At 42.5% G+C, this 288,358-nt stretch overlaps 6 protein-coding genes across 6 annotated transcripts; 2 read left to right on the top strand and 4 right to left on the bottom strand.

The window, feature by feature from the left end:
* Window positions 1-85,387: 85,387 nt before the first annotated feature.
* LOC308280112 (inactive dipeptidyl peptidase 10-like) lies at window positions 85,388-190,667 on the top strand (the record flags this gene model as incomplete). The annotated part of the gene is made up of 26 exons (XM_080720375.1): window positions 85,388-85,459; window positions 116,385-116,499; window positions 117,808-117,903; window positions 129,213-129,307; window positions 142,669-142,743; window positions 148,627-148,679; window positions 149,474-149,555; window positions 152,292-152,412; window positions 153,305-153,459; window positions 157,419-157,510; window positions 159,256-159,379; window positions 159,675-159,713; window positions 164,009-164,116; window positions 165,787-165,878; window positions 168,668-168,715; window positions 170,489-170,607; window positions 174,280-174,378; window positions 174,799-174,868; window positions 177,241-177,369; window positions 178,144-178,209; window positions 178,684-178,738; window positions 179,462-179,561; window positions 182,091-182,143; window positions 187,218-187,290; window positions 188,255-188,328; window positions 190,542-190,667. The coding sequence occupies 26 exons, from the start codon at window positions 85,388-85,390 to the stop codon at window positions 190,665-190,667; spliced, it is 2,331 nt and encodes a 776-aa protein (XP_080576501.1).
* LOC308309333 (replication protein A 70 kDa DNA-binding subunit-like) lies at window positions 144,038-146,011 on the bottom strand (the record flags this gene model as incomplete). Its single annotated transcript, XM_080754884.1, has 1 exon — window positions 144,038-146,011. One exon carries the CDS (start codon window positions 146,009-146,011, stop codon window positions 144,038-144,040), a length of 1,974 nt encoding a protein of 657 aa, XP_080611010.1.
* A 5,789-nt stretch (window positions 190,668-196,456) lies between the features above and the next one.
* Window positions 196,457-211,579, bottom strand: LOC308280041 (tubulin alpha chain). The gene is made up of 4 exons (XM_080720297.1): window positions 211,452-211,579; window positions 201,771-201,993; window positions 199,379-199,527; window positions 196,457-197,942 (listed from the first exon to the last, which is right to left on the bottom strand). Exons 1-4 carry the CDS (start codon window positions 211,452-211,454, stop codon window positions 196,968-196,970), a joined length of 1,350 nt encoding a protein of 449 aa, XP_080576423.1. The 5' UTR covers window positions 211,455-211,579; the 3' UTR covers window positions 196,457-196,967.
* A 4,316-nt stretch (window positions 211,580-215,895) lies between these two features.
* Window positions 215,896-217,020, bottom strand: LOC308280111 (UDP-glucose 4-epimerase-like; the record flags this gene model as incomplete). Its single annotated transcript, XM_080720374.1, has 1 exon — window positions 215,896-217,020. One exon carries the CDS (start codon window positions 217,018-217,020, stop codon window positions 215,896-215,898), a length of 1,125 nt encoding a protein of 374 aa, XP_080576500.1.
* A 9,545-nt stretch (window positions 217,021-226,565) lies between these two features.
* On the bottom strand, window positions 226,566-236,064 carry LOC308280110 (nuclear receptor subfamily 4 group A member 2-like; the record flags this gene model as incomplete). Its single annotated transcript, XM_080720373.1, has 6 exons — window positions 226,566-226,843; window positions 228,070-228,248; window positions 229,133-229,335; window positions 230,687-230,862; window positions 231,673-231,802; window positions 235,129-236,064. 6 exons carry the CDS (start codon window positions 236,062-236,064, stop codon window positions 226,566-226,568), a joined length of 1,902 nt encoding a protein of 633 aa, XP_080576499.1.
* A 10,619-nt stretch (window positions 236,065-246,683) lies between these two features.
* gpd2 (glycerol-3-phosphate dehydrogenase 2 (mitochondrial)) lies at window positions 246,684-286,549 on the top strand (the record flags this gene model as incomplete). Its single annotated transcript, XM_080720869.1, has 16 exons — window positions 246,684-246,785; window positions 259,400-259,571; window positions 262,331-262,455; window positions 264,599-264,696; window positions 265,012-265,175; window positions 269,741-269,905; window positions 272,130-272,274; window positions 273,976-274,169; window positions 274,887-275,021; window positions 275,828-276,003; window positions 277,933-278,064; window positions 278,970-279,128; window positions 282,891-283,000; window positions 283,569-283,647; window positions 284,281-284,379; window positions 285,831-286,549. The coding sequence occupies 16 exons, from the start codon at window positions 246,684-246,686 to the stop codon at window positions 285,954-285,956; spliced, it is 2,181 nt and encodes a 726-aa protein (XP_080576995.1). The 3' UTR covers window positions 285,957-286,549.
* Between the last annotated feature and the right edge of the window lie 1,809 nt (window positions 286,550-288,358).

The following is a 288,358-nucleotide window of genomic DNA, read 5'->3' as shown; positions in this document are numbered from 1 at the left end:
TATTGAAAAAACACGGCCTGCTCACATATTAGGAGGGTAGTATGAGTCACCAGAAAAAATAATGGGTGTTTTTAATGAATCTATCATAGTTAAAATGAAGTTTGAAGTTACAATGGGTGTGTGTGGGGAGAGGCCCTGGGCCTGGAGGGCCAGGTAACATTTACATCAAATATCTAAATATTCAATCAAGCTAATTAAAAACTGTTCAGGGTGTTCATAAAAGCCTGATTAGATGATACAATTACCAAAAGTTTTTTTGAAAGTGAAATACCCCTTTAAGTAACATAATACAACTCTACTACTACTTTGAGCAGATTTGTCTACTGCAGGGTAATTCTGCTTCAAATAATGGCCCACTGTTCTGGTAGGGCTCTGTTCACAAAAAGAGGACAAAACAAAAACAATTATAGTGGACCGGGCCCAAATGCAGACTGGGGAAACTATTACAACAGTAAATATAGCTGCAAGCAGCGATAAAGTGGCCAAGGCAGAAAAAGCAGGAAAGCAAAAAAGCATCAAGGGAAAGCAAAGAACAAATCAAAGAAAAACTGGAAGCATTGTTCTTCCGAACAGGTCTCCGGCAGGTCAGGTGTTTTTTTTTGTTTTTTTTTTGGCCTAGTGGTGACTATAATAGGCCAAAGTGAAAAGGGTACCACGTGTTCTTGGGCATTTCACGGCAATCGGACGCTGCATGCGGGATTTGAGACATGTTGTTCCAAAAATGTGTTTTGCAAAAATGTACCCGCTGGTGGTGCTATAACAGGCCAATGTGAGAAGGGTGGCATCTGTTCCTTGGCCTAGTGGGAATGTGTGTGCAAAATCTCACACTGCGTTTGAGACATTTTTTTCAAAAAGGAGCAATCCTGCAAACCTTGGAATTCAATGTTAGCCAATTAGATAGAATATGATATCTGACAAATCCGTCATGATCACATCACTGTAGAGATACTGTGTACTGATTTGTGTGATTTTCGGATAAAATCTGAAGGAGTAATATCGAAGAATGTGTTTTACATACTGTAACACTGGTGGCGCTATAAATGGCAGATGTGAAAAATGCAGGGAACAGGTTTTTCCTTGGCCTCTGGGAAGTGTGCATACAAAGTTTTACACTAATCGGTGGTTATAGGTAAAAGCACAAATTGGCCTCTACACAACATGTATGCAAAAGACTGTAGGCCTATATGCAACAGACATAACAAACTGTGATACTATGCACCTGGACAGTTTGATGATGTACATAGTAAGCCTTGCTGAGCTATGAAGACCATATGAATCGGCCGGGCCATGAATCTCATAGGGCAGGAGCCTATCTCCTATTTCTGTAGCGTAAGGCAGCTCAAGTACACCCCCTGGACATGATGCGAGTATGTCGCAGGGAGTTACCCCCAATCCAACCCTTGATGCTGGGAGGCATGGAGGCACTGGGTCCCATTTTTTAGAATCTTTGGTATGCTGCGACCCGGGTTTGAACCCAGATCTCCCAGTCTCAGGGCAGACACTCAAACCACTAGGCCACTGAGCTGGTACATGATATCATTGCAATCCTTGGAAATCACAACATAGGTGTAGACATGACAGTTTGTATTATAATGCTTGTTTCAGGATTTATGATGCAAAATACATTATTTAGTAATGGCGGATATTAAAATACGCATCAAGGGGGGTTGGGGGACATTTTTAGGAAGGCTCCATATCAGACATTGTTCAAGGAACCAAACTGTAAAGTCTACCAAATGTCATGGTTTTATGCTTATATAAACCCCAGGCGGGATTCGATCCAACGACCTTCTGCATTAAAGGCATATGCCCTGACCACTACACTAGGCAGCCACAGGATCTGTTAACCATGTTTATTTGAAAAAAAAAGTTCTATGTAGGCTGAGTGCCTTGATTTTATTGATTTATTTTATTGAGGGCTCATTTTAAACATGAAGGTGATCTGGAGTTAGATCAGACGTGTCGACATTAAAGAGTTTGACATACGCACATGCCATGGGCATCCAGGATGTTAACATCAACTCAACCCAACATGGGGTTTGAACACTCAACCATCCGTATACCAGGCACAGGCACTGACCACTACACTACGGCAGTCACACATAACGGACCTGTCATTTAAAAAAAAAAAAAGTTTCATGTAATGTACTTGACACCTTCTTTCGAAATGATATAGCGCCCCCCTTTGGCCAATTGGGGTAAGATTGGTTTCAGTGATATTTGGACTAACCCTCTACAGTAGTTCATCATGAAAATTTTACTTTACATGTATGTTTTAGAGGCAGAAGAATAATTTGCATAAAACCGCAATATTGATTGAATTATTAAAAAAGCATGTTTCAATTAAAAAAAAATCCGATCTGACAGATCTTTAGATATTGGTCCAAAGTTCATGTAAAAAAAGTTCCGTGCACGTGACGCGAAAGTTCCGGAATAAAAGCGGGTTTAAGTGTTTTACAAACTGCTCAAAATGGCGGAAAATCTAAGGGCGGAGCTTACTTAACAAAGACACAGATGTCTTCCGCTTGAGTCAAGGCACGCGTGTAAGCAAGTTGCATGTCTTCAAACGAAACGAGGCATGACTTATGCCCCTTTAAAGTTTGAGTTTTCAAACGCTTCATATAGCGCCCCCCCTTTGGCCAATTGGAGTAAGATTGCTTTCAGTGATATTTGGACTAACCCTCTACATATTTGCCAAATGCCATGAACGTGTCACTCTGCATGTATGATTTAGAGGCAGAAGAATAATTTGCATAAAACTGCAACATTGAGTGAATTATTAAAAAATAATGTTTCGCTTTAAAAGAAATCCGCCGAGACAGATCTGACAGTATTGGTCCAAAGTTCATGTAAAAAAAGTTTCGCGCATGTTACGTGAAAATCCCAGGAGGAGATAGATTTTGACTGTTTTTCATATAATTCAAAATTGTGGGAGAAGTAAAGGTCAGAGGTCAAAAGTCAGAGCGTAAAAGTTGTTCGGCATGAGGAGACGCATAAGTGTATACAGGTTTCATTACTGTACCTGAAACAGGGCATGAGCTACACCAGTTCAAAGTTGGCATTTTTCAAAGGCTTCCTACAGCGCCACCCTTTGGCCGATTGTTGCGAGCTTCGCGTTTTAGCCGTTTGGCATAGTCCTCTGCCATACTGCAGAGTTTCGTAAAAAGCGACTGCACGGTATAGCCGCAAGAGAAAAAGTGGCGGAAGAATAATAGTAATGATGAAGTCCAATATCAATGAGTGGCCATTTGCCACTTCGTGGCCTTGGCCACTAATAACAGTAACAGGAGCACAGAACAGAAAACCACTAGACTATAAACTACTGGCTAATGTTGTGTGAGTTGTCATTGGTGAGGTTGTTTGACAATCTGTTTTGACAAACTGACAACATGAACATGATGGCAGTGCAAAGAATGTTTCAGAGCATATTTGCCAGCAATAGTCATAAATGCATACCACCGCGAGGTAGATTGTGTTAAGGAGATAACTCCATACAGTATATGGAGATAAATGAAACATCCATCCTTTTCAGAGTGACGTCATTTTGTAGTCGAAACGGACCTTTCCGACAAAAGGCCTTTAGTCCTGCATGGACAACCCAGATAAAGTATATGCAAGAGAGCAGCATGTCATGTGGGTTCTCTGTGCCCTTACCTGCAAACAAGATCATGAATGAAGCTATCCAGCATAGTACGTAAGACCAGGAGAAGCTCCAGGGCATTCGCGTTAATTCTAAGTTGGTAGCTGCCACAGAGGAATAGATGATAATAGCCAGTGCAACAAAACCACCTAGGAAATAAGGAGACCGGTTAACATTATGAATCACTGTATGTGTGACTGTGTGTGTGTGTGTGTGTGTGTGTGTGTGTGTGTGTGTGTGTGTGTGTGTGTGTGTGTGTGTGTGTGTGTGTGTGTGTGGAAATAGGGAGACCGGTTAACATTATGAATCACTGTATGTGTGACTGTGTGACCTTACTTTGTGAAACTAATGGTCCCATTGTGGACACAGTGGGTTCATTTGTACGCACAATTTTTTCACATGTTTTGCTGTGTCTGCATACTTTACATGTGTGTGAAGACTCACCGGAGAAAAGGAAGATCCCTGCAGCGTACAAGGGCTTTAACGTTTGGGCATAAGACTTTATGCCAATGAGGATGCCAAAGACGCATAACAAGCCCAACAGTGATAGAACGATGCTCATGGCAAAGAGTGGTATTGCTGGTGGAGAAAGACATGGGGGGGAAATGGAACAAATCATCAGTGTTGATGACGTCCTGACATTTGTTTATCGAACACAAAAACCTCAGTTTTAATTTAACTCTGAGAGTGTACAAATGTAGCCAAATGAAAATATTATGTGTTAATAAGGCATGTTAATGGTTGAATCATACAGTAAATGGAAACTATAATTATATAATATAATAAACTTGTTAACATTATAAAGATGGCTAACTGTGAGCCGAAGTGTTTATAATAAAATACATGCTAATGTAGTACAAGCTAATTTTCTAAACATCATGTAGGCCTGCATACCTTGCTACTATACTACACATATGCTACCTACCGGTATATATCTGTATCTTTGATTCAACTTGTTTGCATAATGCAAACTGTGATCTTTTCATTTTCTTCTTGCCTCTCCTGCTGTATCCTATATCCTCTCTCTCTTCTCAACAAATAAAAATACAAACAATGGATTATACACAAAGAAAAGATTCAGATTCAAATAAAAAGAAATCTAGGGCCCCTGCTGGTCATTTAGGTGCACACAGCATACTTGGTTTGTGGTGTTACCCTCATAACATAATTTATTACTCTTGTTGCTTGTTTGAATGCTTGATTCTGATTGGTCAATAGCTGAAATCAGAGGTCTGATATCTCCTATATGGGATATGATATATTCCCTGATAACAGACCGCTCTGCTCTATAACAGACCGCTGCTAATCAAAGGCTCAGAACACCTGCTGCAGTCAAGCTGCACTGCGTGAATCTTGTGCTGTATCCAACATGTCAGCCATGTAAACAAACACACAGTGACATTTACAACTAAAAGTTGCTCTCAAGAATGTTTTTAAAAATATTTTAAGCGATAAATAGACAACGTAGTATCAGAAAATGGATTCTATCTAATCAGCACTTCCTTGTTTTCCAAGGCGACCGGGCGCAACAATTTCAGCCGTCTGTAAACAAGGAAATGCTTTGTTTTGTTTTTAGTTTTGAGTCAAATTATTAATTTTATGAAGACTTTGAACGTTGGTCACTTTTTAATCTTTCTCTGGCTGGCTTCTATTTATGCCCCTTTGGCTGCTAATCACATCTTCCCCCATCCTTGATAGACTCTGCTTTTGTAATTTGGTAAAATCTAGGTATTAGATCTTTTAAGGACCTATATATATATAGACAACGTCTTTGCTTAATTTCTACAGCTTTCTGGTAAATATTCACTCCCTAATGATCATTTATTCAGATACTTTCAGGTTCGTAACTTTGTCCGCAATACTTTTCCCACATTTCCAAATCTATTTAGATACCTTTTTGACCCCAATCCCATCTTTGAAACGTGCTATTTCATATCTATTATTTGATTTATCTGTTACGCCCAGAATATTTAAACCGTGTGAAGGCTAGCTGGGAGGAGGATTTGGGAGAAGAGTTCTCTGATGAGGTTTGGGAGGAGGTGTTGAAGCAGGTTCATGGGTCGTCTTTCTGTGCAAGACACTCTCTTATTCAGTGTAAAATACTGCATCGCATTCACTACACTAAGGCTCGGTTGTCTAAGATCTATGAGAATGTTTCACCAAACTGTGACAGATGTCGGCATGCACCAGCAGACCTCTTACATGCGTTCTGGCTTTGTCCATCCCTCCACAATTTTTGGACAAAAATTTTCATCTCTCTATCCAAGATTTCGGGGGAGAATGTAGAACCATGTGCAGTGGGTGCACTATTTGGGGTATTTCCCTCATTACCCTCCCTTCCTAAAGCTAAAGGGGAACACACACTGGACGCGGAGGCGGCGCGGAAGCGGCGCGTCAAAAAATACGGCCCCGTTATTTTCAATTAACTAACCCACGCCGCCAGACGCGCACAGCCGCGGGTCTGCCGCCTCGTCTGCTGCGCCGATACGCCGCTGTTCTATTTTTCCAGCGTTGCCGCGCGGTGAACATGTTCTCCCATGGTTCTCCCCACCGGGGGAAATGGATGTGCTGTGTGGCAGCTCGCCGCATCCAGTTGGAGTTACTGCGCGGCACTTCACATGTGTCGATACCGCGACGCTGCGCAGCCGCCCGCGTCCAGTGTGTGCTCCCCTTTAGAAGGATGCCATGGCCTTTGTCACCCTATTGGCTAGGAGCTTATCCTGTTAAAATGAAAATCCCCTGACTCTCCCCTCACATAAGCACTGAATGAGAGATATTCTCTACTTTCTTAAATTGGAGAAAATTAGGCTTTCCTTGAATAGCTCAAGCGAAAGGTGTATAAACATGTGTTGGGTCGGGAGCTTTGTTTGGCATACTGTACAATAATCCTGCCCGTATGGTTAAGCGGACTGAGGTGTTTGTTTTGTTTTGTTTCTGTCTTTTTGGCTTTTTGTATGTTTTTTTTCTTTTCTTATTCTTGTAAGTGTTTTTTTGTTTGGGGGGGAGAAAATGATACACAAATAAGATGTTTTTTTGTGATAATGGGGATCTATGAAGCATTGTTAAAATACTTTGTTGACTCATACAACAAATGCTTGTTAAAAAACCCAATAAACAAATGTTAAAAAATATATATATATTTTATTTAGTAGCCGGGTAATAAGCGTGATAATGAAGGGCTCCTTGGTGTTTGACGATACATAACATCCCTTCAGCCTGATAACTCATTATAGTTATCAGGCTGTCGGTCTGTTATGTATCGACAATCACCGCGGAGCCATTCATTATCACTTAACTTAACTAGTGTAGTAACCGTTTTCAGAGTACTGAACACGTATACAGTCCAACATATTCTCACTCTGAAGTACAAAGAAAGCTACATTTGATGTGACAGGTACTTCCGTCACGGGTACCCCATTACGTCAAATAAGATTGTCAACATGCAACGTCGCATCACATCAAATGTTGTAGAATGGTCAAATCCGTCCCCAGTCATCACCCGTTTGGTGGCATGGGTGTGAGTATGCATTGGAAAAACAGACAGACAGACAGACAGACAGATACATGTACGCAAGCATGCACACACACAGTATATAATTTCTAATTTGTGGAATTTACAGATGATACAGTAGATAGGATTAGCAGTAGTAGTAGGATTTTACCATACGGGGAAGTTGGAGCTTTAGAATTAGTGAAACATTCAAAGATGCCAAAGCAGTAATGAAGTCCATATTTGTCATCTTTGATCTGCAACCAGTTGTTGGTCGCCGTGGCAACCACCAGCAGGACGGTCCCACTGAAGGCACAGAATAGACCCCCTCCAATGTATTTCTTGGTCTTGCATCTGTCACAGAAGAGAGGTACAAAAACAACCTTTAAAAGGCTATAAGAAGAGCTCAACTATGATTTCGACATGATTACTGTATGTGCAGTCAGTTATTGGTAGACAGGTTGACTCATTTACAAATGGATCCATGGTTGCGGGACAGGTCAGGTTTTGAGAATGGATTTGGTGAAGCAGGTTGGTGTGGTGCAGTCCAAATTATTATTAACTGCTGAGTGTTTGGTTGTCCACTACAGTCAATGTCATACACTAGTAAATACAACATTACCCAAGTACTGTATGTACACGCACGCATGCACCTGCGCACGCGCGCGCGCACGCACGCTAAACATGTCTTATGCCCAAACACACACGCACACAAACAATTTACAATTTAGGCATTTAGCAGATGCTCTTGATCCAGAGCGACTTACAATAAGTAAGGTAATACATCAAACAATAAGCAAGCTAATACATCAATACATCAACATCAATACAACAAATACGTACATAGAAATATCAATCTAGAAAAGGAAAATACGTAGGTAGACCGAGCACCTAATCAATAAAAAGCATTATATAAAAACCTAAAAATAAAAAGCTATTTAGCTTTCATTTACAGTATGGTCATTGGGGGAAGGAGTTTATTCCACAGTTTGGGTTTCAGGAGGGCGAAATTGTCTAGGACGAGTGGATTTTTGTCCTTGGGTTTTTAGTGAGGGTTCCGTCATCATCCCTGTGTTAGCAGCACACACACGCGCACACACTCACGCACACTCACACGCAGGCATGCATGCATGCATGCAACACACGGCCATATGGAAGAATCGTAGTAATGTTGGTATGGAGAAGGAAAGAGTCTTCATAAAATCCAAAGAATAGCAGGTGAGAACATAATGTTATTATGAAAAGTAGGCGTGAGGAGGTCATTAAGACGTTAAATGAAATATTGCATTAGGCAAACACCCTACAGGTTTATCTGATCATTGCCAGGAGGAGGACTCAGTGGAAAGAGAGCATGGTGGATGAGCTGAGGGGTGGTTGGAGTGTAACGGACCCGCAGGGAGGTTTTCATGTTTGCAAATGTTAATCTTTGAAACTTTTACTTTGAAGGGCTTCCTGCCCAGAAGTTGGGACTCAGTCCTTTTATTGACTGGTTTCCTGCTCAAACTAGTAGCCTTGGCCTCTAGGAACACACTGATTGATCAGGTTCACCTGTGCAACCGACGCCCAGCATGGGGCTAATGGCAGCAGAGAACAATAACACTGCCATGGTGGTGTAGGAGTGAGGATGGCATCACTATTGTTGGACATATTTGAAAGGAACCACGGCAAGGACGGTTTAGGAAAAGGACGGACAAACGTTTCACTACAAGAAGTGAGTTGTTATTGGCCATTGATCATGAGTGCTGATCTGATCTACAGTGCAGTTGGGCTGAATGTTGTCTAATGGCTTTGTATTGTTTTCAGTGATGGACCTCATGTCACGGTCACATAAACCTAGATAGAGCCTAGCTGGAAGGGGAACAAGGTGACAACTGTTATTTTATTGTCAAACTTGTATTGTTCACGGTCATGGTTATTTTCTTATTTGGGTTGGGTTTTATTGTCTGAAGTTTATTGTTGTCAGCAGTTCATTATGCACTGTATTCTTTTTACTGGTTTATATTGTATGGGTTTAATGTGAACGTAAATATCATGGTGCCATTTATTGAGATTATGTATTATCTGATAATTGATTATGTGTTTTTATGCCTCCTGTCAGTTCTGCATTGAGACTGAATGAATAAAGGAAAATCATCATCGCCACAGCCCTCCACTCTGCTCTGAACCATCTGGAGAAGCGGGGGAGCTACACACGGCTACTCTTTGTGGACTACAGTTCAGCGTTCAGTACAATCATGCCTGATAGGACCAAACTAGCTGTCCTGGGAATTCCTTATTCCATTCAAGGTAAATAGGAGGTAAAGACACCAACGCCCCTTTCGCTATCTCGCAATTCCAACCGGCAGATTCTATCTATCCACCATTTCCTGTCTGGGAACCAAATCTTGCGATACTTTGGAGACAGAAACGATTATTATTTACTGTTATTACTATTATTTAATTGTGTACTGTGCAGAGCAAGTCATTGGAAAAATACCTGTGATATGTTTTCTTTTATATTCCTTAACAGATTATATGACAAAGGTCTCAGTCGTTCATAAATAGTGTTTCTTCCAGGTTTGTTCATGAGCTGATCTAGCCGGCTCCATCAGTGTCATGTACAGTATTTCATCGCACTCCCGGTGCGAGTTCTGGCACCCATGGGGAGCGTCAGGGAGCATCATGGCCGGTCCCGGCGGTCACGTGGTTTCCCTTCCTTCTATTTTAACTTCCTTGATTCCATTTGCCGGTGGATTAAGGACTTCCTGTCTGATCGCCCCCAGAGGGTGAAGGTGGGCCGCCACATCTCCTCTAGCATGCATCTCAGCATCGGCTCTCCCCAGGTCTGTGTGCTGAGCCCCCTCCTCTACTCCCTCTATACCTACGACTGCACTCCTGCCCACTCCAGTAACTGCATCATTAAGTTCGCAGATGACACCACAGTGGTGGGGCTCATCTCGGGGGGGAGGGGGGGGGGGTCTAGTATGATCTAGTATTAGAGTGCAATGCAATCTTACACACAGCTCTTGCGCTTAGTCGTAGAAGAGTCACGTTACGCTTTTGTTCCAAACATTGGAACTTCCTCATTCCTTTCTTACAACGGGAGTCAACTCTAGTGTCCGTGTCATGTTTGCTCCAGACCACACCAAATTTTCATGGTACTATAAATAATGTCCACAGTGGCCTTGATGTCCTTCTTGTACTGCCCAATCTTATTTACCTGTTTTCTCCTAAGAACTTCTGTCCTGTCATTGTGTTTTTTGGCACCAGTTGTCTGTGGTTGAGATTCTAAATTCTTATTGGACAACATCAAATGAAACGTTGCTGCGCAAATAACCAGTTGTAGGATTTATTTTGAGGCTGATATCAATATTGCACAGCTTAAAAGAGAGAGGAGACAGAGACGAAACGTATAGATAGCTGCTGTTTGTTTAACGTTACCAGCTTAAACAAACAATTCATTTTAACGTTACCAGCTTAAACAAAACAATTAATTGTAACAGACTGTAATTTTGACAGTAGCCAAAAGGATTCTAAAATTCATGTCAAGTGAAATGCTGCACATATACTGTATAACCAGTTATACATTATTACATCTGTACCATCCCAACACAGGAGCCTGGGCTAAGCTTACCTTTTTTCTTCTGAAATTGCACCCTCTTGATCTGAGATTAGAGAGAGAGAGAGAGAGAGAGAGAGAGAGAGAGAGAGAGAGAGAGAGAGAGAGAGAGAGAGAGAGAGAGAGAGAGAGAGAGAGAGAGAGAGAGAGAGAGAGAGAGAGAGAGAGAGAGAATAATGAAATCATAACCGCAACAATATTGAGGTATTGAGGACCCTTGATGGCACACACCTCCACAAGTGGTAGGGTATATAAGCACATCATGTATATAAGTATGCACAGTATACAGCACATCTGCTGCTATGCTCACAGTTTTATATCTTATCTCAGGTACCATGTGTAAATATGTAGATGATTCCTTTTTTCTTTTTTTCTAATTTGATCTCCTTTCCCCATCATATGATGGGAACTAAGCACAAAAACTAATTTCACACACCTCTTTACTTCTGTAAATCTGTGATGTGACAATAAAGCTGATTCTGATTCTGAAGGGCTTTAACAAGTGAAGATGCAACCCCAATGCAAACCAGCCAGCTTTCTGTGGTTTAAATCCTTTTAGTAGACCTTGTATCAGTGAACTGTACTGTACTGTCCTGTCCTGTACTTTTTTCTATGCAAAATTCTCATTATTGCCACCATGGCCTGCACCATTGTAACCACTGACCCAGGACAATTTGTCATCTATTGATCCCCATAATGACAAATAACTCATTTGATTCAATAACATTAATGTAATACTGCTTGCTTGTGCATTAAATGCATTTAACACTTGTACTTTACAACTGTCTGGTTCTTTTTCGCTCCTAGTCTGCTCTTGTTGGTTGGACATAGAGATGGGTGACGCCTGGCGCTGTTGTTGTGTCTGGTTGGACACTAAACTCAGGGCTGTTGTGTTGCTGGAGCGCATGCAAACTCAAGAAATGAGAGTGAGTGAACATTCATAATATTAAGCTTATTTCTGCCACCGTGCAGAACCGTTTTTAAGCGTTTTAAATGTATACATTTCCCGGAAAAAACAGAACAATGTCATGCTGCACCCGCGTGCACATGGGCCCACCCAGATGACCTCCCGGAAATCAAAATCTCAAGTTAGCAAGTTGAAACCACAAGTTTTCTTCTCTTTGCAAAACTAGCCTCCACACTCAGTTTTCACAAAGTTGTTCCTTTATACTGCACAGTTTTGCCGACAGAGGACCCCTCTAGCATTGAAACAAGGCCCGCTGCTAGCGCCTAGCTTAGCCGCAGCCTGCTCGCCCATAGCCCGTTTGTTGTTCACCGAAAGGCCATTGAACCCCATGGCAGACCCCAGCGGCGCGCTCTTTTGCTTGTGCATGTATTTTTCACCCCACCTGCAGTTCCAGCTTCTTTGGCCACTATGGTCGAGGGCTTCAATAGGTAGCCATTCTGGGGGCTTGGTCTCACACCACATGACGCCACCTCTACACTGCAGTTAGCGAGTTTGGAACAAAACGAAAGACAAGTAATTACAGCACTGTGTTTTAAACATACATTTACTTGGATGGAGAAGAGCTGTGGTTGCAGGTTCTCTATAACGTCTGCCTGTAGGCCTAGTAGAAGTAGGACATTCTGTCTGTGGTCCTGGTTTGGTTGGAGGTCTGTCTTCTGTTGCTTTTGTGGTCACATGACCTGGACATAAAGAGATTAAAATGACACCAGTTTTTTTTCTCTTATTTACAATATACGCAGTAGTTTGATATCTATTAAAAAGTGTACTTGTTTGTCATTAGTATAGTTCAAATGTTGTGATGTCAGTATACTTTAATTAAATTATATAGTGGTCAATTAAGAACATAATGTGAATATATGGTATGCAAAATGCTGGCAAATAACCAACTGCTGCCAGGAAGTTACAATTATTTAGGGTGTTAGACCAATGGTTACCAGAGAAATGGACATCATATTCTTTTCTCCTCTTTAAGCAATGAAATTAATTTAGTCGTTCTCAACAAAATCACATAAAATATCCCTATTATCAGCCCATAATGTTCTATGCTGTTTACAGGAACCTTGATCGAAGTTAAATAGATTCTTCTTGTATTAAGTTACGTACCTGGTGGTTGTACACACTCGTTCACTGGGTCCTGGAATGGCATTATACACATATTAGAGTACTGATCACATTTAAGGACAAAAGTACAGAAACAATTTCCAGCAATGAATAAACTGATAAGCCTTACTTTATTTATCACAATTTTTAACTTCAAAACTCAAATTTCCAATTTGTGTAGGTACAGTAGGCAAATATAGGCAATTGCAAGACAAATATACAAATGTTTCTGCAATGTACAGTTAAAGGGGAAGACCGCCCATTTTCAATATTGAAATATGTCATTAATATACCTTAGAGGAGTTGTGTGGAAATATAAAAAAAGTTCCCCCCCTTCTGTGTTGCCTAGAACTGGAGGATTGATTTTGGGGTTTGTATTGTAAAGTACAATGTGTGATGTCATCAAGTTGTATTTTACAATACAAACCCCAAAATCAATCCTCCAGTTCTAGGCAACACAGAAGGGGGGAAACTTTTTTTCTATTTCCACACAACTCCTCTAAGGTATATTAGTGACATAGTTCAATATTGAAAATGGGTGGTCTTCCCCTTTAAGTAGCAAAATCCTGAATCCACATTAAGGCTTTTTTTCATAAAATGTTACATTGTGCTTCCATCAATAAGTGTTGAAAGTTGAGAGTTTGAAAACAGCTAGGAAAACCTGTACCTACCAACTTTGTCAAGGTTTCAGTGACAGCAGCATGGATTCCCTTCTCATGCTTTGAAAAAACATGACCTGTCACTTCTGTGCATCCTGAAAGGAAAGACACCAAGACCGGACAAAGATATATTCATTTGATGTAAATGACCAGAATGATTGTGGGTACATTCATTAAAATATAGTGACCGTCAGGTCAGGAGTGTCCAAAAATGTGTTTGAAAAAATCGGCCTGATGGTGGCGCTAAAATGGGACAGATCCATGTTGATTACATGACTCTAGACATACTGTGTACTGCTTTGCGATTTTAGGGCAACATTTGTCCACCCTATTTCAACTATTAAATAAAGTACCGGCATGTCGATCTCAGAGACCGTTGAATTTGGCTTTCTTACCAAAAAGACTTTTACAATTTGTAAAACGTATACTCTTGAAGTCATGAAATGGGAGCACACAACGAGCTTCATGCTCAAAGTTAAATTACTTAAAACACTCCAATATATCAGTGTTATAATGTGTCCAAATATTATTTTGTCATGTTTTGTAGGCCTTTATTTAAAATCTGTGTAAGGATGTAAATTCACCTCTGAACGTGGGCCTCTTAGTGGGATCCTTGTCCCAGCACTTCTTCATGAGATCAACTAGCTCTTCTAATCCCTCTGCTTTGCTCTGATCAATTTTGTCAAGATCAGGTCTGTCTCCCTTAATAATCCTGAATGTCAGCACGTCATGTTTCACCCCTACAACAGATACAGAACAAATATTTATGTGCTTGTAAATATACGTATAACTTATGTTAGGTCCATAGTGGTATTAATAATTGAACTGCACTCTGTCGAGGTGCCAACTTGCGCCTCACGTACAAGCAGGCCACACATGGCCTACTTGTGCGCAAGCATAAGAGTGCCACGAGTTGAGCGCTGCTGGCATTCATATCCATGTAAACACTATTAAAATATTATTTGGGGTTAGGGTTAGGGTGTCATCTTTCAATATAGCTTGTTTTCCATTATAAAGACGTTACAATTCACTCATTACATGTCATATAATGAAGACAATGGCTAATGATGTTATCTGGCTATAATAGACTAATATTAGAACACACTTCCAAAAATAAATGACTTGTTTTTGTTTTTTAACTTAATTTTTTCTTCATATTATTAATAAATATTAACAAAGTGATACTTGTGGTGATACGGGTCAAAAAATATCCATATACAGTAAAGAAGGTAAAGTAATTTATTTTCACAAACCCAAACTTTATTCTACTCCTAATAAATAGCAAAAGCTAATAATATACTGTATACTAACATACTGTATGTGTGCTGCTGTGTACATTCACATGAAATAGTGAATAGTTTACCTGCTAGATAGGGCTCCTTTCCAGTAAGAATGGTCCAGAGGAGTATGCCATAACTAAAGAAAAAAAGAAAAGGTAAAAAAGAAAAAGAAATTGAAAGGTTTTCACATTATTTGATGACTCTACTGTATATATCAACAGCATTACTTCAAGAGTTCACCTGTAAATATCATAAGAGCGGACAAGACGGTAGTCTTGACCCTGTTCAAAGGCCTCAGGTGGAGTGTAGGCTAGAGTACCTCCTTCATCACCTTTGTTGGTGATGTTCAGAACACTGGTGGACACCGTAGACAAGCCAAAATCAGCTATCTATTGAAGGACAGAGGATAAAAGAGCATTGTAGGCATTTCTGAGGGCAAATGGCATGGCAATACTGTATGCATCATGGTCTGAAAATGGGTTCTCAATTTTCTTTATTGATATATACACACACACACACACACACACACACACACACACACACACACACACACACACACACACACACACACACACACACACACACACACACACACGTCTGTCTGTGCGTGCATACATAGATTACATACCTTGGCACCTAAAGAGGCATCCAGCAGCACATTGCCTGGTTTTAGGTCTGAGTGCACAACTGGTGATTTCTTGCTGTGAAGGAAGTTCATGGCCAGAGCCACCTGGTGGGCCAGACGGAAAGCCAGGGGCCAGGGTGGGGGCCCACACAGGGCCTGCTGGAGGGTCTGCAGGGAGCCTCCCTCCATCAGCTCCATCACTATACCCTGCCTCTCGATACAGCCCAGCTTAGGGTCAGGGGGAATGCCCCGGTACATCCCATAGACCTTGGGCACAAACTGGTGGGAGACAGCTTCCATGTAATCGGCCTCTCGCCCCAGGGCAGAGGACAAGGTGCCATTGCTGTAGTAGTAGACAGACAGCAGTTAGAATCCAGTTGTGTAAGGCTGACTTCACTTATATGTGATTGATTTGTGTAAAATAATCAAACAGTTGCTGAAGAAATTCCAATAATAATTGCTTTTCTATCATATTCATCAATCATACCCAACATCCAGCTTGATGGCCACCTCAAACTGCCAGTCCCTGTGGTTAGCCTTGTAGACATATCCAAAGCCCCCTGAGCCCACCTCTTTCCAGTTCTCCAGACTTTCATCGCCAACTGGTTCTCTGCCCAGGTCTGCCATCTCTCACCAAATCTAGAGAACAGTAATAATAGGCAAACAAATGTATATGATATATTTCCATACTAAAGCAACCAATTATATACAGTACTTGTCTGCTGTGCTGACAGTGCATACATTCCTCCTTTGTTACATTGATTGGAAAGAGCATAGTGCGGATGCTTTGTTTAGGGCACTATGTCATTATTATTTATGTGGTCGCATTATACGTTTTGCACATGTCTTATCCCTCTGTCTGTTTGCCCTTTATTAGTTGTGGCCTCAGAGCCGAGCCATAATAAGTTAAAGTTATGGAGGCCATGATTACTCTCTCACAAACCTGCCTAATTCAGAAATCTGGATACCAATGACATCATTGTGGTGATTGTGTAACCCCCACAGTACCAGCCATGAACCAGTGACAACAGCCCTGCTAATTGGGCTCAGCCCTATTAGCACGACTTGTTGTGCGTTGGACTGGCAAGTGGGAGTCCCGGGTTCAATCCCCGCTTCCGCTTATCACTACAATCTGGCATTGTCGGCAGGATGAGGAGCGTGATATCCTCGTGTGAGGGCAGGTCCACGTCGTGTGCGGCGGTCTGCGGCGTGAAGTGTGAAGCGCGAGGGTGCGCTCCAAAGAACAGAGGGTGATTGTAGCCCCCACAGTTAGTACCAGCCATGAACCAGCGACACCAGCCCTGCTAATCGGGCTCAGCCCTATTAACACGACTGGTTGTGCGTTGGACTGGCGAGAGCTGCAAGACTGAATGCCGAGGACGATGTAAATGCTATTGCTTTTGTCCTTTGTTCCCCTATCGGCCATTGCCTGTCCCCCCCCCCCACAGTTAACCATGTGGGTATACAAACACATTCCCCCTCCCCCTCCCCTCTATGACAGGCATCAAACAGGTAGTTGTCTTTGATGCTTTCATTGATAAGAGAGATCACTAACGAGCACTTGACACTTGTATGGCCCAATCAATTACCTCAGTGCACAACCCCTTTTGAAGTTCAAGGGGAGCAATTAGGAGCTCTGGCCAGCTCCCCCTGACAAGAATGTCCCTCCAAGGGATGAATGTCAACATAAACAGTGGAACAGAACCAAAATTCAGCCTGGGGGATGTGTCTTCATACAAGGAAACACCCCAGCACAATAATATAGTGACTGATAAAGGGAAATGACTGCTACAAAATGTATATACATATAAAACATTAAAGTTACCTAGTTTCTCTTTAAACAAGATCAGCGGTGACTTCTTATGACTGTCATGCTTGCTGTTACAGCAAGCTGAAGCAATCTGCAATCTGTGTTCAGTTAGAATCGCTAAGACACCCTACGTGACCCGAAAAGCCCCCACAGAATGCCACCTGCGCACATGAAGCCCGAAAGCTGTCTCCCCCTACCGGCTACAAAGTTAGGCACGCTTGTCTACATTGGGTGGTCAGGTACCTAGACATCACATCAGAAACATTTTGATGTAGGGGCCATCAAAATATAGTTTACACTTAAATGCATTTGGGTCCCCATCCAGAATCAATGGGGGTACATTTACCAAAATCAATTATTTTGTCTTAGGAATGCGACAAATACTAAAAAATATTATTGAACTCACTCAATGCTAATCAGTGAGCTGTAGGCTACAGTCCTGTACTTTTTCCTATGCAAACTTCTAATAAAGTAGTCAGTCAATCAATCAATCAATCAATCAATCAGAATTAAGGTGGTTCATCTCATTCATTCTCAATCCATTGTCCTGTGAAATTTCACTTAAAGGAGTAGTTCACCCCCAAAATGAAAATGTTTCTATTGATTACTCACGCCATGGAGACTTGCGGTCAATAATATCTTTTTGTAGCCTATTCATCGCATTCCTAAGATAAAAATGTGATAATAGTAAATGTATCCCCATTATTTCCGGAAGGGCACCCAAATGCATTTGGGTCCCCATCCGGAATCATTTCTTGTTATACATATTTTGTCTTAGGAAAGTGACAAAAAACAAAAAATATTATTGAACTCAAGTTTCCATGGTGTGAGTAATCAATAGGAAAAAGGTTATTTTGGGGTGAACTACACCTTTAAGCCCTTTGCGCTCCAAGCCCTCATCTCACTTTGTACTTTTGAGAATAGGGTAGCTGCTATATTATAGCCTCAGAAGTATAGGCTTACATAATGCAGTTAACAGTATTAGATCTAAAGATAAGTGAGAATAGTTGTTTTTAAACCCATACATTTTAAATGATAGGAATAAAGGTTTCTTACGAATTTAATGTTCTGTCGGTGCGATGAAAACGCATCCAGTCCTACCGCCGCCGAACAAAATCGAAGTTCCTCAGGAAATTAGGCTGGGGTCAATTCACTTTGCAGGTTGCTGATCGGTCTGGGTCTAGAGCGATTGAGCGAATACGGAAATTGGTGCGTCCATGTCATAGACCTGTGTGTAGACTCAGGGGTGAGATGCCATGGGCTCACGTGGGCTCGGCGAGCCCACACGTATTTTGGTGCACGCACGCGCGCCTCATATGCACACTGGCACACACTAATTAACAATAAAAACAGCGTGCGCGCATGACGTCATGAATTTAGAGGACCCACTCTTCTAAAATCCATATCATTCACACCACAGCACAGGAAACGGGTGGTACGTGAAGGTTACAGGATAACGTAGGCGGGTTCTAGACCAGCAGCGGAGCAGTGACCTGGGGGCGGCGACCATAGAAAGCAGTTTTCCCACACAGAGCCGTCTATCCCCCCCAGACTAGCAGTAACCTGGGAATAAATTCCTTACCAAACAATTTCTTCACCAATGTGTTCGTAAAGGTGTCTAGTAAAATATCTAACAAAGATTGAAATTCAACATCCCTAGGAGAATCTTTGACAGCTAGGGTAATTCTGGGTCTCATTCACTTACAGTTACACTATACTGTAGGGAAAAATGACTCCCAAAAATATGCTTTTATTGGCATGTTAGGGGTCTAACTAGGTGTTTTAATTATTCTGAATCCATTGCAAACATTTGTTTTGCACAAAAAAAATGGGCTAAAACAGACCCAAAAAACGATGGTTCAGTGATGAGTCATCACTTTTCACAGTTGTATGGGGTCCATTTTTGGCCCAAGGAATATTTTTCGTGCAAAACAAATGCTTGCAATGGATTCAGATTCAGAATAATTAAAAACACCTAGTTAGACCCCTCACATCCCACTTAATGCATATTTTTGGGAGTAATCTTTTCCCTTATAGTAGTGTATAGTAAGTGAGTGAATGAGACCCAGACCCATTGGTGAAGAAATTGTTTGGTAAGGAATTTATTCCCAGATTTGACAGGTATTCTGCTAATTTCCCCTGACTAATAGGGTTGATGGGGTTTATAAACCCAAGGGCCCCCCCTACTGGTGACAGTGTCGAGGTTTTTTCTTAAATTAATGTTGTTTTCAATAAATAAAAATAGCTGCTCTACTTATAAAGTCATAGGCTATTATATGTATTTTGCCATTTCCAATATATTAGGGGTTTCTAATTTCCTAATCTATGGGCTCCCCCTCACAGCAGAACAGGGCCCTTTTGATCTGAAAACCCATGCGGAATAAGGTCTAATTTCGCCCCTGATCTCTCCAATATATCCACCAGATAACGCTGTTAGTTAAGACCAGCTCATAAAACAGACCATTCGGACAATCTTTGATACAGTTGTGAACTTGTGACTAAATGTTTGTAAAATATTGATTTGCCTCCATTTGTGCATGAATTGCTTCATAAATTGCCCTCATCTTCATGTTGGACACAGGCTATTACATAAGCACAACACACCTGAATATCTGATTAGCTTAAGCATCCATATAAAGTAGGGCAATAGCCACCACTGATTAGCAGCTTAAATTATTCATTTGCACGTTTAAAAGGATCCCAGGCTAATACGACAAATATGCCTTAATACATTATAATTGCCCTCTATAACAACAATGTAAAATTAAAAACACCTCAAATATTTTATTTCTCCTAGAAATAGCTAATCTTTCACTCAATAGGGGAAATGCCTGTCGCAAGTTGATGATGTCATAAATGTCATGTGTAATTTTTATGGCATGCATGTGCAAAAAAAAAAAAACACAAAAACATTTGAAATATTGATTTGATGCTCATATTAACCATAGGAAGTATTACGTTTCTTTTTATTTGCACATGCATACCATACATTCCATACGGATAGATCACAAATTACATTTATGACATCATCAACAGGCATTTCCCCTATTGAGTGAAAGATTAGCTATTTCTAGGAGAAATAAAATATTTAAGGTGTTTTTAATTTTACATTGTAGTTATAGAGGACAATTATAATGTATTAAGGCATATTTGTCATATTAGCTAGGGATCCCTTTAAAGCAAACATCTTACAAGATGGTTAGTGAAAAATCCTGCTAGCCTAGTAGACACATCTAATAAAATAACTGGCCAATAATCTTACCAGACGAAAAGTGGGAAAAATTAATTCAGCAAATGGTTGAAAATCTCTGTTCCTTAGTTTATTTTTCTCAGTTCTCTATCAGCTGGAAATGTCTGATCATGTGATGTGTTATGTGTGGTGCAAGTTCTTTCTTCACCATCACTGTGCAGTTCTTGCTGATCAGACACATATTTAATGATGAAAGAGCCAGAAGTGGATGTTTCAGTGAAACTTGACAGTTGGCAGCTCTGCAAGTCCATCCAGTTCCATGCAGTTCCATCCAGTTCCGTGAGATGGATGCACTCTTACTTGGTGGGGAGGGAACAGATGGTGGAAGTCAACAGAACCCTGTCCCCCCCCCCTCCCAGTAAACTGTGGAGTACCTCAAGGGAGTATACTAGGACCACTGTTGTTCTTAATATACGTAAACGACATGTCATCTGCTTGTGACTGCAATCTGTTTCTGTTCGCGGATGACTCGGCTCTCCTAGTCTCCGGCAGATACTTATTGCAGGTTGAAAAGGCCCTTAACTGTGAACTTAACAAGATCTGCACCTGGCTCAATGACAACAGACTCTCAATTCACCTAGGCAAAACTGAATGTATCCTCTTTGGATCTAGTCAGAAACTTAGCCTAGTTGAGAACTTCACAATTAAAGTAGGTGACACTGTGATAGAAAGAAAAAACTACATATGCTACCTGGGTTGCATCCTGGAGGCTAACCTATCCAGTGAAAAAATGACCACCAAGGTAATCAATAAAGTCAACCAACAAATTCGCTTCTTGCAAAGGGTTGCCCCGCTGATCAATACTAAATCCCGAAAGACACTAGGAGGAGCTCTTATTGGGCCCCTCATTGATTACGGAGTCCTTGTCTGGTATCGCGACGCCCCAGCCGCCTTAAAGTTAAAGCTTCAAACAGCCCAAAACAAACTAATTAGGGTTGTGCTTGGTCTCCCTCCTCTGACCCACCTTACCGATCATCACCACGAAAGCGTGGGATGGCTCAAAGTAGCTGACAGAGTACAGCATCTTGCAATGGGCCTGGTGTACAAGATACACTACACCTCCAAGATTCCCATGTACCTGACAAACTACTTCTTAAAGGTCAAGGATGTTCACGACCACAACACCAGAGGCAGCTCCACTAATCATCATCAACGTAGATTTAACACTAAACAAGGCTCTAACTCGTTCTCCTGCTACACCATCAACATGTGGAACGCCCTTCCTCAAGCCCTAAAGGAGAGCAAATCCCTAGCCTCCTTCAAAATTGGTATGAAAAGTCACCTTCAGACAGCTGCTACCCGTGACTTGTAAATAGACTAAGCCCCCATGCCCCCCCCCCCTTTTTTTTATTATTCTTTTTTCTGCCTTTGTATTTGATGTTATGCTTTTGAAACTGATATTATCCTAGATAAAGTACTATGTTCTATCTGTCTGTCTTTCAATGTTATATGAGATACTTAAAGTGTGGTTCCTGTGGAAATAAGCCTCGGCTTTCTAGGATCTCCTTTTAGTTGACCTTGTACCAGTGATTTGTACTGTCATGAAACTGTACTTTTTTCTATTGCAAACTTCTAATAAATTCTTCAATCAATCAATCAATCAATGCACACAAATACATAAGGATGAGATTCCACTTCCTTATTTGTTTTCCTTTGTTCTCTGTCTGCTGGAAAAGGAATGATTTGTGTTTTGTCAGAAAGAGTCTTTCCAAATTCCCTTTCACTGTCGCAGCATAGTTGTTGCCATTCATTTTCCCATCAAAACATATTTGTTTTATACTAGGCCTAAGTCATTTGTCTCTTCCCAAACTCATTCTACTGATGTCTTGTCTCAATAGTTGTGGTTGAAAGATAGTCAATTATCTTAATAAACAGGTAACACACCTGTAGGCCTACTATTGATATGCTGCCAGGGTCAATCCTGTGTTATTTCACACTTGTGGTTTCCGTTAAGGTGAACAAGTATTCAATGTTGATGAGAACGTCTTGAGTAGGTGGTGTGATGTAGCCTAAGCCCTAAGGTATACCAAGCAAACATTACTTCTAGCTGTTTGTCTTATCTTGCATCCTCACTGATGCATCATGTAGCCAACCATGTACTACAGATACCAACACAACATATTAATGAGCATGTCGTCCCAAAACTTTACCAGTCCCCAAAATCATTCAAACAAATCCTTTAAAAAATGTCAATATTTAGAATAGTTTATGTACACATGATAACCGAAATACATATGTGCCACAGACATGGACAAGTCTTGATGAATACCAGGGCTGGATTAACTATAGGGCCGGTGAGGTCGTTGCCAGGGGCCCTTGGATCTCAGGGGCCCTTTGGGGAACTGGGCTGCGTAGTCATTGACAATTTACAAAAATCAAATGTATACGTTAATTAAAAATCAAATGTGTGGGGCCCCTCCTCTGTTGTCTACAGGTGCTTTCTTGGGCTACAGATGATCATCATGGCTTAAAAATGTGTAAGCTTTTACAGAAAAGTGAAGCTTTTGGTCATGTTTCACACACTGTTGTCACATGACATCACAATATAGGCCTAAATGGTAAGGGGAATTCAGTCTCAGAGGATTCTGTGCAACATGCAATTTCCCAGAATTGCACCTTTCTAGTTTAATCAAAACTATCTGATTGAATCATATCTCAGATCTAAAAACTAGCGGAGAATAGATCCAGTAGAACTAAGACTAAAGAGATCCAGAGTGTTCATACTGTATGTTAATTAGGGGCGCAAGCTGCTATGAACCTTGACTTTAGAAAAACTTCAGACCACGGCGTGATGAACTTGTAGATCAAGTTTTGATACCATAACACATTTAGCTGGAGAACCTCTGGAACCCCCTAAAGAACCAGAGTTTGATAATCTTTACACACACACACACACACACACACACACACACACACACACACACACACACACACACACACACACACACACACACACACACACACACACACCCACTGGCACCTAATCAATGGAGCCAGAGTTAGCACGTGCCCCCCCCAGTCTAGCATTGCCCTTTGCCTGGCTCCCCCCTTCCCAGCTGCCTGCAAAAAGAAATGTTTGGTTGTAAGGACACAGATATGGTAAGGTAAGGTACATTTATTTACTAGTAAAACGCCTCAGGGCGACATGCGACCTCGCCCGATTCTTGGCCATCTGGCCAGTGATGTATATCGGAGCAGTTACCCATATATGGAGATCCATGTACTGTATATAGTACATCCCTTTTATGCTGCCCATACATGGAGATCCCTGTCTGAACCAGCCGCATAGGATATGGGCTGTCTTCCTCCATACAGTATATGGGCATTCCCATACAGTATGTAGTCCTTTTAGATATGGGCTTAATATTGATGACATCAGGGATCTCCATATATGGGCATAAAAGGGATTATGTTAGAGTGGTTCCCATGACATCAGATCATACAATATACTTTATGCCCATAGATGGAGATCCCTATCTGAACCAGCCACACTGATATGGGCTATGTCTTGGCCATCTGGCTAGTGATATATATCGAAGACATCAGGGATCTTCATAATATGGGCATAAAAGGGATTCTGGGGAATATCCATATATGGACTTTTACATAGGTGATGTCACCTGTGATATCACCTGTGATGTCACAGTGATGTGTCAAGGGAACCAACCCATAGACTGTAAAAATGTGTACACACACGACTTCACAGAGACAAGTTGTGACATTTATCATGGTAAACTGCGACCTTCGGTCGCAATATAGCGTTTTTTCAAAACAAATGTTACAAAGTGCTGTACAATAAATAAACAAAATCAAACAACAATCACAATGAAATGGAACAACAACAAAATGAGTTAAAAACAAAGCAGCAAAACAATACATAGAAATCAAATCAACAATACATAGAAAAACAATATTACAAACCAAAATGTTTGCAGAACAGATGAGATTTTAGCTATTGACTGACTCAGCATTTTTCAAAGCTGGTGGTAAGTCGTTCCAAAGAGTAGGTGCATCCTTTATGAAAGCTTGATCACCTTATGTTTTTAGCTTGATTGCAGGGATATTGAGAAGGCCTTTGTTTGACGACCTATAAGTAGGCCTACTCTCACATTGACCTTGGGGTGCAGTTGTTTGGAGCCAGTCCATGGAGAGCTTAAAGGTGATTAACATGATTTTAAAAACAATCCTGCATTCAGTTGGTACTTGGTAGCCAATGTAATGCTAGAGCCTAAGTACAGGTGACCTTCTATGTGTGTTGTTAAAAGCCTAGCTGCCGCATTTTGCACCAACTGGAGGCGATGTATCTGGAGGAGCAACTAAGGGTGGAAAACAGGGAATTGCAATAGTTAAAACGGGAGGAAATAAAAGCATGGATATGTTTTTCTAAAACTCCTTAAAAACGATTTAATTTAGCTATAAGCTATTTCTTAATTTTATTTCTTCACAGCAGACTTTTTAAAATGAAAGATTCTCCATATTCCTTGGGAAGTCTACTTTCATTTGCAGTACCAGCCATGATTGTCCCTATGATAAGATAAGCGAAAACTAAACATGGGCCGGTGATGGCCACAACACACGCATGGATAGAAAGCCAGTTTCAATCCATTAATTCTCAAGGGATTCAAATTTTACAGCAGACGTGAGAGTTTCAATTCCTTGTGTTGTGTTTACCATTAAGATGTTAGTCTATTTAAATACAATGATTTGAGCGTCTCCGTGTGGCTGAAGAGTTCATGTGTAACTCTGCAACACTTGAATTAATAACTATTTATTTTGGTCTCACTGTGCTCATCTTTGAAGGGATTGGCAGTCGAGTAACTATCCTTACACAGACACACTGAGGAGGAGGAGTAGGGTAACCTGAATCCAGCATAGAGAGGTTCAGTGAATGTGTTCTGGAAGTGGAAAAGGGGTGTCAGTGTGTCAGAGGACACTTCATAGAAGGACAGAGTCCCAGCAGAACAGTCCAGATACACTGCTACTCTTTTGGAGTACCTAGAGGAACTGACAGGGACGTGAGTTCTCTTACTATTGTGTATGACAGAGTAAACGTTACCATCTGAACAGTTCAGACTCCAGGAGTTATCATTACATCCAAGCCTACAGTCCTTACCCTGTCCTTTCCTACTGATTCCTCGGTAAGTTACTGCTACACTAACTGCTCCACTCCTCTCTACCTCCCAGTAATGGCATCCAGTCAGAGCCTCTGTACACAGAACCTGGATCGGTCCATCAAACCTGGCAGGATGATCAGGAGGATCAGGACCCCCTCCCCATGTCACCTTCATGTTGTTCTCAGACAGAGAGAGGAATCTGTGTGCTGTGTTTGTGTCCAGTGTGAGACAATGGAAAACTGAAGAAAAGACAACACAGTAAACATTAAAGGTATTATTCACTGAGTGACAGACAGACACACACACACACACACACACACACACACACACACACACACACACACACACACACACACACACACACACACACACACATACACGTACAGACGCACATACACGTACAGACGCACACACAGACACACAGACACACACGCACAAACACACACGCACGTATGTGTGTGTGAATATTTGGAGGACCCCCTGTAGTAACTGAGGAAGTTGTTGTATTAAGTTATGTACCTGGTTGTCGTACACACTCCTGTCTGTTCACCGAGTCCTGGAGTAATGGAATTATACACATACTGTATTAGTACCGATCACATTTAAGGACAAATGTACACAAACCATTTGCAATGAATAAACTGATAAGCCTGAGTTTATTTATCACAATTTTAACTTAAAAACACACATTTCCAAAAACAAATTAGGTACAGTCGGCAATTGCAAACAAAATATACAAAATGTTTCTGCGATGTACAATTAAGTTGCAAGATCCTGAACTCTTTTTCATAAAATGATATATTGGGCTTCCATAAATAAACCACTGAAGAGTTTGTAAACACAGCTAGGAAAATGTGTACCTACCAACTTTGTCAAGGTTTCAGTGACAGCAGCATGGATTCCCTTCTCATGCTTTGAAAAAACACGACCTGTCACTTCTGTGCATCCTGAAATGAAAGCCACCAAGACAAAGATATTTAGACATTTGATGTAAATGAATGAACTGGTACAATTCTGTACCAGTGTGAATGTTACAAGTTAAAATATTAGAAGGTCTATTTCCTTCACATGATTTACATGTATGTATGTATATATTTTTAATCAGTTTAAAAAGTGCAATTTGGATATTATAAATTATTTTCGCCCTGTTTCAGCTAATAAAGTACCGGCATGAATCAGGCTCTCTAAAATAATGTGCCCAAAAAAAAGTGTGGTCGCATAAGTGTTAAAAACTGATATAAACCCAAACTAGTGTCTCTATCTGTGTAAGGATGTAAATTCACCTCTGAACGTGGGCCTCTTAGTGGGATCCTTGTCCCAGCACTTCTTCATGAGATCAACTAGCTCTTCTAATCCCTCTGCTTTGCTCTGATCAATTTTGTCAAGATCAGGTCTGTCTCCCTTAATAATCCTGAATGCCAGCACGTAACGGTTCTCCCCTACAACAGATACAGAAAAAATATTCATGTGAGCAATAATAATATATATTTTTTATTTTTCTAAAAGCGTACACATTATTGCTTTACTCATTAAATATGACAAATAATAAAATCAGTTAGTAGAAAGGCTGATCACGAACCTTCCTGTCCTATCCCACTTTTAAACTTGTGAGAGATACAGTCTCATCATCAACAACCACTTAAGCTCAAACTCCATTATCTAATACTGTACCTACATGTATGCTGTATGTGTGCTGCTGTATACATTACATTCACATGAAATAATGAATAATTTACCTGCTAGGTAGGGCTCCTTTCCAGTAAGAATGGTCCAGAGGAGTATGCCATAACTAATTAAAGAAATAACAAAGTTAAAAAAGAAATACATAAATAAAAACATTTGAAAGGTTTTCACATTATTTGATGACTCTACTGTATATCAACAGCATTCCTTCAAGAGTTCACCTGTAAATATCATAAGAGCGAACAAAACGGTAGTCTTGCCCAAAGGCCTCAGGTGGAGTGTAGGCTAGAGTACCTCCATCACATTTGTTGGTGATGTTCAGAACACTGGTGGACATCGTAGACAAGCCAAAATCAGCTATCTATTGAAGGACAGAGGATAACAGTGCATTGTAGGCATTTCTGAGGGCAAATAGCATTTCAATAATACTGTATGCATCATGGTCTGAAATTGGAATCAAACTTTTGAGTTTAAGTTGTTAACCGATAGAGGAAAGTGGCAACTCAATTTTCTTTATTGATTTTATTGCAAAAGTGACCTGAATGGATACACACTCAAGCGTGGGCATGCGCAACCACGCACACACAAGTGTCTGTGCGTGTGTACATGTTTGCATACCTTGGCACCTAAAGAGACATCCAGTAGCACATTGCCTGGTTTCAGGTTGGAGTGCACAACAGGTGGTTTCTTGCTGTGAAGGAAGTTCATGGCCAGAGCCAACTGGTGGGCCAGACGGAAGGCCAGGGGCCAGGGTGGGGGCCCAGACAGGGCCTGCTGGAGATTCTGCAGGGAGCCTCCCTCCATCAGCTCCATCACTATACCCTGCCTCTCGATACAGCCCAGCTTAGGGTCAGGGGGAATGCCCCGGTACATCCCATAGACCCTGGGCACAAACTGGTGGGAGACAGCTTCCGTGTAATCAGCCTCTCGCCCCAGGATGCCAGGGCTGTAGTAGGAGACAGACAGCAGTTAGAATCTAGTTGTGTGAGGCTGACTTCACTTATATGTGATTGATTAGTGTAAAATAATCAGACAGTTGCTGATAAAATTCCTATAATAATTGCTTTTCTATCATATTCATCATACCCAACATCCAGCTTGATGGCCACTTCACACTGCAAGTCCTTGTGGTTAGCCTTGTAGACATATCCAAAGCCCCCTGAGCCCAGCTCTTTCCAGTTCTCCAGACTTTCATCGCCAACTGGCTCTCTGCCAGGTGGTCGTACACACTCCTGTCTGTTCACTGAGTCCTGGAATAATGGCATTATACACATTCTGTATTAGTACCGATCACATTTAAGGACAAAAGTACAGAAACCATTTGCAATGAATAAACTGATAAGCCTGAATTTATTTATCACAATCTTAACTTAAAAACTCACATTTCCATTTTTTTAAGGTACAGTAGGCAATTTCAAGCAAAATATACAAATGTTTCTGCGATGTACTTGTACAGTTAAGTTGCAACCTAAACTCTTTTTCATAAAATGATATATTGGGCTTCCATAAATAAACCACTGAAGAGCTAGGAAAATGTGTACCTACCAACTTTGTCAAGGTTTCAGTGACAGCAGCATGGATTCCCCTCTCATGCTTTGAAAAAACACAACCTGTCACTTCTGTGCATCCTGAAAGGAAAGACACCAAGACAGGACAAATATATTTAGACATTTGATGTAAATTACCAGAATTTTAAGTTAAAATATTAGAAGGTCTATTGTACTCGTGATTTTTAGATCATGAAATGGGAGCACACACTACAAGCTTCTTGCTCAATGTTAATTGACTTCAAACACTCCAACGTATCAGTGTGATAATGTGCCCAATATATATATTTTGTATGTGGCCGCATAAGTGTTAAAAACTTCAAATATACTGTATGATATAAATCCAAACTAGTATCTCTGTCTGTGTAAGGATGTAAATTCACCTCTGAACGTGGGCCTCTTAGTGGGATCCTTGTCCCAGCACTTCTTCATGAGATCAACTAGCTCTTCTAATCCCTCTGCTTTGCTCTGATCAATTTTGTCAAGATCAGGTCTGTCTCCCTTAATAATCCTGAATGTCAGCACGTCACGTTTCACCCCTACAACAGATACAGAACAAATATTCATGTGAGCATTAATAATATATATTTTTTCTTTTTCTAAAAGCGTAGCCTACACATTATTGCTTTACACATTAAATATGACAAATAATAAAATCAGTTAGTAGAAAGGCTGATCACAAACCTTCCTGTCCTATCCCACTTTTAAACTTGTGAGAGATACAGTCTCATCAACAACCACTTAAGCTCAAACTCCATTATCTAATACTGTACACAGTACAGTACAGTACATGTATGCTGTATGTGTGCTGCTGTATACATTACATTCACATGAAATAGTGAATAATTTACCTGCTAGATAGGGCTCCTTTCCAGTAAGAATGGTCCAGAGGAGTATGCCATAACTAATTAAAGAAATAAAAAAGTAAAAAAACAAAGAAAACAATTGAAAGGTTTTCACATTATTTGATGACTCGTATATCAACAGCATTCCTTGAAGAGTTCACCTGTAAATATCATAAGAGCGGACAAGACGGTAGTCTTGACCCTGTTCAAAGGCCTCAGGTGGAGTGTAGGCTAGAGTACCTCCTTCATCACCTTTGTTGGTGATGTTCAGAACACTGGTGGACACCATAGACAAGCCAAAATCAGCTATCTATTGAAGGACAGAGGATAAAAGAGCACTCATTGTAGGCATTTCTGAGGGCAAATGGCATGGCAATACTGTATGCATCATGGTATGAAATTGAAATCAAACCTTTGGGGTTACGTTGTTAACTGATAGAGAAAAGTGGGAGCTCAATTTTCGTCATTGATATTAATGCAAACGTAGTCTAACCTAACGCAGACATTATTTGTTGGGCGGCGGATCTCGCCGGGTGCTCTGGCGTCTCGAAATGACACGGAGGTGGACATGACTCCTGCTGCTGTCCGCTATGAGTAAATGAGGAAGTGATCCGCGGTGGAAAACGAGTGATAAATCATAGCGATTTTATCATTATAATGGATAAGCCTAAACAAACCAGTTAACATGAACAATACTGATGTAAAATAAGATATCAGAACGGCTAAATTTATTTTATACAATTAAAATGTCATGATCCAGTTATAGGGGGGTTTGCCCAGGCTTATTTTTATTCCGATCGCCAAAATAAGCCTGGGTTCCCGAGGCTAATGCAAAATTGACCTGAATGGATACACACTCAAGCGCGGGCGTGCGCACCCACGCACACACACACACACACACACGTGTCTGTGCGTGCATACATAGATTACATACCTTGGCACCTAAAGAGGCATCCAGTAGCACATTGCCTGGTTTCAGGTCTGAGTGCACAACTGGTGATTTCTTGCTGTGAAGGAAGTTCATGGCCAGAGCCACCTGGTGGGCCAGACGGAAAGCCAGGGGCCAGGGTGGGGGCCCAGACAGGGCCTGCTGGAGATTCTGCAGGGAGCCTCCCAACATCAGCTCCATCACTATACCCTGCCTCTTGATACAGCCCAGCTCAGGGACAGGGGGAATGCCCCGGTACATCCCATAGACCTTGGGCACAAACTGGTGGGCGACAGAATCCATGTAATCAGCCTCTCGCTCAAGGGCAGCCTGGCTGTAGGAGAGAGTTTAGGAGGAGAAAGACAGCAGTTACAAACCAGTTGTGTGAGGCTGACTTTACTTATACTAGCCCTTACCCGTTCAAAGATATGGGATGTGCACTGTGCACACAGTATATGAGGGATGGAAAGTAACTTTAACTGGTGCTTGCATGATGTAGGAGCATCAATGTAAGAAACCCGTTTCGTTTAATGGCTACAGAGATACTGGTCCCCCCCCCCCACACCCCCCCCCCCCCAGCCCGCCCGCCCACCCGCCTGCACACACACCCGCCTGCCTGCACACACACACACACACACACACACACACACACACACACACACACACACACACACAGAGCTGGTTAAACATTTTGCCTCAAGCTAGATGCAGAATAGATGTGCCTCATGCTAGATGCAGAATAGATAGTAGATACACCATAAAAATGCTAATATACAGCATACGATTTGTGAAAGTGACAAACGGGCTTCACAGTTATGTCAGGTGTGTTCATATGCTAATGGTGATGCGATTTCAGATCAATTGCTCCAGTCACTGAGGAGAAACGCTGTTTCAGACAGACAGACACTCACTCACTCACTCAGACAGACATTCGCAAAATTATAGTATAGATGTGGTTGACTGATGATTAGTGTAAAAGAATCCTATAATTCCTATAGAGAAAAGAAAAGAAAATCATCATACCCAGCAAGCAGCTTGATGGCCACCTCAAACTGCCAGTCCCTGTGGTTAGCCTTGTAGACATATCCAAAGCCCCCTGAGCCCAGCTCCTTCCAGTTCTCCAGACTTTCATCACCAACTGGCTCTCTGCCCCCCTCTGCCATCTCTCACCAAATCTTGAGAGCCATAATAATAGGCAAATTAATATGAGATCTTTCCATACTAAAGCAACCAATTATCTCATACACGTACTTGTCTGCTGACAGAGCATAGGCCTATATTCCTCCTTTGTTACATTCATTGGAAAGAGCACATGTTGGATGCTTTGTTTAGGGCCCCATGTCATTAATGCGACCGAGTATTTCCCGGTGAATCTGTGCGCAAAGGTGGGGGCCGATGGGCAAGGAGGCAAGTTGCGAGCTTATGAGAAACAACTAAAATAAGACCTTAAAACCTGGCGAAAACAGTTGTGTGCATTAGCGCAAGATGACGATAAAGGAAATCATTAAATGGAAAACATTAAATGAACTTCTGAAAAGCCTACACGGCCTTTAAACAGCCTGCATACGGTGCATTAATTAGCGCAAGATTAGATGAGGATAAAGGAAATCATTAAATGGAAAACATTAAATTAACTTCTGAAAAGGCTTCTTCTAAGCTTACACTAATAGCCTACTAAAAACGAGTGAATCTTGCCACACGTGAATAATTGTGGTTCAGTGGTTGTAAACAATAACACAGACAATATAAATCCTTAGTCTAGTTGTGGGAAGAAAAGGATATCATCATCATCATGGCCCCAAATAACTTTTAAATATCTTGCAATTGGCGACGAGTCTCTTACTAAATCGGCAAGAGTGCCTCTCATTTTCAATACATAAAGGCTAAGCTATAATATAACCTCTCCATCATCAGCAATAGTCAGTGGTGCGTATTCCCCACACTCCTGAGCCCCCACCGTTGCGCACAGATTCACCGGGAAATACTCGGTCGCGTCATTAATTCTGTGGCCACATTATCCGTTTTGCACATGTCTTAAAGATGCGGTGCCATGATTGCTTTCCCCCCCTAAAACACGATGATCAGGTATTATGATTATACTAGGAGGAAGATTTATTTCCAAAAAAGTGTAGAGAAAGTGTTAAAATTATGGTTTTTTATGTGGCCACACCCACCAGTTCATTAAGTATGCCTAGTTGTCAGGTGGGTGGTGACCCAGCTGAAGTTAGCCACACCCACCAGTTCATTAAGTATGCCTAGTTGTCAGGTGGGTGGTGACCCAGCTGAAGTTAACCACACCCACAGTGTTGGGTGTAGGGTAAAAGGGGAGGGGTTGAGTTTATGATGCCATTAAATATGTGTTTTTCGACTGGGCCTTTTGACTCAGAGGCTTTCAGCTTTCAGTTAGAAACTAAAAATACAAAGGGAAGGCAAATTTGCACATTATAGCCACATCCGGTGGTCTATTAGAGTAATGTTAAAGGTGATACACCATGCATTTAAAAAGTATTTATGTCATATTGTTTATGTCCCAAAAACGTTTTTCAAAAGGTTTGAGGCTAAATTACCACTCCTGAATAGAGAGCCTCTCTATTTTTCAAAAACGGCCGATGATGACGTCTTCATCGGCAGCAAATTTGGATAGCCTGTTTTGAGAACCCGTGGGATACTTTTAACCTTCGCCTTCTCAAAACCAGAGAAAGACACAACGGTCAGAAATGGGACTTTGTGAGGACAGAAGGTGCTAGTGGGACCCCAAAAAAAGGTTTTAAAATAGGAAAAGTGAAATTTCATGGTTTATCACCTTTAACTCCATAGACACATATAAAACAGAAAAAGTAAAAACTATGGCACCACCTCTTTAACCCTCTGTGTGTTTGCCCTTTATTTGTTGTGGCCTTAGAGCCAAGCCATTAGAAGGTTGCATTATGGAGGCCATGATTACTCTCTCACAAACCTGCTTAATTCAGAAACCTGCATACCAATGACATCATCTGTGGTGATTGCAAGCGAATAGATACACACACAGACACAGCACACTTTACCTCCCTGGAAAGCTAGCATGCTATATAATAAAAGCCTTGGAATTGCTCTTGTATAAATATGAAATAAACAGACATTTCTTTAAATCTTGTTTGAAGAGTTGGGCCTAAAACCTGACTGAAATTCAGAAACAATATATTAGTAGTGGTATAGTGAGAAAGTTTGGCAGTGGAGCAAATAATAGATATCGGTCTTATCAAGATCGGGTACATCGTCTCCTTTATAAAGTGGAGTGATACGGGCACATTTAAAAATAGCTGGAAGATCACTGTTAGACAATGAAAGATAAGATTAAATAAATCAGCAAGTGGTTTTCAACCTCTGAGTTACAGACCTAAGGGTCCGTTTGGTTCCATTTGTACACTCTCTCTCAGAGTTAGAGACCTGTAAGGGTCCATTTGGAATCCCCTCAAAAGAACCCTGTTGGATCCTGGACCATGCACTTTGAGAACCAAATCTCTATGTGATCAGCAGAGTTGGCAGAAGCAATAGAAAATGCATTATTATTAAGGTTTTGCTGCCCCCTTCTGGTTACCTTTGCTGACTTTGGGACATGTTGCCAAAACTTCACTATGCCTAACCTATCCTTAATAAACCTCACAGAAATTATAACTTTGACATGCATTAGGCCACCGCCATTTAGAGGTATTTCTATCTCTGAGACCCCAATTTATATTGTAATCAATGTTAATTTAACTGAGTTACATACCCTTAAGAGTCCACTTGCTTCCTAACTATCATTTAGCTGGAACCCCCTGAATTCCCTCAAGCTGACTGTGTTACCTGTTTATTAGGCTACTAGGCCTATCTTTCAACCACAACTAATGAGACAACGGATCAGTAGAATGAGTTTGGCATTTTTATAAAATAAAATAAAACAATATTTTTGATGGGACAATGAACTATGAACTATAGTGAAGAAAGGGAACTTGGAAATACCCTTGCTGACAAACCACACATTCTTTCACTACTAGAAGGAAGTGAAATCTCAGCTTTTTTTTTTGTGTGTAAAATATTATTGGACAGTTATTTTGTATGACTGATACACATTCCTTGTCCTTGACTGGAGGCTATGGTACAGTAATCCTACCTCACATCACCAATTAAGCTTTCCATAGAACAGTCACTGCATGTCTTCTTCTGCCTGTAGCCTAATATAGTGGTTCTCAACCTTTTCAGGCCGTGACCCCCCAAATAATCATATTTTAACTGGGGACCCCCCTCACCCTACAAGCACTAAGAGTTGAAGCAGTAGGTCTACATTTTGTATAACAGTTCTATTGTGAAAATAGCAGATCTACATGCCACCTGCTCACAACGCCGGCGTTGTGAGCATGTAGATCTGCTATTTTCACAATGTCTGCCTCTATATATTTGACAATTTGGCCAATGTTTAATTAGTCGTTTTAGAGGTATTAAAAAGTCCTTAAATTGTCACTTTAAATGTGCAGATACCCTCTATAAACTTAAACTTTATATTGGTTTGTTTACTGTTGATTGAGAAAACAATGTTGCACATTAAGTGAATCATGGGGACCCCCCAAAATATTTTGGGGACCCCCCTGGGGGTCCCGACCCACAGGTTGAGAACCACTGGCCTAATTTAATACATAATAACGTATGCTGCCTGTTGAATACCATAAAAACAATGGATTCTTCCTGTATTCAGCTCTCAGCAGTAGACACTTCTGCTGTTTGAAGAAGTCCGCATAAAAAACACACCATGAGACTAAAGTAGCACCAAATGAACCAGAATGAACTCATATAGCAATAGCCTGAATTAAGTCGGCCTTAAGCACAATGCAAACAATTAAGCCTTTCTTGTGATCTTTATCCTTTCAGTTGACCTTGTATCAGTGACGTGCACTGTCCTGTAGGGCCTATAGGCTACTTTTTCCTATGCAAACGTAATAAAATATTCAACCAATCAATCAAAATTAAGGTGGTTCATCATCTCATCAGGACTAAACTAATAGCCTGCCCTATATACACCTTACTACTGCTAATTATAGCCTAATGTAGGTCTATCTCAAAAGTGTATAGGCCTATAATGCAGAAGGTAACTGAAAGTGAGAATTATTTTTTAACCCAATAAAATTGCGCGTTTCTTACCAATTTAATATTCTGTCTGGTGTCGGTGCGATGAAAACGCATCCAGTCTCACCGCCGAACAAAAGTGAAGTCCCTCAGACAGAAGTAGGCTGGGTGAGTGGGATACGGAGCACTGAGTGGCGAAAGAGAAAGCAGTTTTCCACATCTCTCCAGTATTTCCACCAGAGCCATTACTGTATAAAACCAGAGCATAAAACGGACCACTCGGTCAATGAAAGTAAAAGTGGCTTGAACATTTGTTTTGATTGATTGATTGATTGATTGATTGATTGATTGATTGATTGATTGAAGACTTTATTAGAAGTTTGCATAGGAAAAGGTACAGTTTCATGACGGTACAGTTCACTGGTAGCCTACATGCTTATTTACACAGGAAACCATTTTTCTCATAACATTGAATGACAGACGGAGAGAACACAGTATAGGCCTACTATGCTAAGTAGATAGTCAGAAAAGAAAAGAAGAAAAAAACAGTGCAGAAAAATATATGCCTGACCCTTTGTTTGAGTTGACACTGGGTTGAACGTCATCTGTGGCGCTGCCTCTGATGTTGTAATTGTGGACATCCTTAAAGGGATATTCCACTTTCAAAATAACTTTTGGTCATTTCATCATCTAATCAGGCTTTTGGGAACACCCAGGACAGTTTTTGAATTTCTTCATTCAGTATTTAGATATTTGATATTCATTTCCCCCCATTTTCCCACTTCCAGGACCTTCCTATACAAACCCATATAACTTCAAACTCCATTTTAACCATGATAGATTCAATGAAAACAACTCCTTTTTTCTGTTGACTCCTGACACCCTCCGAATACGTGAGCAGGCCGTGTTTCTTCGATAAAATCTTTCATTGATTTCTATAAATTGTTTGGGGAAATAAAAATTATTAAAATCAATAAAAGATTATAAATAATAACTTTGACATGTGGACAGGAGGAGCTAGGATTCCAACCACAGACCCATGGATCATTGGGCAACTTGAGCTAGCCTGGTTAATAAACCAGACCGCACAACACCACCCCCTGGTGGTAGTGGTGGTGTAGTGTGGTCTGGGGCCTCATGATTGAGAATCCATTTCCACCAGCCACCAGAAAGGGTTAGCCAATCAGGGCTGTAGGCTGTGTGGACACAAAAACATTCCCCCCTCCCCCTCCCCTCTATGACAGGCATCAAACAGATTAGAGAGACCAGTAACGAGGTCACATGCATCAAACAGGTAGTTGTCTTTGATGCTTTCATTGAAAAGAGAGAACACTAACGAGGTCTTGACACTTGTATGGCCCAATCAATTACCTTATTGCACAACCCCTTTGACGTTCAAAGGGAGCAATAGACCGTTTGTCAGCCTTCTCATTGGTCCCTGAGACTCCCTGACTGGCCAACCAGAAAAAATCATTCACTTTTTGCTATCGGGGGTGGAGTTTGTGCAGTGGAGAATGTTGCTTCAGGCTTTCAAAAACTGTCCGCACTGCGCGACACGGAGATCGGCCGGTACGGTGATAGCGACGGCAAGCGTCAAGCGATCTCGCTCATCATAACGAATAAGCTTCAACAAACTAGTTCACATGTACCTTATCAATGGTCTAAGAGTCACGATTGGGTACATATAATTTAAATGGGCAGAATTACGAAAAGCCAGCCTATTATGTGAGGAGAAACATTCTCTCTGTCCTCTTCCTAGTACCCAAGATGCAATGCGCTTCTCTTTCTATCTCTGATCCAGAGGATTAAACTAATTAAAACATTTATTTTTCGGGGGAAAACTACTGTTTTGCTATGTAATTACTGTACCTTTTTCTTCCCTTTTTATTAATATCACGTAGATGTGTTTTTTGTGGTACTTTATATAGCTGTAATGAGGCTATGAAGGGAAAAAAAATCTCATCCACTACCACTATAAAAGAATCTGCAAAGAGGATTCTGTCCCACTGGGATTAAACAAATTAAAACATATATTTTCGGGTAAATCCCCTGTTTTGCAATGTAACTACTGTACCTTTGTCTTCCCTTTTTATTAATATCACCTAGGTGTTTTTCCTTTGGTACTTTATATAGCTGTAAGTAGGGGGAAAAAATCCCATCCACTTCCACTATAAAAACAATCTGCCCAGGGTTAATGTCCCATCATAGTAACAGGGCAGAATGGGGCGGGATTTGCAAAAGGGTTTATTAAGAGCTCTGGCTGAGCTCACCAGGCTTTAGCACGCCCCCCAGAAATGGAATCTCTCCCTGCAACCCCAGACTCTCTTCCCAAGACGAGGTGTGTGATAGAGGCTGTCATTAAAACAAATTGTGGCTATCTTGAAGAATATTTACTTTTAATATACTTTTAAATAGCATAGAAACACTTTATTTATATACATACATACATACATGATAGAAAGGCCTATAGTAATCATTGCTACTGTAGGCCTATTTCAGAGAAGAAGAGGCCTATACTGGCGTTCTGTGGCTAATGAAGATGAAATCCTTGGAATTACTGCCCAAAATGGGCATGCCATGCTCAAAGTGAAAGTGGTGAACTGTTGTTGATGGACGTCACGGTGTAATGGACCCGCAGGGAGGTTTCCATGATGTTTGCAAATGTTTAATCCTCAACCTTTACTTTGAAGGGCTTCCTGTTAGAGTTAGAGCTTTAAATTGACAGGTTTCCTGCTCCACCCACTGGAACACTGATTAGACTGCATGGAGGAGGCTTTAAGAGGCTAATTGGACTGAATCAAGTTCATCTGTGCTACTGACAGCCATGGGGCTAGTTGACCCAGGTTCACCTGTGCTACTGACACCCATGGGGCTAGTTGACCCTTGACCACCGTGGCCATCTTGGATCACGTGACCATATGGGGTGGCAACACATTGGTTGGCTGCGTTGCCACCCCATGTGGTCATGTGAACCAACATGGCCACGTTGTGAATAAGGTCAATGGCAGCAGAGAAGAGTAAAACAGCCTTGGTGGTGGAGTGAGGACGGCATCACTATGGGACCAGTAAAGGATTATTATTATTATTATTATTATTTTTATGAACCACAGCACTGACGGTCAAGGATTGACAGGAATTGACAGTTAAGGAAAAGGAAAGGACGGACATCACATTTTTCACTACAACAAGAAGTGAGTTGCCATTAATCGCCAGAAAACCCAGATCTACAGTATAATGCAGTTTGTTGGAATGTAAATTTAATGGTTTTGTATTGTTTTCAGTGCTGATAGACATCATGCCACGGTCACACAAACCTAGCGCCTAGCTGGAAGGGGAGCAAGGTGACTGTTGTTTTTATTGTCAGACTATTGTCAGACAGAGGTTGATGGTCATTTGATTTCTTATCTTATTGTTGGATTTTATTGTTGGCAGTGCATTATCCACTGTATTCATTTTACTGATTTACTAGAAGGTCGGCCGCCCAACGATGTAAATAGGGAATGAATGCCCTGCCCTTTAATGCAAACCCCATTATACCTGTTGTCATAGGACCTATTTGATCATCTGTTTGCCTGTGTCCATTTATGCCCATATATGGAGATATCTGTATCTGTCTGTCTGCAACCATTTTACGACTGCCCCACCCTTTAATGCAAACCCCATTATACCTGTTGTGATAGGACCTGTTTTGACCATCTGTTTGCCTGTGTCCATTCCATTTATGCCCATATATGGAAATATCTGTATCTGCCTGTCTGCATCCATTTTATGCCCATATATGGAGATCTCTGTATCTGTCTGTCGGGCGGCTGAGCATCTAGTCGGGGACCAGCCTACTCAGGAACGTGTAAATAGGGAATGAATGCCCCACCCTTTAATGCAAACCACATTATTCTGTTTTGACCATCTGTTTGCCTGTGTCCATTTATGCCCATATATGGAGATATCTGTATCTGTCTGCATCCATTTTATGCCCATATATGGAGATCTCTGCAGACACAGTGCCGGTTTCCGGAAAACCCTGATGTCAGACATCAGCTCCGCATACTGGTTTTCAGGTGGGTGATGACAGGTGAAGTTAGCCACACCCACACTAAAAATCAAACCTCGGTTCGAAGTGAAGCGGTGAACTTTTATTCTATGTGTTCTAGAGTTATGAACTCTGTGATCTATACATTCTTTATATTCTGAATGAATTAATGATTTTATCTGGAGGGCCGAATTGTCATGTGAAGCTTGACCAATCCTCAAAGTATCCAATCATCAGACCGGGACGGACACTACACACATACGTACGGACGGACGTACGGCCGGACGGACGGCCGGACGGACGGACGGACGGACGGACGGGACAGGACAGATAAAACCTGTTCATTCTGGACTGATATGACCATATATGGACATGGATGGGACACACATTTTGTTTTTGAAAAACCCTATTCATTCGGAACTGATATTCTGGACGTACGGGACAGATAAAACCTGTTCATTCTGGACTGGAATGACCATATATGGACATGAAACACACATTTTGTTTTTGAAAAAACCTGTTCATTCTGGACTGAAATGACCATATATGGGCGTGGGACACACAAAGCCACTCATTGGAAGCGGCTTTCACCGCTTCAAAAAGGGGAGGGGATGATTTATGGTGTTATTAAATTGGTGTATTTCAATTGGGCCTTTTGACTCAGAGGCTTTCAGCTTTCAGGAAGTAACCAAAAATACACAGGGAAGACACATTTGCATATTATAACCACACATCGGAGTCTGTTAGAGTAATGTTAACTCCATAAAAACTAGGGATTTAATCGACTCATTATTTGCGAATCGACGGGTCGAGGCCGAAAATCGAAGCGTCAATCGATTTTCTTTTTTTCACTTTCTTTTTCCTCACACATGGAGGTTTGGTCTGTCTCGCTCTCCCTCCCCCGCTCTCCACTCTCTGACCGCGTCCACTCCACGGATGTCTTTGTGTTGTGTTTTATTGTCAATCTTGACAAAATCATCGCACACGACGGCGACGCTGCCATAACAAGCAAGCTTTCGATTCAAGCATGCACAAGGCCGGAGGTAAACACATCCAGACAGCGTGCACCGCTATGACGCGCACACGAGAACAGACCAGCAGTGTTTCTCAACCAGTAGTCCGCGGACGTGACTTGCGCTGCATGCATGCGAATCTGCGATGGATGCGTGCACTAACACAGACATGCACTCGTCTCCGACAGAGACACACACACAGGTCCTCTAACATTTGGGAAACTTTAACACTTATAAAGTTTTAGAACAAGCGATCAAACATTTTTGGGAGAAAAACGTAAAAAAAATAATACAAAATAAAATAAAAAACGATTTCTCGACTCATCTTTTTTGAGTCGCGGTGAGCATGAGTTGATAATCGCGTCGATCTTCGATTTTATTTCACATCCCTAATAGAAACATACAAAACAGAAAACAGTACAAAACTTAAACCAATTAGTTTGATTAACTGTTGCACTCCTATACTGCACACAAAGCGAAGCTGTGATCAATGTACAACCCCCCCCCCCCCCACAATGGAATGAAGGTAGTTATCCCCATTGCAAGGTCTTTATCCCCCCCATCCCACCCCCAATGCAATGAAGGTGGTTATCCAAGGGGCTTTCATTCGCACCTACATACAGTGTTCACCTAATTAACTGTATATAATATACAAGGACCGGTACAAACACAATAGACACTAGACAGTTGGCTATACATTTTACAATGCAACAATTTGCCACTCCAAACATGGCCATCCGCCACTGCCAATGGCCAGATATGGAGTTGGCCACATTGATGACATCAGATTACATCAGAGCCCTAATATGGACGTCGACATCACGTTTACATCTTGGTAATATCAACAGATTTGTTTTTTCTTAAATGAGTGACACTGTCTTGACAATACACTCCGCCGAAGATTACACAGTCAGCCAGACAGCCATTCAAGCACAACGGTCTTCCTGCATCAACAGTATAAACGGAATCCCTGGACTAAACTCTTGTTGCTCATGTGGACCGTCCCCAGAAGCGACTCCCTGGAGCCCAGTGTTGCCACCGATGGAACGCAGAGAGACCCTCGAACAAGCCAGACGGTGGCAAACACAGGTGGAGGGAAAACTAGAACTAAAACATATCGTAATCACTCCTCCAGACCTTACGCCAGACCTAAACAGCAGCAGCCAGGCCTGATCAGTCGAGGAGAATACAAAGTAAAGAAATGCTTCAAGGGGTGTTCTGACATGGTAAGCTGCATTGTTCCTACACTACAGAGATACTGCAAGGGGGGAGCTGACACGGTAAAGGGCATTGTTCCTACACTACAGAAATACTGCAAAGGGGGAGCTGACACAGTAAAGGGAATCGCTCCATACATCAAGAATACGGCGTGTGTTGACAAAGCAAAGAGCATTGTTTTCTCACTACTACCATACATCAAGAATAAGACGAGGTTTGACACAGCAAATAACGTTGTTCCCTCGCTACCTTCATACATCAGGAATTGGGAGTGGTTTGACACGGTAAAGGGCTATGTTCCCTCCTCAATACTAGGGCGCTTCGATAACAGATACAAGGTGACTTCGAGCCAGTTGAAAATGAAAAGCAGCAGAAGACCTCATCATATCTCCTCTAAACCCTATGCCAAGAGACCACAGCAGCAGCCAAGCCGGGCCAGTCAACTAACAGACACAGTGAAAAGGCTTCTCTTCAGCCTGCAGAAAACCACAGCGCAGAACTTTATCTGGGTTTGGGACTCACTCTCGACATCCTCTAGAGGAGACATTGTGAATGGGGAGAGGACCAGCATCCAGTCCTCCTTCAAACAGCCAGAAGATCATGACGAAGGGGTCGAGGTGCTAACTTTGCCCACCATCGCCCTACCAACCGGCACCTCCTCACCCTCCACCACCTCTGTTACCAACAACAACCCAAACCCCAGTGCCAGGGCTATCACACCAGCCAAGGAACCTGTTGCAGACCAGGAGCACCCCACAGCCTCAACGCTTACTTTCTGTGCACCTGTACAAACGATTGGTCACTCTATATCGAACAGAAAGCTGGAAACTCCCATCATGACAGCAGTCACGGGCAGCGTGCAGGGTATGGAGCAGAGCAGCCAGCCCCTTCCAACAGCACACAGGGTCTCCAACAGCATCTTATCACAGCCTGCCACCTCCTCCGAACCCTGGCCCTTATCCACAAAGCTGTCGCAAGTCAAGGAGATTATGGACAACTTGTTGAAGCAGGAGGATAACAAAGGTTTGCCCACCAAGATGGCATCATTACCTCACCTCTGGTCCAAAAGAACTCATTCTGTTCCCCAGTCCAGGCTGAAAAAAACTGCCTTCAACCTGTCTCTGTTGAACCGCACAGTGCGGAATTACAGACAGCTGGGGGACTCACCATTCTACCCAGGAAAGACTACATATGGTGGAGCGGCTGCAGCCATTAGTGCCCGCCCACATCCAGGCACACCTTACCAGGCCCCTGTGAAGAGGCAGATAATAGCCAAGCCTACCGGGGCCCAGCCTTGTGGGGTGACCAGTGTCACAGCCAAACGAATGCTACAGTCCCTTAAGAAGTGGTCAAACCCTCAACTTGCTGCTAAGGGAATCCCATCTGCAGCCACCTCTCCCCTGCCAGCATCACTGGCAGGCCAAAATCTAGACCTTTCACATTTGCATAGTAAAAGGAAACGTCTGGATTCATCTCACCCCCCAGTACAGACGTTGGTGATCCCGATGTTCTGCTTTGTCTCCAGCCCATCTCAGACCCCCAGGGGATGCTTCCTGGACAGGACACTCAAGGACTCAGTCAAAGCTCCCAAAAGACAATCACCTGATATCCCTGAACCAGCCATAGACCCTTCTCAATGCACAACTAGCTCAAATGTGCCTGCCTTCTCCCTGTCTAGCACGCCTGCAGCCAGTAGTGCAGGCTCTGGATGGGGAAATAAGAAGAGACGAAGCACCAGCCCACAGCTCTCTTCTCCCAGACACCCAAAAGTTGACAAAGTGGCTCAGGTGCCAGATCCGCCCGCCAGCCCCCTTCCAATCAGCACCTGCCCACCCCCCGCCACCACCTCTGTCAACAGCAACGCCGCCCCTAGTGCCATGGCTACACATGCCAAGGAATATGTTGCAGTTAAGGAGCCCCTCATAACCTCGACACCCCTGTGCGAACTGTTTACATTTTCCTCCCCTATAATCAAGGGAGACGCTGCTAGTCCCCCTGCCCTTTTCCCATCAGTTACATTTACTTTCAGTGCACCTAAAGCAAGGATTGGTCCTTCTATGTTGAATGGAAAGCTGGTAACTCCCAACATAACAGCAGAGACGTCACCTACAAACGATCGCTCGGGAGAGCTTGAGGGACCAATCAATCCAGCCAATTCACTGAAGGAGGCCAGCTTGCAGGGCACGGAGCAGAACAGCCAGCCCCCTCCTTCCAATGGCAGTGATGCGGGACCACCCCCCATCGTTGGAAGGGACTCTGCTGAGCCGACTACCGCTCACACAGCGCCTTTGGCCAGCAGGCCGTCTCTGAACCTCCAGGATCAGGTTATGTCTCATCCTCCGCTCAACCACACCCACCATTTCCCACTGCTGGCCGCCTCCTCCTCACTGCCGGGGGCATCCATCAGCATCTTCTCCCAGCCCTCCACCCCCTCGACTCCATGGCCCTTCTCCACAGATAACCTGTCACAGCATGGAGTTGACAACATCTCCACCACCAAAGGGTTCTCCTCCTGCACCTCCATCAAAGACACAGCCTCTTCCACCGTGGCATCGACTCATTCTGACCCCCAGCCTGCCCAGGCCATCTTGAAGGGTCCCGTCCTCAACCTGAACAGCACAGTGCTGAACTCCAGCCAGCTTGGGGATTCACCCATCATTGCAGGCTCTGGGAGGGCCACAATGAATGGGGAGAGGACCGGCATACAGCCATCCTCCAACCACCCAGAAGATGACGAAATGACAGCGGTGGCAAATCACCATGCGGTCTCCGTTCAAATCAGCACCTCCCCCTCCGTCAATTACAACCCATCCTCCATCGCCACGGCTGTGATCCCCGCCAAGGAACCTGTTGCAGATAAGGAGCACTCCACAGCCTCAATACTTGCTGTCAGCATACCTGTAGCAAAGGCCGGTGCCACCATCTCGAATGGAAAGCTGGAAACTCCCATTATGACAGCAGTGACGTCGCCAGCTAATAATAGCGCAGAGGAATCTAAGGGATCCAGATTCAGACCAGCCAAATTCCTGATTGGGGACAGCATGCCGGGCACGGAGCAGCATAGCCAGATCCTTCCCTCCAACAACAGCAAAGAGGGACCGCCACCGCCCCTCATCAAGTTACAGGACTCCCCTGCAGAGCCTTTGGTCAGCAGGGCATCTCTAAACCTCCAGGATCGATATCCATCTCAGCCCCCACTGAACCACATCTCCGACGCCTCTTCCCTGATGTGGGGGCTCTCCAGCCACTCCTTTTCCCAGCCCTCCTCTACTCCTGGTCTCTTCTCCACAAGCTCATTCTCCCTGTTCAAGAACACGAACAAGGACAACCTGTCGCAGCATGAAGACAACATCACCGGCACCAGCGTTTTCTCCTCCCACGCCTCTAACAAAAACATGTCCTCTGCCAAGACGGCTTCGATACCCCAACTCTGGTCCCCAAGCCCTGTCTTCAGCCAAAATAGCACATCGCTGAACACCGGCCGGCTGGGGGAATCACCGTTTGGAGGCTCTGTGAATGGGACCGGCACACAGCCCTCTTCCAAACACCCAGAAGACCAACAAGTGGCTGCGGTGCCAAATCTGCCTGAGAACCCCCTCCAAAACAGCACCTCCCCGCCCCCCACCTCCCCCGCCAACTACATGTCAGTCCCCGGTGCTATGGCCATCACACCTGCCAAGGAAGCTGTTGCCGATAAGGAGCCCCCAACACCCGTAGCAAAGATCGGACTGGCCTTTATGTTGAGTGGAAAGCTGACAACTCCCATCATGACAGCAGTGACGTCTCATACTAACGATAGCACAGAAGAGCTTGAGGGACCATTCATACCCGCCACATCCCTGAAGGAGGGCAGCATGCAGGGCATGGAGCAGAACCGTCAGCCCCTTCGTCCTTCTAAAAGCAGCGAAGAGGTTATCTCCCCTGTCGACAGACGGGACTCCCCTGGACCCAGTACCACTCACACAGAGCCTTTGGCCAGCAAAGCGTCTCTGAACTTCCAGCCCTCAGTTAACCACACTCTCTTCCATTTCTCTCCACTGGACGCTTCCTCCCCAATGACAGGGACCTTCAGTAGCCTTCCTGGGCCCTTCTCCACTGGCTACTCTTCCAAGATAGCCAACCGAACACGTTCTAGCCCTCAGCCTGCTCAGTCCAGCGTGTGGGAGCGTATAGGCCCCAAACGGCCTACAAAGAGGTCCAAATGAATCCCATGATGAAATTGAGAAACAATGTAAACACTACTCTGCTAACTATCACCTGTAGGCAGACTGAGGTATAGGCTGTTTACTGCTGTGGTTTGAAATTATGTCCAAGAAAAAGGTTTGTTGTCAAGGGTCGGATATTCAGTGGTAATTGGAAACTAATGTATTTCTATGAGTTCAACAGGAAACCTGGCTCCCGCCAAACAAGTGGTTGTTGCAAAGGAAAATGAGATGTGACACAGGATGTGAAAGTCCCTATTTTGTGCATGTCATAGGTGAAAATAGAAGAACTACCGGCTCACAATGCGGGGCAAGGAAAGGGAAAGCTCCCAACATTTAATCTTCTTTCTTTTTTTTTTCTATCTGATCATCTCATCTCATTTCATTTGTAAAGAGAGACAATGGTTATAGCAAGAGACTTGAGACAATGATACGACTATTGAACAAAGGGAAAGAGTGACTGCAATAACACTAATAGACATACATGTACCATTTTTTATGGTTTACAAAAGTCCTGTTTTGTGTGTTTAGGTTGCATCTTCTATCATCCTTTTTAAGTATCTGTTTTGTCTGTCTTAAGATTTTCACATACTGTATTGTACTGTATACTTGAACGGTACATCTAAAGTGATAATAAAACTGAATCTGAATTTGAAATATCCACCATGTTCTATCTAGTACATTTTCAAAAGAATTAAAAAATGATAGCCAAAGTAAAGAAAATATGGTTAAAGTGTTTAAAATGATTGTGACGCTATATTTTAATGGGGACCCCCTTTTAGTAAGGGCATTTTATCAGATATTTTACCAATCTGCCAACTAAATCGTTACCAAGAAAAATGTCTTCACCAATGTGTTTCTAAAGGTGTATAATAGTAATAAAAAGTTGAAATTCAACTCCTGGGGGAAACCTCATAAAAAACTGCTGAAGGTTGGGGTCCCATTAAGTTTACCATACAGGAAAAAAATCCCCCAAAAAAATCTGTTTTAAGTACATGTGAGGAGTCTGAATCCATTGCAAGCATTTGTTTTGCATGAAAAACATTGCTTGGGCTAAAAACGGCTCTCACAAAACTCAAAAAAGTTGAGAACCACAGACTATATTACCTGCAGTGGTGGGAAAAGTACTCAATTTCTTTACTTACGTGAAAGTATCATACTGCAATGTAGAAACACTCTGTTTCACAACACCTTTATTCTATCGATGAGGGCGGATTCTGCCAATGCATTTCAATGGGAATGGAGTGGATTTTTGCAGAAAACCGCAAATGGCAACAAACTCCATTGAAATACATTGGCAGAATCCACCCTCATAGTAGGGCTACTTGATTGAGTAAAAAGACAAAAGTATTGACATCAAAATGTACTTAGAGTCTAGGCCTTCATTGGTCACGGACCGTGACTCACGGTTGACCATGGTTCGCACATCCTATATATATATATATGGGTCTGGTCTGGAGCAGCGTCTCTTATGACTGAATAGCTCTATGGTATGTGGGATCAGAAAAAACAAGAAAACCATGTGCTCACCGGAGATTAAAATAGTAAAAAGGAGTAGATGGTGCTCTTGGATCAACAGGATCAAGGCATAAAAAAAGAGAAAGAGGCGATCCAGGCACTCGAGGTAAAAGGAGGTAATAAACCTTTATTTCATTAAAAAGGCTACTGCCGAGTGCTGACATGTTTTGACCACGGAGCTGGTCAACATCAGGGCAAGGAACCCTATGTGAGAGTTTACTGAAGAGCTGCCTTATACTTAAAGCTGCACCAACTTTCCTTTCCTGTGTTGAAACGTTTACCATTGAGCAAATGGAGCCTTTCTGCTTGCACAGGGGATAAATGTGATCTTGACCATCAGGTAAAAAAAACAGATCCTGTGTCTAGGTGAGCCATAACCTTTGACATTTCCTCTCACACTAAAAGGTGGTGGCCCCCCTGTAGTAACTCTGAGGACCCCCATAGGGGTCCCGCACCCACTGTTGAAGTCTGATGTAGGGTATTAAGCTACTGTACACTTGATACTTTACCAGAGGCCACACCCAGTCCTGTCTGCACTCCTCCCAGTGGGCATGGCACACACATGAAGGTGACAATCAGGTTTGTCCACAACCAACAAAACGGCAACTAGTGTTACAGGTAATGGGAGTGCTTTAAGGACAAGAGCTCATCCACACAATTCTTCAATGTCTTTTCTTTTATTTCATTTTTTCACAAGGACTGGGACAGAAGGAATTGGCATGGATGGAGGGGCCACACAGAAATATAGATTAGGTTAGATTATGATTTTTCAGTATTGTACAGTTTAGACTATTGATGTTCTTGTGTTTTAGACACTGTACCTAGGATCCTAGATGACTATTCTATCATGCATTTGATGTGTTACCTCGGTCGTGTTTTCCTTGCTCACTCACTGTCTTTAACTCACAGGTCTACAGTAGAATTATGAGGCATAATTCAAAGTAAATAACTAATCTAGGTCTCTTGGAGCTGTAAGGGGGGAAAATAGTTTTCACTGTTTTGCAGCCATACACAATATAGCCTACACAAAAATAATGCCTAATAAGGCATAATAGTTGACTTAATTTGAGTTTGACACGCCTGGACGCGATGAGGATGCTGATTTCATTGAAAAGGGGGATAAGCGCAGCTCTTTGCGCGCTTGTCCTGTGCTTGCTGTGCTGCGCGGGAGGAGCAAGATGCGAGGTCGGACGGAGGAGTCTGAGCCCCACACCGGCCACGCACGTGCTGGCCTCGGTGAAACCCGTCCCGGACGCTCCCCAGGCCTTCCCCGACCCGGAGAAGGCCAACCTGCCAGTGTTCACCATGGACTACGCCCGCATCCAGGTCCCCTTCGAGTTCACGCTGTGGATCCTGCTGGCATCCTTTGCAAAAATTGGTATGTACAGGGGCGTCACAAGGGGGTGAAAAGTGGGACTGAGTTACTAGGGCCCAAGGTGGAGGGGCCTTAATTATTTTGAAAAATAAATAGCAGATATACAAGCTCACTTAGATCTGCTATTTTTGAAAAGTCGTGAGAATTACTTTTACCAAAGCTTTGAATATATGTATTTTTTAAGCGAACATTTGTAACTCACATTTTGCTGTGTGGTCCCTGGAACTAAATATTTTGAGATGGGGGTCCATGGCCAAATACATATCATTTTGGGGGACCTCTCATCTCAGTGTCTCAGTCTCCTGTATGAAATACAAAGTTAAAATCATCACTCTGAGTTTGACTTTATTGACAGGTTGTTGTTAGAAATAAATATAGGTTGCAGTATGAGAGTGCATGGACTCGTAAGAGCCCTGTTTGTCTTGAATCAATTGAATTGAACCCATTACAAATACCTTTCAAAACAGTGCTTCTCATACTCTTGCGTGCCAAAGACGCCTAAAATGATATATATTTGGCAGCAGACCCCTCCCCCCATCCGAAAAAGTTTCCTGCTGGAAGAGAAGATTTGTGTTAAAAAAATAAATTAAAAAAATAGCAGATGTTCAAAAATAGCAGATGTACAAGCTTGTAAATCTGCTATTTTTGAGAACCACTGCTCTAAACCGCTGTTCTAAATCCTAAGCGGCAGTGGCTCAGGGGTGTCTTAGAACACGGAGGGTTCCCGAAGAGTTCCCAGTTTGATCCCGGGCTCCCCCAGAGTTAGTGTCGAAGTGTCCTTGAGCAAGACACTGAACCCCCTTAATTGCTCACGATGAGCAGGTTGGTGCCTTGCATGGTTTCCTCCGCCATCGGTGTATGAATGTGTGGGTGAATGTAATGCACAATCTCTGTTAAGCGCCATGGATAAAGGTGCTATATAAACGCACCATTAAGCGTTTTATGAAAAACTGCTAAAATCTAAAATGACAGAGAGCCTGGTTTTTAATGGGTTGACATGGCTGGTCCTCTCTCCCCTCTCCTCTCCCCTCCCCTCCCTACACCCCCAAAAAAAGGTTTCCACGTCTACCACAAGATCACCATCTGGATCCCGGAGCCGGCCCTGCTCATCACCATCGGTCTGATCGTGGGGGCCATCATGCACTCTGTCAAGGAGGAGCCGCCGGCCATGCTGGAGTCCAACGTCTTCTTCCTGTACATGCTGCCGATCATCGTGCTGGAGAACGGCTACTTCATGCCTACGCGGGCCTTCTTCGAGAACGTGGGCACGGTGGTGTGGTTCGCCGTGGTGGGCACGCTGTGGAACAGCATCGGCATCGGCCTGTCCCTCTACGCCATCTGCCAGATCGAGGTGTTTGGCGTGCAGGACATCAACCTGCAGGTACCACTCGTTCGATGTTGACGACACGTGAATCTTGTTTGATTGATTGAATGTTTTATTTGACAGAAATGTAGTGCAGGCAAGTACGGTCAAAACACATAGTCTAAAAGGAAGACACCAAAAAGGTCCTTGTGGTCTTGTTTCAGTTGGGGTATTCAATGAATCGGCATCAAAAACATTCAATATCATATATCACCAGTAAGACTCCCTAATCACACTGCTGACATCAGTATGACATCACACCGTACACAAATGACCCTTATATAAGACCGGCATTATCTACCGACAGATTAGTAACAAAATGTCAAAATCGTTGAAGGTTGAATCTCCAGATATGGAGATAACCAACACATCCCTCCATATATGGAGTTAACCGACGAATCTCACTAAGTCTGACCTCTCAAGCCCCATATTTGGACACGAACAACATATAACTCCATATATAGAGACATAGCTGCTGACATCAGTATGACATCACACTACTGACATCAGTATGACATCACACCGTACACAAATGACCCTTATATAAGACCGGCATTATCTACCGACAGATTAGATGCAAGCAGGATCTCGACTCTGACACAACTCATCGGCTCATAAGCTGGTTCTCCCTCCATATATGGAGATAACCGACGAATCTCACTAAGTCAGACCTCACAAGCCCCATATTTGGACACGAACAACATAACTCCATATATAGAGACATAGCTGACATCAGTATGACATCACACTACTGACATCAGTATGACATCACACCGTACACAAATGACCCTGACGGCACACACCAAGCAGTGTGATGTCATACTGATGCGGAGATATGAGCAGGGCAAAGGTGTGACGTGTGACGTGTGACCGACGGACGGACGGAGGGACGGACGGTGGAGGTTTTGATACTAAACTGCGACCTGACGGTCGCAAATATCATTCAATATCAACATCAATATCTTATATGAGATACTTAAATGGTTTCCTGTGGAAATAAGCTTAGTCTTTTCTAGGATCTCCTTTTAGTAGACCTTGTACCAGTGAACTGTACCGTCATGAAACTGTACCTTTTCCTATGCAAACTTCTAATAAAGTCTTCAATCAATCAATCAATCATCACAAGTATAAAACACTATGTACAGAGTAGGGAAAAAAGGGTGGGGGTGGGGGTTTGATCACTTCTCGTCTGTCTAAGGGAAAAGTGATAGCTACCTTCGCCTCTGGCCTCCTAAAAGGTGAATTTTCAGGGCTGTTTTGGAGGAAGCCATTGAACTACATGTTTTAAGGGAAGGGGTCGGGCCATTCCACACTTGGGTGCCAGTGCTGTACAAGGAGAATTTACCCATGTTTGTATTATGCCTATGGGTGGGTGTTACCAGATCGTTGTTTAGGCTCACTCAAGTATTGTGGCTGTGCGTGTCGCTTTAAAAAAAAGTGAGAACTGATTTCAAGTAGTCTACAGCAGAAAGTGAAGACAAAAACGAAACAAGATCCACCGGTCAAAACTGTATGGTCAACATTGATAGGGAAAATTCCTACCTTCTACTTTCTCTAGGGTTTATAGCATCCAGCCCTAGGGGTAGGTTAACACCTCTGACCTACAAGGTGTCAGAGCCCTAGCTGAGTCTTTTTGCTCAAGGACACTCTGCTAATGTGTAATCGGAAGGCTCGCCCCAAAACACACTCGGCCCCATTTTTTTCGCCGCCCACTCGCCCACCCTCAGCGGTTCTTGTATTCTTTTAGATTCTAAAGTTCTGAAGTTTTGGAATAAGGTTAGCTTTAGGCATTGTTTTACTGAGCTGGCATTTAGGAATGCCTGGTGCAGGCCTGGACCGCTGGCCTGGTGGCCCGGGCACCTACTGTATAGGCTCATAAGCAGCCTGACAGAGCACCGCGGGTTCGAGTCCCTGAGGGAGAACTTGCTGTTTGTTTGTTCCACCTCCTCATGTTTTTCTTTCCATTGGTCTCTCTTGGTGTCCAGGAGAACCTGCTGTTTGCGTCCATCATCGCCGCCGTGGATCCCGTGGCGGCGCTCAGCGTGTTCGAGGACGTGGGAGTCAACGAGCAGCTGTACATCGTCATATTCGGAGAGGGCCTTTTCAACGACGCCGTCACTGTGGTGAGTGAGTGCTAGGGAGGTGTGCACGTGTTCATGTGCACAAGGATAATGAAACCAGAAACGGTTCCGCTGAGTACAAAAAAATCACACCTAGTAGTGTGACGTGAGCGGTGCTATTTATGAGTTAATTCATCAAACATCCTATTGGCCAATCACAGCACATCTTGCGAAGCTTGGCCAATTGGACGCTGGGCGTCCAACAAACTTTGAGTTGTTTGTGCCAGATGTAGGCCACGGTTCAGTTTACTTTAGGGCAAGGCATTTCCTAGTAGCCCAATCACAGGCTATATGGCCAAGGAGTCTCACCCAAACATTTAACAGCATACAAGCCCACAACGCGACGTTGCCTCGATGGGTTGTGGGCTTGTAGATCTTCTATGTTCGTTTCACGCCGGTTGTGGTGGGCCATTCTGGGCCAAAATGACAGGTCAGAATAGGGCCTATATGTTCCAGTCCAGCCCTGGTTTTGGATTGATTGATTATTTTATTAGATAAAAATGGAGAACAGTACAAGGATAGTCAATACAATTGAAATGTAGTACAGTACAAGTACAGTTAAACACCCGGCCTAAAAGGAAAATCCCAAATGTCCTCAGTGTCCCAAGTGTGTGGAGCTTAATCCATATCACCCTGGGTGGTCCTTGGATTTAGAAGGGCTGAGAACCAATGCTCCAGCTGGTTAGCCTACTGATCACATTCACACAGCTGTGTGACATAAGGGCAAAAAGGCCCCTCTGCACGTGATGTTCAATTTCAGAACACACAATTAGACAGTAGACTAATAGACTGGACAACAGAGATGGTGTAACAAATGACAGCTGTGGTCACACAAGAACGCTAATTATGTGCATCAACGAAATGAGATTATCCGAAATCTTAACCACTTAAATCCTATGCTCTTATTAAAACGGAACTTGGGCTGGTTTGGCGAGGGGTCATCAATATGTCAACAAGACTAGGCCTTGTCTCGTTGTCTGTGGAAAGTTTTCGATTGTCTGTTTTACACACCATTATAATGTTCTTATTTTGAGATCATAATACGCAATAACTGAATTTTTAGAACGGATTTAGTCCACTAGTTCTGCTGCCACTAGTGCTTCTCAAACATTTTATTTGCAATCGAGAGTGTACAAATGGAACCAAATGTCCATTTGGTTCCATTTGTGCACTCTCAGAGTTACACTTATGGGATATATTTGTTTATGATAATTTTGTCGTCCGCTCATTTTGTATGAAAAAATTGCATTTGCCAAAAATGTCCCCCACAAGCCAACATGGCGATGAGCTAGCCGGTGGTTTACGAGGCTAGTGAAGACCCCTAACTTTGGCAAATGTTTCCCCCGGACTATGGGATGCTGGGGTTCAAGTGGTTAAGAAGAAAACCAAAACAAAGGCGTGTCCTGTCCTATGTCAAAAGTAGGTTATATTATATCTGCTAATCCTTTGAACGCTTGTCCCTCACCCCGGTCGGTCCTGTTTCCCAGGTACTGTGCTGAAGGGGACGTGGATGTCTCTCCAGGCACACACAGGCCTGTAAGCCTGTCTTTGTTGTGCCTGAGTTTCAGTCACGAGGCCAGGTTTCACCTCAGGGGCTTTGGCTTTCCCTTGTGAATGGTGATTTACAGTAGTGGATCTAGCCCTGTAGTACTAGGGGGGCAAGAAGAAATAGAAGGTGGGCGACCTTTTAACAAACATTTTAGGGCAGGGGTCTTCAATGCCTTAGTCGAGAAAGAGATGAAGCAGGGACCCCCACAACCCATCGATTCATGTCAATTTGTGTTTTCAGATATTTAACCACTTGAGCCGTCATTACCTAATAAACTTGACCTTGAGGCTTTGTGAGCTTGTAGATCTGCACTAGGGTTCAAGTGTTTAATGTAAAAAAGGAGAAAAAAAGTTTCTATCACACAAATATTTGGAGGACCCCCTGTAGTAACTCTGAGGACCCCCTAGGGGTCCTGGACCCCCTGTTGAAAACCCCTGTTTTAGGGAGTCAAGCCCCCCAAAACTCCTGAAATGCATAGAGACCGATGCATTTTGGCACAGTTATACCTATACAAAACACAACAGGTCTTACACCTGCATCAGGCTACTGCATCACACTAACTGTAACATGGTCGTAACAAGTTTTATTCATACCATTTGCCCCAAAAAACTAATTTATTTTTCATAATGTTTGATTGGGTGGGCATGACCCATATTTGACCCACATACCAGTATATAGTATCCTACTAGGACACATATTGGACAGTATCGGCTAATAGCGTGATGGTTAATAACCGCAGATTAATAGATTACCTCATTCTCCCTCCACAAACCATGACTCATTTGAACTTCATACCATTCAAAGATCAGGTATGTCTGATATGACAACAATTCAAAAATATTCCAAGCTCTCTTGAGATCACTTTGTTGTTATTACATTTCAGCTACAATGTATGTATGAGAATCCATTATGGATTTGTACTAGTAGCCTATACTGTATGGCTGCAATATACTTACACATTATCAATATTGTAATATTTGATTTGATGCTATTTAGATTTTGCAGCAAATAAACATATTTGAGGTATTTAGTCAAATTCTCCAAGTCAGTGGTTCCCAACTGTAGAGCCTGTACCTGTAGACCATACAGCGAGCGACAACTGGTAGGTTTAAGTGTGACGCGTGCTATTAAATCAATGTTAATTCAATGTTAACATTCTGGATATGTCCATTTATTAACATCCATTAAATCCATAAAGATGACAAACTCATCAAACAAAAGACATGTAGCCAATCTGTATGGTCACTGTCATTATACTTGGCATCGACCTCTGCCAAGTATAATATGGTAACCTCCCTGTGTAGAGGTGGGGACTGCCCATTAGTCCGAAGGTTCATTAGTCCGAATTTAGTTAGGGTTACTGAGGTTATAGGGTTAGAGTTAGTTAGGCATAGTATTCTTAACAAATTCGGACTAATGCCACACCTCTATGATGTATATATTAAGATCACCCACTGTGAATAAGATGACGTCAAAGTCATTATTATTTCCTTCTTACATCTGACACAATGTGTCAGGGAGACGTAGGGTCTCGGTTTGTGACCTTTAAGTAAGATGACCATATTCTGTTCACCTTACTTATAGGTCAAAAACTGTTAAAAGGATCCCTGACTAATATGACAAATATGCCTTAAAGAAATGTGCAAAAAACACATTTGAAATATTGATTTGATACTCATATTAACCATAGGAAGTATTACGTCTGTTTTTATTTGCACATGCATGCCATAAATTCCATAGGGATAGATTACACTTGACATTTATGACATCATCAACTTGCAACAGGCATTCCATTTACCCTATTGAGTGAAAGATTAGCTATTTCTAGAAGAAATACAATAATTAAGGTGTTTTTAATTTCATTAATTTCATTAATTTCATTTAAAGGGATCCCTTTAAATGAACACTGAGGAGTTTAAGCTCTCTGTTCAGGGTGAAAGTAGTTTCAACCATCAGATCAGTCAGGATGCTTCACATTGTTGGACTCCTAGGAGTCTAACCTGCTCTGCGACGATGTTAAACTGGTTTCTGTCAAGAGTGTGAACACCTCCCTGTGTGTGTGTCTGCGTGTGCATGCGCGTGTGTGTGTGTGCATGTGTGATGCGTTGAAGCTTCATCCGTAGTTCAGCTATTTTCACTTCATCTACAGTTCGGGCTGCAACGCAGCCCTCACACCTTCAGTACATCGCACTGTCGATCCGGCCAATACCTGTGGTCTTTGTCAGAGTATCCGTCTGTCTGTGTTCATTTTATGCCCATATCTGGAGATCGCTGTATCTGTCATTCCTTGCCCCTTTCATGCCTATATATATGGAGAACCCTGATGTCATGACATGTTCATTATATACCCATCAGACCAGTGCCCGTTGGGTAGAATAGTCACCGTCTGTACGTTGTATCCCTCTCTCTGGCTGGCACTCTTTTATGCCCATATATGGTGTTCCGTGTACAGGCCAGTCTGTGATGTCATCTCCAAATTTGGGCACTGTAGTGATGTCAGTCAGTGATGTCAGTTAGAAGTAGGTCAGTCCCATTATATACTGTATGCACATTATCATATATGGGCACATGGTTGGATCTGTGGCTCTGGACAATAGGATTTCTGTATCTGTCAGTACTTGTCCCTATACTGTATATGCCCATATATGGGCAAGCCCCTTTTGTGCCCATGTATGGAGTTGATTGATTTGTTTGCGACTTTGCGGCCGATGCCATGCAGACACATTGAGGTTAGGCAACACACTCCATCTTTGGCATATTGCATTGGGAACACCTTGCGTTGTTCCCAATGTAACTACACCACACCTTATGGTTATGACTGGGTCAGAGAGTATCAGAGGTCAGTCCGCCAGCCTAAATTATTTTGTGGAGTCCCCAGATGATTAACTTAATGTGCAACATTGGTTTTTCACTCAACAGTAAACAAACCAAAATAACGTTTAAGTGTATAGACGGTATATGCACATTCCTAAAGAGACGATTTAAGGACTTTTTAATACTTCTAAAATAACAAATTAAACATTGGCCAAATTGTCAAATATTAGAGGCAGATATTGTGAAAATAGCCAATCTACATGCTCACAACGCCTCGCGTTGTGAGCATGCGAGGCGTTGTGAGCATGTAGACAGCAATTGAACTAAATAGAACCGTGTTATACAAAATGTAATACCTCAACCCTTAGTGCTCGTCAGGGTGGGGGGTCCCCAGTTGAAATGCGATTATTTTGGGGGTCGCGGCCTGAAAAGGTTGAAAGGTTGAAAGGTCTAGATGGATTGACTTCTAGACCTACTGCACATACAGTATGAAACAGAGCTGATACCTTTAAATATATTTTGAGGAAAATAATGCTGCTATTTGTACCCTGTATATACTATAGATATAAAATGTCACAATGCGACATAGCTCTGTTTACACAATGCTGTACCCCCTCCAACTGTATATATGTTCCCCATTTTCAACTGTTTTTATTGTATTTGTGATACTTGCTTTGGCAATGTAAACGTATGTTTTCTCATGCCAATAAAGCTCCTTTGAATTGAATTGAATTGAAATTGGTTGACAACCAGTGTGATAGGCGACCGTCTTTATCTCTCCCGTTGCTCCTCTCTCCAGGTCCTCTACAACATGTTCATCTTCGTGGCCGACATGCCCGTAGTGGAGTCTCCCGACGTCTTCCTGGGCGTGGCACGCTTCTTCGTGGTGGGCGTGGGCGGCGTGCTCTTCGGCGTGCTCTTCGGCTTCCTGGGGGCGTTCACCACGCGCTTCACCAACAACGTGCGGCAGATCGAGCCGCTGTTCGTCTTCCTCTACTCCTACCTGGCCTACCTGACGGCCGAGCTGTTCGCCATCTCCAGCATCATGGCGTGAGTGGGAAGGCGGTCGTTGAAAATCCGTCGCGTTTAAACAAAATTCTAATTTTCGTGATTTTTCAAAAATAGCAGATCTACAAGCTCGAGCCTGTATATCTGCTATTTTTCAATAATGATACACAATAATGTGTACCCGTTCTATTTAAAGACCAAACTTTTTCAAGTCAAGGACCCTCAAGATTGTTCCATTTGGGTCCATTTGGTTTCATTTGTATACTGTCAGAGTTAAGTGGAGACCTTGACATTTGAAAGTTTGAGAACTACTGATTTAGACCAAAATGCAGGCTTAAATTGAATTCTGCAATGAATCTCTGTATTAACAATTAAACAGGCTTTTCTTACAAGGCTCCCTCAATTGTATCACGATATATACGATACCTCTGAAAAGGCATATCGTGGTGTTGGGAGACATTGTATCGTCTCAATGATGATTATCACCATATCGCCCACCCCCTGCAGCATCGTGGTGTGCGCCATCACCATGAAGTACTACGTGGAGGAGAACGTGGCGCAGCGCTCCTGCACCACCATCCGCCACGTGGTGAAGATGCTGGCCTCCATCTCCGACACGCTGGTCTTCTTCTTCCTGGGCGTGGTCACCATCACCACGGACCACGAGTGGAACTGGGCCTACATCCTGTTCACGCTGCTCTTCGCCTTCGTCTGGAGGTTCCTGGGTGAGGAATCCGGGGGGGAAGGGGGGAGGGGGGTCCCCGGATGATTATTTTTGGGGGAGAACAGATGATTAAAATCATCTGAGATGATTAAAACCCATTTAGGCCTATAGGATTATTGAATGCTTTAACTATTGAAAAATAGCAGATATACATGCTATTTATTTTTTTTGTCGTGAAAATGAAGTGCAAATCTTTGAATGTATGTATTCTTAAAGCGAACGTTTGTAACTCAAATTTTGCTTCTGGGTGGTTCCTGGAACTAAATATTTTGAGATGGGGGTCCGTGGCCAAATAAATATAATTTTGGGGGTCCCTCACATGAAAAGGTTTGAGAACCACTGACATAGAAGTCTCTCAAGAACAGACTATCTGAGCTCCATTTAAGTGAAAAGGACATTTTCTTTGACGATGGCTAGACATATTGTTGACGTAGAAACATGGGTTTTTCAAAAAAATCTTAGAAGGATTCAAAAGACACTGATAGAATTGGGTCAAAATTCAACATATACAGTATATTGTTTCTATTGTTTCTATCACTGGTTCGCAAACATTTTCAAATCAAGGACCCTCAAAATTTTATGGATTTGGCCACTGACACCCCATCTCAAAGTATTTTGTTCCATGGGACCCCCAGAACCAAATATTTGAGTTAAAAATTGTATATTCAAAGAGTTGTGCCAATTTTCAAAAATAGCAGATCTACACGCTCATAGATCATGTGGCTCGAAGTGACATGCTGTGAGCTTGTATATCTGCAATTTTTGAATAGCCAAAGTATAAAATAATGGTTAAAGTGGTTAAAATCTAAAATGACACAGATGAGCTTAATGTGCAACATTATTTTCTCAATTTACAGGGTATCTGCACATTTTTAAAGCTACAATTGAATGACTTTTTAAGACCTTTTTAATACCAATGGCCAGCATTGTGAAAATAGCTGAAAAATGCGTGAGGCATTGTGAGCTTGTAGTTTGGCTCTTTCCACAATGTTTATCTGTGGAACAGAGTGAAACCAAATGTAATGCCTCGACTCCTAACAAGTCCAAGTCCTTGTCAGGGTGGGGGGTCCCCACTTATATAGGCCTAAACAAATATGATTATTTTGGGGCGTTGCGGGTGGCCTGACCATGGCTACCATGCTACCATGTTTACCATGTGCAGATACACATGGTAAACAGTGGACAATAGCCTACCTTTACTATACTGTCTACTCACTGTGTATAACTTCCTTATGCGGATTTACCTTACAGGCTTTTCTTTTTCACGTGATGTGTGATTTACTTATATGCAAACTACCTGTATGTGGATTTTGCGTTTCCGTGCGCACCACCTTGAGAACACGGAACACGTTTTTAACCCTGCAGCATGTTATGTACACACACCTGACGCTAATATTCTAAAGAGCATGTCTACACATGCACATGATGCTAATTATGAGATGATTAGAACAGTTGAAGAATTTGATACATGGGTGGGTGACGTGACGTAACGTTTTCGCTGTCCTCGGTGTCAAACATGTATAAATAAAAAATATATTTGTCAAAAACCTTCTGAATATTGTGCAGGACATTCAGCTTTATGTGAACTTACTCAAGATTAAAACATTTCATTCCTCATTTCTTCAGAATCTTCAACCAAACATGGCAAAACTCATATGGTGTGACTGTCCTGACCTTGTTTCTCAAAGTGGGAACTTGAATAAAACTAAGAAAAAGAATTGCTAAAAATCATTTGAAAATGAATTTAGGCTAAAAAAAATGTCTATTTAGAGCCTATATCTTTTCAAAGTCAAAGCATAATGTTTTCAGTCATTTCTGATCAAAAACATTTTGTCCCCCAACCCAAAATCATTTGGTGTGACACTAGTTTGGAAAAATTAAACAGGCAATTATTTGGACACCTATTGGCTAGAGAGGTCCTTCTTCTGTAAGGCTATTCAGCACTCCCAGCACAACTGCAAGACAGGTGTCTGAGGTGAGTTATGATTTTAACATTTTCATGAAATGCCATCTTGTTGAAACGTTGACAAACTCACCATTCTGGATGTCTTTTGGTGTGACACCTTTTCTTTAAAAAAAGCTTAAGTTATTTGAAGTTTTGGTCATATTTCCATGTAGATCTAGGCTGCTTTGTTATAGCTAGCATGCTGTTAGCATGCTAATGTGTACATAGTAGCCTCAAGGTAAACCAAAATGGAGAAAACAGTAATATGGTGTGACACTTAATCATATGGTGTGACATGTCTGCTTGTCACACCATATGACTTGACTGTCACACCATATGATTTATACTGTATTTAACTACAGATATAACAACAAATAACAAAGTTCCATGTTTCTTTTGTACATTTAAACATTTGTTTTAAACATTTTTTCATAAAATGTAATTTAGCTTCATTCAGTGATACTTCAAATTCATCAGACAGAGCAGAAACCCCTTCACAGAAACCTTAACATATTGTTTCAATCTAAACAATATTTTCTCTTTGTCTTAAACTATACATTCCATTTTCTTTTGTCAGCTGGAAAATGACAAGTGCTGAGAGAACGAGAAAGTACAGGGAGAAACTAAACAATGACCCAGCAAGGAGAGAGGAGCCAAAGGGGCGAGACTGCATTTTCTACGAAGAGCAGGAGGTTGTCTGTGGCATAGCAGAACCGCAACAAGGCAGCCGGTTTGCTACCCTCACCAAATACGACTGGCTGATGTACAATACAGTCTAAATGTATAATCTAATCTGATCTAATACTTTTGTACTTTCACTCACTGGACTGGACAGTGGACAGTGTTAAGGTAGGACCCGAGACAAAACTAGCGAAAATAGCTGATCTACAAGCTCTCAACACGTTGTGCTGCGAGAGCTTGTAGATCAGCTATTTTCGGAGTTGCGCAACCCAGCACTCTTTAGCTAGTGGAGATGTGGTGTAATGTCATGATTCCTAATTACATTTGTTCAACACAAAATGCTGTGTTCAAGTTCAGGAGACTTCGGAAAAAAGCAATTTACCTGAATGCTGAGTTCTGTTTCCACTAATTGGTGTTAATAAAATGTTGCCTTCAATGCCTTGGCTCCAAGTGTGGCTATGCGCCTTATTGTCCCTTTAGGATCCTTCTGCCGTGGGCCGGCAGAAGACTTAGGTGTGCGTAGCATTCCTGTGCACATCCTCATCATCCATCTACTACTACTGTACAATTCTTTCTTATCCCATGTTAAAGCCCTACAATAATATCCTGTTCAGAAATATTAAGGCCATGTTATCCTGGGTAATTGTTTAATCAATCAGTAAAGTTCAGTACTCACTAATAGGTAGGTTAAAACACAGTTTGCTTTGACACATGAAGATATGATCATACGGTGTGACACTAAATCATTTGGTGTGACATTCCAAATAGTGAGAAATCATACCTTTATTAATGATTAAACCAAAAAAATGTTTATGGATTACATAGAGAATATTATCAGGAAGAGTCACAAATATTTGTGTAATTTTAGAGAAAGTTTTGACAGAATACATTTAAAATATGTTGTAAGATCATAAACATGGGCCTCACACAGAGTGTCGATTATGAAAAAAATATACAGATATAATTAATTTTCAAAAAACTATAGTGGATCACTGGTTAGTTATGATAAAGGACTTTGATAAAGTGAGTAACTTAAGAAAGATGTACTCCATTTTCATTTTATGAACAATTATTTTCATGTCACACCATATGACGATTTTAGGCACAAGTACAACAAACTGCTGAATAAAGTCTGATTCCAATAAAATATCTAAAAACAAAATGTATTTCCATAAGGTTGAGAGTGAGTAGAACAAAAGTAAATAACTTTTATGCCTGCAATTTAAAGTTTTTTTAAAAACACATTTTTTGGGGCGTCACGTCACTGACCCACATACGAAACTAGAAATTCAATGAACTAAAACAATTATAATTTACAATTTTTTACTATTTTCAAACGATTTCTATACATTTGAAAACTTGTAATGGGACATTCTGCATTATACGTACTTTTAATTTTGGTACATTTAAGTATATTTTGGTGCCAATAGTTTTTGTACTTTTACATTCTGCATTGCAATATAGATTTTTTTACTTATGTAAGGAAACAATGTGAGTACTTTTTCCACCAGAGGCATCAACTGGGCATGGCAATGTGTGGCAGCTGCCATACCTTGGCTACAGGGGAAAACAAAAAATGTACTTCTTAAAACCAGTAAGACTCCCTAATCGGGAGATAAGCGACCGTCAGGTGAGTTTAGGGCAAAATGTGTAGGACAGCAGTGTCCAAAAATGTTTGAAAAAATCGGCCTGATGGTGGCGCTTTATGGGACAGATCCATGTTGATGAGATGAGTGTAGAGCAAGTGTGTACCGATTTGCGTGATTTTAGGGCAACATTTGTAGGAGCAGTGTCCAAAAATGTGTTCGAAAAAATCGTCCTGATGGTGGCGCTATATGGGAGAGATCCATGTTGATGACATGAGTGTAGTAGACATACTGTGTAGCGATTTGCGTGATTTTAGGGCAATATTTGTAGGAGCAGTGCCCAGAAATGTGTTTGAAAAAATCGGCCTGATGGTGGCGCTATATGGGAGAGATCCATGTTGATGACATGAGTGTAGACATACTGTGTAGCGATTTGCGTGATTTTAGGGCAACATTTTTAGGAGTAGTGTCCAAAAATGTGTTTTAAAAAATCGTCCTGAAGGTGGCGCTAAATGGGACAGATCCATGTTGATGAGATGAGTGTAGACATACTGTGTTCCGATTTGCGTGATTTTAGGGCAAAAATTGCGCGCGTGCAAGACACCAGTCATGTTTGCCATACCTTAGCTTTCGCTGAACTGACTCCTCTGTTTTCCACCACTGGTGTCTATGGTTCTGACCCTCTCCTCTCTCTCCTCCAGGGGTCCTGGTGCTGACCCAGATCGTCAACCCGTTCAAGACCATCTCCTTCACCTACAAGGACCAGTTCGGCCTGGCCTACGGTGGCCTGCGAGGGGCCATCTGCTTCGCCCTGGCCTTCACCCTGCCCGACACCATCAACCGGAGGGGGGTGTTTGTCACCGCCTCCATTTCCGTCATCTTCTTCACCGTCTTCATACAGGTACTGTACTACTGCAGGGTCTCTCGCACCCTAGATCAGTGGTTCTAAAAACCTTTTCAGGCCGTAACCCCCGAAATAATCATATTTGAACTGGGGACCCCCCCCATCCTGGCGAGCACTAAGAGTTGAGGCATTTCATTTTGTATAACATGGTTCTATTGTGAAAATAGCAGATCTACATGCTCACAACGCCAACGTCGGACTGGCCATCTGGAGAACCGGGACTTTTCCCGGTCGTCCGGTGCCGCCGACGGCCGTTTTTTTAAATGTTTTTTCTATCTACTAGGCATGATCGCTATCGCGAAATTGTATGTTTGACCCCCATTCCAACCCCATCTTTCAAACATGGCAGTCATGTTTAGTTTGTTTACATTTGAAGAAAAATAATGGATGCTATCTCATGAATTTCTGAACGGATTTCCAACCGGATTTTTTTGTTTGCCCTTACCAAGACACAACGCGCTGCAACGCGAGGCGTTGTGAGCATGTAGTTCTATTGTGAAAATAGCAGAGCATGTAGATGATTTCACAATTTCTGCCACTAATATTTGGCCAATGTTTAATTTGACGTTTTAGAGGTTTTAAAAAGTCCTTCAATTGTGTATGTGTAGATAGATACCTACACTTAAACTTTATGTTGGTTTATTTACTGTTGAGTGAGAAAACAACATTGTACATTAAGTTATTAAGCTCCAAAGTTGCTGATCTACAAGTTCATTGCTCATAGGTGTCCTATTTTATTTCTGTGATTAAATATTGATGTAATCTTACAGGGTATCAGCCTTCGCCCTATCATCGAGTACATGAACATACGGAGGACCCACAAGGAGGAGAAATCCATCAGCATTGAGATTCACAACAGGGTATGTATAGTATGCCGTTCACTGTGTTTCTGCTTCTCATGCACTCATCTCTCTGTCATGTAGTTGTGCCTCATTAAGTATTTTACTGTGTGTGCGCGTGTGTGTGTGCTAGGGCATTCACCAAATATTCGAATATTCGAAAATCAAAGTCACTATTCGACGTTGTTCACCGAAGTCGAATATTCACGTTTTATTTTTTTATTGTTTTCTCTTTTAAAAAATATATAGTTTAAAAAGCTTGGCTAGATAGGAAGTCATAAGAATGAGTTGTCAATGCCCCTGGTAGATTAATTTGTTAATGCTCTATACCAGGGCTTCTCAAACCTTTTTTAGGCTGTGACCCCCAAAATAAACATATTTGAACTGGGGACCCCCACCCTGACAAGCACTTGGAATTGTAGGTATTACATTTAATGTGACTCGGTTCCGCAGATAAATATTGTGAAAATAGCAGATCGTTGAGAGGCGTTGTGAGCATGTAGATCGGCTATTTTCACAATGTTCGCCTCTTGCTTACTTAATATTTGACAGTTTGGCCAGTCCTGTCCAATATTCAACTATTCGAATACTTTGAGGTTGAATAGTTCAAATACTAAAAATTACTATTCGTGAATGCCCTAGTGCCAGGGCACCTGCACAAGTGAGTATCAGCTATTATAGCCAAACTGTACGATTTGGAGGAGTTTCCTTTATCTAGGCACTTAAAACTGTTTGTTCTCCTATTGTCTGAATGCATTGGCAGTATTTATGTCCCTTTTTACAAGGCATTCATATGCTTCAGTCTGCGTGGACCTAAATTAATATTTCAAGTGTGTGTTTGTGTGTGTGTGTGTGTGTGCGCGCGCGCGTGCGTGTGTGTGTGTGTGTGTGTGTGTGTGTGTGTGTGTGTGTGTGTGTGTGTGTGTGTGTGTGTGTGTGTGTGTGTGTGTGTGTGTGTGTGTGTGTGTGCGTTTGTGTGTGTGTGTGCGTTTGTGTGTGGTGTAGCTGATAGAACACACCATCACGGGCATTGAGGACCTGTGTGGACAATGGAGTCATTACTACTGGAAAGACAAGTAAACACTTCACACTCTTCTATTACAGTACAGGATACCATTGAGTCCTACAAGCCGACTCTAAAAATGTATTTTAAAGTGTTGCAGTGTTGATTTTGACAGCAAATTTTGATTTCATTTGAGTCAGTCTTTTGAATAAAGTTCTGTTTAGTTTTAGTCATGTTTTAGTCACCTGAAATGTTTTAGTTTTAGTCAGTTGTTCTCAAACGTTTTCATGTCAAAAATATCTGAGCTTCATTTGCACCAATGCATAGAAAAGCTCCCAGGGTCAGCATTTAAAAAAAGACAAGGCAAGAGAAAAATACATCCTACATATCCTACATTTAAAATGGCACATTCGTAGAATAGTCTAAAAAAATATATTCTTTATTTGGCCACGGACCCACATCTAAAGATATTTTGTTCTAGGAACCTCCCAGAAGCAAAGATTTTAGTTAGAAATGTGCATGTTCAAAGTCGAAAGTATGTAATGTTGAGATCTAAAATGACACAGATGCTTTCCCGGATTCAATGCATGGTTTATTGAAAGAAAAATCAAGTGAGCGCTGTACTGAACTGCACAATAGGAGGATTGTCATCAACTGAACTATTACAAAATTAACTTTTAACTTATGTCACTCTGAGAATACAGTACGTACCCATGATGAACAAAAAGCACACTTTCTTTTAATATGTTCTCTGTCTGTCTGTCTGTCTGTCTGTCTGTCTGTCTGTCTGTCTGTCTGTCTCTCTCTCTCTCTCTCTCTCTCTCTCTCTCTCTCTCTCTCTCTCTCTCTCTCTCTCTCTCTCTCTCTCTCTCTCTCTCTCTCTCTCTCTCCGTGTCTCTCTCTCAGGTTTAAGAGGTTCAACGACCATGTGTTGAGGGTCATCCTGATCCGGGACAGGAAGGCAGAGTCCAGCATCGTTGCTCTCTACAAGAAGATGGAGCTGCAGAACGCCATAGACATTCTGGACACCACGATGGGAGACATCAGCGCGGCGCCCTCTGTTGTCTCACTGCAGTAAGTACAACGTGGCTGCATGGGATTGTGCCATTTGTTTTTTCAGAATTTTCATATTTGAATGTGAAAGCTGAAAAAGCCCTTTGTGATGATGAAGGCAGAAGATTCAATCTTTCTAGGGAAGCTTTTCAATTTAGATAATAAAAAAAAAAAAATTATATTACATTTAGATATTTACAGGGTCATATCTGTCGATACTGATTCTGATACGATATATATTGCATTATAATATAATATAATGTAATATATATAAGATCTGCTATTTTTGAAAAACCTATGTTTCTATCAGTGCTCAAATCGTTTCATGTCAAGGACCCACCCCCAAAATGATATGTATTTGGCCACGGACCCCCATCTCAAAATATTTAGTTCCAGCGACCCCCTCCAAGATAATTCCAGGCCCCTCCACCTTGGGCCCTAGTAATTCAGTCCCACTTTTCATCCCCCTGTGTGATTGCTCCTCTCTCCTTGCCAGTGATGAGAAAAGGGACGCGCAGAGACCCAAGAGGAAGTTCATGACGGCGGAAATAAAGAAGATGCACGACATCCTGGCCAATAACATGTACAACATCCGTCAGAAGGTGAGTCTGAGGAGCAGGGGTCATCAATATAGAACAGGGGCTAATACTGATATTTTCACAAATTGGTACCACCCAAGGTGACCATAACATTTTTGGATTTTCTTCTTTGTACATGTCTCTAGTTTATATTTTGGTAAATGATAACTCAACAATCTGGTAGCTTAATGGCAGTTATCACCCGCTAGAGTCGGTGTCCCATTAACTTTACATTACAGGGAAAAAAAGGTAAAAATTAAACTGCTTTAAGTAGCATATGAGGGGTCAAACTAGGGGTTTTTCATGATTCTGAATCCATTGCAAGCATCTGTTTGCACTAAAAACATTCCTTGGGCTAAAAACGACTATGGTTTAGTGATGAAAAGTGATGAGTCATCACTTTTCATCACTTTTCACACTTTTGAGGGGGCCGTTTTAGCCCAAGGAATGTTTTTTGTGCAAAACAGATGCTTGCAATGGATTCAGAATCATGAAAAACCCCTAGTTTGACCCCTCATATGCTACTTAAAGCAGATTAATTTTTCCCTTTTTTTCCCTGTAATGGGAAAGTTAATGGGACACCGACTCTAGCGGGTGATAACTGCCATTAAGCTACCAGATTGGTGAGTTATCATTTACCAAAATATAAACTAGAGACATGTACGAAAAAGAAAATCCAAAAATGTTACCGTCACCTTGGGTGGTACCAAAATTAGTATTAGCCCCTGTACTAATATGTCCGTACACAGACAAATGTGTCCGTGGCAAAGACCTGGCCTTGTCCTTGGCACATTTTAGATGTTCTGTTTTACACAGGTTTACATGCAATGTGTCTTTAGTAGTTTCTTTCTATACGTCTCTGACCAATGTTCATGTTGTCCATGTTATCCCCCAGACGACTGCCTACAGCAACAGACACACCCTTCCAGACAACAGTAAAGCCAGGGAGATCCTGATTCGCAGACACCCCAGCATCAGGAGGAGCCTCCGCTCCGGAAGTGTCCGTGACTCTGTAAGTGTGTGAATGGGACAATGGTTTGGAGTGTGGCAACATATACGTTTAAAGGTCCTTGCACATTGGGGGCGAATATACGAGAGTGTGCTCGGTGTGGGAATTGTCGAACACGCCCTATATGAGAGATGTCTTGTCATTTACAGTAATTCTCATTTGAGACACTTGAGGAACCGTGAGGGGTAATTCAACATCCTGTATCAACCCTAGAACAATGGTTCCCAAATTTGTGGGTGTCCCCAGATGATTAGCTTAATGTGCAACATTGTTTTCTCACTCGGACCAGGTCATATTATGCAGCAGGGTGGAGTTCACCTAAAGCTGGTCTCAGACTACAGCATCTAGTTGCACTTAGAGGAGAATAAGATTGACTCAAACACGCAAGATCGATATGTATTACTATTTGGTCATTGACTGGAACAATGCTTGACCTTTGATCATCTGCTCAAATCCGTTTTGATGCCAGAGGGCACCCAGCAGATCCCAGAAGTACTACTCTCTTCAGCCTGGTGGAGACCTGGAGTCTGCCTTCCCTCTCACAAGATCCTCTCATGGTGAGTTTGGTCTTGCTTGCTTGTATAATTTAAAGGATAATAGGTGCAAGAAAGACACAACACAACATTACTGTATAAAAGAATATGACTGGCCGCCTTACCACGCTAATCTGAGTTACAATTACAATTTACAATTTAGGCATTTAATCCAGAGCGGCACTTAATCCAGAGCGATATTAGCGATATTACAATAAGCAAGTGATACAGCAATACATCAACATCAATACATCAAATGCATAGAAATATCAATCTAGAAAAAAATAACGTAGGTAGACCAAGCACCTAATCAGTAAAAAACATTATATAAAACCAAAAAATGGTTTCATGTTTGGTCATTGAGGGTATAGGTGAGGGTATGATGATGATGGCCAAAAAAAACTATTTTCATTTCTAGTCGCAGCAGCAGCTCAAACCCGAGCGGTTGGATGCATCGCTCGACAATCCCTGTTTCTTTTCTGTTTTTTCTTTTCTTTTTTTTACATTTGACTTTCATAATGGTGGAAATGTCTCCAAAATGTTTCATGTCTGTGCCACTTCTGCAAAAAGGCAAGCTCACAATAAACCCCTCCCATCTCCGCTCAAACCCAACTCAATAGAACGTGACTTTTTTTTGCCTCTACCATGGAATAACATCAGATTGCCATAAGAAAATAACTCTTCCAAAATTCCCCTTTAAGGGAATTCCTTGAAATATGCAAGTTTGAGGGAAACCACTGCTCAACTCATCCACTCTCATCCTCACACAGACCAAGGCGTCGACCAAGTGGACAGCCAGTCGGGACGCCTCCGGCCCGGGGGGCCCCGCTCTGGCCCGACTCCCCGCTCCTCCGCGCGCTCCCTGGTCCCCCTGAGGAGGCTGGACACACTCAGGGAGGCGGCGGACCCGGGGGGCGCCGTGGGGGGCCGGAAGGCACCGGTGCCCGCTCCCAGGAGACGCCTCTCCGACCGGTCCCTGGGCGGCGCCAGAGGCCCAGGCGAGATGGGAGGAGGAGGGGAGGAGGCGATGCGACCTCCCCCTCTGCCCCCACCCTCCTCCTGGAGGCGACCGGACCACCAGGATGACCCCAGGGCCGGGGACAACGGGGGGGCGTCAGCGAGGGACCCCTCACTTATTAGACACTCATCATCATCACAGGGGTCTCATCGTTCACATCACAGGCCCTGAGAGACTGTGTGTGTGTGTGTGTGTGTGTGTGTGTGTGTGTGTGTGTGTGTGTGTGTGTGTGTGTGCGTGTGTGCGTGCGTGTGTGCGTGTGTGTGTGCGTGTGTGTGTTTGTTTTGTTGCACAACAGTGACGGTCATTCATTGCTGAATATTGTTGTTTCTGAGAGGTGCTAACCGCTCCCACGTCTGGCTTTGTGTGTATGTATGTCCGTCCCGCAGAGCTGGGTATTGGCCACACTTCACGGGAAATGAACTCATAAAAGGCACTGCTCACTTCACGACCATGTGACATGCAATAGAGGCTGATGCGCATGTCCATGCAAGTGTTGTGAATGCACACACATACTACTGTTATGTGGGCATGTGGCGAGGGGTGTGTGTGTGTGTGTGTGTGTGTGTGTGTTTGTGCGTGTGTGTGCGTGTGTGTGTGCGTGCGTGCGTGCATGCCAGCGGTCATCAATATGTCCGTACACGGACAAACGTTTCCGTGGCAAAGACTTGGTCTTGTTTGTGGGAAATGTTAGATTTAGTGAACCAAATGGACCCGTAAGGGTGCGTGCGTGTGTTTTACGGCATGGCACTGTAGAGGCCTCGAGTCGCCTAGAAGAGGGTGTCTGTCACTCTGTGTGTGTGTGTGTGTGTGTGTGTGTGTGTGTGTGTGTGTGTGTGTGTGTGTGTGTGTGTGTGTGTGTGTGTGTGTGTGTGTGTGTGTGTGTGTGTGTGTGTGTGTGTGTGTGTGTGTGTGTGTGTGTGTGTGTGTGTGTGTGTGTGTGTGACCATCTCGCCAACCACTGGACCCATCAGTGGCATGTTTCTTCTTGTGCCCGCTGCCAGTAAGCCAAGAAAGCTTTTTTTTTCTTACTTTTTTTTTACATATTGTATAGATTTTATACTTTTTGAAATATTTAAAGCGGCACTTCGTAACTTTTTTTGTTAATAAACTGTCCAATCTGTATATGGTAGAGTATGTTATTAAAATATAACTTATACAATTGGGATGCCATACAACAAAGTATGAATTAAAGGTCCAATCTCCCAAAAAGTAAACGTCTTTGCTTCACAGGAATAAATGTAAAATTGCAGTTCTATCCAGCACGGTGGACCAGTCATGGGGTGCGTTCGGAAAAAAAAACGCACTGAGCGCACTGGCAATTACAAACTAATACGTGAGTGCGTTCGGGGTGCGCATTTCCGAACGCACCCATGATGTGTGATTGGAAACCAATAGAGGGTATGAGTATGAAAGTGAATGGCAAATCGAGTGGCAGATAGGACTTTTCTGTTTGGATGTATGGGCTGTCTGTCAAGGCCAGAAAATAGTTTTTTTGCCACTCAGTAGGCGCTCCCACATAGCTTCCGGGTATGGTGATGATGTTACACGCATATACTATACCCTCTATAGATATTGAGAGAAAGGCACATTTCCAGGGAGTAGTATAAAGCTAGTCGGACCAGTCTTACGGATGGAACTGCTGCTTGCCTCAGTTTTTCCTTTTTTTTTTAAATTCACTCGCAAACATGTCCTTGTAGTGACAAATTAGAGAAAACAGGACTAGGGCTATTTGGATAAAGGCCGAAGGAGAGAGAGAGATAGAGATAGAGAGAGATAAAGGAGACGGACGGTGACAAAGTGGAAGCAGGGGCGTCACAAGGGGGGAAAAGTGGGAGTTACTAGGGCCCAAGGAGCTTGTAGATACTGGTATGCTATTTTTGAAAAAGTTGTGAAAATGCGTAAAAATCTTTGAATATTATGTATTTTTAAGCGAACATTTGTAACTCAAATTTTGCTTCTGGGGGGTCCCTGGAACTAAATCTTTTGAGATGGGGGTCCGTGGCCAAATTCATTTTGGGGGTCCTTCACATGAAAAAGTTTGAGCACCACTGACAAAGAAAATCACGATTTTTCAAAAATAGCAGATCTACAAGCTCACAGCACGGCACTCGGTGCCGCGCTGTGAGCTTTTATATCTGCTATTTTTCAATAGCTAAAGCACAAAATAACATGTAATAATGCGTTCCCAGTCTAAATGGGTTAAACCCCCTCCCCCTATGAAGAACATCCATGGGGGGCCCCGCAGTGAATCCTTGTACCCAGGGCCCAGAATTTGGTGAGACACCCCTAAGTGGGTAGGAAATGAACAACAGCAACATCTCCATTATCTCCTTGGTTTAATGGCACTCGTGTGTCCTCAGCCAGTGAATGGCCGATAGATGTGCTCGTTAAATGGAAGGAGACGGAACACACAGCGTTGCCAGATTTTGCGGGGGGAACAAGCAACCAGGGTCAAAGAAAACAAGCGACCGTTTAGGCCACAATGAATACAAGTAACGCTCGCCCCGGGTCAAACAGCTTGGCCAATGCCCAACTCCATAAACAAGCCCCAAAAAACTGTAACCTGCAACTAATGAATATGATGGGTTTTTGTTTACATCCCATGTAAATATCCCATAATGATTAAAGATTACTCCCACACAAGAAAGGAGACCGTTTTTCTCTTAGTTGTATTAAAAGAATAGTTCAGAGTTCAGCGTACAGTACATCAATTCACCCATAGTGCCCATACAAAACATAATTTCACAGATATATGGAGTTACAGAATACATTAGTCATATTCTGATTGGACAATTATACATAACAATGGATATCAGATGTTTTCGTGTCTTGGGCCCAGTAGACAGAAGGACAATGCCAGATATGGCTTGGCATTATCCTGCAGTGGAGCACATCTCATCACGTGCATTAGTTAGTTGATCAAAACAAAATAACCTTGACACTTTTAACACTGAAAGTGGTGTCTAACATTAAAATGTAATTTTATATTCATATCGATCAATCCTTATCGATCAGAATATTTACAAGGACCCGCTTAAAATAAGCAGACATGGAAACAGCGTGGAACACTACAGATGCAGCATCCATATTGACTCACTCTAAGCCTCGCATCCTCTGACAATGTCAATTTATGGAGTCACTAATGCTTAAGGTCTGTGTCCACACGTCCCCTAGTGCATTTAAATCCCCAGAAAAATCACCTCTGTTCAATAAATGTATAAAAGTATTTTTCTCCCCCGAAAAACGTCCGCAAAGGAGCTTTACAGTATGTATGCCTTAGTTTTTCCCTCATTTAGTATTCCATATGAATTAAATCATACGTTTATGATCCAACTGAATTTGAATAATCCAAGAGCAGTTATCGCTGAAAAACAGGTTTCATGCTTAGTGAACCAAACTGAACTAAAACTAAATTAAAACAACTTTTACCTCTACTTCCCCAGAACAATTGTGCAGAATGACATCAGAATGCACAATACTTATTGTTCCCATAGTCATTGTTTCCCGACTCGCAAACAATACCTATTGTGTATTCAGGTTTTTGAGCATGGTTATACCCTTTATCCAACGACCGTACTGTTTCTATGGTGATTTTTCACTGCAGACATTTGGACTCGTCAGCCTGAGGCATCTCATCACATCACGAATGAGTCGTGGGAGTGTTCCGTGTAGGTGTTTCTGGAGTGATGGAGGAAGTCCTGCAGGACCTGTAGCCTACTTCAAAATAGCCTATACCTTTTACCAAAGTAAAAGCACTCTGTGGCCAACAACTAGTCACAACCCAGGTCAAACGAGGAACACATCACATGGCACCTTGGCTTCCATAAGCAAGTTGTTTAACAGAAGTCCAATAATATGAAAATAAGCAGTCACAGATCTATTTAAAATGCCAAATAACTAGAAACCCCCCTGCCACATAGTCATTATGAATGGTCCATTGCAAAAGGGTAATAATAAATAAATGTCAACTTAATATTTTAAAATAGTTAATCTACAAGCTCACAGCGCATCGAATCTTCTATCTTGTAAATCAATGCATTTTCAAATAGATGCTTAAAGGAGAATTCCAGACTAGCCGATTTATTAGCTTAATCTGTTGTTATGATATCCCAGAATGAGTGTTCATTTTATTTGAAATGTTTTCATCTCGAGTCCACCACAGCTCCGACCACGAGTGGTGGGGCTCGCTTATTTTTATTGTCGACTTTTCTTTTTTTTTATACAACTGTCTTTCATAATGCCGGAGATATCTCCACAGTTGTGTCCCTAATGAGCTGCCGTAAAAAGGCGAACAGCCGATACTGTGCGCTAGAATTTGTATGTATATATTTTTTCCTGTTTAATGGATGGAATAACAACAGATTACGGTAAGAAAAGCACTGTATGGAATTCTCCTTTTAATTGGTGTTCCCTGGGTGTTCCCCACTTGCCTTATTAGGGCTGGGGTTAGGTTAGAACCCGGGGAACGTAGATACGCTTCCGTAAAAAGTACAATATTTGTCTCTGAGATTTAGTCAATCGGAATCAGAATAGATGTTATTGTCACATCATGCAGTAGGTTTACAGGTGCGTGAAATCTCTTTTTGTGCTAGCTCTATCATTTGTTTTTGGGAGTGTGCGTGGGAGCAGAGAGAGAGAGAGAAAGGAGGAGTGGAGTAGAGGTTTAAAGTACTGAAAGAAGTACTAAATGGGTGCCATGGCATTGTTCCGAAGGTTCATTAGTCCGAAGGTTCATTAGTCCGAATTTGTTAAGAATACTATGCCTAACTCTAACCCTAACCCTAACCTTAACCTCAGTAACCCTAACTAAATTCAGACTAATGAACCTTCAGACTAATGAACCTACTGACTTATGGGCAGTCCTCACCAAAGGACCCCACAATCAATCCTCCAGTTCTAGGCAACACTGAAGGGGGGGACTTTTTTCTTATTTCCACACAACAACATTAAGGTATATTATATCACATAGTTCAAAGTTGAAAATGAGTGATAAGCCCCTCTAATTTGTTGCACGTGTGTGACATGGCAGGGATTGAGATAATTTAGAACAAGGACGCCAGCACTCACTTTAGAAAGAATTCTTCTTGTTTAATTGAAGGTTTTTCCCCCCAGCAACCGCAAACAAATGGACGTTTTGGCCCAACAGGCCTTAATCCTCAGCGTGTAAGAATTCTTTCTAAAGTGAGTGCTGGCGTCCTTCCTTGTTCTAAGTTCATTGTTTGCCCAAGCCGTGCACCCAAGACGAATATATTTCTGAACTACTTTTTTGACGAGTGCTCCTCTTTTCTCTTCCTGAAGAGATTGAGAGGTTGCCCTTCAGTAAGGCTGTTGAAGTATTCACACTATTTTTGGATTTATTGGTGAAAGGAGGAGACAGGTGGACTCCTGATTTTATGTTTACAAACTTTCTCACAGGTTGGTTTTAATCGACGGTAACGCAAAAGTATTCTAACGCGTTACGCAGTAACGTAACGGATATTTTTTGTATGGCAGTAACGCTGTAACCTAATGAGTTACTTTGAAAAGTAATGTCACCCAACACTGCTCCTGAACTAAACGTTATGTTCTGAAATGTTAGCGCCCTGCTGTGGCTGTTTATCTCTCGTTTAGCCGTCTGTGACACAGCAAAATGTCAGAGCAGCGACGCGGCAGGATGGATCTGCTCACATTTACAGCACTGGGGTTTTAATTGAAGGGGAGGCCCTGCTGAGAGGACAGATTATGCTTCTTCTTGCGATGGTTGGAAATACCAACACACACACTGTACGTACACACACACACACACACACACATGACGCACATGATGCACGCATGCATGATGCACACACGCCCACAAGCACACATATAAGCTCGGACCCCCAAAATTGAATCATCTGCCTCATTTAGTTCTTGCTTGCTCTTTTTTTCCTGTTGTCTCTGCATGGTTGGTGGCACTCATTATCTTTTTGTTTAATGTATGAGAAAACTACGTATGAGGAACTGCGCAGGGATGTTGAACGAAACATAAGCGCTATAGGCCTATCCCCGTAACTCAAAGTGGGTCCTGTCAGCCAGCCTTGTCACTGGATTGTTTTCGTGAAATCTATTTTTTAAACCGCACCATGGGAAACGTGGATCGGATATTTGGGGAACATTTTGGAGAATATTTTCACCATATCTGTATAATGACATGCCCAAAATAGAGATGGGCATCACTCTGGGTTCTTCGTATCGTTGCTGTCGGGCAGAAAGCTTGTAGCTCCAAGTTTCACATTTGTATGTTTTTTCGTAAAGTAAAGCCCTGCTTTGTCCAAACTAAATAGACGATCTACAAGCACACAACGCCTTGCGATTGTCTGCTTGTGGATCGGCTGTTTTCAATAGTTTTAAATCATAACCTTTTGTGTTTTTTCGTAAATTAACAGCCCTACTTGATCGCCCTACCAGACGTCCCGGTTTGGCCGGGATTGTCACGGTTTCAAGCTGCGTGTCCCAAGTCCCTATATCTCTAAAACACTAATAGGCCTATGTCCACTACAAAATTGTCCCGGTTTTCACCAGAATTACAATAATATAGTAGCTGTTTTCAGTGGTTGCATAGACATTTATCATGTTCTTTTCATGTAAACATGCTCACCTAAACAATCAGAAAACATGTACAACTGCATTGCATGACTGAATTCAGTCATGCAACATGTGATGTGCACGTGCATGCACGTTCAGACGTGCGCATTGCTAAGGGTTCGGGTCTGAGGGCCCGGTTTCAGGGGCTGAATAGCCTACAGTATATAGTCACCCTACCCTACAGCGTCACACAAAAGCATCAAAAGTGGCAGATCCGCAAGCCTCGAAGCGCGACGTGAAGTGACACGTTTCGAGCTTGTAGATCTGCTGCTTTTGATGCTTTTTGAATTTGAATCCTTAAAAGTAACCGTTTTGGACATAATGTGAGGTTTCCACCCGACAGCGACAACATACCAGTAAGACTCCCTAATCGGGAGATAAGCGACCGTCAGGTCACATGTATACACAAAGAGGTAGCGATGTGCCTGATTTTAGGGCAAAAAGTTTAGGAGCAGTGGCCAAAAATGTGTTTTACAAATCGGCCTGAAGGTGGCGCAATATGGGACAGATCCAAGGTGATGAAATCAGTGTACACATACTGTGTACCGATTTGCGTGATTTTAGGGCAAAAATTGTAGGAGCAGTGTCCACAAATGTGTTTTGCAAGAATCGGCCACATGGTGGCGCTAGAAGAGGGCCATGTGACAAATGAGGGGTGGGGTGTCCGCCGTTGCCTTGGCGGACAAATAGGTACCGGCCCCGGCTCTCCCGGACGCTCCTAGCCCGAGTTACGGCCTTTTATGTGAGCTGCAGTGGAGGGGGTCCTCCACTGGGGGCGTCACCACTTTTGCATCCGTTCTGGAGCAGCAGGAGTGGGTGGTTCCCGGGAATTCCCCGTGAGCAGCCCCGTTGGGGTGGTCATTTGGTCATTTTTGCCCATTTGGTCATTTTTTACACTTGGAGGTCCCCCAGGGAGCTGGGGTCCCTGGAGCTCCGGGGGTCCTTGGAGGTTGTAGTTTGGCAGGTAAGGAGTGTGTGTGCAAAATGTGGCATGGATGGGGGCAACGGTTGTGGAGATATGAGCAGGGCAAAAGTGTGACGTGTGACGTGTGACTCACGGACGGACATTTTTTTACACCTGGGGGTACCCCAGGGACCTGGGGGTCCCTGGAGCTGCGGGGGTCCTTGGAGGTTGTAGTTTGGCAGGTAAGGAGAGTGTGTGCAAAATTTGGCATGGATGGGGGCAAAGGTTGTGGAGATATGAGCAGGGCAAAAGTGTGACGTGTGACGTGTGACTGACTGACTCACTCACTCACTCACTGACTCACGGACGGACAGCCGGTGGAGGTTTTGGTAGTAAATGCGACCTGACGGTCGCAATTACACACATTATTCTGGTGTTCTTGTCCAGGGAGGGAGCTGTGGTCCTGTCCCTGGGTGAATGAGAAAGGGGGGCTCATGGAAAGCATGTCAGGCCTATGGGTGTGCCTCGGGAAAAGGGCAATACATGCACAACGCTCCGTGGCATTTCCCCCTGGCAAATCTCCCTTCTCGCAATCATGTTTTTTCTTTTTTTTTTATCTGCCACAAACCAATTTCATTCTCCATGTGAATTAATTAGCCTCCTTTATTGTCCTTTGGTGTGCACCTTCCTCCCCAAGGCCTGCATGCGTTGCATACAGATGGACATTCATGTGGGATTCTATCAGACGCCGGCGACCCAATTGCAGGTAGCGCACATAACATGTCCCAGCAGACAAGAAAGGGCACTCCATCACTGTAACACCACAATAAAGAACGTCAACACTCCCGGCATCCCCCTCTCTGCACGCACGCACACACACCCCATCTCCAGGGACTTTAAATGGGAAGCCAACATCGACTTAACAGTAAAGAGGACTCAACAGACATGATGTTGGTCCTGTGGGCACTTGGAGGAATTCAAACCTGCCACAGGCTACTATTGATGATCCAGTTCTACACTCGTGGTCTGTCACCTCCTTAACCTCGCGTCGGCGTCACCACTCAGAGTTAAAGCCTAGCTGGCTCTCGTTCTAAAACTGAGGCTGTGATCCAGTTTAGAAAAAAAGGATGAGAAATAAAATGGCGTGGGTTCCGGTCGCATTGTTTTTGTTCCCCACATAATGCGAATACATACAATATAGTTTAGTCTCGCTAGTCACACTATCACCAGTTGAGAATAAAAGATAGATACCGTATACCAAACGATTATTATACTGCACCAAAAAAGAAACAAAATGATTATACCAAACTAAACACATTTTAAACTTGGGGAAACATTTTGGAGGTGCACAGCGGCATGATTGGTTCGCCTCACAGCTAGAAGGTCCTGGGTTCGATTCCCGCTGGGGACGCTGTGGGCACTGGGGGCGTGCTCTCTCCTCCGGTTTGATCAGTGCCCATACCCTAGGTGGGGTTGGAGTAAGGCCAGCCAGCCAGGGCGCCTGATGGAGGGGAAAGGAACTGGTTGGAATAACATGTTCCTTCCATGCGCTACGTCCAACCGGGGAAACTCCCCCCTGTGAAACAAAAAGCGGCTAGAAGGAAGTATGAGGTTAAGTTGGCAGAAGGAGGATTACATTAGACATTTGACACTGAATGAAAGAATGGGTTAAAAAGAAATCGATTTGAGAATAATAACAATATCTGCATAGGGTTGTATAAGGTCAATCAGCAGACAAACAATCAAAATGATTGATGACGTGAAGAAAGGCCTGTTCATCAAATATGTAGGCTATCATACAGTAACAGCTGCTACATTTTTAATATCAACAACTTACCGAAATAATAATGACTGACACATCTGGGAAGAGGCAGCGCAGCATTGACAAAGTAATACCAAAGTACCAATAAACTAGAGTGTACAAGCTTCGCAAGCTTTTCCATGCCAATCTGTTCTCAAGAAAACAAACCACGCCTGTGCACGCACACACAAACACGCATGCAGAGCTGATACTACCCTGTCAGACCAGTTTTAATGCAGAAAGTTTCTATAGAATGTTCTTTATTGTAAACTTCCACAGGAGATAGCCCTCTGCGTGTCTATCTATCTACCTATTCCACCTACAGTACAATCCTCTGCACACAGAGGATACAGTATAGGATTGAGTAAACATGAATCCATATTGTTATTCATATCATGGATAATATATCAGCCACGACTGGACTAGCTGTCCCAAACTCAGGTCCTCTGGGACCCGGTTATACCTCAGTGTGTTCATCACATTCATATGGTGTCTTTGTACGTGTAGCTCAGTGGATCTCAAACTCTTCAGGCCGTGACCCCACCAAAATAATCATAATAATCATATTTTGCAAAAAAAAAAAAAAAAAAAAGATGTTGCCCAAACACAGGCAGGGTTTTAGACGCTCTAACGTGGTGGAAGCTTCGTTCCAGTTCAGTTTGGGCAGAAACAATCTTCTGCTTTGTTGGTGGGACCTTACAAAGTGACTGGTCAGTAGAGCTCAAGACCCTTAGTCATTGGGGAATGGGAGGTAGAAGCTCCGATATGTTGAATGGTGCCAACCCATTACAATTGAATTCTTAAACTGAATCCTGTAATGAACACCACCCGACATGGACTTGGAACTGTAGGAGTTGAGGCTGTTTGACTGATTGTGTTGTTTCCACAGATCCACATTTTGAAACTGCAAGGCATTGTGAGCTTGTAGATCATCTATTTTCAAAATGTTTGCCTCTGTCTTATGTAATATTTATTTTCTTTCTCTTTAGAGGTAATAAAAAGGCCTTAAAAGTCATTAAATTGACACTTTAGAAATGTGCAGATACCCTGCACTTACGTATATGTTGGTCGGTTTGTTTACTGTTGAGTGAGAAAGCAATGTTGCACATTAAGCTTAATCATCTGGGGACCGCTCACCCCCGAGAACCACTGGTGTAGCTAATGATAAATAACTAATAATAAAAGGGGTACCAGGAACAGAAGGGACGGACGGACGGACGGACGGACTATTCAATCAAATGATTTCACCACTGCTTACAGTAAACACATGAAACCACAGGAATGTCATGTTGTTTATCGTGCTTTACTTCTAGACTGTTACATGCATCCATAATAAAATCGTTTAGGCTATTTCCAGGAAATAGGGGGAAAAAGATTACCTGCATGTTTGTATGGATCCAATGTTGTTTGATCGATAACTGGATTTCTTGTATATTTAGTCACAACAAGCTATTGTTAACACTTTTCATCGGTTAAACCTTAGACTTAACCACTGCCACCCACCCCACCCACCCATTTATTTTCATAAATGGCTGAAATAGAAGTGAGCTTGAAGATATTGGCTATTGTTACTCCGATTAATTAGGACATTTATTTACGAAGGAAACCTTTTAAATATGGATACACGGTTAAGGTTTCTGCCCGATAGCATCAATATAAATTATTTTGTGCCATAATATAAATTGAAATATGTTGTATTTATGTAGCACTGCCCCTTTAAGGGTAGTGCATTTAAGGGGTGGCCATGGTGGAGGCCTTCTGTTTGGCCAGAAGCCTAAGCTTGAGTGTTTGTTGGGGGTAAGAAAACCTGAAACAAACGTTGATGCTTTGATCATTTATTTTCATTATATTGGGATATATTTTAATTTGTGGTATTTTATATCCCATTTACAGAGTCGGCAGATGTGATGGTTTGGTGAGGGGGAGCTGAACGCTGCTGGAGACAGTAAAGGGTAGGGGAATCATTGTTTTCAGAGGGTTTTTGTCATCGGGGACGATGTTAGTCTACTAGCCCAGGGGTCTTCAACGTTTTCAGGCCAAGGACCCCTTAGCTGAGAGAGAGATGAAGCAGGGACCCCAAAACCTTTTCAGAGATTCCATATAGTTTCATGGTTTGACAGCACAATCATCAGTGTATTTTGGATTCATGTCAATTTGGGTTTTCAGATATTTAACCACTTGAACCGTCAATACTTAATAAACTTGACCTTTCACTCTGTACTTAGTCTGCTCATTTTCCCCTCTACACCAAAGCTCTTTGCTGAAAATAGCCAATCTACAAGCTCACAACGCCTCGTTGTGAGCTTGTAGATCTGAGTTCATAGGGCCCAAAGTGGAAGGGACTATTTTATACTTAAGCTATTGAAAAATAGCAGATATACAAGCTCACAGCGTGGCACAGAGTGTCGCACTACGAGCTTGTAGATCTTCTATTTTTTTAAATTTGCAAAAATGTGTGCAAAGCTTTGAATATATGTATTTTTTAAGCGAACATTTGTAACTAAAATTTTGCTTCTGTGGGGTCCCTCTGGAACTAAATATTTTGAGATGGGGGTCCGTGGCCAAATTCATATCATTTTGGGGGTCCTTCACATGAAAAGGTTTGAGCTCCACTGACATAGAAACAGGTTTTAAAAAAAACCTTAGAGCTTGTATATCTCAAGAGTTAAAGCACAAAATAACGTGTAATAATGCATTCCCAGTCTAAATGGGTTAGATCCCCTCCCCCATGTAGAACATGCATGGGGGGCCCGCAGTGAATCCTTGTACCCAGGGCCCAGAATTTGGTGTGACACCCCTGTCAAAAGCAATCAAAAAGTGACTTCCTCCTACCCTCTTCCAAAACCACAAAAGAGCCTGCCTGGACATGTCTTCTAGCTTGCAAAAAGAAATTACCCACCAATGTTTTTCTGTAAATATATATTTTTTACTGCTCCTATAGTATTGGCGATTTCTTGTATGTCTATATGTCTTGATGAATTGAATGCATACGGTAGGACCACAATGTAAAGTGTTAAAGCTATACTGTGTAAGATGCTCAACTAGTGGTGAGTAGCCCTATAGCAAACCGCGGTCGCGTTCGCGTCTTTCGCCCGTTTTTCGTACCTTCACACCCCCGCGTCTGCCTCCACAACGCCGAGAGCTATCTTTAGAGGGGTCCCTGGTTCCTGTGCGTTCAGGCATTCCGGAGAAACGGACTACTTCACCCTGCCTGGTAGGCGAGATTACCTTTTGAGTAAAGAGACACACGGGCGACTACAAATATGGCGACCCCACTTCAAGATGCGCTGTGATTGGCCGGTAGTGTACCATGTGTGCATGATCGGCGATGTGATTGGGCAACGTATACACAACGTATACAGATGATGCAGATTACGTCATTTTGGCGCGAAATCCGGTCCACGGCCAGGATCATAGAAAACATATAAAGAGAAGGCTTCAGAAGCTGAAAATAACGGAGTGGGTGTTCTAAAACTTTAGCGATTTAACAGTTAGGACAATTTTAAGATTTGTTTTATAAAAAAAGTTACATGGTACAACTTTAACAAATTCTAATGCTTGTGTATAATAATAATAATAAACGCTCGCTTATGTCTTATGTTTGCAGACAAGTAAAACATAACGTTTGAAATTATCTAGTAGTGATGCATTCTTGTACTGTATATTATGAATTGAACACAGGGGACCACAAAGGAAACTAGGGCTTTTTAAAACTAGCCTTATTGTATAACTGTGCCTCTGTAGGCTACTTATTGCAAACTGTTAATAAAGAATATTCAATCAATAAATCAATCAATCAAAGCAGTGTGCCACTGCATGCATCTCCATTCAGCCAATGTGTCTTTTAGCAGACAAAGTCTCAAAGATAGCTGTCTGTATAGCCTGCACGCTCTCATTCACAGCTAAATATACATGAAGCAAACTGAAAATCTCTTGACAAGGGAGCAGCTTATGCAATACTGTATGTGTTATAGGAAATGTGTGTGATGGGGGGTAAAAGCAGGCTGGGAGTGGGAGTGCTTGGCAGCCGTCCTTACATCCTGCTTTTACAACTGTGTGTGTGTGTGTGTGTGTGTGTGTGTGTGTGTGTGTGTGTGTGTGTGTGTGTGTGTGTGTGTGTGTGTGTGTGTGTGTGTGTGTGTGTGTGTGTGTGTGTGTGTGTGTGTGTGTGTGTGTGTGTGTGTGTGTGTGTGTGTGTGTGTGTGTGTGTGTGTGCGTGCGTGCGTGCGTGCGTGCGTGCGTGCGTGCGTGCGTGCGTGCGTGCGTGCGTGCGTGCGTGCGTGCGTGCGTGTGTGCACGCGTGCGAGAGAGATGCATTTAAATGTGATGCTATTTTTTTTTTTTTGGGTCCCAAAGGTTTTATACCAAGCGAATGCATTTAAAATGATGCTGTCATTCACATTCAAATGTTTATCCCAGACCCAAGATAACCTTTCCTATTGTGGATGCGCAGTATACTAACTATGTCAGAATTTATTGATTGAATATTATTTTACAGAAATGTAAAAACCGTACAAGTCAACCACACTTGGTCAAAAGGATTGCACCAAAAAGGTCCTTGTGGTCTTGTTTCCATTGGGATCCTATGATTCAATTCATCAACATAATATGAAAGAAAAAATCACACCTGTGTGAACTGAGCGGTGGTTTACCCCCCCCCCCCCCCCCCCCCCCCTCCTTCCCCCCTGTGTGTGTGTGTGTGTGTGTGTGTGTGTGTGCGTGTGTGTGTGTGTGCGTGCCTGGTCTGGCCTGGCCTGAAAACAGCGCCCCTCCCTTAACATGTGTGGTCAGAAAAGGTACTACACCACAGGCTTGAGGCTACATACGGACGCACCCACCCACCCACATACATACACGTACGTCTACACACACGGCCACGTATAGGAGCGGCGTGACCACCGCTCAAATATAGGGGCTGTCTATGGGAGAAGTGATAATTACCTACCCTTTTGGCCTCCTGAAATTGAATTGTCAGGGCTGTTTTAAAGGAAGCCAGTGAACCACAGTTTTTAAGGGAGCCAGTGAACCAAAGTTTTAAAGGGAAGTTGTCAGGGCATTTCACACTTGGGTGCTGTATAATTTACCCATGTTTGTTAGGTTGGGTGCACATTTATTATGTACCGTATGTTTTCTCAAGCCAATAAAGTGGACAGGATAGTCTGTACCATTGAAACCATTGAGAGGCATTGAAAACTAAATAAGTACTAGGCCTACTTTTATTGCGACTGTAGCTCGCAGTTTACTATCAGAACCGTCACAGCTTGTCCGTGTCTGTCTGTCCGGTCGTCCGGACGGGTGACGCCGAACACTGTGGTTCCCGTGACATAGGCCGGGAGCCAATTCTGAAATTGGCACAAATTGGTACCACCCAAGGTGACCGTACGTTTTTTACATTTTCGTCTTCATACATGTCTCTAGTTAACATTTTGGTATGATAACCCTTTCTGAGACCCAGCTTAATTGATGTTATCACCCGCTAGAGTCGGTCTCCCATCGACTTTCTATACAGGAGGAAAATACCCTGAAAACTTTTTTTTTCTGGGTATTTAAGTAGGATGTGAGGGGTCTAACTAGGGGTTTGTCATGATGCTGAATCCATTGCAAGCATTTGTTTTGCAAAAAACATTCCGTGGGCTAGAAATGGCCTCAGAAAACAATACACGTATGGGTGAGTATTCATGTTAGTTGGAGGCCTTAGGGTTTTTTTTCTCGTGCTAATCAGTCTAAAAGTGCAAAATTTTGCACAGATGTAGCTCAGGTTACAGGTGACATCACAGTGTTGTCATATACTCAGAGCAGGGATCTCCATATATGGGCATAAATGGGATTCTGTTAGGGATCTCCATATATGGGCATAAAATGGATCATATCCCAGATGGTGCTCTGTTAGGAGAACCAATAGAATCCATAATGGCCAAGACAGATGGCCAAGACAGGCACGACCTCGATTTTCGCCCTTAGGCGTCTTACTGGTTATGATTATCCCAATATTGGGATATATCCCAATAGAATGTATTCAGATGCCTTTGTTTGTTAGCATATTGTAGCGCAGTGCTTATAATATTTGTCTGTCTCAAACTCTCAAAACATACATTTTGGCTCCACATTAATATTTGCGCCATGGGGTGGAGCCATGGGGCACTGCAGCCTACTGCCTCTGCTTAAGTAGGCGGATAAACTTCAAACCGAGCCGTCGAAAAGAACCAGATCTGCTCTCCTCCAGATGTTGAACTTGAAGACGTGCACAGCACGCGTCGTATTCCAACAGTCGGTGACTCGGTGAGTCAGTCAGTCCGTCAGTCAGTCTGGGTGGTTATCGTGAAGCCAGTCACCGCCGTGCGTAAAAGGACAGGAGCGCTCCTGGAACCAGAGGAGAGATGAACCAAACGGCGAGCGTGTCTCACCACCACCATCAGATCGAGTACCAGCCAACAGCAAGGGATGCAAAGGTGCATTCATGTATTATTATTATCATCATTATTAGCTGATTTTACATTATTTTTCTTTCTCATTCTCGGTCTAACTCCAAGCGTGTGTAGACTATGAACGAACAGAACGATCCATGGTTCCATTAGATTAGGATCATAGCCTTATAATGAATAAATTAACCTGAGTACTTTATTATAATCATATATATATATATATATATGTTGTGCACATCAAAGAAAGAATAGTAATAGTAGTTTGGGGGGGTTGAAAAGTTCTTACGACTTTACATTTGCGCATGGAGACGCCGTGAGTGCACGTTATGCTCTGTGTCGGATATTCAGTGACATTTAGCCTACATTGCAGTGGTGGAAAAAGTACAAATTTTATCAATGTAGAAATACTTTGTTAAATAAATGCCCGGAATTTAAAAAAATGCTTTATTAAAAGTAGGAAGTTGGTATCAAAATGTTGCTTTAGTAAAAGTACAAAACTATTGGTAGGCCTATCAAAATGTACTTAAAGTACCAAAAGTAGAAAGTATTTATTGTGCAGAATTTCAAGTTTTCAAATGTATAAAACCTTTTGAAAATAGCAGATCTAAGCTCACAATGTGTTGCATTGCACACATTGTGAGTTTGTAGATCGGCTATTTTCTTTGTGTGTCCTGTATCTTTAAAGCTGGTTTCCATTGAGATAACATTGAATTACCAAGCAAAACGTTCAACTATATATCTGTAGTGTGAATGAGGCATTACAGTGTCACGATGGTTCCCCCCATGTTGTTATCTTGAGCAAGGTTTAGGCCTATAGAAACTACATTGATTTTAATACAGTCTTCGTTTTAACTGAGAACTTGTTGAATTATGGACGCAAAGCCATAAGTCTTTGGTTCACAAAATTATAATAATAACAGCACTCCAAATATATAGGCTATATATTTATATATTGTAGTAATTTCTATACGGTAAAGTCGGACCTGCGTGAAGTTGTCACCCCATATGGTGAAAACATATATAAAAATGGTGTCATTATTTAGTGCTGAATTTGTGCTGAATTGTGCCGTAAATTTTATAATTTGTGCTGGTATCATTTTTGAGATATATTTCAAGTTATAGTTTTGCTGAGCCTTGCACCCCCAATTTTTTGGCTCCAAATCGGGAAAAAAGGGTCTCATTCTTTAGTGCTGGATGTGCTCTAATTTGTGCCGTTGAAATCATCAATTGTGCTTTTATATATATTTATATATATAAATATTTATATGGTTATGAATTAGCAGATTTAGCAGCATTACAGGGGTGTGGCCAGCAGAGGGCGATGGAGATAATGGCAGAACATAGGAGCAGAACAGTGGTGTTATGTAGAATAACTAAAAAGTGATACCAGCACAAATTATAACATTTACGGCACAATTCAGCACAAATTCAGCACTAAAGAATGACACAATTTTTATATATTTTTTCATCATATGGGGTGCCAACTTCACAGAGCATAAAGTCGGAGGCGTCAATTGGGTATATGGCAGCTACAGGGAAAAAATAATATGTACTTCTTAAAATAAATTCATCATGCCTGTTGCTAAGGTATGGCAACATGACTGGTGTCTTGCACGCGCGCCTTCGCGTGCCTTAGCTTTTGCTGAACTGACGCCACTGGGTAAAGTCAAAGGAACGAGACAGAATGAGAGCAGAATGAAAGAAAGGGACCCTTCATTATTATTACTGGCAAATTATGTAAAGCAGTGCTTCTTCTTAGGCTGCTGGCAGATTCCTCTCACTCTGTTTGAAGGAGACATGCTGGGCTGGCAGAGCCTAATCCTAATCCCACACAATCCTCCACTGACAATATATATATCCTCCATATTATCAACTCTGTGGGGCAGAAACCTCTTATCTCCATCCACATTTTAACTTTTTGTGTTTTCTCGTAAATGAACGCCCTGCTTGACAGGGACATGCTGGGCCCCTGATTCAGCCCGGGAAAAAGAGTTGGAGAGGCCCTCATTGTGCGCTATAGAGAGATATCTCTCTATAGCGCTGCTGCTACTCAAAGATTTGCCATTTCAGATCATGACAAGTGACAAGCCACTGCCAGTGGGCCAATTACATGAGTTATATTTGGTCATTGTCGGGTGGAAACCTATGTCCAAAATCATTTTGAATGGTTTAAAATAGTGAAAACAGCCGATCTACAAGCACACAACGCCTCGCACCGCTAGGCGTTGTGTGCTTGTAGATCTGCTGTTTTCACTACTTTTGTGCGACAGCCTTGTATGATGAAGCAGGGCTTTGCTTTGGATTTGCTTTGGATTACGGAAGTTCGGAAAAGGGCGGTTTACAAGGCTAACAGGTTTCCACCCGACAAAGACAATTATTTTGCTGTCGGGTGGAAACCTTGTATCAAAACCTCCTTCCCTTGTTTTAAACCATTTCACATCGCTTGTAGATCGGCTATTTTCCCATACTTTAGTGCGACACTCCTGTGTGATGAAGTAGGGCATTCATTTATGAAACAACATAAAAAACAGGGAGATGTGAGGTTTCTGCCTGACACCAACGATATGCAAAGTGGTTGTGCTGTGTTAAGGCGAAATATGGAGTCCATTCAGAAGATGAGTATTAGATGTCCATGTTTTATTTAGAGACAGATGCAACAAGTCATGATACAGCATAATGCAACACAAGTCTTAAGCCTTGCCTGCCCTCAGCCTTCCACCTTGGTACAGATCCCTTCTCCCCTCCCCTGTGGTCTCCCTCTACAGTTCTACTGTACTCCATTCTCACAGATAAGAGATGCTATTCCAAACATGGTCTTATAAGGGTAACATACAAACAGCCACAGAAATACAGTTTTGCTGACAGAGATAAAGTAAGCGTTGGGGGAGCAGCTCAGCTGTTATAGCTGTAGTTGAGTTGAATCAGGGGCACAGTTCCGCCGATTTAAAACGAATCCAATACGGAACTAAAACTTCCTATGTTTGGCCGCTAGTTGCGCTGTTTTCCCCCCGCGAGGTACCAAAAAGAATTTGTCTACATTGGACCCCATTCGTTTTCCCGTTTGATTTTCTAACCTTAATAAACGTTGTCATAAATACTTTATGGTTCCTGTCGCTAGTGAAAAACGACAAAAAACGTCATTTTCGCAGCATAGAAACCAATGGATTCGCTTCGTCCATATTTTTTTACAGTCTATGAGTTGAATTAGCACATGGGTGGGTGACGTGACGTAACGTTTTCGCTGTCCTCGGTGTCAAACATGTATAAATAAAAAATATATTTGTCAAAAACCTTCTGAATATTGTGCAGGACATTAAGCTTTATGTGAACTTACTCAAGATTAAAACATTTCATTCCTCATTTCTTCAGAATTTTCAACCAAACATGGCAAAACTCATATGGTGTGACTGTCCTGACCTTGTTTCTCAAAGTGGGAACTTGAATAAAACTAAGAAAAAGAATTGCTAAAAATCATTTGAAAATGAACAAAATAAACAGGCAATTATTTGGACACCTATTGGCTAGAGAGGTCCTTCTTCTGTAAGGCTATTCAGCACTCCCAGCACAACTGCAAGACAGGTGTCTGAGGTGAGTTATGATTTTAACATTTTCATGAAATGCCATCTTGTTGAAACTTTGACAAACTCACCACTTTGGATGTCTGTTGGTGTGACACCTTTTCATTAAAAAAAAGCTTAAGTTATTTGAAGTTTTGGTCATATTTCCATGTAGATCTAGGTTGCTTTGTTATTAGCATGCTAATGTGTACATAGTAGCCTCAAGGTAAACCTAAATGCAGAAAACGTAATATGGTGTGACACTTAATCATAATGGTGTGACATGTCTGCTTGTCACGCCATATGACTTGATTGTCACACCATATGATTTATACTGTATTTAACTACAGATATAACAATAAATAACAAAGTTCCATGTTTCTTTTGTACATTTAAACATTTGTTTTAAACATTTTTACATAAAATGTAATTTAGCTTCATTCAGTGATACTTCAAATTCATCAGACAGAGCAGAAACCCTTTCACAGAAACCTTAACATATTGTTTCAATCTAAACAATATTTTCTCTTTGTCTTAAACTATACATTCCATTTTCTTTTGTCAGCTGGAAAATGACAAGTGCTGAGAGAACGAGAAAGTACAGGGAGAAACTAAACAATGACCCAGCAAGGAGAGAGGAGCCAAAGGGGCGAGACTGCATTTTCTACGAAGAGCAGGAGGTTGTCTGTGGCATAGCAGAACCGCAACAAGGCAGCCGGTTTGCTACCCTCACCAAATACGACTGGCTGATGTACAATACAGTCTAAATGTATAATCTAATCTGATCTAATACTTTTGTACTTTCACTCACTGGACAGTGGACAGTGTTAAGGTAGGACCCGAGACAAAACTAGCGAAAATAGCTGATCTACAAGCTCTCAACACGTTGTGCTGCGAGAGCTTGTAGATCAGCTATTTTCGGAGTTGCGCAACCCAGCACTCTTTAGCTAGTGGAGATGTGGTGTAATGTCATGATTCCTAATTACATTTGTTCAACACAAAATGCTGTGTTCAAGTTCAGGAGACTTCGGAAAAAAACAATTTACCTGAATGCTGAGTTCTGTTTCCACTAATTGGTGTTAATAAAATGTTGCCTTGGCTCCAAGTGTGGCTATGCGCCTTATTGTCTCTTTAGGATCCTTCTGCCGTGGGCCGGCAGAAGACTTAGGTGTGCGTAGCATTCCTGTGCACATCCTCATCATCCATCTACTACTACAATTCTTTCTTATCCCATGTTAAAGCCCTACAATAATATCCTGTTCAGAAATATTAAGGCCATGTTATCCTGGGTAATTGTTTAATCAATCAGTAAAGTTCAGTACTCACTAATAGGTAGGTTAAAACACAGTTTGCTTTGACACATGAAGATATGATCATACGGTGTGACACTAAATCATTTGGTGTGACATTCCAAATAGTGAAAAATCATACCTTTATTAATGATTAAACCAAAAAAATGTTTATGGATTACATTACGTTTTGACAGAATACATTTAAAATATGTTCTAAGATCATGAACATGGGCCTCACACAGAGTGTCGATTATGAAAAAAATATACAGATATAATTAATTTTCAAAAAACTATAGTGGATCACTGGTTAGTTATGATAAAGGACTTTGATAAAGTGAGTAACTTAACTCATCTAGTGCCTTTCGCGTGATGTCACGCGATAAGTACTAGAGTACGTATAGTGCCGAATGCGTGATGTCGCGCGAAAAGTAATATATTACTGTAACGGCGAGTAAAAATACCTAGTACAATGGCCGACGCTCCGGAGACGAAATCCGCGCTGATTTGTCATCATCACGGCTCCACGAGCACACAATAGTCATCCCATAACATTGAGGTGGACGGCCGATCTCATCTTTAATGTCCATTATCTCAAAACAACACTTTAGAAGCGAAGATGGAGGCAGATGCTCGCTTATAAAACACATGTATAAACGCTCCTATGCAATCCAGCATGGCACCACGTAAACAATGTTCGGTTCCGTCGCAGGATCCGATGACGTCAGACCGGAAGTACTTCCGGTCTAGACTTCTGGCCTTCAAAATAAGACAATGGCCGTTAATGGGGCCGGGAGGGGGCACTCTGGACCCCCTAATCCGTTAATGTCCTGGGCTCTGGATGAGTTAAGAAAGATGTACTCCATTTTCATTTTATGAACAATTATTTTCATGTCACACCATATGACGATTTTAGGCACAAGTACAACAAACTGCTGAATAAAGTCTGATTCCAATAAAATATCTAAAAACAAAATGTATTTCCATAAGGTTGAGAGTGAGTAGAACAAAAGTAAATAACTTTTATGCCTGCAATTTAAAGTTTTTTTAAAAACACATTTTTTGGGGCGTCACGTCACTGACCCACATGCACTGTGATAGCTAGTTGATTTCAGGAGGTTTGAATTCAGAGTCAGGACACCACTGATCAAACCTTAAATCAATGGATCCACAGGATCCCCAACATCCATTATCTTGGGATGGAACATTAATTTGCCAAAAAATAGCAGATCTACAAGCTTGTAGATTTGCTCTTTTTTTTGGCAAAGAGATTTGGTAGAGAGTGAAAAAAGACTGTATCAAGTACGTTATTTAATTTTTAATTAGCTTTCCCATAAGAACATGGTGGAGTGAAAGTACAGTTATAATTGCCTCTGAGAAGTACTGAAAACTGGAAATACTCCAGTGAAAACACCTAATTGTACTTTAAATACAGTACTTGAGTACATGTACTGTACTTTCCAGCACGCCTTTCTCTCCCTCTCGTTCACTCTTTTGTGAGATGCCTTGGTTCTCTGGTTTGAAGTAAAAAAAAATCACCCCCTCTCCCTACCCCCCCAATCTCCAGTCAAAATGATTGACAGCATGGAATTCACAGTCCTTTTTGAACAAACTGTACATATTTGACAGCCAGGTCCTTGGAGAATGTGACAACCCGTCTGTAAGCCTTTCTACTGCAGCCTCTCTGGAGAACACTATATGACCCGTATGAACCCACATGTATACAGTAGTGTCTGCCTTTTTCTTTCCTCTGAATCAAGGGTCTTCAACAGGGGGTCTGGGACCCCTAGGGGTCCTCAGAGTTACCCTAGCGTCCATATTCTGAGAACTTTAGCCAAAAATTGCATATCTACAAGCTCACGAAGAGGTTTGGTGTAGAGGGGAAAAAGAGCAGAGTGCAATGAGTGAAATGTCAAGTTTATTAAGTATTGACAGTTCAAGTGGTTAAATATCTGAAAACATCAAAATGACTCAGGAAATGCGACAATCGACAAAAACAAAAAATAATTCAAGGCTTCATGGGGCGTGTAATTAATAGAAAATATGATTTTTTTTGGGTGAACGAATTTATGTTGAACTCATCTCTATGCTTTATTAACTAATTAAGTTGGAGAGGCCCTCATTGCGCGCTATAGAGAGAGAGATCTCTCTATAGCGCTGCTGCTACTCAAAGATTTGCCATTTCAGATCATGACAAGTGACAAGCCAGTGGGCCAATTACATGAGTTATATTTTGTTGTTGTCGGGTGGAGACCTTGTATGTCCAAAACCATTTTGAAAATGGTTTAAAATAGTGAAAACAGCCGATCTACAAGCACACAACGCCTCGCACCGCGAGGCGTTGTGTGCTTGTAGATTGTCTGTTTTCACTACTTTTGTGCGACAGCCTTGTATGATGAAGCAGGGCTTTGCTTTACGAAAAAACGTACACATTTGTAACTTGGAGATACAAGGTTTCTGCCCGACAGTGACGATTTACTTTGTTGGCCGCCCAGCCCCCAAAATGGAACGAAGCCCGACATTTTATTTTTATTTTTTTCCTAATGGCCGGCCTGGACTGGCCGGGAATTAACCGGGCGTTCGGGAGTTGTCCCGCTTTTCCCAATGGCCAGCACGTCCCTGCCTACTATCTGTCTGTGTCTTCTACGCTGTCTCCCTTTCAGTTTTCGTATACCATCTGCCTCCTACATATCTTTCTGCTTTCCTACTGTGTCTCTCCTACGCTGGCTCCCTCCCTCTCGGCTTTATACCATCTGTCTCTCCTACACTCTCTCCCTTTCAGCTTTCCTACTGTCTGCAATCTGCTTGTCTGTCCTACGCTGTTTCCTCCTCAGCTTTCGTACCATCTGACTCTCCTCGGCTGTCGCTCTCTCTCAGCTTTCCTACTGTGTCTCTCAATATAGACCAGGTTATAGACCCCTTAGCTCTGAGGGAGATGAAGCAGGGACCCCCACTACATATCGTATGAAATTGTGTTGCAGATTAAAAATGTACATTATTACTTATACAGTTTAGACGTGACAGCACTATCATCTGTGTAGGTTGGATTAATGTGTATTTTCAAATATTTAACCACTTGAACTGTCAATACCTACTAGTCTGTTCCCTCTACACAACACCTCTGTGCCAAAAACTAGCCAATCTACAAGCTCATGAGCTTGTAGATCTGCTATTTTTTGGCTAATGTTCCTCTAAGAATAGGGATGCTAGGGTTCAAGTGATCAAACATGATCACTCAAAGATTTGGCGGACCCCCTGTAGTAACTCTGAGGACGCCCTAGGGGTCCCGGACCCCCTGTTGAAGACCTCTGACATAGACAATACAAAGTTCAGTGGGCTGCCAAACTCAACAATAATATCATCATCATCCATTATTCAACATATTGTTGCGGTGTGTCGTGCCAGTGTCGAAAAATATGGCAATGTATCAACAGGACATGTTATGCAAATCCCCCCCACAGAACTGGAGCAATACAAGTCTATGTATAGTATGAACACACATGTGGCTGAGCCCTCTGCATATGGAGTTTGATAAAATATGATAAACCGTCTACAAGTTACCTAGCAACAGCCAGGATGATGGAGAGCGTCTTGAGAGCAGGGGAGAGGGGGCGACAATGTGGGTGAGAGACACACTGAGAGAGACTCAGAGAGAGACTGAGACCAAGGCTACACAATCTGGATCTTTTTCTTAACTCAGATCTTCGTATATCCGCATAGAAAAATATCTAGGTGCACATGACAAAAATATCTAAGTCTAAAAAAATCCATGCCTACACAGATCCACTGAATCGGATATTTTTGTAAATCTTATCACTTGTTTATCCGGTTACAAAAACATCCGGTTTAGTGGCTGAAATCTCCAGCTTGCACAACAAAATGTACGATAATAAGCAAAAGATCCATATTCGTGTAGCCGCGGCGCCTAAGAGAGGGTAAGGAAGGAAGGAAGCTATAGGTTCATTTGTAGATCTGGCATAGTGTGTATAGTTTCAATGTACACATCATTCATTTATTGCAATTTACTATGAGAAATGTCACAGCTTGTCCCTGTGATGCCAGGGGGAACAAATCCCCTTTATGCCCATAGGCCTGTATATGGAGATATGGAGATCCCTGTGATGCCAGGGGAACAAATCCCTTTAATGCCCACATATGGAGATGTCGACATCCCTGATGCGGTTCCCTAGCATCCTTTAAAATCGCCTTGAAAAACCACTTACAGGCGGCAGCCGTTCGCAACTGGCAATAACAAACCTAGCCCAGCCTTACCCTCCCCTGACCCTTCTTTGTATTTACCCTATATTGTTTTGCACTGTTTTCTTTAGTCTCTGTTTATTTTTATATTTATTTTCTCCTGACCATATCTACTGCATAGTACTGTGTTCTATCCGTCTGTCATTCAATGTTATATGAGATACTTCAATGGATTCCTGTGTAAATAAGCCAAGTGCTTTCCTAGGATCTCCTTTTAGTTGACCTTAGTTGTACCAGTGAACTGTACCGTCATGAAACTGTACTTTTTTCTATGCAAACTTCTGATAAAGTCTTCAATCAATCAATCAATCAGATGTCCACATCACTGTGGTGCGCTGAGGCGTCTTACTAGTATTATACTCTATAGACTGATGATAGGTTCTTGTTTTTTTTTTTTTGAGAGGGGTGCACAATGGCTGTAAGACACTCTTGATGAAGGTCCGGAGGGACCGAAACGTCTGTTATTTGAAATAAAAACGAGCAGCTGAGCAAGAGCAGAGTGCAGGATTTTTGTTCATGAAATAGTATTTCATGATTGCTTCAGGTTCTTGGTTTTACCTATCCTAGAAAGACTGGATTTAGTGGATTAAGAGCGTCTGCTAAATGCCTGAATTGTAAATTGTAAGAAAAAAAAAGAAAAGTGTTGAAAGTAGGCCGGTAACCATATAGGTTAATGTGTCTTTCTCTAACCTTTGTTCACCTATAACTGAAAGTAGAGCGACCGTGTCGGCGACGGCGGCCATGATTGATGTCCATGAGGTTACATGTCCTGCTCATCGTGCAGTGTCCTTGTGGGGAGGAGCCACAACCACTTGTTACTGTGTGTACTGTTGGTCACTGGCAGTGTTAACCATGTCTGTGTATTATGCACAAGTGTGTTATTCCTACCGGAGCTGGGAGGAGCTTGTGCAAGGACGCACTGTGATTGGTCAGTAGACGAACGCGGCAGTCGGTCGCAGAAGCAGTCCCCACAACAATAATTACTATTCTGGACCCCCTGGTTTACTACTTCTAACGGCGCTGAGTCGGCTCATGCAACCATCGCAACGCTCAACAAGGCGACTCGCTCGCTACCGCTCGCTCGGCGGTGTCTCACGTGGATCATGGTCGCCTGAGACGGCACGCCTCCATCATGGTTTTGTCAATAACTCAGCTCCGGTAGGAAAAACTTCCTCGCGTATTATATAGACCACTTTTGGCTTGTTTTCTGTAAAGTTGCCTGTAAATATTGGTAGTGGCTGGTTATGGCTTTTTGTGCATAGTTGCTTATTTGAGCTTGTCTTCTAATGTTGAGTATACTTCATGTAACATAGTATTTCTACATTGCTGATCATTTGACTTCAGTAAAAGTACTTCTTCCATCACCGCAGAGAAAGTGCGAGGGAGATGGAAATAGAGAGATGAGTGAAATGGTAGCTTAGCAGTTTGAAAGCCTTTTAGCTCCTAATGGATGTGTACATACTGGACCTATTAAGTATAGTGAAGTAGAATTTACAGTGCAGGTTAATAATAACAACACACACATGAGAGTCTGTTGGACAGATTCTGTCCATACAATCTCCAAAACCGGGTTAAACGTCGGCACTCTCCGACACATTGCTGTTCCGACCACCTAAACCTAACCATAACACTAGCCTTAACCTAAAACTAACGCTGGTGAATGCTAACCGGTGAAAATCTAACCTGCCGATGCTGGTAAATGCTAACCTGGTGAGTAGCTAACCTGCCGATGCTGGTGAATGCTATAACCTGGTGATCGGAATGGCGACCCATCTCCCCAAAACTGAACTTTCCGTCGGAAAGGTCCGGTTCAACTACAAGATGACGTCTCTCGGAACTTCTGAAAAGCATTACCAAGTTCGGAAAGCTGCATGTCGGAAAGTCGGAACTCTCCGACGAAAATGTTGGTTTCGGAGAGAGCATATAAAAAGTGCAGGGTGTTTTAACTTAAATTAATCCAACCATCAACTACGCAAAAACTTAAAACAGAGGCATATTTGAAAAGTTGAACATTGTATTTATTCAAATTAACCCCATTACAGTGGCTTCTAAAATGCCAGAAAAATTTAATCAACCATAAATCTATACTAAGTCAATTAAAACAAACAACCTCACAATAAAACCAGCAGCAATAGGGGATGGTGATTTGGACAGTAAAAAAGGGAGACTCCACACCAGGAAGCCCCACACAACACAGCTCCGTCGGGGCAGAGTCCCAACAGAAGGTTGTGCTTGCAACCGTTCTGGCCTTGGCAGAGGACACGTCTACCTAAATCATGCACTTAATAACTAAAACTAAACCACATCTAAATGTCCACTGGCTCACAGTTAAATGGAAACTGATATTCTCTCAAGTTACCTCGTGACATACAGTACTGTATCTTAAGGGAAAAGGTTTACATATTTGACATAAGTGTAAGGTTCTATAGTAACAATGTAATTCTCAGGGGTGCCATGGATGAAAACGTTATTTACAGGGGTGACCTGAGCCAAAAATGTTTGGGAACCACCAGGTTACTTAACAGTCTTGTGTGATGAAGCACGGCTTTGCTTTACGAAAAAACGTTCAAATTTGAAACTTGGTTTCTGCCTGACAGTGACATGAAACTGAGGATGCAGTAATGTATGAATGCAGATCCTCGTCTCGGTACATTTCTAAATTCAGAGGCTCGAGGCATGTGGTGAGGTAGGCCTACTGCAGAGATTTAGATTTAGTCTCAAAGTGGGGGTCCGGGGACCCCCAGGAGTCCTTGAGGAGGGGGTTCCAGGGGTCTCTTGAGAAATGACACCTTCACTTTTGTTTCCAGTTCAAATCTATCTACTGCAGTGCCAACAATGGCATGCAGGCATTCATTTGAATTGATTGGTTTTCCAGAAGGTATGCCACGGAAACATGGGACTACCATTGTGCACATCATTTTACATGAATATCTTTTAGACAACGAGACACATTTTCCACAGAAAAATCTGAATCAGACAGGGACTGATTATCCCTTCATGGGCATTTGTGGCTTCTCCCACACAATGTCAGAGTGCCCTCTAGTGGTGTGTTTGTGTTGGCTCAGCCTCCTCAGGTTAACTTACTGTAGCTGTAGCCTGTAGGCATGTATCAAAAAAGCACCTTGGTTATACTGTAGTGGTTCTCAAAGATGTCAAGATGTGCATTTGGCCATGGACCCCCATCTGAAAAGAAATATCTGAAAAGAGAGATTTGTGTCGTATGTGCCATCCAAGTAAAAGTCTGGAATTCTAAAAGTACTTGAGTAAAAGTACAAACGTATTGGTATCAAAACATATTTAAAAAAGTACCAAAAGTAGAAAGTACTCTTATGCAGAATGTCGAGTTTTCAAATGTATACACATCTTTAGAAAATAGCAGATCTACAAGCTCACAATGTGTCACATCGCGGCACATCGTGAGCTTGTAGAACAGCTATTTCCAAATAGCCAAAATGCATATACTGTAGGGTTGAAGTGGTTAATGTAGGCCTATTGAATGAATTGAATTGTATTGGAGTACAAGTAAAATTACAGGAAAAATTACTAAAAATTGTCCTTAAGTACAGTACTTGAGTAAACGTACTTAGTAATTCTTTCCAAAGCTGCCCGCATGTTGCTGCTCAGATGTTTGGTGTGTCATAATGATGATGTCCTCCCGTCTCTCCTCCTGTCTCATGGACTGATTACTCCTCACTGTGATGGAAACGATCAGCTGACGCAACCCCATCAAAATGAACCTGGGTTGAATGATTTCAGAGAGAGAGAGAGAGAGAGAGAGAGAGACAGAGAGAGAGAGAGAGAGAGAGAGAGAGAGAGAGAGAGAGAGAGAGAGAGAGAGAGAGAGAGAGAGAGACTGGTAATGGACTGACATAACCGTGTAGACCATTCCATTTGTACACACTCTGAGTTAAATCAACATTGATTTTACAATATAGATTGGGGTCTCAGAGGTAGAAGTGCCATCAAATCAGGGTCCGTAGCCTAAAATGCATGTCAAACCGGGGGTCCTTGAAATTTAAATGGTTGGGAATCACTGCTAGAGCCGTAAAAATCTTCTCTAAAGGAGGTCTTTTCAAATGGGGGTCCGCGGGCTAATAAGTGTCAATTTGGGGGTCATTGACATGAAAAAGTTTGAGAAGCACTGGTGTAGACTAAGTATATAGTTACAAATCTCTCTCTAGGTCGTCCTCAGACCAGCCCATCGTCGCTTCCAGTCATCCCTGTTCTCCATACAGCTGGCTAGCTTTTTGGTGCTTTGCACTCCTGCATCTTTCTTGAGTAGGACTACATCCACGTATGTTAGTGTTGGACGTCCTTGTCCCCGGGGCCCATGTGTTGGTTCCCACAGCACCAATTTGATGGCTGGCAGTTCTTGATGTCTTTTTGGCAGCGTCCTGCTAGTCTCATTCTCCTGGCTTCTATTTTCTTGCTGACCCTTGGTTTTCCCTCATTCTGACTATTGCTGGTAACATGTGCAGTTGTGCACTCTTGCTGATGACGTTAAGTACTGCACGCAACATTCTGGTACAAATAATGAAAGAAAACAAAAAAAGAGAGAGATGCATGTGACAGTAGTCATGGCAGACCCTTGAACGGTAGTTGTGCCAGGTTTAGTGCAGATCAGAGTAAAAGTGTGCCTTGCAAGTCAGGACGTTATGTCTGTGACGCCCACTGTCCCCAATCGACCCATCCTCATCTTCATTTTAATATTGGATACTCCTCAGAATCATAATCATCTCACATCACAGGTTTACACAGGTGCAAAACAGTGGGCAAAATTCGTTTTTTGTTTAAGCTCCTTCGTTCTATTTATTTCCAGAAGAGAAAGGGAGTGGGAGCAATCTAGTGTGGGAGTGTAAAAGTGAACTCATAAGGGTAAATAAAATATTTACAGTCTCAGAGTTAGGCCGCCGCCTCACCATCCTCAACTGCAAAGCAATCAGACACATGAATGATCTGGCCAGAGAAAGGAAAATAATAAGCTTGGGAAATGCTAATAGTCCAGCACGACGATAAATAAACCTTGAAGCATAAAGCTAATTAATGTAAATAATTCATGTAAATTAGACATTTCATTACCAAAAAACTTGGTGGTGTTAATGCCACTGCATCAGACCTAGAAGTCACTTCTTCTAGGTCCAACAAGAATATCCATAACCCGTTTTTATAACCTGCTCCGCCCGGGATGATGTGTTGAAGGTCACCCAGATATGGCACAATGAATTAGGAGTGAACATTGATGAGGATGAATGGGGTGTCATATGGGGCCTTGGAAAGAAAATGTCTGTCTCAAATCGTGATGTTAGACTGCACCGATTGCAAATCTCTCCTAACAAAAAAACGAATATGAACCCACAGCTATCACCTCTGTGCCTAAAATGTAAAACACCAGTAGGGACCTACACTCATTGTGTCTGCATTGGTCTTGTCCTAAAATAAATAAAAATAAAATGTTGGATAGATCACTTTTTCAAGGATCCTCAGTGCAGGAACACTGGAAATCCAAAACAAGAATGCAGGAGACAGAGATAGGGGTGTCTCACCAAATTCTGGGCCCTGGGTACAAGGATTCGCCGTGGGCCCCCCATGAATGTTCTTCATGGGGGGAGGGGGTTTGAACACATTTAGACTGGGAAGTGGGAACGCATTATTATGCATTATTTTGTGTTTTAAATATTGAAAAATAGCAGATCTACAAGTTCACAGCGCGGCACCGAGTGCCGCACTGCACTCCAAAATGTTATGTATTTGGCCATGGACCCCCATCTCAAAATATTTAGTTCCTGGAACACCCCAGAAGCAAATTTTAATTACAAATGTTCGCTTAAAAAAAAAATATATATATATATATAAAGATTTGCACACATTTTCACGAATTTTCAAAAAAAGCAGATCTAGAAGCTTGCAGTGTGGCACTCGGTGCCGCGCTGTGAGCTTGTATATCTGCTATTTTTTAATAGCTAAAGTATAAAATATTTAAGGCCCCTCCACCTTGGGCCCTAGTAACTCAGTCCCACTTTTCGCCCCCCTTGTGACGCCCCTGGACAGACAGACAGACAGACAGACAGACAGACAGACAGACAGACAGACAGACAGACAGACAGACAGACAGACAGACAGACAGACAGACAGACAGACAGACAGACAGACAGACAGACAGACAGACAGACAGACAGACAGACAGACAGACAGAGGTCATAACAAACTGGACTTTACTTAGACCACGCAGTTTCACACAAAGGGACAGACAGCTTACGATCCAACACCGAACAAGCACAGGGACAGAGTATTTGTACTCTTTAGAGCTTGAGAGCACCAGTAGACTCAGAGGAGATTGGCCGAGAGGAATTAGCAGAGGTGGTAAAAGTACTCATATGTTTTACTAAAGTAAAAGTACTTAGTTACTTTACAACACATGAAATTAGGAGCAAAGATAGCGAGGGACTGAGGCCATGACACCTTTAACCAACTTAAACCACATATATGGTCGAGCAGAGTCCCTCAGGGCTCTATATCATCGTTGTCGGGTGGAAACCTTGTATGTCCAAAACTGTTCGTTTTGTATTTATCAATTTAAAAATGATCTAAACTAGTGAAAATAGCCGATCTACAAGCACACAACGCCTCACACCGCGAGGCGTTGTGTGCTTGTAGATCTGCTATTTTCACTAGTTCTGTGGGACACTTTTGTATGATGAACTAGAGCTTTGATTTACCAAAAAACATACACATTTGAAACTTGGAGATACAAGGTTTCTGCCCGACAGTGACGTTATACTATTGTGCTTTCTTTTCTGCCCGTTACCTCGGGGAAAGCTTTTGCTGAAAATAGCCGATCATCAGCAAGCTCACAACGCGTTGCAATTTGCTATACTAATCTGATTTGTTGAAATGTCAGCGTATTGATGATGACATGGATTGATTTCCCCAGGGCCTCTGGCAGCTCCCATGGGAGGCGGCGGGCACTTAGAAACAGACACAGCTCCCCGAGGAGGCCAACCAAGTGTGTCAGGAGGACTGAGATCAACTGAAGATTTTACTGGGTGCTGTGGTGTAACGTAACTAAGTACATTTATTCAAGTACTGTACTCAAGTCTTTGTTAGGCTGCACCAGTGCACCCACACCAAACTACCTATGAGAGTGGAATCCCATTCCGCCAATACATTTCAATGAGAATGGAGCGTTTTTTTTTGTTTTTTTGTTGCAGAAATCCTCTACTGGCATGAAACCGCTCCATTCCCATTGAAATGCATTGGCGGAATGGAGAATCCACTCTCATACAGGTACTTTGGTCAGGTGTGGCTTCAGCTTTCAGCCATAGGGTGCCCTCACACCAAAATACCTATGAGAGTGGAATCCGCGTTCCGCCAATGCATTTCAATGATAAGGGAGCGTTTTTTTGCAGAAATCCTCTGCTGGCATGAAACCGCTTCACTCTCATTGAAATGCATTGGCGGAACGCGGATTCCACTCTCATAGGTATTTTGGTGTGAGGGCACCCTTACTCTTACTTTACTGGAATATTTACAATTTTCATTACTTTTAATTCTACTCCACTATATCTCAGAGGCAAATATTGTACTTTTACTTTGACTAAATGTGTACATTTCCCATTTTAGTCAATGCTTCATATCCATAAAATCGGTGATGTGGTGTGGTTATTTTTGAAACACAGTTCTTATATGAGGTGATCTAAGATTCCACTAAGGGGATATCAATACAAAAAGTAACAATGTGAACCCGGGTAATATAATGCCATCTAGCGGCAGTGACGTCTGTTGGTCTATTGTTGCAACTGTCAGCTCGCAAGTTACTATGAAAACTAAGCTCCACCGGCTGTCTGTCAGGCTGTCCGTCATGTCACGTCACACTTTTGGCCCTACTCTTATCTCTGGCCCTCTTCTAGCGCCACCATCAGGCCAATTTTTGCAAAACACATTTTTGGACACTGCTCCTACAGATTTTGCCCTAAAATCACGCAAAGCGGTACACACACAGTATCTCTAAAGTCATGTCATCAACATGGATCTGTCGCATTTCCCAGATTCCCTCCTGATTGGCTACGATTGCCTTCTAAAGTTTGTGTATGTGACCTGACGGTCGCTTATCTCCCGATTAGGGAGTCTTACTGGTTATCATTCCTGAAAAAAGCACTTGTACCGACACATAGTTTGGTTTTACAACAGTGCTACCGCTCTGTGTTTGGTGGCTGCTTCCTAAATGTCCATGACATTCTATTCACAAGACCTTGGGTGCTGCCATGAAAACACGTGTTTCAAGGTTTTATTCACATCACTTTGAGTTATGAATGACTGTAGAAAGTGTTGAGGAAAGTGCATGTTTACTGTAGTTCTACTGCTTTATGCTAGTGTTGCTCTATGTGGTTGAGGTGCATTAGAGAGTGCGAGGGATTCAGAGAAGTGTGTGTGTGCATGCGTGCGTGCGTGCGTGCGTGCATGCGTGGGCCAAATCATCTTTCAGTAAAGTACATTTTGGTGGTTTAAACTCTATTAACATTTAACACCTAAGATTAGTTTTTAATAGGAAGAGAACCCCCATGGAGTCTAGACCATGGCTACTCAACTTAAGATGTCTCAGGGGCCACTCAGCAAAATACCAAAAGTTCAAGGGCCACAAGGCAAGCTAATTAAATTAAATTAGTTTAGGCAATGATTTTGTAACACACTACATGACTTTAAGGAAACACAGAAATCTGGCACATTTCCATCTATAAGGCCAAACCTCATTGAACAAAAAGATTGTCATGAAATGAATTATGAAATGATTAGGTTTCTTCTTTTGATATAAACAAAATAGCGAAAAAGTAAAAAAAAAGGATAAAACAAGACAAAAATAGTTTGTTAGGGGTGTTGGAGAGAAATGAAAAAAAAAGACATCAGAAAATATTTCTCCACACTGAAAGTAGAAAGAATATATTTCTATTGGTATGACCATTACAGGCCGCATAGACATGCCGCAACCGATATGCTGACTGCAGATTGGCGAGAAGTGCTCAACTCTTCAAGTTGTGAATGCCAGGATGTTTGTGAACTAACTCTTTTACCGCTATGTACGCTAACGTTCGCCCCCATTCTGGCGGGTTACTTTCGCCAATACGAGCGCTCGTTCGTTCGTTCTTCTTTTACCTTTTTTGAGCTCTAAGTTGAAGAAGGGTTGCGCGGGTGTGTACAGTAAAAACTCCTGTAACGCTGCTCTCAAATCTCCACCACACATAAACAACAATGCATGGCTAAATCACTTCCTGGCTGTTTTCTGTGGACCTGATCTAGAGAAAGCATTTCTATGCGCTGAGCGACGGGGCAAGGGAAGGGCCATTTGCACATTCATTCATTGCATGTGGCTGCCCCCTGCAGTCAGTTTGGCTCGATTACAGTCATGTCTGAGTGTTCCAATTAGTTTTAAAATAATGGATGTATAATGTTTTATAACATCGCAAAGTTAAGCTACTTTTAAGCTACTTTTGATGGCAGTGACACAAATAAATAAATAATAAAATAAAGCAGTAAAAGATGAAAGTGTGTTAGAGAGATCTTCCTTATTTATTGAACTTAGAGCTATACATTTTATGGTTAAAGAGGATTTGTGGTGTTGGGCTTACGATTAGGACATCATTTAGGTTTCATTTTGGAATGAAAACATTTGAGAAGCACTTGCCACATCGTTTCACGTCGCGTTCGAGCTTGTAGATCTGCTATTTTGGATACTTTTGTGTGACGCTGTAGTGTGATCAAGAATGTCATTAATTTAAGAACACAAGGTTTTTGCCCAACAGCAATGACATGCACTTGTGGTACAGCAGATGTGAAGCACTCTGGGTAAAAGCATCTCCTACCTCTACAACGCTATGGGGTCTATGGGGTTTCTTGGTGTATTCTACTGAGCTTTGAAAGGACCTGAATCCCCACAGGAATTCACAAGCCAGAATTCACAAGCCAGAGTCTGTTTGGTCACACGCACGCATACACACGCACGCATACACACGCACGCACGCACGCACGCACGCACGCACGCACGCACGCACGCACGCACGCACGCACACACGCGCACACACACACACACACACACAGAAACAAGTGCTCCAAAGAGAATGGTGAGGACAGATATCTCTGCCTTGGGGATGTGAGTGAACTTCCCAGACACCGGCATAGGTCAGAGCTATACTGGTGCACTGGAGAGGGAGCGAGACAGAGAGAGAGAGGGAGAGAGAGTGAGAGAGAGGGAGACAGAGAGACAAAGAGACAGAGCGATGATGACGAATGACTGCCTTGATAAATAAGAGTCAAAGACGGAGAGAGGAAAAGGAAGGCCAGACGCACAGAGACGTTGGAGATGAAAAGGAGGGAGAGAGATGGAGAGAGGAAGAAGAAACAGAGAGAGAGAGAGAGAGAGAGAGAGAGAGAGAGAGAGAGAGAGAGAGAGAGAGAGAGAGAGAGAGAGAGAGAGAAAACAGACTGATATATCATTTCCATGAGGTTTCTAGTTCCAACTGTTAAATATTTAACTAGGGAGAGAGAGAGAGAGAGAAAGTCCAAACCCACGCTTCAAGGATCTTTGCTTTTATGTGTCCTCTTTTTCCCTCTCTCCCTCTGTCTCTCTGTCTCTCTGTCTCTCTCTCTCTCTCTCTCTCTCTCTCTCTCTCTCTCTCTCTCTCTCTCTCTCTCTCTCTCTCTCTGAGCCTCTCCAGTCTGTGCCCTCTCTCCTATTTCCTCATATCACCTCTCTTTTTTCTCCAGAAGAGAAGACGAATCTCTTCTCTTGATCTATAGCTTTTGTCTCCCGCCCTCCCGCTCATTTGCCTGCATCAGTTCCTTTCTGACAGATTGGGCCTCGTTCAGCTCCCCCGGCTGTGTCCATCTTCCTAAGACAACGCATAAATCTGTCTTTCCACGTCTGCAGCAACGTGAGCTCTTTAATAACAACAAAGACATGAAGTAAAAAGACAGGGAGAGGGAAAAATGAAGCGCGCAAGAGCAGACAAATATCCTCGGGCGATGTCTTTTGTTGTGTCCCCCATGCTCATCGGTCCATTGTCATCCTCTCTCTCCTCTGTCTGTCTCCAGCTCTCGCTCTCTATTCTCTCTCACTCTCTCCCTTTATTCTCTCAATGTACTATTCCTTTACTCTCTATATTTCGTTACCAAACTATGTTTCTAAAAATGGAATAGACACACCATGGAGAGAGCACTTTAAAGAGGCGGTGCCAACGTTTGGTACTTTTTCTGGTTTTCATGTGTCTAGGAGGTTGACATGTACTTCATTAGACCCCCTGGTGTGGTTGTTATGAACAATTATGTATTCCCTTTGTATTTGTGGTTTCTTCCTGGAGGCTGACCTTGTGGGTCAAAAGTGCAGATCCAAAAACACAGATAAAATAATCATCCCCTCCCCTTTTACCATTCACCCGACACTGTGGGTGTGGTTAACTTCAGCTGGGTCACCAACTACCATGACAACCTAATGAACTGGTGGGTGTGGCCACATAAAAACGAATTTTAACTCTTTCTGTATACTTTTTTGGAAAACAATCTTCCCTCTAGTGTAATCATAATACCTGATAATCATCTTTAAGGTTCATTCTGATATAAGGGTCAATATCAAATTGCGGGAGTTTTTGGACAAGTAACTTGACCTTTTGTCAACTATGTTACTCTTTGTCCATCAAGTTTAACTTTACAGGGTCATTTAGTTGACTGTAACATAGTTGACAAAACATACTGTTTTCAGGTCAAAAATCAACATGGCTGCCTATCACCATACACCACATGATTCAACTAATTTTATTTTTGTTTAACTAATTAGAAGGTGGTGGTTGTTAAATTCGGACGGTTATTTAGTTATCATTTTAGGAATATTCAGCCATTTTGTATTATTAAGTGATCGTTTCCACAGTAAATGATTATGGTATTTGGAAAGAAGATCATATGAACATAACAAGCTTTATTTTTCTTTACTTTTAATGCAAACACATGCTAGATATATCCCTCGGACTGGAAAACTCCTGCAATTTGATATTGAACCCGTATGGAGCATGTACTGTACACACCACCGTTAACCATGATAAACACAGGTGATCTGCAGCAGTGGCGTGTTTTACATGGGATTGTAATGCAGTGAATGCTTTTGTTGCAGTTTTAAATCCTGGGGTTTCAAATGGTTGTCCGTTTTGTACATAAGGGAGACCCTACTAACAGTATATCACTGGTTTGCACAATGTTCAAGATCAGGCATCTGTATTTAGAACACTTAGTATTTAGTTGATGTCTATTGGGGAGTCTTTAGGTAGATTGCTCAACGTTCTTTCTGGGCAGGCAAAGTTAGCGATTCATCTATAAGTATAGGAAAGAAAATGGATGGAGGGAAGAGGTGAGACTGTTTAGTAGCTTTTAAGAATTTAGTCTTTAGTCAGTCTAAGCTGTTTGAATCTCTCTCTCTCTCTCTCTCTCTCTCCACCAGGGGTGTCACAACAAATTCTGGGCTCTGGGTACAAGGATTCACTGTAGGCCCCCCATGAATGTTCTTCATAGGGGGAGGGGGTTTAACCCATTTAGACTGGGAACGCATTACGCATTATTTTGTGCTTTAACTATTGAAAAATATCAGACATACAAGCTAACAGCCGCGCTGCGAGCTTGTAGATCTGCTATTTTTGAAAAATCATGAGAATTCGTTTTTTTTTTTAAAACCTATATTTCTATGTCAATTATGGTGCTCAAACTGTTTCATGTGAAGAACCCCCAAAATGATGTATTTGGGCCATGGACCCCCATGTCAAAATATTTAGTTCCCTAGTAACTCCAGCCATGGCTACACGGAGCTGGATATTTCTGAAGCTAGACATCTTTTTGTGCTGTTGGGGCTTGCAGCCACATGAAGCTGGATATTTCGGCTGCGAAGCTGGATATTTTTTAAACCGGATAAATAAGTGGAGAGATTGAAAAATATCCAATTCACTGGATCCGTGTAGACAGGGAACCCGGATATCTCTGAAGACTTTACTGTGTGTGTGCTTGTTAGACTTATCTTTGTCGTGTGGACCTAGATATTTTTCTATGTGGATATCTGAAAAACCGGGATATATGAAATATCCAGCTCCGTGGCATAAGTTCCACTTCCCCCCACCTTGTGACGCCCCTGCTCTCCACTCTCTCTGTCTCTCTGTCTCATGTTATTTCTCCTAGTGGTATGAGGTCTAGAGTGAAGCAGCCTGTCTCATGTTATTTCTCCTAGTGGTATGAGGTCTAGAGTGAAGCAGCAGGGAACAGTGGTGTCTTCAGGGGTCTTCTCAGTGACACCTATCAGTTTGCATTAACGGCCTCTGCGGTTATAGGAGGGTGATTCGGAGAGCGCTGACCCCAGCTGATAGAGGTGTCAAATAAACCAGAATAACCGCACAGTCGCTCACGCGCGTACACACGCACGCATGCACGCACGCACGCACGCACGCACGCACGCACGCACACACACACACACACACACACACACACACACACACACACAAGGACACTGGCACGAGGTGCGCATGCACGTCCGGATCAGCACCATGGAGAGCGCCACAAGAATCCACAGAGACAGACAGTTCAAGATAGATGGATGGATGGGTGGAGAGATAGATAGATAGATAGATAGATGGATAGATAGATGGATGTTTTTAGCCTTTAAAATGCCTATAGCCTTTAAAAGCTCACAAGCTTTTCTGATATTTTTGAACATTTTTGAAATCTTGAAAGAAGTGCATTCCTCTCTTCTGGGGGTGGGTAGAAATTGTCCAACCTGATATTCAATTCACTTTATGTAGTTTGTACTTTGTAGCCTATATGCAAGCCCTGTCGAGAGAGAGAGAGAGAGAGAGAGAGAGAGAGAGAGAGAGAGAGAGAGAGAGAGCGTGTGTGTGTGTGAGAGAGAGAGTGAGTGAGTGAGAGAGAGAGTGAGTGAGTGTGTGTGAGTGAGAGAGAGAGAGAGAGAGAGAGAGAAGCAGGTCTGGGTTGGATGAATGAGTCGTGACCATAACGGAAGGTTGGATCGACTCGATCTATTATAAAAGCTTCACTCTAAACGTGTTTTGAGTTGAATGATCGTTAGTATATTTCAGTCAGAGATCTGCCTTGTCTTGTCTGGGAGTGAAGACTGACTGTCTGTCTGATCGTCGCGCAGTTTAGCAGCGTCTCGATCGTAGCCTGTTACACTACAGGTTGTCTGAAGTGTCGGACAACCATAAAGATCGACGCGAGGAGGATTGACATTTAACGACCAACGCCACGTTTTGTCAACAAAATGACCGCTTCAAAAGACCCAAACAAACTGAAGAGACCGAAAGACGATGAGGTAATTGACACAGCTGGCATCATTTCGGCAGATGGTTTATATGAGGACGTTTCTTAAAAGTATCAATAGCCTAAGCCTAGGCTACTACTGCAATGTAGAAATAGGCTACTACTTCTACTACTAAAAGTGTGGAATTCAAAATGTAGGCAGTAAAAGTAGGCTACTCATTATCCCATGTCAAATTTTCTTTCTTAATTGACTCAAGTAAAGTACAAATACCTCTAGTACTCGAGTAAATGTACTTTACACCACTGCCCCCAAATAGGCTATGTTAAACACGTGTAAAGCATTTTTTTTATGTAAACAACCCGTTTATTCCATCAATGCAGACCTATGTTTTGTTTGTCTGTGACCACAATGGAAATAAGTCACTGAGTTTACACAATAATTATTGTTTTCATCCTTGACGTTTCAGTGTGAAGAGTGCATGTGCTTTTATTTTACCCATGACGTCTATAGGTTCTCAAAGTGGGGTCCGGGGACCCCCAGGGGTCCTTGAGGGAGTTCCAGGGGGTCCTCAGCTAAATGATTGTTAGGAACAAAATGGACCCTATGGGTCTATGCACTGGACCCATTTGGTTCCATTTGTACACTCTCTGAGTTAAATTTACATTGATCTTTCAATATAAATTGGAGTCTCAGAAATTATATGGGGGTCTGTATAATGCATGTCAAAATGGGGGTTCTTGAAATTAAATTGGTTGAGAATCACTGAGACATAAAAATCTTTGGGGTCCTGGCAAGGCTGGCATATCTTTTCAAATGGGGGTCTGCATGCTAATAAGTCAATCTGGGGGTCCTTGACATGAAAAGGTTTGAGAACCACTGGTTTATAATCAAAAATAGCACCCTTCCCTGTATCTTCATTATACATTCAGGCTACAGCAAATTTCCTAAATGTTGTAAATTATGTATTGAGATTTCCCCACTCATTGATTGATTCATTGATTGAATACTTTATTTACAGTCAGTTTGCAAAAGGTACAGCAGTATGATTATACAATTAATGATACTATACACAAAAAGCCATGAGGGCGTGTTTCTATTCTACATAATGTATTCACATATTACATCGGCTAGTAAATTGTGTAATATTTGACATGATGTAGGCCTACTCCACATGGACTGTTATGAAAATATATTTCAAATAATATTTTTGATATTTTTGAAAGATGGCCTATAATATTCAGTGGTTCTCAATAAGCCCCTGATGTGTGCCGTCATGGGCTGAACTCCTGTCCGAGCGCAAAGGGAGAGCATATATTACCTGTAAGAGCAGTTTCTTATCTGGGCCGTACCTCCTTCCTCTCTCTCTCCTCTCCTGCTCTCTCATCTCTTGCTCTCTACTCCTGCTCTCTTCCTCTCTCCCTTTTTCTCCTTTTCCACCGGCAAAGAACCGGTTCCAGAACGAGTGCCGGTTCAACTTTCTTGGGAACCTTGGTTCGTTCTTGCGAACCGGCTTGCTTTTCCACCAGATTGAACCAGTCTGGAACCACAAAAAACAAGGATTTTGTGGTTCCGGTTCCGAACCAACTTTTACGGTTCGGAACCAACTCCGTTCTCGGTAGCCTCGCGTAGCCAGGCTTACTCATCTGCGAAGAGAAAAGCCTGGTGACAATATCAGGCAGAGACTGTTCAACTTCCGCCGCGAGAATTTCACCGGTAGACTACAACGCATGACGTAACTTCCGTTCCTTCCGCTAGAACCAACCGGAAGTCATATTGTGGCCAGGGTGGGTTCTCGGTGGAAAATCACACCTCTGGTTCATCCCATAGGCGGGAGAAAGAACCGGCACTGGTTCTTTGGAAAAGGCCCCAAAGTGGGGTCTGGGGACCCCCAGGGGTCCTTGTGGGGGTGCCCAGGGGGTCCCCAGAAAAATGTGTTAGTGCAGCATCACAGTCACTTTAACCCCTGTGTCTATATTTTATATTAAAAAATAGCAGATAGCCTTTAAAAGCTCACAAGCAATATCTGCTATTCTTGAACATTTTTGAAACATCTTGAAAGATGTACATTCCTCTCTTATGGGGGTCCCTGGCACAAAACATTTTCAGATGGGGGTCCACAGCCAAATATATATTAATTTTGGGGGTCTTTGGCATGAAAATGCCTGAGAACCACTGGCTTACTGTGTATATCGTCACTGTCGGGCAGAAACCTCCTAACTCCAAGTTTCAAATTTGTGCGTTTCTCGTAAAGTAAAACCCTGCTTCATCACACAAGACTATCGCACAAAACCAGTGAAAATAGCAGATCTACAAGATGCGAGGCGTTGTGTGCTTATAGTACAGCTATTTTCATTATTTTATATCATTTTTAAAATAATGAATACAAAACGAACGGTTTTGGACATACAAGGTTTTCACCAGACAACAACGATATAGCCAGGTTGTGGTTTTCTTTCCATTTGCAACCATTCAAGTATAGGCCTATATGAGTTGACGTTGCGTCCATTATATCATGACATTATTAGTCCCCTATATATTCAGTGTGGTTGCGTAATAGAATGTAACGTGAAGCCAGTACGGTCATTTATGTTAATTAGGCCTCTGCCTGTATAGCATGTCTCTTCAAGTGGTCATTAAGTGCTATGTGTTGGACCTTTGAGAAGCGGGCTGTCTCTCTCACACATGCACGCACGCTCGCACACACGCACGCACGCTATAATAACGTGTTCCTACCACGTGCTACGTCCAACCGGGGAAACTCCCCCCTGGCAGAGGGAGCGTGTGTGTGCGAACGCAGTAGCTTGTGTGTGTAAAAGGAATTCTTCATGAATCTATATGACATCCATTTCCACAAAAACTATTTTCATGTAGATAATACATACCGTATTTTCCGGACTATAAGGCGCACTTAAAAGCCTTTAATTTTCTCAAAAAACTACAGTGCGCCTTATAGTCCAGTGCGCCTTATAGTCCAGAAAATACTGTACTTCAGACTTAAATGGGACCCATGTTGTCATTGTCTTCACCGTGTAATGTTCTGATTGTAATCATTGCAGGCTTCCTACAAACAGTAAAGTCACCTGCCCGCTCTTTGTCCTTTGAGAATGAGGATGAGGGGTGGAGGGTGTCGTCCAATTCATTCTCTATGGAAGTCACATGGTTTCATGCCTCTTCCAAGCCTCTTCCAAGCTTGGCTTGAATCAAGCCAAAAGTCTTGGAAGTCTTGGACATACAAGGTTTCCACCCGACAACGACGATATGCTATAAATATAAGGTGCTGGGAGTGAAAATTATAATGTCGGGGTGCCTCGGATTAAAACAATATTTATGGGGTGCCCTGAGACAAAAAAGTTTGGGAACCCCTGCTCTAGTGTGAATGCAGCCCCAGCTGTTTAGTAAACAGGAAATATATTGTCAGATCAGATCGGGATACCTTTTTGATCCAATCCGGGCAGGGGACACAAGTGAAATTGGAAGTGATGACACAAATAAAACGAGCAAACAAAATTGGGAACTGGAACGCTATAATTGAAGCTGATGAATGGCTTCTCTCTCCTCCTGATTGGCTGAAATTGGCAACCCACCTGGACATGTATTTTCTGTTCATTAAAGCGATGGAGAGCGACGGGGAGACAGCTGTTACTGAACAACAACGAAATAGAAAACAGAGCTTTGACTTATCGATGCTATCGAAAATGATAGGAGAATGTTGATTAATTTTGACAATGTTTTAACACGAATATTCTCATCTGAGTTTCTGTGGCGCCAAAAATATGGCCAAATATTTATCAATTTGGGGAGTTGGCTCTTGGCACAGAAAAGTTTGACAACTCCTGGTCTAACGGTGCTTGGTGTGGAGCGCCCTTTAGATGTGGATACAGTACTTTTGCAGGACAGGTGGGCAGAGGGATGTGAGGCTCAGGTGTGTGTGTGCGTGCGTGCGTGCGTGTGTGTGTGTGTGTGTGTGTCTCGGTAGCTGCTACAGTGTTGGCAGGAGTCAGTGGACAGACACTGTATACGCCATGGCCAAGGACTGTCAACTCCATCTCTCTGTCAGTCTGTCTCATGCTGGATGTCTGTCTGCTGTTCTAATGTAGTGCGCTCTCTCTCTCTCTCTCTCTCTCTCTCTCTCTCTCTCTCTCTCTCTCTCACGTGCTTACTGTATATTGGGAAAAAGAACTGCATAGACTGTTAATTTAGAAGTAATTTAGAACAGTCATTCTCAAAAAATAGCAGATATACAACTAAGCTCATATGTAAGCTGGTACATCTGCTGTTTTTGAAAGATTTGGACAAATATTCCCTCTTTTTATTGCAGGCTGCTAAGTCAGAAACCCCATATATCCATATTTCTCTGTAAACGAATGCCCTACTTCTTCATCATACAAGAGTGTCGCACTAAAGCAGTGAAAACAGCAGATCTGCAAGCTCACAACTCGCTGCCTGTGAGCTTGTAAATCGGGTGTTTTGACTTTATTATTTGATTTATTTTTTTATTGTAAATAATAAAAAGGAGTGGTTTTGAAACATACAAGGTTTCCTCCCGACAGCAACTTAATATAGTTGCTGCCAACGGTGAACATTTGGGCTTTCTCTCATCGAGGGGATTGTGCCTGGACGGAGCCAAAACGTATCTCTGTTTTTGTTATTTGGATTGGGATGAGGATGAATTTGGGATAGGCTTTATATCACTGTCTGTCTGTCTGCAGTGGTGTAAGTACATTTACTTAAGTACTGTACATAAGTACAATTTTGAGGTATTTGTATTTACTTGAGTATTTCCAATTTCCAATACCTTTATTAGAAATAAATATTTTACTTTTACTCCATTACGTTTATTTGAAAGCTTTAGTTGCTAAATACTTTGCAGATATAAATTATAATATTATAAAACATAAAAAAAAACACTTTAGCCCTATTTTATACAAGCTCAAGTACATTTTGAATTCCGTACTTTTACTTGTAACAGAGTATTTCTCTCTCTCTCTCTCTCTCTCTCTCTCTCTCTCTCTCTCTCTCACTTAGGCCTAATTCAATTAATTTCAATTGATTTCAAAGGAGCTTTATTGGCATGAGAAAACATCCGTTCACATTGCCAAAGCAAAATGTGAAATAGACAATCCTAAAATGTCTCTCTGTATTCTTTCTCATGATGTTCTCCCTCACCGCCACGGTACCATTCTTTTTTTAGCCACGTCTGTCTTGTAATAAATAACCATAGAATGATTCCACCGTGTCCTTGCGTGCCTTTTTCACATTTTAATTCGAGCTTGGGGTCAGAGGACACCAATCCCCCTCAGCTGCCAGAGAACGTAACGATTATGACATCTGTCTGACCGGTAGCCGGGCGGGCGTGTGACTGGAATATCACAGGTTCGATTCCCGTGAGAGCCGACGTGTCCACCACAGGCAGCCAGGTGTCCTTGAGCAAGACCGCTCAGATATGCACAACTCCCTGAAAATGGAACTTTAGGTTAGTTTATTTCGGTACCATTTCATACAACCATTACAGTACATACAGTTATTTACGGTATTTCACATGCTGGTCCGAAAAGGTATAGGCAGAGAAGCCGCAGCTTATATTGCCTACCCCATTTAAGAACAAAAATCAAATATCAGAATTCAAAATATCAGAAATCAAATATCACATATTATCAAATATCACATACCGGTATTTGATTTAAAGAGACTGAAGAAAACTAAAAAAAATCATTTAAGGCATTTGCTAGTAGAAAGAGAAGAAAATAAATAATAGAACAAAACAATCTAGTTCAGTGCTGTAACATGTGGCAATATGGAAGTAAAGCCACAAGGTGCACCAAACTATACCACTTGTTTTTTTTTTTATAATTTGACATACTAAATGATAAATACATATAGTATGCATATAATTTACTCATATAAATACATACATATACATGTAAAACTGTATGACTCACCCACTTTAAAAGGATCCCTGACTAATAAGCATTGTGCTTTTTTTTTTCTTAATACAATAACAGCTTTCTCAAAACTGCACACACGAAACAGAAAACCTCCCACACAAAATGCTAAACCTAACACCCCTCTTTGCCATCAAATCTCTTAGCTGTCCACAGAATGGAACTGGTGTTTTCATTTGGTCCGCACATCCATATCCCCCCCCCCCCTCCCCCTCCATTCATTGAGTTCACACAACTAAGCATTTGCTGCTAACTACCAACTAGCACATTGAAAACTTGAAAACACAATCATAGAAATGGAACACACCATATGAATGACAATGGCTCTGGACTGGAGCTGTTTCTCCTTTTGTAAAATTACTAACTTTTTTCATAGTCAAACATAAAACAGCACACAAATATGCAGCCAAATATGCAGTTTTCTTTCGTACCTGATTTAGGCATCAAGCCTCTGGTTCCTGTCTGGCCAGAGGGCCTCATCTACATTACAGAGGATGTTCCTCCTGTCCAAGCAGCGTTGAAAGAAACGCCTCGAGTGGCACATGATGCCCTGACAGGCCTCAACGCTGATGTCGCTCACCAGACCTGAATGTTTAGAGCAGGGGTCTTCAACAGGGGGTCTGGGACCCCTAGGGGGTCCTCGGAGTTACTACAGGTGGTCCTCCAAATGTTTGTGTGATAGAAAGAAAAAAAGAAAATCTCCTTTTTAGCCAGATTCTTAACCAGATTCTGAGAACTATAGCCAAACATAGCAGATCTAAAAGCCTCGCACTGCGAGGCGTTGTGAGCTTGCCTTGTAGATCGGCTATTTTCGGCAAAGAGGTTTGGTGTAGAGGGGAGAAGTATTGACAGTTCAAGTGGATAAATATCTGAAAACATAAATTGACATGCTTCATCTCTTTCTCAACTAAGGGGTCCTCTGCCTGAAAACGTTGAAGACCCCTGGTTTAGAGATTTGAATATGTGCGTGTTGTAGGTTCATGCTTTGAGATTTTTCGTGAGAAGTGTATGCAACAACTGAACATTGTGTGTAGTGTTTAGACAACAAGATAGTGTGTAATTGACATCGGAGTGTGAAGACGGAAAGTCAGAGTCTAATGCAGATAAGGGGGTGTGAAGTTGTGCCAATTGGGATTCAAGCGATTACTGTAGGTATATGAAGTGAAGGATGTACAAATTGTGCTGAATTTTTGCTTTTTGTGTGTTAACAATGGCGTTTGAATAAAACAGGTGGCTATTTGCAACATTTATTTCATACAATAGCCTTGGACCAATCGTTGTACTTCTGGCAGTTCCGGGTGCTTCAAACGCCACTGAGCAACTGTCATTGAAATGGATAGCTGGAGGCGGCCTCTAGTTAATATTTTATGGGTCTAGCCCTATGGAATGCATGGAATGCATGTGCAAATAAAAATAAATGAATACTTATTAAGGTTAATACAACGCCTTGCGGTGCGAGGCGTTGTGTGCTTGTAGATCGGCTATTTGCACTATTTTAAATCATTTTCAAAATGATAAACGCAAAACGTACTGTTTTGGACATACAAGGTTTCCACCCGACAACGACAATTATCTCATCTATTTTTTGTCCATGGATCTGTGTGTTTTCAGGATCAGTTTGTGGACCCTAACCCTTCCCAGAGGAACTGGAAGGGGATCGCCATCTCTCTGCTGGTGATCGTGGCAGTCTGCTCTCTCATCACCATGTCCGTGGTGGTCCTCACACCAGGTACAGTACGCTCTCTAAACTTGTATGTATGTCCATGCTTATCCAGTCGAGAGTCGAGACAGTGGGGAATTTAAGGAGCCCGTTTCTACTACCGTTCAATCGTTAAGCAAACAGCCGTTGGCGACGGGGTCCCACCCCTTTTACTGAACGCTTTGGTTCCCATGGCGACGCGTCTACGCAGCAGATGTTGTAGACGCTACGTGGAATGCTAGCTCCTGCCGTAGTAGAGACGGCTGCGACGGCGGCAGGTTGATCTATGGAGCGCTGATCATTTCCGGTTACCGTTGTCATCTGCCGTAGCCGTACAAAGCTTAAATAGTCTATTATTGGGTTGTCGAACCCAAACTAGTGAAAATAGCCGATGCCCAAGCTTGGAGATCGGCGATTCTTACTACAACTACTTAAAAAGTTATTTCTTCTAATGTATGGACTTTTTTTTTTGATTTTTTTATTTATCTATTGAATTATTATAATATATATATATATTTTTTAGAATTTGTTTTTAATTCATGAACATTTTATATATTTTTTAAATTCTTTTGAAATAATAATAAGGACATTTCACTTGCGAGTCGCGACCCATAAAAATGTGTCTACTACACGGCCAAATGTTGAGTTAATTAAACTCCAGGTCCCTCTTTCCACTGCACTACAAAAGATTAATTGCCTTAATATACCGTAACCTTTTAATAGGTCTACACACACTTGCACGCACTAGGCTGTTGTAGTCAGTAGTGTTATGTTCTAATAACGTGGGTCACGCTGTAATGAATTGGGCTTTCTGTGTGTTGGATAAGGTGCCTTTAAGAGACCATGTGATTATTATGGGATGCTGGCGTCACGCACAGAGGGCGGGCTAGGACAATGTGTAATATGTGACATGATACTGAAGTAAAGCAGTGTATGTTCTGATGTTGAAACGTGTGCTTGTCCAGTCTTTTACTTACACACACACACACACACACACACACACACACACACACACACACACACACACACACACAACAAGTAGGTCTAGGACTACAATTTCCTTGACATCTCTGTGTAGTCACTGGAATGTTGGACAATGTTGGACAGGTGTCTTGCATTGGCTATCAAGTGATGATGCCACTCCAACCCTGCTGTGCTTCTGCATTCACTCGTCCTTGTAGTATGAAACAAAAAACACAACCAGTTAAAATAGGAGATGTAGGATGTTTCTGCCCGACAGTAACAATATGCAATCGCCCCCAGGCCCACACACCATGTGCTACTTAAACTGGACATTGCCTTAACCTTGCTTTAATGTAACATGCTGTGTTTTGTCAGCGGAGGTCCCAGATACCAGGAGGTCCAGACTGACTGTGGACGACCTGTTCAAACCAGAGTTCACAATCCATGACCCTGAAGCCAAGTGGATCAGTGGTGAGTACTGCTACTACTATTGCTGCTACTATTACTATTAACCACTTAAACCCTTCATGGTTGGTACCTGAGCTGCAACCCATGTACTTGGTTCTCTCTTCTTTCACTCCACACCAAATCCCTTCACCAGAGATGAACCACTTTAGCCCTATTTTATTTTATGCCGTGGCTATAACATTTTGTACCTTTACCTTTGGTACTGCTACTACTACCACCACCAGTACTACTAATATTACTACTGTTATTATAGTCTCTGGAGTCAAACTGTTGGCTTACACAATTGAGTACCTAAGACGAATAACAGTATAAGTCCATATTTGAATTTCTTTGAATATATACAGTATATTTTTGGATTTACCAGACTGTAAACCACAAACTAGTCATTTTGAATCTGTTAAATTGTTAATGCAATCCCCCCTCATTTTGTTTAATTGTCGGTTTTAATGTTACCTGCTCCCTTTGTCTGCTGAAAATTGCTTGTATGGACTTAGACTGTTGTTCCACAAACTGCTGGAGATATACTGTTTTTCCACTTTCCATAAGTATTATGTCTTGTAATTCCTAATATATATGAGTTAAGTAAAAAAATCTAACTCAACAAAATGAGGGGGGAGTACATTAAGACCTTAAGAAATTAAAAACTTCTACAGTAGTTTGTGGTTTACAGTCTGTTAAATTAAAAATCCAAATGATCCAATATTTTAAAAATACGGACTTAGACTGTTATTCGTCTCAGGTACTATTGTCAAATGCTTCTTCCAAACATAAACACAAAGTCAAAGAAGTGCTGCTATGTCAGTGGCATAAACTGCAGAGGGGGGGGGGGGGGGCTCGACAATACAAGGCACTCAGTCTTCAAGTGAAAAAAAAAATATTTCAATTATTCATTGAGCAAGGCAACTGAAATGACCAACGTGTTTCGACACTGTCTTCAACAGTATGCACATCAGCAGGGGCGTCACAGCGCGGCACCGAGTGCAAGCTTGTAGATCTGCTATTTTTGAAAAGTTGTGAAAATGTGTGCAAATCTTTGAATATATGTATTTTTTAAGCGAACATTTGTAACTCAAATTTTGCTTCTGGGGGGTCCCTGGAACTAAATATTTTGAGATGGGGGGGTCTGTGGCCAAATACATATCATTTTGGGTGTCCTTCACGTGAATAAGTTTGAGCACCACTGACATAGAAACAGGTTTTTCAAAAAACCTTAGAAGGATTTGAAATATTCAAAGACTTTTTCACGAGTCACGATTTTTCAAAAATAGCAGATCTACAAGCTCGATAGGGAATGTCCCTCCTCACCCCACTTCGGTTTCACCTTTCACAAGTCCTACTACCAGTTCAGTTTGAGCCTATTTTGCTGCTTAGCAGAACGAAAACTCTCAAATATGTTTTTAAATGTATTTTCAGCAATGGAAATGACAAAGCGATGACAGCAGGATCAGCTATTTTCTTGTCGGGAGCCCACTTGACGAGATTAAAACGTGTCTCAAGTACCATGCATAGTAATACATAAGGACCGCAGGAATACACAAGAAACGGAGGGGGAGAGTCATTTGATCCGGTTGCTCAGTAAGTCCGGACGTAATTGTTTGTCTCCGTAACCTTACGGACAACACTCAACCTGACGGATCAAAACCGATAAAAACGTACGTACGCTTGAACTACCCGGCCGTGGCGAACTTTTGTCAACCGTGGCAGTAGTGAGGACAACTACTTATAACAGCGGTTCTGAAACAAACTATTTGTGTCCCAACAAGAAATATAATTTTAGCAAGAAACGGTAAAAAAAAGAAACGTCATTGCAACCAAGAAGACGTCATTCCTCACAGGAACGGCTGTGCATTGGCATGAGAATACATACACACAAATGCGCGCGCACACACTCACACCGCCTCTCATCCAAAAGCGAGATGGGTGCAGTGCACTGTGTTGTTATTATTACTCAGTCTGGGTGGTTAAATCTGTACACTCGCGGAGTTGCATTTACCGCGATAATGTTGCGTTAGACAGCAGCTGCAGAACCAGTCCAGACTGTTACAAAACATCACGTCGGTCGTCGGGTCAAGAAATTCTGTGGTTCTACATATTTTGGCTAAAAATGCTTCGGTTTTTACACGTGTGTGCTGTGCAGAAGATCCCCTCCATGTGGCGCGCGGCTCCAACGGGAGCAGGATTGGAGCGGAGAGTGGGTCGGCACGTACATAACGCATAGAGCAACTATGTATGTCGACGTAACTACCGTACGTACTGTCTCACCCAAAAACGTACACAAAATCAACCATACGTAACTATAAATGGCCCTTCAGTCAGACAGACAGACAGCCTAGTCTGACGTTTTAAATGTCCTTCCTTGTGTAATAACGTCCCTCGTACAGGCAAACACTGCTGCAGACGTTTGAAGGACCACTTCACCCACTATTCAACCCGCCAACCTGGGACATTTTCATGTCTTTTTTCAGGGACCAATTATATTGTATGAAGATGAGAGGGGATAAATTGGTGAATGAAAGTGCTCCTTTAAGAAATGGTTTACAAAGATGGACTGGCCTTCTCCAGCACAATAGAGACGCACCCAGTAAAACCTCTTATCTCCATATTTTAACATATTATCGCCGTTGTCGGGTGGAAACCTTGTATGTCCAAAAGCGTTCGTTTTGTATTTATCATTTAGAAAATTAACTAAACTAGTGAAAACAGCCGATTTGTAGATCTGCTGTTTTAACTAGTTTTGTGCGACGGCCTTGTGTCGGCATAGCTCAGGGGTAGAGAAACCGTTATTAGAGCACGAAGGGTTCCCGAAGGGTTCCCAGTTCGAATCCGGGCCCCCCCTGAGTTAATGTTGAAGAGTCCTTGAGCAAGACTCTGAACCCCTAGTTGCTCCCGGTGAGTAGGTTGGTGCCTTGCATGGTTTCCTCCGCCACCGGTGTATGAATGTGTGCGTGAATGGGTGAATGTAATGCACAATCTATGTAAAGCGCCTTGGATAAAAGCGCTATATAAATGCACCATTTACCATTTTGTGTGATGAAGCAGGGCTTTGCTTAGCAAAAGAACATATAATTTTGAAACTGATACGAGGTTTCTGCCTGACAAGTGACGATATTCTTTTTGTTGTTGTTGTTTTTTTCGTAAGTTAATGTCCCACTTCGTTATACTAGAGTGTCACACACAAGTAGGAAAATAGACGATCTACAAGCTCAAAGCGCATGGCATAGATCGGCAGTTATTGTTGCTATTTTTTGTATGTTGCTATTTTCGAATTGAATTGAATTTTGTACATAATGAGGTTTCCACCCCCGTCGCTGGTGTCCATGGGTTCTGCTTCCTGCCTCCTCAACGGCCTTCAATCTAAAAGAAAAGAAAACTATGCAGAAGCACACTTTTTAACGAGTTTCTCAAATCAATGGCATTTTCTCCATTATATTACCTCACCTTGGGAAAAAAAATCGTGTTATTTTTTTTTCTTCTTTTTTAAGGAACAGGTGGTTCATCTTTTTTGTGCGGTTGTTTTGATTATTGATTGTGACAGACAGACAGACAGACAGACAGACAGACAGACAGACAGACAGACAGACAGACAGACAGACAGGCAGTGTTGTTTTTTTAATTGTATAACTGTATACCTCTGTACCTTTTGCAAATGGTTAATACATTATTCAATCAATCAATCAATCAATCAATCAATCAATCAATCAATCAATGCGTTGCCAGCTTGTAGTTTGCAACTTTTGTGTGACACTGTAGTATAAACAAGTAGGGCATCAATTAATATATATATATATATATATATATATATATATATATATATATATATATAGCATCTATATATATAAATAGCCTACAGTATATATATATATATAAGAAGAAAAAAGTTAAATGGAGACATGAGGTTCCTCCCCCGACGACCACATTAGGTTTTAGAGTAAATTCTTTGAAAAATGGCACCTGTTGCAAAACCCCGCTGTGTGTGTGTGTGTGTGTGTGTGTGTGTGTGTGTGTGTGTGTGTGTGTGTGTGTGTGTGTGTGTGTGTGTCTGTGTCTGTGTGTGTGTGTGTGTGTGTGTGTGTGTGTGTGTGTGCACGCGTGCGTGCGTGCGCATGTGGTTTTGGGGCGATTCAAGACCCATGAGACGCCACGAGCCCCTCTGAGCCACAGATGGCGTCTCAGTGTGGCGTGTTGGGATCGGCCCTTCTCACGGTGGTGCTGGACCATCATCATCATCATCATCATCCTCGGTGACAGACAGGAGGTGTAGTTAATTGATGTGGGTCCATCCTGGGACCGCCTGCTTACTAGCGAGGTTGCGTGTGTGTGTTTGTATTTACTATACTGTACTTGTGAGGACCACATGTCCTCTACACCAGTGGTTCTCAACATGTGGGTCGGGACCCCCAGGGGGGGGTCACCAAATTATTTTGGCGGGTCCCCAGATGATTAACTTAATGTGCAACATTGTTTTCTCACTCAACAGTAAACAAACTAACATAAAGTTTAAGTGTATAGAGGCTATCTGCAACATGTCTAAAGTGACAATTTAAGGACTTTTTAATACCACTAAAATGGAAAGTTAAACATTGGTCAAATTCTCAAATATTAGAGGCTGAAATTGTGAAAATAGCCGATCTACATGCTCACAACGCCTCGCATTTTCACAATAGAACCGTAATGTAATTCCTCAACTCTTAGTGCTTGTCAGGGTGGGGGGGTCCCCAGTTAGAATATGATTATTTTGGGGGTCGCGGCCTGAAAAGGTTGAGGACCTCAGCTCTACACGGACAAATGTGCCAATGGAAAGACTTGGTCTTCTCCGTGGCAAATTCTAGAATTTCTGTTTCAAACACCTTTTATAACGTTCTTATTTTCATCAAGTCCCAATGAATGTCAAGTCTCCAGGTTTTCTTCAGAGTATGTATGACACTTATTTACTTATATGACACTTATTCAGCCGATACCGATATTCCCAATCACAGCGTCAAATCCATAAATTCTTCCATTTATTTTGTTACTAGAGCAGCTTTTATATATTTAATGATTCTTCTTACAAAACATTGACATTGTATATAAGTATAAACATTGAGAAAGTATCATGAATTGACAACTGTTATATTGCAGGCTGGGGTCCTTTAGTATCCAATTCAACACTTGGAATTGTAGGAGTTGAAGCTGAGATTACATTCAGTCCCACTTGTGAAAATAGCTGATCTAGCTTGTAGATCGGAAAAGCCGATACCGATCAAAGCCAATAGAGGCATTATCGGCCGATCGCGATCAGTCACCGATCAATCGGCACATCTCGAATGGTCATTCAGGGTGATCTCTTAATGTGTTTCTGGTAATATTATTGTCTGTGGCAAAACAAGCCAGCATGGCGATGACCCCTGGCTGTCACACAAAACATTAGAAATGGACAATGTGAGGGACCGTTTTCCTGGTCCTCAAGAGAATCATTTTGTCTCATAGATCTTCAGAGATACTTTTACAATTAGAAAAATGATTCAGGTTGGGGTTAAGGATTAGGATAAGACATTTAGAATGTCCAGGGGTTGGAATTAAGTGTGAAACATGATTTATACTTAGTCAGTGTCAGTGCCGGTGTCGTGCCCCGGAAAACGTACCATTTACGAGCTCGCCAACGCGTTGCAGCACGGCTCTATAGGCTTGTGGTTAGATATGCCCTCTTAAGAATGGCATTCATAAAATCGTCGTCCTAAAATGTTAACGTCCTCACAAGAATAATAATAGGCAGATTGGTTGAGTAGAGGGGCAGAGACAGACAGACAGAAAGGGAGAGAGCGATTGAGTAATGAACTGGGTAATAAATAGAAGGGCTGAGAAAGACAACAAAATTAGATATATTCACACTAATTGAATACGAGCCCTGATATAATGTACACGATTCAGGTTTCACGATTCATATATATATACAGTATAGCAACATAAGTATTTCACTTACTTTTTAGAGCATTGGTTTAGAGCAGTGGTAAAAATAGCAGATATATAAGCTCACAGCGTGTAATTTTTAATACACAATCTGGGTCCCTGGCACAAAACATTTTCAGATGGGGGTCCGCGGCGATATATATATATATATATATATATATATATATATATATATATATATATATATATATATATATGAAAGGATGAAAAGGTTTGAGTACTGATTTAGAAGGCGTCGTATTGAATCGACCTCATGTTAATGGGCTGCTGGAGCGTGTAAATGATAGATCCGTGACAGACAGACATGGAGACAAAAGGACGGCAGGGACAGACTGTCCTATACTCTAGATGTGACAGAGAGACGGCGCCTGCTGTGTCCCTTCTCTCCGCTGGGAGATCATAATAATGACGGGACCTGTGGCATGTGGCTCCTCATTATAGACACCGGCTGGTACGCACGCACGCACACACACACACACACACACACACACACACACACACACACACACACACACACACACACACACACACACACACACACGCATGCTTATTTGTTTTTTTGATCGCTGGTGTACATCGTCGATCCACAAGCTTGATTCTAGCTTGCAGAATTCTCACTCCAATCGGGCTTGACTCCCATCTGTCACAAAAAAAACTAAATCACACCCAGTGTGAAGTGAGCGGTGCAGGCTGCTCAACAGCTCCGCTGTGTGGCTGCAGCTGGGGTTGCCGTACGGACACTCCAAAATAAAAACATAGCTTATAGCTGCAAGCTCACAATGTATCGTATTGTGACGTGTCGTGAGCTCTTAGATCGTCTATTTTCAACGTTTTTTTTTCTTTTCTGTTTTTTTTTAAATAGGCACACCACCCATTTTGCAACCATTATCTTCATATAATGTGGTCCCGACTACAATGCTTATTAGTTGAATATAGGTCGGCTATATTGAAAATAGCCGATAGTTAAAGTGGTTGAACCGAACTTGATGCCCCCAGGACCCATTTTGAGAACCTCTTGGTTTAGAGACTGACTTGTGTGTTTAGGTTGCATATACATCGCTGTTGTCGCCTTGTCGGGCAGAAAACTTATTTTAACACATAGGATGTCATCATAGGGTTAATGGAACTCACTGGGGCGCGTGTGCGCACGACGTGCGTGCATACATCGGCTCGGGTGATGGTCCCGCATCATAACGTTAACATGGTATTGTATAATCCAATTCATTGTGTAATCAAGTCGCTCCATTGAGACCCCATTGCGGGGCAGGCCCCGTTCACATAACATGGGAGCAGAATGAGCCTCTGTTTACCAGTGATCTGCGCGTCACCAGCGCTCTGCGCGTCACCAGCGCACGTCATCAGCGAGTGCCGCTGGGGCTTATGGGTAATGTAGTGTTTTTGCTAATCTGGCGATAAATTACTAACATTGATTATTATTTATTGATAGAAACGCCAGGAGTGCCACAATTGATGTTAAGACATTTCCAGACTATTTTTTGATTTTTTAGCAGCCAATGTGTTAACTTTTGGTGTTTTGTCGTAAATTAACAGCTCTACTTGATCATACTACAGCGTCACACCAGAGCATCAAAAGTAAGCCTGGAGCGCTGGCGTAGCGGTCCGGGCACCTAAGCTCCAAAGTAGCCTGACAGCGCGTCGCGGGTTTGAGTCCCGATCCTGACGGCCTCTGCTGCGTGTCACCCCCCATCAGACTACTATCCTAACAATAAAAGCCAAAAAAGAAATAAAAAAGAAAAGCAAGGGGGCATGGTGGCGCAGTCGGTAACAGTTGTAAGGTCATGGGTTCGATTCTCGCTGGGGACGCTGTGGGCGCTGTGTGTTCTCTCCTCCGCGTCATGAGTGCCCACACCCTATAGGGTGGGGTTGGCGAAAGGGCCTTTCTGTGTGGAGTTTGCATGTTTTCCCCGTGTCCCCTAAGGTCGGTACCCTCACAAAAAACATGCAGTAATCCTGGTCTCTATACTACCTCCCCCTGGCCAGCCGGGGAACCTGATGGGAAAGGAACTGGTTGGAATAACGTGTTCCTTCCCACGTGTTATGTCCAGCTGGGGAAACCCCCCCCTGTCAGGTGAAAAGAAGCGGCTTGGACTCCTCATGCATAGAAGGAATCATGAGGTCAGTCCGTTGCTGGTTGGCAGAGGGATTGTAGCGCCCAGGATTACTTTAGACAATTGACACAAAAATCATGGGATAAAGATTTTAAGAAAAAACTGAAAAGTAGCAGATCATTTTGAGCTTGTCGATCTGCTGCTTTTTAATTTGGACCTCTGAGGTTTCCCCCCGACAGAGAGGATATAGGCTACTACAGTAGCACAGTGGTTAGAGACGGGAGGCTAATACTGTACATCCATACATTACAACATTTACTTCAGGTCAGTGTATACATTATGAAGGCCTCAGTAATCCACTCCGTGAATTATTCATAGTCTGCTTGTTTATGTTACATTCTCCTAATGTATGATTAATGTAAATTAGAGGACTTTATTCACAACGGATTAGTCAGGAGAGAGAGAGAGAGAGAGAGAGAGAGAGAGAGAGAGAGAGAGAGAGATATGGATAACAACCCTGCCCATGTTATAGTAAATTCAACAGGGTCATTTTATGCTATATGCTATATTCATTGTGTGTGTGTGTGTGTGTGTGTGTGTGTGTGTGTGTGTGTGTGTGTGTGTGTGTGTGTGTGTGTGTGTGTGTGTGTGTGTGTGTGTGTGTGTGTGTGTGTGTTTGTGTGTGTGTGTGTGTGTGTGTGTGTGTAAAGTCATGTGACATTAGCAACGATGTCTCGTCAATAATACAGTATTATGTCCTTCATTATTTTGCTGCAAGCTGAGCAAAACATAACAATACAACTACAGTGTAGCCTGTACATACTCTGTGGGGTCAGTGAGGGGTTTCCTCGCTCCATTTCTCTTATTATGAAAAAACATATAGGCTATATACTGTGTGTACTATACTAGTATTAATGTCACATATACTGTATAGCCTATTTCAAAAGGGGTTTAGAGTTAGGGTAGGTTTGTAGCTGCAACCTTGGTACACTTTCTGTCTGTGAAAATATTTCAATATACTGTAAGTATATTCGGCTATAGATCTGCTATTTTCACTCGTTTTGTGCGACAATCTTCTAAAGCAGGGCTTTACTTTACGGGAAAAAAATCGACAAATTTGAAACTTGGAGATACAAGGTTTCTGGCCGACAGTGACGATATATATGCATGGCTCTGCGGCTCATTTCCATGCTAGCAAGCCATGCTCTGTGCACTGGACCACAACAGAAGACCTGATTGTCTCTTCTTAGTGGTGATTTTATTTTATTTCATTTTCAAGAAGAAGCTAAAGTGGTGGCTTAAGTTGAATGGAGGCTTAAGTTGAATGAACTAGATGCAACTGTCGACTCGACAATCCACGGTGCACAGCTTTACCCACACAGCCGACATATTGTCACTCTCAGATCGTTCTATTGTGAGGAGTTGGATGCGACGACAGTAATAACATCACCCGTCGCGCCACCCATTTGGCACGGCGGTACTCCTTTGTTGTGTCGCGCTTCGTTCCCAGAAGTACTTCCCAGTTCTAAATAAAAAGCTAACAAAACATTCCACAGACACGTTTTGGCTCCATGCTTTCATCACACACTATAATCTACCTTCCCTGCTAGCTACAATCAGTAGACCCCATGTGAACCACCGTTTGCCTTCAGCAGCAGCAGTCCCGGTGAAGTTCAAGTGTGAACTGGGAACGACAGACCGGTGGTGCTCACATTTTTCATGCCAAGGACCCCCAAGTTGATATATGTATTTGGGCCGTGGACCCCCATTGGAAACATGTATTGTGCCAGGAGGACCCCCAGAAGAGAAAAAATACGTGCAATTTTCTCAATACCATTCTCAATACTTTTCAGAAATGTTCAGAAATAGCAGATGTACAAGCTCGCCTATTTTTTAATAGCCAACATATAAATGGACAGAAGTTGCCAGCACCTAAGACTTAGGTCGAAACGCGTTTTCCATTGACCAGTAAGGTAAATAAAATCTTTTAAAAGGAGATTCCTCGAGTGCTGGCAACTTCTTCATTGTCTCGTGTTCTTTTGAGCCGTGCACCGAAAAGACTTTATCTAAATTGGAGTGCTGCAGGCTTTCTGCTCTGTTGCAGGCAGCTTCCTCAACATATAAATGGACAAAGTGGTTGTGATGCTATGTTAATTACTAGTCCCACTGGAATGCAGAAGTGCTGTTCTCACTGGTGGAGACCTGTGCTCCGAGGGGTGCTTTTTCTAGCTTCATTATCTTCCCAATCTGGGAACCCATCGTCAAAAACGAAAGAAAAGGAAGAAAAATAATTGTTTTGTTGAGCTCGGAATCTGTTCTTGAGATTATTATCTTCCTAATGTATGTACTGTGTTTATACATAATTCTGTGTATTATGCTGTCTCTTGATAAAATGGGGTAAGAGATGGGGCATACATACTGTATACATACTGTATGTCTTTTAAGGTCATGGCAATCTCCCCCTCCCCCCATATTAAGTCTTCCAAGCTGCAGTGATCTGAATTAGCTTTTCATCTGTTTTTTTATTTTTTTATTTTCTTTTACAGCCTGTGGTAAAAAAAAAAATACTATATGTACATATCGTCACTGTCGGGCAGAAACCCTGTAGCTCCAAGTTTCAAATGTGTACGTTTTCACGTAAAGTAAAGCTCTGCTTCATCATGCCAGACTGTTGCACAAAACTAGTGAAAATAGCAGATCTACAAGCGCCATGCGAGGCGTTGTGTGGTTGTAGATCGGCTATTTTCACAATTTAAAAATGTTTTTTAATGATGAATACAAAACAAACGGTTTTGGACATACAAGGTTTCCACCCGACAACAACAAGGATATACAGTAAATTAGCCTTTGACCTTTTAGAGGCATGCTCATTAGGAGCAGCTGTTCTTACTGTATGTACAGCACCGTCGGCCTGAGGCAGCAGCAGCAATGCACACAAAACAAATACCGTATTGGCCCGAATACCTGACAACATTTTATTCTAGAAAACATATCCTCAAAATATGGGGTCGTATTATAATCGAGGACTAGACATCAAAGGGGGCTTGAGCCCCTGCCCTTTTATCTGTCTGTAAAAAGTGCCCTCTCTCCAGACCATGAAAGTAGAGTAGTGTAGAAATCAAGCATCGGAAATAGCCGACCTCCAAGCTCACAACACGCTTGGAGGTCTGCTATTTTCGAGATTTTCACCAAAAGGCCCTTTTAGAAATTTCAGCCCCTGCTTCTCTAACATTCTCTGCACGTCCCCGTATACATTTTTAACGTTCATGTTCTCTGTTTTGCCCCGCCTCCCTGCAGATTCTGTGGTGGTGTACAGGAACCGTGATGGCGACGTCATCAAGTTCGACTTCGTGTCCAACAGGTCGGAGGTCATTCTGAGCAACAGCACGTTCGTAAGAGGATATGCTTTTATAAAATATATATTTTTGGGGGTTTTCTGCCTTTGTTTTTTTATAGTGGGAAGTGGAGATGGACAGGAAACGGGGAGAGAGAGATGGGGAGAGACATGCAATAAACCTGCAATGCACTGTTAGGCTACTTTAGAGCCAGAGGATTGCTTTTAGACACGTCCTCTCCTCTCTGTTTTGTTTGGTGCTCTGGGGCGCAAAGGCTGCACTTTGTAAATGAGTCCTTTTTGGGGGCAATTTAAAGCAATTTCAGCCAAGAGGCTATAGATTTCGCATCCTCCCCTGAATTTGTATGCAAAACGAGAAGACTTTGAAACTGAATGAGTAGACTTTTATTTCTATAAGTTACCATCTCTAAAGTAGTGGTTTTATGCTGCAGAAGGGCATAGCAGTGGTGGCCATGTTCTGGTTCCATCATTTCAGACCCCATTATTTTTTTCCCCATAGAGCAGAGGTCTTCAACATGGGGTCCGGGACCCCTAGGGGGTCCTCAGAGTTACTAATGTTTTTAACATTAATCATTTGATCACCTCTATATTTTTAGTGGAACATTAGCCAAAAAATAGCCGATATACAAGCTCACAATGCCTCGCAGCAGAGGATTGGTGTAAAGGGAAAAGAAAAGCAGACTAGAAGGTATTGACAGTTCAAGTGGTTAAATGTACAGTATGACAATACACATTAATCCAACCTACACTGACGATACTGTGCTGTCAAACATGTCTAAGCTGTATAAGAAATCGATGAATATCTGCTACACAATCTTATGCGATATGTAGTGGGGGTCCCTGCTTCATCTCTCTCTCAACTAAGGGGTCCTTGGCCTGAAAACCCCCTGGCATAGAGATTTCCAAAAGAATATTTTAAGGCTAGAATCCAGTCATCCAGGATTTTATGAATGATGACTATAAAACATTTGATTCTACCAGGATTCAGAGTGTTTTTCACCAACCTTTGAAAAATCATCCTGCGTCCGAGCTTGTGTATTTTTTTTTCTTCTTCTTTTAATTCCTAAAAAATATTATTTTTTTGTTGTTGTTGTTGCGGTTACGTGTCAGGTGACGTCCAGGGGAATGGGAAAATAATTGGTGACCCATAGGCTATAGCGAACAGCGCCATCCAGCGCCAACACGTAACTCGTCAAACTCATTCTGTGGCAGGCAATGATTTAAATATAGCACATCGTATCTATTTTATTTTTATGGTAAAAATGAATGGGGTCTGGAGCGATGGAAAGGAATCATATTTCTAACTGGGGACCCCCTCCCACCCTGACGAGCACTAGAGTTGACAATTTGGCCAATGTTTAATTTGTCCTTTTAGAGGTATTAAAAAGTCTTTAAACTTTCACCTTAGAAATGTGCAGATGCCCTCTATACACTTAAACCTTATGTTGGTTTGTTTACTTAAGTGAGAAAACAATGTGTAACGCTGCCTCGGTGCTGAAGCCCTTAGTAGACAGCGCCTGAGTTCTGACTTAACATAAACATCAGACTTTGAACTTATAGTATTGATCATATGTGACTGATATCTTTACCCCAGAAAGTATCACCTATTTAAAGAACAACAAAGTGGTATATAAAACAAATGAATATTTATTCACCATAAAGCACCTGAATAATGATGACCAAAAACAGTTCCCTTCACAAGGGTTAAACTTCAAAATAAAACCTTAACAGGTAGAAAACACAGGAAATGTTACACGGTCCTTAACTGTCTCTATAGACACCTCAGTGTCAACAATACCCAGAAGATTCTGAACCCAAAACCCCTGCTTGGCAAATAGTGCAGAAATATATATATCTGCCAAACAGCTATATTGGCAAACAGCACTTAAATGTGCAAAATACTGTAACAGGCAAAATCCTGTAGACCTCTGCAAACCACCTAATATTAAATGAAATAAAAGTCCTTAAACCCTTTTAACTACCTCTGTGTCAGAGTAGTATGAATTACCTTTTTAAATTAAACAGTAGAATATGAATTAAGCTACTACCTTTGTAAACACTTTTTTAAACCCTGTTTTAAATGTAAACCCAAAATGAAATGAGTAACCAATCAACAGTCCTACTGTAAACCTCCTATTCACTATAGGAGAGATATGATTATAAATTCAACACTCAAAGGTACCTTGTACAATAGTGGGCCCACTTATTACACAAAACAAACAAAAAGCCGGCAATAAGGGAATTAACCAAACAAGATAAAACGTTGCAGGCCTGTTTGACACCGATGTGCCGTTTTATGAATGGAGTGATGAAGCCTCTTCACTCACGTGAGCCGAAGTGCAAAGGGTTACTCACAGTCTCGACGATACAAAGTTCAGAGTTCAGTCTCTTTTACAGTTCCAAAGGAAAAGACGAATGGTCTCACCACGTCCCACGATGCCAGAGGAACACCCAGCTTTTCCGGTCGCAGGGTGCGCTATCTGGTTCTCTGAAGACAGTCTCTATCTTCCAAAACGAACGCACTGTTGTTGAATAGTTCACGTCACGTTAGCCACGTTAGCTTGAGGCTAAATACAGTGCAGCTGTTTACTACTGCACGAAACGTCTGCTTACTGTGGTAATGTCTCCCCAAACCGAACTCGTCTTGAATTCAGTCTTAAAGTAGTCTTCAGTGGTCAATACATATGCGTTAAACACTCAAAGATTTAAACACTTGGTTCATTCTTATAACGTGATGCTTTCGTTTTCATTCACGTCCTCTCCTCTCCCAGTCACACACCAAAACTCACTCCCAACTCTTAAACACAAACACATTTTCTTTTCATGTCCCGCCCCCCAACCAATCACATGCTTAGAAAATGAAGGACATTCATCCTGACCAATCAGAGTCAAGTAAAAGAGAAAACACAGTACACATCAAGTTAGGCTGATCTCTTAAAGTGAACCAGACCCTTTTAACCTGTGGGCTTATGAAATGGACTGCCTAATGTTGAGGTTTTTGAAAATAGGCACAAATAACGCTGGGCAATTTACCCAGGGGTTACACGCTCCCCCTTCTAAACGTCTGAATGTCCTCATCAGACTTTCCACAACAAAACAAATCGTTCAAACAGTTATATTTGGTCATGGAAGGGGAATATCGGGGACTCGGAAAAAGGCAGGGCATATGAAAAGGGAACTGTCTTGAGTTTCTGCTGATGGATATCTTCATCCCCCTGTGTACGACGACCACTGGCTGGTCTACAGAATGGCCAGGGGCATCGTAGGTTAGTCGAGTGACCGGCTTCACCTCCCTTTTGGGGCGTGGAAAACAAAGGTCTTCTGTAGCTCCATCAGATAATCTTTCGGTGGGGACGTCTGCCACGTCTTCCTCTTCAGATCCTGTGACCCGTACAGGGTCCTCTAGTTGTGGCACATCATCCATTTCCTCTTCTGCTGCAGCAAGTGGGCCAGCCTCACTGTCAGACTCATCTAGATCTTTGTCCTGGTTCTCCGGAACATTGTGCTGAGGGAAGGCTCGACTCAGCTGTCGCTCAAGGGGCTTTAGTGTATCTGAGACACTTTTGGGGAAATTAGGAACGCACCCAGAAGATTCATCTTCAGAGTCTGACGCTTCAGAGTTGTGTGCTTCCTCTTCCTCCTCTTCACCCTCTGGTGTGTCCGTTCTTGGGGCTGCTCGGGTAGCAGGCCGCAGAGGTACATTGGTCTCTCCGGGATCAAGCGGGAACCTGACCAGACATCCTATAGGAAGGAGATGGTCGCGGTGAAGCGTTTTCAAAATGCATCTCCCGCTCTCAGGCTTTAACCGGTACACTGGTATGTTAGGGAGCTTTTCAATGATAACATATGGGATTGAAAACCATCGATCACTCAGTTTATGCTTCCCTGTCAGTCCGGTGGCCCGAATGAGTACTCGGTCCCCTTTCTCTAGGACCTGGTTTTTCACACTGGCATCGTAACGCCTCTTATTCCTGTCGTGTGTTTGGTTAGCTGCCTCAACTGCCAGTTGATAAGCATGCTTCAATTCGGCCTTCATCTGGTCCACATACTGCAGGTATGTGGTTTCATCTTCGTCATCTGGTGATGTCCCAAAACAGACATCAACTGGAAGCCTTGCCTCACGGCCAAACATCAAATAATAGGGAGAATAACCCGTTGCGTCATTGCGGCTGCAGTTGTACGCATGTACCAGCAAGCTCACGTGCTGGCTCCACTTCTGTTTCTGTGCAGGGTCGAGGGTCCCGAGCATAGAAAGAAGCGTCCGGTTGAACCGCTCTGGTTGCGGGTCACCTTGTGGATGATAAGGGGACGTTCTTGACTTCTTTATGCCCAACATTCCTAGGAGCTCCTTGATAAGGCGGCTTTCAAAGTCCCGCCCCTGGTCGGAATGAATGCGGGCCGGCAAACCATAGTGTACGAAGAACTTCTCCACCAGGACCTTGGCCACGGTCGAGGCACGTTGATCCTTCGTGGTGAAGGCTTGAGCGTAACGAGTGAAATGGTCAGTAACCACCAAAACATTCGCAGTTCCTCTTGAATCCGGCTCAATGGATAGGAAGTCCATGCAAACCAAGTCCATAGGGCCACTGCTGGTAATTTGGTGCAAGGTTGCTGCTTTGTGAGGCAGTGTCTTACGAGCCACACATCTGCCACAAGTTTTTATGTACTGTACAATGTCTGCAGCCATCCTGGGCCAATAGAATCTGTCTTTAGCAAGAGCAGTTATCCTTTCAACTCCCAGATGACCTGCATCGTCATGCAGTGACTTTAGAACAGTGAGTCGGTAGTCACTCGGTAGGACAAGCTGCAGTGCATCCAGTCCAGCGGGTCTTATTATCTTTCGGTATAACAGTCCGTTCTTCACCACTAGTTTGGGTGCTTCCCGAGCCAGTAGCAAAGCATCTGGATGTGTACCTTTGGTGGTTGAAGGCCAGGTTCCATTTCTTAAACCCTGTTTGGCCACGCCTATGACGGGGTCTAGGTCCTGGGCTTTTCTTAGTTCGTCCTGGCTCAGGAGCTCCAGAGGACTTAGCGCTAGCCGGGCTGGAAAAGCGTAGGCTTCTGGAATGGCATCCGATGAAGCTCCAAGCTGGTCTATCATCCGGTGAGGATGTTTTGGAGAATGAGATATGCGTAACTGCCGACAAATGGCCTTGACACCAGCCAATGGTATGTGCTTCCAACCTTCTCCAGTGTCCATAGCATTCCTCGACAGCCAATCGGCATCCACATTGTCTCGCCCAGGCTTGTAGATAATGTCAAAATCATAGGTGGTTAGAGCTGCCAACCACCTGTGACCGGCAGCATTTAGCTTAGCTGATGACAAGACATATGTCACCGGGTTGTTGTCCGTCATTACGGTGAACCTTGCTCCATAAAGGTAGTCGTGAAATTTATCCACAACGGCCCACTTTAGGGAGAGAAACTCAAGTTGGTGGATAGGGTAGTTGCGTTCAGCTTGGCTTAGCTTCCTGCTGGCGAAAGCGACAGGTCTTAACCCCTCCGGATATTCTTGGTTCAATACAGCCCCCAGACCATCCAAGCTGGCGTCGATGTGGAGGATATAGGGTTTGTTGGGGTCTGCAAAGGCAAGTACCGGGGCATGGGTAAGGCTGTATATTATCTTTTGGAAAGCTTCAGAGCAGGCAGGTGTCCAACGCTGTCCAAAAGGCTCAGAGACTTTAAAGTATTCAGACTTTGTTTTAGATGATTTTCTTCCCCGCTGCACTGGCGGATAGCCTTTAGTCAATTCAGTTAGTGGGCGAACTATAGAGGAGTAGCCCTTTATGAACTTCCTGTAGTAGCCACAGAAACCCAGGAAGGACTGCAAGCTCTTAAGGCTGGTAGGCGGCTTCCACTGTGAAACAGCTGACACTTTGTCTGGGTCTGTGGCTATTCCGGCTGCCGACACTACGTGTCCCACATATTTGACTTCGGGTTGGCAAAATTGACATTTATCAATTGAAAGCTTGAGGCCATACTCTTCCAAGCGGTCAAGGACCTTTAACAGGCGCTCTTCGTGTTCCTCTAATGTTCTACCAAACACGATTATGTCGTCAAGGTAGACTAGACACTGCAGAAGGTTCATGTCCCCAACCGCCTTTTCCATGAGCCTCTGGAAAGTGGCTGGGGCTCCGGTTATGCCTTGGGGCATGCGCTCGAACTGGTAGAATCCGAGTGGACATATGAACGCCGTTTTCTCTTTATCTTCTTCTGACATGGCGATTTGATAGTATCCACTACGGAGGTCCAGCACTGAGAACCACTGGCAACCTGTGAGAGAGGCTAAGGCGTCGTCAATTCGAGGTAGAGTATATTGATCAGGTATGGTACGAGAATTGAGAGTGCGATAATCAATGCACATTCGGATCTTGCCACTTTTCTTTCGGGCTATTACTATGGGGGAGGCGTATGGGCTGCGCGACTCTTTGATGATGCCAGCGGCAAGGAGCTCCTGCAGGTGGCGGCGAACGTCGTCGATTTCGGCGGGTGCCAGGCGGCGGACTCGCTCTCTGAAAGGACGAGAGTCACTAAGCCGGATGTTGTGCTCAACCCCTTTTGCCAACCCGACGTCCCACTCCTCCAGTGAGAAAACCCCAGATTTTTGGGACAGCTTGTCCGCCAACCTCTCTTTCCACGTTGCAGGAATAGGTGAACTACCGAAGTCGAAAAGTGTGGGGTCAATGGGGTTTGCATGGGTTTGATCTAGTTTGACTTCTGTGGCTATGTCAGCTTTGTGAACATGTGCAATGACTGTTCCCTTTGGAATGGCCTTTGACTTCAGGGACTCATTCCTCAGTACCACTGAGAAACGGTTCAAATCCATTTCACAGGGGAGCAAGACACATGGGGGCATTAACACTCCAGCTGGGAGTGTACCGGTAGATGGGGTCTCAATCAGGAGAACATTGTCACAAAGTGACACTTTAGTAGTCACTTTACAAATAGCCTTGCGTTCAGCTCCAGGGGGAATAGTTAGTGGACCCGGTCCTGCCCACTTTATTACAGCCACTGGGTCATCGGCTGAAGTCAAATCAGGTGCTCGTGCACTCACTCGCCACGTTTGTGCAGTACCCCCTCTGGCGGCAGCATGCATGACTTTAGGCTCATGTTTGTATGACCTGGCATTGGTTCCAATAATGACAGGGACCTGTTCAGGACCATTGGCTTCGGGGCACACCAATGCCAACACTAGTTTTGGGGCACTCGGGACCTCATCATCAGGAAAAAACACCTCCACTGTCACAAACCCTTTGTATGGGTAACTTGACTCGCTCAAGCCCCACAGGCCCAAGTTGGAGATCGGAATAATGGGAACATGTGACAGGTGTTGTGCATACCAGCCCTCAAAGATTATAGAGACGTTGGAGCCACTGTCCATCAGAGCAGTGCACTGATGTCCCTCAATCTGCACTGTTCCAAATGAGGACTCGCCCACTAGACCAGGGGGAAAACTGACTGCCCCCTGAGCCTCAAGGTTGCTCTTTAGGGCAGATCCACTCCTCTCTTCTCCAGTTGTAGGGCCTTTCTGGTTTTGTTTGAGCTTATGCATTGACTGTAGCAGTTTCCTGATCACCTTTTGGGGGTTTTCGGGAGCACTACAGTTGGTGGCTATGTGACCATCATCTCCACATCGGTAGCAGAAAAACTCTCCTCTAGGCGATTTTGGTCCTTCCTTAGACGCAGGTCTGTCAAACCTGTAGTTCTTGCCTTTCCCTTCATTTGATGTAGCCATCGTGCTATTGGAGACAGTCAGGACACTCATTTGGCTCTGTAGGCTTGTTACTTGTCTTCTTAATGCTTCAACCTCCGACTCAGCTTGAGGCTCTGCCCTCCTGCTTTTCTGGCTTGTAGCAGGTTCTGGGCTTAGATTGGGGGACTCCTGTCCTCCCATGGTCAGCTGTAAAACTAGTGACTGAAGCTCTTTTATTTGACCTTTCAGGTCATCTACCTCAGATGGCTTAACTTTCGCATCGTCAGATGTACGGACCTGGCGTACCGTAGAATTCAAACTTCGACGAGCAGCATCATGGTCTTCCTCCCCACGAATCTCATTCAACAGCCGCATAAAGGTGGGAGGGTTGCTTTTCCGTTCCCTAAGCCGCAGCTTGAGGAGCATGATGTCTGATTCCACAGCGCCTCGGAGGAGCTGCTCCAGCCTTGAACGATCCCGCTGACGGCGATCTAGGCCACCTTTCTGTACAACTTTAGTGAGCTGGTTCTCCAACCTTCTCAGAAAATCTGAAAGTCTCTCTGCAGGCTTTTGCCTCATGGACCTAAAGCTGAAATAGAGGTCTTCACCGGTCTCCGAGGTTCCAAATGCGTCCTCTAACGCATCCAAATACTCTTCAGCTCCAGCTTCAGGGTCATTGTATCTCACTGCTTGAATAATCTCTAGGGCCGGGCCTTTTAAGCACTCCACTATTCGTTTGCGCTTTTCTTTATCAGAGCAGTCGCATTCTTCTATCATCAGCTTGGCTTGCTCCAGCCAGTTATCATGAGACTCTTCGCCAGCTGGTGTGGGGACTACGCCCGAGTAGACCCGCAGGCGCCTGAATAGATTGTTATCTGGTGTAGGACGCATAGTTTTTACCAGCAAGTCTCCAACAGCTCGAATAATAGAGGCTGGTGTGTCCTCTTGCTGGGGTGCAGGTCCCTGAGGGAGTAGGGCTTGAACATCAGCAAAGGTCTTGCCTTCACTTTCCAGTAGTGTTTTTAGTTTGATTGTGAACTCATCAACTGGGGCTGGGCCAGTTGCTACTATTGTTACCTTCCAGGCAGCCCCACCATCTATGGGAATCAATTCAGGGGGAGCCGAGGCCGGGTCAACAATGCGGCGGCATTCGCATAGTATCACGTCACTGTCCAGTTGTGATATGAACTTATTGGCCCTTACTTTTACTTTTCCAAAAGCTTTTACAGTTTCAGCCGTGCTCTCAACATCAGCAGTGGTTGCCTCTTTTGGCACGCCACTTAAAGCTATGGAATGGGTTGGATCTATTCCAACTTCGTCACACCAAGCAACTAATTCTGTGATTAACTGTGGGTCTGGGGAGTGGGCCATTCTGAATTAAGGTGAGGACAGTTTTTACTATTGAACTTAGTTCTGGGGTACTGTTAAATGTAGTCACAAATAAATCAACTTAATCCCAGCAGTGCCTCCATTTTATGTAACGCTGCCTCGGTGCTGAAGCCCTTAGTAGACAGCGCCTGAGTTCTGACTTAACATAAACATCAGACTTTGAACTTATAGTATTGATCATATGTGACTGATATCTTTACCCCAGAAAGTATCACCTATTTAAAGAACAACAAAGTGGTATATAAAACAAATGAATATTTATTCACCATAAAGCACCTGAATAATGATGACCAAAAACAGTTCCCTTCACAAGGGTTAAACTTCAAAATAAAACCTTAACAGGTAGAAAACACAGGAAATGTTACACGGTCCTTAACTGTCTCTATAGACACCTCAGTGTCAACAATACCCAGAAGATTCTGAACCCAAAACCCCTGCTTGGCAAATAGTGCAGAAATATATATATCTGCCAAACAGCTATATTGGCAAACAGCACTTAAATGTGCAAAATACTGTAACAGGCAAAATCCTGTAGACCTCTGCAAACCACCTAATATTAAATGAAATAAAAGTCCTTAAACCCTTTTAACTACCTCTGTGTCAGAGTAGTATGAATTACCTTTTTAAATTAAACAGTAGAATATGAATTAAGCTACTACCTTTGTAAACACTTTTTTAAACCCTGTTTTAAATGTAAACCCAAAATGAAATGAGTAACCAATCAACAGTCCTACTGTAAACCTCCTATTCACTATAGGAGAGATATGATTATAAATTCAACACTCAAAGGTACCTTGTACAATAGTGGGCCCACTTATTACACAAAACAAACAAAAAGCCGGCAATAAGGGAATTAACCAAACAAGATAAAACGTTGCAGGCCTGTTTGACACCGATGTGCCGTTTTATGAATGGAGTGATGAAGCCTCTTCACTCACGTGAGCCGAAGTGCAAAGGGTTACTCACAGTCTCGACGATACAAAGTTCAGAGTTCAGTCTCTTTTACAGTTCCAAAGGAAAAGACGAATGGTCTCACCACGTCCCACGATGCCAGAGGAACACCCAGCTTTTCCGGTCGCAGGGTGCGCTATCTGGTTCTCTGAAGACAGTCTCTATCTTCCAAAACGAACGCACTGTTGTTGAATAGTTCACGTCACGTTAGCCACGTTAGCTTGAGGCTAAATACAGTGCAGCTGTTTACTACTGCACGAAACGTCTGCTTACTGTGGTAATGTCTCCCCAAACCGAACTCGTCTTGAATTCAGTCTTAAAGTAGTCTTCAGTGGTCAATACATATGCGTTAAACACTCAAAGATTTAAACACTTGGTTCATTCTTATAACGTGATGCTTTCGTTTTCATTCACGTCCTCTCCTCTCCCAGTCACACACCAAAACTCACTCCCAACTCTTAAACACAAACACATTTTCTTTTCATGTCCCGCCCCCCAACCAATCACATGCTTAGAAAATGAAGGACATTCATCCTGACCAATCAGAGTCAAGTAAAAGAGAAAACACAGTACACATCAAGTTAGGCTGATCTCTTAAAGTGAACCAGACCCTTTTAACCTGTGGGCTTATGAAATGGACTGCCTAATGTTGAGGTTTTTGAAAATAGGCACAAATAACGCTGGGCAATTTACCCAGGGGTTACAAATGTTTCACAATTTACAATTTAGGCATTTAGCAGACGCTTTTAATCCAAAGTGACTTATAAACAGGTAATAAATCAATATAATAAGCAAGCTAATATGTCAGTACATCAACAACAATACAACAAATGCATAGGAATATCAATCTAGAAAAACTATCATTTCACATCAAGTTAATCATCCGGGGAACCCCCCAAAGTAATTTGGGGACCCCCCCTGGCCTGGGGGCCCCCACCCATAGGTTGAGAACCACTGCCCTAATAAGACTGTGCCGCTTTAATTGCTTAAAATGCAATAATGTCATCTTCGCTGTCTCTTTAAAAGAAAGTATGGGCAGTCTTGGTCCGATGTTTGGTGGTGCCCGGTCATGTTTAAAACCCTTCTGAGATTCTTCAGGTTGACCACTCCACAGCAGTGCTGTCAAAGCAGCATGTGATGCAATGAGTTGAAACCCCTCCAGTCAGGGGTGTCGCACACAATTCTGGGCCCTGGGTACTTTAACTATTGAAAAATTGCAGATATAAAAGCTCACAGACTTGCACACATCTTGAAAATGTGTGTAAGTCTTTGAAAAACCTATGTTTCTATGTCAGTGGTGCTCAAACATTTTCATGTGAAGGACCCCCCAAAATTATGTATTTGGCCACGGACCCCCATCTCAAAATATTTAGCTCCAGGGACCCCCCAGAAGCAAAATTTGAGTTACAAACGTTTGCTTAAAAAGACATTATATTCAATGATTTGCACACATTTTCACGACTTTTCAAAAATAGCAGATATACAAGCTCGCAGCGCGGCACTTGGTGCCGCGCTGTGAGCTTGTATATCTGCTATTTTTCCAATAGCTAAAGTATCAAATAATTCCAGGCCCCTCCACCTTGGGCCCTTGTAACTCAGTCCCTCTCCCCCTTGTGACGCCCCTGCCTTCAGTAAAGATGTATAAAACATGCTGTAGTGTGGATGGAACCATGGAGTTTCTCTGTGCTTCTTTCATTATCTTATGTGTGCAACCAACCAGTGTCAATCCTTAACCCAGGGACGTGCTGGGCCCCTGATTCAGCCTGGGAAAAAGAGTTGGAGAGGCCCTCATTGCGTGCTATAGAGAGAGAGAGCTCTCTCTATAGCGCTGCAGCTACTCAAAGATTTGTGACAAGCCAGTGGGCCAATTACATGAGTCATATTTCGTCGTTGTCGGGTGGAAACCTTGTAGGTCCAAAACCGTTTGTTTTGTATTTATCATTTTAAAAATTATTTAAACTAGTGAAAACAGCCGATCTACAAGCACACAACGCCTCGCGGTGGGAGGCGTTGTGTGCTTGTAGATCTGCTGTTTTCACTACTTTTGTGCGACAGCCTTGTATGATGAAGCAGGGTTTGCTTTGCGAAAAAAATTACAAATTTGAAACTTGGAGATACAAGGTTTCTGCTCGACATTTTTTTCCTAATGGCCGGCCTGGACCGGCCGGGAATGAACCGGCTGTTCGGGAGTTGTCCCACTTTTCCCAATGGCCAGCACGTCCCTGCCTTAACCACACTGGTCCCCGACTGCGTCTTTATATTTGGCCCAGATAATTGAACGCGCAAAGCAGACGTGTCCAAAGGCCTCAGCTCCTCATTAAATCCTCTTATGCAACGGTATGAGAAAAGAAGGCTCGGGTCGGGAGAGTTAATCACAGAATTCATGCTCAATAAGAAAGGGTAAAAGAAGGACAAATCTATATACACTACGGCACTATTTTTGAGTGGTGCCAGCCACTCCAACAACTGACCACGTGTGTATGTCTGTCCATAATGTATGTACGACTTAGCTTCAACTGGGCACTGTTGAGCATCCTACTAAGGCACTGCTCAATTCCACTGGGTGGGATTTTTTTTTAAATTAATAAGATGTATGCTAGAGTATGTTAATACATTATTATAACAATAACACAATTGGGATGACACAAATTTTATGATGGTCAAGATTCAATTTATCTCCTTGAGCAAGCAGGCAGGCTCTATTACAGGGCTACTCAACTTAAGATGGCTCAGGGACCACTCAGCAAAATACAAAAAGTCAAAGGGCTGCAAGCTAACAATGACGGTCCTATTTTGTACGTTTAGACACGTGATTTTGTAACACATTTCCATCTAAGGCCAAACCTCATTGAACAAAAAGATCAATGAAATTACGAAGTTTCTTCTTTTGGAACAAACAAATGAGCAAAAAAATGTATGGTATAAAACAAGACAAAAAATTGTTTCCTATTCTTTTTGGAGACACAGAAATTATTTGTCCACACTGAAAGTAGACAAAATATATGACCATGACGGGCCGCATAGCCATGCTGCAGGGGCCGCATGCGGCCCACAGGCCGCAGGTTGATTAGCGCTGCTCTATTAGCTCAGAGTGAGAGGTCAAGTTTATTAAGTATTGACGGTTCAGGTGGTTACATATCTGATAACACAAATTGACATGAATCCAAAATACACTGATGATCGTGCTGTCAAACAACGAACATATATGGAATCTGGGGGTCCCTGCTTCATCTCTCTCTCTCAGCTAAGGGGTCCTTGGCCTGAAAACGTTGAAGACCCCTGCGTTAAAATATGGAGATAATAAGAGGTTCCTGCCCAACAGCAACGGTATCAACTGCCTAACTTACCTTGTGTTCTGTCTTTAGGTGGCGTTCAAAGTGGCCAAATACTCCCTGTCTCCGGACCTGGAGTACGCACTCTTCGCCTATGACGTGAAGCAGGTACTGTAGGTTTGCAATTTAAACAAACTCTGCTTTATTATCTCCGCCAGGCATGGCTGAGACCGTTTTGCTCCCTGTCTGTCTGTCCGTGTGTCCGTCTGTCTGTGTGTCTGTCCGTCTGTGAACAACAGCTAATCTCTGGCACCGTTGGCACGATGGTAGCTAAACTCTGCACACACACTCCCTGGGTGCCACTGCCAGAGCAGAACCTCTGTCCCAAATCTTTCACATGGGCCTGTTAATACGCCACCAGGAGGGCGATTTGTGACACATTTTTACTCATACAGAATGTGTCCAATCGGTACACAACACAGTATTTCATTAAACAAAACTGGTCTTTCAGATTTTTCATATTCCATCCTGATTGGCTAAGATTGGCTTCCAAGGTTTGCAGGAGTTCTCCGTTTTGAACAAAATGCCTCAAATCATGAACACAGTGTGCGATTTCCGTGACATTTTGCACACACATTCCCACTAGATCGAGGAAGACATTTTTCAAATCAGCCTTGCGCTACAACAGGCTGATTTGTGTTTTACCTACTGTATAACTCCAACGATTCACCACATTTCAGTTTCAAACACTAGTGTTGTAGGACTCGAGTCCTAATTTTCATTGACTCGGTCTCATCTCGGTCTCGCCCATGATTTTACTCAGTCTCGACTCTGTCCTCTTCCCCCACCAAGTCCACTCGAGTCAAGAGTCAAGACAATGCAATGAAACTAGAAATACTGTTCCTACGAAACAGTGTGGGCTCGCTGCTCCCTCATTGGCTAAAGGCCCTGCCTTTGTACTGCCAATGTTTTGAGGGGAATAACCTGAGTATATAAAGATTCGGGAGAACATACTGTACACTTTCAGCGTAGTGGAGAATAAACCTGGTCTATAAAGATTTGATAGAACATACTCAACTGGTCTCGCCTTTCAGCGAGCCCAGAGATTTCATGTGGGTGTTGTTGTTATTTCTATCAGGTCGCACTTGGTAGTGATGTCACCAAAAATGCTGCTCCTCATTGGCTAAAGGCTCTGCCTTTGTACTGTCGGTGATTTTTTTTTGAGGAGGATAATCTTGACCTTTTAAAGTTTTGGTATAACATACTGGTCTCGTCTATCAGACAAGCCCACAATAAACAAGGTAATACATCAATACAATAAGCAAGGTTATCAAATGCATAGAAATATCAATCTAGACAAAAATAACGTAAGTAGACTGAGCACCTAATCAATATAAAAAAAACTGAAAAACGCTATCTAGTTTTCATTATGGGCCTAGGCGGATTCTGAAGAGGTGAGTCTTCAGGCCACGGCGGATGCTACAGGGAGTGATGTTCTGTAGATGTTGCTGATCAGCCTCCTGCTGTATTCGACGTGGTCCACTGGTTGGATCTCCATCACTGTGGTCTTCACACGATTCTCATCATTGTACGTCTCCAGCTTGACCCTGTTTTTAAAGACATGGGTGGTGAAGGATGCTTTGTGGAACACGCTGTCGAACGCAGTCTCATCCGTGTCTCTGAGACGTCCCAGTGACTCTGCCTTGTGACCCAGCAGCACCTCAGCGGTGTCCTGGAAGCATGTCACCCATTGGTTATCCGTGGAGTCTGCTATACTGACGGCCAGTAAAAGTCTGTGTTTGAAGTTGGGAGACTCTTGGTTGCATTTGACACAGCGGTATTTCCCATTCTTCAGGTCTACAACCTTCTTGTTGCAGTCTGCACGCGGACAAGCCTGGTACAGGCAGTTGTCCTTACGAATGTTGATCACCGTTGCCACACAGCTGTAGTAATCCGCCCATTCTCCCTGTCCCTGGGGTCCATTCTTCATGTCGCCCAGGGTTTTCCAGTTGACCGTGGCTACGCCCCTCTGTGAACTGGTTTGTGTCAGGGATTGGCTGCTTAAGGATTGGCCCTCCCTGTCGTACCATGCTCTAAGGCTAAAGGCCTCTGGTATATCTGGGTTGACCACGACCGTTGAACCGAACGACGCCGACAGAGATCGGCCTCCGAAATCTGACAGGCGAGCCGCTTTGATGGCTACTATGGGCTGAGCAGAGCCATCGAACCTCTCTGCCTGCTCGTCCCACAGGGTGACTCTCACCTCTCTGGCACTGGTGTCCATTAGGCTGAGTTCTCTCTTGGAGACGTCTCTGCCCTCTCTTTTAGTCGTGATCCGAGACACCTCCTCAGCACTCGTGCACACTCCGATCACATCAATATAGGTGTCCGGGTCCCTGTTCTCTAGCTCACCAATGGGTACGAAGTCAAACTGCAGTGTGGGGATGTCTGGGCTGTCGTCACAGGCCACGATGGTGGTGTCTTTGTTCAGTGTCATCTCGTAGTTGTTCTTCCCTGTGTAGTACCGCTTGTCGGCCGTCTTTATTGTTGCCTTGGAGATGAGGTAAACGTTGCCCTGCTCCACTGAAGAGGAGAACGTGTCCACCTCTTTGTTGAAGGCTGTGACCCGGATCTCCCCGCTTTCATCCACAAGGTCAAAAGAGAAGAGCTTGCCCTCTCCTCGGGGGTTGTTGTATGGACGGACCTTGCTCTTATTAGTCACACGAGCTCGCACAGTCCACCTGGTTTGGTAGGGGCTGAGACAGTCAATAGGAATTGCGGGGGTACGATGAGGGATCTTCGCGGGTGATGCAGACGTAAAGCTGTTTGCAGGACGTGCAGCAGGTGTAAGAGATGAAGACATGTGGGTGCCTAGAGAGCGCTTCTGAGGAGGTCCAAGCACACTGTGCTCTCCTGAGTATGTGCTTGGACCACGCTTCTGGGCAGAGGGAAAGAATGAGCTGATGCTTGGACTGGGCTTCTGGGGAGAGAAAGAGGTGCTTGGAACGGGCTTCTGGGGAGAGAAAGAGGTGCTTGGAACGGGCTCCTTGGGAGATTTAGTCGTGCCATAGCCTGTATATGGACTGGGATTTCCAATCTTGTCTCCGATTTCCTCAGCCGACTTCACTACCTCCATTTCCAATATATGCACCGCAGTTCTTCCATCTGGCAGTGGACTGGTGGTGTACTTATTCAACCGGCACACACAGTGATCAGCCATCAGCTCAGTCAGATGGTTCAACTGGGGCGCTAGCCTGAATATGCTGTAATAATGTACGCCATCACTCATCGCCATCAACCAGAACCCAGGTCGGCCAGCAGGCCGGTCGGACCTGACTTTGAACTCTTTCTTCAACATTTGGAGCACCACCACTGGGCTCGTCTCCCGACCTTTCAGCAGGGCCTCAATGCCCCCCTCGGTTAATGTTGCAGACATGTTCTCACTTCTCAATACTTCATGAGACCAATAGCTAATGTTACGCCTATCTTATGTTTTTGTGTCTATTATGACTCTGCCCCGTGGATGGATGATTTAAAGGTCTTCACAAGGTCCAGCGTTTGAAGTGGTCTCCGTTTAAATACATGTTACGTTTGTGACGTAACATACTATATATATAGTATCTTATGTCACATGTTACGTTATGACACACATACAATATATGCGTGTCATCATCTATATCTATAAATTAGGGAAATCTACATCTGTGTGTGTGTCTGTGCTGATGTCATCCAATGGGGAAAACCCTTGGGAAAACACTGAGTGACATCATCAATCGGGCGACGACGTCATCATCACCACCATAAAAGCCAACAACATCATCACCAACCATAAAAGATCTCCATATGCTCGCCGGCGGCCGAGCATGAACACTTTGATGTTTGAACACATTGAAGCTGAACACATTGATGTTTGAATTGTGTTTTTCGGTGTAAGTATGTAGGAGTAGAAAGGTGCCAAAGTTTTGAGGAGAACTTGATATGTATGATAGATAAATAAATAAAGAAATAATGAGGATAACATACGTGTGCTCGCTTTCAGCGAGCCCACAATAATTGTATCCCCATATTATGAGGAGTTTATTTGCATTAACATTATTAAGAGAGCAAGCTGATGATTTTCATTGATGAACTACTAGATGATGTGTGTAAATGGTTTAGTAATAAAACCCATAGTTTTCAATGTATTTATTATTATTATTATTTTGTTTTAAACTGGTCTCGGTCTTGACTTGGCCTCGACCCTTGTGGGTTTCGGTCTCGACTCAGACCCCCCCCCCCCCCCCCCCCCCCACCCCCCCACCCCCTCCTGGACTTGGTCTTGACTTCAGGTGAACTCGACTACAACACTATCAAACACGATCACTCACAGTCACAACACAGTTCCCAGTTAGGTCCAAGCCCACAACAGAGTGTCTCTGTGTAACACTGTGACTTTAAGCTTGTGTGTGTCCTTGTGTATTGTTCTGTGCCTTTGTGTGTATGTGTGTGTGGGTGTGTGGGGGTGGCTTTCTACCTCGTCTGACAGTCAAGGTATTTTTTTCCCTCATTGATTTGGGTCTTTGTTTACATGCTGAAGAAGTCTCACCAGGCGTTAGAAATATAATAATAAATATTGCACCGGCTGGGGAGCGAAACAATCGCCCACAAAACAGGTTTTGAGCCGTCTTGTCTCCTTCAGTCGATATTTCTGTCAACTTCTTCAGTCTGTCAGATTTGAAATGTTTGCTTATTTTGTTGTTGTTTGGTGTACAAGAGAATTCGGGAGATTCAAAAAGCGGTGGTGTTCTAACCGTGTCAACCTGCACTGTTGAAGATGTAAATGAAGGATAACGATCGTTGTAAAGCTTTGTAGATCAACTATACTTGGTGAGTAGATTTGGTGTGGAGTATTGTTGTCTTTGACAGCACATTTTGATTTAGTTTTAGTCATAGTCTTTTGAATAAAATGACATTTAATTTTAGTCATAATTTAGTTACCTGAAACGTTTTAGCTTTAATCTAGTTTTAGTCGACTAAATATCATATGTTTTAGGCGACTAAATCTACAGTTGATTTTGTCAACTAAAATGTATTTTGGCAGGCCTTGATGGCATCGTAATGACTGATTTTACACTTGGTTGTGTGCTGAAAATAGCAGATCTACAAGCTCACAACGCGTCACGCTGCAACGCGTTGTGAGCTTGTAGATTGGCTATTTTCAGCACGCAACACCTGAGAGCAACCAAACATAAAACCACTAGTCCCTCCCTAATGTTTTAGTCTAGTTTTAATTTTGTTGACGAAATTGTCAATATATTTAGTCTTAGTTTTAGTCATCACAGCTTTTTTCGTCAGTGAAAAAACAACACTTGTGTGGAGGGAGAAAAAAGGCCCCTAGAGGCGGCAGTGGTTCTGGAGGTAGAGCGGCAGTTCGATCCCGGGCTACCCCGGAGTTGGTGTCCTTGAGCAAGACACTGAACCCCTAATTGCTCCCGATGAGCAGGTTGGTGCCTTGTTTGGTTTCCTCTGCCATCGTTGTATGAATCAGTGTTGATTATGACAGCAAATTTTGATTTAGTTTTAGTCATAGTCTTTTGAATACAATTAATTTAGTTTCAGTCATCTGAAATGTTTTACTTTTAGTCTAGTTTTAGTTGACTAAATACCATAAGATTTTATTAGACTAAATCTAAGGTTGATTTAGTCGACTAAAACGTATTTTGGCGGGCCTTGGTGGTGTTGTAATGACTGATTTTACACTTGGTTGCATGCTGAATATAGCAGATCTACAAGCTCACAACTGGGTTCCACAGATAAATATTGGGAACATAGCCAATCTACAAGCTCACAACTCGGTTCCACAGATAAATATTGGGAACATAGCCAATCTACAAGCTCACAACGCCTCGCAACGCGAGTCGTCGTGAGCTTGTAGATCACCCACCCACAGGTTGAGAACCACTGCTTTACGCTACAGGTGCTGGCAAACGGTAAAAACATGAAAGCGATTCTCCCAGTGTCGAACAAAAGGACGTCAAACACTAAGTTGCATGCATGGTGTTGTCATTGCAGGTGTATCGTTATTCGTACACGGCGTCCTACATCCTCTACGACCTCGACACCAGGTACGACATTTCACCTCAATGCTCAATGTTCTACTTCTGTGTCGTACCATGAGGCATTATCGGCCGATCGCGATCACTCACCGATCAATCTCTAGAACAGGGTTTCCCCAATTAGTTTTCCCCAAGGGCCGAATTATGTCTAGGGTACCAAGCCGAGGGCCACAACATTGCAGGGGGCGACGGTGGCGTTCCCGCTACTCCAGCGACAGCTTTCGTTGTTGTCGGGTGAAAATCTTGTCCAAAACCGTTCGTTTTGAATTTATCATTTTAAAAATGTTTTAAACTAGTGAAAACAGCCGATCTACAAGCACACAACGCCTCGCACCGCGAGGCGTTGTGTGCTTGTAGATCTGCTGTTTTCACTACTTTTGTGCGACAGCCTTGTATGATTTGCGAAAGAACGTACACATTTGGAGATACGAGATTTCCACCCGACAACGACGATATACTAGTGTTGTTGCTGCTCTTATACCACCATTATTACTGGGGTTGGTGTGGGCCAGACAGTAGCCCGCCACGGGCCGCAAATGGCACGCGGGCCGCAAATGGCACGCGGGCCGCCTATTGGGGAACCCTGCTCTAGAACAAACTACAAAGGAGAAAGGGGAAAAAATGGTGGTAGTGAATGACACCTCTTTTGGATGGGAAAATTTACATTTCAATGCTGCCGTTTGTATCACCCGGATGCTCACACCGTGGCAGTATGTATCCAGCAACAGATGGTGTATGTATGTGTGTGTGTGTGCGTGTATGTGCGTTGTATGTGCGTGCATGCATGCGTGTGTGCGTGTCAGGGAGGTGTTGGAGTTGAACCCTCCAGAGGTCCAGGATGCAGTGCTTCAACACGCTGCCTGGGGAAGACGAGGACAACAGCTGGTACGTCTGTCTGTCTGCCTGCCTGGGTGACGTGCAGGGTCGTGCTAGCCATTGGGAAAAGCGGGACAACTCCCGAACGGCCGGCTCATTCCCGGACAGTCAAAATAAAAATAAAATGTCGGCTCGTTCCATTTCTGGGCGGCCAACAAAGTAAATCGTCATTGTCGGGCAGAAACCTCATATCTCCAAGTTTGAAATGTGTACATTTTTTCGCAAAGCAAAGACATGCTTTATCATACAAGGCCGTCGCACAAAAGTAGTGAAAAAAGCAGATCTACAAGCACACAACGCCTCGCACCGCGAGGCGTTGTGTGCTTGTAGATCGGCTGTTTTCACTAGTTTAAATCTTTTAAAAAATTATAAATACAAAACAAACTGTTTTGGACATACAAGGTTTCCACCCGACAACAACGAAATATAACTCATGTAATTGGCCCACTGGCTTGTCACTTGTCATGATCTAAAATGGCAAATGTTTGCGTAGCAGCAGCGCTATAGAGGGAGATAGCGTTCAATGAGGGCCTCTCCAACTCTTTTTCCCAGGCTGAATCAGGGGTCCAGCACGTCCCTGGGTGACGTGTGTCATGAATGCTGCATGGTGCGCGTGATGGTGCATGTGCTTGTTGCTCCAACTCCCACCCTAATCCTCTCTCTGTGACACTGTCTCAGGGACGTGCAGAGAATGTTAGAGGCAGGGGCTGAAATGTCTATAAAGGCCTTTTGGTGAAAATATCGAAAATAGCAGACCTCCAAGCTCACAAGCACGACGCGCTGTGAGCTTTGAGGTCGGCTATTTTCGGTGCGTGATACCACACTGAACTAGGCATAACCAAGTAAATACTGGAGATGTGGCGTAATGGCATGGATTTCTACACAGAGAGGGCAATTCTTTCAACATAAGATGAAATTCAAGTTGCATTCAAGTTCTGGAGAGTTTGGAGGGCATTTGCATTTCTTTCACCATAGTATAAACTGCACTCATGGTTCTCGAGAGGGCACTTTTTTACAGACAGATAAAAGGGTAGGGGCTCGAGCCCCCTTTGATATCTATGTGTGCACGACTGCACGTGCCTGCTCTGTCTCACTGTTATTCAGTTCTCTCTCTCTCTCTCTCTCTCTCTCTCTCTCACTCGCTCGCTCTCTCTCTCTCTCTCTCTCTCTCTGTCTCTGTCCTGATTAATGAATTTGTGTTGCTTCTACTGACTCCCGTGGGCATGTTATCCGGGTGAGGTTTCCCCCTGCTGTGAAGCCATTGTTCCACTGCATTTTGCATGAAGCCTTCAGCTGCCAAAATCCACACAGAGATGGCAGAGAGAGCTGAATTGAATTGAATTGAGAGAGAGAGGCAGAGAGACAGAGAGAGAGATTACAGAGCTGCAAATACAGTATATTTATTTATAGATACATTCCGTTAATTTACCAAATTGACTTCATTTTACATACAGCATCTCTTGTACCATGGTCCTCTCGATTGTGACCTTGAACTTTACGAAATGTAATCCTGTGTCAGCGTAGTGATTGCTTCTGCTAAGTTTCATGAACATCTGCCCACCTGTTCCTGACCTTTTCACCTTTACGCTGATTGTGATGGGGTCAGTTATGGTATGGATTAGCAGGATGCGACCGTGCACGCTTCTGAACAGGGTTGCCATGTCTGCTTATTACACGTTTTTGGGTACGCGTTGCGGTACAAAGATATGCACTTTGAAAACCTAGAACCACCAATCAAAAAATATTGATATTGAAAAATATTTATACGTACATGATGGTCACTCTGCATTCTGCACGTTCAGTTGATGCATCAAGACAAATTGCATGAAGAAGTGATCATCATAATTATTACCATGCCATACTAACTGGTGTTGTGATGCATTCTGGTTTACACTACAGTATTTGCCTGCTGGCTCTCCTCTCTCCCATCAGTGGGAGATTTGCCACATCATTCAAGCCAGATTGTTGGATCGGACTTTCTGTGAAATTTGCATTTTCAGTGTTATTATGGCATCCGCACAATTTACTCCTCCTTGTTAATGTAAGTGTGAAAGTGTAAACAATGGATCATTGTGGATCATGTCGTCTCTGTCGGGTGGAAACCTCATAATTATGTCCCAAACTGTTACTTTTCAGGATTCAAATAAAATAAAATCTACAAGATCTACAAGCTCAAAACGTTTTGAGCTTGTAGATCTTGTAGATTTTTTTGATCTGCTACTTTTGATGCTTTTGTGTGACGCTGTGGTATGATAGAGTAGGCCGTTCTTTTTATTACATTTTTTGAGATATTTTTGTTGGCCTCATTTTCTGCCTTTATTGATAGTATGTACAGTAGTAGATAGACAGGTAATGGGGAGAGAGAGACGAAAGGTAGTCGGGATCGGGTGTTGAACTTAGGCATTGCAGCCTAGGTGCCTGGACCGCTAGGGCAGCGATCCGGTCCAAGACGTACAAGTGGTTAAATATCTGAAAACACAAATTGACATGAATCCACAATACACTGATGATTGTGCTGTCAAACAATGAAACTATACGGAATCTCTGAAAATGTTGTGGGGGTCCCAGCTTCATCTCTCTCTCAACTAAGGGGTCCTTGGCCTGAAAACGTTGAAGACCCCTGCTCTATAGTATCTAGTACTTTCAGAACATAGACCCATTTTGTTATTATTTGAACTAAATGAAATCACTTACCCTACCTTTAAATGAATATTCTTGTGGTGCTGTCATCTCATTCTGGGTCAGGTCTACATCTTTGAGAACAACATCTACTACCAGTCAGACGTCAGGAGCAAGTCTCTGAGGATCACCTCTTCAGGCATGGAGGGGGTCATCTTCAACGGGATGGCTGACTGGCTGTACGAAGGTTAGCACAACAGTAACCTCGCGTCACCAGACTTTCCACCTCAGAGCAAAGTCTTGCATTTTTTCAGTTCCCCACATATTGTGAATCAGTTAGTTTATTCTCGCTAGTTGCACCACGAGTTAGAATAAATGATGAACATTCCAAATGATTATTATACCAAAAGAAACAAAAAGGGGAATCATTTGCAGGTGCACCGTGTTTTGGTTTGTGGACTACAACATGATGATGTAAAATTATTTCTTCTCCCAACCGGATCAGAAACCCCTAAAATGTTATTGATACCAGGCTAGCACAATAGTATTGATCATTTAACGATTTGGGGATTTCATGGTACCCTCGGTTGTATACTGTAGTCACCTGGCCATGATGTACTGTAAATCCAAACATCGTCCATTTGTGCTCTGTGATCAAGGCAATGGAAGTAGTCGTTCCATTCACTCTCAATGTGTGGTGAAGTAAGCCTTGCCGAGCCATGCATATGAGGCCCATAGGGCAGGAGCCTATCTCTTGTTTCTGTAGCGCCAGGCGGCGTGATGTACAAGTACACCGCCTTGATGCTAGTATGTCACAGGACTTACCCCCAATCCAACCCTTGATCCTGAGTGCCAAGCATTGGGTCCCATCTCTATAGACAGTCTTTGGTATGACCTGGCCAGGGGGGCGAACCCTGACCTCCCAGACTCAGGACGGACGCTTGTAGTCAGAGTCACCACTGAGCTGGTGAGGATGTATGGCGAAACAGGTGTTAAAATCACACTTTTAGCACACAAATAAACGCAGGCAAAGCAAATGATGTGGACTTATGTCATGACCGAATAGCTCAACAACACAAGATTCTACCAAAGTTCGACACTTGGGATAAAATTGCTTGTTTGTGTTTGTTTCTACTTAGAGGAGATCCTGCACTCCCATCTGGCCCACTGGTGGTCTCCTGACGGGGACAGACTGGCCTACCTCGCCATCAACGACAGCCTGGTGCCCAACATGGCTCTGCCCCAGTTCACTGGAAGCACCTACCCCAAAGGACTACAATACCCATACCCCATGGTAAGCCTGCCCCAAAGGACTACAATACCCATACCCCATGGTAAGACTGCCCCAAAGGACTACAATACCCATGCCCCATGGTAAGACTACCTCAAAGGACTACAATATCCATACTCCATGGTAAGACTGCCCCAAAGGACTACAATACCCATACCCCATGGTAAGACTGCCCTAAATGACTACAATACCCATACCCCATGGTAAGACTACCCCAAAGGACTACAATAGCCATATAAGGCTAGGGCTCCACCAAAATGACGGCGTCGTGCCGGCGTCGGACGGCGTCAAAAAATGAACCGGGGCAAATTTGAGCGTCCGACGCTGACGTTGACGTCGGCAGTGGAGCACCCTTCATTAATTCAAACGGGAGCGTTCCCAGCGTTGACGTTGACGCGACGCTCGACGTGCCCGGTGGAGCCGGGGGGTATCATGGTATGACTACCCCCAAAGGACTACAATAGCCATGCCCCAATGCCCCATGGTAAGACTACCCCAAAGGACTACAATACCCATACCCCATGGTAAGACTACCCCAAAGGACTACAATAGCCATACCTCATGGTATGAATACCCCCAAAGGACTACAATAGCCATGCCCCATGGTAAGACTACCGCAAAGGCTACAATAGCCATGCCCCATGGTAAGACTGCACCTACCCCAAAGGACTACAATACCCATACCCCATGGTATGATTACCCCCAAAGGATTACAGTACTGCACACAACAAACAATGTAAACAGCACGTGGCACAGTAAGACAGTAAGGCTAAAAGTATAACTCAAAAAAGTCCTGGAGACTTGTTGTTTCCATTGTGGTCTCTAGTATGTATTCACTTCATCGACATAGTATAAAGAAATGACACAATAATACATGTTCTAAACAAGACAGAAATAACGTCAGCAGTGAATGACACCTCCTTACGATGGGAATTTACATTTACTGGAACTCCCCTTGTGGTCTCCCGATAGATGTTTTTTTTTCCTTCTTCTTTTTTTCATGACAACAGAAATGTGCATATAGAGTTCAGGAGGAGGCAAGCACATCCCACAAAAATAGTTCCAGGAATAGTTCTTTATTAAATCATGAAGGACAACCAGTAAGGCTGGGCGATATTCGGAAAAACATTCGATATTCAATAACGTTGTTGAATACCTCGATATTGATATTACTCACAATATTAATAAAAACAATTGCATTATATCATTTGTAATGTTTTTCTGCTTTAGGTCCACTGCCTGCCTAACCCAGATAATGAATAGCATATCCATGCATTGCACACTGCACAGTACACATAATAAAGACATTAAATGCCTCATTTCCATTTTCCAACAATGGTTTTATTGAAATAACCACACCTGGTTACAGATTACTTTTTTGCATGTGGTGCGTGCATGCATAGTGTGTCTGTTAATTAATTTGACACATACACCAGTACCTCATTTCAAGCCGTCTTCATTGACATGTATACCACGCATGTTGATGCATGGTATACGCATCAAAAATGTATCGATATCGATGCATTTTTTATATATTGCCCAGCCTTAGCAACCAGTATACAGTAACCAAAGGAGATTAAATCTATATAAAATGTCCAACCTCAAATGTATACAAGTATGCATTTTAAAAACGTGTGCAGGACATGGAAAGCGTATCCATTATCCACCTCTTAAAATCAAGTAAGTAGATGATTATGTCAGGGGTCTTCAACAGGGGGTCTGGGACCCCTAGGGGGTCCTCCAAATCTTCCAATCCTTTTTATATTAACAACTTGAACCCTAGTGTCCATATTCTGAGAACTGTAGCCAAAAATAGCCGATCTACAGATCTGTAGATCGGCTATTTTCGGCAAAGAGGTTTTTTGTAGAGGTGGAAAAAGAGCAGACTAAGTACAGAGTGAAAGGTCAAGTTTATTAGGTAATGACGGCTCGAGTGGTTAAATATCTGAAAACACAAATTGACATGAATCCAAGATATACTGATGATTGTGCCGTTAAACGATGAAACTTTATGGAATCTATGAAAAGGTTGTGGGGGTCCCTGCTTCATCTCTCTCTCAACTAAGGGGTCCTTGGCCTGAAAACGTTGAATACCCCTGGATTACGTTATAGTTTTGCCTGTAATTCATTGACTTTGATAAAACAAACGTTGCCTGCCTCAGTTCCAATAGCGGGTACGTACAGACAGTACAGGAGGTACCGTGCAACGCAACCACTTTGTGCAAATTATCCAGTGACTCAGTCCTCCAGAGTCGTGTCGGATGGGTGACTCGCGGAGTACAGGATATTTTTACAAAAGGGAGAACGAAGAAAACTATTTTTAGCCGCACACGCCCGTCCTGTAAGCCATCTTCGAGTTGCAGACGATAAACCGAAAACAGAAAACGTTGAAAACCTAAACCAGTGGTTCTCAAAAAAAAAAATTGTCCCAGGTCACCTCTGTAAATAACCTTTTCATCCACGGCATCCTTGAATTATATTACTATGGCATCTTATGTCATATTAACGGTAGGTAAATGTGTCTTTAACCCCCAAGATCAGTTTCCATTAGGCGTTTAACAACTTAAACCCCAGCCTCCCTATTTTGAGGGGGAGAACATTCAAAAATAGCAGATCTACAAGCTCACAACGCGTCACGTTATGAGCTTATATTTGGTGAAGAGACTTGGTGTACTGTAGACTGAAAAAGAACTCACCAAGTACAGTGCAAGTTATTTTTAATTTATTTTTTAATTTATAGTTTTTATTTCATTTTTTATTTTTACAATCCAGACAAGACAGGGGCTGACACAGTGGTAGCCAGATCAATTCAACAGTATGGATCGTGTACCCATAAAAAAAAACAAGACGAAAGACTCAACAAGAACAGAACAAACAAAACACAGTAAGACAAGTCCAAACCTAACCCTTCCAACAAAACAAAAAAACAAACATACACACTTTTGCATTGTACATCATGATAAAGCCTCGTACAATCAGTCCACAACATTCTTATATAACAGGATAAATATACATTATGTGCCACACCTACGTGCCTGTCTCCTCGGTCTTGTACTGCCCAGAGGGGGCTGTTACCCCGGACCGGCCTGCATGGGGCCCCTACGTCTGTACAGAAGGGCCCCAGAGCCAGCCCAAGACCCGGCCCCCCCAGATATTATGTTTGATATCTCCCCCACTTCAGCTGAAATGCCTCTGGTCTGTTTTGCATCCCATAGGATAGACGCTCATATGCTGCCACCTTTCCCAGCTCAGTAAAGTGCAAGTCATTAAGTGCAATATTATCAAAGTATTCGGAGGTAGCCCTGGACTTCGGTCAAGGCACACTATAGGGTGCCACAGCACTCGCTTTGAGAAAGCCTGACCTAATGCTCTGCTGTGTGCTCAGAGTGAAATTCATGGCGTTAAAATGGACACTGTAACCAGGTGCGTCACAAGGAGGGGAAAAGTGGGACTGAGTTACTAGGGCCCAAGGTGGAGGAGGGGCCTTAATTATTTTATACTTTAGCTATTGAAAAATAGCAGATATACAAGCTCAGAGCGCTGCACGAGTGCCGTACTGCGAGCTTGTGGATCTGATATTTTTGAAAAGACGTGAAAATGTGTGCAAATCTTTTAATATATGTATTTTTTAAGCGAACATGTGCAGCTCAAATTTTGCTTCTGGGGGTCCCTGGAACTAAATATGTTGAGATGGAGGAGGTCTGTGGCCAAATACATATAATTTTCGGGGTCCTTCACATGAAAAGGTTTGAGCACCATTGACATAGAAACATAGGTTTTTCAAAAAACCATAAGTATTTGAAATACTCAAAGACTTTTCAAGAGTTTTAAAAAATAGCAGATCTACAAGCTCGCTGTGAGCTTGTGCACGGTGGTCAACCTGTTTGTCTCTGTTTTCAGGCAGGTCAGACCAACCCCACGGTCCGGCTGTCGGTGGTCAACCTGTTTGTCTCTGTTTTCAGGCGGGTCAGACCAACCCCACGGTCAGGCTGTCGGTGGTCAACCTGTTTGGGGTCACACACTCCCAGGACCTGCAGCCCCCTCGCCACCTCGCGTCCAGGTGACTCGGACACACCATGCATGCACAGTGCACACGGCACGCGTTTGAACGCTTTATTTCAGTGGGGATCTTTAACTCATTGCATGCCAGGCCCGATAGTCCCGAGATTATTTCAATGTCTTTCCCCGCCAGGCCCGATAATCCCGAGAAAAAAAAAAATCATTTTTTTTTTTTTCAAAAAAATGTTTTGACCCCAAAAAATGTAGTAGGCATGATACCAACCGCGAAATTGCATGTTTAACCCCCATAGCAACCCCATCTTTCAAACATGGCAGCCATCTTTGTTTACATTTTAGGAAAACATAATGGCTGCTATCTCATGAATGCCTGAACGGATTTCCATTCGGATTTTTTTGTTTGAAAGCTGTGAGCAATGTGGACACACGTGGTGCATTATCTAGGCATGGGTGTGCATGATCCGTGCACTATGAATTACATGGAAGTCTATGGAGACAGGGGCAGGGGAGAGTACGAAGGTATTGTTAAATGGCGGGGAATTTGTTAAAGTGCGGGTGCCATGATTTTTTCCCCCTCTAAAACATGATTATCTACTATTATGATTATACCAGGAGGAAGATTTTTTTTTCCAAAAAAGTGTACAGAAAGAGTTAAAATTATGTTTTTATGTGGCCACACCCACCAGTTCATTGGTATGCGTGGTTGTCATGGTGGGTGGTGACCCAGCTGAAGTTAGCCACACCCACGTATGTTGGGTGAATGGTAATTAGGGGAGGGGTTGATTCTGTGATGTAATAAGTATCTTGTGTTTTTGGACCGGCACGTTTGAAGGTGGCAGCCTCCAGCTAAAACCCAAATACAAAGGCAATACATAATTGCTCATAACAACCACACCAGGGGGTCTAATGAAGTACTGTCAACCTCCTAGACACATGAAAACCAGAAAAAGTACAAAACTATGGCACCGCCTCCTTAACTCTTGAGAGCGTAAGATGAAACCAAATGGACCCTTCTCAAGAGTTAAATTATCGTTAGACATCTGCATTACTTAATTTTCAAGAGGTCTACACAAATACAGAATGTAGAGGAATTGCTATATTGATTGTTATTTGCCTGTTATCTCCAATGACACCCACATCAATACAGCATGGTATCGCGGAAGAAAATGTATCCAACGATAACAAAATTTTCCAAGTTTTGTGTCTGAGTCTCAGAGGCTCAATCTCATCAAATGGTGGTCTGTGGAGGTCAAATGCCGAATAAACAATGGAAATGATATGAAAAGGGTTGATAACCACTGCTTTGTTTTAACACACACGCACCCTCGCACGCACGCGACACGCAGTAACTATTCATAGAGAACAGAAAAGTGGAGAACAACAATGATGATATCGTCACTGTCGGGCAGAAACCTCATATCTTCAAGTTTCAAATTTGTACTTTTTTTCATGAAGTAAAGCTTAATCAGACAAGGCCGTCCCACAAAAGTAGTGAAAACAGCAGATCTACAAGCACACAACGCCTCGCTGTGCGAGGCGTTGTGTGCTTGTAGATCGGCTGTTTTCACTAGTTTAGTTCATTTTTTGAACGGTTTTGGACATGCAAGGATTCCACCCGTCAACGACGACATATTAATCAAGTCAGACAACCGAACAATCAATCAATGTCTCTCTCTCACTCAGTCTCTCTCTCTCTGTTTTTTCTGTCTTTCTCTCTCGCCCTTTATCTCTCCTTCTGTCTGTCTGTCTGTCTGTCTGTCTGTCTGTCTGTCTGTCATGCAGTGACTTCTATGTGATGATGGTGCAGTGGGCGAGCAGCTCTCACTTGGCGGTACGATGGCTCAACAGGTCCCAGAATGCATCAGTGCTGACGCTCTGTGACGCCACCACTGGAGCTTGTGTTCAGGTGTGTGTGTGTGTGTGTGTGTGCGTGCGTGTGTGCGTGTGTGCGCTAAATATTCTACAAATGCCCTCTAAATCAGTTACTTCTCAAACCTTTTCGTGCCAAGGACCCCCAAAATGATATGTATTTGGCCACGCGTGGGCCGATGGTGCACTCGCGCATCTTCTGTGTTAGTGCACCATGTGGCGGTTTTATTGTGATGAATGTGTGTGTGCGTGCATGCGTGTTTCTTGGATGTCGTGAATCGTGTGATTCCTGTGAAACGGTGTGAAACAGCATAATGTGTTGTTTGTTCCAGAGATACGAGCAGACCTCTGACACCTGGCTCTCCAAGCAGGTATGGAACACACATCTGTTCATTCTGGTACCAAACACCATGCAGGGGCGTCACAAGGGGTAGGAAAGTGGGACTGAGTTACCAGGGCCCAAGGTGGAGGGGCCCTAGTAATAGATATTGAAAAATAGCAGATCTACAAGCTCACAGCGCGGCACCGAGTGCCGCGCTGCGAGCTTGTAGATCTGCTATTTTTTTTTTAAGTCGTGAACATGTGTGCAAATCTTTGAATATGTATTTTTTAAGCGAACATTTGTAACTCAAATTTTGCTTCCGGGGGGGTCCCTGGAACTAAATATTTTGAGATGGGGGTAATTCATATAATTTTTTTGGGGGGTCCTTGACATGAATAAGTTTGAGCATCACTGACATATAAACATAAGTTTCTTGCACACATTTTCACAATTTTTCAAAAATAGCAGATCTACAAGCTCGCAGCGCGGCACTCGGTGCCGCGCTGTGAGCTTGTATATCTGCTATTTTTCAATAGTTAACATTCATGGGGGGCCCACAGTGAATCCTTGTACCCAGGGCCCTGAATTTGGTGTGACGCCCCTGCACCATGGCTTCCTTTGTCAGAGACAGACAGACAGACAGACAGACAGACAGACAGACAGACAGACAGACAGACAGACAGACAGACAGACAGACAACTTTAACCATTCTGAGAGGTTTTGAGATATGGAGCTTGAATGTTTTCACATATTCCATGCAAAAATGTAGACTTTCTTGTCCAAAAGAAAAACAAAAGTAATTTAGAACATTATCATGCTACAGTCTGTCTCAGGGGCGACGGCCCACCTATTCTTTTCCCCCAATGTGTATGCAATCACCGCATTCAATTTCATACTCTTAAATTGCTAAATCGGGCATTGGGTGTCAGTGTCTTACTGATTTGGAGACAACAACCTGTCTATTATCTACTCAACCAATACAAATGAATTGTGCTAAATCATGTGTGTGTGATGTGCGTGTTGTAATTTAGTGTTTCTAGAATGCGCCAGATTAGTTTTTCTTCATCCCAGAACCTCGCATCTTTGTTTAAGATTAAACACAAACGAGAAACCTCTCTGAGAGTAAATGTTAACCTCACAATGCCAAACGTCTATTACGTTTTTGAACAAACCGAGTCAGGATTGGAGGAGTAATGGTGCCTGATATTAAAGCTATACTGTGTAAGTTGCTAAACTAGTGGTCAGTAGCGGTATTGCTTTTTTCAGCCGTTTTTCGACCGGTGTCGCCGCGGACCACCGGAGCGGGGCCGCAAACCACCGCCGCAAACCACCGCGACCGACTTACTTTACCGTCTGTCTTTCAATGTTATGAGATACTTAGTGTGGTTCCTGTGGAAATAAGCCTCGGCTTTCTAGGATCTCCTTTTAGTTGACCTTGTACCAGTGATTTGTACTGTCATGAAACTGTACTTTTTTCTATTGCAAACTTCTAATAAATTCTTCAATCAATCAAAAAACCGATACGAATCCGTAGAGGGGTAGAACGTAATTTTCTGAGCAGGATTTGGGGAGTAAGAGGCAAGAATCCTTCACCATCGTAAACACTGTTGCTGAGGGAGACTACTTCCTGAAGACACGCAGCACACGCTGTGATTGGCCGGTAGTTTATCACGTGTGTATGATCCGCGATGTGATTGGCCAACGTATACACAACGTATACAGATGATGCAGATGACGTCATTTTGCCACGAAATCCGGACCCCTGCCAGGATCATAGAAAACATATTTACAAAAGGCTTTAGGGGCTGAAATTAACAGAGTGGGTGTTCTAAAACTTTAGCGATTTAATAGTTAGGACAACTTTAAGATTTGTTTTATAAAAAAAGTTACATAGTATAACTTTGACACACATGACAGAATGTATTGCGTGGGCTCCACAACAGTGTCCGCCCTTCAAGGTCCCCTCGATTATGGATTAGTGCGTGATTGAAGACATCAAAGGTCATTTTTGCCGAATGGCTTTTTAAATGATTGTCCCTGTAATCTGCTGCTATGCGATGGGTGCTTGTGAATACTGTTGCGAGTTGCGACTAGCTGTTGTGTACTATGCAATAGGCTACTGTGTAAAGCTCTGTCCACACCGGCGAATTAGCGAAAGCGACGTGAATAAGCGAACCAAAAAGGCGAAGAATTCGCGATTCGCCTTTTTCCATACACACCAAAAAGCGACGCGAATATGCGTATGATATTCGCTTAATTCGCCTAAAACGAGGGGGTGATTATCTGCCTCTGGCGCAGGAGAAAGGAGAAGAGAAGAGAGGAGAGAGTAGAACGGAGACAGGGTCCAGGGAACAAATAGTACACGCGCTCCCTATTTGCGAGACAGTGCGCTCTTCATATTATATCGCCTCTCTCTGAGCATGCAGTGCATTTGGCCAGAGAGAGAGAGGGGAAGGGGAGCAGAGCGTTCACCGTTCCTCCTCCGCCCGTGTCCCTGCATACTGGCAGATCCCCGCAGCAGCTCGTGGAAAGTAACTAAAAGTACATTTACTTGAGTAGCCTGTACTTGTAGATGAGTCCAATTTCCAGTACTTTCCTTGTACTCCACTACGCACTTCGGATCCATTTGTATTTAATACCCAGCGATTTATTTTAAAACATTAGTCTTTTTGCAGTTATAAATTAGCCTAAAACATACCATGCTTTTACCAGTAATACATTCGAGTACTTTTTCGAAGCAGCCACGCTGCCACACAGAGAGAGACACGGAAAATGAGAAAAACTCCGTTCCCCTCGGACTCAATGTAACGTGAAGGTCCCTCCACCATTCTCTCTCTCTCTCTTGAAATAGGGTAGAGTGAGCTTACTTTGATACAGAGAGAGAGAGGAATTCGCCTTTGAACGTTCGCTAAATTCGACACAAGGGCGAATAAAAAACAGACGCCTTTTCGCTTTTTTTAAATTCGCGTTTGGTGTGGATGCTTCCATTGACTTTATAAGGGTTTAAACAAAAAGCTAATTATACGCTAATTCGCTATTAACCAATTCGCCGGCGGTGTGTACGAAGCTTAAGGCTGTCACGATATGACATTTTACATGACGATTAATTGTCACTCAAATAATTGTCGATTAACGATTTAATTGTGTTTTTGTCGTTGATAATTACATTTCTGTTTGGCTTGTAGGCTTTGAAGTTGAACATGGCAGATATGACACATAACCTAAATACACAAATAAATTACTGACATATTTGACAACTTACTACTTAAAAAATAACTTTGATAGTGGAAATAGCCTATCTACAAGCTCACAACGTGTCGCGATGCGAAGTTGCACATGGCAGATATGACACATAACCTAAATACACAAATAAATTACTGACATATTTGACAACTTACTACTTAAAAAATAACTTTGATAGTGGAAATAGCCTATCTACAAGCTCACAACGCGTCGCGATGCGACGCGACGCGTTGTGAGCTTGTAGATCTGCTATTTCCACTATTTCGGACATTTTTCAACATTCACGATTATGACGATTATGACAAAATAATTGCGATAAGATCAAATAATCACGATTAGACGATTATGTAATAATTGTGACAGCCCTACTACTGTGAGAAGCTGGTGATGCGGTAGGCAGCGCTAGTCTATCAGTGTGTGTCTGGGCTCAGTTGCTACGAGTGACAAAGTCACAAGCAATCAGGAGATCATCAACACAGTACTATGGTGCTTGTAAAGGCTGGGAGAGTGTGTTGTTACTGTTGTTTTATTGACGTTTGAGTTAATGAGTTCATGTTTGGGAATGTGTTGGGATGAAGTGTATTGTAGCAGCTCACAGAAGTGTCTTGCAGCAGCTTGTATGTGCGCGCATACTTCGCGTGCAAACGGGCCCACCTAGATTTTGCCAGGCCCAGCCAATACTTGAGTTCTAGCTGCGTCACTGGTCTGTCTACAGGATCGTATTATCCTCATAGTAGCGCACACACGCATGCCAAGTGCGTGCGCACGCACGCACGCACGCACGCACGCACGCACGCACGCACGCACGCACGCACGCACGCACGCACGCACTCTCTCACACACACACACACACACACACACACACACACACACACACACACACACACACACACACACACACACACACACACACACACACACACACACACACACACATACACACACAGTGCCTTTGGAAGTGCCCAACTGAAGAAAAACTCATCCATGCAAAAACAATGTCGCCTGTAATGCACCTCTGCCTGTCCCATCCTCTCTCTCTCTATCTCTCTCTCTCTCTCTCTCTCTCTCTCTTTCTCTCTCACAATCCCTACCTTTCTCCAGAGCCAGTCTCCAGTGTTCGCCAGAGATGGGAGCAGGTTTTTCCTGACAGTGCCAGTGAGACAGGGAGGTCAGGGTGACTTTCACCACATCACCATGATCACCAAGAAGGTGACAAATGACCCCCTCACGTCTCTCTCTGTCTCTCTCGTCTTTTATTTTCTGATTTCCAGAGGTGGAAAAAGTACCCAAATGTTTTACTTAAAAAAGTATCAATACTGCAATGTAGAACGACTGTTACAAGTAAAAGGCCTGTGTTCAAATGTTACTTGAGTAAAAATACAAAAGTATTGGCATCAAAATATAGTTGAAGTACCAAAAGTAAAAGTACTTAAATGTTTGAAAATAGCCGATCTTCAAGCTCACAACGCGTCGCTATGCGACGCGTTGTGAGCTTGTAGATCAGTTATTTTCAAAATTCCTACGTATAAAATAGGGCTACAAGTGATTCATGTATGTTTTATCATATTATAATTGATATCTTTAAAGTAACTAGTAACTAAAGTGTTCAAATAATTGTAGTGGAGTAAAAGTACAATATTTGGATCCAAGATTAGTAGAAGTAAAAGTATTGGAAATTAGAAATACTCAAGTAAAGTATACCTCAAAAGTGTACTTAGTGGAGTATTTAAGTAAATGTACTAAGTTACTTTACACCACTGCTGATTTCTTTTTGAAGCAAAAGCTAGACGAGAGGTGCTGGTGGGAGGATGTTTTTGTTTGCAGCTGAGAAACCACAGCTGCTCTTTGCTGAAACCTAATATTTTATTGATTTTAACACACAAGCAAAGGAGGAAATAAAACATTTAAGGACTTTTTGAATACTGCATATTGTCACTGTCTGGTGAAAACCTTGTTTGTCCAAAACTGTTTCCTTCAGAAAATGGAAAAAGTAACCTGTGTTCCAATTGATGGAATGTGTTGGTCACATTAATACTTTTCATTTGTTCAATATCCTATATGTACTATTAAAATGTGTCTACTCTAGAGCAGTGGTTCTCAACCTGTGGGTTGGGACCCCCAGAGGGTTCCCCAGACGTTTAGCAAAATGTTAACATTGTTTTCTCACTCAACAGTGAACAGACCAACAAAGTATAAGTGTATACATACAGGGTATCTGCACATTTCTAAAGTGACAATTTAAGGACTTTAAAGAAATGTTTTAGTACCTTTCATTATTATGAGCCTAGAAGAATGAAGCCAAGCCAGGCTCCTGGTGAATCATGACCAAAAAACATTTGATTCTTTGAAAAGTAAAATGGGAAACTGCAAAGAAAATGTATTATTTACCCCATTTAGACCGGGAACGCAAATCTGTGTCACTTTAGACTTTAACCACTTTAACCATTATTTTATGCTTTAACTATTGAAAAATAGCAGAAAGACAAGCTCACAGCGCGGCACCGAGTGCCGCACTGCAAGCTTGTAGATCTGCTATTTTTGAATATATTGAGACAGGCACACCTCTATTCCAATCCACACACCAAAGATCGGCTATTTTTTGCTACTATTAAGTGACACTGTGTAGTGCGACGAAGTCGGACGTTGAATTACGATTGATTTATTTTGAAATTTGGAGATACAAAGTGTCTGCCTGACAGCAGTCTGTGGCGAGGGAGGACACTGAAGAATGTCTTCATACCAAAGTATGGCAGTAGGGGTGGGTTGTCTTTAATCCACGTCATCACTTTGAATGTGTGTGTGTGTGTGTGTGTGTGTGTGTGTGTGTGTGTGTGTGTGTGTGTGTGCGTGTGCGTGTGCGTGTGCGTGTGCGTGTGTGCGCGCGTTGTGACCAGAATGAAGTGCGTCACTTAACGTCAGGTGACTGGGAGGTGACAGAGATCATATCCTACGACGAGATCAACCACCTCCTGTGAGGCTAAGTTATGTCTGTCAGAAAAACGTGTGTGTGTATAATTAAATGTTTATTTACTTGTCTATTTATTTAGTTATTAACCACATAAATCCTATATTGTCCAAGAAATATTGCTAAATCTTTCAGCATAACTTTAGTTTTGATAGCAAAAATGCATGACCTGCTGTGTTCTTCTGTGAGCTTCGGCTATTTTCGTGCAGCAAATAATATAGGACTTTTTACAACTCAAGTCCTTCATCGTATGACCAATTGAACATTTGCGATCTAAAAGCTCACTTTTGTGAGCTTTTAGATCGCAGATTGCTGACATTTTTACCATTGAGCTAATAGAGCCTGACTGCTTGCTCAGGGGATAAATTGAATCTTGACCATCAGGTCAACATTTAAATGTCTCAATAGAAGAGCAGGGAGACAAAATACAACATACAAGCAATATATAAGTGTATTAACATATTCTACCATACAGATTGGACACAATTATATTTTATTAACTAGAAAAATATTGTTCCTTCGAAACAATTGTGGGCTCGCTTCAAGCCAGAAAACAATGGCTATAAAAGTACAAAATGTCAAGATCGCAGGCAGTGCTCTCTTTGACGTTACTGACGTCAAAGATTGGTCCATTTTGTTCCAAAAATGTGTTGTGCAAAAGTTGACCCGCTGGTGGCGCTATAACAGGCCAATGTAAGAAGGGTGGTATCTGTTCCTTGACCTATTGGGAATGTGCTTGCAAGATTTCACGCACATTGCAGGCTGTGTTCATGATTTGAGGTGTTTTTGGCTTTGGACACTTTATCGCTGCTTGCAGCTATATTTATTATTATTATTTTATAATTTTTTTGTGTGCACTTCATAGGCATGTTAGATAAAGGTCCTTAGATTGCGTGTAGAATGTTTCATGCAAATTGCAAAAAAATCCTAGAATAAAAACGGGTTTAAGCGTTTTACAAACTGCTCAAAATTATATAGCGCCCCCCTTTGGCCATTTGGGGTAAGATTGGTTTCAGTGATATTTGAACTAACCCTCTACACTATTTTGTCATGAAAATGTGACTTTGCTTGTATGTTTTAGAGGCAGAAGAATAATTTGCATAAAAATGCAATATTGTTTGAATTATTTAAAAAAGCATGTTTCAATATTAAAGAAATCCGATCTGACAGATCTTTAGATATCGGTCCAAAGTTCATGTAAAAAAAGTTTTGTGCACGTGACGCGAAAATTCCAGAATAAAAGCGGGTTTACGCGTTTTACAAACTGCTCAAAGTGGCGGAAAATCGAAGGGCGGAGCTTACTTAACAACGACACAGATGTCTTCCGCTTGAGTCAAAGCACGCGTGTAACAAGTTGCATGTCTTCAAACGAAACGAGTCATGACTTATGCCCGTTTGAAGTTTGAATTTTCAAACGCTTCGTATAGCGCCCCCCTTTGGCCGATTGGAATAAAATTGGTTTCAGTGATACTTTGACTAACCCTCCACATCTTTGCCAAATGCCATGAACGTGTAACTTTGCATGTATGATTTAGAGGCCGAAGAATAATTTGCATAAAACCGCAATATTTATTGAATTATTAAAAAATTATATTTCACTTTAAAAGAAATCCGACCAGACAGTCTGACTGTATTGGTCCAAAGTTCATGTGAAAAAAGTTTCGTGCGCGTAACGGAAAAAACCCAGGAGGAGATAGATTTTTACTGTTTTTCATATAATTCCGAATTGTGGGAGACCTAAAGGTCAGAGGTCAAAAGTTAGAGGGTAAAAGTTGTTCGGCATGAGGAGACGCATAAGTGTATACAGGTTTCATGGCTGTATGTATAACACAGCATGAGCTATACCTGTTCAAAGATCGCACTTTCGAAGGCTTCCTACAGCGCCACCATTTGGCCGATTGCTATAGAAAATAATAGCACACTTCGCCACTGTAAACTGAACACATTGATGTTTTTATTTTCATTTTCTCACTAAGTATGTAGGAGTAGAACGGAACCGAAGATCCCGTCTACAGTATACTAGATAAATAAATAAATAATGACAATATCTAAAGTGTGCTCGCCAGTTACTGGCGAGCCCACAATTAAAAAAGTGACATAGTTCCGGTTAAAATGACTGAGCCTTTCATTTTCTCATGTCGTATTTATTCCCTTAATTGATCTTGGATAAAGATAATGTTATAATGTAATCCAGGGGTCTTCAACAGGGGGTCCGGGACCCCTAGGGGGTCCTCAGAGATACTACAGGGGGTCCTCCAAATCTTTGTGTGATAGAATTTTTCCTTCTTTTTTATATTAACCACTTGAACCCTAGTGTCCATATTTGCTGAACTTTTGCCAAAAATAGCAGATCTACAAGCTCACAACGCATCGCGCTGCGAGGCGTTGTGAGCTTGTAGATCGGCTATTTTAGGCAAAGAGCTTTGGTATAGAGGGGAAAAATCACATACTAAGTACAGAGTGAAAGGTCACGTTTATTAAGTATTGACGGTTCAAGAATCCAAAATACACTGATGATTGTGCCATCAAAAGATTAAACTATATGGAATCTATGAAAAGGTTGTGGGGGTCCCCGCTTCATCTCTCTCTCATCTAAGGGGTCCTTGGCCTGAAAACTTTGAAGACCCCTGATGTAATCGATACAGCTCTGTGCCAGTAATAAAAAAACACAAAAGCAGTGGGGAATAGGTTGGTTGGTTGGGTGGGTTCCATGCATGGTGCATGAAGACATGCAGAAGATTTCTCACTGTCAAATGCTTTGACCTTGTCCTACTTCTCTGCTCTGCTCCCCACAGGTACTTTATGAGCACAGAGAACTCACCTCAACAGAGACATCTCTACAGGTAACATCAAGTCGTTGCTGTCAGGCAGAAACCTCTTATCTCCATATTTTAACTTTTTGCCGTAAATGAATGCCCAATTTAGGTCATACTACAGCAGGGTTCCCCAATAGGCGGCCCGCGGGCCATTCGCGGCCCGCAGGGGGCTACTGTCTGGCCCCCACCAACCCCAGTAATAATGGTGGTATAAGAGCAGCAACAACACTAGTATATCGTCGTTGTTGGGTGGAAACCTTGTATTTCCAAATTTGTATGTTCTTTCGCAAAGTAAAGCCCTGCTTCATCATACAAGGCCGTCGCACAAAAGTAGTGAAAACAGCAGATCTACAGGCACAGGTGTGTGCTTGTAGATCGGCTGTTTTCACTAGTTTAAATCATTTTTAAAATGATGAATGCAAAACAAACGGTTTTGGACATACAAGATTTAACGACAATATCTGAACTGTCGCTGGAGTAGCGGGAACGCCATGCACCATCGCCCCCTGCATTGTTGTGGCCCTCGGCTTGGTACCCTAGACATAATTCGGCCCTTGGGGAAAACTAATTGGGGAACCCTGTACTACAGTGTCACACAAAAGCATCAAATTATGCTGAGAGATGTTTTCCCAGGCCGGTTTTGAAAGAAACCAGTGATACACATATTTTAATTGGATGGTGTCGGGGCATTCCACACTTTGGTGGCGACAATGCACCTCCCAGAATGAGAACATTTCCTTGCAGGCTGTACTTTTGGATGACACTGTCACTGAAGTTAAGTATAACATATGGCATTCATTCATGAAAGAACATAAGAAGATATGAACTGTCTGAGAGGAGACGATGTGACCTCAGCTCGGTGTCTAATGGCTTTTCTCTGGTTCCACATCACCACCACGTGAAATGCGAACTGGCAAACATTGACTGATGTTATTGTTACACCTCTGTGTGTTTTGAAGGATTGTGTAGACCTGTGCATATCAATACATAGAATATGACACTCTTGTTGATGCAATTTGTCGCTTCTTTAGCCCCACTAGAAGTGAGGTTTAAACCACATTTAACCCTTATGGCCCTTGGGTACATTTTCACAGCATAAAAATCTAATGGTCCCCTTGCTGTGCCATAAAGGACGACTTCACCCATATCCAACCCATCTTCATATAATTGATCATCGCTGACGCTCATTATAATATGGCACCATTCTTGTCTACTCTGTCTGTGTCTCAGAGGAGGGCTGTGGAGTGGACACCTACCCAGTGACATCATCGATAGGGAATCCAAGCTAATAGAAACTTTTCTGGGAAAGTCCTTATGCTATTGGAAGACATTGTTCTTGTGTTCATCAAAATCTAAATAAAAAAAGTAATCTTGTTTGAAAAAAGAAGAGTGGACCAATCATGAAGATAGGTTGAAAATGTGTGAAGTCGTCCTTTATTAATAATAATAATTATAGCTCAGATTTATATATAGCACTTTTCTACGTACCCAAAGTTGTTACCCGTGTGCTGTCTGTGCTCGAGTGACTGGTAATAAACACTTGTGTAAATGAAGACCGATGAAAACCAAGACCAAGACCAAAAAGCACACTTGAACAAGGTGTTTGAGAGGGAAAGAGCACTCAATACCCCCACAGTGTGTCTGATGTACCTCTCAACTGTACATTGAAACGGCACTCACACCATACAGTGAGTGCATCAGTATATTGTGTGCATGTCCTGTATGTATGTTGTGTGCAGTATGCATTGTGTTCTAGCTTGTATCCTCTCTATACCCGCCATCCCCCTTTTGTTCTGGCAGCGTGTTGACCCTGGGCCAGTTTCCACGGCAATGTGTGACCTGCGTAGTGAGCGAGGAGTGCACCTTCTTCCACGCCGATGTCAGTGCCAGTGGAGAGCACGCCATGTTGCACTGTAAAGGTAGGAGAAACACTGCGGCCAAGGGCGTCGCACCGAATTCTAGGCCCTGGGTACAAGGATTCACTCCGTTATTTTTATGCTTTAACTATTGAAAAATAGCAGATATACAAGCTCGCAGCACGGCACCGAGTGCCGCGCTGCGAGCTTGTAGATCTGCTATTTTTGAAGTCTTTGCTCTTTGAAGGTTTTTTGAAAAACCTGTTTGGTGCTCAAACCTTTTCATTTGAAGGACCCCCAAAATGATATGTATTTGGCCATGGACCCCCATCTCAAAACATTTAGTTAAGGCCCCTCCACCTTGGGCCCTAGTAACTCAGTCCCACTCCCCCCCCCCCCCTTGTGACGCCCCTGACTGCAGCTCTCAAACTAAACTGACTGACTGACTGACTGACTATAATCATGAAAAAACAAAGTGGTCAGTGGTGCATTGCTGCTCTCTGCTTTGGACATACGTGCTCTATACGTTCACATTCAGGTCACAAATAGTTTTATTCTTGTTTGAAAGTGATTTTCATGTTGTGTTTGAAATGGGCTATTGCTATTTAGAATGAATACCTCAGAGCCGGTGCGGTGGAGCCGGTCGGACGCCTTGTGACGGTGTCAATGAAGCCGTTACGACGCAGAGCAACACGACGCCCCCAGTGGAGCCCTGGCCTTAAGCAGACTGCCGGTCACACAAACACCACCTGCCCCCTGTATAGACCACCATAAGAGGCCAGCCTCTCTGATGTGGGACCTGATCCGAGGGGTGTGGCTGCACTACACCAAGCTAGACAGACAGACAGACAGACAGACAGACAGACAGACAGTGTTAGAGTCAGTAAATTAAACATTGACATGAACTGTGTGTGTGTGTGTGTGTGTGTGTGTGTGTGTGTGTGTGTGTGTGTGTGTGTGTGTGTGTGCGTGTGCGTGTGTGTGCGCGTGCGTGTTTTCACCAGGTCCCGGGGTGCCAGCCGTGCTGCTGATGAATTTGAATGACCTCAGCTGTAAGTCACTTCATATTTTTATATTTGTCTCATCTTAGTATAACTTCAGATTGAATACATTTTGTGTGTGTGTGTGTGTGTGTGTGTGTGTGTGTGTGCGTGTGCGTGTGCCTGTGTCTGTGTCTGTGTGTGCGTGCGTGCGTGCCCTCGACGAGTGAATGGCAAAACGTGTGTGTTCTTTCAATCTCTTTCTAATCTCTGTTTACAAGAAAAAACATAAGTAGCTTGTCCCAGATAAACCGTGTCATCCCTTTTCTACACAAAGCATCCACCAGCTGTGAGCTCTGAAAGAGATTCTTTCAACCAAAGAAACTCTTATTTTCTTTGCCGTTTACCCTTTTTTTCCACCCCAATTTAGTCGTTATGCCAATTGATTCCTCCCCGCGCACATTTCTGTGTTGTCACCGCTGTGGTTTCACCTGCCAGTGAGGAGCCCCCACCGGGAGGACTTGGAGCCAGTGTTGTTTTTGACAGCAAATTTTGATTTAGTTTTAGTCATAGTCTTTTGAATAAAATGTAACTTGGTTTTAGTCATAATTTAGTCGACTAAATCTAGAGTTGATTTAGTCAAAGGAAATGTATTTTGGCAGGCCTTGATGTCATCGTAATGACTGATTTTACACTTGGCCGATCTACAAGTATATCTGCTATTTTCAGCACACAACACCTGAGAGCAACCAAACATAAAATGACTCTCTTCTCCACTAGTCCCTCCCTAATGTTTTAGTCTAGTTTTTATTTTGTTGACGAAATTGTCAATATATTTAGTCTTAGTTTTAGTCATCACAGCTTAGTTTTAATTTCGTTTTTATTTAGTTTTCGTCAGTGAAAAAAACGCAGTCGACAAACATTTTTCGTCATAGTTTTAGTCGACGAAATCAACACTGATTGGAGCCTTCGTTCCTACTCCTCCCGCCCAACAGGCACATGCACATATAGACATCAAAGGGGGCTTGAGCCCCTGCCCTTTTATCTGTCTTTTTTTTTAGATTTGTTTTTGGGCTTTTATGCCTTCAGTAGACTGACTGGAAACTGGGGGAGAGACGGGGAGTGACATGCGGAAAAGGTCGTCCGGATCGGGAATCGAACCGGCGCCGCCGCCAGGCATCCATGCCTATGTGGCAATGCCTAAGTTGTATGCGCCTGGACCAGTAGGCCAGCAGGCGCCCCATGAATGCAGTTTTTACTATGGTGAAAGAATGCAAATGCCCTCTTTCCATGCCATACCTGAAGAAAGCATTCAAGAGAATTGCCTTGTCCAAACTCTCCTGAACTTGAGTGCAGCATCTCATGTTGAAATAATTGCCCTCTCTGTGTAGAAATCAAGTCGATGACTATTTTCGATATTTTCACCAAAAGGCCCTTGTAGAAATCTCTGCCCCTGCCCCTCTTACATTCTCTGCACGTTCCTGCCGCCCGGCCCAACACTCCCCGCTGACAGGTTCTGCCGCCCCCAGCCGGTAGGAATACATGCAGTGACTATTATCCCCCTCCTCCCCGCCTGGCTCTTTTAATCGCACATCAAGACTTGGCCTAGGAAAACAACTTTCAGTCGTGAGAGTTTATTTTCGGTTTAATCCATGCCTACTGCTTTGGAAAGCAATTCCGATACCGTTCCAATCTGATGTATCGCCACCCTAAAGTCTCTGCGTTGGTTCTGGAATGAATTGAACTGTTTCCACTTTTAGCCTACTGTATTCATTGAATTTAGACCAGTCACCAGAATGTTGGGTGAAGGGTGGAGATTCAGTTCAAATTTAAAGGAGTAGTTCACCCCCAAAATGACTTTTTTTCTATTGATTACTCACGCCATGGAGACTTGAGTTCAATAATATTTTTTGTTTGGCCTTAGTGCCCTGCATTTGGGTCCCCATCCAGTGCCATGCATTTGGGTCCCTATCCAGAAACAATGGGGGTACATTTACTATTATCACATTTTTGTCTTATACAAAAAAATACAAAATACAAAAAAATATGATTGTACTCGAGTATCTATGGCATGAGGAGTAATCAATAGAAAAACGTCATTTTGGGGGGTGAACTGCTCCTTTAATACAGTGTCAAATCACAACAAGTTGTCTCAACACACTTTACATGAGCAGAGCTGAGCCCCGACACGATGCGACGCGAGCTTGTAGATCTGCTATTTTCAAAAGATTGTTATACACTTGAAACCGTGAAATGGGATCATTAGTAGGCCTACTTTTACTTTTGGTACTTTTAAGTACATTTTGATGGCAAAACTTTTACTCAAGTACATTGTGAATTCCGGACTTTTGCTTGTAACTGAGTAGTTCTACCACTTTTTGTGGTCACATGTTCAGATACTGGATTCTGATTGGCTTAAAACAGTGGTAAATCAGTCAACAACCTTGAGTTGGCTCATGGACCCCGACCACTGTTGTGTTGCAGTTGTAACATTTCCAAGTTACAACTGTGTTTTCTTTCATTTATATGGTAGAAGTGGTAGAAAAGCAATTTACCATTTGAGGGTTGTGGGTTGTTGGCTGATTTACCACTGTTTCAGGGTTGTTTGGTAAATGGCTTACTTCTACATTGCACTATTGATGCTTTTACTTAGTAAACTTACTTAGTAAAACATTTTAGTCCTTTTTCCACTACTGGTTCAACTTCTGTTCAACGTGTTCTCTGATCCTGGGCGGCGCCCCTTGTGGCTCTACAGCGTACTTCATCCTGGAGGAAAACCTGCCTGTGAGGTCAGCACTGGAGGGCAAGAGAAGGCTGCAGAGTCACACTTTTACCCTCACTACTGAGCACTATGGTAAGAACACACTTTTACCCTCACTACTGAGCACTACGGTAAGAACACTTTTACCCTCACTACTGAGCACTATGGTAAGAACACTTTTACCCTCACTACTGAGCACTACGGTAAGAACACTTTTACCCTCACTACTGAGGCAGAGTATAATAGAGGCAGTGCACAAAATGACTGGCCATCTGTGTGTGTGTCTTTCTGCATTCACTTTCTGTTTACTCTCAACTTTTTGGAGTGTGTGTGCAAAAAGTAATGCTTTCGACACTGCAGGTCTGGACTCTGGACTCTTTCATTTGCTCCATTTTGTCACTTTAGCTCTTACTGTCTTACTTTCTGTGTCTCCGTCTCTTTATGCCTCTCTCTCTCTCTCTCTCTCCCTCTATTTCTCTCTCTCCCCTCTCCCCTCTCTCCTTCTTCTCTCAGATCTGCCTCTGCAGCTGACCTATCCCGCTGACTTCTCTGACTCCAGGCTCTATGGTCTGCTGCTTGTCATGTAAGCCTCTTTGTCCTGTGTGTTCACTGGTGTTTTATGGAAACGTAGCCATCTCCATGTCGGAAAATATGAGTCAGGCTGACGTAATGGCAGCCATTGGTCATCATAACGGACACGCAGGGCCGAAGAATGGTCCTCTTGATCCCGGCGCTTACCTCTTAGTGCATCATGGGAACTGTAGGAAACACAGACAAAGGACCCGAAACGGACAGATATATTCTGTCAATAGGGGTTGCATCAAATATACGGTTGTTGAGTTGTTGCGACTCAGACATATCGGTATGACGAACGCGTAGCAGCCTGAACTCTAGATGTGAGGGCTGCATAGCGACCTGGACATCTAGTCTAGTAATAAAAAATCACACCCGTGTGAAGTGGAGCTGTGTGTGTGTGTGTGTGTGTGTGTGTGTGTGTGTGTGTACCGATTTGTGTGACATTTGAAGAAAATATGTAGGAAAAGGAGCAAAAAGTGTGTTTTGGAGAAAATTCAAGATGGCGGAAAATCTATCATGGCGCAAATGGGCGTGGCCTATATGGGGAGATGCGTCATGACCCAAGGAATCCAGGGAAAAAATATTTTTAATTTTCCGACCTACGGTTCAAGAGTTACAGGCCAAAACGTAAAGTGGGGTGTTATGGCGCCACCATGCGGCCAAATGACACAATTATTTTTTATTTAATCCTTGAAACCATTATGAACCTCCTCTCCAAGTCTTGAAACTCTAGCCCCTATGGTTTGCGAGAGACAAATAATTGAATGTGAGTTTTTGCGATTGCCATTATAAGTCAATGGGGAAAATTAATTCACTAATAAATTAATATCAATTAAACTATTGAACCTTTCTCTTAGCAAGTTACTAGCCCACTATTCCCGAGTAAGCCGGTCGATTTGACATATGGCGCGAGTGTGTGGTGGCAAAACTGTGGGACTAGTAGCGTGCCGAAGTCAGGCTACATACAGACACACACACAGACACACAGACAGACAGACCCACAAAGCTACGTATAGGGAGCCTGTGTTTCACACAGCTCCAAAAAGGACGTGTTTTCAGTTGACAGCAGCGATGTATAACTGTGTGTCTATTACACACTGTTATAGAGCCTATCAAAGTGATGGTGTCACCAGCAAAGACTTTTGACTGGATCACGCAACACTTCACAAGGTCTTTCTAAATGTACATTCAGCCGTCCCTGCCCTCTCTCATCACCCTCACTCACCTTCTACTTTTACACCTCTCCACCTCTCCTTTTCATTTGTCTCTGCCCTTCTCTCTCCCTGTCTACTCTCTCTACTTCTGCTGTGGCTTCTGCCTTTCTCACTCACCTCGTCTCTATGTCTGTCTGTCTGTCTGTCTGTCTGTCTGTCTCTCTTTTTGAGCGGTGCTACTGGAAGAAGCTATAAGCTCCAACATCTGGCTTTGTCCGGTTCCCAAACTGGTCTTTTTCAGAACTCTCCTGAACTCAAACGAAGCATCTTGCGTTGAAATAAATTGTCCTCTGAGCTTGTTGATCTGCTATTTTCGCAATTGTATACCAAAACAGCCCTTTCTGGGAATTTCAGACCCTGCCTCTCTAACATTACATGCTCGTCCTTGCCCAGTACTATATATCTCTATGTCTGTCTGCCTCTTTCACTCTCACTGTCAGATGTTTATTCTTGGTTTTATATACAGAAAAAAGGTTGACTGCTGAATTTCCTCTTCAAGTGAAGTTTAGTAGTAGGGCAGAAGAAATTGATGCAGGGCAGAGGTGACTGTATTGATTTTCAGAAATGTTGTTAGAGCACAAGATCGCCTCAGTTTTTTTCATAGAGCACAAATGTTTTTTGAATATAAATACTTGAAACTTGGAAGTGTTAAGAACTGTATGGGACTACCGTATATGATAAAAAAGAGCAAATATCTGAGCACTCAAAAAATAACGGAGGAGAGGGCCTAAAATCTAGATAATTTATTCATGTCTACAACCTTTTAAAAGCCAACATGTTTGACCAGTCAAAACATTCGTTTAATGGTGTGCTGGAAATGTGAGTACTTTGTCCTCCATTGATTAGATTTTTTGTATATGTATACTGGATTTTTGGTCTAGCACTCCACTGAGAAAACCCATTGCTGATGCGTAACCTCTTTTTCTTATATATTTTGGAGTACTCAGATCTTTCCTCTTTTTCTCAATTGAAAAAAATGTGTCCGCAGAAGTTTGGCTCTAAATCAATTGTATGAGGGATCATGTTGTGGTCTGTGATTGTTTTCTTGAATGTACTAATGTAGCCATTTTCTTTTGTAATACATGAGTGGTAAAAAAAATGTATCTCTCTCTGTCTGTCTGTCTCTCTCTCTCTCTCTCTCTCTCTCTCTCTCTGTCTCTGACAGTGGCAGCGCCCCGGGAGGTCAGACGGTGTCAGAGCAGTGCATGCTGGGATGGGACAGGGTCCTGGTGGACTCTGAGCAGGTCATCGTGGCGCGTCTGGACGGCAGGGGCTCCGGCTTCAGAGGTGAAAGGTCAGTTCAGTGACCAAAACTCCATATGGTGCACTTTTTAAGTTTTATTTCTTTATTTTTCTTCAGATCAGAGAACTTGTGTTTTGGTTTTCTTCCACCCCACTGAGATCTTGTACATGTCCAGAGGCGCTGAAGCAGTGATTTATAATTTATAACATGGGTTCTATCTGCCAAGCATTCTGCCTCAAACTTAAACCCCAAAAAATAGAAGCAAGGGGAAAATAAAGACTTCTAGACGAAGACACTGCAGAATTGAAGATTCAGCATGTTCTGGGGCACTTTTCCTCAACATTGGGTCTCTTGGACATCCAGGGGTCCAAATGGACCTTTAAAGGCTCTTCAACTCCTGAGAGTGTACAAATGAGGAGTTTCGAGATGGAAGAATTATACATTGTACTATATTGTTTGTATGGTTGTTCATATAATAGAATATGATATGACATGATGACATGGTAGCCTGAAGATGTCTCCTGCTAGGCCTGATATCCATTGTTTGTTACAGCCTATAGCCTATACTGTATCTGTAACGGTTCAGCTTGTCCTTGTAGCCTACATACATTATACAGTAGCCTATATCAAATGGGTCTGTGGCCTAATGCACGTGTGGGGGTCCTTGAAAAGAAAAAAGGTTGAAAAACACTGTTGCATGAATTCCTCGACCGTACAGTATAAACATGTGGTGGTGTGTCCTCACAGCGGCTCTGAATGTGGGCGTGGAATTAAGCCTTTTGTAAGAGAAGATTAACATGTGGCATGTGTCCTCTGCTCTAACAGGCTGCTGCATCAACTCCATCACAGACTGGGAACAGTGGACGTTCAGGACCAGATAGCAGCCTTGCAGTAAGAATGTGCAACACACGCACACGTTTTTCGTAACAGATTTGCAATAAAGTTTGTACTGTATACCTGCTACTTTTGCTGTTTTTGACATTATGAGGTTTCCAGCCGACAGAGACGATATAGGGCAGTGTTTCCCAAACCTTTTAGCTCAAGACCCAAAAGAGAAATTGGATGTTTGCCTGGGACCCAAACTAGTGAAAATTGCAGATCTACAAGCTCACAACGCGTCGCTTCGCGTCTGAGAACTACCTGATTTATCACTTAAAACACACGCCTTAGTTATCCACAAAGGCAACAACAAAACAACAACATTTGATCGACACTTTAAATGAATTCATTGATTAATATTAGTGGTCCAGATAACATGTCCCAGTGAATTAAATGGTACACAGTATAGTCCCACTGAGGAGTTGGTATAGAGCATTCATCCCATGGTCTGTCATATGACATATTCTTTTCCCCATTGTGTTGCAGGCATCTGGTGAAGCTGCCGTATATTGACCGCTCACGTATAGGAGTCTATGGACAGGTACATTTAACGCCCTTATCACAACTGTCTCAGTTCTCTATTTTAGAATAATTAAGGCCCCCTCCACCTTGGGCCCTAGTAACTCAGTCCCACTTAACCCCCCTTGTGACACACCTGGCGCCAGCATGAGGCCAATTTGGAAAATGAAGGGTGGCAATTCTTCCTCAGCCTAGTGGGAATGTACTTGCAACCTTTTCACAGCTATCACACGCTGTGTTCATGATTTGAGGCATTTTGTTCAAAACTGACCGCTCCTGCTAACTTTGGAAGCCCATCTTATTGCCAATCAGGATGGAATATGGGCCAGATCCGTCTTGGTCACGTGACTACAGGGATAATGTGCATGATGTTTTGACAAAATCTGTAGGAGAAATATCAAACAATTAATTGCCTCCTGGTGGCACTATAACAGGCCGATGTGTAATGTTTGGGGCAGAGGTTCTGCTCTGGCCTCCAGGGAGTGTGCGTGCAAAGTTTCACGTCGATGTGTTCAACGGTACCGGAGATTAGCTGTTCACAGACAGGCGGACACACACAGAGACACAGACGGACGGACGGATGGAGGGAGGGACAGGGGCGAGAACATAATCTTGGCCATGCCTTTGGCCTGGCGGAGACGACAAGTAAACAAACACAGACAGAAGACAAAATAATGTTGTTGGAGATGCTAACTGCTAAGTCACTAGCAGGTGTACCAAGTGTTCAAATGGTTCTGCCTTGCAGAGTTACGGAGGCTACGTGAGTCTGATGATGATGAAGTCAACAGAGAGGTTGATCCGGTGTGTGGCGGCCCAGACCCCTGTCATCGACTGGACACTGTATGGTGAGTGGACCCAGGGGTGTCACGCCAGATTCTGGGCCCTGGGTACAAGGATTCACTCACATTTTGTGCTTTAACTATTGAAAAATAGCAGATATACAAGCTCACAAATCTTCACAAATCATGAAAATGTATGCGGAGTCTGAATATTTCAAATCCTTCAAAGGTTTTTTGAAAAACCTATGTTTCTATATCACACATTTTCACGACTTTAAAAAAAAATAGCAGATCTACAAGCTCGCAACGCGGCACGGTGAGCTTGTATATCTGCTATTTTTCAATAGCTAAAGTATAAAATAATTAAGGCCCCTCCACCTTGGGCCCTAGTAACTCAGTCAACCTTTTCCCCCCCTTGTGATGCCCCTGCACCAGTCTATGACCACTGTATGGTGATTGAAATAAATAAATGCATTTCACTTTGGGAAATGTACACTATGTCTTGATAATGTTTGATAATATCACAATGTACCCCTTTTCCCCCCCTTCTCCTTTTTTTCTCTCTTTATGTTAAAACTATTTTTGACCAATTAGAATAGGCCTACTGTACATATAAAGATTATACTTCAAAACTGGCAAAAATAGCACATCTACAAGCTCATAACACATTGCAATGCGATGCCTTGTGAGCTTGTATATCGGCTATATTCCCATGTGTTTTTTCCACAAATCTAACCCATACCCCGTCATTATGACAAATACAGCTCACCTTCTTCTCACCATGGGTGGAACATGTCAATCGCCGAGTTTCCCAAAGCGATTTTAGCCCATCGTCGTAGCTCATGCATGGTCGTAGAGACCAAGCTCCGACCGTCATGTTCCCGTTTTTTACATGGGTTTGACTTATTTAGACCGCTACAACTACACCAACATTCAGATTTCACAAAGTGCTTAATAAAGTCTCACTCCTGTCTAAATACGGTAAGGCATTCTGTAATTACCCGTATCCTCAGTGTCCTCTAATAAGAAGCCTTTTTATCCGATCGCGTTCTGTTTTCCCATGTTTTTCCTGGCGTTCCCCATGCGCACCAACCCCATTGAGATGAACAGACAGTGATCGGATAAAAAGGCTTCTTATTAGAGAACACTGAGGATACGGGTAATTATAGAAAGCCGTACCGTATTTAGACAGGTGTGAGACTTTATTAAGCACTTTGTGAAATCTTAATGATGGTGTAATTGTAGGGGGCTAAATAATTCGCTCTGCCCGAACCCATGTAAACACGGGAACATGACGGTCGGGGCTTGGTCTCTATACGACCATGCGTGAGCTACGGTGGGCTAAAATCGCTTTGGGAAACCCGGCCATTGCCTCATGAAGCTCTCCTGTCTCATCTGGCACATAATCATCCACTAAACTCCTCTCCCCTTCACCTCTCCTACAGTCTCCTCTTCTATCTCCTCTCATGAGGGTGTCTCAGTACAGTTGGCTCTCCGTATCGTCACTGTCGGGCAGAAACCTTGTGTCTCCAAGTTTCAAATGTGTATGTTTTTTGGTGAAGTAAAGCCCTGCTTCATCATACAAAAGTGTCACAAAATAAGTAGTGAAAATAGCAGATCTACAAGAACACAACGCCTCGCATCACGAGGCGTTGTGTTCTTGTAGGTCGGATATTTTCACTATTTTAAATCGTTTTTTAAATAATAACAAAAAAGGGAAGGTTTTGGACATACATGGTTTCCACCCGACAACAACGATATAAATTGATTTGGCGCCTGCAGTGTCACAGGACAAAACAGTTCCATGGCCCACATGTCTTCTATCCAAGCCCTTCCCCAATCCAAACTTTGATATGAGTCATCTCCAATCTCTGAGCTGGGTTCTTCATGTACCTTCTCTATTGCAGACACACAGAACTAGTTATCACGTCCATTGTGGCACTGTCCCTCTCCTGGCCTCTCATCTCGCTATTTATCTCTACTAGAGGTTCAGACCATAGCGGCCATCGCATGATGTTGCCTCTCTCTTCCGTGTCTGCGTGGCTGGACAATTAACCGAAAAAATATATTGAAACCGACATTTAGAAGCAATTACCGACTTATCCCATTTAGACGGGGAAACCTTAGCTTTAAATCCGGGAATCTCTTTTGGAGACTATATTGCATCTTTTGAAAGATATAGGCTAATACATGTTGATGTTTCCCAAAGTGTACTCCATAATTATGACTACATAAACAATGGAATAATTAGTGTGTCTGTCTTTCTTTCTTTCTTTCTTTCTTTCTTTCTTTCTTTCTTTCTTTCCATCATGCCGGATAAACTTTATTTTATTTTTTACAGTTTTGATATGTCAAATCGACCGGCTTCATTGGGACACATCTGCTTGCATTTTGCTAAGAGATGCGTTATATCGTTTAATTTATATTATTAATTTATTCGTGAATTAATTGACTGGAAAATGAAAAGTTTTTAACTTTTCCCAAACATAGAGATGACTGACATCATAGATCGCGGCCTGAAAAGGTTGAGAACCACTGTACTGCAGTGCTTCTATCAATAATACACTTCTTCTGAACGCTTGTCTTTCTCTGCAGCCTCTGCGTTCTCAGAGAGGTACCTGGGTTCCCCTGGGGGTGGCAGATACCAGGTGAGCTTATTTACCCATCAGTCCATCTGTTGTTGTGTCTGTTTTTACTCTGCAATCCTTCTCACAACAGTAACATATGCACCAGATTGTAAAACAGCAAGGAATTGACCACTGCTGTCTCTGCACATGCGTGCATGCACGTGCATGCAAGTGCGCGCGCGCGCGTGCGTGCGTGCGTGCGTGCGTGCGTGCGTGCGTGCGTGCGTGCGTGTGTGCGTGCGTGTGTGTGTGTGTGTGTGTGTGTGAGTGAGTGTGTAGGATGACTACTGGGTTGCATGTGTGTGCTTATTCATAGTGTTGATTTTGACAAGACATTCTGACAGGTCATAGTCTTTTGACTAAAATTCAAAAGACTATGACCTCATCTGAACTAGTTTTAGTCTAGTTTTAGTCAGTTGATTTAGTCGATTAAATTGTATTTTGGCAGGTCTTGATGGCACAGCGAGGCATTGTGTGCTTGTAGATCGTCTATTTTCACTATTTTAAGTCGTTTTCAGAGTAAAAGTGTACGCAACATTCAAAAGCGCAGTCCATCCATCTCCAAGACCAAAAAACTTTCTTCAGGTGGCTTCACGCAAGCGAGGTTAAATGTTTCTAAAAGCATGAGTGGTATGTAGTACAGTGGACTGAAGAAGAGTATCTCACAGTTAACACATTCAGTCCTGGAAAGCATCGGTGCCACATTTACATATCACATTGGTCCTTTAAGCCAAAGGCAAAAGTAGTTACAGTAACCACTTTAACCATTATTTTATACGTTGGCTATGTGATGAATTGTGAGCTTATAGATCTTCTATTTTCTAAAGATTTGTATACATTTGAAAACTTGAAATAGCATATTCCGCAAAATAAGAAGTTTTACTTTTGGTACTTTTAAAGTAAATCTTCATGCCAATACTTTTGTACTTTTACTCAAGTAAATTTTTAATTCCAGACTTTTACTTGTAACAGATTACTTCTAAATTGCAGTATTGATTCTTTCTTTCAGTACAGTGCCGTACAGAGTACTTTTTCCACCACTGGAACCACTGATATATATATATATATATATACTGTAGCAAAGGAAAATCTCTTAGGATTTAGAAGACATTTGTGGAATGGGCCTCATGCAGGTCTTAATAACGGGTTAAACTGTTTTTTGTGAAGGTTGGCCACCGCCAGTGTGTTATATTTCCATCAAAGTGGGTTGGCGCCCAAAACTGGGACAGCTTGTGCTATTTTTACGCGGTCCCACGCCACACACCATGCTTTAAATGAACGCCCCGCGGAACAGACCATAATAATCAGCAGGGCCTAATCACTCATCTTGTCCTCTGAGAGAGACGGGGCTTGACTTATACGTGGGTGCGCGTGGGAGTCGGGCTACGAAAATAAGCGATCGACAAGCTCCCGTAACCATGGGCGGGCCTGACATTTGCGAAGGCGGATATTCAACCAACTGTTTACTGACCATGCTTTGGGGGCGTGTTCCCTCCTCCACGTCATCAGCGCCCTTTCAGTTGGCGAAAGGGCCTTTCTGTGTGGAGTTTGCATGTTCTCCCCGTGTCTCCTAGGGTAGATACCCTCACAAAAACATGCAGTAATCCTGGTCTCCTGGTTGGAATAACGTGTTCCTTCCACGCGCTACGTCCAAACCGGGAAAATCCCCCGTCAGGTGAAAAGAAGCAGATTGGAATACTCATACATAGAAGGAAGCATGAGGTCAGTCTGTTGTCTCCCCTGGCGCGGCAGAGGGAGAGCAGCGCCCAGGATTACAGCTTAGACAATTGGCACTGGGTGAAAAAATGGGTTACAAAAATCGTGAGAAAAGAATTATTAAGTAAATACGATTAGAATGCATTATAGATCCAACCTTTAAGTAAAGTGTTACCAAAAATGTTTGTCATTTGTTTAGTTTATGGAGAAATGTTTTGAGTTTGAATGAATGTTTTAGAAGAGAAAAAAAAGAGACTTGCAGGCTAGCAATGTTTGTATCATCTTTTAAATTACATTCTGAAAGCCATGCTCTTGTCAAGGCCTCTTTCCACTCAAAGTGTTTATTTATTTTCTCTTCTTATTTCCTCCCACTTACATCTTTTTATGCCTTCAATTTGCCTTCAATTTGCCTTCTCATTTTTCATCTCTTCAATGTAATTGAATTCAATTTCTAGGCTGTTTTTGAACAGCACTCTGTAGGCCGATCTCGTTTCAAAAAGTGCTAAACAAATTGATTTAAGTTGATTTATAAAACATCTGTCCATCTGAAGTTGCATCCCTATTCTGAGAGGAACATTAGCCGACAACACCTTGTGCTGCGAGGCGTTGTGAGCTTGTAGATCTGCTATTTTCAGCATAGAGGTTATTGTAGAAGGCACAAATCAAGTACAGAGCCAAAGGTCAAGTTTACAGTATTGAGGGTTTAACCCATTTAGAACGGGTATTATTGTGTATCATTATTTTATGCTTTAACTATTGAAAAATAGCAGATATACAAGCAAGCTTGTAGATCTGCTATTTTTGAAAAATCTTGAAAATTTGAATTTTGACCCGATTCTCTAAGTGTCTTTTGAATCATTCTAAGATTTTTTGAAAAAGCTATGTTTCTATGTCAGCAATCTGGCCAACCATCGTAAAAGAAAAGGTCCTTTTCACTTAAATGGAGCTCAGTTGGTCTGTTCTTGAGAGACTACTATGTCAGTGGTTCTCAAACCTTTTCATGTGAAGGACCCCCAAAATGATATTTATTTGGCCACGGACCCCCATTCAACATATTTAGTTCCAGGGACCACCCAGAAGCAAAATCTTAGTTACTAACGTTCGCTTTGAAAATACATATATTCAAAGATTTGCACACATTTTCACCACTTTTTCAAAAATAGCAGATCTACAAGCTCGCAGCACGGCACTCGGTGCCGCGCTGTGAGCTTGTAGATCTGCTATTTTTCACTGGTTAAAGCATTCAATAATTCTAGGCCTAAATGGGTTAAGTGGATAAATGTCTGAAATAAACAAAAACAAAAAAACACATTGATTTACACAACACTGACGATAGTCTATGAAATCAATGACAATGTTTGTGTTCTGCAACACAATTGTATACAATGTAGTGGTTCATCTCTCTCTCTGTTCCTTGGCCTTTGAAGACCCCTGCTCTAAACAAATGAAAAGAAAGTAGAAGAAAAACACCTCAGTAGCTCATATCTTTTGATTTGACAAAAGAGACAGGAACGCTGAAAGAACTACAGGCTGAGGCGCACAGCTCTCAAGTCTCCTTGTTGGATTCAATCCAAGGCCAACAGGGCTGAATGGAGGCAGGAGGCAACACTTTCAAGAGTCCTTTAGAAGTTAGCAAGAAGAATAACAATATCTGAAGGAGTTGTAGCAGCAGGTAAAAAAAGGCTTTAGAAACATTATTCTGTGAGTGTATGTATAATAATAATAATCTTTATTGTCCCCTAAGGGAGATTTGTCTTCAGACTGTTCAACAAGAAACAACACATAACCATACTGTACAACAACACAAACATAACACAAAGACAGATCATCAGTACCCCACCAATAGAAAAACCCTCTTAGCGACGGGGGCGATTATTTAGCAGATTGTTAAGTGCAGCAATGGCTGGGGACAAAACTCCTTTTAACTTTGTGCCACGCCAAGGTTCTGTATCTTCGCCCTGATGGCATTAGGTCGAAGTAGCGAAACAGAGGATGGTCAGTGTCATTTATTATTGAGAGTGCTACTAAGCGTGTAATGCCCTTATTATTTATATCAGCAAGTGTGGGTGTGGGAAGTCCGATGATCTTGGAAGCAATACGGGTAATACTGTAAAGTTTGTTTCTGTATGCCATCTTCTCTGCTTACATAATGCTGTAGTAGTGTCTTGGCCTCAAACATATCAATTGTCCCCGGTCATGCTTTACTTGAGCATGTAAATTCATACATGTAGTTAAGGAATTAATGATGAATCATGGACATAATTCCTGGTCATCACCATGAAGTAATGTTGTGCTTAATCAAGTGTAACATATCATTAGTTAAGGATGTTAACTCCTTCAGGGAATAGAAGTGGAACAGTGGAATAATGACGTCCTTAAAGGAGTAGTTCACTCCCAAAATGACTTTTTTTCTATTGATTACTCACGCCATGGAGACTTGAGCTCAATACTATTTTTAGTTTTTTGTCGCATTCCTAAGACAATAATTTGATTTCAATAAATGTTATCCCCATTAATTCCGGCCATCCGTAATCAATGGGGTCAAATTTACTATAATATATTTTTTTTGTCTTAGGAATCCGACAAATACTAAAACATATTATTGAACTCAAGTCTCCATGGCGTGAGTAATAAATAGAAGAAAAGTCATTTTGGGGGTGAACTACTCCTTTAACTCTATTACTGCCAGATGTTTTATTTATTTATTGGGTCTGGTGCCAGCAAAAAGCGGCTTACCTTTGCGACGTTATAGTAGATACATAGACATTTATTTATTTATTATTATTATAATTTTTTTGATTGTGCAACATGCACTTTGGCAGACCAGGCAGCAGAGGGCGGCGTCATGCAAGAATTAATGTGAATTTGGCCGTTATGTGTTGCCATCCATTGAGACCGGTCACTGGCCACAGAGCCACAGGGCCAGAGAAATCAACACGGAAGAGAATTGGTCTCTGTTGATGTTAACGCATAAGGGATTTTTAAGACCATCACTGCGGGCGATGTGATTACAGTACACGGCGGCGCGACCCCTCATCAGCTTACGGACATCAACAAGGTAAACTAACGAACGGCCGTATTGGCGCGGCGCGACACAGAGAATTGGGGCGAACGGGAACGTCCGTAGCAGTAAAACAGTTAACTAATGATATATGACAGTGACTTCACCATTAGGTAATGGTGAGGGACCAGGAATTAATGATTAATTCATGATAAATTCACGATGAATTAATCGCTACTTGTCATGCTCACGTGAAGTGTGACCGATATGAGGATGTACATGGATATACCTGCCATAATTTACATAATTTTGGTTCATCTCCTGGCCAGCCTATTGCACAGCATGTAAAATAATATTTGTGTTTATTTGTGTGTGCAGACGTCCAAAGTGCTGGCCGGCCTGGAAGGACTACATGGAGAACCTTTGTTTCTGGCCCACGGAACGGCTGACGGTACACACACACCTTTGTCCTCTTCCTTTGTTTTATTTTCATGCCACCTGTTTCCCAAATAGTGGGCCGCAAACCATTTGTCGGTCACGGACCAATTTCTGTGGGTCACGACTTGAGTAAAAATCTTAATTTTCCCCTCCTTCAAAAAAGCGACACGTTGTGAGCTTGTAGATCTGCTATTTTCACTTGTTTGGGTCCCGGGCTAATGTCTAATTTCTCTTTTGGCTCACGGACTAAGACGTTTGGGAACCACTGAGATGGAGTATGGCCACATTTATTTGACAAAAGTCTCAACCCAGAGACCAGAGGGGAGGCGACTGCTATAATTAGCCTAATTCACGGCCCGCCCACCTACTTCCGTTTCTCAGTTTTCCCCGGGTGCTGACTTCAATTTAGAAGGGGAAACTATACTGAACTTAAAGCCAACAAATCATTATTTCTAACAGTAAAGTAAATTATAGTGCATTGTGCCGTTTAGTATCTTGTGTTCTTGATCATGCTAGCCGTATTTTATACTTTACTATTCGGAAATTGCATTAAATTTGCGATTTCTGTGCCAACTCCATAGGCTATGGTAGGATTTACCCCTTCAAAACGGGACTTCAGCACCCGTGGGATGCTGAGTGGGCGGGTCGTGAATAGGGCTCATAGCAGTGCTTTCAGTTTAGGTTGTAATCCAACAAATACAGTTGACCTGAACATATTTCAGTTTTGGTAATCAAACAAATTAAGTTAAAGGAGAAATCCGGACTTTTATTGCCATAATCTGATGTTATGATATCACAGAGCGAGTGCTAGAGTATCTGTTTAGTTTTTTCTTTTTCTTTTTATCCACCGCAGCTCAGATCACAAGTGGTGGATTACACCGCTAAATCCTTTATTTGTATCGCTCGGGGAAAAGAAAACGGATAGTCCGGAATTCTCCTTTAACCTGAATATATTTTCTTTCTCTCCTCAACTGCAGCAACCGTCCATTTTCAACATTCGGCAGAGCTGATCAGACACCTAATAAAGACCGGTGCCAACTACACCATGCAGGTAAACACCCAAGAGATGCATCTCTACATCTATGCTATACCATCGCCATATTTTGGCTTGAATGATTCTTTCACTGCCTTCAGTGGACACCCTCCCACAGCCCTTGACTGAGCTCATGACTTTGAAACCAAATTTTATATACAATAATTTGTTTCAATCATTCTATTTTGGCTGGGTGGTTTATAACGGGAGCATGTCGATATTGCAACATAGTATCTGTTTGACGGTCCATTCTTTCGACACGGGTGAATGTTAACCTGGTGAAAAGCTAACCTGCCGACGTGGGTGAATGTTAACCTCTATGCCTAGACCCAACCCAAACCCTATACCTCAGTAACCGTAACGCGGGTGAGTAGCTAACCTGCCGATGCTGGTTGTCGAAAGAATGACACATCGAAAGAATGAGATTTCCCCGCTTAAAATGACCAAATGTGCAAAAATGACCAAATGACCACCCCAACGGGGCTGCTCACGGGGAATTCCCGGGGACCACCGACTCCTGGTGCTCCAGAACGGATGCAAAAGTGGTGGCGCCCCCAGTGGAGGACCCCCTGCCACTGCAGCGCACATAAAATGCCGTAACTCGGGCTAGGAGCGTCCGGGAGAGCCGGGGCCGGTACCTATTCGTCCGCCAAGGCAACGCGGAGACCCCACCCCTCATTTCTCACATGGCCCTATTCTAGCGCCACCTTCAGGCCGATTTTTATACACATTTTTGGACACTGCTCCTACAGTTTTTGCCCTAAAATCACAAATATCACTACACAGCATGTCTACACTCATGTCATCAACATGGATCAGGAAGATTTTGGAAAAACAAATTTTTGCCCTATTTGTGGAGATAAGCCACCTACGGTCGCTTATCTCCCGATTAGGGAGTCTTACTGGTATTCTATGGTCTGACACATTTTTAATAATACAGTAATACTGTTTACAGACCTACTCATTCATACTGGGTTTAGGGTACTTCCTGTAACAGGGTCTTTACATTAAAAAAAATCTGACATGCTAACAATTCCTAGAAAATTCAAAATAGTTTTCCAGTGACTGGTCTTGAGGTTGTGACTGGACAATGAGAGGGGGGAGAGAGAGAGACTCCACGACACTTGTAGCCTGGCTCCAGCCCCTGAATCACTAGCCACACCCATTAAAAGATATGTTCAGGCGATAGATGATGTAGACCAGGGGTAGGCAACCTTAGGCACCGGGTGCCAACATTGGCACAGGCGAGGGTTATCACCGGCACACTGGCAGAAGTGTGACAGAGAGGATTTTCTTTTTTAACAAATCTTTTTTTAAACTTGGTCAATTAAATGAATTTAGCTCAGTTCTTGCACAAAATTCTACATTCATTAAAACTCTGAACTCTGACTGTGGAGGGCGCCAGGAAGATAGATGGGTTAGTGCTCTGGGTCTAATGATCGTTATAACAATGTCCTGCCAATCAAAATATGTCAAAATCTTTGTCATTTCTTTTTTTTTCTTAACGTGGTCAATTAAGTGAAGTTAGCTAATTTATAGCAAATTACATCTTGCACAAAATTCCACATTCATTAAAACTCTGAACTCTGACTGGGGAGGGAGTCAGGGGGATAGGTGGATTATTGCTCTGGGTAATGGTCGTTATAACAATGTCCTGCCAATCAAAATATGTCAAAATATTTGTCATTATAATTTATGTTGACATGGCACATGACTGACAATCTTGCTAAAGTATAGATATAAGCTCTAAATCTGGTTTATTGCGGGAGAGTGCAGGATTTTGCGGGGCCCGCTGGTTTTATTTTGTCCACCTGTTCCCGACCGCAGGTATTTAAAGGGGGCCTGTCACCTGAAGGGTTACTGTCACTTTAAGAATCATCTTAAAAAACAAGTTAATATTTTTATGATGATGTCATTGTGGGGATGCGCAATTATAAGCCAATCAAATTAATTCTCTGTATAGCCTGACTGTATGACTACTTACTGTACTGATCAGCTGTTGTTGGGGGGGAGGGGCAGATTACACTGTGACATGAGCTTCAGACTGTTTCAGACCGTTTTCAGAGAAGCTCATGTCACAGTGTAATCTGCCCCTCAACCCCTTTAGGTGACAGTACCCCTTTAAATATATGGCCCGTGCAACAACATTTTGCGTTGGGTCCTGTGGGTACCGCGGGATGCTTGGCTCTAATCCACATCACATACTTTACTTCTTTCCTCGCCGTGAAAAGATCTATCCTGACGAGGGACACTTCCTGTCCGACCGCAGCCGGCTCCAGCTATCCCACTCTCTGATTGGCTACTTCAGAGGATGCCTGTTCGACTCATCATCGCTACTCAACCAACCAGATGAGTGACAGAGACACTGTGGTGATAACACGAAGGGTATAGGCTGTGACGAACCAGGAAATTATGAGTGTGTGTGTGTGTGTGTGTGTGCGTGTGCGTGTGTGTGCGCGCTTGTGTACGTGCGTGCAATATGCTGTACAGTATTTGCGTGTCTATGTTTTGTAGCACAATGTTTGAGGGATTTACAACAACCTGCTTTCTTCTTGGCCTATCAGAATAGATTCTCATGCTTGCCCCTCCCCTCTGCCAGGTTCAATTGTGTCCTACTGATTTAATTTAAAGGAGAATATCTCTTTTTGTGACTGCAATTTCAATGTCCTGGACTGTGGGGCTTTTTGTTATTGATTAACAAAATGTTTGACTATTTCTGAACCAGTTCATAGAGCAGATATTCTAATTGGGTCGTCCTGGAAGGCCGGGGTGTCCCATTCCCATGTTGGTGTGCAGATGCTCATGTCCAGACGTGGTGAAAGTTTTGTAGCGTCTACTAGAGTTCTCAAAATCTGCCCGAACCCGACCCGATGCAACGTTTTTTGATCCGGGCCTAATATATATGCTAATTTAATTAATAATAATAAAAATAATAAATCTGTTCAGTCTGTTTGTGTATTTATGAAGAGGCACTGACTGGCCTTTCACTTTTATAGAGTTCTCAAATTCTGCCCGAACCCAACCCTGCCCGACCTGACGTTTTCACAATGACGTCACAATGTATGAGAAATGATTAGCTCAGGTATGTATTTATTTATTTGTGTATTTATGTATGTATTCCAATTAGACTGGGAAAGCCTATGCGTTGTTCTACCTTTCAATCCAGGAAAGCATCGGTGTCATTTTAAATGTAGCTATGTATTTACATAAAAATAAAAGGCCTTTTCAGAAAACAGGTTTTAGTAAGGTGTTTTTTAAAATCGGCCTCAGGCCTAAATGGGTTATTTATTTGTTATCTTATTTATTTTTGCCAAAGAGGATGTTCTAGCAATTTGGGATCAAACTCTTCAAAAGCTTCAGTTATTTATGTGAGCAGTTGGATTATCTGTGTGTATCAGTGCTTTTCAAACTGCAGAGGCACACTGGTGAGAAGTGGTGGGAAAAGTACTCAAATTCTTTACTTGACTGTTTTCATTAAACTTCGACTTTGGTCGTTCCCTCTGCCACACTTTCACTAACCTTTGAAAATGCACAAAATATTCCACGATCGCCAGATTTCGTCGTGATTTATTTTATTTCGCTACAGCCAAGATCTTTGCAGGATGGCTTTCTCTGTTACAGGAAGAGCGGGCATTAAGGACGAGTGGGCACCTCCATGTAAAATTGGCTATTTGGTCAAAAATGTTAAAAAATAAAATATTTTTTAAAAGTAATTTAACTTAAGTAATGTAAATGATACATGATTACAACATTATTGAACATTTGACAATTGAGGTCTAATATTTTTACAATTGCTTCAAAATGCTACAAAACCTTTATATCCATCATTTTGGGCATAAACAAGAAGTTGAAGGGTAAATCTAAGTCTGATAATGATGTACCATGCATGTTTGAATCATGTGCTGTGTACTAAGAGCATTTTTCAAACATTTAATTTTTAAACATACAGTAACTAAATAGACAATTTTACATTGAGGTGCCCACAGGGGTGTCGCACCAAATTCTGGGCCCTGGGTACAAGGATTCACTGCGGTCTAGGGTTGGACACGGTAACCGCCGTACCGCCGTACCGCCGTACCGCGGTAAACCGAGGTCTACCGCGGTGTCAGTGTGCTTACCGCGGTAAAAAAAGACAAAAAAAGTCTATTTTTTATTGGAAAACCAGCGAGTTTTAAAACAGGGGAGAAGCGAGGACCGCATGCGCTCCATGCCGCTCGGCTCTGGGCCGTGTACCACAGTTTGGAAGCCACATACGTCACTCTCACTCTCAGAGACACAGACAGTCAGACCTACACAGGGCAGCCTGCGTAGAGGAGTACAGAGCAGCGTAAACTTTCTCTTTAATCCACACGACACAAGGATGTTAATACATACCTTGTGTTGTGGCATAACTTGTTTTATTCATACGGATTACTGGCGGAGCGCGGGCCGCGTGGACTAAAACCGAAAATGAAACTATTTTACTTTTTCCACGCTTCGCACGTTGTGCCCCGTCCCGCGGCGCGTCGGAGATTTTATAACCTTTTCTGTCAAGTCTTGTAACTAAAACCTGTATATAGCAGCACTCAATCACTGCGATTTGAGAGTTGAGACGTGACGTGAGTTTACAGAATCACTGTACACGATCTGACTACCCGTCCTCTTCTGGTTTGTTCACACAGCTGTTTGTGTCTGAAAAGCTAAGTAGCTAGCCTACGTTACTATGGTAACCCGACAGTGCAGATCTAAAAGCTCAGAACGCGTTGCGGATGTGACGTGTTGTGAGCTTGTAGATCTGCTCCTTTCAAAGCCATACCCGCTGTGCTGTACGGAGAAGTATAACTCGGGCAGTCAGGCTGACGCGGTGGAGAGGCAACTTTTGGGAAGATGATTGCAATATTTTGAATTATCGCCGAACCTTAATTAATAGATACGGGGGTGCGGTAATTACCGCAGTACCGGCGGTAAATGGGAAGACGGTAATCGCGGTAACAAAATGTCGATACCGCCCCAGGCCTACTGCGGTCCCCCCATGAATGTTCTTCATAGGGGAAGGGGGTTTAACCCATTTAGACTGGGAACGCATTATTACGCATTATTCTGTGCTTGAAAAATAGCACATATACAAGCTCATAGCGCGGCACAGAGCGCCGTGCTGCGAGCTTGTAGATCTGCTATTTTTGAAAAATCGTGAAAATGTGTCCAAGTCTTTGAATATTTCAAATCCTTCTAAGGTTTTTTGAAAAAGCTGTTTCCCATCTCAAAATATATAGTTCCAGGGACCCCCCCCAGAAGCAAAATTTGAAATGATCGCTTTGCACACATTTTCACGACTTTTCAAAAATAGCAGATATACAAGCTCGCAGCGCGGCACCGAGTGCCGCGCCGTGAGCTTGTATATCTGCTATTTCTCAATAGCTAAATACTTTCCCCCACTTGTGACGCCCCTGGGTGCCCACTGTTCAGCGAGCAGGGGTCTATACTGGGGGATAATGAAATCTTATTTTCAACATGCTGAACTGTCAATATTATGCCTAACCATGTTCCCGTGGTCTTGTTTAAACCTTCAATCCTATCAAAACCTTTGGAACAGATTTTGTTGATGTTGTATTGTGAGGTTTTCTAATGACCAACTGTGGTAGGAAATAATAATTATTATTGTATATTTTTGTCGTTTTAATATTAAAGATCGGCGATAAAGACACGTGCAATATCTGAGTTCTTGTCCTTTGTTTTCACTTACTGTAAAACAGCAAAAAGGTTTAGGTATTTAATGTTACTGTATTTGCATGACATAGCCGACCACTAGTGTATTTGGAGAGATTGTGTATGTGCCTGGTCTACACAGCAAAGTGGGCCGATATGAAAGGCCCTGTGCATGCATTGTGACCCTGTGTGAGTGAATCCCTTGTCCGCACTCAGACTACTCACAGATGGAGCTTTAATTATTCACAACCAATTACACATGTCCTCAAGTGTACCTCTGCTAAGAGGAAGACGGGGACAGCGCCACACTGTGGCTCTTAAAATATAGATGATCCTGTTGCCAAAAATGATATATAGTATAGGCTAGGGAGGCCACTGTCTCGCAAACAGTGGATTGTTTGTGACCCATTGGTGGGCCACGGACCAATTTGTATGGGTCAGGACAAGCAAACACATCTAAGAAATTCCACACATAAAATATAATAATAATTAAGAAGTGAAAATAGCTGATCCACAAGCTCTCAATGTGACGCGAAGCGATGCGCTGAGAACCACTGGTCGCCTATTAATGTTGCTATGGATCAGAAACCTCTTATCCCCATATAACTTTTTTTGTGTGTTTATTTTGTGTGTGTGTGTGTGTGTGTTTTATTTTTTAGCAGCTAAGTATAGCAGATATGCAAAGCAACGCATTCCTTGGGGCTAGTTGAGCTTTAGGGCTTCGAGTTAATAATTAAGGTGATTGTACTACATTAGGAATAATGATGTAATTAGTGGAAATACATAATACAGTGTTATATATATACACACCTGTGTGGCTAGGCCTATGTTTATATTGCAAGATGGCTTAAAATATGTGATTTGTCTTGTGGCAATGAGATGCGTTTTGGCCATAGAGGTAATATATAAAGGTTTCGCTTGGTCCAGTGGTCCATTTATTTTCATTCTATTATTGCCTTCACTCATCTTGGTGTAACTGCAGTGCCATCTACTGGTGGATCAGCCACATCTCACCACACAATTTGAGATTTCAGCCTCCCTTACCCCAAAAATGCATTAGCTCCAATAGATGTTGGTCGATTAAATAGATGAACTAAAGATGCTCGAGACATAAAGTGCAAAATGTCTCCAATTCCATACTCAAGTGTTTTGGTGAATGCACCCACTTTGACAATGACCCTGCTCTAGGGCAGTGGTTCTCAACCTGTGGGTCGGGACCCCCAGGGAGGTTATTATTATTGAAATTCTTTATTTAGGAATAACTAGGGATGGTCCGATCAGGTTTTTTGGAACCGATCACCGAGCACCGATCACAAAAGTTTGAAGTTATTATTTATATATTATTTATATTTTCTAAATGTTAATGTTTTAACTTTAATTAATTAATTCACTCATGAATTCATTTATATATTTGCCTTATAGTTATTTACCAGCATTACTATGTATTTATTATCATAGCAGTAACTAATTATTCCTTCAGCACTGTGGAAATCAATACCCCAAAATGGCCTCAAGTGGGCATACTGAACGGCTGGTTGATCGGATGCACCGATCAGATCGGATAATTTACCTTTTGATCTAAACCACCGATTATCGCCGATCACCCTTTGATCGGCCCGATCCGATCCATTGCCGATTGATCGGTAACATCTCTAGGAATAACCCCTTGAGATGAACCATCTCGTTTTCAAGGAGGTCCCCAAATTATTTTGGGGGGTCCCCTAATGTGAAACATTGTTTTCTCACTCAACAGTAAACAAACCAACATAAAGTTCAAGTGTATAGTGTATATGCACGTTTCTAAAGTGACAATTTAAGGACTTTATAATTAAACATTGGCCAAATTGTCAAATATTAGTCAGAAATTGTGAAAATAGCCAATCTACATGCTCACAACGCCTCGCAACGCAAGGCGTTGTAAGCATGTAGATCTGCTATTTTCACAATAGAACCGTGTCACACAAATTGTAATGGCTCAACTCGTAGTGCTCATCAGGGTGGGGGGGTCCCCAGTTAAATATGATTATTTTGGGGGTCACGGCCTGAAAAGGTTGAGAACCACTTGTCTAATATAACAGTGTTGATTTTTTCCACTAAAACTATGATGACAAATGTTTGTCGGCTACCTTTTTACCACTGACAAAAACTAAATAAAAACTGAGCTGTGATGCCTAAAACTAAGACTAAATATGTTGACAATTTCGTCAACAAATAAAAACTAAAATGTATAGGGAGGGAAGAGATCCAGTAGAACTAAAAGACAAGTCTTTTTATGTTTGGTTGTGTGCAGGTATACTGTTTTAAACACTGTTTCAGATGACTAAAATGTCTAAAACGAAATAGAATTTATTCAAAAGACTGACTAAATCAAAATTAGCTGTCAAAATCAACACTGCTTTGTCCAACTAAGTAGAAGGATAAGTTAACTTAACGGTGAATGTGATGACATAGGAACAAGAAGCATTTAATAAACAATTTTTATTTAGAAAGGGGAGGGGGTTCACATCAGGAAGCACGGTTCTTCATCGGACCAAGAGTTAATTCGTTTGGCAAACTTTCTGCATGGCAGTAAACTTTAACTAACTGTGACATTAACAGACCAGTCATTGAATAAACTAAAACATTCACATCCAGTTTTCTTTTCTTCATTTTGGCGTGTCTGTCAGACTATGTGTAGTGCCATGGTACAAAAAAAAAAAAAAAAAAAGATAGCGACAATGATAGTCAGCATGAAAAACTTGTATTGAACAGAGAGAGATAAAAGTCACTAATCAGATGTGTTTCCGTGTTGTTTCATGCTGGTCGGGTATTAAACTGTAACTCTCTCCATAATTTATCAGGCATTGACCATACTCAGACAATGGCCATTTCGCCCTAAAGTCATGCTCTGGGGGGAGGTGGGAAGGAACCCTTACCCAAAATGGCCATCGTGTGATTATGGTCAATGAAAGAAGGGGGTATTACATCCTAGCCTAGTACTCCTCTCCTTCTTGATCATCCTCAAAGGAGTCGACGCCCACCTCTTCGTAATCCTTCTCCAGGGCGGCCATGTCCTCTCTGGCCTCAGAGAACTCTCCCTCCTCCATGCCCTCACCGACGTACCAGTGCACGAAGGCCCTCTTGGCGTACATCAGGTCAAACTTGTGGTCCAGTCTGGCCCAGGCCTCCGCGATGGCTGTGGTGTTGCTCAGCATGCAGACGGCCCTCTGCACCTTGGCCAGGTCTCCTCCGGGCACCACGGTGGGAGGCTGGTAGTTGATGCCCACCTTGAAGCCTGTGGGACACCAGTCCACAAACTGGATGCTCCTCTTGGTCTTGATGTTGCCGATGGCCACGTTGACGTCCTTGGGCACGACGTCGCCTCGATACAGCAGACAGCAGGCCATGTACTTGCCGTGGCGAGGGTCGCATTTCACCATCTGGTTGGCCGGCTCAAAGCAGGAGTTGGTGATCTCGGCCACGGAGAGCTGCTCGTGGTAGGCCTTCTCTGCAGAGATCACCGGGGCGTAGGTGGCCAGAGGGAAGTGGATACGAGGGTAGGGCACCAGATTGGTCTGGAACTCTGTCAGGTCCACATTCAAGGCGCCGTCAAAGCGCAGCGAGGCTGTGATGGACGACACAATCTGGCTGATTAGGCGATTGAGGTTGGTGTACGAGGGACGCTCAATGTCCAGGTTCCTGCGGCAGATGTCGTAGATGGCCTCGTTGTCCACCATGAAGGCACAGTCAGAGTGTTCCAGGGTGGTGTGCGTGGTCAGGATGGAGTTGTAGGGCTCCACCACGGCTGTGGACACTTGAGGGGCAGGGTAGATGGCAAACTCCAGCTTGGATTTCTTCCCGTAGTCGACAGAGAGACGCTCCATCAGCAGGGAGGTGAAACCAGAGCCGGTTCCTCCACCAAAGGAGTGGAAGACCAGGAAACCTTGGAGCCCAGTGCACTGGTCCGACTGTGGAGAAATTAAGAACGTTAAAGGATTATATAAATTAAGCATAAAACGAATCATTTGACAATCGAACCTGGGCTGGAAAATGTAATTGCGATCGATGTAGGTCGCAAGTTTACTATAGATAGATAGATACCTTTATTATCCCAAGGGGGACATTCAGTTGTCCAGTTGTAGCATAGCAGTATACAGTATTTACAAAGTTACAGAGAAGTAAGAAAAAAAATCACACCCGTGTGAACTGAGCGGTGGTGTGTGTGTGTGTGTGTGTGTGTGTGTGTGTGTGTGTGTGTGTGTGTGTGTGTGTGTGTGTGTGTGTGTGTGTGTGTGTGTGTGTGTGTGTGTGTGTGTGTGTGTGTGTGTGTGTGTGTGTGTGTGTGTGTGTGTGTGTGTGTGTGTGTGTGTCTGGCCTGAACAACAGCGCCCCTCCCTTAACATGTGTGGTCACAAAAGGTACTGTAGGCTACATACAGACACGCACACACACACACACGGACGCATACACACACGGCCACGTATAGGAGACGGTGTAACCACCGCTCAAAAAGATAGATAAGAGGAAAAAAAGAGCAGTACAGTACCAATAAAGAGAAGGTGCATCAATAGAGGGGGCGAATAATATATAAGTATATATACATAAAGTGTCTTACAAAAAGAGACCGTAACAGTCAATGCTAGTTAGTGCAACAAGATTTATCATCTCTGAATCGAATCGTAGCCCATGTATCGGATACGTATCGTATCATCTTGGAAGGGACAGATAGACACCCCTGGTAAACGTCCATATATGGGTATTCCCAAGAATCCCTTTTATGCCCAAATATGAAGATCCCTGATGTCATTGATAAACATCACTGGCCAGATGGCCAAGACATGGCCCATATCTGTATGGCTGGTTCAGATAGGGATCTCAATGTATGGGCATGAAAGGGATTGTATGTTGTGATGTCATGGGAACCACTCTAACATAATCCCTTTTATGCCCATATATGGAGATTCCTGATGTCATCAATATTAAGCCCATATCTAACAGGACTTCATATGGGAATGCCCATATATGGAGGAAGAGTGGCTGGTTCAGACAGGGATCTCCATGTATGGGCATAAAAGGTATGTACCATATACAGTACATTGATCTCCATATATGGGTATCAGGGGTCTCCATATATGGGTAACTGGTCCGATATACATCACTGGCCAGATTGCATGTCGCCCTGAGGCGTCTTACTAGTATCGACTATTATAGAATAGAACATTGGAGCTTAGCAAAAGGCTGCAACACAAGCCGAATTTAGAAGCGAGCAATGATATCACATCTTTGTGATTCTAAACTAAGCTAGACAGACAAGCACTCAGGGATGCCAGGATGATGGTAGACCTTGCAGACAGGCGTCATTGCCAACGGCACGGCAAACTAAATCCTCTAGGCCATCTCTTACCAGTTTGCGGATCCTGTCCAACACGGAGTCGATGACTTCTTTGCCGATGGTGTAGTGACCACGGGCGTAGTTATTGGCCGCGTCCTCCTTGCCTGAGATCATCTGCTCAGGATGGAACAGCTGTCGGTAGGTACCTGTACGGACCTCATCTAGGGAGCGAGAGAAACAGAGTTAATAACAGTGTTCCCATACATTTTTAACAATGACATTTCAAAACCTTTCCATAGCTTTTCAAAAGTATTTTACCGTATTTCCAATCATACAGTGCAATAATGACTCTTAAATCATTGTGTTATCAAAGCACAAGACAGACTCGAACGAAGGTGTCACTTGACAAAAAGAACGGATCTATAAGCCAACAACGTGTCACATAGTACTGCATTTTACCATGTTACATCTTTCACTTAATGTTGACAAAAACAATGTTGTGTTGCGAGCTTGTAGATTTGCTACTTTTGCTATTTTCTAAAACATTTGATCAATTCCAACTTGAATCTGAGAAAATACCTGGGCACTTCAGGAGAGAATACCCAAATAGGGCTGTCACAATTATTACATAATCGTCTAATCACAATTATTTGACATAATCGTGATTATTTTTCATAATCGTCATAATCGTTTCCATGTTGAAAAATCTTCATATATATTTTTTTTTAAAGTAAACAATAGTGGAAATAGCAGATCTACAAGCTCACAATGCGTCGCATCACTATCAATGTTCTTTTTTAAGTATAAAGTTGTCAAATATGTCAGTAATTTCTTTGTATATTTAGGTTATGTGTCATATCTAACATGTGCAACTTCAAAGCCTAAAAGCTAAACAGAAATGTAATTGTCAACGAGAAAAACACAATGAAGTCGTTAATCGCAATTATTTGAGTGACATTTGTCATGTAAAATGTCATAATCGTGACAGCCCTATACCCAAATAAGATACTGGAGAACTCGACTGGTCTTCACATATTTATTATTTTGCAGGGGTGACTGCAAAAATAATAAATACGTGCAGACCAGTGGAGTGCTCCAGTATCTTTTTTGGGGTATTCTCTCCTGAAGTGCCCAGGTATTATTCTCTGTGTACAATATTATGTTTTAGTAATATTGTTCTTGCTGTTCCACACACTGCCAGTGTGAACCAAGTGAAGAATCTCAGATTGAGGCTTCACCTTTGCTGTTATATGAACTGAGACGATTAAGATTTTATAGACGATGCTTGTGAACATTATTGTAATTTGACCACCTCAAATGCTACAACTGTGCAACAACATGCTTTCAGGCATTTTCAGACATGCTGCTGGCTTCAATGGGATGCAAATGACTGAAATCAGTCGTGGAGACTGAGAACTTTGAATCCAGGATATATAAAGCATCCATTAAATTAAGAACTTAGGTTTCATGTATTCAAATTGTTATTTGATAATCAAGCAATATAAAATATCCATGCATAGTGCACCGAAGTCTGACGTCATTTACACATCCTACCTCGGTCCCGTTTATTCTGAATTCCCATAGACCTTTTTTTTTCATATGACGTCATATTAGAACATGTGTTCCAAAAATAAACAAATGAGCCCGGCGGTTTGACTCATATGGATATGAAGAATGAACTGACGGCGAGAAAACGTTACTGCCGCCAAATTACTTACATTTTCACCAGAAACAGACACACATCAAATATGAGTGACTGACTATCGTAAACGATACAGAGCCTCACTGACAATATCACAGAGGCAGTTTTTATTTTTTTGGACCACAATTGTTATATGAGACGATTTTAAGATGAGCCAATGTTATTCTCCATATAGAGCAATTACCTCATGGGAACGAGGGGATGAACGAGTGACATCAGGACTTCGGTACTCTATTATCCTTCGTCTTAGTCAGGGGATATCTTCAGAAATAGTGTCAAATCCTGGAATAAATTCCTTTCACCAATGTGTTTGTAAAGGTGTCTAGTAACACATCTCACAAAGACTGAAATTCAGTTTCCTTAGGCTAGAAACGGCCCCACAAAAATATGGTTTAGGTCATCGCTTTTCACAGTTTCGTGTGAGCCACCTTTACCCCAAGGAATGTTTTTCGTGCAAAACACATGCTTGCAATGGATTCAGAATCATGAAAAAAACCCTAAAGCTTATTTATTTTGGTGTGTTTTATCCTGTATAGTTAAGTTAATGGGACTCCAACTTTCAGCAGCTCAAACGGATTCTCCTAGGGAAACTGAATTTCAGTCTTTGTTAGATGTGTTACTAGACACCTTTACAAACACATCGGGAAGATTTTTTTTTTGGTAAGGAATTTATTCCAGGACTTTTTAAGACATCCCCTGACTATCTTGGTGTGTTTTGGAACCCATGCCCTTGTGGTCCGTCCCGTTCCAACAAGCACTCACCGATCACTGTGGGCTCCAGGTCCACAAAGATGGCTCGGGGGACGTACTTCCCAGCGCCAGTGTCACTGAAGAAGGTGGTGAAGGAGTCGTCGTGGCCGCCGATGGGCTTGTTGCTGGGCATCTGACCGTCTGGCTGGATGCCGTGCTCCAGACAGTACAGCTCCCAACACGTGTTCCCCATCTGGACACCGGCCTGCCCCACATGGACTGAGATACACTCACGCTGTACAGGAGGAGGAAACACGGGATAAAGAAGGTGAGGAATGTGATCAATAATCAATATGTGGAGAACACTGACAGGATACAGGGGTTGACACTAAGGTCTCAGAGGCACTTGCCCGTTGGGCAAGTACAGGTCATGTTCTACTTGCCCTCAGGTCTTAGCCACTTGCCTATGTAGCGCAATATTGTGGATATGTGTGGCTGGCTACCAACAGGGAGGGAAACATCGGAAAAGCACTGTTGATAGCACGTAAAATAGATGCTTCACACGTAAAATAGATGCTTCACACGGAATATAGACGCTTCGCACGGAAAATAAAATAGACGCTTCGCGGACATTTTTTAGCGCTTCTTCAGCAGCCTTTGCTATAGATTTCAGTACTTTTGCGGGAATAGCATGGGGCCCCGTCCTTCAGCACGTAAAGCGTGTGCATTAATCTGGCCATTCTCTAGCATGATGTGAGTTTTACGCCTTGTAGATTAGCTGTTTTTGACTAAGCTCACGCAGCCACCACTAGCTGCTGTTCGTTGTGTGTGTGTGAGAGTCAGAGTGTGTGTGGAGGGACGAGGGAGGGAGGGACAGGGGGGGAGAGAGAGCGAGAGAGATAGACGGAACACTATAGCCCCGTTCAAGTACAGGTAGGCTAAAGATACAGATTTAATATTATGTTAATCAAAATGGGCACTTGTCCGGTCGGGCAACCTGGTAGCAAACTTCACCTGCCCGACCATAATATTTACCTGCCCCGGGCAAGCGTTAGCGTCAACCCCTGGGATAGGATTGTTTTTAGAGATACGGTCCAAAATGACACTCGTCTGAAACTTAGTACAACATGACTAATGTGTAGGGTATGATTATCAATCCGAGGGAATGATCAGCACCAAATTAAATCAAATGTAGATTTGTAATAACGCCAAATGAAATCAAATTGTGATTAGTAAAAAGGTGTTAACTTCACAGAAAAAGGAATGCTAGCATTCAGAGTAACTGTTGAAGAAAACTCAAAGTTGCAATACAAAAAAAAAAAACATTGCTAGGCCACAACACGGTTAATTAATGAAGAGCTGTTTCTCTCTGCGCCAGCATGCTGCATTGCTACAGGGTACAGAATGGTCCACCCACTCCAGTGTCTGTTTATCACCGGAAGAGGGCAGAGTACCGGCTATCAAACGGGCTACAGTGAATTCTGTGCCAGTCATGAGTTTGCCCACAATTTGCATTGTGACCTCAATGCACCGAATGTAGCCAGCAGTGACACAAATGCCGCTTGTTCCTGGCAGACTCTGCCTTATCTCCAGGCATCTAGGCCAGCATTGTTAGCAACATCTATCCAGCATGCCTGTGCAAACAGCTTTGCACATATGGCAGAATCTATTTGGGGCCTTTTGGTGTGCTCAGACAGTCATGAGGCATTAGTTGCATTATTATTATTGTATTAAGACCAAGCACTTGGATCAGGTACATTTATTATTTGGAGTTTGTTTCAATGGTAGGAGACAAGTCGGCCAAAACAGTGGTTCTCAACCAGTGGTCCGGGGACCACCAGTGGTCCTTGAGGGGGTTTGAGGTGGTCCCCAGCCAAATGATGGAGAGTTGGTAACCAGAAATGGACCCTTAAACTCATAAAGTAAATCCAAATGGACCCTGGGCCATTTGGTTTAATCTTGCATTACTTAATTTACACACACACACACACACACACACACACACACACACACACACACACACACACACACACACACACACACACACACACACACACACACACACACACACACACACACACACACACACACACACACACACACACACTCTCTTTATGTAGGTGGTCCGTGACTCAAATGCAGAATAAATATGATAACCTTGACATGAATAAAGGTTGAAAACAAATTAGCTAAAAGAAGGGACACTGGACTTTAGCGACAAGCTAAGGTCAACCGGTTCCTACGGTTAGGATGCAAGACATGCCAACCGAATCACACAGACAGACCGTCACGCGGTGCAGTTCAGTCCAGACTGAACAAGGAAGCAGAGATGCCAACACCCCCTCGTCAAAGCTCATGTCAGGGCCAAAGTAGTACTTCGTCCACACCAAGCTCAAATATTCCTATAGCTACCCTCCCAGTGAACGGGGAGGGAAAGACGAAAAGGACAAGCGCGCTTGGCTTATTATCATTTATGACTGAAGTCTGGCGTGATGAGAGCTTGGCTGCAGGCTAACAAGGCTGTCTGTCATGTTCCATAAAGTGGCCAAGTGGGATAAAAACACGTTTACCATTCATTCAGGGAGGGTCAATATTTGAGTGAAAATGTTAGTTTTTCAAAATGTACAAATGAAATTAACTGCCCGCTCTTATTAAAAGGTGGGGCAACAGCTAAGGGACAACGTCTGGTATTTACATAATAGTCCATATCTGGACAATCAGGTTTCTCCAGAGTGGAATTTGCAGGAGGAAGTAGCTCGTTAGTGTTTTAACTGCACTTGGTATAATATTCATGAATATCAGCCTCTTGTCTAGCATTCAAAACCCAGATATAATTGAAAATGTCCTTTCTACTGTGAACAGACTGAAATGAATTGCATAGATCAGGGGTCTTCAACGTTTTCAGGCCAAGGACCTCTTAGTTGAGAGAGAGAGATGAAGCAGGGACCCCCACAATCTGTTCATAGATTCCATATACAGTTTCATTTTTTGACAGCACGATCATTAGTGTATTTTGGAGTCATGTTAATGTGGGTTTTCAGATATTTAACCACTTGAATTGTCGATACTTAATAAACTTGACCTTTCACTGTACTTAGTCTGCTCTTTTCCCCTCCAAAGCTCTTTGCCGGAAAAAAAACAAAGCTGTGAGTTTGCAGATCGGCTATTTTTAGCTAAAGTTCTCCAAATATGGACGCTAGGGTTCAAGTGGTTAATATAAAAAAGGGGGAAAAAACTAGTTTCTGTCACACAAAGATTTGGGGGACCCCTTGTAGTAACTCTGAGAACCCCCTAGGGGTCCCGGACCCCCTGTTGAAGACCCCTGGTATAGAAGTTCAACTTCAGTTCAAACAATGGTTTCCAAAATGTATAAAACATTCATCGGTTATGATAATGTTATTTCTCTTTACGTAAGCAGATTTTTCCCAGTCTACAGCATTTAAATGTAGGTGTAGCCCTGCCCTCTATATTATTTTGATGTCATCATTCAACCAAAGCCTTGTGGCACATTAACACGTAACCCCATTGATTTCTGTCCAATACTTATACTCAACTACTTTTTAGAAAGGCAAAAACTCAGTAAACAGCCTACAGTAATACTTGTATGGTCCACTTATAAACCTCTTCACGTTAAATCTTTCATGAAGTTTCTTAGAAAGAAAAGATGCTGACCACTTTGGAGAGCATCGCTGAACTGGAGAAGGATGCTAGGGCATATTATTCATAATGACATGGTTACACTCACAGTATGGATATATGGTAGAAAAGCAGAAGCATCAGGCATAACTACCAATATTGTAAACTATCAGGTACACGGTTGTGACAAGTATCAAACAACACCAGCACACACAGATCAATAGTCTATGAAAGCCACAGAAAATGCAATTCAGCCCGAAAGCCATCATCAGCATCCAAGTCAGGATGTAGTCTTGCATATTATGCAGATGATTAGAGAGATGCCCATCTGCTCTGCTGATATGTGTGGGGAAATCAATATTCAATGTATGGATTTAACGTCAGAGAACACCAGCACTAACAAACCTACACCCACTGCTTTCCACCCAGTTTTAGCCCATTCTTTGATGTCACCAGGCGTCATCAGTAGTCACTAGGCAGAAATCTCTTACCATCTGGCTAGGCATGCAAGACTACTCAAGATGTGAGAGATCAATGACCATATGCATGGATTTAAGCACAATAAAAGCTCAGCTTCTGAATATATTGATAGTTTGACCACTTCAAATGCTCTAATCTTAAAATATTAATCAGAAATAGGTCACCGACAAGCTATAGGCTATTTCCGCAGCGCACCATCCAAATGACTGAAATCAGTCTTGGAAATTGAGAAATGTAATCCATGCATAATATGTAATGTTATTAACTAATTGTGTCGTTTTAACACAAGTAATAACTTCTACTTATAATGAATATTATCCAAGTCAACTAGCAGTACTTCTAGAGAAAGAAGATAGCAGGGGCGCTACTGGTATCCCTCAAACCACCGGTGCTCATGAAAGGGAATAATCAATGAGCAAGAGAGGACAAAATGTGCCATGGAGCAGAGGCACAAACAAATCCAGGTCCAGGCATTCAGGTGGATTTAGAAATAAACAGCCTTTTATTTGGACAACGGGCTAGAACATAAAAAAACACCAACACAGTAACACCCAGAAGAAGGCGTTTGCCAAAACGCGTTGGTGTTTTTTAATGTTCTAGCCCGTTGTCCAAATAAAAGCCTTTTATTTCTAAATCCACCTGCAGTGCCTGGACCTGACTTTTGTGCGCCTCTGTGGCTGTGGCACATTTTGTCCTCTTCTGCTCATAGCACTTCTACTTGAGTAATATCCAAGTCAAGCAGTCCAAGAATATTCTGTTAACTCTTTCCACAGTGGTTTATTATTTTGGTTGGTTAAGGGTTAACAAAAGGGACCAGCTGCAACTGGTAATATGAGAATACACACACACGCACATGCGGGCACGGGCACACACACACACACACACACACACACACACACACACACACACACACACACACACACACACACACACACACACTAATGTTGGCAAAATATAAATGTCCTCTGTGGAAGGACTCATGCTACTGCCTAGGGTGTTGACAAACCCTTTTGACGTCTGCACTGAGTCAATTTAACTCCAGGAGTGAATTCAAAATCCATTTGGGCTCCATTTCTTCATACCATCCAAGTGTAAATGAATGGAGGATTTTGCCGTGTTATTTTAAGATTCAACATCAGATCAAATTGCTTCAGGCTCGACTTTAGCCTGTGGTTGTGAAGAACATCCACCTTGTGTGTTGAGGTCAACAACTATTTTCCATAAGCTGGGGGGGAGGGGTTGGCAGTGACATCACTGCACAGGAACATGGGAGTTCCAACTATGGGCATGGCAGCTAGGTCAGCGGCCAGCTATTTCAATCACTTAACCCCAATACACGCGCACGCATGGATGTTCTCCAGCTGCTATTCCAGCCCACTGACCCGATTTTATTCGCCAGCATGCAGATGATACCAGGGATATGATGTCTTTCAAGTGCAGCACAGTGCTTCTCATTTACCACCCATTTACTCACCTCCAGTGACCCCCCAGCGCCAATCCCATCTGTGATTTAGATTCACTTTAGTTACTCAACACACTTAGACCTGAGACCGATTCTACAAATGACGTCTTCTTCAGTGAAAAACTTGTTTCTATGTCAGTGGTTCTCAAACCTTTTCATGCCAAGGAACCTGAAAATTATATGTATTTGGCCACGGACCCCCATCTCAAAAGATTTTGTTCCAGGGACTGTTCCTATACTGCAGGGGTCTTCAACGTTTTCAGGCCAAGGATCCCTTAGTCGAGAGAGAGATGAAGCAGGGACCCCCACAACAACCCATAGATACCATATAGTTTCATCGTTTGATGGTACAATCACCAGTGTATTTTGGATTCATGTCAATTTGTGTTTTCAGATATTTAATCACTTGAATCGTCAATACTTAAAACTCACTGAACGCCATAAACGTCTTATACGTCTTTGGACCTCGGTGCCATAAACGTCTTTTACGTCTTTTTAATTAATCAAAAGTTTTATAATTTTTTCATAATTGTAATTTCAAAAAAAATCGCTCTAGAAGTTGGCCATATGCCTCCGTGACCTGAGCGATACGGCCGATTTGACTGTAGCACCAGTGTAACACAGTCCGGCGGAAAATCGGTATAGCCGAAGATTGGTTCCGGCCGTTTAAATGTTATCTAAAACGTTCGTTTATACACTTTCCCGTGCATCCCTGACGAACTATAAGTACTCAAAAAACGCAGAAAATTCTCAGGATTCCAGCGGTGCCATCCATTCTTCTCTACCTATCCTTGATCGCGATCGCCAGGGTTCCGAAGTGTGTAGCATGCTAGCTAAAAGGCCTGGCCAAAATGTAAACAACAGGCCCAAACCAAAAAAAAGATGGACGTCTTCTTCCTTCTTCTGTTAGTTGATCAGATAATAGGAGACCACCCTCTGGTGGTTTTCAAATGGTATTGCACTCCAGATTGCACACAGGGCCCATCACAGCACACACATATGATGATGATCAAGACATCTTACACATGTTCTATTGAAGCCCAAATCTAATGATAGGATATATATATATAAATATACATGTTTTCCTTTGTAAGAGGGGTAGTGTGGCTTTCGATAGAAGCATAGATTTATATATGTAATTTAAGTACAAAATATGATTTTGGCCCCCATAAAAAGGCAAAATTAAGCAAAATGGCTGGCACCAGTTTTGTAGATTTTGAATAAAGGGTGGCATTCACTGAGTTAATAAACTTGACCTTTCACTCTGTACTTAGTCTGCTCTTTTTCTCCTCTACAACAAACCACTTGCTGCGAGGAGTTGTGAGCTTGTAGATCGGCTATTTTTGGCTAAAGTTCTCAGAATATGGACACTAGGGTTCAAGTGGTTAATATAAAAAAGGAGGAAAAGAAAGCTTCTATCACACAAGATTTATTTTGGAGCACCCCCTGTAGTAACTCTGAGGACCCCCTAGGGGTCTCGGACCTCCTGTTGAAGCTGTGTGAGCCATGACACCAATGGTATCTAGCACAGAGAGAGCTATGAGCCACCATGAGCCATGGCTTGGCTCACACAGTATAAATTAGGCTTAAGTGCCTTGGTCAAGGACACCGGCAAGAGAACAGTATATCCCAGAGAAGGAAATCCACGTGAACACAGGGAGAACATGCTGCTGCCTCCACCACGGCACACTGACTGAAAGGCCCCAGCTGTGTTGAAAACCAGGATCTTCGTGCAGCGTTGGTTCAATAACGGTGCCAACCAACCACTGATCCGTATCCGTGTCTGTGACACATTTGCATTAGTGTAAAAAAAGAAAAGCGGTCAGACTTTTCACACTGCATGCCGTGGCCATTTTGACTGAGAGGGCTATGGCACAGTCAGTACCATTGTTAACGCGTATTAGTCAGCATTCAGGAGAGGGTATTGAGGGTACGTCCACCCCATTCAATATAATGCACCGTTGTGCTTGTTTGAAGTCGATCCAGGAATATGTCATCATCATCATCATCACACTTACAAAGAGGAAAGTGAAAAATGTAAACAGTGTGCATGGCTGCATGTTCTTGTTCCATTAGTAAACAGGTTCATCTGGTTCATGGTTAGACCCACGTGACACATGACTTGACCTATAACATTTACACATCTATGCTGTGAGCTCTTAATGTGTTCATTGACTTCATTTGCTGTAACATGTCAGTTCGGGCCTAAACGCATACCAGAAAGTCATCATCATCACCATTACTTTCTCCATCTCTGACTCTCATACAAACAAGTGTCACCCCTCAGCCTCCTAAATGCTTCCTATAAAGCCCATTTAAGCTGTTGTGCGTCATTGGGACCACAAACCGTTATTATTTTCCATCCAGTTGCCACCTCTGTCTTTAAAAATAATCTTTACTACAGACAGGGGTCTTCAACAGGGGGTCTGGGACCCCTAGGGGGTCCTTAGAATTACTACAGGGGGTCTGCCAAATCTTTGTGTGATCATGTTTGATCACTTGAACCCTAGCATCCATATTCTTAGTGGAACATTAGCCAAAAAATAGCTGATCTACAAGCTCACAACGCCTCGCAGCGCAAAGACGTTTGGTGTAGAGAGAAAGGAAGAGCAGACTAGTCTAGTAGCCTAGGTATTGACAGTTCAAGTGGTTAAATATATGAAAATACAAATTAATCCAGCCTACACAGATGATACTGTGCTGTCACGTCTAAACTGTATTAAGAAATAATCCATGTACATTTTTAATCTGCAACTATACGATATGTAGTGGGGGTCCCTGCTTCATCTGAATCTCTCTCTCAACTAAGGGGTCCTTGGCCTGAGAACGTTGAAGACCCTTGGCTTTACTACATTTCAAAATGGTTCCAAGACCCCCCCTCCAAAAGAAAAGATGGAGACTTAGAAGAGACTGAGAAGCTGTACGTTGTTACACCAACGTTATTACATGTACATCCTCCACATTACACACAATAAATATCTGCATTACATAACGCACATGGCACATCTCTGTGTCCACCATGGAACATAAACCTCTAATTCCCCCTTTGTAACGTGCCTAAAAATAGCACCCACCCACCCACCCACCCAAGATCCATCTACACGAGCTCCCATGCATCGCGCTTGCCGATCGGCTTCTTTTTTTTCGGCTAGCAATTTGTCAAGTAACGACTCTTATTATGTCATATGTAATAATGCAAATCATATGCAGATCTAATAGACGTTTGACAGTTATAAGGTTCCTCGCCGTGTCCTCGCATAACCCCTTCTCCCCTCGCCCGGGGATTATACACGGCGCCCCGCCCCAACGTCGGCTCCTGTCCTGCTTTTCCTTTACATCCGGATCGACTCGCCAAGCCATGGCGCTGATTTTTTTTGCCGCATTATCGAGTCCCGTCGTGATGATGATACCCAGTCAGATGTTTTACCCAAACATGTCCACGAAAATCAGCTTGTAGACAACGTTTTTTTCTTCCCAGAAACGCGACTATACTAGAACAGAACAAGGCTCTCTCTCTCACACACAGAGAGAGGGCGGCTCCCAGTCTTTTTTAACAGCTGGTGAATCAGCCATTTCACACACGGAGATGTGCCGTGTAATGAAGCACTGTAAATCACTCATCATCTGCACTGCAGTTGAATGGAACGAAAAGCCTTGGACGCTGGAAAAAGACAAATCCGGATTAACAACCGGCAAATAAACCTTTAAAAGCAGACCAGAGTCCATGTTTGTTATGTCACACTTGTGTGTCGTGGTTTAACATTAACATTAGGCCTTAGCCACCCGGCTTCCTCTGCTCCCTCTCTCCATAGAGTTGTAATGTCTCTCTCCCAGTCTCCCCCCGCACACCCACATACTGCGCGTACACACACACCAACACGATTCTGTTCTAAGTAACGTTTACCAATGAATGTACGCAGCTTGTAACTGCAACGACAAAAAAGGACGACGGATAATGAATATCAATAAAGATATACAAGACAACACATTGGTGTAATGCAACTGTAATTCACAGTTACATTATTACTGCGACGGCGAAGTGAACATATTGTAATAACGTGAATGTGAGCGGGCCCTGTCTGTGTTGCATTAAAAGGAGGGAAACTTAAACAATTTGCATATTCTTTTTTAGACGGACTATGGTTTATTATTTGACGCGTTCGAAGAAGACTCACCATTTTGTCTTCTTATTGTCGGGGGTTTTGTCCTTCGTGTGAATTAAAGGCGTTTAAAAGCTCTTCTGTCGCTCACAGTAGCACCTATGATGTGATGTCTCTGTGAGAATGTGACTGTCGTCTCCTCGGCTCCCACTCTGGTTTTAGACTTGTGTCGGTGGGAAATAGCAGATCTACAAGCTCACAACGCGTCGCTTTCGCGACGCGTCGTGAGCTTGTAGATCGTCTATTTTCTGCGCAGGAAGCAGCCAGGGGGAGGAGCTACAATAATGGCGCGGGCGGCGCCGGACGCGAGTTTAGAAACTCTAGGCTTGCTAAGGGAAGGAGCGCTCGTTTTCAGTTATTGTCCACGACATTGCAAGCGGCGCGAAGGCCAGCGGACCTTGGTCCTGCTCTTCGCGCCCGAGCGCCGCAGGCGCAAGTGCCCGCGAAGAGCGGGCCAGGGCCGCGCGGCCGGCGGAGCGCCGCGCGAGTTACGAAGCCGTGGTGAATGCAATCGTTCTATTACGGCCTGGGCAAGCGCACGATAAACGCAATGATAATTGGGTTTTGGTGCACCTCGCGCGGTCCAAGTGGCTACAACGGAGCGCTCCCAACCTCCGGTTCAGCCAATCACAAGCTTCAAAAATGAGTGCGGGGCGTGGTTTCCCTTAGCAAGCCTAGAGTTTCTAAACTCGCGCGGCGGACACAAGTGAACACTACGGCAAGCCCGCTGGAGTCAAAACGATGTGCCAAAAAATAAAACGAGCAGAACTACAAGCGAGTATAAATACATTTAATTGTATGTGGAACGTTTGCATAGTTTGGTTTGATAGACATTCTCCTAACGTGTCACGAATCTTCTTTCGGATTTTTAAAATAAGTTTTCAATTATTTTATTATTAATATTAGGCCTACAGTCAATAATTCATTCGTGCATGGGTTGCACTTGCATTTGTAGTCCTACACCAGCCATGTTGAGGACCAACACAGCTGTTCTGATTGTCATAGGACATTAGTTCAATGCCACTCATACAAATTGAAAAACTTGTGTTAATAATAACAATAATAATAATAACAATTGTTACCTTTCTTTGGTCCTCAACATGGCCGTTTAGGACTACAAATGCAACCCATGAATACAATCTTTATTCTATCTAGACCCAGAGGAGATCCATATCACAACAAAAAACACAACAAACAGAATATAAGTCTATTTATATCATTGGTGTATAACAGTTAATATTGTCGACACAATAATAATAATATTATTAATAATAGTAATAATATAACAATAAACATGATTAAAATATTAATGTTCGGATTATTATTAATAACAATCATTAAATATCTTCTCACTGGAACAACCTTGTCTTTTTTGGCTCCTCTCTGTCTTTCTCTGTGAGACACAACAATAGCAGGCTTTGTTGCTTTAAGATGTGAAATGACAACCATATATAGAGATGATTACAGAGGTGATTACAACCAAAAAGGTTTGTTACAACCGTAGTACAACCCCTTCTACTATTTCAGGAACCAAGTGAAAGCAGTTCCTCCTCATGATAATAGATAGAGGTATAATCATTGGTATAAAATAAGGTTTCTACTTCTTCTCGTTTACAGACTTGAGAAGGTAATCCCAGTTACAGACACTAGATGTCGTCCTTGACTTTTATCTTTTTCATTGCTGACACATCCCAGTGTTGTGTGTAGCCTATTTTCCTTTGCAGACTGAAATACAGTAAGAAGACAGTCAGTTGACTAGGGGCTTTTAAGCCGTGACATCATTTTGTAGGCAGAGGAGAACTCTGCCCCCAGAGCATTTTCTGTCCCTCGCTATTTCAACAGATCCGAGACAAAAATAACGACTAAAGTATAATTCTAACACTTTCCTTTCAACAACAAAGAGAAGAAAAATGTGTAAATAGTAAAAATAGTAAAAAGATTCACGGAAACTGGGGGCAGAAATTCTCCTCTGCCTACAAAATGATGTCATATAACAGCCCCAATACACTGGTTTGTTGAACTAAAAATGTATAATAGTTACATTACATTTTCTGATCGGATTATCCGATTGGCTGATGGGATATGTTATCCCCTGTTGGTACCTTAATACATATGTTATGTAGGCCTATGTGCACAAGGAATCCACAGTGTCCAAGTAAATATAATTAATTTATCTTCTACTATTGCTCCTTAGCAGTTATGAGTTATCAAGTCGAACTAGACCCTGGCAACGATATATACAGCCCCATTTAAATTCTTAGTTCCATCTCTTAAGTCATGGAAAAAATAGTCTACGAACAGGTAGCAAGATTATATTAAAGAGAATAGACTGATTTATGACTTCTGGGTTCAGAGAATTCCATTCCACTGACACATGCCTTCTCTATTTGTATGAAAGTGAGGTGGATTTGGGGAAATATTACGGCATGGTCATGCTGGACCTCCAGAAGGCATTTGACACCGTAAATCACTCTATTCTGATTGAGAAATTAAAAGCCATCGGTCTTGACAGCACAGCAGTGAGCCGGATCATGCAATCTTACCTGGTGGAGGTGAACGGTGTCTGTCATTCAATGTCATATGAGTTAAAAAGAAGGATCTCAATGGAAATAAGCCATAATACCTGAGTTTCATTTTAGTTGACCGTGTACCAGTGAACTGTACTGTCATGAAAATGTACCTTTTCCTATGCAAACTTCTAATAAATACTTGAATCAAAAAGTTGAATACAAGAACACTTGCCCCAAAACACACTCACCATGGCCCGGTCAAATCCGGCGACCTTTGAACAGTCATTGGGGTTGTCTTGGTTGGGTGCTATCAAACATACTTTCCAACGTGACTAGATGTGTAGGCCTCATTTTACAATATATGCAGACCAAAAGAGAGAAAAGAAAGAAAACAGAATTATCTTTGTAGCATCTGCTGAGTGCAGATAAAAGTAGCTACTACAGTATAGTTAAAAATAGATTATAGTCAAATATAGACGTTGGTGAGTAAGGGTGTTATAATCAGGCTCAGAGGCAGTGGTGGGAAAAGTACTCAAATGTTTTACTTAAGGAACAGTATCAACACTGCGATGTAGAAATACTCTGTTAGAAGTAAAAGTCAGGAATACAAAATGTACTTGAGTAAAAGTACAAAAGTATCGGCATCAATATGTACTTGAAGTAGGCCTACCAAAAGTAAAAGTACACAGAATGCCAAATTTCAATCGTTAAAAAATAGCAGATCTACAAGCTCACAATGCCTCGCATCACAACACATTGTGAGCTTGTAGATCAGCTATTTTCAAAAGACAGAAAAATATATACGTATAGTCGTAAATATGGCTGAAGTGCTGAGGCCGATTCTAAAAATGCCTTCTAAATCCTGAAAAACTTTATTTTCAAAAAATGTAAAAGGTTTTTCCTATTTTGCTATACTAACAAGAACCCCAAAAGGGATTCCTCTAGATAACCCCTGTGAGTTGGTCCGGTTATGCAAAGCACAAAACTTGAAATAATACAGTTATGTACAGTACACCTCTCACTTCCACTATAGCTAAAGTCACTTTCACTTCCCTTATCCTACTAAACTTTCACATACTTTCACTGTGATTCTTCAAAAGGTCACAAGCAGAAACAAACCCTTAAACCCCCACCAGAGAGAGAGAGAGACCATTGCCCCAGGCCCTCTGGGCTGTGTGTGTGAATGTAAACCTGATTTATAATCCTCAAACGCCCACCCCATCCACTCCTCCTGAGCCTCTATACCTTCACCCAAACCCGTTATTCCTCTTCAAACGGTCCCATCAGACACCTTTTGGAGAGGAGAGATGCAGGGTCCACGATAGAGGGATTGAGATCTTTTTTTCTTTTTCTTCTTCTTTTTTTTTCAAGTCCCCAGCAGCCCCTAATCCTGTGGATTAAACGTTCTCTTACATCTCTTCCTGGGTGGAGTTGGCATTGTAAACAACTCTTTTCCTCCACTCTGACACCCTTCTGTGTTTGTCATTCGCCTGTATGCGGGTAGAGTCCCACACGACCACCTACAGTATAGGTTTGAATCCGGGTCTCCTGCACTGCAAAAACAACTCATCCACCACGCATCCAAAGAGGAACCCCTCTCAACAGCGAGGGATAGTGGGTTTCTGGACTTCAGGCATGGCTGCTGCTGAGCTCCATTCTCCTCATTTGACCTAGTTTACATTGTGGGTATTTAACTCATGCACTAGCTAACGCACACACACACACGCACGCGCACGCACGCACGCACGCACGCACGCACGCACACACACACACACACACACACACACACACACACACACACACACACACACACACACACACACACACAAGTAACTTCCCAAACACTGTTGACATCACAATACTGTATATATAATATAAATGGTAAGACAGAATTCATTTCCCAGTGGAGTCCTGCAACCACACTTGCAATTTCCCTGAATTGCACCGTTCTAGTATGTTTTGGTCTGGTGACTTGGAGAAAGACATGATTCAACTTGATGAAGACATAACTCAGCAGCTGGCGTTTCATCAAGAGATGATGCTTTGTTAAATCCGTTGGGGTTTTGGGATTGCCATCGCCACAGGTCCTCACACATTCTCTCCATGCCAAAGTTGGCCTTCCATCCCAGCTCCTTCTCAGCCAGGCGAGGGTCCGCATAGCAGGCTGCGACATCCCCTTCTCTTCGAGGGGCGATCTGGTAGTTGATCTCCTTCCCTGAGACTTTCTCCATAGCTTTGACCATCTGCAGCACGGAATAACCTGCCCCTGTTCCCAAATTGTACACTTTGCAGCCACAGTTGTCCTTCAGCCTCCTGAGTGCAGCTATGTGTCCTTTGGCCAGATCTACAACATGTATGTAATCTCTCACACCTGTTCCGTCGGTTGTGTCGTAGTCATTCCCAAACACGCTGAGGTGCTTCCTTCTTCCGGTGGCAACCTGGGCTACATATGGCAGGAGGTTGTTGGGGATTCCCTGTGGATCTTCTCCTATTTGGCCCGAGGCATGAGCTCCAATGGGGTTGAAATAGCGTAGGAGCACTGCATTCCAGTCCTTTTCAGCCTTGCACTGGTCAACAACCATCTCCTCGATGAAGTACTTGGTCTTGCCGTAAGGGTTGGTGCAGCGGCCCACCGGATGCTGCTCGTCGATGGGGAGGCGCTGCGGGTCTCCGTACACCGTGGCCGAGCTGCTGAAGACCAGATTGTGCACGCCGTGAGCCTGCATGACCTGCAGCAGGTTGATGGTGCCGGCGAGGTTAACGTGATAATAGTGCAGTGGCTTCTCCACTGACTCTCCGACAGACTTCAGGCCAGCAAAATGCATCACAGCGCTGAACGAATGCTTCTTAAAGAGCTCTTCTAATCCAGATTGGTCCAACATGTCTAGTTCATGGAACTCGATGCTGGTGTCCAGGAACTTCTCTATCCTGCGAATGCTTTCAGGTACATCCCCTTGCGTGCTGTTGCTGAAGTTATCCATGACAACCGGACAATAGCCCGCTTCAACGAGCTCCAAAACACAGTGACTGCCGATGTAGCCACCTCCACCGGTGACTAGGACCTTCTCAGCCATTCTCCTGTGAGTAATTGTCCTTGGTTATGAACCTTTCCCAATCACCTCGTCACAAGTACAGGTGTCAGTTCTTTCCCGGTAGATGAAGCTGAATTATATGCAGCCGCAGAGAATGTGAATCTCAGAATACAAACTCAGTCTATCAATCTATATCTATAAATTAGGGAATCTACGTCCGTGTGTCTGCACTGACGTCATCCAATGGGAAAACCTTTGAAATAACACAGAGTGATGTCATCAACTGGTTGATGACGTCACCCAGTTCACGTCCCAGGCCATAAGGACCAAGAGAGGGGCCGTCTATGCCCGTAGCCAATCCGACGGGCATACTGTATGTCCACAAATCTTGAGGATTGGTGCATTGGTGAGCTTCACATGACATTTCAGCCAACCAGACTATAAACGGGTCAATCGCCAGAATTTGTCAAGCTTCATGTGAGGACGTGACATCATAATATCTTACTATAAAATGGGTGGAGCGTGTGCAAACCACTAGTTATATACGTACATCAATGACTGATCTTCTGTCCCAGCCATTTATATAGGGTTTTAAGTGTTAAATCATTAGGAAAATAATACATGTGATGTCGCGCTCATGTCGCCAGATCGATTGGCTGTTGATGGTGATGATGTGATGACGTCAGACATTTCGTCGTTTAATAGTTAGATTAGATGGGGGTGAGAAAAGTGGACCTCTAAGGGGAGTTGGGGACCTACCACAGGCAGGGCACTGACTCAGTGACCCCGAACTACCCAGGGCAAAGCCAGGAAAGGCAAGAAGCACTCCACCATACGTAGATGCACTGCAGCGTGACAGCTTAGCGAACAACACTGTAGAGCTCAAGACCCTGATGTTAGATAGTTGAGTGTGGAGGGCAGTGATCCAGGAGTGTTAGTGTTGGCTCCAGGCTAGAGCTAGACCACACTCTCGCATTGCATCGAGGGATCAACTCAACTGCAATTGCAGGTCGGCAATTGCTGGCATTATTCTATGACCTGTCGTTCCCAACCTTTTCAAGCCGTGACCCCCCAAAATAATTATATTTTTGAACCCTGATATGATTTGAGGCATTCAGTTTCATTTGTCGGTTCCACAGATAAATGTTACGAGGCGCTGTGAGCTTGTAGATCATCTACTTTCAAACACATTGCCTTCTTGAAATCAGAAGTCCTTAAATTGTCATCTGGGGACTCCCCCCAAAAGTCATGTGGGGACCCCTCACAGGTTGAGAAGCACTGCTCTACGCACACGGGTCAGGGGGAGGACGGTTTGTCATGCCCTGTGCATACAGATGGAGAATTGACATTATGTGCACTGTGCGCCCGCCCCGCCCCTCCCCTCCCCTGAAGGTGGCCCTCTGGTCAAACACAGCCCCCCGCCGGAATACCCGCCCAATTAGTCCAACGCAGACAGCTGTGTTTGAGCTCAATCTGGTGTTGGTCACACACAATGTGGTCAGAGACATGTAGAGGTACGCACGCACACACACCGTACACACGCACACGCGCAGAACATTGTTGCCAGGTCAGCTTATATTATAAGGGACTTTGGGCTTGTTTTCCTGTAAAGTCACTTGTAAATATTGGTAGTTGCAGGCTTGCGTTTAATTTTTTAGCTTCTTTCTTAAGTGCTTATTTGGGCATGCTTTTCAGTCTCAATTTAATAGTCTGCAGACTCCGACCCATCCGAAATGTTCCCTGTGCCAGGGAAAAAGATTCCAAATTCTTTCAAGATTTCTTTTGAAAATAGCACATCTACAAGCAAGGTGTTGTGTGCTTGTAGATCTGCTATTTTCACTAGTTTTGTGCGACAGTCTTGTATGATGAAGCAGGGCTTTACTTTACGAAAACACATACAAATTTGAATCTTGGAGATACAAGGTTTCTGCCCGACAGTGACGAAATGTTTTTTTTAGGTTTTGTGTCTGGTCAAAAGAAAACTGACAAATGCAGCGATTCGAGCCCTTTTCACATATTTATTTCACCGTTTCTTCTGTGACTAGACATATAGGGACCATATATGTCTTTCTTATCTCAAGAGCCTGCATGAACTGGGGGGGAGGGGGGGGGGAGGCGTTCTGAGGGTCCAGGTGTCTGATCTCGGCGTCAAGCCAGCTTCAATACAGCTTAGGCCTTATCTGGGCTGTCCCAGAGACCAGGGACGTGCTGGCCATTGGGAAAAGCGGGACAACTCCCGAATGGCCGGTTCATTCCCGGCCGGTCCAGGCCGGCCATTAGGAAAAAAATAAAAATAAAATGTCGGCCTTCGATCGTTCCATTTTGGGGGCTAGGCAGCCAACAAAGTAAATCGTCACTTGTTGGGCAGAAACCTTGTATCTCCAAGTTTCAAATTTGTATTTTTTTTTTCGCAAAGCAAAGGCCTGCTTCATCATACAAGGCTGTCGCACAGAAGTAGTGAAAACAGCAGATCTACAAGCACACAACGCCTCGCACTGCGAGGCGTTGTGTGCTTGTAGATCGGCTGTTTTCACTAGTTTAAATCATTTTTAAAATGGTTTTGGACATACAAGGTTTCCACCCGACAATGACGAAATATAACTCATGTAATTGGCCCACTGGCTTGTCACTTGTCATGATCTGAAATGACAAATCTTTGAGTAGAAGCAGCGCTATAGAGAGAGATCTCTCTCTATGCAATGAGGGTGAGCGTGCAATGAGGGCCTCTACAACTAATTTTCCCGGGCTGAATCAGGGGTCCAGCACGTCCCTGCCAGACACCCCCAAGAAAAGCCACGACCACCGCGGTGGCTTGACAGATTTACCCATGCCTATTATATAGGCCACTTTTAAAATGTAATCTGTCACCTGATTGACCTGTTCTAAATCGTAATCGATGACAAACAAACGGTTTTGGACATACAAGGTTTCCACCCGACAATTATTTATTAAGTCTGTCTGTCTGCCCCCTGACTTGCTGCCCTTGCATCCACTCTACTCATAAGCATGAAGCAGTTGTTCTCAACCCTTTCAGGCCGTGACCCCCCCCCCCCCCCCCCCCCCCCCCCCCAAAAATAATCATATTTGAACTGGGGACCCCCCACCCTAACAAGCACTAGGAGTTGAGGCATTATATTGTCTTTGACTTTGACTGTGAAAATAGCAGATCTACAAGCTCACAGTTGTGAGCTTGTAGATCGGCTATTTTCATATGTTTCGGCTCTTTTTATTTGACAACTTGGCCAATGTTTGACCAGTATTTATAGTAGAGTTTGTTGATTACTTTTGTTTACTTTTGTAACTGTCATTTTGTCACTGTCATCTGGAGGATCCCCCCCCCAAAAAAAGAAAAAAGAAAAATCATGTGGGGAGTTGGGGACCTACTGTGCTCTCTCTCTCTCTCTCTCTCTCTCTCTCTCTCTCTGTCTCTGTGTGTCTCTGTGAAAGCCCCCTCCCCTCTGCCCCCTTCCTTTACCTGTCAATCATCCTCCGCTCTGTCAGAGTATAATTTGACGTTTCACCAATAGTATCGATTCGGTTTATCTCGACATGCCGCGAAAAGCCGGTGCATTGCTCTGCCGGACTATCAATCTGTGGCCTATTATATTATACTGTCTAGCAAGCATAATCGTTTTTATAAGACCTTTTACATCCTATAAATCAAATCAATTGTCCCTCCCAGAAGAAGGGGGAATGCCATGTGTGGGGGCAGAGGCGTCACACCAAATTCTGGGCCCTGGGTTAGGGTAAGGATTCACTGAATGTTAACTATTGAAAAATAGCAGATATACAAGCTCACAGCGCGGCACTCAGCTATTTTTGAAAAATCGTGAAAATGTGTGCAAGAAACCTATGTTTCCATGTCAGTGGTGCTCAAACTTTTTCATGTCAAGGACCCCCAAAATGATATGAAAATCTCAAAATATTTAGTTCCAGGGACCCCCCAGAAGCAAAATTTTAGTCACAAATGTTCGCTTAAAAAATACATATTCAAAGATTTTCACACATTTTCACGACTTTTCAAAAATAGCAGATCTACAAGTTTGCAGTGCGGCACTCGGTGCCGCGCTGCTAGCTTGTATATCTGCTATTTTTCAATAGCTAAAATTACATCTGAAAAGTAAGAAGGCTGAACATCACTGGTTTGGTCACATTATGTGTAGTAGTAGGCTTATTGGTTGGCAGAACAGACCATGTGCAGTAGGTAGGGAATTCACCAAATATTCGAATATTCGAATATCAAAGTCACTATTCGAAGTTGTTCACGGAAGTCGAATATTTGCTTATTTTTATTTTTGTATTGTTTTCTATTTAAAAAATATATAGTTGATAAAGCTTGGCTAGATAGGAAGTCATAAGAATAAGTTGTCAATGCCCCTGGTGGATAACAGGGGTTCTCAAAACCTTTTAGGCCGTGACCCCCAAAATAAACATATTTGAACTGGGGACCCCCACCCTGACAAGCACTTGGAATTGTAGGTATTAATATCGGTTGCGCAGATAAATATTGTGAAAATAGTTGTGAGCATGTAGATCGGCTATTTTCACAATGTTTGCCTCTATACTTAACACTTTGACCGCCACGGAGGTCATATGCCACATACGTTTTTACCCCCCCTTCACCGCCACGAACGGCATATGCCACATAAATGTCTTTTTTTTATTAAACACAAGATTAGGAGCATATGTATCACTGACGCTTGGATTCAGCCGTCCTGGGCCCTGGAATGACTAAAATCACCATGGTTACCATTGTGTGGCCAATCAGCTTGTGTTACCTTGTGTTACCATGGTGATTTGGTACATGACCGTCCTCCCCAGGCCTGGGATTGCTGGATGGACGGCATTCACGGAAGGAGCAGCAGCCAGCATGTGTTTGGGGGGGGGGGTTTAGTTTAGTGCTTTACTATACTACTGAGGACTACTTCTACAGCCGTTACATGTTATCTGAAAAGTTTTACTGGATCGTCATGGTTCATCGACCAGGCCACCAGGGACCACCGAGCCGCGGCGTCGCAGCGAAAAGAACTGCTATATAAAGTAAGTGGTTGTTGCTAGATTGATTGATTGATATACAGTGGTGTATTGGCGTGTTTGGGGGGGTCGCCGACAGCAAGCATGAGATGAGAGATGATTATGCTCATCTCGGATCACAACAGGTGGCCACCGATCGAGCAGGGCGTTTAGCTCAGCGGCGTCAGTTCAGAAAAAGCTAAGTTATGGCAACATGACTGGTGTCTTTCACGCGCGCGAGGCTTGCGTGCAAGACACCAGTCATGTTACCATAACTTTACAACAGGCACGATTACAGTACATTTTATTATATTCCCCCTGTAGCCAAGGTATGGCAGCTGCCATAGCTTGCCATACCCAATTGACGCCTCTTTAGCTTAGCTTGGTGAGAAAGGAGGACAGATGCTCCATTTAGTGCAAAACAAACACATCCCAGCAAAACAACCACTATAAGTCACTCGCAAACGTCGCAGTCTGACCAATCCAGCGAGATGGAGATCGAAAAAGAATCCCAGTGGTAATCCTCATTGTATGTTTATAGTTTTATCGTGTTTTATTCTAAAGGTAACCCATCGAAGCGGTGCCAACGTTGTTTGCTAAGCCTGCTCAGATTTCCTCTCTCTCTTCCTCTCTCTCTCTCTCCCCCTCTCTCTCTCTCTCTCTCTCTCTCTCTCTCTTTTTTTTCCGCTAGAGAACCAACTGCGTTAGAATAAACCTTACAGCCATGATACAAGAGAGAAAGTTGGGGAGAGAGAGATTGATTGATTGATTGATTGATTGATTGAAGACTTTATTAGAAGTTTGCATAGGAAAAGGTACAGTTTCATGACGGTACAGTTCACTGGTACAAGGTCTACTAAAAGGAGATCATGAGATCCATGAAAAGACTATGCTTATTTCCATAGTAAACCATTGCAGTATCTCATATAACATTGAATGACAGACGGATAGAACACAGTACTATGCAGTAGATATAGTCAGGAAAAAAGAGGGAAATAAAAAACAGTATAAAAACATACAGTAGGTAAATACAAAGAAGGGATTGATTGATTGATTGATTGATTGATTGATTGATTGAAGACTTTATTAGAAGTTTGCATAGGAAAAGGTACAGTTTCATGACGGTACAGTTCACTGGTACAAGGTCTACTAAAAGGAGAGCCATGAAAATACTAAGCTCATAGTGCCTTGCTGGGCTATGAGCTTGTAGATCGGCTATTAGGCATCATATGTAAATGGCAGATCTACAAGCTCATAGCGCGGTGCCGGGCTATGAGCTTGTAGATCTGCTATTTTGGAAATATATGTACCTGTGTATATAAAATGTATAGCAAATAATTATATATACCTTATGGTAATTATGTTTTTTTTTTCATAATTACTCTTACTTGCAGTTGCCTGGTCTGGATTCTAACATGGTGAAGTTTGTCGCAGTTGGCTTGAATTTGTCAATACAAACATTTCCATATGAATGTACATACATTTTTATTTAATTTTATGTATTATGACTTTGAATTGCTCAGGGTAGTTTGACCGTTTTAGTTTGAAGTGACTAAAATGATGATTGCAATGGAACACATCTACAACTATACTGAAGTGAAACAGCAATGTAAAGTTTTTTTTAAATCTTTATCAGAGTTTTTATCTTTATTTTTGAGATGTCTGATGTCTAACTGAAGGCTTGAATAAAAAATCCCAGGTCAAAACACAGTGGATTCTACTCTGTCTCTCCTTCATCCTGGGAAGATGAAAAAAGAGCCTCTGTCAGTCTCCTGGCTTCTTCCACTTTCCTGCCTTATAACTAGACCACGGTACAACTTTTTTTTTTACAGCATTATGGCCGGCACCCTGTTCGTCATTTAGAGGTACTGTGTGTTCTTGTACCATTTACCAATTTGTTTCTAGGGCTTCTGAAAGTTTTTTTCCTTTGACCTCAATTATCTCAGAAAGTAAATTTCTGATGCTCCTTTTTCATCTGTACAGCTTTCGCTCTCCCTCAGGTTTCTCCACAGCAGAACACCACAGCAGGACGAAATTTTTATGGTGAAAGCTAAGGTTCCGACTCTATATTCTCTGAAACTTTTGTCAATTTTCGTACATCCTACCATTTTCAATTTATTCCGTCAAAAATGAATGGCCGTCTATGGTGGCAAGGGTTATACCCTTAAAACCCTTAACATTGTGGCAGTCAAAGTGTTAATATTTGACAGTTTGGCCAGTCCTGTCGAATATTCGACTATTCGAATACTTTGAGATCGAATAATTCGAATACTAAAAATCACTATTCGTGAATGCCCTGTACATGTCGTTGTTCGAAGGTAAGCCAAGATAATACGTTTTCAAGTGGGTGGCAAAGTCCAGCCAATCAGAAGAGAGACCTCATTTATCAGTTTACATTATATATTTGTATTTTGTCTGCGTATTGATTTTTGTCATCACTCAATTTAATTTGTTTAATCTATATCCTGTGTGAGTTCTCTCTCCTGATTGGATAAAATTGATATCCCAAACTCAAAATGCCTTTTCTGTTTACTAAAGAGCTGGAGAGACATAGAGACTCCTATTTGAACTTCTGAACATTCTATATACAGTACTATAACAATGATTAGGGCTCCTATCAGAATATAGAGCTATTTAAATCTCATTTTAACCAAAGGAAAATCACTTACTCTACCTTTAATACCTTTTATATGTTGAAAACATTCCAATGGATACGTGTGAGCATATGGAAATTAGAAGCTACCATACCTCACCTCATGCGACTAATCAATGCATTCAACAGCTCCTCGGCTGTGCTGTTCATTACCTCAGTGTATTGATTCATTTTATTAATAAACAGTATTTTGCATTGTGTGACTCGACAGACAAAGAGCAATTTGGCAGTGGCGCTGATTCATTTAAAAATGAATCAATATAAGGTTTATCATCACAAACGGTACGGATATCGAGAAAGCCTTTGGAATCATTCAGTGCGTTTGTTAGTTCATGGGTGTTAGGCCTACTAAAATGAATAAATAAATACAATTTAACAATAATAAAAAAAAGATTTTAAAGGACGTTTTAGATTAAAAAAAACTCATCTTAAAATGAATAACAAAAAGAAAAAACACAATTTTGGGCTGTATTAGTCTACATTATCATGGTATCGTTTTATTCACTTAACCTGTGACAGAAATGACACATAGGGCCTATGAATGCCCCATTAAACGAATGAAAGTTCCGGGTAATTAACAAATTAGTCATTAGAGAACATACACATTGATTTAGACCTTTCCATATCTAACAGATACATCATTGACCATACAAGTTAACCTCGACTAACTTATCCAACTTATGACTATTATATAGGCCTGCTATAAATAACCTAAATAAAATATAGGAGACGCTCAAGTTGATGATAAGACAGGAATTATTGGAAACATGACAATAGACAACCAGAAATTAATTTCATATAACTGCTATTCCTGAAGTTAATGTGGGCCTGTTTCTCATATCAAGATATACTGCAATAAATGCATCTAATGACAATTAAAGTCCCAACTTTAAAACATATAACTTGGCTACAAATTAAAAAAGAAAATAGCTGCTTAACCTGCTTTTTGAAACACTAATGATGACAGATACTTATCGTTGTTGTCGGGCAGAAACCTCTTATCTCCATATTCTAACTTTAGTTTTTAGTTTTTTCAAACATAAATTAACACCCCTACTTGATCATACTACAGCATCACACAAAAGCATCAAAAGTAGCAGATCTACAAGCACAAAACATGGTTTCGAGCTTGTAGATCAGCTACTTTTGATTCCTTTGAAATTGAATCCTTAGTTTTGGACATGGTTTCCACCCCACAGAGACGATAATGCTATATTTCGACAAAACAACAGGGATAGAACGAAAGAATAGCTTTGACCATGAGGTTCGATATTAGGCCTAAAAATTACAAAAATGTTTCAGTAAACATAGAGCACCGAAGTCTGACGTCATTTACACATCCCACCTGGGTCCCGTTTAAAATAAATCTCATATTGCGGCATATGAGAACATGTGTTCCAAAAATAAGCATATGATCTCGGGCGATTTGACTCATATGGATGTGAAGAATCAACTGACTCGAGAAAACGCTAATGTTACTGCCGCCAAATTAGTTACATTTTCGAAACCGACTGTATGAGTGACTGACTATCGTAAACGATACAGAGCCACCTCCCCGACCATATTGCAGAGACAGTTTATTTGTGGACCACGGTTCTTACAGTATATAAGATGATTTTAAAGATGACCCAAATAGAGAAATTACTTCCGGGAACCAGGGGATGAACGAGTGACGCCAGGACTTGGGTACTCTATATTTCGTCGTTGTCGGGCAGAAACCTTGTATCTCCAAGTTTCAAATGTGTATGTTTTTTTTTTTAATTAAAGCCCTGCTTCATTATACAAGAGTGCCGCCCAAAAGTAGTGGAAATCGCAGATCTACAAGAACACAACGCCTCGATCATTTTTAAAATGATAAATACAAAACAAACGGTTTTGGACATACAAGGTTTCCACCCGACAACGACGATTTGCATGACAGTTAAAATGGCAACGTGTCCAAGAATAGCTTATCGATGACGGCCGGAGGCGGCACCAGGTCCTCCAGTTTGAGGTAGAATATCCTCTGCAGGCCCTGGATGCACAGAGTGCGGAGTTCGGGCAGTTTGTCCAAGAGTCTGGATAAGTGGTTCGATCGACACGACGAGCCTCCGTGACCGCCGTCCTCCTCGTTAGAGTTCACCACGTGGTCCTTCAAGCACGTGACTATAGCCTTCTGGAGGTCCTCCACTTTCCTGGGTTCCTTTAATCCGTGCCTCTCTGCAGGTTTAAAGGTAGGGTTAAGTGATTTCATTTAATTCAAATAATAGCAAAATGGGTCTATGTTCTGATGGCGCCACCATGAGGTCGATTCTTGCAAAACACATTTTTGGACACTGCTCCTACAATTTTTGCCCTAAAATCATGCAAATCGGTACACAGTATTTCTACACTCATCTCATCAACATGGATCTGTCCCATTTAGCGCCACCTTCAGGCCGATTTTTTAAAACACATTTTTGGACACTACTCTTACAGATTTTGCCCTAAAATCACGCAAATCGCTACACAGTATGTCTACACTCATGTCATCAACATGGATCTGTCCCATATAGCGCCACCATCTGGCCGATTTTTTCAAACACATTTTTGGACACTGCTCCTACAGATTTTGCCCTAAAATCACGCAAATCGGTACACAGTATGTCTACACTCATCTCCTCAACATGGATCTGTCACATATAGCGCCACCATCTGTCCGATTTTTAAAAACACATTTTTGGACACTGCTCCTACACATTTTGGCCTAAAATCACACTGCGACCTGACAGTCGCTTATCTCCAGATTAGGGAGTCTTACTGGTAGTACAAGTTAAAGTGTTTGGTCCATATTTGTTTCAGTTTTGGTGGAGGAGACAGGTTTTCCTCCAATCAAGATAGAGTGGGGCCTTCCTCCAATCATGGTCGAGTGGGGGCAGACTCTACCATACCGATTGGACAGAATTACCTTTTATACTTTACAAAATGTTACATGCTTTAAAAACACTTTCTCTGTATGTGCACTACTACTACTAAAAAAATAATTTCTATACAGCAGGGGTCTTCAACGTTTTCAGTCCAAGGACCCCTTAGTTGAGAGAGAGATGAAGCGGGGACCCCCACAATCTTTTCATAGATACCATAAAGTCTCATAGTTTGACAGCAAAAGCATTGTGTATGTTTGGATTCATGTCAATTTGTGTTTTCATATATTTAACCACTTGAACCGTCAATACTTTATAAACTGCAGATCTGCTATTTTTGGCTAAAGTTCTACGAATATGGACGCTAGGCTTCAAGTGGTTAATGTAAAGAAGGAGGGAAAAAAATGGTTTCTATCACAAAGATTTGGAGGACCCCCTGTAGTAACTCTGAGGACCCCCTAGGGGTCCCAGACCCCCTTGTTGAAGACCCCTGCTATACAGTTTTGAACCAAGTTCTGCCAGTATTGCAACATATTCTCTTACCCGTGACCAGCGCGAGGGTAGATATACAGGAGAAGGTGGAGAGGTCCAGACTCATCCTCTGCAGATTGGATGAGAACTCCACGATGTGGTCCATCCACTCGCCGAAGCCGCGCACACACTGCAGCCTGTGGTACACCGAGCCGTCACAGAACACCAGCTTCCCCTCCTCCGGGCTGGATCTGACGTTAATGATGGACAACACCAATTAGGTTCTAATCTTTACCGCTCTAGTAGAGCCGTCAAGATCTTCTCTTATATGGGGGGGTCCCTGGCATATCTTTTCAAATGGGGGTCCCTGGCATATAAATGTCAATTTCGGGGTCCTTGACATGAACATTTTTGAGAATCACTGCTATAGACCAAACTTTTTTACTCAGGTCACCCCTGTAAATAACGTTTTCATCCACGGGCACCCCTGAATTACACTGTTAATTTTTAGAATCTTACATCATATTGGAGAAATATCCGTTTCCTGACTGAAGATAACATTATACTTAAAGGAGCTATAGTCAACTTTTTCTTGAAAAACGGATGCTAAAATAAAAATAATGTTTCGAAAATATTTTATAAAATAATACGCTTCATATGTGTTTCTATTCAACAATGACCACAAAAAGCGTAAAATAATGATAAAATAATCATTTTGGCCATTGTCAGACTTTGTTTACATTCTAGTCTATAGACTAGGATGTAAACAAAGTGTCGGCCCTACAATGAAAAAGTTGACTATAGCTCCTTTAAACAACAGCATCCCTATTCTGGGGGGAAGGTTCACCAAAAATAGCCTATCTACAAGCTCAGAACGCGTCACGTTGTGACACGATGTGACACGATGTGACACGTTGTTAGCTAGTAGATCGGCTATTTTAATCCCCTCATCAAGTACAGTGTAAATCAGGTCTGTTTTACAAAAGCATAGTGAAGTGATAATGTTGAATTCCAAATCTTATCAGATTATTCTGCGGCACCCCAGGACTGGCATCACAGCACCCTAGGGTGCCACGGCACCCACGTTGGGAACCACTGCTATAGACAGCCTTTGTGATTATTTGGGTGAAAGTACCTATATGCCAGTCGCAGGACGAACAGCTCCAGGAAGGCGGAGTAGAACAGGAGGTCTTGGTCGTGTCTGGGCAGAGCGGTGAGGCCGGGGATCCTGTGCGTCCAGCCGCGGATCACCTCCATGGAGGCCGTCAGCAGGTCGTAGAACCGCCGCACGTGTTCCGCGTCGTCTGCGTCCAGAGGACTGCCCGGACTGGCCTGGAACTGAACAGAGGTGACCATTTTAATCAGCAAGTGTCCACTTGATGCACAGCATGGATGATTTATACTGTCTGTGCATCCGTGGAGTAGCCTATTATTTTGAGAGCTATTATTGACCTTAGAATACGCCAGTGGTTCTCAACCAGGGCCGGCGGCAGCCCACAATGGCTGAGGGTGCTATGCTTTAAGTGAAGGATACCCAACTCAAATCGGCCAGGTGAAAACAAAAGGCTAAATTTGCATACCAATGGGAGTGTGTGCCAAACCGGTTGTGGCCAGCCAATGCTGATCTACTGTATTATAATGTAAATTTCGGGAATTACTGAGAGGTGGGGGTGCTCCCTGGCCAAAATGAGGGTGCAAAGCAGGCCTCAGCACCCTCGTAGAACGGGTTGGCGGGACTAGGGATGGAGCCCTAAACAAGGGTAGCTCGATAACCCGATAACAGATGTATAGAGTACCTGGTATCAATAAGCTTTTGGCTTATCAAGTTGTTATTGAGCATCATGTTTAAACAATCATAGTCTCTCAAGAACAGCCGAACTGAGCTCGAGTTACAACTGAGCTCGATGGCTGACTCATTCTGACGTCACCAGGATGACTCGACAGGCTCAGAGGAAGGGTATAGTAGGACAGATTCAACCAGTCTAACCAGTGTTGTTGCCCGACACGAGTCACACTTGAATTATGTCCTTTTATGCTCATAAATGGAAATCCCTGATGTCATCAATATTAAGTCCATATAGCTTGGAATGCCCATATATGGACATATTGTGTGAGTCTCATGTGGTCTATGCCATAAGACATCTATGATGTCAGACGTCAGTCACATCCATATTTGAGAAAATATTTTGTCCACATTTTGTCAAAAAAAAAAACCAACCAACCGCAACTCGAATCACTTGCAAATGAATTCCATCCTTTGCGAATTCCGTCCTGCGTGACCTCCCCCTTAAGGGCAAGGTTGCTTCTCGCCCTTTAGGGCAAGGTTGCTTCTCGTCCTTAGGGTGTCTTACTGGTATTTATATGTAGCCATGTGCAACTTTACGCTACCCAAAACTGTTATAAATTGGCTATTTCTTGCCGATCTACAAGCTCAGGTGTTATGAGCTTGTAGATTTGCTATTTTCACAATATTTATCTGTGGAACCGAGTCAAACTAAATGTAAAGCCTCAACTCCTACATTCCCAACCTTGTCAGGTTGGATGGTCCCCAGTTCAAATATGATGATTAGTTTGGGGGGTCCCCAGTTCAAATATGATTATATTGGAGGGGTCACGCCACAACCTCAAAAGGTTGAAAACCACTGACTGGAATACGTTACCCCCGTAGAATACATAATTGAGCGTTTACTTTGGAATAGTCCAGGCGAGAGGGGGCGGGGTTGGATTCCACGTGCGCCCTGACCAGCGCGCTCAGGAGGGAGCATGGAGGTGAGGATGATGATGGTGATGATGAAGGATCCGGCAGAGCCTTCGGTTTGGAGGGCAGGCGACCCCGTCGACCCTTCAGACTGGCGGTCCGGACCACTAAGATGACACAGATACAAAGGAGTGTTGGATTTTGGATCATTGCAATTAAACACCTTTCGTCGCTGTCGGGAGAAAACCTGTATGTCCAAAACCGTTCCTTTTTTTATTTGTATTTACAAAAACTAGTTAAAGTAGTGAAAATAGCAGATCTACAAGCACACAACGCCTCGCAGAGGCGTTTGCTTGTAGATCTGCTATTTGCTTGTCGATCTGCTATTTGCTTGTAGATCTGCTATTTTCACTACTTTTGTGAAACAACCTTGTATGATGAATTAAGGCTTTAATTTACGAAAGAACATAGCATTTTGAAACTTGGAGATACGAGGTTTCTACCCGACAGTGATGCTTTGTTCCATGCATACTATGCAGTGGTGTAAAGTAGCTTTACTGGAGTATTTCACATTTTCGGTACTTTTACTTCCACTACGCCTCAAAGGCAAATGTTGTACTTTCGCTCCCCTGCAATTATTTGAAAACTTTACAGTTACTTTGTAGAATTTGATTATTATTATTATAATTTCATTCAGCGTCCTGCGAAGCTTGGCCAATGTGACCCTGGCCATACAAAACAGACACCAATTGACCAATCACAGTCCAGACAGTAGGAGCAGTTAGCACCACTCAAATAGTATTATTTAGTACTTTTAAGACCACTCTCTATTATGCGTAATTGTGAAATAAAATGTCGCCAACGAATCATCAAGGACGATGATACACGAAAGAAGAAGAAGTGCACATTTACGCACGAAGTGAAACGTACGTAATAATCAGTTGTAATCTTAATGTAATGTAATGATGTAATCTCACCCTCTTTGACCATCCCCACAGCAAGGCACTTCTGGAAACGACAGTACTGACATCTGTTCCTCCTGCGTTTGTCTACGGGACAGCTTTTGGCAGCTAAACACACATATTTGGCATTTTTCTGGACCGTGCGCTGCATGGAGGGAAAAGAACAAAACACACATTTGTCTCAATTTAGGCCAAACACGTCACTCTTGCACACTGGAGGCATTATACGATATTCCACAGTTAGAAGTTGATATCACCAGTATAGCGGGCTATGACGCTAAGGACTAGGACTGAGTTTCCCGCACTCTCGAGTGGCCCTCTGCTCTGAAATCAGCCGATACCCGCTTTTTCATTTCATGATTGAATGGGGCTGACCTGTCATTACAATTTACAATTTAGGCATTTAGCAAACACTCTTAATACAGAGCGATTTACAATAAGAAGGTACATTAACATCGATACATCAAATGCATAGAAATAGTAAACTATGAAAAATTTAGTTAGACCAAGCACATATTCAGTAAAAACTATAAAATCAAAAAGAGCACAAATGCTATCTAAATTACATGTATGGTCATTGAGGTAAATATAAAGTGATTCGGTTTGTAGGCCTACTGTGGGCTAATGTGGAGTCTGAAGAGATGAGTCTTCAGACCACAGTGGAAGCTAGGGGGGCCAAGAAGGCGAAGAGTCTAGGACGAGTGGATCGTTGTCCTGGGGTTTTTAGCGGGGGTTCTGTTCAGCTGTGTTAGCTGATCTGACTGAACGGGTGGGGTTGTAGGGATCGATCAGACTTTGAAGGTATGGAGGTGCCATCACCGTTATCATCCAGCCCCATTCAACTATGAATAGGTATAGGCCGGGCAGTTGTCTTCAACAGGGGGTCCCAGACCCTAGGGGGTCCTCAGAGTTACTACAGGGGGTCCTCCAAATCTTTGTGTGACAGAAACCTTTTTTCCTCCTTTTTTATATCAACAACTTGAACCCTAGCCTCCATATTCTGAGAACTTTAGCCAAAAATAGCAGATTTACAAGGGGGAAATCGAGCTCCTTCGAATGACCATCATTTCGACCGGAGGGTTAGCGACTCACTCCACGGAGGTGAGGGTTAGAGTCGGGTGTCGAAAAGATGACATGTAGCGACACACTCCCTCTACGCGAGGCGTGGTGAGCTTGTAGATCGTCTATTTTTGGCAAAGAGCTTTGGTGTAGAGGGGGAAAAGAGCAGACTAAGTACAGAGTGAAAGGTGAAGTTTATTAAGTATTGACGGTTCAAGTGGTTAAATATCTGAAAACACAAATTTACATGAACCCAAAATACACTGACGATTGTGCTGTCAAACGATGAAACTATGGAATCTATGAAAAGTTTGTGGAGGTCCCTGCTTCATCTCTCTCTCGACTAAGGGGTCCTTGGCCTGAAAACGTTGAAGACCCCTGGTATAGGGTACTGAGTACTGACGTAGACCTACTGCACCTATAAACACTGTCTGTACCGACTGGAACTCTGACAGACGTAAGCCTACTTACTGCACATGTAAGCAGCTACCTTTAAACACATTTTAAATCTGAGGCTTATATTAAAGTGAGAAAAATTCTGTTACTTCAATTGCAGCCCCTCCAACCGTGCATAGTCTACTTTCCCATTTTCTTCTACTACTTCTTCTTTTCTTTTTTTAATTTCCTTTTTTTAAGCTCCTTTGAATTTAATTGAATTGACAGGCATGCATTTATTTGAGACTTTGTGACATAATAAGCCCAAAGGGCTCTCTTCTTGTCATTCAACCACTCTCTTTTTTTTCTTCTCCTTTTTTTTTAACGTCAAAGCAAATAAAGCAAAGTGCCTGCAGTTGCCTCAAAATGGTATAGAAAATTAATCACTGTCTCCAAATTTGTCCTCAAACCCATTTGAAGCTGTAACAGATTCTAGACGTGCACAGTTGAGACGTTGGGCAAATACTGATCCGTGGTCAGTCATAACTTATAGAACCTCAAGGGATCTTTCTGCCAGCGTGACAACATGTCTGATACGCGTAAAACTTTCAGTACGTGGGTGACCATTTTCACAGGACATTTTTAGGCCTAGAATTAATGAATGCTTTAACCAGTGAAAAATAGCAGATATACAAGCTCACAGCGCGGCACTGAGTGCCGCGCTGCGAGCTTGTAGATCTGCTATTTTTGAAAAAGTTGTGAAAATGTGCGCAAATCTTTGAATATATGTATTTTCAAAGCGAACGTTTGTAACTCAAATGTTGCTTCTGGGTGGTCCCTGGAACTAGATATTTTGAAATGAGGGTCCGTGGCCAAATAAATATCATTTTGGGGGTCCTTCACATGAAAAGGTTTGAGAACCACTGACATAGTAGTCTCTCAAGAACAGACTAACTGAGCTCCAGTTAAGTGAAAAGGACCTTTTCTTTGATGATGGCTAGCCAGATTGCTTACACATGTAGAAACATAGGTTTTTCAAAAAACCTTAGAAGGATTCAAAAGACACTTATAGAATCGGGTCAAAAATAGCAGATCTACAAGCTCGCAGCGCGGCACCGAGCTTGTACATCTGCTATTTTTCAATAGCATAAAATAATGATACACAAAATGTGTACCCGTTCTAAATGGGTTAAGTGCCTGAAAACTTATCTCCCTGTCCAAAGTGGCACAATACAGCCAATAGGCCTATATTTGGTTTATTGCATTATTCTGAATAACAGAAATATCATGTGGGTTGTCATATTCATGGCTGTTGTCCATTGTCACACTAGGGTAGGGTAGCCTATAGATCAATAATCTACACTGCATGTATTCGTATTGTGCATATAATATAAATCTATATATACTCTATATAGATCGATTACATTCTAATTTAAGGAAGACAAAGGTTTTGGTGAAAAAGAACCGTGAATGGCAAATTGAAGGTGTTTGAGTGTTGAATGTTTAATGAACGAACCACAATGGGTGACAACTGACAATGTATGATTTAGATAATAATTGTAAAAGGATAGCACAAAAAGCCCATTTAAAGACATAGCCTACAAATATACAATAATACATCAACACTATAGTAGCAATGAAAGTCATTGGTGTTTTTGTTTTTTTTGCAAACTATGCTGTATACGTTTAAAATATCGTCAATAAAATATATATATTTTTTTGATTGATTTATTAAATACTAGCAGTTCGCATAGGAAAAGCACATGATCAGTTCCCCTTGCAGGTACAAATTAATAGTTCTCAAGAGTGAAATTATTGTTAAACATCTTCATTAGGCCTACTCAATTTACAAGAAGTCTACCCAATTATTGAGAATGTAGAAGAATTGTTATTTAGATGTTTTGCCTGTAACCACATCAATGGAATTGTGGTCATGAACATTCTGACTTAAACCCAATGAAGCACTATGACTTGTTGCATCGGGGTCCTTGTAGCTACTCACTTCATAAACCATCAGAGTCAGAGACGTAGGCCTACCTTGAAAAAGCCCTTGCAGCCCTCGCAGGTGCGCACCCCGTAGTGCTGGCAGGCGGCGTTGTCCCCGCAGACAGCGCACAGTCCCTCCGCGCCGCCGAAGGGCGCCCTGCCCGGGGGAGAGGGAGACGGAGCCTGGTGATGATGATAGTCCACATAGTGGTGGTGGTGGTGGTGGCCGTGAGCCAGCTGGAGGACGTGGTGGGGGAACCCCCCCACACCACCACCCGGCCCCCCGGGGGAGCCCAGCACCCCGGCGCCGTCCAGCGGGTGGTGGTGCGCGGCGCCCGCGTGGTGATGATGATGATGCACGTCCAGGTTCATGGACACGTGGAGGGAGCCGTCCAGCTTCAGGTGGCCCGGGCTGCCGTGCTTGAGCGAGAACAGGGAGAGGCGGGACAGCGCGCTTTTCTTCTGCGCCGCCGCCGCCAGATAGTCTTGGCGAAAGCTGTACCGACAACCGGAGTCTTCCCACGCGTGTCCATGACCATGAGGGGGAGGGGGACTTTGGAAAGCGGGGGCGACCGGCGTGTGAGGCGACGGGGGTTTGTAATAGACGGAGCCCGGGGAAGCCAGCAGCTCCTCTGGCTGCTGGTGCTGATGCTGATGATGCTGATATCCGTGCGTCGTCGTCGTCGTCGTCGTCGTGCGCACGGCATCCTCCACTTTGACGCACGGCAGATCCCCGTGGTGGACGCCGGGCATCTGGAACAGACACGGAGGCTTGACGTCGTATCCGGAGCAGTAGTTGTCCAGCAGGGTGGGGACCGAGGAGGAGGAGGTGCTGGTGGCCGCCTCGGTGCTGCTGTTGGTCAGATCCATGCTGAACTTGACGAACTCCGGCGTGAGGAGCTCGCAGCAGGCGCGCTCCCCCCTGCCGGGGCTGCGGGCTCCTGGAGGGGAAGAGCCGCACTGATGCGCTGTCTGCACGCAGGGCATGTTCACTGCAATCACACACGGAGACACACACACACGTCTATCAGTCGATCTCGGTTTGAAGAAGTGGTGTGATATAGCCTTGGGACAAGAGTCAGACTATCATTTGACTTTAATGATATGTATTTGATCGAGCCAGACTCGATGCATATAGCCTAGTCAAGATAGTCATCCATATATAGTAAATCCAAACAAAAGCACATGGATTGCATTTTACAATACATGGCGAATAAAGGCGCATATGCGTAATTGTCGCCAGTAGGCTACAGCATAATATTGACAACATCTGGAGACGATGAGTTGAAGACGCATCAAATGCCATAGTTACTCTATTTGACTTCAGGGACTTCACTGTTGTCCTCTCTACGAATTCACTCAAACAAAAATAAATAATACAAATGAATTAAAAACAAAGGGATAGCGTCACATCGAGCACACAACCCATAACGCGTAATTGCGCAATGGATACGTGTGCCAACTTTAGACTGCAAGTTGATGACACCGAGATTTAGGTTATAGGCTGAGAATACGTATCCAATCCAGAGCAAATGTCACAATACCTTAGATGTTCATCCTGCAGTAGCACTGAATGCCATCTGTTGCCTTATGAAGGTTCCGTTTCCATACAATCTGTAGCCTGTATAAATGTTCAGTTCCCATCCAGTCGTCCCACTGCCAGCAGAGTCCCGTCGGCTCCTTGTCTTCCTGCAGACTGACTCAGACTGACAATGTGCTTTTGTTTATGTGGGGCGCCACGTGCTGGAGCCCGTTACGTTACGCACAGTCTGTCCATACGCACACAAGCATGATGTTCTAACAATTGTCTATGATGGGCGTGTTATGTATTCATGATGAGATGAAAGCTTTGGGCTATATGATATGCAGTCTGCAGAGGTGTAACTATAACTCTCGCTATAGGTTTTTGATATTATTTCATGTTTTTGACACGAATTAGCCTAAACATCTGAGTAATCTTTTTATTTTTCATTTATTTTAAGGAAAACAGACAGAGCTTCTGCCTATTAGCCTATATACTGTAGGCTATTACTGTTATTATGTCACAATCAGGACAATATTCCATTATTCTTTTAGAAAAGTAGATGCTGAATAGTCAATTTGGAGAGCATAACTAACCATATTCAGAGGGGTTTATTTGGTTAAACACTGACGTGGTTGGTCACTGTTTGTGTTGTCATGAGGAAACAGCAGAAACCGTTTACTACACGCGCGCACACGCACTATTGATAGCCTATCCCTTCATATCCATTGCTGATGGTTATAGACCTAGTGATGATAGATTGGATTTGTATTTACATTATTGATATAGACTATGCAAACTCATTCAGAACCAGTGTCAGGCTCTATCATCTATTTGCTTTATCTTAATTTATTTTATCTGTATTCTTATCTCTATGCTCTTATGTGTGTTGCTGCTGTAGCCAACTGTATTTCCCCATGGGGATCAATAAAGGCTTATCTTATCTTTTATCTCACTCACTCTCTCTCTGCTCTCTCTCTGCTCTCTCTCTGCTCTCACACACACACACACACACACACACACACACACACACACACACACACACACACACACACACACACACACACACACACACACACACACACACACAATCTCTCTCTAGCCAGATGATGGTGCCAATTGACTTGAAGGATGTAGTTATGACCTGTGAATGTGAATCTATTTCTCACATAAAATCCTTTTGGGGGTTCCAGGGGGTCCCCACTCCCCATGCAACTATAAATATGTTAATATAACATCAGAATCTGCTTTAAAGGCATAGAATGTAACTTTTCCCAATAACAAAACAAACTAGACTGCACTCTGTCAAGGTGCCAACTTGCTACTTGTGCACTAGTGGCTATCTAAATGCACCTCACGATAAAAGAAGGAGGCGGTGAGGAGGAGGAGAGGAGGTGTTACGGAAAGCGAGAGCAAACATTCAGTCATAAGCCAAATATGACAGACGTGGATTAAGTATGTTTATGCGTGTTTATTTGGCCTAGTTACAATGGTTATATGGCATAAACAAAACTGGACGACGTTGATTGAGCTTTCTATCTAAGCGAGCTGTCTTCAGTCCTCTCCAACTCGTCTGCTTCAGCTGGATCACAGTCCTGGCCTCCCTCTCTGCAGGTTCCTTATAGCCGGGCTTGACCTTTTGTGACCTGTTCATTCGCTGGTTATTTGCTAGAAGTTGGTTGGTTCAGTAGAATGTGATCTGCTCCATCCGCATCTTGTAGTCCTTATTCAGGTCCTTATATGTTGAGTAGTGGTCATTAGGTACGGAATTAGGTCAGTTCATGACTTCTGACCTTTCTTATCCACTGGTCAGTATCTGCACTATAGTCTTAATATAGTTCATACCATGAGAGTGACTCTCGTATGTGCACATGTGATTCACACATGATAGAGACAGAAAGAGTCGAGTTACCTTTACTATAGAGATATGGATTCATGTCAATTTCTGTTTTCAGATATTTAACCACTTGAACCGTCAATACTTAATAAACTTGACCTTTCACTCTGTACTTAGTCTGCTCTTTTTCCCCCTCTACATCAAACCTCTTTGCCGAAAATAGTCGATCTACCAGCTCACAACGCCTCGCGCTGGGAGGCGAGGCGTTGTGAGCTTGTAGATCTATCTGCTATTTTTGGCTAAAGTTCTCAGACTATGTTCAAGTGATTAATATAAAAAAGGAGAAAAAGGTTGCTATCACACAAAGATTTGGGGGAATGGAGGCCCCCCTGTTTTAACTCTGAGGACCCCTTAGGGGTTCCGGACACCCTGTTGAAGACCCTTGGCCTATAGGCTATATAGGCCTATATTACTATATAAAGCGAACATTTTAAACTCAAATCTTCTGGAGGCCTGGCACAAGATATATTTTTTTAGATGGGGGTCTGCAGCCAATTATATATTAATTAGTTGTCCTTGGCTTAATGGATTGGCATGAAAACGTTTGACACAGATTATAGATCAGCTCCTTTCATAAAGTGGGCGGGGCTGAATATTACCTTCCCTGGAGGATGCGGGAAGAAAATATTGAGAGATATTGTGCAACATTACATGACTGTGACCAAGGCCCCGCCTCCTCACAGTCACAACACACGATTGGACGAGCGCCTTTTCCCTGCGCGTCCTATTGGCTCTCCCACCGTGTCACTCAAAGCGCCGCGCTGTGCTTCCTGGTTGTTAAACCAAAAGATAAGCGATGTTGTCAGTCTAGTTGACGCCCTGCATCCTCAACACACACTCACCAAGGAACCTGTAAGTTATCTGTCTTAAAAAACTGTCTGTTTTCCTCACTTTGTGTGATAATATAAACGTTTTTGTATAATAAATACACGCGACGAGCCCTCTGGGATTAAGGGCAGAGAGCCAATGAATACAGAGAAACGTCCACTGCGTCTTTGAAGCTGTGAGTCTTCACTGGAACAGACTGTAGAAAATAGAAATACAATAACGTGTTTATATATGTTTGTATTGGCCTTTTCCAGACGATCATTGATGTATTTTCTTATTTTATTCTGTTGCTTTATTTGAAAGCAAATTATACATCTATGATATAGTATTGATCCAAGGCTATGTCTGTAAATAATTTATGGCAAATAACAGTCAATGTCTTGTTTGTTTTATGGTCATAAAAAACAGCACATGCTTGACATAGCCATAAAAAAAACCATCCTACAAAATGAACGTTTATTTGTCATAGGCTACCACTGTTTCTATTGGTGACTCGTGACTGACAGGTGTTTGTATAGTAGGCAACATCTTGGATGAGTGTTTTCTTTGGCTGTGATTTTGTAATTATGACGTGAAACAAACATGTTAAATCCTAATTATAGCATAGGCCTAATAATGTAATAATTTAAAGTTAAGCATGACATTCAATCCACATTGTGGTTCAACACACTCAAACACGCTTGTGTGAGCAACTATGTGATGCAACAGGGCTGTTGTAGACTTAGATCATCACTATCATACAGTAGATGTATTTGATCTATTTTTGACATTTTAAAATGTCAAAATAGAATACATAACATTATTATTAACAGATATCAGTTACTGTGTAATTGTGATCTGACTGGCGTCGGCGGTGTGACTTTCTTCTTGTGACATTTACTTTTACTATAAACACAGTCATATTAATATCTGCCCCTGCTGTCACCCTAAGGTAAAAATAACACACTGGTCATGCTCCAAGGAGCGTCCCCCTAAACCCACCCACATGATGCTGACTCACAATGAGTTGTAAAATCACCTCCTACTACGTGGTCTTGACTTGATGGTTTCACTTAGAAGAAACTCTTTTCTTGTAGGCCTAGAATTATTGAATGCTTTGACCAATGAAAAATAGCAGATATACAAGCTCACAGCGCGGCACCGAGTGCCGCGCTGCGAGCTTGTAGATCTGCTATTTTTGAAAAAGTCGTGAAAATGTGTGCAAATCTTTGAATTATATGTAATTTTAAAGCGAACGTTTGTAACTCAAATTTTGCTTCTGGGTGGTCCCTGGAACTAAATATTTTGAGATGGGTGATGGGGGTCCTTCACATGAAAAGATTTGAGAACCACTGACATAGTAGTCTCTCAAGAACAGACTAACTGAGCTCCAGTTAAGTGAAAAGGACCTTTTCTTTGACGATGGCTGGCCAGATTACTGACATAGAAACATAGGTTTTTCAAAAAACCTTAAAGGATTCAAAAGACACTTATAGAATCGAGTCAAAATTCAAATTTTCACAATTTTTCAAAAATAGCAGATCTACAAGCTCGCAGCGCGGCACTCGGTGCCGCGCTGTGAGCTTGTATATCTGCTATTTTTCACTGGTTAAAGCATTCAATAATTCTAGGCCTAAATGGGTTAACATAGGGTTTCCCCCCAGCAGCAGATCTGCTGCTGCAGGGGAAACCCTATGTTAAACAAGAAAAGAGTTTCTTCTAAGTGAGTGCTGGTTTCCCTTTTTCAAAAAGTTATTTGTTGCTTTAACCGTGCGTGCACCCAACATTTATGATTTTAGAACAATATGTTGATGAGTGCTCCTCTTTCCCTTTCTTCAACTTGACTTGATGGTCTCTTCATGAATGGTAGTTAAAACCGTTTTGTTACCACCGCGACTCCCGAGGCTCAATATCCTCTTAGCCCAGTGGTCTTCAACAGGGGGTCCGGGACCCCTAGGGGGTCCTCAGAGTTACTACAGGGGGTGTGTGTTACTACAGAGTTATACAACGCCTTGCGTTGCGAGGCATCGTCGTAAGCATGTAGATCAGCTATTTTGGTTGGTTTGGTGGTTTGGAGTAGAGGGAAAAGAAGTGGTTAATACACATTAATCCAACATACTGTACACTGATGACAGTGCTATGTCCCGACTTCATCTCTCTCTCAACTATGGGGTCCTTGGCTTGAAAACGTTGAAGACCCCTGTGATTTTTAAATAAGTGGTGGATCGCACTCAGAATGACAACAAGAGTGAGTTAACTTCTCTTTGTGTCTTTACAATAAAGGACCGACATTTTGGCTAGTATCCAAACTGACGAAGGCTGGATAACCTGGATAACCAATTGGACCCTTACGGGCTCTCAGTGTAACATACTTGCAGGGGTCATCAACATGTCCGTACACAGACAAACGTGTCCGTGGCAAGACATGGCCTTGTCTGTGGCAAATTCTAGAGTTTGTTTTTACACACCATTCAGGGTTTCCTGCAGGAAAAAGTCTTGACCAGGGGGGGATCCCGAAATTTTTTGATAATTAATTAATTAATTCGAGTAATTAATTCACTTAATTTTTTATATTAATTCTTATTTTTGCCCTATAAAAAACACATGAATGTGCCCATGATGACGGAAAACACAACTACATGCTATCATTCACATTTATTCAACATTGAATAGGCATTCAGGAGATACCAGCCCTTATGTTTTCTTCAAATGTAAACAAACATGGCTGCCATGTTTGAAAGATAGGGTTGGTATGGGGGTTAAACATGCAATTTCGCGATCGCGATCATGCCTAGTACATTGTTGGAGGTCCAAAAACTTTTTTTGAGAAAAAATTTTTTTTTGAAAAAAAAAATAAAAATATATATATATATATATATATTTTTTTTTTAGTCCCTTGGGGGGGCGGGGGGGTTTTCAGGCCGGGCGGGGCGCCTGGCCTGTAAAGTGCTGCAGGAAACCCTGCCATTATAATGTTCTAATTGTGACCATAAGTCCCAATTAGCCTACTCAATGTCATGTCTCCAGGTTTTCTTCAGAATATGGATGACACTGATTTACTACGACATGATGTATGACACATTAGGAGTCCACTGGGACAGCGGTTCTCAGACATTTTATTTTCAAGGTAGCTCAGTTAACTCTGAGTCCAAAGGGCGAGCTCCTAAAGTGGCATTTGACATGTTCTGTTCCGCGTGGCATGTGCTGTTCTGCCACGGCATGCCGTGGCACTGGCACATGCCAAATTCCACTTCCGGAGATCGCCCTCTCTCACTCTGAGAGTCTACAAATGAACAACAAGTTAACTCACTCTTGTCATTCTGAGTGCAAGCCGCCACTTATTTAAATATTATTGGGCCATGAGGATATCGCGCCACAGGTGTCTGAGCGCTGTGGTAACGAAAAGTTTAACTACCAGTAAGACTTCCTAATTGGGAGATAAGCGACCGGGGCTCAGGTTACACAAACTTTAGAAGGCAATGGTAGCCAATCAGGAGGGAATATGGGAAATGGGACAGATCCATGTTGATGACATGACTTTAGAGATACTACTGTGTGTACCGCTTTGTGTGATTTTAGGGCAAAATCTGTAGGAGCAGTGTCCAAAAATGTGTTTTGCAAGAATTGGCTTCATGGTGGTGCTAGAAGAGGGCCATGTGGAGGTTGTGGTTTGGCAGCCAAGGAGTGTGTGTGCAAAGTTTGGCATGGATCGGGTCAATGGTGGCGGAGATATGAGTAGGGCAAAAGTGTGACGTGACGGACAGACTGACAGACTGACTGACTGACAGCCGGTGGAGGTTTTGATAGCAACTGCGACCTGACGGTCGCAATCATCATTCATGATGACACCATCAAGTCAAGACCACGTAGTAGGAGGGGATTTTATCAACTCCTTGTAGGGGTGGGCGATATGGAAAAATACAATATCATGATATTTTCCCAAGCTGTATCACGATACATGATTTTATCACGATTATTTTTCACGTTGGTTTTTATGGTTATTTTTCAAGGTACTTGACAAAAACTCTCTGGGTTCCTTTTGGGAGGTCTAAATTGAACTTTACAAGTATGTAACTCTGACAGTATACAAATGAAACCAAATGGACCCTTACGGGTCCATTTGGTTTCATTTGTATACTGTCAGAGTTAAGTGGAGACCTTGACATTTTAAAGTTTGAGAACTACTGATTTAGACCAAAATGCAGGTTTAAATTGAATTCTGAAATGAATCTCTGTATTAACGATTCAACATGATTTTTTATAAGGCTCCCTCAATTGTATCACGATATATACGATATCTCTGAAAAGGCATATCATGGAGACATTGTATCGTCTCAACGATAATTATCACCATATCGCCCACCCCTAACTCCTTGTCAGCATCATGTGGGTGAGTTAGGGGGGCTGGCCTGGCATGAACTTAGGACGGTCATCATTGGAGAGTGTCCAGTGGGTTATTCTACAACAACTGGCAGACAGATATGTCCTTCGATATGAGACAAAGAAAGTATGCTGTGTACAGAGTCTTTATATTGGATGAGATGAAGAAGCCATAGTTATACAGTAGGTCTATGCTTTAAACCAATTAAGGTTTAGGTTTAGATGTGTAATATATATAGGCCTATTCCCTTAATTATTTACTCACGCGAGTCGCTGCTGGTGTGGGCGGTTAAGGCCATATAGCTGAGTGTTCGGGAGAGGCCTAAACACTAAAGGGAGGGACCTGATCTATAACTATTATATTTTATTATTATGCTGTCATATTTACTTTGCTACATACTAAGATACATGTTGATGTGCTCCAGATAGCATTATGAATGTTTGTGGATGCTTTCCTTCCAGAGCACCTTATGGATACTGTGAGTGAATCCATTTTTAGCCTGTGTGACCCCATCAGCATTTGACCCCATCTGACCCCTGGCTGCCAGTGTGTCACACTCTGTGTCCATATTGAGTTATATTAAGGCAGTGTTGATCTACAAGCTCACAACACGTTGCAGCGCGACACATTGTGAGCTTGTAGATCAGCGATTCTTGGAAAGTGACACCTGCACACAATCAAGCATAAAAAATGACGTGTCTTAGCTTCTACTGGAGCTCTTCTCCACTAGTCCCTACTAACATTTTAATTCAGTTTTTATTTGTAGACGAAATTGGCAATATATTTAGTCACAGTTTGAGTCATCATCACTGTCTTCGTCAGTGAAAAAAGTTAGTCGACGAACATCTTTTGTCATAGTTTTAGCTGACGAACATACCTTAAGGGCCAACACCTGTTACGGCAAATTTTCAAAACACTTGTAACATCTTAGTCAGACTGTATGAAGGACAAATAGGTTAATATTAAAGCATGTTGAATGACTAATCTTTCTTTGCATGCTGCAAAGCGAGGCTTGGCGGGCATTTAGACAGCTATTTTCACAATATTTGCCTCTTTCTCAGGTAATATTTTGCCAATGTTTGACATTTCTTTTGCATAGTAGTTTATTCATTACTTTTGGTGCATTATTATTATCATTATTGCAATGCAGTATTAAAAAGGTCTTAAAACTCCTTAAATTGTAACTTTAGAAAAGTGCAGATACCCTGTACACAGTTATACCGTATGTTGGTTTGTTTACTGTCGAGTGAGAAAACAATGTTGCACATTAAGGTAATCATCTGGGGACCACCAAAAATCATTTGGGGACCCACAGGTTGAGATTCACTGACAACCGTCTACAAGTGAGCTTCTAGATCACTTATTCTTAAAGATTAAAAGCCTGCCTGTTTGCGTTTATGTTACGACCTTAGTTTAGGGTTACCAAGTTGTTTGTTTCTATTATTGTGCTACGTAAGCATGCAGCTAACAATGCATGAATGTTAGGGAACATTCCCTAGTCACTGTGAAACTGATGGGCCCTTGTGCTCACAAGCACACAAGCATGACACAAAATACACACATTCAGTGCATGAGTATGCGCATTGGTACATACCCACATACACACATTCAATGTACAAAGCATACACATTATGCAGGCAAACAAGGACATGCATGTGCACTGACGTAGTCGTACACATGCCCAAGCATGTACCCAACATACAGTATACTGTATTTTATTGCAGGCCTTAAGTGGTAAATCAGAAATTATGTTTTAGTCAATTATAGTCTATAAAAGAAATTATAAAAAAAAACAATTCGAACTTGTAGAATGAAATAAAAGAATAACTTTGATTAATTGGAAAGGCAATCGATAAAATAATCGCTAAGAAAATAATTGATAGTTGCAGCCCTAGAACTATATAGAGCAGGGGTCTTCAACGTTTTCAGGGCAAGTACCTCTTATCTGAGAGAGAGATGAAGCAGGGACCCCCAGATTCCATATACCGGTAGTTTCATCGTTTGACAGCACAATCATCAGTGTATTTTGGATTCATGTCAATTTGTGTTGTCAGATATGTAACCACTTGAACCGTCAATAAGTAATAAACTTGACGTTTCAGTCTGGAATATCCCTTTCCATTAGAACAGAGTAACAGACTGATAAATAACTTTATACTTGATGATGTTTAACCACTTGAACCCCAGCATCCCTATTCTGGTGGGGAACGTTCACCAAAAATAGCCGATCCACGTGAGCTTGTAGATCTGCAACTTTTGGTGAAGAGGGTTGGTGAAAAATTCTAACCGTGGCCGACCGCCGCGGCCCAGTGTCGCCGTGAAAAAAAGCGTTTCTCGGCGATCGAAGCATTTTTGGAGAAAAATTCAGAGATAAAGCCGTTTCTTTGCAGCAGCAATGAATAGGAGCCTATGGAGATTACATGCTTCCTGATGATGGTGGCCGAGTTGAATAATGAGATATTGCGTTTTTTACGTATTTCCAATTTCCAGTACTTTTACTTCTAGTCCACTTTGACTACATCTCGGATCCAAATATTGTACTTGGACTGTTACATGAATTTGAACACTTTGGTTACTAGTTACTTTGTATACCCTAACCCTATATACATTTCTGGCATTTGAAAATAGCCACAATGCCTCGCATCGCAATGCATTATGAGCTTCTAGATCTGCTTAAGGGGTACTTTCTACTTTTGGTACAATTTGATGCAGATACTTTATAGTACATTTAGAATTCCGGACTTGTAACAGTGTACATCATATTGCAGTAGCCTATAGATACTTTTACCTCAACATACGTAAAACATTTGAGTACTATTTACACCACTGATCAAGGCACCTTAGAGGACCCTTGTCCTCCTTCAGCCCCTGACACCTGGCCCTACCCTCTCAGCCTCCCACCTCCGTCTCCATGGCCTCACACTGACTCCAACTGAGCGTCTTGTCGTATTCACACACTGCTCCTTCCCCTCTCTCTCTCTGGCCGTGCAGGAGGACCCATGGCGTTCCGGAAGGCTGCCAAGTGGACAGCCATCGGAGGCGGCGGTGCCGTCGCGGCGTTCCTTGGCCTGTGGCAGCTCTCCGAGTACAGGAAGAACCAGGTAAGCTGCTGGAGGGATGGCGTGGTTGATGACAGGAAGTGTGGGCTCCTCTGTGTCAAATTGGCTATTTGGTCCAAAATGTATAAATATATACAGCAGTGGTCTTCAACGTTTTCAGGCCAAGGACCCCTTAGCTGAGAGGGAGATAAAGCAGGGACCCCCACTACATATTGTATAAAATTGTGTTGCAGATTCATAGACATAGTTTGACAGCACTGTCATCAGTCTAGGTTGGATTTGTGTTAATATGTTTTTTTCAGACATTTAACCACTTAACCTCTCCACCAAACTTATTTGTCAAAACCTCTCCACCAAACCTATTTGCCAAAAATCTACAAGCTCTCAACGCCTCGCGCTGCGAGGTGTCGAGAGCTTGTAGATCGACTATTTTTGGCTAAAGTTCTCCTCAGAATAGGGTTGCAAGAGTTCAAGTTGTTCTTTTAAAATAATTATCCTATCACACAAAGATTTTGGTGGCCCCCCTGTAGTAAGTCTGAGGACCCCCTAGGGGTCCTGGACCCCCTGTTGAAGACCCCTGATATACAGTATATCGTCAATGTTGTGTGGAAACCTTGTATGTCCAAAACTGTTCCTTTTTTTATTATTACTTATTACTTTAGTTTAAGTAGTGAAAATAACCAATCTACACGAGCCGTTGTGTGCTTGTAGATCTGCTATTTTCACTAGTTTTGTGCGACAGTCTTGTATGATGAAGCAGGGCTTTACTTTACAAAAAAGAAAAAAAAACGTACACATTTGAAACTGGGAGATACAAGGTTTCTGCCTGACAGTGACGATACAGTATATTTTTGGAAAATGGTCTTACTGTAAGTGATACATTATTCATAGGGATGCCCCGATCACGTTTTTTTTGCTCCAGATCCGATTCCGATCAAATATTATTGCTTCCGATTCGATCCCGATCTTTCCCGATACGATCTTTTGGCAAGGCATTAAGAAAAAAAAATCACTAAGTGCAGCACTGAATCAACAAATTAAAAACAAAGCTTATGGGTAGTGTACCACAAAATAACCATGCAAACTAAATCAAATTAAGAGCAGAATAGTGCAATAAGAACATAATTCTATTACTTTTTTTTACAAAACGAAACAAAACAAAATATTACATTTAAATATCCTGTGTTGAACAAACTAAAATATGTCTAAAACCTCAGTAGACGTCCTCTTAGTAAACTTCTTCATAATCACATATAGGCCTATAACTGTCATCCTTTCACACATCAAAAATAATCAATAAACTATATAAAAACTGGTAAAACATTGGCCATTTTAAAAGTTGAAACAAATAACCAATTAACCAGTCTGCTTGAAAAGTATGCATCTGTAGCAGCTAGTTGACAGTGCAGAGAGACATAATTGCCTTCCTTTGATCCATTAACAAGGGGCCGTTACTACTTGTTGGCATCAGCTGCCAGCTGGACACAGAGTCTGACACAATCACCTCCCCTCTGCAGGGCTCTGTGTCTGTCTCATTTCTCCAAAAGCCCTTGAATATGATTGAAAATGATTAAGGATTACTGTGATTATGGTAGGCTTACGTTTCATATCGCATTCACCTTACCTGTAACTTTTTTCCCGATATTTTTTCCCCGATCTCCGATCTTATAAAAATGACCATATCGGCGGCCGATCCCGATCACGTGATCGGGATCGGGCAACGCTAATTATTCATTATTAGAACATGCTTAAACATTTGACAATTAAGGTCTAATATTTCTACAACTACTACACTATCCAGTTATGTTTGGCATAAACAAGTGAATTTAATTTGTATTACCATGTTAGACCAAATAGGAAGTTTTACATAGAAGTGCCCACTCCTCTTGTATCCTTGTAGTTTTGTACAAGGCATTGTTCACTTTTGTGTTTTCAGGGTGACGGAAATGTACTTTTTAGCTAATTAGGCAAATGTCTTGTAGATGAAAGATTCTACTGACCCAAAAAGCCCCCCCAAAATAAAATGTTTATGTATTGGTATACATAATATTTCATCTGCATAATAACACATTATGGTGGTGAATAAGAACAGTATTCAGAGCAGATACGTTTTAAAGGGAGGCTCCAAACAAAACACTCCTAGTTCATCATCATCTTAAGCTTTATTTAAACTCTGACTCTACAGTTGAGGGGCAGACCCTCTTTTTCAATACAATACAGAAGAACACAAAACTCAACAGGTAGAGTCAATCATATACAACAATGATTAAAAAGTAAACCCATGAATCAGAATTCAGAAATCTTTTTTTTTTCTTCTTTTTTTTAATAAAGCAGTTACAATCTTGAACAAACGTGTTGGATAGAAACCATTGCCCTGAACTGACTCAAGGAAGGAATTTGCCAGCTCTGTCTGAGCACTAGTTTTAAAACAAAAGTCTCATCTTTCTTCTAGACATGCAGGCAGGCAGGAATGGAGTTACAATGGAGATTTTGTGTGTGTTCCGTGAGTTACTATCCAGGCCACACAGTGTACAGTACATGTTTCCCGGGTTGTTGAAACAAAGTCCAGTCCAGTCTATGACATCAGTATTGTGACGTCACTTCCATTTTTGGGCAAAGTTTAAGCCCATGTTGCCTTGTCCATTGGCTTAAGGTGTGAAATTAAAGTTTTAAAAGGTTACTTATTAAAAGTATTCAGCATTTTAATGACCTTCCCTGGATCAAAACAAACTGCAGTGGAAAGTTTCAGCCCAATCCTACCTGGGGTGTGAGTGTGATCAAAAGACAAACAAGACAGACAGCTTTATTATATTAGATGAACTACGTCTAAAGGTTTATATCATCAGAGCTATTATAACATGCCAGCACAGTGAAAGTAGAAGTAAAATAAAGTACAGTATGTGGTCATTACCTATACCCACACCAGTGTATAATCCAAAATATAGTGTTGTGAACAATTTTGGACCGGGGACCTACTTTTAGGGGTCTAAACTCGCAGGCAAAAAAAGTATCACTTTCAAAAAAAAATCTAGTTTTTTTTTATGGAACTTTTTTTTCCGAAATATTAAAACTTTTCAAAAATAGCTGATCTACTAGCTCACAATGAGTCACATCATTACACAATGTGAGCTCGTAGGTTTTTCTTATTATTATTTTTGTATTTCTGTACGTTTGGGTGCCGTGGAGACACCAGGTTTCTGTTTTGGGTCGGCCGGCTGAGCTGAACAGGTCAGTAGGGCTGTCACAATTATTACATAATCGTCTAATCGTGATTATTTGACATTATCGCAATTATTTTGTCATAATCGTCATAATCGTGAATGTTGAAAAATGACAGAAATAATGGAAATAGCCGATCTACAAGCTCACAACGCGTCGCATCGCGACGCGTTGTGAGCTTGTAGATCGGCTATTTCCACTATCAATGTAATTTATTAAGTAGTACGTTGTCAAATATGTCAGTAATTTATTTGTGTATTTAGGTTATGTGTCATATCTGCAATGTACAACTTCAAAGCCTAAAAGCCAAACAGAAATGTAATTATCAATGACAAAAACACAATTAAATCGTTAATCGCCAATTATTTGAGTGACAATTAATCGTCATGTAAAATGTCATATCGTGACAGCCCTACAGGTCAGGGAACACCTCACCTCACAGCATGAGGACACGCTGGCTTTGATCTAACAGCAACACAAACCAGCAGGGTCCCAAATTAACACCAGCCAAGTGACACCAAGGAGGCCACCCGACACTTTGGCTGCCCTTTTTTGAAAACATTTTTTTTGAAACAATATCAGCCTTGGAGGTTGTGAACGAGGAGGCGTGCGGATAGATCTCCTGATCTCAGCAACATACCAGTAATGTCTTGGTGTCTAACGGTGCGTTTAACAGCGGGCACTAGGGCATTCACCAAATATTAGAATATTCGAATATCAAAGTCACTATTCGACGTTGTTCACCGAAATCGAATATTTGCTTATTATTACTTTTTTTTTATTATTGTTTTGTCTTTAAAAATACTGTATATTTCTTCATGGTTTATAAAGCTTGGCTAGATAGGAAGTCATAAGAACCCTGACAAGCACTTGGAATTGTAGGTATTACATTTAATGTGACTCGGTTCCACAGATAAATATTGTGAAAATAGCAGATCTACATGCTCACAACGCCTCGCAACGCGAGGCGGTGAGGAGGGCGCACTGCACTGATTTGACAGGGTGAAAAACTGTTATGTGGCCATGTCAGGCGATTAACACAGTCTGGTCGAAGGAAATGCCAGCTTGATTTAAACATTACCCAGGAATGGCTCACTCATGCCCACTCCTTCTTTGATTGTGTACTATGAGTCAACCTGTGTGGGTTTCACCTTTTTTAACAGGCAGTGCAGAGGGGAAAGGGAGGGGAGAGGAAGGGCACACCTCTCCTCTCCGGGCATGTCTTATCTGGGCCATGGAATGTGGTTCGCTGTCAAACTCTGAACACAGCGGCTGTAGTTTGCTGTCAAACACGCAGACTGCCAACTGTCTCAGGATATTTCTTTTGTTTCTGTTGTTACTCTCTTGCCATGGGGGACTCAGTTGGGACTTTTGGACTTAACCCATTTAGAATGGGTACACATTATTGTGTATCATTATTTTATGCTTTAACTATTGAAAAATAGCAGATACAAGCTCACAGTGCGGCACCGAGTGCGTGCTGCGAGCTTGTAGATCTGCTATTTTTGAAAAATCGTTTCTGTGTCAGCAATCTGGCCAGCCATCGTCAAAGAAAAGGTCCTTTTCACTTAAATGGAGCTCAGTTAGTCTGTTCTTGAGAGACTATACTATGTCAGTGGCTCTCAAACCTTTTCATGTATGTCAAGGAACCCCAAAATGTATTTGGCCACGGACCCCCATCTCAAAATATTTAGTTCCAGGGACCCCCCAGAAGCAAAATTTGAGTTACAAACATTCGCTTTGAAAATACATATATTCAAAGATTTGCAAACATTTTTTACGACTTACGACAAAAATAGCAGATCTACAAGCTCGCAGAGCGGCACTCGGTGCCGCGCTGTGAGCTTGTATATCTGCTATTTTTCACTGGTTAAAGCATTCAATAATTCTAGGGCTAAAAACTGTAAGGAAATGATAGCCTGATTTTAATCACCCTATTTTAGTCTTGAAAATAACACTGAAAATAGATGATCTACAAGCTTGTGAGCTGCAGATCAACCTTTTCTTTAAGAAAAAAAAAATGGTATTGTTACAACTCACAACATTATTTATATCAGGGTCACAATATAAATATTGGGGCATCTGGTCAGAGATATTGTGATATTATATTTTGCCCATACTGCCCAGGCCTGCTACTGTATGAGGTATGTTGATGCTTATCTTAGTTCCTGCTATTGTGGGCCTGCTGGTCTATTTGTAGACTTTCTGTTCTAGCAGCTAATCTGATTCAGATTGACTTAAGAATTAGGCTAGAGCTGCATTTAGAACACTTTTGCCATTTGTGCCTGCCCGTGCCGACCTATGGGGCTAATCCAACATGAAAATGACAGTGCTTGTGGCTCCAGTTCAGTTGTTACTGCACACACATAAAGGCTTTGCCCTTTACCAGCTCCCTTGAAGCTTGAAAACCCAGCAACATTGTAAACATTTCTCCAGCTAATAGATGAAACCAGTGGCAGCAGATGTGATCCGGGCTTCTGTTCTCGGCAGTGTTAACTCATTTAGTGCCACCCCTTTCACCACTAGAGGGCGCCCAGTGGCCATAGAAAATCCCATAGAGATATGCTGGTATATGCAGAAGCCCTGCAGCCATGACTTGCCTGAACACTTTCCTTTGTGCATGTACAGGAAGAGGATGAAGTTAGCTTGAAGTTAGCTATTGGCTACCAAGCATTTTAGAAGCCTTATTTTCGTCAACTTAGCCATGATTAAACCTTGCACACCTCATGCATGGGAAAAAAACAGAGAAGAATGAGCTCTAAAAAATCCAATGCAATCCTGGATTGCATTGGAGTGGATTTGTGCAGTTTGTTCACAGCTTTCAAACAAAAAAATCCGATTGGAAATCCGTTCAGGCATTCTTGAGATAATCGCCATTATGTTTTACATGTTATGTAAACAAACATGGCTGCCCTGTATGTTAGATGGGGTTGTATGGGGGTGGAACATGCAAAATCGCGATTGAAATCATGTTCACCAGATTTGATGGGGTCCAAAAAAAAAAAAAAAAAAATTCAAAACATTTTTTTCCAATTTTTTTTTTAATTTATTTTTATTTTTTTTAATTTTTTTTAAAGCCGAACTTGTTCGGGATCGGCACTCTGCGATACGATAATAAAGCCGAACTAGTTCGGGATTGGCACTCAATGAGTTAATTTTGACAGCAGCGTTTTATTTCGTTTCAGTCATAGTCTTTTGAATACATTTTAATTTAGTCATAGTCATATTTTGGTCATCTGAAATGTTTTAGTTTTAGTCTAGTTTTAGTCAACTAAATATCATAAGATTTTAGTCAATTAAATCTACAGTTAACTTTGTAGACACGTGTATTTAGGCGGGTCTTGATGGTGTTGTAATGGCTGATTTTACATTTGGTTTCATGCTGTTTCAGAGCGCAACACCCGAACACAACAAACATAAAATGACTTGTCTTTTACTTCTACTGGATCTCTTCTCCACTAGTTCCTCCATAATATTTTAGTATAGTTTTTTATTTGTTGACAACATTGTCAATATATTCAGTTTTAGTTTTAGTCATCATAGCTTCGTTTTTATTTCGGTTTCGTGGTTTTCAACGAGTGGTCTGGGAAACACCAGTGGTCCTGCTAAATGGTAGAGAGTTGGTACATTTTGGGACGAAATCCTATCCGACGATAACAAAATATCCTTGGGTCTGTGAGGCAAAATCTCATCAAATGGTGGTCTGTGGCTCAAATGCCCAATAGATAATGGACCTTGATGTGAAAAGGGTTGAAAACCACTGATCTACATGGTAACAGTTGTTGTTAGTAGTAGAGGTTTTCTTTTCGGCAAGTGACACAGTCCTGCGTCCTGACTCCTGAAGCCTTTTTTATGGATGCTGATTTTGTATATATTCAGGATTCATGTGTGACGTCCATATATCGTCTTTGTCAGGTGGAAACCTCATATGTCCAAAACTGTTACTTTTCTCTTTTGAAATACTAAAGTAACAAAAGTAGCAGATACTGTATTCATGCGCAGCGTTTTGAGCTCCCGGATCTGCTACTTTCGATGCGTTTGTGTGTAGCATGATCAAGTGGGGCGTTAATTTACGAAAGAAATTACAAAATATGGTATTTGTTTTGAACTTGTAGATGCTATTTTCAGCATGCAATCAAGTGTAAAATCTGCCATTACAACGTCATCAAGGCCTGCCAAAATACATTTTTTGTCGACAAAATCAACTGTAAATTTAACATTTAGTTGACTAAAACTAAAACTGTTCAGATGACTAAAATATTAACTAAATAAAATTGTATTCAAAAGACTATGACTAAAACTAAATCAAACTGCTGTACAGTTTTCTCCCATGGCAAAGAGCCATCATTATCAATTCACCTCACATAAGTATAATTAAACAAGAGAGACGAGAGCTCGTCCTGAGAGGTTCGCTCGTTTTCTTGTTTGACTTGTGTGGTTTGTTTGTCTTCCTGTTTGATTTGTTTGGTTCGCTTGTCTTCTTGTTTGATTATCAAACTAAATAAGTTGGCACAGTCATGACAGGAATGCATTGGAATGATGAGGAAAAATTATGTCTGGGCAATTAGGGCTGTCACGATTATGACATTTTACATGACGATTAATTGTCAATCACATAATTGCGATTAACGATTTAATTGTGTTTTTGTCGTTGACAATTAATAATCGCGATTATGTCAAATAATTGTGATTAGAAGATTATTTAATAATTGTGACAGCCCTATGTAATGTAATGTGATATCAGGCATAAGTGTTGTATTATCCTTGCTTTAAAGGCTGTATTAACCCTCTGAACTTACCTGACCTTTCTAGCTGTATCAACATAAAGATATGTGGTCAAAAATATGAACTGATTTTGATTTCCCAGCCCAATGAAAAATAATCAATGAGTATTAATTTTGTCTTGGCATCTAAATGTGACACGCTAATACATCAAAGGTTGTACATTGATAAACAGTGAACACCACATATAACATTTGCCAATTGCTAACAGTTCAGCTTAGCTAGCAATCTTACCAGCCACCTGTGTCAGTCATTGTAATTGAATGGATGTCTTAGCTCAGGGGACTTCAACGTTTTCAGGCCACGGACCCCTTAGTTGAGAGAGAGATGAAGCAGGGACCCCCACAACCTTTTCATAGATTCCATATAGTTTAATCGTTTGACAGCACAATCATCAGTGTATTTTGGATTCATGTCAATTTATGTTTTCAGATATTTAACCACTTGAACTGTCAATATAAAGGTGACCTTTCACTATGTACTTAGGCTATTTTTGGCTAAAGTTCTCAGAATAAGGTTCAAGTGGTTAATTTAAAAAAAGGAGAAAAAGGTTTCTATCACACAAAGATTTGGAGGACCCCCTATTGTAACTCTGAGGACCCCCTAGGGGCCCCGGACCCCCTGTTGAAGACCCTTGTCTTAGCTCATCATCCACAATGAAAAAGTACCCCCCTTTTTTTTAAACTGACGTTAATCTTTTACCCTGATTATGACCTATCCAGTAATACAATACTGTTTGGATGTGAATAATTAAACCTACTGTGTCCTAAGTCGTGGTGCGTTTCTAAATGGCAACATTTTATGCTGAAGATTCAAACATTGACATTATCGTTGCTGTCGGGTGGAAACCTCATAATTTCCAAAACTGGCACTTTTCATGATTCAGTTAAAAAGATATTTGCAAAAGTGCTCAAAACCCATCGATTCACACCGGGTTTCAAGCTTGTGGAGCTGCCACTTTTCATGTTTGTGTTTGTGACACTGTAGTATGATTAAAAGAGTAGTTCACCACTTTTCAACCTGTCTTCATATAATAGGTCCTCACTAATGTTCATGATAAAATATCACAATTCTTTTCTACTCAGTCCAAGTCTCCTAGGAGAGCTGTGGGAAGTTCAGAAATCCATCGTCTTGTGACATCATCATTTTCAAAAAAATAAATAAAATAATCAATATCTTTGAAAAAATATTTCGATTTTTATTATCGTGAGATCAATGGCTTCCACTTTAACATTGCAACTTTTCAGGAGTAGAAAGTCTGCATTTTCTATTAGCTTGGATTCCCAATCGATGATGTCACAAGACGATGGGTTTCTGACCTGCCCACAACCCTCCTCTGAGGAAAAAAAAAAAAAGCTATTTTTTTAGTGAGGACCAATTATATGAAGATAGGTTGAAAAGTGGTGAAGTACTCCTTTAAGTAGGGCGTTAATTTACAAATAAATAAAAAAATAAAAAAACAGAGTTTAAATATGGAGATGAGTGGTTTCTTCCCGACAGCAATGGTATGATATATAGACACAGCTGTTTATCCTGGCCATTGAAGCACTGTATCCCAGTTGTAAGTGGGGCCTATTATTAGTACTACTGCTAAGACATGGCACTTTGTCCTAATGTGAACTTTGTTTTGCTGTTTGGTGGCCTCTCACCCCACCCCAACCCCATACGACATCCCAACCAAGCATGGAATGGTAAGAAAAAAATAAACGTACTGGAAATTCCTGGAGTGGTGTCTTTCTCACACAATCACCTTTGGGGCCTAATCATGCATGACTCCTCTTAATCCCTTGAGATTACAATGCTAATAAGATTGAATGGCTGTCTGGGCACTTGCGGGTGGAAGTAACTGGTCTTTAAAACACTTAAACCCCAGCGTCCGTATTGTGGTGAAAACTTTTGCAGGAAAAATGGCAAGATCGACAAGCTCACAACTCGTCGCAGAGCGCCGCGTTGTGAGCTTGTCGATGGGCTATTTAGCCTATTTCAGTGAAAGCCATGGTCCTGAGGGACTCTGTGCAATATGGGGTTATTTTCTTAGTGATTACTCTATCGATTGCTTTTACAATTAATCAAATAATCAAGAAAATGTTTTTATATTATCTAAAATATATCAACGAATGAATTAACCACTGAAGTGTTATTTGACAGTTTGTCGCACAACGGTGTCGGGCAATGTTTTTTTTTTTTTTGTCGATCAATAAGGTCACAACACGTAGCAATGCGACGTGTTGTGAGCTTGTAGAAGCTTTTTCACCTATACCAAAAATAGCGATCGATTATTTCTTAAATGACCGATCGTCGATTATTTTCTTTTATTAATTTGATTAACTGTTGCACCCCTAGTCTCTCTCTTTCTCTGCCTTTCTTTCACTTACTGTTGACTGCAGACGACACTTCCACGTGTTCTCAAAACTAGACAAATGATTCTATCATCTTGTTTATACTGTTAGAGACCTAAATCACAAGCGTTGCCACCTCTTGCTTTGCAAGTCAAATGGCTCCGTCTGGCCTCAAGAGGCTTGATGCAATCATTTAGCGTGTACAGCTCCGTGGATCATTGATTATACATATATTATGACATTTGATGTGATTTCCCTGTGAGGAGAGATTTGTTTTGACCTGGGCGTGACTGAGAGTTGTATAACAATTTGAATATACTCTGGAAGTGTAAAAAATAGGGAAGTGTCCATTCCCTTTTATACTTTCAGAGTTAAATTAATACTCATGATTCTGCTTTGTAATAATGCGTGTTGCTATTTAGACTACAAACATACTGGATAATAATGCTTTTTTGGCGGCTCGCTTTACTCGGCCTCACTCTAAATCGTTAGCATACTATTTTGAATTTTTATTACTTCATTCCACGTATGACATCACAATTAGGCACTGTTAAAGCCTAATTATGTCACATTTTATTATCCTGTGGTCAGAACATTATATGCACTACAACAGGGTTCCCCAATTAGTTTTCTCCAAGGGCCGAATTATGTCTAGGGTACCAAGCCGAGGGCCACAACATTGCATGGGGCGACGGCGGCGTTCCCGCTACTCCAGCGACTGCGACAGTTCAGATACCGTCGTTGTCGGTTGAAAATCCAAGGTCCAAAACCATTCGTTTTGCATTTATCATTTTAAAAATTATTCAAACTAGTGAAAACAGCCGATCTACAAGCACACAACGCCTCGCACCGCGAGGCGTTGTGTGCTTGTAGATCTGCTGTTTTCACTACTTTTGTGCGACGGCCTTGTATGATTTGCGAAAGAACGCACAAATTTGGAGATACGAGATTTCCACCCGACAACGACGATATACTAGTGTTGTTGCTGCTCTTATACCACCATTATTACTGGGGTTGGTGTGGGTCAGACAGTAGCCCCCCGCGGGCCGCAAATGGCTGCCTATTGGGGAACCCTGCACTACAAGAAGACACAAAGGCACAAATCCCATCATTATCTAATAAGGTGGCTCAGTCTGCTGGGGGCGCAGGAGGATCCGAGTTTGAATCCGACTCCCGTCCGTCACAACTTGCATGTTTCTCTCTCTCTCTGTCCTCCTCAATTTCCTGTTTCTCTACCACGCCACCATCTCACAAAGCAACAATCGCCAGCAAATAGTCGCACCGCACTATGGCTAATTAAAGATCGTAGTGGTAGTTGGTTAACATAGAATTTAACATCGAAACCTAGTTTGGCTGCGGTGTGTTTATTATAGTGTAATGTAAAACCAGTGGTTCTCAAAGTGGATTCCAGAGACTCTCTAGGTTCCTTTAGGGGGGGGGGGTCTAAATGTACCCTTACAAGTCTGTAACAGTGTACAAATTGGTTTCATTTGTACACTGTCAGAGGTAAAGGACCACTTCACCTCTGGGACAACAGATCTTATTGTATTGTTGTTTGGGACACGATCAGCACAATCCTGACTTATTTTTTTGTGTTCAATCTGTGTTTTTAGATATTTTAGTATTTCAATGTAGCATGCTGAAATACTAAAATATCTAAAAACACAGATTGAACTCAGGATTGTGTTGATCGTGTCGCAAACAACAATAAAATAAGATCTGGTTGTCCCAGAGGTGAAGTGGTCCTTTAAAGGTGATACACCATGCATTTAAAAAGTATTTATGTCATATTGTTTATGTCCCAAAAACGTTTTTCAAAAGGTTTGAGGCTAAATTACCACTCCTCTCATTTTTGAATAGCTCTCAGAGCATTTTCAGCTGCAGTACCACCTTTTGGCCTGAACTGCACGTATGACGTCACAAACGGCAGCAAATCTGGACAACCTGTTTTGAGAACCCGTGGGATGCTTTTAACCTCCACCTTCCCAAAACCAGAGAAAGACACAACGGTCTGAAATGGGACTTTGTGAGGATAGAAGGTGCTAGTGGGACCCCAAAAAAGGTTTTAAAATAGGAAAAGTGAATTTTCATGGTGTATCACCTTTAAGGGAAGACCTTGAGGGAAGTTTGAGAACCACTGATGTAAACTATATTGAATATGAAGCATATGATTTTCTAATTGAGTGTGTGTGTGTCTGTGTGTGTGTGTGTGTGTGTGTGCGTTCTTCGTGTGTGTGTGTGTGTGTGTGTGTGCGTTCTTCATGTGTGTGTGTGTGTGTGTGTGTGTGTGTGTGTGTGTGTGTGTGTGTTGTCCAGGCCCGCCTGGCCCACGTGGCAGCGGAAGCAGAGCTGAAGGTTCCGTTCTCCAGTGGACTGCCCAGCCGCCAGGCCCAGCTTGGCACGCTGCGCGACACAGAGGAGTTTGACGTCCTGGTGGTGGGGGGAGGTGCCACCGGCTCAGGGTGTGCCTTGGACGCCGTCACACGCAGTGAGTCCTTATAACGATCCGCTGGCCGCCGCGTGAGCGAGTGCCATGGTGTATAGTTAGGTGATTCTCAAACTTTTACATTTCAAGGTCTCCCCTTACCTCTGATTGATTGATTGATTGATTGAAGACGTTATTAGAAGTTTGCATAGAAAAAGGTACAGTTTCATGACAGTATAGTTCACTGGTACATGGTCAACTAAAAGGAGATCCTAGGAAAGCACTTGGCTTATTTACACAGGAAACCATTGAAGTATCTCATATAACATTGAATGACAGACAGATAGAACACAGTACTATGCAGTAGATATAGTAAAAAAAAAGTAAATAAAAATAAAATAAACAGTGCAAAAAATATATACAGTAGGTAAATACAAAGAAGAGTCAGGGGAGGCTGGGCTAGGTTTGTTATTGCCAGTTGCGAATGGGTGCCGCCTGTAAGTGGTTTTTCAGGGCGATTCTTTTTTTAAACACTTTATTTTCATTTTTCATTTTCACAAAAATAGAAATAATCATACATTTACATCATTTTAAGTTATTCAATTCCCTCAAACCCCCCCAACCCCCAAGGTCATATCAAAACAAGCAAAAACAAAAAAGAACAAATTGGACGAGACAAATTGGTCAGAGAAAAAATAAATAAAACAATAAGTAAATACAAAATAAAAATAAAATACAGGCAGACAAATAAATAGATACAAAAAATATTGAATGTCAGATTTCCAGGTTTGTAAGAAATTATTTTACTAATCAGTTCAGAGATGCTAATCAGAAAAAGCTCTGTAACCAACTGTCCACTAACTGTAGGCCTCCAATCAGAGGTCACTCAGCTTCAGATTTGGTAAATGGCTTTGAAACATTTCAGGGCGATTTTAAAGGATGTTAGGGAACCACACTCCTTCGGTAGGGCGTTCCACATTTTGGTTGTATAGCAGAAGAACGAGTTTGACAGTGTACAAATGGGACCAAATGCACCTGTTAGGGTCCATTAATCGTTTATTTTAATGGAATCATTTCTTAATGACAATTAATTGATTTTAGATGAATTCCTAAAGGTCTTATGACATCACATTTTTCATTTTTTTTAGGTTTCCTGACCTCAATTAACACCAAAAAAACCTGACCTTTCAACATTCAGTGGTTTTTCTGTAATCTGTAGTTTTATTTAATAATTAGGCTCAGAAAGGTGAGTTCATTTGTCTCTGGACGTACGCATCATCATCATCCAGGGGAGGTGTGGTTGTAGGGGAGGGTGTATCACCTTTGCTCTTACTTTACATTATGTTTGCATCGGTCCAATGCACCATTTACCATTTACCAGTTCAGCACTTTGGTTGTTGAGTTCAGCCTCCCCTACAACCACACCCTCCCCTGGATGATAATGGGAGCACCTGAGCATGGCATATAAATAGATGCTCTCCATCTCAGCCCTGTGGAGGACCCTCAGGGCTCTATTATGATCCAGGTCTTATGCCTTATGCCTTAACTTCTTTGCCTTTTTTTTTTACTATATATACATATATTTTTTAATATTTCAAATAGCTGATCTGCAAGCTCACAACGTGCAGATGTAGATCAGCATTTGAAGTATTTAAAAATGTTTTTTCAAAATAGTAAAAAAAAGGCAAAGAAGTTAAGGCATAAGACCTGGATCATAATAGAGCCCTCAGTGTCTGGAACCTTGTCTTGTCTTTTGATGTTGAGCAACCTCCTGAGGCATCTCATAGAATGTATTGAACTGCTTTGGATGCCGGCTATCCGCAATACACAAGTCACATGTGTACAGCGGAGAGGGGAGGACAACACCACGTTAGACTTTGAGTTTGGTGTGTAGGCCCTCTGCTCCCAGACCAGAGGTGCAGAGTCTGCCGAAGGCGGCACTTCCATGGGCTATCCTAGCTCTGGTCCAGAGCGTCAGCTGCATTGACGCTCTGACTAAACTAAACTACTTCACTACTCACCAAACCAAAGGTAGTTTTGTTTCCCCTGTGGGAAACCACTCAGCACCCCATCCACTCTGTAAAATATATTATTTTTGTCATGAAATAAAACACACCCACCTCGAGCCAACCAGCGGCCACCGCAGACACAGCGGTTCACAACCCAGAATAAGCGGCGGTGGGTGGAGTGCTGAGAGGTCTCCCACCACGGAGAATAGACTTTCAACAACGCAAAACTACCTTTGGTTTGGTGAGTAGTGAAGTAGTTTAGTTTATTTTGACTCAAGTTGAGCGCTCGTAGGGGCTGAGAAATCCCAGTCTAGTCATTTAGCGATGGGTCTGACACTCTGGACCAGAACTAGGGCTATCCATGGTTCCATGTTTTCTTTGTGCTGATGGTAAGGCCAAAGTCTCTGCATTCTGTGGCTCATGCTCATTTGCATTTCCAGCTGGTTGGAAGCTTTCAATGCACAAAGAGGAATTGGTTGTCTGCACTTTGGTCTTTGCCTGGAGTCTTCGCAGATTGAACATCTTGCCATCAGTGCGGCAGCACAGGTCTATCCCTAGGCCAAAAGGCATGGCAGAGAACATACTGATGGATGTGCAATGCATTTGATGTATTACCTTGTGCTGTCTGCTAAATGCCTAAACTGGAAATTCTAAGCCTTGTGCACACGGAAAATAGCAGATCTACGAGCTCACAACATGTCGCATTGCCATGCAGTGTGAGCTTGTGGATCTGTTATTTTCGGGCATACGACACCACAGTGAGACTAAAAGTATTAACCAGGATTTAATTGACCTCCCTCTGTTGGAACGTAGACCTCAAGACCGCCCTGGTGGAGAGAGATGACTTCTCGTCGGGGACGAGCAGCCGAAGCACCAAGCTGATCCACGGAGGAGTGCGTTACCTGCAGAAAGCCATCATGAAGTTGGATTATGAACAGGTACTGTCTGGAAGCATCTGTGCTGCTGGGTAGTCAGGGGATGTCTTATAAAGTGCTGGAATAAATTCCTTACCAAAAGATTTCTTCACCAGTGTGTTTGTAAAGGTGTCTAGTAACACATCTCACAAAGACTGAAATTCAGTTTCCCTAGGAGAATCCGTTACAGCTTATGAAAGTTGGGGTCCCATTAAATTAACTATACAGGATTGATGTTTTGTCCTGTATATTTAATTTAATGGGACCCCAACTTTCATCAGCTATCAAGGATTCTCCTAGGGAAACTGAATTTCAGTCTTTGTGAGATGTGTTACTAGACACCTTTACAAACACATTGGTGAAGAAATCTTTTGGTAAGGAATTTATTCCAGGATTTGACACTATTTCTGAAGATATCCCCTGACTAGGGGTCATCCGGCTGGTGGTGGACATTTTTTGTCTAAATTAGATTTTTACTAGGGATGTCCCGATACCACTTTTTTGCTGACCTAGTACAAGTACGAGTACTTCATTTTGAGTACTCGCCGATACCGAGTACCGATACGAGTACAATTAATAATACAAATTGTCTTTAAATTACGTTTTTTTAATTTTTTTATCAGATGTTCCTCACTATCTGGCTGTATATAACACATTAAATTGCATTGCTTTCCCAGAAAATGGCACAACTGCCACACATTTCACTTTTTTTTCAGGTTTAGCCCATGGAAATTCCTGTACTGTGCATGATCTTCTAGATCTGCTATGCTCAAACATTTTGTATTTTTACTTTTGATACTTTAAGAGAGAGAGAGAAAGGCGAAGTGGCGGAACACACAGGGTACTCGGGCGCTTTGTGAGCAGTATCTGACGAGTACCGATACCGCAAAATAGGCCGGTATCGGGGCGAGTACCGATACCACGAGTACCGATACCGCATCCCTAATTTTTACCACGGACAGACACAACGAGTAGACCAGGGGTCTTCAACGTTTTCATCCCAAGGACCCCTTAGTTGAGAGAGAGATGAAGCAGGGACCCCCATAGCCGGTTCATAGATTCCATGTACTGTAGTTTAATCGTTTGCAGCACAATCATCAGTGTATTTTGGATTCACGTCAATTTGTGTTTTCAGATATTTAACCACTTGAACCGTCAATACTTAATAAACTTGACCTTTCACTCTGTACTTAGTCTGCTCTTTTTTCCCTCTACACCAAACCCCTTTGCCGGAAATAGCTGGGTGTTTGTAGATCTGCTATTTTTGGCTAAAGTTAGGGTTCAAGTGGTTAATATCAAAAAGGAGAAAAAGAGTTTTGGAGGAACCCCTGTAGTAACTCTGAGGACCCCCTAGGGGTCCCGGACCCCCTGTTGAAGACCCTTAGAGTAGACAATAATATTACCAGAAATACATAAAGACCTTTACAGGTCTGTTACTCTGTGTGCACGAAACTGTGTGCACAAATGTAATGGAACCAAATATAACCTTGCGGGTCCATTTGGTTCCATTTGTGCACCCAGAGTTATGGATGCCGTTGAAAATAAAAAGTCAGATAACTTGGTGGACTCCTAATGTGCCATGTGCCTTGAGGCTGATGTTCAGTAATTGGGTCTCATGATCAAAATAAGAACATTATAATGTTATGTAAAAAAAAGAAAAAAAGAAATTGCCACAGACGAGGCCGATCCTTGCCACGGAGACATCCGTCACAACGTGTCGCTTCGCACCACGTTGTGAGCTAGTAGATTGGCTATTTTCACTAATACTTCTAGTAAAAAAAAGTTTCCTTTTTTGGGAATGTTTTTTTAATGTTTTCAAATAATAATAATTTAGAACAAAATGTAGGAAACCAAAGATTAAGGGACACATAAAAATGTGTCCCACTGTTTGGGAACCAGTGCTGCATGATGGTGAAGGAGGCCCTTCATGTACCGGTATGATAATGGGCTGTCCATACTGTCTCTGACCACTGAACTTTTTGTCGGAAAGGTCCGGTTCAACTACAAAACTTCTGAAAAGCATTAACCCGAATTAGAGTTCGGAAAGCTGCACGTCGGAAAGTTCCAATTTTCTGACGAAAAATTCGGTGGTCGGAGACAGCATGGAGGTTCTGTTGCTTCTTTTCCTCCTTCATGTATGATAATGGTTCTGTTGCTCTTCCTTTAGTATATGATGGTGAAGGAGGCCCTTCATGAGCGAGCCAACCTGCTGGAGATTGCTCCTCACCTCTCTGGCCCTCTGCCCATCATGCTGCCTGTTTACAAGTAAGTCCTGACCTAAAACTGTGACCAAAAATGTTCGTCAACTACCTTTTTTTCACTGACAAATACTGAATAAAAAACTAAACAAAAACTAAGCTATAATGACTAAAACATAGGCTAAATATATTGATAGTTTTGTCAAACAAATAAAAAATAAAATGTTAGGGAGGGACTAGTGGAGAAGCATGCACACTGCGGCGTTTCATTCTCTCTGGCGTCTCTGTGTGAATGCAAAATAAAAAAAGGAGAATGCAACAGGATTTCTCTGGTTTTTTCTAGGGAGCGTTGTCAACTAAGCTTTTGTCTTGTGGTCCCCAGATGGTGGCAGCTGCCGTACTACTGGGCGGGCATCAAGATGTACGACCTGGTGGCCGGCTCGCAGTGCGTGAAGAGCAGCTACGTGCTCAGTAAGTCCAGGGCCCTGGAGCTCTTCCCCATGCTGAAGAGAGACAAGCTGGTGGGAGCCATCGTCTACTACGACGGTGAGTCACACACTAGGAGGATATAGGATATACAATATCGCGATATCTTTCCAAGCTGTATCACGATACATGATCTTATCACGATTATTTTTCATGTTGGTTTTTATGGTTATTTTTCAAGTTACTTAACGGTACAACCACCTACAAGGTAACAAAAGCTAAAAGAAAAAGGAGTAACAGACCATTTAGACCAGTGGTCCTCAAAGTGGGGTCCAGGGACTCTCTGGGTTCCCTTTGGGAGGTCTAAATTGACCCTTACAAGAATGTAAGTCTGACAGTATACAAATTAAAACCAAATAATTGTAGTGGAGTAAAAAATGCTTTGTGCCGTGATGTCGTCCACCCCTCCTATTTTCGATCGCGGAGCCTCTATTTGAGCGAGGTTTCGCGGCGACGTCCATTGAGGCAAATGGCCATGTCTCGCCCCTCAAACACTTTATATTATTATTTATTCATTTGATTGGTTCTATTTTAAAGGTGTTCCTGCAGCAAGACACCCAACCCCCAAACTTCTCCCCTGCACGCAATCCTCACATCTCCACTTGTGCCGCAGATTACTTGCGACTGAAAGGAACACTCAAAAATGATACGTTTAAAATAATAAAACGCACACAAAACCCCCCACAGTAGTGCTCAGAAGTACTAGCCTATGGCATCTTCACATCAGCGGTCCTTAACCACAACGTGTTGACAGGCTGCTGGAGATGGACCTGTGCCCTGTGGCACCGACAGGGCGTTGGGGGTGGGGTGTGTAGATTGGCACAGAAGACAGCCAACCGCGTGCCACTTCCAGGAACGTGCAGAGAATGTTAGAGAGGCATGGACTGACATTTGAGCTTGGAGGTCTGCTATTTTCAGTACTTGATACCACACTAAACTAAGCATAAAAAAGGCAATACTGGAGATGTGGCGTAACGGCGTGGATTTCTACACAGTGAGGGCAATTCTTTCAACATAATATGCTGCATTCAAGTTCAGGAGAGTTTGGACAAGGCGATTCTCTTGAATGCTGCCCTCAGGTATGGCATTGAAAGAGGGCCTTTGCATTTCTTTCACCTTAGTGAAAATGGCATTCACGGTCTGGAGAGGGCACTTTTCACAAGACTGTTAAAAGGGCAGGGGCTCCAGCCCCCTTTCATGTCTACTGTATGTGTGCACGTGCCTGGCCATGTCTCCGGCTGGGTATGAGGAGACTTTAGCCCCCCTCCCCGCAGGCGTCTTATATATTATTATTCACATGACTGAAATAGCAGGTTTGTGTCCACGGGGACCTTCTTAATGCTCGACTTCACCCGGTATGTCCGTGTGGCGTCAGAATCCGAACAGGGTCCTATCTCGTTATCGCAGGTGATAATGATTTTACCTTTAATTTAGCTCTGGAAAAAACTGCGAAAATCTGTCATTAGGAAATAATTTTGTTGTAATAATTTTGGAAAAAACAAACAAAGAAACAACGACATATTATCTTGACTTGTCGGGCAGAAACCTTATCACCCAAATTCTTACTTGTTGTGTTTTTTTTTTGTGGGGGGGGGGGGGGGGGGGGGGGGTAAATGAATAAACTACTTGATATTACTACAGTGTTACACAAAAGCATCAAAAGTGGCAGATCCACAAGCTCGTAGATCTTGTAGATCTGCTACTCTTGCTGTTTTAGAAATTGAATCCTGAAAAGTACCGGTAACTGTTTTGGACATAATGAGGTTTCCACCCGACAGAGACGACATACAGTATAAACACATAGGTGGACTTAATTATTATTATAGGGAAATTTCTTTATTGTACAGTCCTAGTGCATGGGTCTTCAACAGGGGGTCTGGGACCCCTAGGGGGTCCTCAGAGTTACTACAGGGGGTCCACCAAATCTTATTTATTTTTAATTTTTTATATTAACGACTTGAACCCTAGCGTCCATATTCTGAGAACTTTAGCCTAAAATAGGGCTTTGGTGTAGAGGGGAAAAAGAGACGACTAAGTACAGAGTGAAAGGTCAAGTTTATTAAGTATTGACGGTTCAAGTGGTGAAATATCTGAAAACACACATTAACATGAATCCAGAATACACTGACGATTGTGCTGTCAAACAATGAAACTATAAGGAATGTATGATAACGTATAGTGGGGGTCCCTGCTTCATCTCTCTCTCGACTAAGGGGTCCTTGGCTTGAAAACGTTGAAGACCCCTGTCCTAGTGCATTCAATTAACTGTACTCTACTTCCTCCTTGACCTGACTTGAGTCCTCCATGGTTACATACTTAAGCCCCTTCCTTTCTTCCCTCTATAGCCCCTTTTCCACTGACATGGCCCAACACCACACAACTCCACACCGCCCACTTGTGCAAGGTTTTCCACTACAAGGACCTGGGTAGAGTGGTGTGAAAGTGGTACTAAACGTGGTACTAAAAAGTATCCAATCCAGATAAGGTCTGAGCTTGGCCAAACAGGGGCAAACACTTCATAATGACTGTTCATTCACTGACTTTTCATTTAGACCACCAGGATATAGTTGTAATACATGATAATAGATTATATTGTGTTATAACCACTATTATAATCTATTATAATGTATTATAAATATCATAGTAATTTATTAATACTTTATAGTGTATTATAATCACAGTTATAATCCACTATAGTGCAATATAATTAGGATAGTTGTATTACAAATTTATGTTGTATTATAATCACAGTTAAAAGGGTACATTTGTTTCGTACCAATAAGGGTACTTTTGTGTAATGGAAAATGTTGATATTTTTATGTGGTGTAGTGTGGTGCGAAAGCTGCAGTCGAAAAGGGGCTTAAAGTACACCGAATCCCCTTATGCTGAAAGTAGACAATCTATTAGCTCACAATTGTCGCATCGCGGCATGTTATGAGCTTGTAGATCTGCTATTTTCACAGAATGTTCTATTTGTGACATTCCCAGAATAGGGTCGCTAGGGTTCAAGTGGCTATAAATAGATAGACCGACCGACAGACAGACAGACAGACAGAGAGACAGACCTTAATGAATCCCTGTTGGCGTCAAGTAAAATTCAATGTAAAGTTTTAAAAAGGTCAAATTTAATACGTACACAAAGTAAAGATTCGGTTAATTAAGCCCTCGCAACATGGCTGTCTGGAACTCACCAGAATCCAACATAGCAAGGTTGCAAGCGCTGAGAGAAATGTCTTGGTGCAAAGTGGCGTGTGTTTGATTTTGACCTCCCTCCCTCCCTCCCCCACTTCCCCTCGTCTTTTGAGGACAGGGGTGTCGCACCAAATTCTGGGCCCTGGGTACAAGGATTCACTGCGTTATTTTGTGCTTTAATTGTGAAGGACCCCCAAAATGATATGTATTTGGCCACAGACCCCCATCGCAAAATATCTAGTTCCAGGGACCCCCCAGAAGCAAAATTTGAGTTACAAATGTTCGCTTTAAAAAAATACATATATTCAAAGATTTGCACACATTTTCACAACTTAAAAAAAAAATAGCAGATCTACAAGCTCGCAGCGCGGCACTCGGTGCCGCGCTGTGAGCTTGTATATCTGCTATTTTTCAATACCTAAAATATAAAGTAATGAAGGCCCCTCCACCTTGGGCCCTAGTAACTCAGTCCCACTTTCTCCCCCTCATTGTGACGCCCCTGGAAGGGGGGGGGGGGGGGACGAGGCTGTGGGTTGGGGGTTGGGTATTGGGGGTTGGTTGGGGGGGGGGGGGGGGCATGCAGGATTTTTCTCCAATTATGCCGTCTGGAACAATCACGGCCGTGACATTTTAGAATCTGACCTTCTCTTCCCCGGAGCTGAGGAGAGGAGAGGGTGTGAGAGAGGAGGAGAAAGAGAGGACGGAAAAGAAAGTGGAGTCTAGGAGCTCAACAGAGATAACATTGCTGCCTGCTATTGTCTGAATGTAGTGTGTTAGGGATGTTCCTCAGAAATTGCATTTGAATATTGGTCAAAAGAATTGGCCTGAATGTTATTATTAATTAGATTTTCTTTTTAAATGTATTTTTTGCTGTCCCTCTCCCGCTGGTATCCTGTTTATACAATAACAAGTCATTTTCTATGCGGAAAAAAATATAAAATAATAATAGTAGGTTTTATTTGTTGACAAAATTGTCATTTAGTCTTAGTTATAGACTAAGTTATAGACAAAATTGTCATTTAGTCTTAGTTATAGACTAAGTTATAGACTAAATATATGTTATAGTCATCACAGCTTAGTTTTGATTTGGTTTTCGTCTGTGAAAAAAGGTAGCTGACGAAGACTTTTCATCATATAAAATACGTTTTAACTGACTAAATCTGATCTACAAGCTCACAACGTGCGTTGTGAACTTGTAGATTGGCTATTTGTTTTGGCAAAGGGATTTGGTAGAGAGTGAAAAAAAGGATGTTTTACCAATAGAGGGTATAAATGGTACTGGATATGCAGCTCGGCAAATGAAAGGTGAATTGATCCCAGTGCATGACGGAGGACGATTTCACAATAAATTAAATCTCCACGATACGATTATCGCGAGTGGTTTTTATCACGATAATATCACTTATCGTCCCATACCTACTCTCCCCCCACAGGGCAGCACAACGATGCCCGCATGAACCTGGCCATCGCCCTCACCGCCGCGCGCCACGGGGCCGCCATCGCCAACTACACCGAGGTGCTTCACCTGCTGAAGAAGAGCGACCCGCAGACGGGCACAGAGAGGGTGTGCGGCGCCCACTGTAGAGATGTTCTTACCGGTATGTGTGTGTGTGTGTGTGAGAGAGAGAGAAGATTGATGTATTAATATGTATGTCTTTATTGTCCCCCAGGGATATTCATCTTCACACCTCGTCTGTTCCAACAGAAAAACACATACAACATATAACGCCGAGACAATAAGTCCCCCCCGGTGGCAGTATAGACAAAAACCATCATATCAGCGAGGCAGTTTGTTAAATGCAGCAATGGCCGAAGGGACATACTTAAACCAACGTTTTACCATTTCAAAGTTCTGCATCTTCGTCCAGCTGGCGTGCGTTCGAAGTGACATGTAAGGGATGATCGGTTTCATTTGCTTTTGTGGGTGCTAAACGTGTCTGATGGCTTTATTGTTAATATCAGAAAGTGTTTGTGTGGAACTGGAAAGTCTTAGCCTTGTTCCTTCCAGCCCATAGACCCGTTCACTCTCAGAGTGCTTCAGCTGAGTCTGAAATCAGGCTAGGAAAGTCTGATAATCTTACGGGTAATACTGAAAAGTTTGTTTTTGTTAAACATGGACAATATATTCAGCCTTGCATGGTCAGACAAGTATCACAGCGTAGATATTAGTGTTGAATCTCTGTGTGGAACCTTCATTTCCAAGGGGTGGATTAAAAAATGCCTCTGGTGAAAAACCTGCCCCATATATGCATACTGGGCCCTGATTGGTCCCTCACTACTTCGGAGGGAGTGAAATCCAATCACACCAGAGCGGTGCCAAACCAAATCTGACTAGAGATTTTTTTTTTGCAATGGCTGATTTGTCTGGTTTCCAGGCTACACTATTAGTCTTGTTTATTTACCTCTCGAAGTTAAATGAACACTGGATTTTGCATTGTACATATTATGCGTATAAGCAGTGTGTGATCACAAGGGCGAATTGTGTGGCGGTTCGAGAGGCTTAAAGGCTAACCCAAAAGGTCACCAATGGGACCCACACAGCAGCCACTGTGTTTACAGGCAGCTGGACATATAATCAAAGCATCCTTGAAGCTTCCTCCCAGAACAAAAGAGTTCTGAAGACCTGCATACCTAAATCCCCCTTAACACGCAGGGTGCCTATCCCGACTAAAGTTGGGTCGAATCTGAGAATATTCATTGTCCTACCGCGACGATGAATTTGAAACATACAGGCTTCCGAGTGCAGCATGCGCCCAGCCCCGTCTCCCATACACATTCATTTATTAAAGGAGTAGCTCACCCCCAAACTGACTTTTTTCTATTGATTAGTCACGCCATGGAGACTAGAGTTCAATAATATCTTTTGGTTTTTGTCACATTCCAAGACAAAACCAATTTGTGACAAAAAATTGATTTGAGTAAATTTACCCCCATTGATTCCGGATGGGGACCCGTTTCGAAACGGGTCCCCATACGGAACGAATGGGGGTAAATTTATTGTTATCACATTTTTGTCTTAGGAATGCAACAAAAAACTAAAAATATTATTGAACTCTAGTCTCCATGGTGTGACTAATCAATAGAAAAAAAGTCATTTTGGGGGTGAACTACTCCTTTAAGGCTATTTTTTCTAATTCCTAAAAATAAAAAAGGGAAAGGCTGTTTTGGTTCCGGTTATTCCATCGGGCGATGTACCCTATGATAAAAATAATAAAAAAAATCGTTGAGCCATAGGCTTGAGAACAGCGCCATCCAGCGTCAAAACAAAAAAGTCGTCTAAGTTGTCACATGGCAGTCAGTGAGGTTAAAAGTCATTATAATTGTAACTTTATAAATGGGCAGATGCCATGTATGCATGGGAACCACTGTCCTGCTCTCTCATTAGGGATGGGATGATAAGCGGTATTATCGTTTATAGTGATAAAAAACACGATAAGCGTATTGTGATAAATAACACGGTAAGCGTATCGTGGAGATTTCATTTATCGTGAAATCGTCCTTTGTCGTGCACTGGGATCAATTCACCTTTTATTTGCCGAGCTGCATATCCGGTACCATTTAAACCCTCTATTGGTAAAACGTACTTACAATATACGTACTTAATACAGTCTTTTTTCACTCTCAACCAAATCTCTTAGCCCTCAGCTATTTTTTGACATATGTTCCACTCCAGGATAATGGATGTTGGGGATATTTTCATTATTGCGATAATATCGTAAATCGTAAATTGCGACCAAATTTCTTTGGTTGCAATAATCGTGATTTTCATATGGTCCCATCCCTATCTCTCATGTGGTCATGTTGTCTTGCCCTGTGGTCCAGGGGAGGAGTTCGACGTGAGGGCCAAGTGTGTGATCAACGCCACCGGCCCCTTCACTGACTCTCTGAGGAAGATGGACAACCAGAAGCTGGAGAACATCTGCCAGCCCAGCGCCGGAGTTCACATCGTGATACCCGGATACTACAGGTACCGCACGTAAAAAAAGTACACAATGCTGCTTTAATAATAATTCAAATCTACAAAGTAACGAAAGTTTTCAAATAACTTTAGTGGAGTAAAAGTATAATATTTGTCTCTGAGATGTAGTGGAGTAGAAGTTAAAGTACTGACAATTGGAAATACTCTGGTAAAGTACCGGTAAAAGTACAGAACTTGGAGATCCCTGATGTCATCAATATTAAGCCCATATCTGTGAATGCCAATATTTAATCACAGAGGAACCAAATCCCTTTTATTAACATAAATGGAGATCCCTGTGATGCCAGGGGAACCAAATCCCTTTGGCCAGATGGCCAAGACATGGCATGACCTCGCCCTTTAGTGCTTTTCGCCCTTAGGTGTCTTGCTGGTTAACCCATTATAATCTAATGAATAACCTAATGAATTAAAAAAAAAGTTTCTATATCAGTGGTGCTCAAAGTTTTTAATGTCAAAGATCTGTAGAATTATATGTATTTGACTGCGGACCCCCATCTCAAAATATGTTGTTCCAGGGAGCCTGAGAAAAGAAAATGACTTTTATCTTTCATGATTTTTCAAAAATAGCAGATCTAGATGTTCATAGGTGGCCGCTAAATAGCTAAAGTATAAAATAAATAATAATAATAAATAAAGGTTAAAGTGGTTGAAATTTCAAGTGATACAGATGCTTTCCATGTCTAAATGGGTTCAATTCAAAGGAGCTTTATTGGCGCGAGAATAACGTGGAAATGTTGTGAGAAGTATCCATCGATAATGTGCAAAACACTTTAAGCGAGCTCACCAGAGCATGCTGGGATGTGTCGCTTCCATGCGTACAGGACTTAAGCTATTACAAAACACGGACACAACACACACAATATGCTGCTTCCTCTCTTCTTCCAAGTCAGGCTTTTAAAGTTCACCGAAGCTTATTGAGCGAAACCCGGGGGAGCCTCTAGCCAACACAGCCCTTTGAACGGCCTCGGAAATGCCAGACACCTAATTCTCTCTCTCTCTCATCTTCTTCTTCCCATTCCTCTATCTGACCCCCCCCCCCCCCCCCCACACCCCCGCTGCTATCTCTACTCCTCATCTGTCCTCCCCCGATTGTTCTTATACCATTTCTGTCCTCCTTCCACAAACCCGCTTCTCCCTCCCCGCTAAACTTTTTTGGTGGTTTTTGACCGCCTCCTCCGTAACTGTCTTCCAGTGATGGGAAAAAGTACTTGAATGTTTTAAGAGTCCGGAATTAAAAATTCAATTTAGTAAAATTGAGTGGCAAAGTGATTGGCAAAGTGAGTTTAACGTTGTTTAATGCAATCAGATAGGACTTCTGTTTGAATGTATGGGCTATCAAGGCCAGGAAGTCGTTTTTTTGCCATGACATGAATAAGTTTGAGAACCACTGATTCAGAAGAAGGATCTAGGAGACATTTATAGAATCGTTCAAAAATATTCAAAGACTTGCACAAAATGTTCCCGATAAAAAAAAAAAATAGTAGATCTACAATCTCGCAGCGTGGCACTCGGTGCCGCGCTGTGAGCTTGTATATCTGCTATTTTTCAATTGTTAAAGCATAAAATAATGGTTAAAGTGGATAAAATCGAACGTGGGCACGTTCCGGGTCTTAAAGGGTTGATAAAGTATTCGATCAATCAATCAATCAATCAATCAATAAATCCTATTTTCTCCAACCTTCCACTCAGTCCTGACAACATGGGCCTGTTGGACCCGGCCACCAGCGACGGGCGCGTCATCTTCTTCCTGCCGTGGCAGAAGATGACCATCGCCGGGACCACCGACTCGCCCACCAGCGTGACGGCCCACCCCACGCCCTCCGAGGACGACATCAACTTCATCCTGAGCGAGATCCGCCACTACCTCAGCCCCGACGTGGAAGGTACGCTAGTAGAGAACCATTTAAACTAAAAAAAAAAAGAAAAGAAGTAATGATTCAATAATGAATGTGTATGGGAGAGGGTCTGGGCGCAAGCTCGACGCGGAAGTAGCTACATGGGTTGACACTAAGATCTCAGAGGCACTTGCCCACTGGGCAAGTACAGGTCATGTTCTACTTTCCCAAAGGCCATGCCCACTTGCCCGAAAAGTAAATTGTCCATTGTAAAATGACAGGTAAAATTTGAATTACTGTTCAATTTAACTCTTATTTTGTTTTGCTTTCTGCGGATATGCAATGAAAAAACGTCATATCTAAATTTGTATCCAAATACCTACATAGCTATGATTAAATATGACCATGGGTACCCATTTTTCAAGTGTAGCAACGGTGAGCAGTGAATCGTTAAAACATCAGGTAACCTGTTAGACACTCCAGATGTTAAGAGTTCAATTATTGTTAAACGTCTGCATTATTTACAAGAAGTCTACACAATGTAGAAAAAAATCTTATTTTGATCAACATTTTGCCTGTTGCCACATCAATACAACATTGAATTTTGGACAAAAAACTTATCCAAAGTTTTGAAAGACTAAATCTCTCAAATGCCCCCAAAATCATGGTCCTTGATATGAAAAGGGTTGAAAACCACTGATTCTTATAATACTAATGACTTTGTTAGATGTGAAACACTGTGTTTGCCTGTTTGTCCGTCCCCAGTGCGTCGAGGGGACGTTCTGGCAGCGTGGAGTGGCATCCGGCCTCTGGTCACCGACCCCAACTCTAAAGACACCCAGTCCATCTGCAGGAATCACATCGTCAACATCAGTGACAGTGGACTAGTCACCATCGCAGGTCAGAGAGAGAGAGAGAGAGGCATGCGGGACATATCAGTCTGATCTACAGCCCAACCCAGTTGTCACTTTAGCCCCCTTTCCACTGCAGCTTTAGCACCACACAACACCACACCACACCGCACCACATGAAAATATCTTCATTTTCCATTACACAAAAGTTCCCTATCGGTAAGAAACAAAAATGTACCCTTTTAACTGTGATAATATAATACATTATACATTTGTATTATAACTATCCTAATTATAATACACTATACTGTAACTGTGATTTATACACTATAAAGTATTAATGTATTACTATGATAATTATAATACTCTATAATAGATTATGACAGTGATTATAACACAATAGAATCTATTTATCATGTATTACAACTATACATGCAACCCGAAACAAATCCTTTGAAGCTATTTTTAAAGGATTTGTATACATTTGAAATCTTGAAATGGGACATAGCTGCACAATGAGTACTTTTACTTTTGGTAAGTGCATCTTGATGCCAATACCTTTGTACTTTTACTCAAGTTCATTTTGAATTGCGGGCTTTTACTTGTAAGGGTGCCCTCACACCAAAATACCTAGAGTGGAATCCGCCAATGCATTTCAATGAGAATGGAGCGTTTTTTTGCAGAAATCCTCTACTGGCAAAAAACGCTCCATTCTCATTGAAATGCATTGGCGGATTCCGCTCTAGGTATTTTGGTGTGTGGGCACCCTAACAGAGCATTTCTACACTGCAGTATTGATACTTGTACTTGTTAAGTAAAACATGTGAGCACTCTTTCCACCACTGTGTGTTCCAGGTGGGAAGTGGACCACCTACCGCTCCATGGCGGAGGAGACGCTGGACGCGGCGGTCCGAGCCCATGGGCTGACGGCCACGCCCAGCAAGACCAACGGTCTGATGCTGGAGGGGGCCAAAGGCTGGAGCCCCACCCTCTACATACGTCTGGTGCAAGACTACGGCCTGGAGAACGAGGTGAGGCAAACGCACATGCACGCGCACACACACACGCACGCACGCACGCACGCACGCACGCACGCACGCACGCACGCACGCACGCACGCACGCACACACACACACACACACACACACACACACACACACACACACACACACACACACACAGTCAGTGATGGACAGAATACTATTTTCTTTTTTAAATAAAGGTACTGCAATGTAGAAATACTTTGTTACAAGTAAAAGTCTGGAATCAAAAATTTACTTGAGTCAAAGTACAAAGGTATTGGCATCAAAATGTACCTAAAGTACCAAAAGTAGATAGTACTCATAATGCAGTATGTCCATTTCAATGTATAAAATGTCTACAAATCTTTTGAAATCTATTTTCAAATAGCTGAAATGTATATAGGGCTGAAGTGATTTATTTATGTTTTGTAATAATAATAATCAAAATCTATGTTTTCGCTTGCACACACTACATTTGTACTTTTACTCAAGTTCATTTTGAATTCCTCTCTTTTACTTGAAACAGAGTGTTTATACATTGTAGTATTGATACTTGAGTAAGAAACATGAATACCTTTCCGCACCACTGCCCCTCATTAGGCCCTCTTGCCGCCACATTTCTCTAGAATATTCCTCAAAGGTCACTGTTGATATTTGGACAACATTTGCCCTTTTCGCAAGAAGAGGAATAGGAATCGCGATCTGAATAGCAAATAGCCAACCCCCAGTTTTCTCCTTCCGAAACACAGGACGGCCACTTAGCGTTTAACTCTGAGGAGGGAGAGCGAGAGATAGAGTCCATCTTGAGATGTCATAATGACATTTTACCCTTTCATCTCTGTCGTTTCTGTGCTCTTTTGTTTTGGTGGTGGTGGTTGTGATGTTAGGCGTCTCGACGTGTTAGGGCTGTCACGATTATGACGATTTACGTGACGATCGATTAATAGTTACATAGTAGTCCAGTGGTTCTCAAGTTATTTTGTCTCCGGTCACCGCTGTAAATAACATTTTCATCCATGGCCCCCCTGAATTACATTGTTACTTTACAGCACCTTACGTTTATGTCATATTACAGTCGGCCATGTAAATATGTAAATATTTACCTAAAATACAGCATGTCATGAGGAAAACCTGAGCATATATCTGTTTCCATTGTGACAGATTGAAAATAACTTCAAAAAATAAGCCAAACTACAAGCTCACAACGTGTCCCAACACGACACGTTGTGAGCTTGTAGATCTACATTGTGCTCTTTTAGATGGGCTATTTTCAAATGGCCGAAATGTATTGTAGTGGTTAATAAGTCGTTAATATATATTTTGTAATAATAATCAACAGTAACTAACTACTGTAGTAACTAAAGTTTTCAAATAATTGTAGTGGAGTAAAAGTAAAATATTTTCCTCTGAGTGGAGTGGAGTGGAGTGGAAGTATAAGTACTGGCGTAAAGTGAAAGTACCTCAGAATTGTACTTAAGTGCAGTAGTTGAGTAAATGTAGCTACTTAATTACTTTACACCAGTGTTACTCAAATGGGGGTGCGTGTACCCCTAGGGGTACGTGGGGGTACTGCAGGGGGTATGTGAGGAAAAAATAGAAAATGGGAATATGTATTTTACTGTTTTGGTTAATGATAAAACATTGACAGAGTTTGTGTGCTGTGAACCTGCTCATCTGTACATTTCTAAAATAAATTACATCAATTACTTGACTAGTAGTAACTGTTATTGAATAGAAACCAATGTTTATTTGCCATTATGCTGTTTTATTTTGAACACATTGGCATTGGAACTGGTCTTTTGATGTCAATTTTGCTGCAGTCAGAGCAAGGGGGTACTTGGCTTCAGAAATCAGTGCAGCCAAAAAAGATTGAGAACCACTGCTTTACACGACTGATTGATTGTGACCTGTACTGTGCTGTTTCTTGTTGATTGGCAGGTGGCCCAGCACCTAGCATCGACATACGGCGGGAAGGCGTTTGACGTGGCCAAGATGGCCAAGGTCACAGGGAAGAGGTGGCCCATCGTTGGCAAGAGACTGGTGTCAGAGTTCCCCTACATTGAGAGTGAGGTACAGTACATTACATTACATTAATACAGCATACTGAAGAAACCATCTAAAGAAGTCATTTAGATACATCGAGTTTTTGAAAGATTACATTTTCTTCAAACAAATAACTAAAACCAAATTTTTTATTTGGTTTTAGTCATAGTCTTTTGACTAAAATTCTCTTTAGATTTATATTAGTCATATTTTAGTCATATGAAATGTTTAACTCTTAATCTATTTTTTAGTTGACTAAATCTACAGTTGATTTACTCTACTAAAATGTATTTTTCTAGGCTTTGATGGTGTCATAATGGCTGATTTTACACTTGGTTGCATGCTGAAAATATCCACGTGTTGTGAGCTTGTAAATCAGCTATTTTCAGAGCGCAACACCCGAGCACAACCAAACAAAAGAATTACTTCTCTTTTAGTTCTACTAGATCTCTTCTCCACATTTTTGTGTCGTTTTAATTTGTTGACGAAATTTTCATTATTTTTAGTCTTAGTTTTAGTCATCATAGATTAGTTTTCCTCAGTGAAAAAAGGTAGTCGACATTTTTTCCTCATAGTTTTAGTAGAGGAAATCAACATGAACGACCCTGATACACGTAGCAGTTTTTTCATCAATATCAACCAGCAACGACCAGAGGCGTCAATTGGGTATGGCTAAAGAAAAAAAAAAAAAGTACTTCCTAAAATAAATTCATGCCTGTTGATAAGCAATGGCAACATGACTGGTGTCTTGCACAGGTGAAGGCACAACAAGATTAATCCAATGGCCATACCCAATTGACGGTTCTGGTCGTTGCTGGTTGATATAGTTGAAAGAATTGCTACGTGTATCAGGGGCTTAATGAGTTGTTAGCCCCAGACTGACCGTGATCATAATATAAAATGTCACTGGACTCCCTCCTCCCGGCCACTAGGTGGTGTACGCCATCAAGGAGTACGCCTGCACGGCCATCGACGTGATCGCCCGCCGGACGCGTCTGGGCTTCCTGAACGTGCAGGCGGCCGACGAGGCTCTGCCCCGCATCGTAGACATCATGGCCAAACACCTGAGCTGGAGCGAGGACCGCAAGACGGTACGCTGGAGCCCAACACAACACAACACAACACATCACTAGGGCTGTCGTGATTATGACATTTTACATGACGATGAATTGTCACTCAAATAATTTGCGATTAACGATTTAATTGTGTTTTTTGCCGTTGACAATTACATTTCTGTTTGGCTTGTAGGCTTTGAAGTTGCACATGGCAGATAATCAGATATGACACATAACCTAAATACACAAACCAGTAAGACTCCCTAATCGGGGGATAAGCGACTGTCAGGTCACATGTATACACAAATAGGCCTGTTAAGTGCCATTGGTTAAAAAATGTGTTTGAAAAATCAGCCTGATGGTGGCGCTAAAAGGGACAGATGCATGTTGATGACATGACTCTAGACATTACTCTGTACCACTTTGTGTGATTTTAGGGCAAAATCTGTAGGAGCAGTGTCCAAAAATGTGTTTAGCAAAAACACATCTATGCCAAACTTTGCACACACACTCCTTGGCTGCCAAACCACAACCTCCATCCCTCATTTCTCACATGGCCCTCTTCTAGCGCCACCATGAGGCAGATTCTTGCAAAACACATTTTTGGACACTGCTCCTACATATTTTGCCCTAAAATCACGCAAAGCGGTATACAGTATCGCAAAAGTCATGTCATCAACATGGATCTGTCCTATTTCCCATATTCCCTCCTGATTGACTACCGCATACACAAACTAAAGTTTGTGTATGCGACCTGACAGTCGCTTATCTCCCAATTAGAGAGTCTTACTAGTTTAGTTTAGTATTAGTAAGGGAATGTTAGCCTATTGCTAGACCAATCTGGGAACTAAATCTAAATCTCTAGCTTTCTTCACAAATGTGTTCATAAAGGTGTCTACTATCATCTCTGAACTTTGTCAAACCCACCTCCCTTGACATACTTTGTGGGAGACAATCAAAGTTATTGGGTATCCCGAGGGCCTGGGATTAAAGGGGGAAAAAAATAATTGCCGATATGAACGTATGAGGTGTGTAATTTGGGTATTTTTGGGCTGCTGAATCCATTTCAACCATTAGTTATCAGTTAAAATGACTCCTTGGCCATAAAATAGGCCACACCTACTTTTGTGTGTCCATGAGACATAATATTGGCAATAAAAAAAGGGTTGGAGTAGGGTTTGAATTCATGAAAACTTCAAGATCAGGTGGGTAAGCTCACATCATGACACACAGGATAACATGATGCAATCTGACAAGGAACACATAGTAGTCCCCCCAGGAATCCGCGATTCCGCGATCGCAGAATTTTTCGCGGAATTCGCGACCACCCGCGGATTTCTCGGCCGTTCGCGGACTTTTCTGACGTCCGCGGAATAGCGGTCGCGAGTGGCAGCAGAGCGGCGGGAGTAGTCATTACTACTATTATAAAACAATGTGTACATGGTCTGGCAAGTGGCCACTTCATACAGAGCCTGGGGAATAGCTTAGCTTCCTCCTGCTAGTTGCACTGACGCTGTATTGGTCCGGTCCCACATTCGTTCCTGACAGAAACTGTGTCCTGATCTATAGTTCCTCTCTGCCTCTATAATGGTCCTGGCAATAACAATGCTAATACAGAAGAGAATAAATAAATATTACACCCATACTAGGTAGTAGGTAGGCTATCCTCTAAAATGTGGTTACTATGGGCATTGGTTAATTTGCATGACAATATAGTCTTTGCAACAGAAAGTAATTATTAAAAACAATAACAATTAAAAAAATAATAGATTTAATATTAGATTTTTATTCTCAAAAATGATTATTTGATTATTCTAACCACTAATTACAATTAATTGTAGCTATTTCATGAAGGGTTTTACTTGATTATTAGAACTATATCATTTTTAGCTTGATAACTGGTCATTTTAGGTTGTTTATTAATGTCCGCGGAATCAAGAATTGTTCACCACAGAATTCCGCAGAATCAGGATTGTTCTCCGCGGAATAAAGCATTTTTCTCCGCGGATTCCTGGGGGGACTACCATAGGGACTAACAGGACATAGGTGAACTCGAATGACATGATTGGCTAAGCCTTAGCCAATTAGGCCTTTTTTATGGCCAAGGAGTCATTTTTACTGATAACTAATGGTTGGAATGGATTCAGCAGCCCAACAATACCCTAATTACACACCTCATACGTTCATATTGGCCATTTTTCCCCCCTTTAATCCCAGGTCCTGGGTATCCCGATACCCCCAACTTTGATTGTCTCCCACAAAGTATGTCAAGGGAGTTGGGTTTGACAAAGTTCAGAGGTGATAGTAGACACCTTTATGAACACATTAGTGAAGAAAGCTAGTGATTTAGATTTAGTTCCCAGATTGGTCTAGCAATAGGCTAACTTTCCCTTACTATATAGTTTATTTTAGTTTAGTTTTGTGTGTTTCACAATGGTGTCATGGTGTGTTGAATGTCCTGAGAACCCGTTTAGGTTGGGTGCTTTGTCCTAATCCCTGCTGGCCTTACAACCTGCCGCCAGCCATCAGAGAACAATATGAGGGTCCACACCCTTTATCCTCCCCCAAGGGACACAGTGTGTTTGTGTGTGTGTGCGTGTGTACTGTATATCGTCGTTGTCGGGTGAAAACCTTGTATGTCCAAAACCGTTCGTTTTGCATTTTTCATTTTAAAAACGATTTAAACTAGTGAAAACAGCCGATCTACAAGCACACAACGCCTCGCACTGCGAGGCGTTGTGTGCTTGTAGATCGGCTGTTTTCACTGCTTTTGTGCGACGGCCTTGTACGACGAAGCAGGGCTTTACTTTACGAAAGAACGTACACATTTGAAACTTGGGAGATACGAGGTTTCCACCCCAACACGACGATATGTATGTAGGGAAGTAGAGGCATGTTAGTGCATGTGTATGCGTGTGAAGTGTATGTATACATCTGCGTTTGCGTGTGAGTGAAATCTATGCCAAGGTGTGGACTCTGGTTGATCCTCTTATCTGTTTACCTTGGTGACAAAGGACCTCTCAAACCCATTTACTGGACACTGATTTAAGGAAACTCCTAGTGACAGTGATGTTTTTACTGAATAGGTTCTTGGTCTACTTAGGTTATTTTCAAAGATTACTATTTCTATGCATTTGATGTATTGGTGTTGATGTATTGATGTATTTATCTTGCTTATTGTAAGTCGCTCTGGATTAAGAGCGTCTGCTAAATGCCTAAATTGTAAATCGTATTGAGCCCCTGCCCTTTTATCGGTCTGTAAAAAAGTGTCCTCTCCAGTCCATGAATGCAGTTTTTACTATGGTGAAAGAATTGCAAATGCCCTCTTTTCATGCCATACCTGAAGGCAACATTCAAGAGAATTGCCTTGTCCAAACTATTCTGAACTGCAGCTTCATATGTTGAAAGAATTATTGAAAAAAGCCGACCTCCAAGCTCACAAGAGTGTCTGAGCTGTCGCGCAGAAACCATCTCTGTGTTTTAACTTTTTCGATTTTTATGTAAATGATTGCCCTACTTGATCATACTACAGCGTCACAGAAAAAAACATCAAAAGTAGCAGATCCACAACCTCAGAACGCGAATCGACGCGCTTGTGTGTCGCTTACTTTTTTTGAATCCTGAAAAAGTAACTGTTATAGACATAACAAGCTTTCCACTCGACAGAGACGATAACATACCCAATGAAAACAGAACAGTCCAGGTATACAGAACAGGTATAGAGCCCTGAGGGACTCTGGTCAACCAGGTACGGTGGTTCAGTTGGTCAGTAATGTGTAATGTTTGTGTTCCACTCAGGCGGAGCTGGATGCAGCCAGGACATTCCTGCATCAGGAGATGGGATACCGCTCCCGCTCTGAGGCGCTCAACAAGACCGAGATCAACCTGGACTACCAGGAAGTCATGAGGTAAAGGATCCCTGAGATCAACCAAAGAGTTTTAATATAATATACAATATAGACTGGGGTGTCACACCAAATGCTGGGCCCTGGGTACAAGGATTCACTGCGGGCCCCCTATGAAGAACATTCATGGGGGGCCCGCAGTGAATCCTTGTACCTAGGGGTAAGGGGTTTAACCCATTTAGACTGGGAACGCATTATTACGCGTTATTTTGTGCTTTAACTATTGCAAATTGATCTTTTTGAAAAATCATGAAAATGTGTGCAAGTCTTTGAATATTTCAAATGTTTCTATGTCAGTGGTGCTCAAACCTTTTCATGTGAAGGACCCTCAAAATGATATGTATTTGGCCACGGACCTCCATCTCAAAATATTTAGGTCCAGGGACCCCCCATAAGCTAAATTTGAATTACAAATGTTTCGCTTTAAAATACATATATTCAAAGATTTGCACACATTTTCACGACTTTTCTGATGAGCAGCAGTGCTGTGGAAGGACGTTATGTGAGTTTATTTTTATGAAGTGACACTAAAGTGAAGTAACGGTACGTTTTCCTTTTGTCTGCTTCACAGGTACAAGACTCGCTTCCACAAGTTTGACAAAGACAACAAAGGATTCATCACCACTGTGGATGTGCAGAGAGTCCTGCAAGTGAGTGAATCTCTCTTTCTTTTTCTTTTTACGTTCCTTAACTTTTTAAGTTGAGCATAGCTGCTTCTCCCCCTTCTAGCCACATATGCAGACAGACACTCTCTCTGTCTGTCTCTCTCTCTCTCTGTCTGTCTGTCTCTCTCTCTCGCCTTGGATAGACTGGAATGCTCATCAATACTACTGTACATCTCAAATCTACTAACCTTTCTTTGTACAGTATGCAACCACGCTGTTGCAGTTGTCATCTCGAATTGGCCAAACTAAAATCCATGTGGCCGTAGGTTGTTTGCTATTAGATTAGCTATTAGATTAGCTATTGAGTAGCGATCGCTCATGGATGTTTTTGACCCGAATGCGCGCGTAACAGTAGGTTAATGATGGCTCAGTACCCATATTCAAATTTTTCACTTCATAGACAATCAGCTGAAATGGCAGCTGTAAAAAAACTGTCTTGGGTGTAGTGTGTGTGTATGTCCGTCCGTCCAACTGAATGTTTTCTGTTGATATCAAGTAATTCCCTGTAGCGCCTCATGAAACTGACTTCTGACTTCTACTTCACTCTCTCTCTCTCTCTCTCTCTCTCTCTCTCTGTCTCTCTCTCTTTCTCTCTCTCTGTCTCTCTCTGGTCTTCAGAACATTAATCTCCAGATAGACGAGGACAGCCTACACGACATCCTTAATGAGGTGGACCTCAACAAGAACGGTCAAGTTGAATTTGATGAGTTCCTGCAGGTGTGTACCATTCTGTCCTCTCCTCCCCTCTCCTCCCCAACCGACACATGGTTTTCAACATCCTTACTCTTTATTTGCTGGAGCATTGGCTAGTTTGTCTAATTGTCTGTTCGACTTTTAGAATCACACCAGCGATAGAGACAGTGCTGCTTATAGGCTCCTCCTCCAAATTTGTAACCTAATGTATCGAAACCTGTCATGGCATAAAACAAGATTTGATCGAAACAATTATTATATTCAGAAATAGCCATGATTTCTAAACATCCATCCAGCCATCTTCTCCTGCTGCTTATCCGGAGTCAGGTCTCAGTAGCAGTTCCATCAGAGAATCCCAGACTTTCTTTCCCTGGCCTTATCAATTACTGAATTTCCCCCTTGGGATAATAAAGGTATCTATCTATCTATCAAGCTGTTCGATCCTGAGGCATTCCCAGGCCTGCGTGGAAATATAGATATATATAGATACTAGATAGTACATGCCTGAACCACCTCAACTGGATCCTTCCTATGTAAAGGAGCTGTTGCTCTACACCCAGGCTCTCACGGATGACTGATCTTCTCACCCTATCCCTGAGGGAGATGCCGCCTGTATACACGATGTTGTCCTTTCCGTCATGACCCACATTTCATGACTAAAGTTGACAGTGGGAAAGAATCTTGACCGGTAGATCGAGAGCTTTGCCTTCAGGCTCAACAACAAACGTTCATGCCCCGTTTTGAAGCTTGTCAATGTAGTGTGACACGCTAACGGAGAAAGGTTTGGATGTTTCCCCACGGAGCGAGCATAGAAATATGCAGCATGCTTTTAACAGGAGTCTGCAAATTACTGTAGTCCGCGTTACTGCAGATCTCCGCTGGGGCATCTCTGCCAAACCTTCGTGAAGGGACAATATAGTTCACAGGTCGGTATCGTATCAGAACAAATGCCAGATCAATCCACGCATTCATTATTTTGCATCTTTTCTTAAATAACCTTAAGCCAAGACACTCTCCTCCTCCCATGGCCAGCTTACTTATAATGTAGTTTGCTCCATGTGTGTAAAATACAACATGTGTGGCGTACAAAAACCCGTCCCACCAGCGGCCTAGGGAGGTATGAGTTTCAAAAAGGTTACGTTTAAGACGTTTCTGACAGTGCAAGGGAGCGAGACAGGAAGAGGAGGCTAGAGCAGTGGTTCTTAAAGTGACCCTCAGGGGTTCCGGGGGGTCCTCAGTAAGAGGATTGATAGTTGGGAACCAAATGGACCCTTACAGGCCTGTAACTCTGAGAGTGTACAAGTGGAACCAAATTGACCCGTTCCGTTTGTCCTGTGTTATTGGGGAGCCTCTGGTATAGAGGTACGGGACCTGGCTTTGGATTTCAACCCACAGCATCGGCCACTTCACACTTCAGGTCCGTGTGGGATTGAAGAGTGAGGTTTTTTAACACGTACCGTTCTTGTCCTCTGTAGCTGATGAGCGCCGTGAAGAAGGGCCAGGTGTCGGACAGCCGTCTGGCCATCCTGATGAAGGCGGCCGAGCAGAGCCTGGACACCCGGGAGCCCATATCTGTGGACCGCAGCGGAGGCGGCGTCTGAGGGCGCTCCGCCCGCAAGAAGAAAAGAAAAAAACCCTGCTCGCCATCCCACTTCTGACACCATCCTCCGCGCAGGGCACCGCAGACAGACACGAAGAGATTTTTAAGTCAAAAGGTGCCATTTGTTTTGTTCTGCCTTGCAGGTTGGTGTAAAAAAATTATAATCAAATGAATGTGAGGGGCCGCTCATATGGAGATCAGATCATTTGAATGACAATAGTGCAATCAAGCACGCTTCGCTGGCTGGCGGGGCAGGAATTTTGGACAGCTAAATGTATTTATTTTTTCCCGCCCATGAAATGGCGCCCTAGTAATGAACTGGACTACTATGATAAGGTGGGGTTGGGGGGTGTGAAATGTTATTTGTCGCATTGCGTTCAAACAGTCATCATCGGCATGGTCGCTGGTGGTGCTTAATGTTCCCGGGAGTGAAACGACCCGGGGAAAAGAAAAGTACAAAAAGTGGTCAGTTGTTTACAGTACATCAGTCACCCCTGTAACATTGAGGGGTCACTCAACACCATAGAAAGTAAATGAGATGGCCAGCCTCAGTTGATGGCTGGGTGAACACCACAGTAGGTTGCATTATACCTGTCTTTCTGCTTTCATGCCGTGTATGGACATGTATTCCTGATCAATTGTTGCTCAGCAGCACCCCATTCAAAGTTCTCTTTATATATATATATATATATATATATATATATATATATATATATATATATATATATATATATATATATATATATATACATATATATACAAACATCTGTGAGATTGTACTATGGCTGGCACTTAACCTAACGTTTCTTATCAGTGCCTGTCATGGTGAGTGAGTTGTGGTTACAATGCCCTGTGATGCTGGAAGAGTCGCAAGAACAAAAGGCAACAATTGTAATATTGTCACAGTTCGACTCATGATGTTAAAGTTATACCATGTAACTTTTTTTATAAAACAAATCTTAAAATTGTCCTAACTCTTAAATCGCTAAAGTTTTAGAACACCCACTCCGTTATTTTCAGCTTCTGAAGCCTTCTCTTTATATATTTTCTTCTAGCAGTGACAGGGGCGGGATTTCCCGGCAAAATGACGTCATCATACACTACCGGCCAATCACAGCGAGGGTTATACACTGCCGGCCAATCACAGCGCATCTTGAAGTGGGGTCGCTAGCTATCACAATAGGGCGGCCATATTTGTAGGCGCCCGTGTGTCTCTATCTATACTCGGGTGAAACACTCCGTTTCTCCGGAATGCCTGAACGCACAGGAACTAGGGACCCCTCCAAAGATAGATGGAGGCGAGATGGAGGCAGACGCGGGGGTGACGCGGGGGTGTGAGGCCCGGTCCGCGGCGAAAAACGCCCGAAAGACGCGGACGCTACTGACCACTAGTTGAGCAACTTACACAGTATAGCTTTAACTTTCCTCTCATAACCACTCTGAAAGAAAACATCCCATGATAGGCCTGGAAAAGCCTGGTTGGTGTCCAGATCATCCGTATGGCAACTGAGCATTTCAAAGCGCTTATTTCCATCGTTTTTTTTTTTTGTTTCGTTTTTTCCCCTGTATGTTACTCCGGGGCCCCTTTTCCACCAAAGAACTTTGGTTTTAGAACTGGTTCCGTTCTAGATTCTTGGGACCTTGGTGCTTTTATGTGAGAAGGTAGAAACCGGCATGCGTTTCTACTACTCCCAGCCTGGGGAGTAGTAGTCCCCAGTTGCCCCATAGGTTCGACTCCTGGCCTGGCCAGCAATGTGGAAATTCAATCAATCAATTGGCAGTTGCAGTTTCCCCTTTCTTTAATTTTTTTTAATGATGATTTTTCGCTTGCTTTTTCCATTGTTTATATCGCATCTGCATCTTCCAACTTGTTGAATAGTGACACTCCCACTTTGCTTCTCAGTTCAAGGCCAGAAAAAAACAAGTATAACTTTTAGGGTTCTGAACCAATTCATTTTCAGTGGAAATACTCTAAACTGGTTCAGAATTAGGCTGGGGGAAAAAAGAACGGAACCGGTTCAACCCTGGTGGAAAAGGGCTGCCCCACTGCAGTGTACCATAGATCATATTACTACTGAATAATGACTACAGTATATCTTAAGCACATTGATGGAGTTGTTTCTCAAATCCTTTTCATGCGGCCCTTTCTCAAGGCCAACCTGTTTTTCACCTGTCTGTCGCTGTTGTGTGTTTGAGTCACTCATAAATGGAGAGACAAGGTAACCCATGGATGGACTACAGCAGTCGTGGTACTCAAATGTTTTACTTAAGTAAAAGTAGCAATACTGCAATGTAGAAATACTTCTGTTACAAGTAAACGTCCGGAATTAGCTTGTAGATCGGCTATTTTCAAATGACCGAATTTGTAGTTGAAGTTTTGTAATAATCTAAAGTAACTAAAGT

Source organism: Nannobrachium achirus (genome assembly GCF_963921795.1).
Source record: "Nannobrachium achirus genome assembly, chromosome: 24".
Lineage (NCBI taxonomy): Eukaryota > Metazoa > Chordata > Actinopteri > Myctophiformes > Myctophidae > Nannobrachium > Nannobrachium achirus.
This window is presented reverse-complemented; position numbering and strand designations above follow the sequence as displayed.

What these genes read in the sequence shown, in the direction of transcription:
- LOC308280041 (XM_080720297.1), bottom strand. An exon ending in CCTGGAGCCCACAGTGATCG is followed by an intron (nt 199,528 to 201,770) that starts GTGAGTGCTTGT and finishes CTCGCTCCCTAG; the next exon opens with ATGAGGTCCGTACAGGTACC. An exon ending in TGGACAGGATCCGCAAACTG is followed by an intron (nt 197,943 to 199,378) that starts GTAAGAGATGGC and finishes ATTTCTCCACAG; the next exon opens with TCGGACCAGTGCACTGGGCT.